General features: G+C 41.8%; 14 protein-coding genes across 21 annotated transcripts; 7 read left to right on the forward strand and 7 right to left on the reverse strand.

The window, feature by feature from the left end:
* The first annotated feature begins 5,171 nt into the window (after positions 1–5,171).
* Positions 5,172–69,829, forward strand: LOC108028661 (uncharacterized). Its single transcript, XM_017100589.2, has 7 exons — positions 5,172–5,753; positions 29,853–29,874; positions 43,220–43,694; positions 58,726–58,828; positions 62,687–62,709; positions 67,543–67,874; positions 68,567–69,829. The coding sequence occupies exons 3-7, from the start codon at positions 43,310–43,312 to the stop codon at positions 68,939–68,941; spliced, it is 1,218 nt and encodes a 405-aa protein (XP_016956078.1). The 5' UTR covers positions 5,172–5,753; positions 29,853–29,874; positions 43,220–43,309; the 3' UTR covers positions 68,942–69,829.
* A 1,665-nt stretch (positions 69,830–71,494) lies between these two features.
* On the reverse strand, positions 71,495–73,373 carry LOC108028026 (gastrula zinc finger protein XlCGF46.1). Its single transcript, XM_017099662.3, has 2 exons — positions 72,739–73,373; positions 71,495–72,556 (listed from the first exon to the last, which is right to left on the reverse strand). Exons 1-2 carry the CDS (start codon positions 73,282–73,284, stop codon positions 71,696–71,698), a joined length of 1,407 nt encoding a protein of 468 aa, XP_016955151.1. The 5' UTR covers positions 73,285–73,373; the 3' UTR covers positions 71,495–71,695.
* A 419-nt stretch (positions 73,374–73,792) lies between these two features.
* LOC108028544 (regulator of MON1-CCZ1 complex) lies at positions 73,793–76,302 on the forward strand. The gene is made up of 7 exons (XM_017100442.3): positions 73,793–73,977; positions 74,036–74,519; positions 74,587–74,979; positions 75,035–75,293; positions 75,354–75,753; positions 75,815–76,019; positions 76,077–76,302. The coding sequence occupies exons 1-7, from the start codon at positions 73,870–73,872 to the stop codon at positions 76,154–76,156; spliced, it is 1,929 nt and encodes a 642-aa protein (XP_016955931.1). The 5' UTR covers positions 73,793–73,869; the 3' UTR covers positions 76,157–76,302.
* A 20-nt stretch (positions 76,303–76,322) lies between these two features.
* Positions 76,323–80,405, reverse strand: LOC108028543 (vacuolar protein sorting-associated protein 8 homolog). The gene is made up of 4 exons (XM_017100441.3): positions 80,199–80,405; positions 78,823–80,130; positions 77,906–78,763; positions 76,323–77,843 (listed from the first exon to the last, which is right to left on the reverse strand). The coding sequence occupies exons 1-4, from the start codon at positions 80,298–80,300 to the stop codon at positions 76,422–76,424; spliced, it is 3,690 nt and encodes a 1,229-aa protein (XP_016955930.1). The 5' UTR covers positions 80,301–80,405; the 3' UTR covers positions 76,323–76,421.
* A 510-nt stretch (positions 80,406–80,915) lies between these two features.
* On the forward strand, positions 80,916–147,283 carry LOC108028470 (bifunctional heparan sulfate N-deacetylase/N-sulfotransferase). Of its 2 annotated transcripts, none has more exons than XM_050886665.1 (8): positions 80,916–81,174; positions 86,727–87,563; positions 98,874–98,907; positions 118,433–119,489; positions 129,058–129,267; positions 141,291–143,175; positions 144,517–144,869; positions 145,855–147,283. In XM_050886665.1, exons 4-8 carry the CDS (start codon positions 118,885–118,887, stop codon positions 145,955–145,957), a joined length of 3,156 nt encoding a protein of 1,051 aa, XP_050742622.1. In that variant the 5' UTR covers positions 80,916–81,174; positions 86,727–87,563; positions 98,874–98,907; positions 118,433–118,884; the 3' UTR covers positions 145,958–147,283. The 2 variants fall into 2 exon arrangements, with proteins under 2 accessions (XP_050742622.1, XP_050742623.1); XM_050886666.1 differs by having other exon boundaries at positions 81,032–81,048.
* A 907-nt stretch (positions 147,284–148,190) lies between these two features.
* LOC108028284 (calcium uniporter protein, mitochondrial) lies at positions 148,191–195,699 on the forward strand. 5 transcript variants are annotated; one of them, XM_050886006.1, is made up of 10 exons: positions 148,191–148,322; positions 149,128–149,365; positions 161,617–161,731; positions 161,852–162,187; positions 162,241–162,330; positions 194,171–194,402; positions 194,469–194,574; positions 194,635–194,736; positions 194,796–194,999; positions 195,060–195,699. In XM_050886006.1, the coding sequence occupies exons 2-10, from the start codon at positions 149,252–149,254 to the stop codon at positions 195,294–195,296; spliced, it is 1,536 nt and encodes a 511-aa protein (XP_050741963.1). In that variant the 5' UTR covers positions 148,191–148,322; positions 149,128–149,251; the 3' UTR covers positions 195,297–195,699. The 5 variants fall into 5 exon arrangements, with proteins under 5 accessions (XP_050741963.1, XP_050741962.1, XP_050741964.1 ...); XM_050886005.1 differs by lacking the exon at positions 148,191–148,322 and adding an exon at positions 148,406–148,420; XM_050886007.1 differs by lacking the exon at positions 148,191–148,322 and having other exon boundaries at positions 148,498–149,365.
* LOC108027960 (protein javelin) lies at positions 162,723–173,383 on the reverse strand. The gene is made up of 6 exons (XM_050886003.1): positions 173,253–173,383; positions 171,756–172,267; positions 170,848–171,175; positions 165,024–168,666; positions 164,339–164,585; positions 162,723–163,910 (listed from the first exon to the last, which is right to left on the reverse strand). Exons 1-6 carry the CDS (start codon positions 173,366–173,368, stop codon positions 162,982–162,984), a joined length of 5,775 nt encoding a protein of 1,924 aa, XP_050741960.1. The 5' UTR covers positions 173,369–173,383; the 3' UTR covers positions 162,723–162,981.
* Positions 195,700–197,548: 1,849 nt separating the features above from the next.
* Positions 197,549–207,162, reverse strand: LOC108028283 (serine protease nudel). The gene is made up of 15 exons (XM_017099988.3): positions 206,861–207,162; positions 206,182–206,325; positions 204,303–206,123; positions 203,170–204,242; positions 202,610–203,101; positions 202,214–202,547; positions 200,836–202,162; positions 200,606–200,775; positions 200,434–200,547; positions 199,386–200,370; positions 198,859–199,328; positions 198,511–198,802; positions 198,344–198,451; positions 198,143–198,286; positions 197,549–198,076 (listed from the first exon to the last, which is right to left on the reverse strand). The coding sequence occupies exons 1-15, from the start codon at positions 206,877–206,879 to the stop codon at positions 197,659–197,661; spliced, it is 7,911 nt and encodes a 2,636-aa protein (XP_016955477.1). The 5' UTR covers positions 206,880–207,162; the 3' UTR covers positions 197,549–197,658.
* A 334-nt stretch (positions 207,163–207,496) lies between these two features.
* LOC108028613 (uncharacterized) lies at positions 207,497–213,191 on the forward strand. Its single transcript, XM_017100533.3, has 4 exons — positions 207,497–207,752; positions 207,810–208,007; positions 210,729–211,524; positions 211,583–213,191. Exons 2-4 carry the CDS (start codon positions 207,955–207,957, stop codon positions 212,873–212,875), a joined length of 2,142 nt encoding a protein of 713 aa, XP_016956022.1. The 5' UTR covers positions 207,497–207,752; positions 207,810–207,954; the 3' UTR covers positions 212,876–213,191.
* Positions 208,163–210,140, reverse strand: LOC108028614 (innexin inx4). Its single transcript, XM_017100534.3, has 3 exons — positions 209,741–210,140; positions 209,377–209,675; positions 208,163–209,066 (listed from the first exon to the last, which is right to left on the reverse strand). Exons 1-3 carry the CDS (start codon positions 210,015–210,017, stop codon positions 208,539–208,541), a joined length of 1,104 nt encoding a protein of 367 aa, XP_016956023.1. The 5' UTR covers positions 210,018–210,140; the 3' UTR covers positions 208,163–208,538.
* Positions 213,192–213,876: 685 nt separating the features above from the next.
* On the forward strand, positions 213,877–225,316 carry LOC108028665 (uncharacterized). 2 transcript variants are annotated; one of them, XM_017100597.3, is made up of 4 exons: positions 213,877–214,083; positions 222,114–222,800; positions 223,267–223,915; positions 224,561–225,316. In XM_017100597.3, the coding sequence occupies exons 1-4, from the start codon at positions 214,045–214,047 to the stop codon at positions 224,785–224,787; spliced, it is 1,602 nt and encodes a 533-aa protein (XP_016956086.1). In that variant the 5' UTR covers positions 213,877–214,044; the 3' UTR covers positions 224,788–225,316. The 2 variants fall into 2 exon arrangements, with proteins under 2 accessions (XP_016956086.1, XP_050741961.1); XM_050886004.1 differs by lacking the exon at positions 213,877–214,083 and adding an exon at positions 219,533–219,770.
* Positions 225,317–230,636: 5,320 nt separating this feature from the next.
* Positions 230,637–243,075, forward strand: LOC108028739 (glutamate receptor 1). 2 transcript variants are annotated; one of them, XR_007763640.1, is made up of 14 exons: positions 230,637–231,244; positions 232,944–233,096; positions 233,430–233,557; positions 235,785–235,914; positions 238,415–238,668; positions 239,574–239,759; positions 239,835–240,074; positions 240,416–240,776; positions 240,876–241,138; positions 241,198–241,656; positions 241,715–241,959; positions 242,289–242,682; positions 242,748–242,961; positions 243,024–243,075. XR_007763640.1 is itself a non-coding variant. In XM_017100705.2 (13 exons), exons 1-13 carry the CDS (start codon positions 231,118–231,120, stop codon positions 242,781–242,783), a joined length of 2,976 nt encoding a protein of 991 aa, XP_016956194.1. In that variant the 5' UTR covers positions 230,637–231,117; the 3' UTR covers positions 242,784–243,075. The 2 variants fall into 2 exon arrangements, 1 of the variants encoding a protein (XP_016956194.1); XM_017100705.2 differs by having other exon boundaries at positions 242,748–243,075.
* A 32,537-nt stretch (positions 243,076–275,612) lies between these two features.
* On the reverse strand, positions 275,613–277,312 carry LOC108028157 (eukaryotic translation initiation factor 4E1). The gene is made up of 4 exons (XM_017099816.3): positions 276,821–277,312; positions 276,580–276,679; positions 276,414–276,501; positions 275,613–275,968 (listed from the first exon to the last, which is right to left on the reverse strand). Exons 1-4 carry the CDS (start codon positions 277,159–277,161, stop codon positions 275,808–275,810), a joined length of 690 nt encoding a protein of 229 aa, XP_016955305.1. The 5' UTR covers positions 277,162–277,312; the 3' UTR covers positions 275,613–275,807.
* A 1,226-nt stretch (positions 277,313–278,538) lies between these two features.
* On the reverse strand, positions 278,539–279,721 carry LOC108028000 (uncharacterized protein CG32395). The gene is made up of 2 exons (XM_017099628.1): positions 278,753–279,721; positions 278,539–278,694 (listed from the first exon to the last, which is right to left on the reverse strand). Exons 1-2 carry the CDS (start codon positions 279,719–279,721, stop codon positions 278,539–278,541), a joined length of 1,125 nt encoding a protein of 374 aa, XP_016955117.1.
* Positions 279,722–287,384: the final 7,663 nt, after the last annotated feature.

Raw genomic sequence — 287,384 nt, forward strand, 5'->3', positions numbered from 1 at the left:
ATTAACAAACTTATATAAAATTAAAAACAGTTTATTAAGCTTTGAAGTGACTTAACCCCTTTCTGTACCTTTCTGGTCCAATAAATCAAAGTGTTGCAATCAGTAATAATTTTTTCTGCTAAGTGTAATACAAATTTAAATATAATTCTACACACTAATTGATATTTTGAAGAGCTATAGCCAAATCCCCCCCTGTAAATATCTGGACTCTACCATGACAGTGCAAACCCTAAAACGTAAACACGCCCGGCCAAGTCTTAGACAAACGTCCTGGTCTGTTGATCAATCTGCGCGACGCCTACCCAAAAACGAAGAATCCTCTTCCTCCGGCCAGGTCTCCGCCAGGCTGAGCTCCAACTTTTGCCCGAGCTCCATCCAAGAGTCCAACTCCAGATCCGTTCCCATCTCCGCTCCGTGGCTGGTGTCTCGATTGGCGACAGGCGACAAACCTGTCTGGCTTACGAAGAGTTCTTTGGGAGTCGATGCCTGGCCACTTGCCTACATTGTAGGCCGACTTTGGCCGCGGCTTTGGCTTTGGCTGTGGCCATCAACTTGTCGCTGTTTGTGGCTGAGCGATGGCAAAGGACTGCACAGGAAAAATACTCCGAGATCTTAATTATATAAAATAATTAACTTATCATCTTAACTTTATGAGATGTATCCTTAATACAAATTTTTTTTTATAAATATTCAATCTGAAATTAAATACCCAATACAGTCAAAATTATTTTTTGACATGTAAATTGGATAATTAATTTACAAAAATACATACCACAGCATTTTAGGATTATTAAAAAAGCAAAAAGTTATGTTAGGGTAAGAGCCTTTGCTTGATTCACCATTATTAAGATTAACACACGAACAAAAATGTAAAAACAAATTTTTGCAGTGTAAAATGAGATGCTATGGGATCGGATAGGAAAGGATGGGATGGAATGGGATAGGATGGGCTCTGCCTGGCTGGTTGCCTTCAATCAGTCGAACGCAATTCGAGTTGACAACATGTCGCAAATGCGTGAGTCTTGTGGGGGGCGGGGGAGTTCGGGGGGAGCCATGTTACACGATGGTACACTCTTATGATTATATAGATTATATTGCCCGCCATCCCAGGCAGTCGCTTCGCTGCCCAGCCGCCTGAATCATCCATCCATCCAGCCATACTTCGGTCCAGTCAGCCGCATGTAATCCACATAGCTCCCCCTGACCCTCCGCAACTAGCTGGCGTGATTGAAAGATTGAGTGCCAGGCACAATTAAAGTGCTGCACGATGATGTATGTATAGCAATTGTCACAAGTCCTAATTTGGCTCTGCCTGGCTTAAGCCAAATGCAACGGAACAGGTGCGAGCAGGTGGCAAGAAATGGGACATTTGATTGAGGAGCATTTGAATAAATCGCAGGTAGGAGGGCCTTCAATAAAAAGCCAACGAGTTTCCTCTTCGATGGAAATTCCATAACGTCTTTATGAGTCCTATGATTGCAGGGAGAGAAACTTTAGGCTTGCAAGTATATAATAGGGAAAACTCCATCTTAACTTTTAATAGGGAGAATTACTCGAAACATTTTACCCATAGGTGAGTTGAAACGAGTTCTGGATTCCGGAAATCCTATCGCCAATAAATTGTTTGCAAAGTTCGATCTGCCGTCTGGGCCGTGTAACAGGAAAAGTTTTGCCAACTCATCCAGCGTGTTTATGGCCAGAAGAAACCTTCATTATTTATATGCTTATCTCGGTGATAAACTCGCCTCAACGGCATTTGCCTGCGGTGGCCGGGCACTTCCCCTCTTTTTTCCCACCTTTTTTCTTCTCCAGCGACTTAAACAAATCATTAAATACATCGCCCTGCCATCGAGACGGAGAAAGGGGTGGCTCAATCAAACGCCCATTCTACGGACCATTTGTGCACCTGTCGTCGCAGCCAAAGGCGCCTGGAAATTGCGGAAGTGCGCTTCTGCCTTGGCCAGAAACGTTGCTTGGTGGCTATTGGTAGCAGGCAGCGGAGGCAGATTATTGACACAACAATAAAACTGCACAACAATCAAAATAATACAAGATTTACGGCGAACCAACGGCCGGTGAAATGAGATGGAGATTCCGATGGGAATGGGTGGGGGGCTGGCACAAAAAGTGCAATGAAAGTGCACAATAAAATAAATAAGCGCATAAAAGGTGAGCGGCGAAAATTTGCAGTAATTTGAGATTACGTTGGCATTATGAGCCGGGCCCGAGGAGAGCGGGCCGAAGAATCGCCACGAGACCAGACCTGCGAGCCAGCGCGGCCAACTTTTACTGCGGCGACAGCAGAAACTCAAAAGAAACCCAGGTCCACAAAGCCGCAGCTGTTAATGAATGGCAATGGCTTTGTTGGTAATGAAGTGTTGGCCATAATGCCGCCACGACGATGACGACCAAGACAAGACCCAGTCTGCCAGCCAACTATGACGGCATTGGCGCAGGGAGCGATAAGCCCGATAAGGGGTCCTCGCTTAGTCAGTGGTTTAGGTTGCTCTTAGTGTGGCTTTAGTTTCGGCTTGCCTTTGTCTAGTTGCAGGGTCCAGGGTGGCAATTAACCTTGACAGAGTTAGGAACTAATGGCGAATTTGGCAATAGAACAGTACAGTGCTCTCTCTTTGGGTCAGAAAGAAAACGAAAGCAAAAATGATTCTGTTTTATTATTTTCAAGAACAAGACAGAAGGAGATAAACCAAATCGTGCTAAAGCCAGTCTGAAGAGTACTTTAAGATTTCACAGTCAAGTCACATTTATTTTAGGTATATTTAAATAAATATAACACTAGTTTAATCTTAATTTTTTCTCAGTTTAAATAACTAAGGTTTATCAAAGCTCCAAAAATAACAAAGATGGGATAGAAAAATTGTACTGAATATTTTCTACAACCTATTGGCTTGAAAAACACGTTTATGTTTTCGCATTACCCAACCACACAATGGTTAGTTATTAAAAAAAAACACATTGAATAACTACGAAAAAATCAAGAATTTGCCATTAAAAACGAAATCACTGCCATAAACCAAGAATTTCCGTTCACCACTGAGGTAATACAAAATACATAATGAATCTTATGTAATGCGCTTGCTCATACCAGTAGTGAGCATAAATTATAAACATTTAGCCTAATGGAAAACTTTGATATGGGCATAAAAATATGACATAAAATATTTAACAGCCCAGCATGGTCGTAAAGCTCAACTACGGAGACAGAGGAACGCCGAAAAATAGGTATAAAAACGAGAGGTAGAGGTATGCAAAACAGCGAAGAAAGGCTTGCACAAATCAGACTTTTCTTTTTTCGGCAGTAAAAGCCATTGAAAATTCAGTGTTCAAGCTCTGGGAAAAAGAGAGATGCCGAATGAGCCATTGCTGTCCGTTTGCTGTTAAATATTTGTCTTTGATTTAAGACGGAGTTTGGGACTTAAAGCGACACTTCGCCATCTGGAGACCCCATCTCCCGATCTGCATTTCCAGCTCCATCACCCTGCCCTGACCGTTTGCATTGTGTTGGCCTGTTGTTTTTACCAATAGCATGGAGATGTTGGAGGCTTGGCCATGCCAAAGTGACATGCGAGACACAAATCATGATTTGCTGGCCATATTGCTGGTGGCATCCAACTCGTTTACAGCTGCGCCTGCCGAGACGTCAACAATGAAATTGTCAAGTGTTGACAAATAAATTTGAGGATTTCGAGGAGATTTACTTATGCTAATGAAAGACACTTGTCACAGATACTTGTACTCGCATCCGTGCTCCCTCCCAGCTCGGCGGCATCGCCTTGAAGTGCGAGCCACGTTGGCTCGCATAAATATGTTTGCTCTTCGGGGTTTCGTCTTTGACCGGCAGTTGGCTGTTTGGAGTCTGGGGCTGGGAGTTTTGGCTTAGGAGCCGGAAAAAGTACCGTAGCAAATGCGCAAAGTGAAAGAATTTGAGGAGAAACACTAAATTAGCCAGAGGAGGAAGAGCTGATGAATTTCCTGGAATGGCAGGACTCCAGTTCGTCACATAAATATTTATGGATGCTAATGCTGTGAAGTGAATTGCACCCTGAACATTGCAGTTTTCGAGGGGACGGCGCTGGGCAAATATGCGCTTAAACTGCACACGACAAAAAAGAGTTTCATTCGAGGCGAAAAACAAAGCGAAAAGTTAGATAAATATATGAATAATAATAACATACTTTCTTCTTGCAAATACAATTATTTTAATTTTATTAACAAAATATTTGAGAACTAAGATCCATTCTCTAAAAAAGACATTATTTTCTCCCAATGTACAAAGCACTTGACCATTTCAGGTTGATTGGAGGTCATATCCGTACCTCAACCTAATTAGAGTCCACCTGCCCGACGGGATCCATAAATCCAGCAACTATTCCTTCGGATCCCAGCACTTCACACGCTCATCAAATTGACGCCTCTGCCATAAATCCAGCGCCAAGACATAGTAGGGAAGTGAAAAATCTCAATTGCCATCTACCTGTGAACTCTGGCCGATAAAAAACAATAAATTTCAAAAATACAGCCACTAAATTGCATATCTTGCACACATAGTGGCCACATATAAAGTGCCTATTTTGGGTACACTAAGAACAAAAGTGTAAGTTCCTGAGCACTAGACAGTCAAAAGTTTCAAGATTTTGAAACACATTGTTAAAAACAATACTAAAATATTATAAAATACAGGAAATCTTAAAGAGCTATAAAATGTCAATACATTAGTTTAAAAATAAACGAAAATATATCCGGAAACCTTTAAATTTGTTTTGTTTTTAAATTATAATAAAATGGTACTTGCTTCTCTAGGAGAACTTCAATGTCTATGCAACCTCCATAACCCATTCTGTAAAATACTCATTTAGCACGCTTCATTTCTTTGAGTGCATTGCAGCATAATTGAGTAATTAACTCCGAAAGTCACTCGAAACGAAACCAGTTCTCCACTCCACTCGTTCCGCTGGCACTCAACATGCGCAAGCCGGTTTGCGGAATGAGTGGAACGGAACGGGCCGGAAACTGGTGGCCCGTTGCCAAGCGGTCCGCCATTGCGATGTTGTTGTCGCCGTCGACGCCGGCAGCGCTGCCGCCGCTTATGCTGGAAAAAGATTCAGATACGTTCGCTTCGAGATACTTTTGGGTTCAGTTCAAGTTGAGCGCTTTCTGACGTTCGTACAACGCATTTCCGCGGCCGTCTGCACTTCGCATCTGCGGCGAGAATTTCGCGAAATCCAACTGCAAATTTTGGTTCTAACACTCGGTGTACAAATCGAAAGTCCCTTTGGGGAATTCGTATTTTATTGAAAAAACCCATTCGTCGATTCGCGCAAAAAAGTGCTATAAAGTGCCTGCTTTTACCAGATTAAATATACACATCTAACATATTTATTTTTAAAACCCATTCAAGTGCCAAAGAGAAAAGTTTTATGCAAAACAAAGTAAATTGCAGTAAATTAAATATTAAAATCCATCTGTCTGTATAAAGTCCACTGGATGAAAAATTCACAACAAGTGCAAAGCAACAAATTGAAAAATCACTGCAGCGCTGGAAAAGTTGCGGCAAAAGTTTCGCATTTGTTTTTCGGCCAGCGCTTCGTTTTCCCCGCCAGTTTTCCCCCTGTTCGCGGTGACGCCTGCGCAGCTGTTGGGAGAAATCTAATTGGATACTGCTCTGCCAAACGGACACCGGAAACGGAAGTTCGCTGCCATTCGCAATAGACTAACTAGCGCGGCCCTCTGCTAAGGTGAGTTCTTCAGGATAATTAGCCAGTGCAGCGCAGCGGGAAAACATCTTTTGTTAGATGAAAACAAACGGGGGCACGCCATTATACAAATATTTCACACGATAATGACACTGACACCGAAAAAGTAACTCAATCTGGCGTTTGTCATAAGCTTCAAAACATGCCAAAATAATGCCAGTCAGTCAGTCAGCTTTTGTTTTCCTTTGCTTTGCATCGCGTATCTTGTATCTTGTATCTTGTAGCTGGCTTTTTATAGCCTGCGTTTTATAGTATGATTAAATTTGACAGTTGACAGCATTTTGGCCTTATCTGACTGGGCCAAATCGCTCCACTTCCTCTCGCGCGTGTGTGTTTTTGTTAAATGTTAATTGTTGACAATTTCGTATAAATTGACAATTCAACTGGCGTTTTACATGGCTAGTAGCAAACATATCGGCATTCGGGCTCGGCGACGAGCGTGTGATGTGTGGCCTAATGTATTATTAACTAGGCCAACATCAGAATGACTACGCACACATTAGGCCCACTTTACAAGGGCGTGATTTAATGGGCCAGTTGTTTATTTGTCTTGGCGTTTTTTAGCCCAAACTTGGCTGTAATATCACGCTTAATGAGCGGAAAACTTAACAGGTGATTTACATTGACATTAGTTACTCTATTTGCGGTGGTAATGAAGGCAGCAACTTGACATTGAAAAATGAAAAAAACTGGGCTCATAAATTGGTGTAACGTAGAATTTTTACGAAACTAAACTAAGTAAAGTAGCCTAGGTTAATTAAACTCTCATTAATTTCCTAAATTTATAACAAAAAAATATACGATGATAGTTTTTTTAGTTATGAAACACTGTAACTATCAAATTCATCTCAATATCAGCAAGTGCTGACTTTTGTTATAAATCAACCTGACAGATAACAGTCAAAATCCCATCTAAACTATTCCCATAATTGTTTATCTGGCAGCCACAGATTATTCTGTTGCGAGAGCCCTTAGTTTAAACGTGCTAAAATGTCCAAAAGAAGCTTCAAAGTGACAAAACTTTTTCTTAGGCAAACTTGGCTTTTTGCACATAAACAAACATGAAAACCCAGAAAAAAGGGAAAAACTAATTTTCGTTTTTTGTCACTTTTGTGTGCCCAAGTCATGCAATGTTTCTGGCTGCAACAAGCATAAACATCATGACGAAAATAAGACAAAAAATATTGTGTAAGAGAAAAAGCAGCACAAGGTCAGAAAGAGCCGCACCTCGATAAGCAGCTGCCCTTAGCCAACAGCTCTTAACTTTTCACTCAGTGCCCTAAGCTCACGAACGTGGCGACTTCCGTCCGACAAATTTCTAGATTTCAAAACAAATTTGCAACACGTACTTCGCGGCCAATCGAAGTCAGTTTTTTTTGGGTGAACCCAACTCTGAGACTAAATTTAAATAGGCGAATGATGTCTTTGTCGGCCTGGGGCTTAATTTATGAGCCCAGGGCTATTATAATTCGCACTGTTCCGAGGCATTTTGCATAAACAAATGTGTCTTTCATGTTTCGTTCATTCTCCACTCCCTTCATTCTCTCTCTAATGTTTATTCAAATCCGCTGGCCAATTGTCTTAGCCGCTTGTCTGTGTCTGGTCTGGATGTCTAGACGCTAGACTTCTAGCAGGAAGGAAGCCCAAGATGGAGACTGCACTTGAACTTGAGACCCCTCGAAAGTATTTGTTCCCCGGGATTCTGTGTGGGTTCGGTGGTTGGTGGCAACCCTTTTTTGCATACCACATTTCGCCCCTCGCATGTGAGCGGCTACTAAAAAAAATAGAAGGGAGACGAAAAAACAAAAACATGCGACAGCCCATGAATGAAATAAGCCTGGACGACGAGGGTGATACATACAGGAAGGTGGAACGACTACGACTCCCCCATGGAGCCACAGAGTCACAGAGCTAACCAGATCCAGACAGCCATCATCCCGAGCCCAGACACCTTTGTTTGCCCAGATCTTGATGTCTGGGGCAAGAGTGAGCCGCTTAGTGGCTTCCAGTTCCCAGCAGTCCAGGTCCCCCGCCCCATGTCAACTATTGTCAAGGCTTTAATTAGAGATTTCTATTGCCATCCTGTGTATTATCGTTATCTCAGCCACCCATTATGCTGATGGATTCAGCTGAGCTTGCTCATTTATATTATAATTAATATCTGTGTGGCAGCCAGGGAATTGAACTTTGCCACTTAATTGAAACTTTTGCAATACCCACACAGGCAGCACGGCGTATACGTGATATAATTGCAGCTGCCAAAAAGTTATGCCAAGCAGTTAGTCTCTGAAACTGGCTCAGGGCACACTTGGCTGAAATATTAATTACACACACTTATTGGCAAATTAAATTAACCCAGCCTGATATCATGATGAGTTTTTGGCAAGAGTGGTAAAGTTGTTACACATAGCATCCAATTAGGGCTTCATACTCGAGTGCGTGCAGAATGGTTTTGAGAGTTCATTTCACTTGCCTCCAATGAATTATTTCATTCAAGAGGGGATAGATTGTATTAGCAGGCGAACTGAAGACTAATCTGTTCTAATAATTTCCAATTATGAAACTTAATTACAACTATAACAAATTAGTTAGCAAGTTTAGCGTAGAAATATTCATGTGGCATTTAATTTATTTAATGTTATTTGAGTATTCAGTTGACACAATCGGGCAATCTACGGGAATGTAAAATAAATTCCTCAATCGAATCAAAGAATATTCCTCTGAAAAATATAATCGTGTAAAAACATCTTAGTATAGCATAAGCTATTTCACCCAATTTCATATTTTAAGACGTCCTTTTAATGAGCTTGCAATCTGAGAATATTTATGCGATCTTTCCTATCAAATGCCATTTCAATCGACACTATAAAAACGTAGCATAATCAGAAAGAACACAAATTTAGCTAATTCCATCTTATCTATGATATTTAAATTCGTTTTTAGTATACATAGTTAAGATAATATTAAAGGAGGAGAATCGAATGGGGGACATCGACTGGCATCTTTTTCTATATCTCCCCCGATACACAATAAAGAATACGCCGACGCCAAACAACGACTTTGATATGGGCTGATGAGCTCTAATTTCGAAATTATACAAGATTGGCTGTGAGAAGAAGAACTGGAGCTGAGGACGGAGATCTGAAGAGGCTGTCAGCTCGGAGGCCCGAGTTTCGGCTTCAGTTTGGTATTCAGCTCCTCGCCGTAGTTCTGCTTGTTGTTGGCCACATAACAAGTTAATTTTGATGTAAATTTCTGTTTCGGTACCCTGAGCGAACGAACGAATGGCAAAAACCGAGACGACAACGAATCGAAAAAAAAAGAAAAAAAATCGAACCGGTTAACATAATCACTTAATTTTGTGATTGTGTATCTGTATCTCAGAATCGGCATCTGTGTGTGTCTCTGCCATCGTTTTCAGCTCGTAATCTCGTCTTTTGGAACCCTATACCCAAACCCATGCCAGGCGTTCGGTTTCGTGGTCTTTGTATAGAAGTGTCAATATTATTAAGTGATGATGTCCCCATCTGAGGCTCAAACTTTGATAAACGAGCCGATGCTGTAAATAAAACAGAGTAACAAAAAGCGAGATAAAAAACCGACAAAAGATAAATAAACAGAGGCCGACTAAGCTCTAACTCATCCGAGTTGATAAATTGTATCTATATTTATGTATGTTGCTACCAGCAAATAATTTACAATGTTTGAGCGGGCAAACTAAAAGCGGCAATCGCAAAAAATGTGTGGAACAAAGCAAAAAATTTGAAAAAACCAAACAAAATAGCAAAGCCGGCAAAAGCGAAGATACACAAGCAAACACAAAAAGTAGCTAAAAACAAGCGCAACATAGGGCCAGAAGAGAAAAAAATTGAAACAAATGCTGAATTATTAGCACACAAATCGCCGGCAGCTGAGTAAGAAGAAGCAGGGTCAGTGGGTGGGGCGGGGTTTTTGTTTATATTTTTATTTTTGCTGCTTATTCATGGCAGTAGTCACAACAAAAACAAGAGCAAATTGCCAAGAAAACAAAATATGGCAGAAAACGCAACACGTGAAAACCGCAACAAAAACCTGGCACTGCAAAAAATAAAAGTGGGGTGGGTTAAAAAAAAAGAAACCACGCAGAACAAACTAAAGAAAACCAGCCACAAAAACGCCACTCGAATATGACGAAAATAAAACTAAAACACATAAACTCGCCTGCATTTGGCTCCATATGAATGAGACAGATGTGGTGGGGTCTGTGCTAGAGTTCTGGTTCTGGCCGATTACCAGAGGATTGAGATGCTCGGTATCCTTGAGACTGCCGTTCCGCAGAGCGAACTGGTGGATCAACCCTCGCAGTTGCAATTACCCTGCGTCGTCTGCATCCTCAGTGTGTTTTTCTGCATTTTGCCAGTGTGCTCGTGTGTGGGTAACCATGCATTTATGACGATTTTAAGCTTGCAGGCATCATCAGCAATGCAGCGCAGGGATGCGAGAGGTAACGCAAGCTAAACAAGCGAGCGTTAAAACCAAACTAACTATAAATAAAACAAAAAGACAACAATAGCAAAAAATCCACAGAAAGCAAGATGAACCTAGCCGCAAACGGTGGAGGATAACACACACACCACAAAAAGTACACACAAAACATAAAGTTGCAGATAATAAGTAGTACGTAACAGTTGGGTTCCCAAAAGTTACGCAATCTACGAAATTTCAAGATACATAAACTATAACAACCTTGCAATACATCTAGTCGTGTATTTTATTTTAAAGCATTATAACAATTGCAAAAAATCTTCTTTATTTGTAAGAAATATTTTAAGAAATTAAGAAGTGTTCTTAAAATTCTTGTTTAAAATTTGGGAAAGTATCTCATGGATGAACATAAATATTTATTTTAAGGGAGGTGATAAATATCTAAAGAAAGTTTCAAAACACTATCTCTGCAAATTTTTTCCTCTGTAGGCAGCTGAGAAAGCGAATGCTGGGCGAGAGAAAACAAAGCAAAATAATAATACAAATAACTATAGATGCATAGATACGGGGATAGTTAGATGGACGAGCGGAGGATGTGCCATAGCGAACGGGCTCCTGCCTCCCCTCCAATTGCAAACATCCCCCGAGTCCCTGCTCCAGTCTCTCCACACTCATCATCATCATCGTCGTCGACGTCGTTGTCTTCCCAGCCGTTGTCGCTGGGCGATCGCGTAGCCATAATTGTTTAGTTAGCCCAAGCGGCCGAAAGCGTCCCGCCCCAACCGATATTTTTGCCTTGGCCCACCTGAGAGCTACGCTATCGGCGGTTAAGTCACTGTGGGCCAGGGAACTTTTAGATATAGGTAACTGGAAAAAGAGGAAGTGGAATTAATCAATTCATCAGTTCATTCCCCAAAAAAGCTTATTAAATGTGTAATATCATTATGAAACGTAAATTTATATACAGATTTGATATGAGTTGGTATGGCTTTTTAAAATAAATCCATTCTGTAAGTCCAAATGGAAGCCAGGTTCATAGGGCCATCTTAGTTCACGCACCTTAGTGGTTTACCACGCATCACTTTTCTAGTAAAATGTTCTATAACAGTTCTAAGCGAAATGTTTACTTAAATCAACAATATTCTGGGAAATCCTCAGACACTTTATGTTTTTTGGAGCCACTATCCCAGGCCACTGTGCCCAGTCGCTGCTGCTCCTTTGTGCAATCATGCGCAGGCAATAAGCGCTGGAGCCGCCGACGCTGTTTGGCTTTGGCATTGGCGATGCGATGTTGCAGCTCACTCCCTTTATGCAGGGGCCACGGATCGGGTCCAATCCGGCCGGGCAGAAGGCTCAGTTCGTGGCTTAAACCTGATTATGAGTGGCCGCGGCCCCAACTGTTTTGTTGGCTTACATGTTGTGTATTCTAACACGCTGCGGACGTCCTCATCATCATCGTCGTCTTGGCCGCCGTCGTCATCTTCTCTCGGATCTGCTGGGCAAACAAAATGCGTCTTTAATGCAAACATGCAGCAGCAGCTTCCTTTGAAGTTGCTGGATGGCTGGGTGGACTTGCAGGGCGGGGGACTGGGAATGAGGGCCAGAGGAAGCTGGCGAGGCCATTGCATGTGCGTACAAAACTTTAAACAGGAATTTTAACAACTTGCTTTGTACTTTGCTTGTACTGCCTTGCTGCCTTGCTGCCTCGCTGGCTTGCTGCTTTTCAGCGAGCCGGCGAGCGATGAACGTTCGAACAACCGCAAAACAACATTCAACTTGCAGCTACAACAACTGATTTATAAAGAAAATTTCTATGCGTCGCCTTTGGCAGCGCGGAGAGCCCAAAAAGGAAGTGCATGCCGTCGGCGGACGGATTATGGAGGGGTCAGGTGCGATGGGGGCTCGAGTGCTGGTAACTGCATGCCGGACAACGTGCCACAAGCAGCCGCTGCCTGCAAAGAGCAGAAAGCTAAGGCAGCGGCGATCGCAGCCAATTAGAAGATTTCATATTTATGCCACTATGCATTTCAATTAGTCGCGAAAAGCGGGAAAAAATTGTGCGAAAAGGTCAGAGTTGAAAGGCGGTTGCAGGCTCAGGCTGGCCTGACAGGTGCTAGAGTTTTTACTAGAGATTTTTACCTAAAAATGTTGAAGATGGTAGAAAAATTACAATTTTCTTAGACATTTTAATATTTTTATAAGTCCTAAACTCAAGTCATTTCAAGAGCAGATGCATTTTTAATGTACCTTAAGCTTCTATATACACATTTGTAAACATGTTTACTTTAATTAAATATTCTACAGTAAACTCAATCACATTAACAATATTTATACTAACTGCAATCACAAACAAATGTAAAAGCTAAAACAAACAACGGACGTAAATTCAAAATTTAATTACAGCTGCTGAAGATTGCATTTGCCATCCTAATCGAGGTCGTTATATCAAAGTTTTACATCAGCTTTTTCCAATAAACAATCAGTTGGCTCAATGTAAACATCTTTATGGCCTCATCATCAATCATCCCACAGATTTCATCTCTGTGCATTTCAATTAGCCATCGCTGGGGTTAAAGTTGAGGCTGAGCCACCGGCACATCAAAGCCAGCCATCATCAATACAAAATAGCCATAAAAAATAAACAAAAAATATGAAAAACAAAAAACAAAAAACAGGGGCAGCTGGTATCAAACATCTCCGCAGTTCCAACTGTAGCGCCAACAACTTGTTGCCTTATCGCGATAATTAACAAAAGTTTAATAGTCGCCCCCGGCGATCCTCAGCTGCTACCTCGTATTCATATTCGATGAGTCCGCGCCGGGTGGTCAGCGGTTTCTTCTGTTTTTGCCCGAACTACGATGGTTATGAAAAAGTTTATCTGGTGTAATTAAAAATTGCCACTTGCCGCACACATTTTAATTATGGATGCGAAAACGACAGACGCACGCAACGCTTGGCGAACGATGAAAAGCGAGAGTCTCGAGCGCGGCCCAAAAAGAAGGTCAGGGCCGGAATACATTTTTTTGGCGGCTATTGAAAACTGCAACGGCGGAACGCCATCGAATCGATAGATGTCGAATCCGCGGCACTTGTGACAGCTGTTCCACATCGGAGGAGCTTCTGTCAGCTCCCAAGCTGTCTGGCTCCGGCGCATCAGCGTCGACATCAAAGTCACGTCTGTTACACATTTCTCATAATCGCTGAACTCGAGTGGCTGGCAAAATGCGTTCGGCTGCCTTTTTGGCGAGCAGAGCGCAGGAAAACCGCATTGAGATGTTCAGCTTTCGACTCCGGCTACCGCTCTCAAGTGATGACACATCAAGGTGGCCACGGACATATATACCAAGAGCTCCAAGAGCAGCTGAAGTGCAGCCCGATGCAGCTTTCCTTTTACTTTGAGCCGAGCACGTCTTAGATGGAGTGCTCAACGGTGGCAGCTGGAGCCGAGCGGGACCGTCTTGAGATAGGCGTTTCAGTGGATTTCTATCTTGGAAACTAAAAAGTTCTTCACTTAGAGAATTTAACATACCAATTAAATAAACGATTCCTTTTTACTTATAAACACTATAAACTTTCAACGACAAATTATGCCTAATATATTCCAAATATAAAATCCAAAATAATATATTAAGGCCTTTGAATGCAAAGACAAAGGATAAAGATTGATTTCTGCATTAAAAGAATCTTCAAGTTGTATAAGACATTTTTAATCAAGAAAATATTAATATTAAATATACTAATTGATTAGTTCGTTTTTTCCTAAGGCTACAGATCAATTTTGTTGTTAATATTGCAACAAACTTTGTAATCACTTAGATATTTCTGTATAAATTGCAGGCTTACAAAAAAAATATTACATTTTAGTCATTATTATTGCTGACTCAAACCGTATGTCAATATAATATTAAAGACAATGGCTTATTATTAGAATTAAAAGCGATTGAATTAAATGGATATTTCTTGACAGCTTAGAATTATTACTTGAAACTATTTTCATGGCGCATTTCTGGTGTCCTTGACATGGAGTTTCGCAGAGCAGGGCTTTAAGATTGTTTGCCTTACATCGATGAAGTATCTCGTTACACCGCTGTGGACACTATCTCACGCCATCCCACACGAACCTATATTCATACATATACATTTAGTACGGCACATATGTTCGTGCCTGGGTGAAGTCTCTTGGACAGGCATTTAGCAACAATAAACAATAAACGTACACCAATAAATGACATCAGTTTTATTAAAAATAAATCCGAAAACGCCAGCCAGCTTTGACAGGCGACAGCGGCTAAAAGCCAATCACCGACGAGCCGGGGTTTTGTGGTCAGTGGAGTTGGAGGTAGAGGTAGAGGTCCAACGTAGAGCCAAGACACCTGTGCGCTCCAATCTTCGAGCGAAACGTGTTCGCACGCTGGCAGCTCGGCAACCTGGCAACTCGGAGCGCTGAGCGGCGTGATGCCAACAATAGGCAATACAACAGCCTGACCTTTCTGCAAAAAATAGAATAAAATAAAATAAAATAAGAAAAACTGTGCGGAGACCCCGAGATGGGAGGAGAACCCATGAACACACCCACCCAAGAGACTCCACATTCGTCATGCCCAAGGGAGTGCGAGGCCTGAATGAGCGATGTGGGTGAGAGGTGGGTTTCGGGCAGGAACTTTTGAATGGGGATGGGCTGAGGACGGGGCACAGGGACTGGGAGCCGGAGCTGGAGCTGGGGCTGCACATGGGGACAGAAGAGCTCATCAAATTCTCGCATGTTGCCCTGTCAAACTGCAGCAGTGACAACGCCATCTGCAGCTGCTGCTCCCGCTGCAATTCCTTTGAAAAATTCCACCAGTTGCAGTGGCACTGAGGGAAACAATTGAAAAGGAGGTTACCACCAGGCAAAAATAGTGGTTAATTCGGAAGAGTTCCCTAGTTAAGTGTTTTCAATTATTAGAATACATAATTTCTTTACAGAGCGAATAGTTCTTTTTCAGAGATTTTCAAGATCATAAAAAATAAGATAAGGTAGTTAAATTATAAAAAACCATGGTACCCAATTCATTTTTATATTCCAAAGCTAGAAAATAAATCCTCCACAAGTTGTTCAAAATCTTTTTTATTTTCCCGCTAAGACTTGGCAATTTTCTGCACAATAAAATCATAAAACGTACCCATCGCTTTCTATTCGCATATCTTATTTCCTTCGGTGTAGCTTTCCGGCTTTGTTTGTTTTTGCGCGCCTCCCCATAATGTTTTTATGATGACCCACGGCGCAACATTCTCCGCGCAGCCTCGGCCCCCGAAACCCCCGTTCCCCCGGCATTATCCACCCGACTCCTGCCTTAATCCGCTGCTGTCTTTATTTTTGCAACTGGCTGCAATTAGCTGCAGTTGCCTGCAACTATTCTTGCCACACACGGACGCACACGAAAGTCTGTGGCCCCAGCATGCCAGACTGGATGGCGTTAAGACGGCCAAGCGTAAAATTAATTTTACAAAAATATTGTATATATAAAAAGGAGATACTCCGCAGCAAAAGTGAACGGGGAAATGCAATGAAATTTGAGCATCGATTGTGGGTCAGACCCATTGACAGGCCAAATACACAGCTGGCTGTGCAACTCCCTCGATAAACTGGTAAGTGTACGTACACTATACGTATGCGAGATATTAAACTGGATGGGGAGACGCCACTGGCAGCTGCCGATTCTCCAGGTAGCCAAAGCCAACGCGAAGACACCGCAATCCATTTCAATTGCAGCGTCGCGTTTAAGATTACGCATCCGATTAGCCAGGCAGCTGTAAAATGCGGCCCATGGAGAGCAAAAAGTGAACAAAAAGGAGTTAAATGGGGAAGCACGCGCTCCCTGGCCAGCAAACTTGTTTATTAGATGGCCGGTTAGGTGCGATTTTTCCGGCACGTGCCCATCCATAACTCACGAACTTTTCGTGGTCTTCTCAAATGACAAAACGCGCCGTCTGCTCTTGACTAGGCAAAATCGAAAAATAAATTGTACATACCTCGTGTGTGTGGCTCAGCAATTCTTTTATGTGGCTATTAAAAATCAATGTTACAAAAATTTCATGGCCAAAAGAAATAATAACTTGGGGTCTGGCACATTTTTGGAAACCTAGAAGTCAGCAAGAAATTTTCTGCCTCTTGGGTAAAACTTTTCATTTATTAATCAGTGGCATAAAACGACAAGTTTGTCAATACGAGTGCAGTTGGGTGGTGCCAGTGGTGCAGGGTGGCTGGCGGTGGTGCAATCAACTCGGAGACACAGACATAGCGCAAACAAACTGCAAAATGCTAAAAGTGAAGCTAAAACTGCATAGCAACCAGAGCAAGGCTGGAAGTGCAGAGTAGACATGAAGATACTGCAGTTTTGAACTTGCTACTAATTAGTAATCTATTAATTTTAAACCTTAGATAAAATAAATATTTCATTTTTTACGATCTACTCAAGACATATATATCGAAAAAGAAAACAATTGCTTAATTGAGAATTATTTTTTAGATGCCATGTATGAAGTACATTTTTCACTTTCACTTTTGTGTCTGAATTACAGACTCTGTAAATTCTCCACCTTAAAATGTACCCTTCAGCACAAAGATACACCCCGTATCCTCCGCCTACAGGGTATCAGAGCCACTCAAACAACATCCCGTTGCAGCATGCAGTCAAAGTTGACTCTTTTACGCATTTTTAAGCGCTCCTCCTCCCAGCCTCCCACACCCGGCTTGCCCCCTCGCACACACGCCCCCCGCCTCCCATGACCGGGCATATAGTGTGGGAAAAGTAGGCGTGGCCAATGGGCACTAAACGGTATATTTCAACTTTAGCTTAAGCTTTTGCTTTTGTTGCCGGCCTGGGTTCGTTGATTTCATTTGGTTTTACTGTGTGTTTACTCGGTTTTGTGTTTTTTATACCCTTGCAGAGGGTATTTCAGTTTTTTTTGTGTTTTTTGTTTTACTTTGCCTTGCTGCAATTAATTGAGGGACGACGACTAAAAAGAAGAGATTTGAAGGGGGAGCGGCTGAAACATACGAGCAAACAAACAAACAGAGACGTCATGTGAACTGTCTGGGACAGTCTTTGTATCCCATATCCTGTGAGCTTGTCCATTAATGGGCTCCCCTAATCAACTGAACTTGGTGCGGGGTCCGAAAAGAGCGAGGGGCACATAATCAGACAGTCATGCCTGCTCATCGGGCAAAGGAACTTCATCATTGGGTTGCAGGCACCGGCTAAATTGATTCATTAGTCAAAGTGACTCTTATTTAGCAACGTCTGAGCTGCATTCTATGCGATTCGATTTGCGTGCGCCTTAGCATTCATTTATTTATCAAATTGCCTTTGATTTGTCAATTAAGTATGCTATTTATGCTTATTAAAGCTGGCGCCATAAAGGCAACAAAAAAAGTAGAATAAAAATCCAAATGCTAAACACGCCCAGCGCCGGTAAGTTATGCCACGGGGCTAGGCAACTAACCAACCGGTTGCTGGCCAATCTCGTGGGCCTTTTGGCCAATAGCCGTGCTGGCCAACTGGTTGATTGGTCTCCAACTGTTATCAATAAATGAGCCGCTTGCCGTTTTGATTGTGTCACATTTTGTGTTTATTACCCGCTCCATATTTATGGCAACAAAACCTATTTTTATTGCCGAATTAATGTTGTATTAGATCGCTGGCAAATCAACAGGCGGTCCCGGCCAAATGAAACCAGTTATCCCTTTAACGGTCGATCAGCAGTTACCACCAGGCTCCCACGCAATTTCCAAAGCCTTTTGGCCATTGGTTTTTTAGCTAATTCCCACAGCGATTTCGCTCTTTGGGTTGGTCAACACACAATACCAATACTGCACCCTACGCAATAAAAGGCGGCACACATTTATTTTGCCTTTTTTGGCAGAGTTGCGTGCAAATCGATGGACAGATTTTTTTCATGGAGTAGAAGTTAATTAGAGAGCTACAAAAGAGGATTTTATAGCGGGTGAAAGCTTTCCCGGGGGGTATGTGCATCAGATTGTATATTCTGCCTATTAGTGGTTTTAATTAAAAGAGGTTTTCGAGCTGTATTGATGTTGCTATTATAAAAATTTGTTGACTCTTTTAACGCTTTTTTGTTTTCAATATTTAAATGTTTTTGAAGCACTCATTCGGCATGCGCATTTAAGCGTTTTGAGAAGCGCAGAGAGAGGAGCCTAAAGATTAAGCACCGGGAATAAGTTCAGGAGCTACTTATATTGATCTTTAATCTTCAAAAAATATAAGCTAGAAGTCGAGTTTTGAAATCTTTAGATTTCCCCATCTAAGCGCAGGAAAGGCGCTTCAAGAGTTTTTAGTGGTAGTAATTACAGGGCTGACTTGTATTGATCTGTATTGATGTTCACTGCTGCTTGAGCACCCCCGGAGAGCTTACAAAAATTTCAAAAATTCGCATCAGTGCACCAGAGTAACAGCTACTTATTCCCCATACTTTTACTTTTCACCCCGGCCAAAAAGCAAAGAGTCAGGCAGAGATCAGCAACTGTACGATATCTATATGTAATCTATATATAGTGACAGCGGACAGCAGGGGAGCGGCCCAAGCCATCGGAGTGTCACCTTTTGCGGTTCTCAGTTCAGCTCCGATCCCCGATCTCCGATCTGCGGTCCCCGGATCCCCGTATCCCCGGATTCCGCCTTATAACCGCTCCGCGTCCGCTGTGAGGCGTAATTTTATACGATCAGCTTTCGATTTGGCTGAAGCCTGAGGTTAAAAATTAACATGACCAGAGCCGGCGATAAGTTGAGATTGGGATTGGGCTTTCGGCTTTCGGCTTTGGGCCAATACCACCGGCAGCAGCCCCAACTCAATGTAATTTTGTGGTTTTCGTACCAAAAAAAAACAGAAAACGTAAAAAATAAAGGTAAAAGAGGAGAGAATGCCAAACGTTGTCGGGCGGAGTGCAATTGATATGGCCAAGGGACGCGAACGATGAAGCGGATTCGGATTCGATTGTCAAAGCCATGTAAAATATATGTATGCAGGTAGGTGGGTACGACTGTGTGCGTTGGTGGGTATCTGTGTGTGTCAGTTGCCTTGCGGTTGTGCCACCTCCACCCCCTTTCTCCACCCTCTGATGAGCTGTCTTCCCCTTGGCTTTATGCGATATGAATTACACAAGTTTCCTGGCACTTTTGTGCGAACGTTTTATGGTCGTTTTCCTCTTTATTATTATGCAGCTATGTGAGTGTCCCTGTGTATACACAGGGATGTGGAAGTGTGCGTTATAATATAATAATTAAATGAATTGCCAAAGTGTGTCCGTAGCAGACGTGCGTCGTTCGTCAGGGGCGGAGAATGCAAATTAGGGATGGGAAATACTCTTTTTTGGGGCAGGAAATGGTTGCTTAAGAACTTAAAACTGTAGAGAAAGTAGAAAGAAATTTGTTTTAAAAAACATGAGTGTCCTAACATTTTTTAACATTATTTCGCTCACCAAAAATAGTATATATCATCATGTAGATATGGGTCTAAACATTTTATTGCAAGCCCCCTTATATTTTATTTTAATATACATTTAAAGCTTTTCGGTAATTTCTGAAAGTGTCCAAATAGCCCGCAGACATGTTCCAATACTTCTCACGCCCTCCTCTCTAGCCTTAGTACATGAGTGTGAATATTTCGCTGAACTTTTTAGAAAGCCAGCAGGACGCACCGACCAAGTTCCTCTCGTTCGCCTGTCGGAAAAGGGTTTTTATTTCAGCGGCCTTTATTTGTTTTTTCTTTTCTCGCCTTTTTCCCTCGGCTCTGTTCTTTTACACTCGAGGTGTCAATTTCAACGCCCTTCTTTTGTTTGGCAAGCAGGCGAATCTACATATACAATCATGTATATGCATATGGATATTATACGGCGAGTACATGGTTATATATATGGATATTACCCTCGTTTTTAATTTCTGCCAAATTATGCAGAATGTTCGCTTGCCCTCTCGGGGGTTAACAAATAAACTCTGCACTGGGAAAAATAATGGAGGGAAAGGAATCTACAAAGGTGCCCACACCCACTGAAATCGTGGGAGCGGTAGACGCCCACAATCATGTTTGGCCATAAATATTGGTGCATTCTGCGAATTAAAAAGGAGAGCCTTCGATGTGAGGATGTGGAGGGACAACACAGAGAAAAGGATAATTTATGAAAGGTTTTTAAAGAAGAAAAAATCTTGAGAGGAAAAAATATACCTTATTATGAAAAATCGCATAGAAAGGTGCCACATCTTGCTTTCGCACTTACTAAGAGATATAATAAGATTAGGGTAACCCTACATAATAATATATTCCTATTAACTATTTTTTTAAGATATTTAGTGTAAATTATAATGCTCATATATTTAAAATGCTCATATATAAAAATGGTTACATACATTAAGATTTTTAGCTTAAATTGATATTAATTTTCGTGTGTGTTTTCCTTACAGGCAGACTCTGTGGGGCGTTGCAGTATCAGCACCTCATCCTTAGCTTACACACATGTGTCGCCTCTACTCCTTTGCATGAATTATTTCCTTTTTGGCTTCGCAGTTTATTATTTTCTTTTTTTTCGCATTTTTTGGGTGTGCTCTGCAAGTGGGCTGGCACAACGGCCTGTGATGGGTGGACTGGGGGAGGCGGTAGGATGCTGTGGGGGCGTGGCCTGTTGCATTTGCATGTGCTCCACACAACTGACAACTCAATAAAATGTCGCTATTTTAATTTCGCCTTGATGTCGTCACGCGGATGTGACATAAGGCCGCACCACCGCTTCCACTTTTGCTGATTCAGTTCGCAGCTGCAGCGCGCAGATGATGATGATGTGTATATTGCCATGCAGCATTATAAGTTTTATGGCTTTGATACCAGGAAAATGCAACAGAGTAGAAAATGTGGGGATGCAGTTTATTAAATGAAAACCGCATAAATTGAGCGGGTATTAAACGGGAAACAAACTTAAGATGTTGAAGCTCGTAAAATCGTTGGCCAGAACTAAATATTTAATGGAAAGTCGAAGAAGTTGGCAAACTTCGATTGAAGCCTTGTGTGGGAAAATCTCACAGCTCGATTAGCAACCAAAATCGAATTATTAAGTTAGGGGGTTTATTACCTATAAATAAATGAGAACCAAAAACTCTTAGTCCACCTTAGTTGTTATGGCAGTTAACAATTTGATTATTATTTATAATAGGGTTTACTTAATGCACAAAAGTTATGGCTTATAAATGTTCCAAATATATAACTGCTATGTTATATATTAAATTGTGTATCTGCAACGGCATAATCCCCCATTAATATTTTTATCGGACACGAAATCTAGCACTAAGCCAGCCTGATTGTAATTAATATTAAATACATTTTCTGCCCTCCGATCAGGTGTATAATTCCCCAAACAGTTTGCTTCCTCGCTGATTTACCAGCTTGGGTTTGGAATTAATTTTAATTACACCACCTAGTCGGCGGGACAGAGGGGCAGCTATTGTGGCTGTCTCATCAATTTGCGTCCCCAGCGGAAATGGCAGCAACAACAACCTCAAGAAACCAAATTCCAGGAGGTGGAGATACTTCAACTTGAATCGAAGCAAGTGAAGCATTTCGGTTTTTTCGGTTTTTCGGCTCTTGGCACTCCGGCAATTGAGCGCGAATTTCTTGGCGGACCTGGTGGACTCTTTTGCATTTGCCATTTCCTTTTTGGCCTGCTTTGGTTGCACTTTTCCCCCACCCCTATCCCTGTGTTTCACTGTGTTTTACTCAATATTAATGAAGTCATTAAGACGACATCTTCCTCGAGATCGGCGCGTAATGCGAGCGAATTATTAACAACGTTCTCCGCACGAAAACAAGCTCAAAGCCGCAGCTCGCAACTCCAGCTCCAGCTCCAGCGGCTTTAACTTGCAGCCCCCTGACTTCTTCAGCTGAAGTGGCGTGTCCGCCGTCCCGCCAACGGCATCAATAAACAACAACAACAACATCGGCGGCAGCGGCAAAAATTAATACACAAGTACAAAAACAACAAGCGAGCCAAAAGGAACACAAGCGGCTTTCATAAATTTGCATGTCGCTGTCACAGGCAAGGGATCGCCGAAGGGAGCCAGGTTATGAGGGGGCGTGACAACAAGTCAATTCGGCTCTCTTGGAGCCCAAAATGTAGCACAGAAATCTGTTTTCGGCAGGCCGGAGAAGTGAAAAATCTTTGGCAGACAAGACAAGCCAGGGATGTTTTTGATATCGAACAAAGAAGTACACTTTTAAAACATCAGTTAAATTTTTAATTTATATTAAAATATATCAGTTCTAACAAAAAAAATTGCAGGTTTTTAAAGTTTATTTGCAAAATATATAATACATATATGATTTATCCTAACGAAAATACAAAGGAAAGAATATAGGATTATTTCCAAAATTTATTATATACTATATTAAACGTAGAAGTTTTGAATTTAATATTTGAAATATACTGTGGGCAAAAAGTAAGCTGAATTTATTTGTAAAATTAAAAAGTCTTTCTTTCGATTTTATCTCTATTAAAGTAGTTCCCTTTAGATATAATACACCTATGCCAACATTTTTACCACTCCTCGAAATATTTCGAATACTGCTTTCCCTTTCCTTCATCAAGTTGGCAACAAAACTATGAAAATAAAATTAAAAATTAAATGGCATGATTAAGGCTTGATTTTAAGGCATCTTCCTAATTTGAAAAGGCTTTCTACTCGCATGCAGGACCCAAGCCTTCCAGAAAATTTCCAACATCCTGCATACCCCTTATCAGAAAGGGTACTGCCCACATTAAATGTAAACACCAAAAAACGCCAAAGTGGAAGAGGAAAAATTAACATTGGGGCATAAAGAACTGCTGGAACGGCGCAAAAAATTGTTGAACGCATTAGAAGATTGATGCTGGCGGCTGTTTGCTCAGGGTTGAGACTGTGGACTTGGCCGAAAGTGATTGCAATTTTTGCTCTCTTATTTTGCCCTGTTTACTTTGTGCATGAGCAGATTTCCTTCCCTCTTTTTTATACATTTTATTTTGGGTGGCGAGCATAAAAGAAAAGGAAACGAAAATCCGGCAGGAAGGAATGCAAATGCAAACACAAGACGTATTCAAGTCGCTGCAGATGTTGATTTTCGAGCTTCCTTTTGGCCATATTTAGGTAGTCGCCGGGGAACTGGGTTAATAAGATCGCCGGACCGTGGGCCGCCGCCACTCTATTCGGCTACCCAGCTATCCGGCCAGCTTTTTTGAGTAGCCGCATTTAATAAATAGCTGCTTTTAGCCCGGCCAAAGCGACTCATTTATTATGCATCAAAGATAAACCTAACTGAGATTAATGTCTCACTTCGGCAGGAGCGACATGGGCGATAGATAGTTGGCAGCCACTGTTTGCCGGACTGTCAGTCACCTGCAGGTAATCATCTCACCTGGTCAAAGCCACGGGGGAGGGGGCTGGGGGTAATTGATAGCGAAAGGGTGAGAATCGGTGCGAGATTAGCCAGGCCAACCTGTGCCAATTATGTCCACACACGGGTTGTAATAAAATAAACTGCACGCTTTATTATTCAGAATCCAGATCAACCGGGATCTCGAGCTCAGGCAAATCCAATTATCCGTCGACGTTCTCGGTTATTGTTGTTACATGCTGTGGGTACTTTAATTTTAATTTGCCGGGCAGCTGCAAAAAAAGAAAGAGCTAAGCTGGCCAGCACGCAAAGTCAGAGCTGTTGAAGTTGTGCTAACCTTGGATCTCGAATGGGTTCGCCTTATTCACTCTGCTAATTTGAATTAATTTTGTTGTCAACACGTAGTCATATAAGGATGTGAACAGTTAGCAGGCAATCAAAAGTGTAATTGGGGGCCGAAGGAAGTCGGCCAGGCAGGTGATCTCGGTCTGGGCATGGGAAAGGAACTGCCCTGGGATGGGCTAAGAAAGGAGATTTTTGGGAGATTGTGCAACCATTGGAAAATTGAAAGGGGGACAGCTTATAAAAGAGAAGGGAAAAAGGGGGAAATGAAATGGGGAATAAAGGGCCGCTTTTAAGGCAAAACAATGCCAGAATATATTTTCTTTATAAAAAAATCCAAAGACTTACCCAAGCATTTCAAACGTGTCTTGAACAATGCAAACTAGTGAATATATATAGAAATATTTTGTTTATGATAGGTATTTTATTAAGTAATGTTATAAACAAGAAATAATGAAACTCGGAAATAATGCAAGTTAAAACAATTATTAAAATATATTCTTCATAATAACTTTGCTAATATTTATATCGATCAAAAGGCTAATATTAATAGTTATAAAACTCTTTCTTTATGAAAAGTATTTTAATACAAAGTCTGGGAAAATATAGGATATGTTTTTAAGGCACCTTTATCTAAATGCCATCAACGCAATCGAGGTCAAAGTAAATTACACAATCCATTATCGGCAGATGGCATAAACTTTCCTCACTTTTCAGCAACACTTTCGTAGTCCTCTCCTAACGGAAACGCATTAAGCTGTTCCCAATTCTCGGATCGTTTTCCTCGGAAGAAACCAAATCCATTAACGATCTATAATGCGGCCTCAGATTGGAGGAAAACACCTCCCCGGGGATCTATGTAGGTTGCCTAGGAACGCCCAAAAATCTCAGCAAGCTCGTTGCGAATCGGCACCGTCGTTAAATACAGACTGGCGGATTCCATAAATCAGGCATATTTCTCAACACCTCCGTCCGCAGTTTGAACACTTTCGAACCCGCTCATTAAAAACCATTAAGGAAAATATTTCGCTTGGGAAAAATTATGGCGTAAATGATACCCAACCCCGCCCCCAGCCACCACCGACTGCCACCCCCTTTGGGCCAGGCCAGCGACAATAAACGACCTCCAAGCCTCGAGCCCGGCTCGCAATTCGGCTTAAACGCGTTCCGCCGGCTTAACTCGGTTTCTGTGTCATTTTCTTGTCTGCAACTCGGGTCTAAGCGTCAAATAAATTTTAGTCTACACCTAAACAGCCGGCAAACAAAATAAAATAAAGCACTTGAAAAACTATAAGGAAAAACACTTTTTCGTTGCCTGTTCTTTGGCAACTTTTTTTTTTAGTTTTTTCTTCCAGCTCTTTGCAACGAACATTTGCAACAATTTGTTATTGGCCATTTAAGCCGTTTGTTGTTGGCCGTTTGTTGCTTTTGGCCGTTGGCGCACCAGAAATCTGTTGAGTGTTAATGACATTTTTATGTTTTAACGCTTGAAAAGCTGCGGCCGCGTCCATTTTGGTGGCCTGGCCCCCTGGAAAAAAGCCCAATTGAAATTCCCGCACCTGGCTTTGATCTATTTTTGCGTTTTTCTTGTATTTTCACCGACGCTGTTGTTGTGTGAGGTGAGGTCTGGTTAACATTGGCTGGTGGTTTGAGTTATTGACTTGGTCTCTGCTCATCCAAGTTTAATGGTGGTTTGTTGTTGGCCAGGCTATTTCTAGCCGGGATGACAGGTGACCTGGCTGACAAGAAGGTGGCCAGTTTTTTTTACAAAATTGTTAGCAAATTGATGGCGCACAGAGAGCAAAATAATAAAGCAGAGACAATTTCTACAAATTTATGTCAGTTTGTAGATACTCGTTATATAAGAGAAAAAAGGAACAAATAATAACTATAAAGATTTTAAAAATAGTTTTAGACAATTTCTAGCAATTTATGTCGGTTTATAGTCGATATATAATATCGACTATAATATATAATATATAATATATAATATATAATATATAATATATAATATATAATATATAATATATAATATATAATATATAATATATAATATATAATATATAATATATAATATATAATATATAATATATAATATATAATATATAATATATAATATATAATATATAATATATAATATATAATATATAATATATAATATATAATATATAATATATAATATATAATATATAATATATAATATATAATATATAATATATAATATATAATATATAATATATAATATATAATATATAATATATAATATATAATATATAATATATAATATATAATATATAATATATAATATATAATATATAATATATAATATATAATATATAATATATAATATATAATATATAATATATAATATATAATATATAATATATAATATATAATATATAATATATAATATATAATATATAATATATATATATAATACTAACTATAAAGATAATAAGAATAGTTTTCTTTTCTTAATTATCATTATTTATTTGATACGATCCATAAAGAAATAAGAAACTCCTTAGAATTAATTATATATTTTTAAAAGCCTGTGGTAACAATTTTTAAGTTCAAAAGGTCAATTATTTTTTCAGCCATTAAATAAATATTTTTAAAAGGTTCAAGTGCTGAAAGGTCACCGATTTACAGGTTTTCTACACATTTATGAGCACAAAGGCTTCTTCAATCAATCCGGCTTTCTTCTTTCGCCTCTCCTCTATCAAAGCCGAATTCAATTCCGTTCGGTTTTGGCCTCAACTTGTGTCAACATTAATTAAATTTTCTGCGCGCATTTGCGAAACTTTTTGAGCAGCTAATTGGATTTCGGTTGCTGCATCACCAGCAACAAAACCACCAGCGAAAATAAAGCAAATTCGCGTGCAGCCGCCGACTAATAACCGCCAAAGTGGCGCTGCAAAAAATAAAAATACGAAATACAGAAAAACCAGTCGCCTGCTGCAAGTTTCCTGCCTTGGCTCCTGCCTGCCTCCGACCTTCCTTTCCGCTCCTGGGGAAGTTTTTCAAGCGAAAAAATGTGTATAAAAAAGGAAATACTCCTATTAAATGTATTCCTTTGTTTCAGGCTTCACTGGTGCCTGAAATTTCGCCAAATGTTTTCTCTGCCGGCCATTCGGCGTTTAATGATTTACGTGGCCCAAACAATTCCACAGCAACACGGAGAAAAAAAGGGTCTTAATAGATCAAGTCCATAATTTTTTTTATTTTTTATACATTTTTTTGCTTATAAATTATACTTTTTGACAATAAAAAAATCACATTGAAGAGTTATTTCAATTTTAAAATCATTTATGGCAAGATTCGGAACTTTAAGCTTTATTTTCCTAAGAATGCGCGATCAATTGACAAATCAGATAGAGTTTGTCGTAGTTAAGTTATTAAAAAATCAACAAAGAAGTTCTGAATTTAGTAAATTGAGTTCCTCAAAAATGTCGCTCCATAATTTCTCCCAGTGCAGGCCAAGCAGGTGGTCCCAGGACGAGGACAAAACTGTTTGACTTTGGCCGCCGCGGACTGCGTGTGCGGGTGGGAAACAGAGTCTGGTGCGGCAATTAACAAGTGCAACGACTCCGCCGCTTCCTCGTCCCCATCCTGATCCTCATCCTGCTCCGCTTCCTTGGCAACTTCCTTCCCCGCCACTTCCGCGCAACCAAAAAGCCAGCGATACAATGGCCGAAAAAGAAACGCTCCAACTAATAACACTTAACTGAGGCTTGGGCCTAAGCCAAAAGCCAAGTCTTAATTATGCCAAACAACTTTTTGTTTTAGTTCGCAGCTAAAACGCTTCCTGAAAGACAAAAAGCTGCCAGCTACTGAACTTTGGTTGCACTCCGCTGGGCTGAGTTTTTCCGCCTTTATCCCGCCTCCCCCACCTCTAGAAGTTTTCCAGGAAAACTGCACTGTGCATGTCGCTACATATCAACAAAAGATGCAGCAGCCAACACCAGACTGCATCGGCCACCTCCTCCACACACTTGCCGTTTTGGCTCGGTTTCGGTTGCTTTTCTTTTTTTTTCGGTTTCTGCTTTTTTTGCAGACTTCAGTCAATGCACTCTCTATGACGTCGTCATCGTCTGACTGCACAAAATGAAAAAGTTTCGCAAAAAAAATAATGAAATCCAAGGCCCAAAAGGATAAACTTGAAACAAAAAAAACATGCGTTCAGAATGCAGATGTGTTGAAGCTTAAATAATATCCTTTAGGAAAATAAATGGAAGTGACTGCAATAAATTCATTACAGTTTTAATATTAAAATACGTTTACAAAAATATATCTTGGTTAAGAAGAAAATATAGTCAAAGATATTTTGGAAATATTTTAAGGAGCAGTAACAAATTATATTTATAATATTATCCAAATAAATTAAATAATGAAGTCAAAATTCTAAACGCTGAAATATTAAAAAAAGTTTTTTTTGAATATTAAAATGTATTTTTCAGTAAAATAAACATTATAAAAGGGAAAATCACCTGGTTCCATAAAACCCTCTGAAATTCATAGTTCCTAGGGTATCATGAACAGCATTTCAACAACCAACAAAAGAACACAAAAAGTAGAAAAAAAAACACTCGTTGCATTTTTCTTGTTTTGTTTTACTTTTTTGTTTTTTGCAAAAAAAGCGAAAAACAAGAATGATTATTAACGCCTGTTGGGTATGCCACAGGATGTTGCCGCGGTTCCGACTGCAGCTACGGCTACAGCTCCATCTCCAGGTCTGGGTTCTGGATGGTGGGCTCTGGCTGCTCGGGTTCCACTCAGACTCCTCGAAGCCAAAAGGCAGGCTACTGTGCAAACAGTGCGCCGTGCGGCTGTGTTGCTTTTTCGGTGCATTCGCTGGATGCAAAATGCAACCGGGCAAAAACAACAGCCACACGGCCCATCCAGCCATCTAGCCATCCAGCCAGCCAGGCAACATGTCACAGACCCGCGGGCCGGAGCTGCAGAAGGTGGAAAGTTTGGATGCCGATGGGGTGGAGCTGCGACAGCCCTCCGAGATCCCTTCACTCATTAGGCGCTCGCTGCACTTGTGTCTGCACCGTATCCTGGCCAAAGTCGGGATTTGGGGGCCCTGCATCCTGGCCTGCAACTCCATCGCCGTCTCAGGCAGTTGCAAATTACGCTCTCAGACTCAATTGTCTTGGGCCTTTGGAGACTGGCAGTAGGCAGTAGGCAGTAGGAACGGGGACCCGAAACGCCAACAATGCCTGCATTTAAACGCAATCTTCGCAATGGCTAGACAGACAGACTCAAGCTCAGACACACATTCCCTTGGGGCGATACGAAGAAGGGGAAAAAAATCATAGGGGCGTAGGGCAGCTGGAGGCGTGGCTAGGTGGCAAAAGCGTCGCGTCATCGTCGCGTCTGGCACTTGAGATTTTTGTATATGTTCATTAGAATGTTCCTAACACGACGATGAGGATAGGATGGTGCTTGAACGCCCTGAAGTAGGCAACACTTTTGGCATGCACTTTGATGCATGTGCAAATTCTGTTTCGGGGTACAGTTGTGCGTGAACAGTTTTTTTTTTAAATTGTTTACGCATTGCAAAATGTTAAAAAATATGTGATGTATTGAAAAACCTTTGGCATGGAATTTATAGCTAAATCTGAACATTTGTTAGTAACAATAATGCATTTTTTTATTTATTTAAAAAAAACTCCTTAATAAGGGATAATAAAAATGTTTGTATTGCTAAATAATATAAAACCTCTTCAAATATGAATGGGTTACTTAAATAACATTATCGAGCTGAATGAGCTGGCATTACTTAACTCCACACATAGATGCAATTCCATTTGCTGCAATAAATATTAAATTAATGAGTTGTATTTCTTCCTATTTCAGAACCTGTCCATGGATTTATGAGGTACGTAAAGCCCTCACCACCGCATTTAGCATTTAAATCTGTTCATGGGCACAAAAGCGGCTTACGATTTATGCCCGTGTGGCAAGCCCCGCCGAAAACAACCTGCATAAAAAATGTATGAAAGAGTAAAAAAAATACAAAGCAAATAAAATTATAAACGAATCTATTATGACAAGTGCGTGGGCCGTACAAAGTATTTTTTCCGTCCGCATTTTTATATTTCCCCGACAACAAAAGGCCCCAGAATACGGGGGCTGCTGGCTGTCCAAACGATGTTGAAGTGTGTTTAAAGCTGAGGGAGGCCCATCATCGTGTCAAACGGCAGCCGGCAGACAAGAAAACCTAACGATCAAATTAATAACGCCAACAAAAGAGACCCGATACCTGTGCCCCTGCCACGCCCAGTCGCGACCAACAAAAAATAGTTGTTGGAGAAACAACAATGCGCACAACAACGGCGACAGCTGTGATTGACAACTATGTTGAAATATCAAATTATAATTTCATAAATAGATGGGAAATAAAGGAGGCTAAGAGGCTTTAAAGTCGGGTAATTGCCTGATCTATTAGGGCCTGGGTGTGGATGTATCCGCAATGAGATCTCTTGGACCAGATTGAAGGTCAATGACAACACGTACAAATCATAATTGATTATTAAACTGACAACCGGGGACCCTAAAACAGCATTTAAAAGGGTGCGGGTCGGGTTAAAAAGCATGGAAATTCATTAGCCGAGATTGAGAAAATATGTTTTAATTTCATGCCTCGGATATCGGGCATTAAAGGCGAAAGAATTTTAATTGCCACTTGGCCGGTGGCAGCCTTGAAATCGCCCGACTCGTGGACTAGAAAATAAAAACACCAACTGCAATTGGCTTTGGCACTCACATGCTTCGTTATGGCCATATGAAAGTGCCACATAATTCTGTATCTCTCCCAAAGGCCCCGGGGCCAAAACAATTTTCACACCGCACAACCTGCAATGGTAATATATATATCCAGCCGTGTGTTGGCTCCTCACCATTTTGGGGGCAGCGAAAATGAAAAACCAATCAATGCCTCGCCGGCAATATCCATTGCGGTTAATGTTGTTTTCTGGTGTTGGTTGTTGGTTGTCGGTTGTCGGTTGTTTGTTGTTCGGTGTTTGCTGTTTGGTGTTTGCTGTTTGGGGCGTAGTTCTAGTTTAAGAGCTTCGCAGTCGTATGTGGGCTGCATTTTTTTCGGCCAGTCGATCCAATGAGATTTCCCTCCAAACTCGAAAAGAAAGTGGCCAATATTTTTGGCCAAAGCCCACACGGATTTCGGCTTCAGTTTTAATGCTTGTCGATTTTTACGACTTTCGATCTTGGGGTTAGAGAAAACATTCTGTTTAATTGATTCTTCCCAAAGGATTTCTGCGGGTGATCATCAAAACTTCAGCAATAATTTTCCTAGTCTTTCCTGGGTGTTAATACTCCATGGCATACTTCCTTGGGCTGATCGTAAAAGTTATGTGATCTATGATTTTACTCACCTGCAGGTGTCTAATAGAATGTCAGTCATACAAAAGAAACAGTGTGGAGAATACAGCTGTCTATCTCTTGATGAAAGTCAAAATTTTAATTCATTTTAATAATTGGTTCTTGTTATTTTTATGTGAAAATAAATAAAATCATAAAAAAGCAAAGCTTGAAGGTTCTTAAAAACCTGTTAGACAGAATAGAGCAGTATATGAAAACCGGAAACTTGTTATGATCTATGATCGCTTGAATAAACTTCGAGAGGCATGGATAATGACCCTCCTTAGTTAAAAAGGAATAACTTTTTTTTACTGAGCAGTAATTATAAATCTGAATGGAAGCAATGCATTCAATAACTGGAAAGGTTTTTAAGGGTTTGCTGCAAGCTTCGACTTTTACAGCCCTCTCCCCAGAGTTCTGGAAGGAAATTAATTTCAGATTAATTTTCCCTAGCAGCTCAGGAAGCGGGTTCATTTAAGAATTTTACTATATTTTTCCACCCATAAATCAGGAAGTGTATAAAATACGAGCCATGACAGACCCACTCCACTAAACGGCCGCTCCCACAGGCCCAGCACCACATATGAGGCGGCGACTACCTATAGTATCTAGGGTAGCCAACCTCTTGGGCTTATAATTATTGTGAGGCAACCCGGTTTGCAAGCTGTGCAGAATTTTTAGTTTACGAGCACATAAATGTAATTGGATGCGCAAAAAATATTACAGTATCCAGAGGAGAGTGTTTATAAATTCGCACACTCGCACAAACACTCTGGCCTGCAATTTGCAGCCGGCTGCAGTTGCAGTTCCAGGAGGCTATTGCGCATGGGCAAAAGCCGAAACGTGTCATCATCGATTATATGGCCGGGGAAATGGGATTGGGGCTGGGACTGGGACTGGGGGATCGGGGGATCCCGAGGAGCTGCTGGGCAAACAAGTGGCTGTTACTATCGCTTTGTGTTATCGCTGACGTTGGCAGTTCCCCTGGGCGCGTAACTCAAAGCGACAACACTTGACACTAATTAATACATACGCACCGACCTGGGAGCGGGTTTTGCAGGCACCCAGCCCCCAGTTAACGTTTTCCATTTTCTATTTTCTTTTTCCCGACTGCCAGCCACCCACTCAGTCGGCTTGTCGACGCGCTCGTCGCATTTCAATCAAGACCACGTCAGTCAGTCATTCAGTCAGTCGAGATTCTGGCTTGATAAAGTTGTTTGAAAGTGTTGCAGGTTGCACACAGAGACACGCATAGTTGACTGCCTAACTGGCACATTGACTGCAGCAGCAGCAGCAGCAACACTTGCAACAGCAACATTCAGGAGCAGGAAGCAGAGGCAGGGGCAGCCGGCTAGAAGAGTGTGCCCCATTGTACTGGGCGATGCCTATCAGCCTGTCGACGTCGCGGTCTCCTGGCTCACGCAGCCCCACGCCCAGAACCACCGCCCCCTGGGAGCCACCCATCTAGGCGCTACTTGATAATGTTTACCGTTGCACTTCCTACACCGATTAAGGTTAGCGCACTTTAAGCCAACTGTTGAGAGGCGACCGGGTGGCCAAAGTTCAATTAACACTTGCTTATTAGGGAGAAAGTTGAAGTTGCCCCTTCACCTTTCTTTATAAAAATATTTATAGGATATGTAATAAGCTAGGAATGATAGGTGCAAAGATGTTTAATAATTTATATGAATCATTTTCAGTTTTCCTGTTACATAATTAAAATTAAAATGTATCTTCTAGATGTTACAAATCTTTTTCCAAATATATCAAACAATTGATTTGATCCGAATTTATTTTTTGGCCTGCTTTATATTTCCAGAAGTCTTTCAAACAAACCTTATATTCCCCCTATTTGCTTTCCCGCCCTTAAAGTTTAAAGGGTATGGCTTCCCTTAAGAAAATGCAAACCAGCCCCATGAATAGTTTTCAAAAAAACTTATTAAGCAATTTGAATAACATTTCCATTCAGGCTCGCGCTGATTTGACTTTAATTTGAAATTTTACACACCAATAAGCCACTTTTAACTGTCAAATTTCCAAAGCAAAATATGCAAATTAAATGCGGTAATTCTGGCATTTCCTCTGTTATTATGGCCAACGTGCCGCTTTTTATTGACCAATTAAAAATGCTTGTGATTTCGGGCAGGCTGCTCGACTAAGGGGCTGAGGCGGGAAATGATTCATCTAAGTCGAGAGCTGTCTCTCAAGTCATCAAGGAAGCCGTATCAACCTTTTTGGGCCTCTGGCATTTATTTGTGTATGCTTTTTGACAATGCCACTGACAATGATCGATGAAGTTGCGCCTTGGACTTTAACTTTATGGCCGAAATCGAAAACGGGCCGAGAATGAAATCGAAATGAAAATAAATTTTCAATTGATAACAAAGGAAAATCGACACAAACTGGCATTAATTTTCGGCTCTTTAGAGCCAACTTTGACACCCGATGCTGAATAAATGCTTAATTAACACTCAATGGCGCGCCTTAAGCGGACTGAGGTGTGGGGCTGGATTGTCATGGGTTAAGGGGGTGTTTCCAGCTAAATTGCGGCGCAACGAATGCAACTCAAAAGTCTAAAACCGAAATTAAAGGTTTTTTTGGACAAAAAGTAAACAACGCCAAATTGACATTTCGCCTCTCGACTGGCAGCGAAAAATGTTTTTTTTTTGCTATTTCGTATGGTTTTTCTTCTGTTTTTTTGAGAAGGCAAGCCCAGCAGGTCGCCAGCGGAAAATTCGCGAATAGAAAATGACAGTTGCAGTTATTCGGTACGCCAATCGTTGAAATCAACAAAGGCCGCAGTCGAGTCACTAAAATGACTGACTTGACTGACTTTGTTTGGCCAATTGCCTGCCGATCGGGGGAACGAACAAACAAACGGGCGGAAAGTGAAAAGCGGCACCTGAGGGCAAAAGGAGTTGCATTGCATCATGCCCGCGGCCTCTCAGTGTGGTCGTGAGTATCTGTGTGGGTGCACGAGCGATCGATGATCGGATCGCGTTGAAATCTACTCGCATGTAACGTTTAAATTTGTTGGAAAGTCCGCCGATACCAACGGAGCTGTGGCTTTTCATGCCTGATTTTCATTTTTTCCACACAATAACAAATTAAAAGATACATTAAAGTCTTAGTTAGAAAAGCCATATAAAATTCTACCACAAAATCTTTTTTATACTCTTTTTTCGGTAATAAATTTATACGAATTTTTTTAACTATTTCAAATTTAATAATGAAGTTAAATATTTCTTTCTGTGTACCTTTTTTCGCTCTCTCGGAGAGCAAACAAGATTTGCACGATTTTCTTGTAATTTGCCGAATTTCCAAGTACGAAGAAACCTCGCCAAGTGCCGGGCCATATAAATCCTCAATGTTTGTTTAATTTCGTGTATTTTTTTCAGCCGTCCTCTGTTTGTTTTTCATTTAGTTTTAATTTGTCCCCAAAAAATAAACTTGCCAGAATGCAATGGCTAACAACAGCAACTACCACAACAACGACCACAACAAAAGCAGCGAAATTTGGCTAATTGTGTGGCGATCATTGCTCATTACGGCTCATTATTTGTTGCGGCTTGTAGTTTCGGCTACAGGTTCTTGTTCCCAATTTTTTCGAGGGAGGGAAACCCATTTTATTGTCAATGATCTTGTAGCGAGATTAGCATAGATACTGTTTCGCATTCGCGATCAGATGGCCGGGCACGATTTTGTCGGGGACAATTGGAATGTATGTAATGCGCTTGTTCCTAACGTGGAACTTAACAACTTTGCAACATTGTCAGCGGCAGTAAAAGTTTTCCCTCCGGTTCGAACAGGAAGCTCCACTGGAATGGAATGCCCAGAAAAACCCCACGAGATAACTATAAATTCCGTATTCAATCAGCTTATGAAGGATTTGCATATTTATTCAATGAAGATGCTTCTTAGGGTGTGTTTATGGCTTTGAAGACGGCGCAAAAAGGCCCATAAATATATTTACATTTACAGATTAAATTCCTTTTGTTTGTGAACCTAAAAACAAACACAAAAGATAAGGTGCTTTTATTATTTTCTTGTAAAGTTTACATTCCATCTATTTTTTTTTTTAAATTAAAAGCGGGTAAAATATTTATTAATGGTTTTTTATTTTATTTCAATACAAAGAACCAGAAAGATCAGATCAGAATACCTTCAAGTTTCTGACTAATTTTGATGTTAAGCCCCTCTCATTAAGTGATACATACATCATAAAACCCATTCCTAAATCATCTGCCATTCGATTCATGAGACAAGATGCCAAACTGGGCATGATTTCATTGGCAATCAACAGGGCTCATAAAGACCATCACTAAATGGGGGCATAAAAGCCTGGCCAATAAAAAGCCAAGTTATCTTCTTTGTTTCGCTGGCAATTTGGTAACTTTTTCTAAAAGATTATAAGTATAAATACGTAGAAACTTGACTTGGCCTGGGCAAAAGCGAAACTGTGTATGCGATTCGGATCCGGCACATTCATCCGTCCGTCATAAACATTTCAGCGTATTTCCAACGTAATTCCTTTCGCGTGATTGGAAGATGCTATAAAAAATTTTTAGCCGGTCTCCAACGAGCATTCGGTTTTGTGTTTTATGGGTCCGAGTGAGCGTTTCAAATGCCCGGCCATTGTTTCAAATGGCAGTGAGTAAATAAAATTGAGCAGCCCGGCTTGGCGTTTGGAAATTGTGTTGATTTTGCATATGAGCGGAGGGCATAAAGCGACCGTTTTTACGACTTTCGCTTTTAATGGCCAGTGGGCCCGGAAAGTTGGTCTGCTGTAGGTCGCGTCGCCAAAGTCTCAGGTTCAGGTCTTAAATTCACCGTCCCCATTACAGCATTATGAAATATTCGATTCCCCGGCCAGTGCAGATCGAGGCCGCCGGGACCTCAAATCTCAAGAAAATCTATGGGGCACGCGGCACGGACCAACTGAATTGAATCAGTGCACAATGAAAGCGAGAAGAAAGAAGTAGACTGGGATAAAGATAGTTATAACTAAAAGTTTGCCAAAATAAGTTGCTCAAATGCTTTACTATACAAAAATTATATCAGGTCTTTTACATTGAGTCCTGCAAATATAGCATCCAATAAATGCAAGGATAAGGTTCATTATTTCAAATAAAAATACTTATTTGGTCACAGAAATATGATATATTTTTGATAAACATCACTCCGTATAATACGTTTTTAAATGATTTTTCCCAAAAAGGTATGTCTAATATAATAATTTTAAAATATTTTACCTACTTATATTTATTTATATTTATATTTATTTCGATTAAAATAATTGAATTCACAAATCGGGATATAACCTTTCCGTACAAAACAAACAAATATTAAACATTATTTTTTTGTCGTATATCATATTTTTCCCAGTGTAGAGGAGGGGTCAGGGATTGAGAGATTGAGGCAATGCAAAGCGATACAAATCGAAGCGGGACGATCATCGACCGGCTCACTGCACTCGCCCGATCAAGTTGCACTTTCGGCTGCCGATGTTGCTGCCGTGGCCGATGATGTTGCCGTTGCAGTTGCAGCATGCTGCAGTTGCTGCAGCATTTCGAATTGCAGGCAGGTCCTCTCCTCATGCAGTCGTGTGGAGTGTGGAGTTTGGAGTGTGCTGCCAGCGGCACAAAATGCTCGACATAAAGGGCAAGAGTTCAGGAAATTGTGACTGTGGCAAAATATTTTCGCTATTCTTCACAGTTTTCCATTTTTCTTTTCGCTCTCGGTGCCCGGTGAAACTGTAGCCGATGCAGATGAGGCCGGCACTCGCCCAAGGAGAGTGAGATGTGAGATGAACATTTTTTAATACATTTTTTTCAAACTTTTTTCCTACATGCCGGCGCTTTGGGTACGCTTGAAAGTTGGCGGAAAATTGAAAGTAATTGTCACCTTTTGAGTATTTTCATTTCGTTTTCCTTTTGTCGGTCGGTAGTGGCGTGGAAAGTGTGCCTTTTGTGATGGATGAGAATGAGGTTCGTTTGGGGTGAAGGTGAGCTTGGAATGGATGAAAGTGTGGCAAATGTAAAAAACGCGGTTAATGGGTAGGAAAGATACTTTTAATATGCAAAAATCGACATTGAATTTTGTTTAAACCACTCTTTTTCAGTATTTAGTTAAGTTGTTTAAGGTAAATCATAGTGAAAGGAAGTCAAAACCGTATAAGGCAAGACCCACCTTCTCCATGTACAGCTAATTTGTATGATACATCTTCCATTTAATGACTTCATTGCCGACTCCTTCGACACTCGACTTCATCTGGCAGATGCATCTCTAATCAGCAATTGTTGTTAAGAATCTCCGTACATGACACAAGCAATTAATTTCCAGATGCCTTATGCAAGCCCAATGGAGTTTATGTGTGCATGTAGGAAACCAACTCAACTGTGATTCCAGTTTTTATTTATTTTTCCCGCCATGTATCTGTTTTTTCTGCACAACCAATCTGCCGCTCTAATAGAGACCTGAGCGTCGCAGGCACCCCCGCAAGGAAACACTCGACACACTCAGTCGCTCAGTCAGTCATTCAATCAGTGAGTCAGTCAGTCAAGCGGCGGGCGGGGAAATGGATTTGCCACGCGGAAAGTTGCAAGTTAACATGGCTGCACATTTTGCCAACGGGAGATGCATGCAACTTGCAGCATGAGCAGCGGCAACATCGTCGTGCATGCAACACTTACCAGCAGACAAAATTAAAGGCAAATCGCAACCAATCACAAAGATTACCCCCACACACACACACACACCCACGAACAACAAAATGGCCAAAGCCACGTAAAAGTGGCCCAAAGGCGCCGTTGCATTGGTATTTTAAACACTGCCAAGGCGCATAATCAAAACGCTTAAATTATAATAACTTTATTAAGTCTCGACTCGAGGAGCGATCCACCCGCGCCCTTTTTCGCCTAGCCAGCATGAAAAGCCGAAGAAAAAAAGCAGGTGTAGTGCAGAAAGAAAGCAAAAACAAAGGCCAAACAACAACAAACAAATGGCAAACAGGTAACAGGCTAAAAAAAATCCAATCCGGGGAAAAAACGATTGTCTGCTGGGCGCTTTTATTATTTCTCTCGAGTGGATTTTACTCTGTACACACTCGAAGCATTGTCGGCGGAGTTTGCTGCCTGCTGTTTATGATTGTTTTTTCATTTTCTCAAGTGATGAGTAGGATATCTGTCTGCTGTTGTGGCCAACAGTCGACAGAGCCGAGCAACAAGCTATTTGCGACTCACGACTTTTCATGCAATTTTGAATTTAAAATTCTTCACACACTCTTTTCATTATGTGGCTTCATTCCAGCTCCTCCAGATAGATCCCCCCACCACTCCCAGTCCCCTCCAGAAAATCCCCTTCTAGGGTAAAATCAACGGCCCGCCATCGAAGTCGCAGGCAACGCAAAATAAGATGCTACTCTTGTGGCCATCTTTGAAGTGGTCGTTGTAATCGGTGTAAGACTGTGGGCTGTGTGAGCCCGGTGTGTGCGAGAGTGTGGAACCACCGTAGGAAGACGCCTCACCATCACGCGCCATTCAAGTTTGGATTGTCGCTCCAGAAACAATCACAGTGGGTACATGGAGGTGGCTCACATAAACTACTGAAGAAATTCAATGGAATTTCAGAAACATTTACATGAAATTTTAAAGTTATTAAGACAAATACAAAAAAAAAACAATTGAACTACAATCCATACAACAACCAGATTTTCTAGAAAACATGCAATTTCCAGACACCACATTTATTAGTTTTGCACTGATAAAAAACAATAAATAAATTTCGATGAAATTCGGAACCATTTTGAACTCCGTAGTTGTGATAAAGCGGGATAAATCAAAAAATAAAATTACTATTTTTATGATCCCAATCTAAATGATCTAAAAGAGTTATCTCAATTGTAGTACCATCAAAAATATACTGACTATTAAAAATTAAAAAAATATATAGGTAATAAATTTGTTTATTATATTATTTATTACTATTATTATTAAGCTATTATTTTTAAACTAGAAAATTAAATAACAGCTAGAAATTCTTTTCGTTCCTTAATAGAGGGACAGCAATCGATTCCTTCTTCGATCTTATAATATTTCCCATTTCCAAAGAATTAACCCATACATTTAGCACAGATAGATAATTAAGTTCTCTGCATTACTTAGCCAAAGCTCCTCTCCCCAGTCTTTTACCTGCACTTCCCACGGCGAGACCACTGTGCATCTTGTGGAACTCGGTATTAATGCCTGTGCAACTGGCCAAGACAGCGCTTGCGATGACGATGACGATGACTGGTCGCTTGGCTCGCCTTGGCTGGGCTCAGCGACTTGCCCACGGCTGTGGATCTGGCTTTGGTCCCAAGTCCGCTCTGCGGCTCAGCTGCGGATGATGACTTCGAGCTGGTCTCGGATTCGAGGGAATGAACGGACCGCCGCCACTTGGTGGTCCAATTCAACGAATTGACTATAATCAGTCTAGTGCCAAGTACGTTTCAAGTGTCTACTCATGCACTTCTGTGTAGCGTGTGGTGGGCAACGCCAAGAGCCAAGAGTCCATATAGCCAAGAGCTGAGAGCTGAGAGCCAAGTGCCCGGAGGGCCAAGAGCCGAGAGCCCAGAGGTGCAGCCGCGGATGCCGGCCGGCAGAGTTGGCTTGGCTAACTTGGCTAGTGGCTCGGCGAGTTCCAAGTGGTTTGCTCTCGTATGCAAATGGCTGCTCCCGCTCCCGATCCCAATCCCAATCCCGCCACTCGACGCGGCTCTCACGAGTGCCGCGGCGCACAAAATTAATTTATTACAATGCAACAAATTACAACACTCATTAATATTTTAGCCAAGTTCTGTGCGTGCACCGAAAGAAAAGGGGGAAATGCGTCCTTGGTTGATTTAGAAGGGTTCAAAAATCATTTCTTGAATATGTTTTTAAATTGTTTTATTAACTCATATTATTTTAAATTAGTTAAAATTTTAGGAATTGACTATGACTTGAATTATCACTGTTAAAATAAAACTTAGATCTCAATTCGAATTCGATTATCTGATGATAATTCCATTTCAATTGATTTTTTATTTCAAAATAGAAGACCTAAACAATCCTCCGTTTAGATTTTAATATACAAAAAATTCCTACAAAATTATAAATAATACAGAAAAAAAGTGATTTAATTCTGGAAATATAAATATAAATATACTCGATAATCGTTTCATCATCATTTATCATTTAAAATCAATTTATGTAAATCTCGAACCGAATTTGTAGAATTTCTCTGGATACTACTAGTAATATTACATTTTCCAGTAGTTTCCACCATTCTTTTTTTAAAGTGCACATTGCGTAGTTGCTCAAGAGCTGTAACATGTGACTGGTCTGGAATTTTATTCGCCGACAGGTCCGAGGAAGCTTGTAACCTGCATGTTGACTGGTTCGGTAAAAATAATACCCAGTTAGGGAAGGCGGCGACGAAAAGGGCGTGGCGTCTGGGTCTGGGACTGCGACTCTCATACCTAATAAATCTGTAATTTGTAATTAATGTGAAAAACTGCCGCCCGAGACGGGGAACAAGCCTAAATTGTTATTATATGGCCCCGGTCCAAGATCCAGTCTGAGTTGAGTGTGGGTCAGAGTCATAACTCTTCCACAGGTTCGCCAGTGTGTGTTTCATAAATATAAATTAAGCCACTTGACTAACGCACAACGCGTGTTCGAGTCTGTGCCAACCGAAAAAAAGTGAAAACTTGGCCAACCGATTAACTGTGCCAAAAAAAGACTATAAAGACATACGTGAAAACCAGAAAAAAATTCTTTTTTGATTGCACTTACCGTCGCAGGTCGCTTAGATGGCCCCGAGATGAGGGCACATGGCTCCATTGTCTGCCGAAAGCAACTCATGCGGCGTGATTAATATGGAAGGTGGCCAAAATCAAGGAGAAGCGGCTGTTCAACAAGATAAAAATAAGTTTGAGAAATAGTTATTTATAAACAGAGAAACAACTCAATCAAGGAAAAGAATCTGGGAGTATGAAAAGGAAGATCGTTAATAAGATATTAAGAATGGTATACTATTTGCTAGAGAGACTAAAAAATGTTTCCCCTTCAGAGCGTTGATCGCAACCAATGTTAAAATTCCTCTTAAGTGAAAACCCTAGACTTAAAATACCAAAACTCCAGGGACTCCACGTAAACATTCTGAATTTCCAAAGAGTTCCGCGATCTTTATTTTTCCCTTCCGAGAGTTCTTCAAAACCGTTTGCTTTGATGTTTCTAATTTTGGAGCAAAACCATCTGGAACACAGTTCCACCATTAGGTAAAAAACAATCGAATTGCTTTAAGGTCGCCTGACAGCGAATCGGGCGTAAAAATGTCTGCATGATTGATAATATTCGAAAGTTGCAAACAGGGGACCGCAAGGGGAACTTAGAAAATGCGAGTATATGGCCATATTGGCGATATAACCCCCGATGGCCCCGCCGATTCGATGCGGATCGAGCAGCGGGGGCAGTTCAATTGCTACCCGGTCAGTCACCGAATAAACAATTTTTTGGATTTTTTTTGGCCAAAAGGTAACGCAGCAGTGAGTGATTCAATGGAGCAAAGCGTGAGCTAAAGACGTGATCCAGCAACAACAATTGTGGCAACAACCAAAAGCGTTTATACGCCTGATGAGCGAAACTGTGGGGCGGTCGAGGTGCTCGAATCGGTCGGCCTTTTGAAACGATATAAAAATTTTTGTTATTCACTTGTGATATTTTATTTTCCCAACGAATCAATCACAATGATTATGATAAATGATTTCGGCGTTTTTTATTTATTCACTATTTTCTTTCAAAGCTCCATTGTCTGCATGGTATTTATAACTCCCAGAGTTTTTCGGCTACGTTTTTTTTTGCATTATTAAGCCGGATAATGGGCGATCAGTGAGCTGAGCTTGTAATTGCTGGCTTATAAATCACGGTGAAAAGATATAATTTTGGCTCCGATGATCTGTTGGCCGTTGGCCGATTTTTTGATTAGCACATTTGTCTGGAGTTTCACTTTTAACGTACCTACACACCGCTGACCCATTGAACTACTCATAGCCGCGGATTTTTTTTACCGGCTCACCTTTAATGCTGATTTATTTCTGGCATTTTTTTTATCAGCAATTTTTAATCTTGTTAGGAAACTTCATTAGTGTCAACCGACAGTTTTCTCGGGCTGATTAATGTGTGTCAGACGGCGGCAGGGAAACTTTTCGGTAGCCTAGGTGGAAAAACCTGTCTGCCACCCATGGAAACTCTGCCGCAAAGGCCACGCCTCTTCTGTGTTGGTCAGCTGCATTAAGTCTTTATTGTGGAATTATTAATTGGGGTGGACGTTGGGGGTGTGCATAGTAATGAGGTGGGTTTGTATAAATAAAATAATAAGGATACCCAAAGGCACCACCAACGGGCATTCCACACTTTCGGGAAAACTACTTTCAAAATACAGCAAGGCGGTTGATAAATTAAACAATGCATTATTATACACTTAGGCATTTTAATTATATTCCTTATAAATACATTGGTATATAAGATAAATCAAACAAAAATTCTATTTAGAAAAACGAAAAAATGATAATATAAAATGCATTAACATGAAGAGTTTATAACTTTTATAATCGTCTAATAATTTCAAACAAATTAATTTAATTATTAAATGTAGAATGCCCAGACTTGCTCCCAATATTTTTCTGTATCTGCTAACCAGCCTAGCTGACCAGTTTTGGTCACCAAATTTGACAACATTTGCCAATATTTATGAATTATTTTGTACGGCTTCACTTTATTTATGTGTTGGGCAACAAGTTAACAAGTTTGACCACTCCATTGCAGAGTCGCCCAGCCGGACAAGACGCGATCCCGATCCAGATCCAGATCGATGAGGCCGGAGACCACCGACTGAGGTCCGCCCGAAGGTAGAAAATGGCGGACATTTACCAGGATGCCAGCAGCACGCTGCGCTCCGTGTTCCCCAACTCGCGGCTGGATTCGCTGGCCGGAGTGGATCGCCGGATGGAGAGTCAGCTGCCAGGACCTGCGGATGCGGATGCAGGCACAACGCCGACGAGCATCGGCTACAATCCGCTCAACGACGACGACTGGTGGGCCAATGCCATCGAGGTGGACACCTTCGACTCACCGCTGGCCTTCGATGCTAGCGAGAATGGGCTGTGGAACGGACACTTTGTGCCGCCGCCGCCCCGCCCGCCCTTCCTGGATGAAAGCGTCGCCGCCGACGGCCTGACCACCTGTGATCTGTGCACGTGGGCCTGGCAGCGGAATGCCTACTCCCTGGACGGTTCCATAGGTGAGTACATAGTGCTGTCCTCCTTATCATCCTCCCCTGAAAGGGCCCCTCTGCTCCTGTCGTTTTTCAATTAAAACTCCTTGCCAAGACAATAATCTGGCGGCCGTGCACCGATCGCTGATATCAATTTATCAAACTGATGTTGGGCGTGCGTGGCTCGATTGCTTTTCGGCAAGCGAGATGGAGAGACTCCTCCTTCGCCGCCTTTTGCACTTGAATAAAAATAAATGACCATATTCCCTGAAAAATATAGAATTCCAACAGGGTTATATCTTGCCAAGTACCAAAACAGTAGAATTGTTATTTAAAACAAAGATTGCTTTGAATTTAACAACAATTTAACAATCCTTTAAATTTGAAATTTTGAATTTTTTCTTTATTTTTTGTTATTTCTTTTACATTATTATTACTTTGTTTTTTGATAATTTTTTAGCAATGAACATCTTATCAAAGAAAACTCAAATTGATGGAGTATTAATTGTTATAGTTATCACTTATTAGAAAAAATTGTTCTCAGCAGCAATTAAGTAAGCCCAAGAAATTTAATTTCATTGTGATAGGATAATAAAATGTAATTTTTTATTCGTATATTTTTCTGCGTGCACTTGCGTTTGCAAATTTAATTTGCACACATAACTCTTTGTGGCAGCTCTTAGCTTAGGCGTTGTTCCGCCAAAGTTTCGAGCCCGCGATCCGGGGATCCACCAGCTCTATCGGCCCGGCACATCGCCAGTAATTTGTCTTTGCACTCGTAAAAGAAACCAGCCGGGAAAAGGGCGGAAAAGAGGGAAACGGCGGCGGCTTAGACGCGGAAAAGTTTATGAAAATATGAGGCAGTGGGCGTGGGCAGCAGATGGGATAGATAGGCTATAGCCAGCGAGCTCTTTAATTTATCTGAGAACAAATGAAGCAAGTCGAAGGGTGAGCAACAAGTCGATCGACCAGCGGATATTCGAGGAAATGCACGGCTAAATTAAAACTCCTCCAACTCCACACTAAAGCCCAGCTCTCATTTGCGTTAAATGCAAATTTCGCCCTGCGGTGGAAAACCTGTTAGAACTCACCCCATAACCCAAATAATACTCGTAATAGCACAAAGTGAATGCCAAATGACCGCTGTCCATACGGTTATGATAGAGAATGTCGCGTGAGAAATTCGAATTTTACTTAGAGCATTAACATTAAAAGTGCAAAAAATATATATTTCAGACTTTCGGTTGTAAATTTGTACACTACTGCATTCCTATACTTTTGTTGAAAGTAAGGATAAGTGATATATGAGCATCTGATTTCGCAATTTGTTTTCATATTATGAGTATGTGTTCTATTGCCATAAATCTCCTACTTTAAATTTAATCTGCAAAATTAAATTTTTTTCAAACGCTACCCCTGAAATATCTTTCGGATACTTTTAGGTAAAATCACCTCACGTGCGCATCTCTAGCACACAATCCGCACTGTGGGCTGGGATATGGCATGGCATTTAGCCGTTTGCCGTATTTGATTTCCAGGAATCGCTTTCAGGGCAAATTGAAGTCATTATACATAGTAAAACTCCGCTGAGCCGGGGTCCGGGGTCCGAGCTCCAAAACGCAGCCTGCGATGGGTGCCTTGCGTTATTAGGCTAATTATAGAGCCGGAATGGAGCTGGTGGCGAAACATTTCAGCTTTCCAGTATATATAAATGACTTTATTCATGCCGACCGGGCGACTGTTTGTCGCGCCGAATGTCTGGGATTTCCTGTGGCCCCAACGACGTGTCAACTAATTTGCAACACTCACCTGGACGCGGGGCAGCCTTTTCCATGGAAGTACCTGCGGCAGCCTTTGGCGAATATTTTATTTTTTACTTTTCAGATTTCTGTTTTTTGGTTTGGTTTCTCTTTTTTGGCGAAGGGATTAAGCCCGCTCTGAGGAGAGCTGCGGTGAAAAAATTTGACTAATGTCTTAATTTTGTGCTTAGGTGTTTGCTGCGGTTCGCTACGGCTTCAGAGGTCCAGCCACCTCGGCTGTGGCGGTGCGCTACACCATGAGTAGTGCCTGAAAAAGCGGAAAAGTCGTGCCTGGACTGCAGCGAATGCCATTCACTTCGCTTCATCTCGTCGAGCTCTCTAAATTGAGTTTTTGCATGTCGTGCCCATGTCTGGGGACTGTGCTTTGTTTCCGCGGCTGTTTCGGTTCTCTGCCGCAGAATTGACAGCTGAATAAAATGTTATTATATTTACACCATAATTTGCATGGCAATTAATCAAATGGCATGCGAAATTCGACAACGGCCGCGGAAAGGTAAAGGCAATCCCAGGCGACACATTTAGTCGGTGGGTACCGAGGCATTTCTGGGAATTATTCTAGCAGAGTTTCGGAACGAAAAACAAAAGGCACAAAGTTTCGACCCGCCTAAATGTCTTTATTAGGAGTTGGCTGCCTGCAAATGGAGCTCGTTAGGGTGAGCAAAAAATGAGGTATGAGATTTGTTTTTTGAAGAAGGCCAAACAACAGGCATTCGTTGTTCTCGGGATCTTTTTAGAGCAGGTATTTTAGGTATAAGAAATTCTTAGATATATTTATATGATTACTAAATATATAAGTATACATAGGTGAAGATAATTTATGGCATTTTATAGTTCCTAGTTGAACCATTTTCTATTCTTGACCTCCTAATTCCGAATCAATTTGTAAATTAAAGGAGTGTAAGTAGTACAATTCAGAACCGCTTAGTTTAACAGCCTGCTGATTCCCCCTTATCGCTCCAGTTATCGAACCATTTATATAATAGGACATCCCCATTTTTATGGCACTTCCTGCTAACTTAAGCCACTCGTTTGCCCACATGTTTTTGCTTTATGGCAGATTAAGTTAACCGCTTGATTATTTCAACAACATATTTGTATAATTTATGCCCCACTTTATGCCTCCCGTCGCACCCATAAAAATAACGAAGGAAAAAATCGCATAAAGGGTAACAATTCTATATTCTGCAAATATTTACAGCAATTTGTGGCACAATAATAAAAATGAAAGGTCCCAGGCCGAAGCCAGAGCCCAAGTCAAAGCAAGCCAAACCAATGAAACCCAAAAAAGGACTCGTGTTTGACTTTGTGCGGCTGTTGAATAAATGTTTTATAGCAATAACAACGATATCAACAACATCGGGCGAACAATGGTCCGTCCAACAAAAACAGCAGCTGTTCGAGTCGACGGCTCCTTCCGCCTATTTTGATATTTTTATTGTGGTGGGGAAGTAAATTCAAATAAATAAATTTAAGTTGCTGACTTTGGTCGCATAAAGCATTACATGGCAACGTAACGAAGCGAATTCTGAGCTTCTCGCCGGCCCATTCTGGTCCATTAGAACCTTTGTCCTGCCTGGGGGAACCACCATAAATAATGAAGGGCCATAGACGAAAACATTTATGGCCAGATTTATGCCAGCTCAACGCAATTCGAAAAGTTATTTCCCTACAATAACAGGATTAGTGAAACATTTGATGCGATAGAAGTGGGAGTGAGGGTAAGCAGCTGCTTGAATGTGATTAGGGTCCACAACTTCAATCAGCTATCAAAAAGATTAGAACATTTCAACAACATTTAAAAATAAACATATTATAAATGCTCACTGATACGTTGAATTTTCTTTGCTGAAGTAGTTTTCCTGCTAATCTATCAGCGAAGTTCCCATTTAAATGCTAATCCATCATCCTCGAATGGAAAATCCAACATTTTCCGCTCGTCTGTGCCCACTGACCATTTCGGCCACTGCTCGTTAACGCCAAGCTTTTGGCCAAAAACATGACTAATCTGAGGATTATGAAATTTATGCAAAACCGCAAGAGACGTGATTCCCTTTTTTCGGCATCTGCTGTGAGATATTCTCCTCTTAATACTGTAAGCGGATATGAATGAGTTTCCAGTACGGTTTTTTATTTGTTCTTGCCACTTTTTTTGATGTACTACCTCGCGGTGCCTTCTGTGTGCTCTGAGTCGTATAATTGTTGCAGCGAACGCACTGTGGCCTGAAGCCATAAAAAACAAACATAACATCGCACACAGAGCCCGAGGAGCTGAATGGAAGTGAGAAAACTTATTTGCTATTTTCATGGAATTTTCCATAATTTCTGCTTCGCTTGTTGTTGGAGTTTCCTCCCAGGGTTTTTGCTTTTTTGTGGTTTTCCGCCCCACTCCCCAACCCCCCGGAACAGACATGCAAAAATGTTTTAAAAAGATAAACAAGAAACGCTCGGAAAGAGATCGAAAAATTATTATTACTGCCAGTGCATCAGAAAGATTATGATGGTACTGGGCTGTGTGTTGTGTTGTGCGGTGTGTGTCTTTTTGTGTGTGGGATTTTTTCCATAATATTTTTAACTTTGTTTACATTTTGCATTTTTATTGTGGCATCGTCGTGGACTTGCTCCCTTGCTCGGTCTTCCTCCGCTTTTGTTCCTTTTTTAATCAATTAGGGCGAGACTTGGGTAGGGGGGAGAATCGGAGTCCCCGGGCAGAATAATGAGATCGCAGCCCCGAGAAACGTGCTGGACCACACACACTGCATTCAGACCTCAAAAATGCGGGCGCAGAACTAATAGAATTGCTGAAATGCTGATTAAAATAGTTTTCACTTTTTAATTACAATTTATGGGATTCATTTCGAGGCATTATTCTCGAGGCTCCGTCTGGGGCTTCTTGTTACAGTGAAAAAATTTATCTTTGATTTAACTTTTTCTTATTGAAAAGGATGAAAGAAGACAAAAAACTTTTTGAAATTAGGTAGGCTGCATTCGAAAACAATAGTATATACTCGTATATATATGTATAACTATATATTAAACCATGATGACAACAATTGATATCTCAAATAAGCCTGCCTTTTTTTCCTGTGCACTAATTATTGGTGAAACGATATCCGACTCCCTCTTTCAAGATCAAAGAGCCATCTCGCGAAACGTCAGACAAACATTGTCTCGTTCTCAGGCGACAACATCAAAGGAAACTGTAGCCTCAGTCTTCCAGCGCCAAAACATAAACACTTTCGCAGGGGGAAGAGCACACTCTATTTGTTGGCGATGAAAAATAAAAATTAAAAATCAATTTTTTCCACACTTTTTGCCCCCAAAAAACACACAGCTCATTAGCAGAGGGGGTGGGTGGAACGGGAAAAATAAAATAAAGCCAAAACTAAATGAGCAACTTTCGAAATTTCGCACCGAGGCGACAAATTCTGTCTGGTGTATTTTTAGGGACTGAAAATCTAATTTACTAATGAGCCGTGAGCATTCGAGAAATGCACATAAATTTCGCCTAATTGAAAATCCATGCGCGGATAATTATGTGCGTCAGTCAGCATTAAATTTTCACCCGCCTGGGTGGAAATTTCGGGGAAAACTTATTTTGTGGCTCTGGGGAAATCCAGTTGTTGAGCTGAGGAGGTCAGTGTGATTGACAAGATGGTGGGCCGGTGGGATGAGTGTCCAAAATGTTAGCCAGCGAATTTATTTACTGGCCGCTCAAGGATGCACTAACAACATATTTCGACCGGCGGCCAGATTCGGGAGAAATTCAATCAGCATTTCGCCAAGAGGCAATTTAATTAGCTTCCCACTTTAATGGCCATTCATCTGGCCATCAGCCCACCGACGGATGGCTAAACTCTCCACTTAGTGCCTCTGACTAGTGACCCCCAACTGCCATTCAAAGCGGTGCAAATTAAATTAAAATGTGGGTAAACTCGGGCCATTAAAGTCGAGACAAAAAGATCGGCCAGGCTGGCAATCAAATAGGTTATAAATTAAAGTAAAATACGGTCTGGTTTGGCGGGAGAAGCAGGTGGGAGTGTGGCCTGGTCTTTATTCATGAAATGGAAACAGAACCTCACCAGGTCAAAGATCATAAAATTTTTATGAACTGACAACGACAGCAACGACAACCGCCGCTCCTGTCCCCCCGACCCAGTGTTTACTCTAACACCTAATGTTTAACTAATTTCAAATATGTTTTTACGACAGCCTACCTGGTCAGCCCTCAGAAATAAGCCCGACTTGTCCCGTTTTTATGAGGGAACGTTGCTGTTCTACTGTTTAAAGTTTGATTAGGCGATGCGTGGCGCAGATAAGACCCATGTTACTGTTGACTCTTTTTGGGTCGGACCCCAGTCTTATACAGTGATCGTGCCATGATATCAGTGCACACTTGGAGAAAAAAGAGGGTAGCTTTAACAGAGATTGCAGATCAGCCGGTACAAATATCATATATAAAGTATATTATTTTATTGTTTATTAAACACAGATACATATTTCAAAGCCAAAAACATTTTCATAACTCAAAAAAGTTTACCCAATTTTTTTAAAATCATATTTCTTTTTATTTGGTTTTCTAAAATCTTAAGAAATTTTCTTTAAGTGCACGTCGCAATCCCTCAGTTACATTTTGCATTTGCATAGGCGAGCGATATGAATCAACGAAAACAGTAAAATGTCTCCCTTTTCGGTTTGTATCTTACATTTTTTACGATTTGCCCCTTGTTTGTTTAATTGTCTTTTACTGTAGCATTTAATGTTGACTTTCGTTTTATTATTTACGGAGTTGTGTCAACAGTTCGTAGATATGATGGACTGTAAAACTCTTGTACTTGTAAGACCGAAGTTCTTGAGATAGTTTTTATCGAAATACAATCTTTGGTTGCATAAATTGATCCTTCAATCTCCCATAAGAAACATAAAAAACCAGCAAAGTTCCCTTGTGGCTCTCACCACACCTCAATCCCTTTCGAAAACTATTAAAAGAATCTTTGAGCATATATATATATTTCAGATTAACCTAATGCGCGGTATAAATAATCACCTAAGAACTAGCATTTTCCATTTGCCCCGATACAGTGGGCGTGTTTTATGCATTTTCCGAATGGCAATCCAAAAATAAAGAATGTTCTTGTTGGCTCATAAATAAAACATAGCATTTTTTATAAGCTCTGGGGCGCATAAAAAATATTTCAAAAACAATAAAAACACACAGCTTTCTGCACCAATTAACATATCTCGCCGCGATATGAGGCATTTATGTGTCTTCGTTTCTTGGTGAATTTAAATTTGCCTCACGCTTCATTAAATCACAAATTTGAATTCGGCTTTGTTTATTTTGGTTCAATCATAACCGAATGTTTTCTTTCGTTTGGGCCAAAGTTTAGGGCCTAATTGACTTTGCCTATAAAGTTCGCGGGCTCACAAAAACGCCGCACACACCCAAATAACATCCAGGCAAGATTTATACTTGCCGCAAACTTTTCGTGGAATTGCAAAGAGGCAAATATACAAAACTAATTAAAATTCAACTTGGCAAAAAGTTTTCGCCTAAGCAATAAATATTGTAAAATATGTACTCTGACACGCCCACTCCCCACGCCCTTCGTTTTACATCCGTTTCCTGGGAATGGCCGCATTCCTCCTTGGGTTCTCCATGCGGTTCCATTTGTCATTCGAGTGCCAAAGTTTTTTGGTGGCAACTGGGAAAACGGCCATTGATAGGTTCCCATTTGAAAGTTGTTGCCAAATGTTGCCAGGGCTGAGCCTTGAGGAAAACTTGGTGAATTCACGCCGAGAATAAAGTAATACAATTAATCAGTCTTTCGGGTTAACTGAAACTAATGAGAAGTCTGCGGGGAGAACATTAGTTTGATAAATTTCGTTCATTTGAATGGAGAGCTGCAGAGTCCTAAGGCCAGGGATTCTATACCGCCTTTGAGCAGTTAAAAGGCCAGACCAAGAATCTCTATTTCGACAACCCGAAAGAAATCGAAACTCATTTCAAGAAGCGACAACAAAACACTTGAGCATTACACAGACATTTATCATGCAGCACTAAAAGTCAAACAGGAACTGGAATTTTATTTACCTGTCTAGCCATGGGTATTACCTGGTTCTGGCCACGGGGTGCCCTCGTAGAAAAGGACAAGACGGCCAATGAGAAGGTGAAATGTTTGCCCCAGAACGCGTGTGATAAACCTAATGAGCAAAGGGCACTTGGAAACCTCACGATAACGATCTGGAAAACGCTTGCCTCTTGGAGACCGTACCAAGCCCATCCCCAGTTAGGGAAAATCGTGTGCCGTGTGGCATATAAAACTGTTGTCACTTCATTGCCATGACATTTAAATATTTCAATTTGTGATACAGCGAATCGAATGCCTAAAAGGTTTCCTCTTTCTACAGAAATACACCACGAGATATAAAATTCAATTAAGACATTTCAACATTAAATGAGCCGCCAAAGGCGAAGGGCCAAAGAACGAAGTGGCCCTGTGAAATATCTGAGAAATATGCAGACGAGATTCTCGGACATAATTCTGCTTCTAAATAATTACATGAATGTTTAGTAGATAATTTGTTTGCATTGTTATGCAAATCGGTTCGCCACGTCAAGGAGCCAAGAGTTGCAGCCATAATTGAGACATTTGATTGTATGGAAATGCCATCCACATTCTGGATAGCTTCGCATATTAAATGAGAATTAAAAAGCCACGGCTTCGGCTTCTCCTTATTAATAATGATAACTCTTATGTAGATTTTATGTGTGCCTTTTTTCAGTTTTTTATGGGGTTTCAGTTTTCTGTCGGCTGGCTTGACAAATGGCGGATGGCCGAAAAAATTCCCTTTTGTCTCTGCTTAATTTGCCTGGCTTCTCTGCGATCCGATCGCTATCAAGTCGCGTAATGCCTAATTTATGTGGCAACTGTGGTCGGTTTTAATTTATGCCGTCCAGTAGTCCTACATCTTATATCACTCTTTTTGGCTGTTCCACAAGCGTGTTAATGCACTAATTGTTTTTGGCAATTAATCAATGTTTATGTGGGAGAAAAGGCCCTGTCCCTCGTGCCGCAAGCAAATAAATAATAATTTACTTTGACATTACATTAATCCAATGCAATGTCTAGGCCAGAAAACTCCACCCCACTTCGCCACATTTCCCGATGCGGATCCCAGTTGTTAAATTGAATTTCCTTGCTCCTTTGCATAATTGAATTTACTCTCGCCGGGCCTGGGTCCGTTTCTATCTTCTGTGACAGTCAACAGATTTTGGCTTTTACTTGCCAAGTCAAAGGCATTTAATGGCATTATGCCAATATATATCTGCACTGGGTGCCAAACGGCAGCGAGGGGAGTTCCATTTGCCTGGCAAAAATGTAACAAACAGCAGTGAAAAAATGGAAGTAATCAAGACAGGCAAAAAACTTGGCAGACATTTCGTTGGCAGCACTTTTTAAGTAAAAAGTTTGCATTCCCAAGGATTTCTTGATAGGGGATAAGTTTAAGGTAGCCTGAAGTGTCAGAATGGAGACTATTGATTCTCATAATCTTTCGGGAGCCATTTTACTTAAAAAGGAATATAAATATGCTTTTGAAGATTCTATTATCTATACAAAAAAGTTATATTCTGAAAAGCATTTAGTTTAAAACCTTTTTTCTATTTTAATTGGATTATTGATAATTTTTTTTCAAAGCAAATAACCGGTCGCCAATGTAAGGAGCACTCGCCATAATAAAACAAATAGACTTTATTGTTCCGTTGACAAATAAATTCGAAAAACACCCCCGCAATCAAATAACGCCATGTGCAGTTCACTAAATTACCAGCAATACCACTTGCCATTGCGGTAAAATTAAGTCATTAAATACACAAAAAAGCGGTAGTGAAAAACTCTGAATAAACAATGGCTAATGATGGCCACAGTAGCCAGTTTCTCTCACCTGCCACGAAAAAACTGAAAAAAACAACGACAGAAAGGTAATTTTCCAACAGGGTAGCAACTGGAGTATCGTGTGGTATTGACCACAAATTAACAGTTGTAACCAAAAACACCGCACCTCACCTCACCACCAGAGAGGGCAAAACGTTGGCCATAAAAATGTTACCAACTCGTCTGCAGTGCGTAATTACGGTGCACATTACCAGCACACGGGGATACACATTTGCACTTAATTGTGGCGCTTAATTAGACCAAAAAGGTGCAGACGACTCGCAGAGACGGAGCCAAAGCCCAGAGCCCAGAACCCAAAACCCAGACAATGGCCCAGAGCCACTGACGAGTGTGCCGAGTGGTGTTTGAAGAGTGTTTCACATGCAATTCAATTCAAATGTATTTACATGACATCCCACTCCCGGATTGACAACTCAATTTCGCTTTAATTGTTTGTGCTCGTAATTGTTGTTATTGCTGGTAGCGAAAAGGATTTCATTGCGCTAATGATACTTTTAAGCCCCCAGCTCCTTCACAGCACCGCAATTAAGCTGGGAGAGGAACAGGATACAGCATATGGTAGTTGAAGTCATCGACTTTGAGATACCTCTTACAGAAAGTATGGCCTGCTCACAGGAGCTACTTTGTCTCTACACCTCTTAAACTTACTTGATTTTAAAAACTGCATAACAACAGTCTGTATCCCAAATTTCAACTGTTTGGCACATATAACTCCAGAGTTTTTATCAACTATCGATAGAAAGTGATCACTTATTGGGTTAAGAACTGTTTTTCTATCTGTAAAATACTCCTCCTCAAGTATAACATACCCTTTCCAAAAACCTCGAAAACCTGAAAATTTGCTGAAGTTGTTTGCGAAATTCCTGTGAGCCGAACTTCTGTTGAAAATTTTCGGCATATGTCGCATCTTTGCCTTCATTCCCAATCCCAATCCACATTTCGTATCTGTATCTTGTATCTGGTGGCGCCGCCGCTGGGGGTCCTGTCAGTCCCCCGATTTCTCCCCCTTTCCACAATGCCTCTGCGCCTGCGCATTCGGTTTAATTTTTATTTCATTTTCGCTGACAATTTGCAGCCGCTGACCAGCAGAAAAAGAAAAAAATATATATATAAAAGTCAGGGAAAAAACATTTTTTCAGTGCGCTTTATTTAACGACTTTCGGTCCGGACGCATGTTGCACTTTGCTGTTGTGGCTGTTGTTCATTTGATTATCGCCACTGTCGCCATGTAATTTATTATATTGGCTTAACCGAGTGCGCAACCTGGCCCTCTTTTTTATGGCTTTAACCTTTGGGCAACCGCCGCGTCGCTGACATTATTTAATTTGTCATTTAATTTAGCTTCGCCTTTTTGGGCTTTCTTTCGGGAATCGAGTTTATGCGACCATATGTTTTTGTAAGAAAGTTCGGTAAGGAAATATCTGTATATGCACTGTGACAGATATATGTGCTTCTGCGAGGTGTGTTTGACTTTTGGCACACATCTGTCGTTTCCTTTTAAAATATGGCTTTAACTCAAAGGGTCATACCTCGCTGACAGTAACTTTGTTTTTATAAGTTATGGAGGGTTTCAAAAATATAAAGGGAAGTAATCATAAAAAATGTCGTACTAAATTTAATTTATTGATCAAATTCGCTTACCGTTTTAATCATCTCCTGACCGCTAATTAATTATTTCGAATTTAATTTGAATCGAGGTATCGCCCACCGTCGTCGCACCGAAATTCCAGTGCCAAAAAAGTCGCTAAATCATTTCTTAATTGCTCAATTTGAAAACAAATGCGACCATTTAATTTAATTGTGTGGACTGTTAATTGAGTCGTAGTTTGGCCAGCCGATGCCTTTTAATTCAGCACGAATGCAGCTCCCCTGCGGCCACGCCCCCTGCCGCCCGATACATTTGTTAGATAATGCCAGGGAAACTTGTTGTCCGGGTATCGGCTGTTCATTTTCGGCATTTCTGGCCTGGCAATTAAATCCAAAAAATATAAAATATATCGAAAGAAAAAAGGAAACTGCGACAGTTTTCGGGGCTCAAATGCTCAGCTGCATTGCCGTGGGCCGGCGATTTTAATGATTTACCGCAGTAGCTGGACTCCACCGGCTCTCCCACTTTGGCAGGTGGGCCCAGCTAAGCGGTGTCGAAATTTGCATATATGCTATATATACCGTGTGCATTATGCGATAATGTGCAATAAACGTCCGCCGAATCGAAATTATGTCGCTGCTTTCGGCATTTGAGATACAAGCCTGTTAACTCCGCCGATAAGTCGCAGGGGCAGACGGTGGAACCATAAATCTTGAGAGCATTTGGCCGAAACGCATCATCAATCATCGCGGCATGCAGATCGATTATTACAATTGCCGACAGACAGACAGAGAGACACAGAAGTGAGTTGGCGGTTGGCGGTTGGCGGTTGCATCTGCGGGCCCTCATTTGTATCTGATGGATGTATCTGCGGCAACCTCCTGCTGCTGCTGCTGTTGCCTGTCCATTTCCGCGGAAAAGCCCGGCACAGCTGCAGAGCAGCAACATTTGCTCGTGTCAAGTCCTAAAACTTCCAAGAAAAGCTAAAAACCACTGGCCATGTTCTGTGTATGACAAAAGCAACTAAAAAGATATAAATGAACTGAATAACTAAAGTCCATTGTGCGGCACAACATTATTTTAATGAGTTGCCAATTAGGTCCGAAAGGCCACTGAAATAGATCAGTCAGGGAGAGGAACGGATAATAAATACCTGTAAGCTGTGAGTGAAATACCTGAATCCGCCCGATTGCGTAGAGCGCTGAGCCGCGCACACCTGTTGGATGCCAGCGAGTGGCATAAATACGAGTTCGAGTTTATGGATAAAAGGGTTCCAGCCAACCCGTCCTCGGATGGAGGAGCTATTTACGAGTCTTTTGGGGAATTGCGTTCGGATCGCAGCCTGACAGCATCCGACAGGCCAGAGTCCTTGGTCCGAAAAGCCAGGGGGAAATGCCGAGAGTTGGAATGCAGATCTTGCATGCGATAGGCCACTGGAAAATTATGCATACATGGCAGGCTCACTCCGCAATAATTACCAAAACTTATGGGAAATTTGTAAAAACCTAAATTCATCCTTATACCCTGAAAAAAATATACATAACGGTCTACTTTTGATATTTTAACATCTAATTTCCTACTAATAACCATAAAAATGCAGCTAAGCATGGATCAATAAAAAGCGTCTTTAAACCATATTTTAATTAAAGGAAATCCGCCCCTGGGCAAGCATTATTCCAGCTCGAAAGTTGTTAATTTTAATGCAAATCACTTTAGTAATATATTTTCTCTGCGGATTAGCTCACGCATAGAAGTCATGCGGCGCAGCCCGAGCACAAGTCAGTAAAATGCTTTATTTCTTTTCTCTCAACTCGTTAGTTCAATTAACAAGTGGAGCTCGTTATTCTCATTTCATTTTCTCAGTCTTTGTTTTTTTTATATTTTTTGTTTAACACTTTCTGAGGCGCCGCTTATTAACGCGTTTCCTGCCAGCCCCGCCCACATCCTCAATTCAAGCGAAAATTGCTTTTCACTCGCTCCCATTCTGTTTGTTATTAATTACCCAGTTTCCAAAGACACTACGCATTTACCAGTTTTCGAGGTACCGAGTTCGGGTTGCCTGTTCCCTTAATTTTTTTGGCCAATTGAATTATAACGAAGCGAAGACAATGAAACGGTGGGAGGGGGAGGGGGTTCACCGAAAGGAGTGCAGAAAAAACATAATGGCGTTTGCTTTCATTATAGCACCGGGCATAGTATAAATATTTAAGCAACTGGCAATGAGATAACAAACGATGAGGGGGTCTCGAAGTTTATAAGCGCGAAAATGGGGTCAAAGGCCAGAGGGTGGGGCGGACTGGGAGGCGTGACCCAGGAGCACAAGGCAAATGTTGATAGTCCATTCATCAGTTAGTAGCGGCTAAATTACGTTCATTTCGCTGGCCACCCTACTGTTTTTGTTTGTTAATGCCCTAGGAGAGAGTTGAAGACGATGCAGGTGAAATTTGAGATACAATGGACCCAAGAAAGGAAAACTTATAGAGCTAAGGGAGAGGTAAAATATGTAACTTCTTCCTTTTTTATAAAAAATTTAAATCGAAAAAAATCATAATATGTATTAAATATATTAGGTTTTAAACTTCCCTCTTCCTCAATATTTTTCATATTATATAACCCTTATAGAGTATTAATATTTCGACCTTGTCCCTCTTTCGCAATCTGCTTATTTCATCTTCAGTTTCGCTTCGGCTTTTATCAAAAGGATATATAACACAGCGCGGAAAGGCTAAAGGCGGGCTGAAATATTTATATGCGTGTTGATTTCTGTTTGCTGAATTTAACCTTTTTCCCCTTTATATGGCCGACCGATGCCCACTTAGAGATAACCGACTAGGCGAAAAAGGGTCAAAAACGCAGCCGCATGTGCTGGGCAGTCGGAAAGAGATACCAGATACGAGACGAAATATATTTAGAGGACGGGCGCTGGAAGTGCCCCCAACTTTGCCGCCCCTTCACTACCATTTGCGCGCCTCATTTAACTGCGGTCATAAATATTCTAAATCACCAGCGGGGGAAGCGACGTTAACGGCGACGTCAGCCCCAAGTTGTTAAGATAATAAAGTTCGTAATTAATTTTGCATCGTTAAATGCCCCGTACATATGTAAGTGAGCATTTAGGAAAAGTTAAGCCGCTCTCCAGTTGAATTCAAGTCGCAGAATTTGGGGGAACAAACCTAATCGCCAGCCAGTAACCACAGGTCGAGGCCTAATTGACTTCACTCACGAATTGAAGGGTTTCGTCTAGGAAGTACCTGTTGAATAACAAAGGAAAATATTTCTTTTTTTTCAGAAAACGCCAAGATAAGATACCTTAGATTCAAACAAAAAATTAATCATTTTATACGGCACTTTTACCCATGACAACAAACATTTTGCAATTCTAAGTACATAAATTTGGAACTTTATTCCATCGTACTACAGTTCTAGAATGCGTGTCTACCCTTATTAATATACATCAATTCACGTTATAAAAGTATAAATATTTCATACTCCACAACCTATTCATATTCATAACTCTTTATGAATTCATCAACTTTATCGCAATCGCTCCATAAAAATTGCATAATCATACAGTATTTTATCCACTGTTGGCCAAGCCGATTATCTAGTCTTATTATGCTCATTACACACACATGCCTCTGATAAATCTACACTTATTTTTGTTAACTTTACTTTTTCGGCTTCCTCTTTTGCAGAAACCGCCGGCGAACTTGGATGGGCATTCACCCTAATCATAGTTTCAATCATATCGGCTCTCATAGGTGCTATTGTAATGGTCATAGTTCTAAGATGTAGAAGGTGAGTTAAATATAATACTAGTCATTCCCTACTTAAAATATATCTAGGATCTTCCAAAACGTTTGCCAGTCTTGTTACGTAAAACATTTCCAAATAGGGATAATGAAAATATTTTAATTTATAACTGATACTCCTTTTCTTTCGGCGCCTTAAGTTATTTATGGCACCGCTGGTCATACATGGCAATTTCCACTCAACTTTTTGGGCCTTTCCTGGACGTGTTCAATTGCAAACGATAAATAAACTTGACTCTTCCCCACGAGGCCTCATAAATTGACCGTTCAAAATTAATTGGCCAAAACGAGCGGCGAATAAATAAAAACGCAAGTAATGAATAAACAGTCACATTTTGGCATTTAGCTAGAAACATGCCGCAATTAGTCATGATAAAAAAATGCAAAAATACACGCATGTGAGTTGGGATGAAGAGAGAAGAGGACGTTCAACTCTTAACCCCTTGGCGACCCCAGTGATCCGTCATATTCCGGCGACGGCGACATTTACAACGGCAGACAAATTGAATTTCTTATACTTACGAATACACTTATGGCGGGAGACACTGGCCAACTCGCATATGTGCGCGAATATCTGAGCTCTGGGATCTGTGTAACTATAAAGATTTACAATGCATTGCCCACACGGGCGGCACGAAGCGGCAACACCAGCAATTCAATTAAACGCCCACCAAAAAATAAATATAAACTCTTAAGTGAGTCAACGACAGAAAAGACAAAATAAAGAAAAAAAACGGCAACAACGGTCTGAGAATAATCGATGCCGAAAACAAAGGAACATGAAATTGCTTTATTACTTAATTGCTCTTTAAGCGAAACACACAAGCTCTTGCCACAGGCGTTCCTATATGGCCAAAATCGTAGTTTCGAGTCTATCAAAAGGCCGTGGAGAGTGGGTCACACACTCCAATCGCCAGATATTTAAGCGGTTTCGAGTACATTTAAATGTGGGAGGGGGGATGCCTTCAAAGGGGGACCGCGGGGGCGGCACAGAACAACACACTCGAGTGCCAAATTAACAGAAATCTTTGTCCAATTCGAATCGGCGGTTGCGCAGGCGCCGCGCTTGCTACTCGATTGCCGCCGTGGGCTTCCAGCTTGAAGTGGAAACGCTGGCCACATGTCGCGTCCAATTAAATTGTCATGTCGTCTTATTTGGCGGCATGTTTGCATAAAATTAATTTTGCAAATTATCCGCCCAAGCCAAGGCAAACAAATGCGAAACGCAAACAGGAGTCGGAATGGAGTTGTATCGATCGACGGCTGATTACGGTTGGGGAAGGGAAACAAACTTGTTTTGGTTTTGATTGATACAAGCTGACGATGATTGGCTTTCAAAATTGTTGGTAAAATAAAAGTTTTATGATTTTTAATAATCATTTAGCCCTTTTTAACAATCTTAGAATTTGCATGAAACAAGGATAACTTTTGTAAGCACCTCTCTTAATACAGAGAACTCCAATTTTTTATTTTGATATTTATTTATTATATTAAATTACAATAAAACAAAAGTATACTTTTAAAATGTCTGCATTTCATTTTTAATATTAATTTTGCTGTCATTAATACCATTTTTTTAATTACAAATAATGTTTATAATAGTGACACAAAAATGTTGTTCCTGAAAAATATATATTCAGTTTTTTTTACAAATTTAATTGCTAATAGAAAAAATGGTTTAAACAATCCCTTTAACGTTAAATACTTTTTAATTAATATTTTTGCGGTATTATTTAATAGTAATGACTCCAAATTTCCCAATAATGCCTCGTGTTTTGCCGTATGCAAACTCACCTTTCCTGTGGCAGGTTGTCTCAATCAAGTGCCGCCGGACTCGTATTCTCACGCTTTTTGGACCGAATTTGATTTTGCATTAATCACCTGGGGACCCCTCCCCGCCGGGCCCCCTGTCACCCCGAATGTCACGGTGTTTGCCTGGCCGTCAGCCTTAGTCACTCATTTTGGGACTCGTTTTCGCAACCGCTGCTCAGCTCTGCGGTCTGTCCACAGTCCGCCGGTGTGTGGAGCTTGTCACGTCGTGGTCGGACGTGTTGGCTGCCAAATTAGCAGCAATTACATGTAATATCGGTTACACTTATTTGCATATTGATGCAATTCTCGATCCGGCCGTAATGGTGCTATAAATTTGCTTGGCACATGTCTCCACCAAGTCAGCAGACTTGCATTTGTTTCTGTTTCGTTCGGCTTGATTTTGTTTAACTTGGGCCACCTTAAGTGGCACCTGCCATTTGGATTCGGTGTACTTTTTTGACAATGTTTGCTCCACGTCTAGACGGGCTAATGTCTTTCCAATGGTCACCGGAGAGGCCTGTCGGAAAAATTTCAAAGTGCCATTGCAATTGAGTCTTGTTTTTGACACTTGGATAATTTAAAGGCTTGGAAAATTTGGAGTGGCTTTTAATTAACCGAGCTGCGATTGCATAATATTTATTTAAAAACCACTTTAACTGATTTGATAACTTTCTAAAAATGTTAGCCCCTGCACATATTTTTGTCATCATTAAGTACAACTAAATAATAAATTTTGAAATATTTTAAATTTGAACTACTTTCGCTTTTGTTTTACACTATTTTGTTTGAAATTACCCTCATTAACTGCAATTATGTATGTTGACCTCTTTGATAGCTTTGACCCTTTTAATTCAATCTTAGCTTGAAGTACTCCACCTTTCTATATCGATTTCGTTTTTTCTTAAAAACCCAAGGCCCGCTCCTCTAAAATGATTTTTAGTCGGTCTTTAGTGGCGAAAAAACAAAAGTCAAGTTTAAACCGCTTAATGCATTTAAGACACAAAAAGGCGTGTTCAATTAGCATGCAAAAAACTCGATCAGCTCCAAAAAAAAGGCATTAAAAATATCGAAACTACAAGCGCAGAAAATTGAACATAACGCGACGAGGGAAAATCGCAGGAAAATAAGCTGAAAAACCCGAGCTGGGTAAATTAGCGCATAAGCCAAGGCCCCCGAGACAGCGGCGACTGCTTGTTCAATTTAATTGAATTGAGGAGAACAAAAACTACAACTGAAACTAACACTAAAACAAAAATGAGAAGGAGAAAAACGAATTGGCAGTTGTGGCTCGAGTTGAGTTAACATTATAATCGATCAAGGCAAAGCGAGGGGAAAATTCAGCTCATGCCGCACTGCACTCAATCAAATCGGACAGACGGTTAATTGATACGCACAGATCGAACGTATATATAAATCGAGGGGTATATATGGCCATTTAGGCCCCAGGTTCGTGCCGTTCGACGTGACCCAGAAAAGCGGAGTCAGCAAGTGCAAATATGCTGTTCGGAGGGGGAAAATGAAACGGATTGGAAAATGTGCTCCAGAAAAGCAGCCGTAGAAAGCCATGGCATACACCTGCCAATTTGAGGTTTCGGGCTTAAATCTTTCAGGCCCAAGAAATTCGGTCTTTCAGCTGGCTTTAAATGTCAGCAGCATCCTCGCCGATTTGTTTTTTCGGTTCTAATCTAATCGCAACAAATGGCGAATGTGTTTCCCGGCTGCTGGATAATGCAATTCCGTTGTTGCCGGCGGATTTTTATCGCACCAACTTCAGATACTTTGTATTAGCTTAAAACTTTATCTGCATGCCAGTTCGCGTCACACGCAACTGCCTCTCTAAGCATTTGCGTGGCTCAAGTTTGTGTCTTGAGTCATTCGTTCCCCCAAGTTTGTGTCTTAAGTCATTCGTTTTGGCATTTGCCATTTTGTCGCTCGTCGAGTTTGACATTTACCTTATACTAATTCATGCCCGGCAGTCTATTAAAACTCTGTTTATTAATTGGTACACATTTTTCCATTCTTATCTTTGCAGAATTAAATCAGCGAATGCCAATGGTAAGTGAACAAATGTTTTCTTTACTCAAAGCTATTATTTAAATGAAGCGAATGATTTGTTGCGGGTGATTAAATGTGTATCAGCGGGTTATATGAATAAAGATTTGTTGATGGTTTACTAACTAGGTAAATTTAATGCGTAATTAATTCGATTGGGAGCGTAATAAGTAATAAAGAAATACTTAAACAAATTTTAGATAGATTCTTTGATTAATTGAGATTATATAAATAGATACCATTTAATTGATTTATTTAAATTGCTCTTCCCATAGGAAACATTCAACCGTCAATTTGTTTCCCTTCAACATCTCACTTCCTCTTAAAAGACCTGATCACTTCGGCATTTTTTGACCAGCCTGATTAATTAGCCAAGCCAGGTCAGGTTTTTGTTACCTCTGCTCATCGTCGAGGGTCTCGTCTTGCTTTTGCATTTTCATTTCCATTTTTAATTGCATAATTCTGCCGTTGCATGCAATTCAAAGAAATCTTTCATTCTGGGGACTACAGTTCCCTTTTTGTATTTTCCTTTTGCATGGCAGCATTTTAATTTGTTTTCTGCGACTGAGGCAGGAGGAAGGCAGAACTAACAAAATGAAGACAAATTTTTGACGACAATGCATGAACTTCACGTTCGTGCCACAAATCAGAGATGCTGCTGCTCCTCCTGCGGCACTTGAAACCGAAATCGGGTGCCACGAGGGATTACACTGCCCCGGGCTACGTGCTGGCTAAAAACTTTCGAGTAAAAGAAAATTTGTAGACAAATTAAGGCAAAGCCAAAACAATTGTCATGGCCGCAGACTTCGTCAAACACGTTCGAAAATCGTGCAGAATGGTTAGAGGAATGGAGGCACTTTTTGCTATTTTGATTTAGTTGCTCGACTCTCGATTCTTGCCGCGTCTCGTTGAGTTTGACTTTCGGCAGTAGGCGAATTATTGACAAACGATCCCTTTGTCCGCGTCGAAATCTTTCCCTTTTCTTCGGCCCACTCTCTCTTTTTCCGGAAAGCTTGGCGCCAATTTCACTGTCCGCCTTGTGGGCCCGACAATCGACATGCAGGACAAATTGTTGACGGCATTTAATGTCACAGCAGCCAATTAGCTGTCCCCATGAAAATGCTCGTTTCTTGTTGGTTTCCTTATACTTTTTTATTGTATTTTGCCAAAAAGTTTTTGTTGCCCACTTGTTGTGCGATGGTGTGGGCTTTTTTTTGGCATTTTTCGTTGGTGGTACGCACGGTTGCATGTTGGTCCAAGCGAAAAAAAGCAACAACCCGAGAAACAAACAATCGCCACAAATCGTTAAACTGTCAGCAGCTTTTAAAGCGCGTGATTATGTCCAACTCAACGTTGAGAGTTGAGAGACAAGCGCCAGTTGCCAAACAGTTTTTTGCGGATTTTATCCGAGTCTTTTTTGTACCGAAAGAGAAAATTTTCAATTGCCCAAAAATGCACATTTAAGTGGTGTTTATTTGTTGCAACATTTTTTTCGCAAAGGTTAATTTCAATTCAAATGTAGTGTGTTCAGTTTTTGAACTGGGTTTTTATTGCTGGCATTAAAAAGTGGTTAAACATTTAATTTATTTTTATATATAAAATGAACATAAAAGTGTTGCAGCATTCAAGATAAATCAAAAAGGTTTTAACAGGGCTTACGTTTTTATATTCTTTTTATAAAATGAAAAAATGTATACATTTTTAATTCCTTGTTAACTAACTAATGCTCAATAAATTAATTACACTCCTTTTTTTACAAAAACCTGCAATACTTATCCCTCCAAACACCACCATTTTTTCCTAATTTACATATTTAAGCAATCACTGCTTGCAATCACAACAAATGGCAATTGCACCATTCGATGGTGTCAATTTCATAGGAAATTCTTTGAAATTATCTTTGAACAGCAGCCAACGTGTCGTATGCGTAACATGATTTTAATTATGCATACAAAGAATTCACGATAATCAAGCGGCACACAAAAAATATATAAATAAATGAAAAATGCCATGTGACATTTGTGTGCAAGACGTCGTACTGCGATTGGCATTATCTGGCCGACTATTAAGACTTCATTACACATGTCATATTTGCCATTTGCCCAGCAACAAAAACCCAGCGAAACCGAGCGTGAAATAACACAAATTAAATTCCAAAGCAAAAGTGCTCGATAATTTTTCGTTTATTTATTTTTGATTTTGCGCGCTTTTCATCTGGACAAAAGTTGACTGCGAAATATTTTGTTAACAACAATTTGCCGTTTGCAGTTTGCCTGCTGCCGTTCTGGTGACTGCGATAAGCAGGCGAAGATAAGACAGCTGTTGTAATGCTGTAAGATACAGTGGGCATCCAAAAGATATTTTTTAGATTTTCAAAGCTTTGGAAATACAGTCTTTTCCTCTTCGAGTTTCACAGGGTTACAGAAGTATTAACATTTTCTTACAACGGAGCCCTAAAAATAATGCTTAGAATAAGTGCATATTTTTTTGCATATTTTTTAAAAATGTTTAGTCTTTTCTTTTTACATAAAAAAAACTATTTTTTTATCTTTCATCATCTTTGTATAGAAGGTACTTTCAAACAAGTACAACAGCTGGTAAAATGTATTATAAAAAGAAAGTGATCTCACAGATATATCTTTAAATCTTAGAATTTTGAGAGATGCTTACCACTGTGCTGCAGCATTGAGAAACCCGAAAAATAAAAATCGTAAGTGCATTGCAGTTGCAGTCTTAGCTCAGTTCAAATCGCCTCGGACCGATTCAGCTGAGTTAGCTGTGCAGTAGCCGCGGCAACATCGTTAACACGGCGCAAAAACAGCCATTAAAGCCAAGTTCCAGTTGGAGCTGGGTCTTTGGATCTTGGAGTGGGTCTCGGGCTCGGAGTCTGGGACTTGTGTTTGCCGCATTGGTGACATGCACAAAATGCATGTATATGAGCACCTACGTACGATAACTTCGGTTTGGGGTAATAATCGCCGCAGTCAAAGCCATTGCTGCCGGACATTCGCTTAGCCAGAGTACGTAAATCATAAGCATAAAACAGTCTTCGACTCCGACTTGGCGATGCAAGGTGCACAGAGGGAAAAACTTAGCATATGCAAATATCAGAAATTTGTCTTTGAGTAAATACAAATTCGATTTGATATCAAATTTAAGATTACTGTTAAAAAAGAGTATTAATATTTTTAGGATCTTAATGGAACACATGAAAACACATAAATTTAATATCAAATTAATAAATTTTTTCTAAAAAATGGCTTAATAAGAATGGCTTTATAAGAAATAAATGTTATTTTTGTCATCTGTTTATCAAGTATGTTTAATAAACATTGTTTATTTATTAAACTTAAGTTTGATCAATTTTTAATACATTTTATTATTATTTATTTTAGTAAGTAGTATGACAGATATAAAAGTTTTCGGCAACAATTTAGTTTCATATTAAAATACTAAAATATTGCTACTTTAAATTTGAATTTTATAATTAAATTTGTATTTCTTTAGTCAAGTATTTATGTTATGTGTAAAAGGTTTTGGTAACGATTTCAGTACTGATAAAGGCTATTTTTCTGCTAATTGTATATACACTTTTACAGTTTAATTGTTGCTAGTTGCAAAGTTGCCAAATATTCCTCTGAGTGCACGTGAAACTGCATTATGCATGTACATAACTTGGGAAACCATCGGTCGCTCTGTCGCTGCCGTTGCGTATGCACCACGCTAATTAGCTGAATCGCCCCAAGTGGCTCCATCTTTTCCAAGTTAATGAGAGTGAAAGGCGACTTAAAATAAATAAATAAAAAATATATACACATTTTTGCGAGCTGCGCTAGGCAAATTAACCGGGGATGAGTTGGAAATTCGAGACAGCGGCGGATGTTTGGATGTCGAGAACAGGTCTGCGTCGTTTATGGCCGGCAATTATACGTGTTTGCGTACTGCGATTCTCATTGAGCGTTCGGCGTTAGTTGTCTATAAATTATGAGCTTAATGACGGGGATAGGTTTTATGGAATCCCGGCTATTTGGGTTTGAGTGCCGTTCAGCGCTCCGTTGAGTCACACACAGAGAGCTCCCATTAACCTTCCCATGCCCACTTGGGCATTATGAGATCACATGTGCTGATAGCGGAAAGGAGAACCATTTGGCATTTTCGGCCACTCGGTGGCTGCCACCACTGCCGCGGTGCCACCGAAAGCCGCAACCACTCGGCGGTGCAGTGGTGCAGTTTGTTTGCCACCTCGCTGCCAGTTGACAGCCGTTTAATTTACGCTTTGTTTGTTTGTTTGTTTCTGTCTTTTGTTCGCGTCCTAAGGTGAATGTTTGATTTATCGCCCGATTATAAACCGAAATGTCATAGATTTTTCTGCTGCGTTCGATTCGGCTTGGTGGTGGTAAATCTCCCTCCCTCAAGAAAATCACAAAATCCATCCAATCTTCAGTGTCCATGCCACACTTTCTACAGGTTGTTTTACCAAACAAATCTTGCGGATTTTTATTTGGATTTCTTATATTTATTGATGAATAAATGACTCTATAAATATTAAGAAAAAGATGTAGTTCGTTTTGTTATTCTTAAAAATATCTTAATAGATAAGCCTTGTTTTTTTAATTAGGTCGAAAAAGTCCAAATTCGCTACCAGATTTCCTTTATTTTTAATGAAGCAAATGTCAGAGATAATCCGCACAAATGGCAATCGTAATTTTCGTTGAATAGGTAGTTTTTGCAATTATCTCCGACCGGCGGACAACGTGTCGTATGAGTAACATGATTTTAATTAAGCAAGCAAAAGATAGCGAACTCGTGGCTCACCTCTGTTCCTTCCCCTTGCAGGTGGTCGCCCGCAGCCTTGGTGGTGTCGCAATAACCGAAACGGTGGCCAAAACCGATCGCCCATCTCCATCAAGCACTCGGCGGACAGCATCCGGCGGCCCACGAGCAACTCCGGCGTCTGGACCTGGCTGGGCGGCAGTCGCCGCTCCTCCGCCGGCCCCGACCAGATCGGTCCGCCGTCGACGTCGCCGGCGGAGAACCACTACACCCACATGGACGACGCCTACAGTCCCGTGGGCGTGAGCGAGGCCCTCTACGCGGAGCTGGACCGCGAGTCCGTGCGATCCGCCAATCCCTCGTACCAGAATACGGCCTACAGTCAGTGTGGCGAGGTGAGTTGTCGATATTTATTTATTTAGGAGTCATTTAAAAATTGTATCACACAACCATTTAAATAAAAAAAAACATATTATTAAATTAATATATTAAATATATGAAAATTTACAATCCTTAACATATCATCATATTTAGGGTCAAAATGAATACCATAAAAAATAAAAAATAATTGTACTTTAGATTTAAGATTTAAATATATTAAAATGCTAAAATGTTGTAGTTTTAATCATAACAAAACTCATCTAAAATACTGTGAATATGTAGAACGGATGGTGACATTGTTTTAACTCAGAATATATTATATTTGAAACACCTATTTTCATATTTTAATTAATCAAAAATATAGACAATTTTATATTTTTAAAATAAATAATTAATAAAACAATATAATGGCAATTGTTAAATAGAGAAAAAAACATACATCTGTTTTTATTATTATTATTCTTAAAATATAAAAGAAATCATCATGACATACGCCATTTAATTCAGTGAGTTAGAATAAATCAAACTATGTGTTTTTTTTGAATACAGGTAATGGAAAAATAATGTTTTCTTTATTACAAAATTTAGATTATCTTAAATGATTTTAAAAATATAATTTTTGTCACACCAAAAGAGGCATTCTTACAGTACTTTAAGCCGAACTAAAAAAATCCGTTCTAATCCTGGAATCTTTTCCCCATTGCAGAAATATAATTACCAGGGCCACGAGCAGGACATTCCCATGGTGGTCTCCTCGGCGCCGAGCAGTGCCTACTACTCGGACCTGTCGGTGACCGCGATGCCCGGCGGAGCGAGTGGCAGTAATCAGGGCGCCTACGAGATTGTCGGCCTGAACGTGATGTCCCAGCCGCTGCCCAACTGGGATCACCATGGCGGTGGGGGAGGAGGCGGCGTGGGCGGCGGAGCTGCAGGAGCTGCGGCCGCCATCCTGGGAGCGGGCGGTGGCGGAGGCAATGGCCTGACGCCCGGCGAGGCGGCGGCGATGACGCAACGACGAGGTCCTCGACTGGCGGCCATCAACGAGACGAGCACCAGCACTGTGCCCTCGGACTACGTCTAAAAGTATACATAAAAGTTTAAATACAAATAATGTGAAATGTTCAGCGAGCTTAACATGTTAATGGGATATAATCGTACGTTATACACACCCCCTAGTTGTAAGGGTACATTTACATTATATTTAACACTGGAATACCACTTAGTGCTAGCGTGGACTCGTGTCTTTGGTTTATGTCTGATTTGTAATCCGAGTACGTTAACGATATAGGGATATATTTATACACACTTACAAGGCGAGAATGTATTATATGTCTAGTTTTTATATAGTCTCTAAGCAACGATTTAATCGTGGGTGATATTTAGCCTAAAAACATGCTATATTCTTATGTTCTGTGTACTTTAAACATTTTCTAAAAATGTAAAAACGACAACAAACGCATTTTTTATAGGCTAAGAAAGGTGTCGATGAAAATGGACAAGAAATCGCATTTCCCCCCAGGATCAGTACACGGAAATATAGAAACGATATATACACACGAATACTCGTACAACATATTTATACACTCAATATTTACAGCAGCCGAAAACGCATTTAGCTCACCAACATATTTATATGAATTAATATCTATAGCAATAACTGAGGAATCATATTTACAACGATTTTAACGCAGCAGATTTCACCATATTTACCGGGGGAAAAGATCGTGGCACTTCATATCATTTACCACACCATTATACATATGTACGCATAGCTATCTATATACTATACCATATACAATAGACAGACTCACGACCCCTAGCAGACGTACTTTAGTTCTTAGTGGCTCTCGTCGGGATGCGAATCCTTGGCCGATTAATTTAACAACACGCAAGAAAACACACACACAATTCCTGTACATTATTGTTTTAGTTGAAAATATAATTAAACAATTGCTATTTACATTCTGAATCCCAAACGGAAGTGCTTTTTATTGGCGGAAGATCATTTTGTATAGTAAGTACAATATCATAAGTATTAAATTCATTATTGTCTCTTATTGTCTGATTATTGTCTCCTAAATTTATTATTGTATTTTTAAATGACAAAGTATTTAAATGAACAATAACTTTAGTACAGCATATTTTAAAATCTAAAAAAACGAAATCGTATTTTAAATATATAGTTTAAAAAAGTATACATACAATTTTTAAGTTAATTTTTAAAGTAACAAACTACAAATACATTTTAAAGAATTTGTTTACAAAAATATAAAAAAAAGCAAAAATATTTTAACGAAATTGAACGGGTTAATTATGTCTTATAAAAGAAAGAGGCATAGACCTTCCATTTCGTAAGATAGATATTGTTAGATATTATTCCTGTTATAAATTTAGTTTAATAAGATATGAGAGTATTTAATTCCGTTAAGTTATTGCCATAAAGGTAATTAAAATGGCATTTTTATTAACACGTGTTACTGGCAATTCATAAGATAGATAATGTTAGATAGTATATAAATTTTAAATGTAGTTCATTATGATATGAGTATATTTAAATTCATTGATTCTTTGTCATAAATGTTATCTAAAGAATATTTTAATTGCGCAATTTATTATTGCTCTTCAAATTGGTGAACAAAATTATTTAAAAAGTAACAAACAACAAATAAATAAATAGCTATAAAGATTACATTTGTTTTTTAAATATGTTATTACAATTTATAGAAGATAGAGTTGTTAACTTTCAATATGTAAGATAGATACTTGTAGATGTTTTTTTCATTTATAATTGCATTTCATTAGGATATGAGAGTTTTAATTCCGTTTAGTTATTGTCATAAAGTGAAATGGAATTTTAATTCATTCCTGTCATTTGCATTGCATAAAATAGATAATATTGGATATCATTACATTTATTAATGCAATTCGTTATGATATGAGTGTATTTAATTTCGTTGACTTATTGTCTTTAGGTAATCGAAAGTATGCTTAAATTCTTACATTTAATATTGCGCTTTAAAAAGCAATAAAAATTGTGGAAAACATATTATACATAAAATTCCTTTAAAATGTTACAAACAAGAAACAAATTTTTAAAAGTGATAAACAACAAAAATATTCTAATTAGAATTGTTTGAAAAAATAACAATAGACAAATATTTTAACGAGGAAAGGAGAATACAGCTATATTTTGTAGAGTTAGATATAGTTTCATTTATAAATGCAGTTAATTAAGATATGTGAGTATTTAATTTCGTTGAGTTATTGTCATCAAGGTTGAAGTGGCATTTAAAACCTTCTCTTTCACTTCCATTTCATAAGATAGATTATTTAATATCATTATTTGTTATTATGATATGAGTGTATTAAATTTCGTTAGTTTATTGTCATAAAGATAATATTTGATATCATTGTTAATATGATATGAGTGTATTTGAGTTCGTTGATTTATTGTCATAAAGGTAATCGTAAGTACCTTAATTCTTAAATTAATTATTTGACCTTAAAAAGGGTTATTATAATAAAGAAGTACAAAATTGTGGAAAACATATGGTACATACCATTTTTCAAAAAGTAACAATCAAGAAACATATTTTAAATAAAAGTAACTAAAAAGGTAACAAACAACAAATAATTAAAATTGGTTTAAAAGTAACAAATAATTTAACAAATTTTAACGAAACCGAAAATACAGACTGTAATTTAAAAAGGGGAAAACCCCTTCTTTTCTTTTAGAATTAGATATTATTTATAAATGCAGATCATTAAGATATGAGTGTATTTGATTCCGTTGATTTATTGTCATCGTGGATTTGTTGGTAAGCGGACTAGCATCTTAAACCATGCTGGCCACCTGCAAAATAGTATATACTGTCTTCTGATTCCCATTCGATTCGTGGACTTTGCGATGGGTCCGCAGGGCAGATGGTTGTATAAACCTCTTGCCGCACTCATTACACTCGAAGTTCTTCTCGCCCGTGTGGGTCATCTCGTGGTACTTCCTGGTATCCGAGGTGGCGAACCTCTTCTCACAATAATTGCAGGCGTAATCCCGGGCCTTTTCGTGGATCGCACGCACGTGCTTTTTGAGACTAGTTGAACTGTTGCAGACTTTCGTGCAGTCCTTACAAGACCAGGTCCTTTCCAGAGTATGGAAGTTGATGTGGAGTCGCAGCTCGTTCTTCGTTGTCTTCTTGAGTCCGCAATAGGGGCAGCAGTAGTTCTTAATGCCCTGGTGGCGCATCATGTGGATCTTAAGCTTCTCCTTGCTATAAAATCGCATGTGGCAGTCGGGCAACTCGCAGGCATATGGCAGCTCCATTTGATCTTCATGTGAGAACCGATGCTGACTCAGGGCGGAGCCATTCTTGAACACCCGTCCGCAGAACTCGCACATGTGTGTTTTCGGGGGTTTGCCTATAGCATGGGCCTTGCTGAGGTGGTGATTGAGCGAAGTCTTGTGCCGGTATATCCTGTCGCATCCCTCCTCCATGCAGACGAACCGTGTGCTTTCCTCCGAGTGCCAGAGCTCGTGTTGCCTCAGGCTCTCGTAGCGGTTGAACGCCTCCCCGCATCCCGGCTCCGTGCAGTGGTACAGCATGTGCCCCTCGTGCTCCTTCTTGTGCAGGAACAGGCGTCTTTCCTCCTTGAACTCATCGGAGCAGATATCGCACTTGAATCTGAGCTGCGAGTATTCCTAAAAGCAAACGGAAATTCAAGTACATGGTACGAAAGGGGGTGCCACAGAAATCGCCGAGCTAAGTTTCTTATGTACATCAATATAAATTAGGGCTTAAGGGATTTCGGTGTCACCCCTATGTGCTCTAGTTTAATGATACGTTAAGACGTATATGTAAGAAATCTAATAATCCAACTCACTTCCATGGCTTTCTTTTGGGGTTCCACTTTTTTGGTGGTGGTTTTCAGCGTCAATGCTTGGGATGAGTTTTCGGGACTCAAAGTTCTATCGCAAATAATCAACTCTGGGGCTTCGAAAAGGGGTTGGATCACCTGAACTTCCGCCAGCGCCTGCTCGTCTACGTGCAGGTGCTCCAGCACTTCCTTCATGTCGTTCTCCAGCTGCTCCAGCTCCACCTCCTCATCCTCCTCGTCGTCGTCGTCGTCGTCTTCCACTTCGAGAACCGGGTTTCGCCGGTCGATTTCCCTCCGGCTAAAGAGATTCTTCTGGCGCCATTTCCTATCGGCGATAATGCACAGGGCCCGGAAGGAGTGGAACTTTTCCAGGAGCTCGTAGCACTCGGAGCAAATCTCGCTGGGGAGGATGTCCTGGTCGTCGGGATCCACCACCAAATTGGTGCACTCGGAGAACTTGACGGCCAGGAGCGGTTGGTGCAGCAGGTTGTAGGCCTCGTCGTCGCTGGCCACCCCGCAGGAGCACACGCGGCACTTGTCCAGGTGACCCATGGGGAAAGTCAAGTTGCACCACTGGCGGCCAACAGAGGAATAAAATAAACAAAAGTTGGCGAGCAAAATTTCTTATCTATTGCTCTGCTTCTTCTTATATGTATGTATTGCCTGTGCAGAAAACAGCTGACAGGGCTGGCGAAACTATCGTTAGTGATAAGGAACACCGTGACTTAAAGGGCGGAAGAATAAATTTAATGAAAATACGTGTAAATTCAATTGATAAATATGAATTAAATTGAACTGTTTTTTACTAGAGACTTTTGTACTTACATTTTTATTAGATTTAAAAATGTGATTATTCTGTTATATTCAATAAATCCGGAACCATATAAATTATTGTTTTCCAGGTAAATCTTTCAAATATAATAAAATAAAATGATTTTTTAAAATTTTTTTTTTCTATAAAATAGTTTTAAAAACCATGTAAATATTAACAAATTATTAAACCGTTATTTTTATCAGTGACTCACGCGGCGTGACTCATCAGTCGCCCATCCCTAGCACCCTTCTCAAGTCCCATCTCTAATGGGGGGTGTATAAAACTTGTGTTGATGCAGTTTGTTTATTATTTTTCGCAAAACAATGGATAGCTCGAATGGAATCCACTACATTGAGTTATCCCCGAATCCCATACGTTTCGACGCTGTGAGCCAGCTTACAAATGTGTTCTTCGATGACTCCAACAAGCAGGTACAGGGAAAATAACTTATCAAATTTAACTAAGAGTGGCTCAAACTATGTTTTCCAGATCTTTGCTGTTCGATCTGGCGGAGCCACAGGTGTGGTGGTGAAGGGACCCGGCGCCACCGAGGACTCCATCATCTCCTTCTGCATGAACGACCGCGGCGGAGCTATACGTTCCATCAAATTCTCACCCGACAATCAGATCCTGGCCGTCCAGCGTAAGGAAAATGCCGTGGAGTTCATATGCTTCCAGGGGGATCAGCCCCTGCTGCAGGAGATCATCACCCACCAGGTGAAGACCATGATCCATGGCTTCGTGTGGGTGCACAATCGAGAGGTGGCCCTGATCTCCAACACGGGTGTGGAGGTCTACACCGTGGTGCCGGAAAAGCGGCAGGTGCGCTCTGTGAAATCCCTAAGCATTGGGATCAAGTGGTTCGCCTGGTGCTGCGATGCCAATGTGGCTCTGCTATGCACCACCGAGGGAAACTCCCTGATCCCCGTCCTGGTCAAGCAGAAGGTCATCACCAAGCTGCCCAAAGTGGACTGTGAGTGGATCAAACACGTCTCTTTAATCTTCTCTTCTTAATACACTGCTTAAATCGTATCCCTTAGTGGGCAGTCCCAGTCGTGATGTCCAGGAGAGCAAGGTAACCCTGGGCCAAGTTTACGGCGTGCTGGCCGTGCTTATTCTCCAGTCAAACAGCAGCTCTGGGCAGATGGAAGTGGAGGTGCACCTGCTCAATGGACCTGGCTTGGCGCCGCGGAAGTGCCACGTCCTTCGCTTGAGCCTGGTGGGTCGCTTCGCCATCAACACGGTGGATAATCTGATTGTGGTGCACCACCAGGCTTCGGGCACTTCGCTGCTGTTCGACATTTCCCTTCCCGGCGAGGTGGTCAATGAAATAACCTACCATACGCCCATTACACCAGGACGCTCCATTAAACCTTTTGGCCTGAAGCTACCTTCATTATCGCCCGATGGACAAATCTTGCAGTGCGAGTTGTGTGGGTATTATAAGTTATCTCTCAAGTCCTCGATTTCATCCTTAATGCCTTGCAGATTCCACCCACTGGGTGCTGTTTCAGCCCAATATAGTAATCGATGCCAAGCTGGGCTGCATGTGGTTCTTAAATCTCTGCATAGAACCCTTGTGCCAACTTATCTCCGATCGCATTCGACTTACGGAGTTTCTGCTGCAGCGCAGCAGTGGCAAACAAATGCTCTTAAAGGTTGTAGGCCAGTTGGTTGATGATCAGTATAAGGGCACGCTCTTGCCAGTGCTGGAAACCATCTTCAGCAGGATTAACAAGATATATGCGTAAGATCAAGGTCTCTTTATAAAATACCTACTGATTAAATATATATATTTATTTTCCAGTTCCTGGGTTCAGTTGGAATTGCAGAATCAAACCGCTCAGCCCTCGAATGTGAAGACTTCTACTGTGAAACAAAGCACACCGCCCATTGTGCTCATAGAGCAACTAGATATGGTACAGATCTTCCAGCGCATCGCCCGTCGGCCGTACGCGGAGTCTATCCTAATGCTGTACTTGCAATCCCTCAACAAGTTCAACATTGCCGCCCAGGAAGAGCTGAGCAAGATGATCATCAGCGAGCTGATCAACAATCGCAGCTTTGACACCTTGCGCCGCTTGGTCAGCTACTCAATGCTGCTGGAATCCAAGTCGGTGGCTTGCTTTTTGCTAGCCCACTCGGATGTGGATACGGCCATTTCCCAGGTGGCCATCGATATGCTGGGCAGGATTCAGGCTCATGAGGTGGGTTCTTATCAACCATAAATATATCTTCTATTTAAATTATGCCTTGAACATTTTCCAGATCATTATTGAAGTTATGCTGGGTCAGGGAAAGGTAATTGATGCCCTGAGACTGGCTAAAAACTCCCTGGGCCTGGACAAAGTGCCAGCTCGCAAGTTTCTGGAGGCCGCTCACAAGACAAAAGATGATCTCATCTTTCACAGCGTTTTCAGATTCTTTCAAATGAGAAACATGAAACTGTACGAGACCTTGTCTTTTCCCAAGGGTAAGCAAAGCACTTCTAATTTAAAGTTATGCGATATTTTAGAGGAATATTTTTCAGCTGAACAATGCACCGAGTTTATACAGCATTATAACAATACTTTTCCCGCGGATAACCCGGCAAGAACTCCCATAAGTTAGGGAAACGGGAAAAGAAAAGTAGTTTGTGAATATTGTAGTTAAAAGTGTGCTTGAAAAGTATGAATATACTTTTGTATTATCTAAATTTCTGTGTAATTAGTATCCTTTACACAAAAATAAAATAACGTCTCAGACAAAAATGGAAACCTTGCCTTGAAAACACAGATTTATCATGCAATTTCTTTACTTACACATACAATATATAGAAGTTGTACAATAAATACATAGAGGAATAATTGGAATATACAAACAAATACGAGGCAAGCTAATTGAATCGCCTTGGCGGCGCCTTTAGCTGCAGCGCCCCCATTTCGAGGGACGAGGAAATGCTGATTAGATTTCTGCCTGGCCGCGGCAAAGTAAGACTTTGATCCGGAATAGTTGTAAAGCACCGTGGACACTCTTCGAACTGCGTCTCCGCCTCCTCCATGCACTCCTCGTGCAGGCCATGGCCACACCCGCCCAAGATTAGCACCTGGCTGTGGTCGTACAGCCGCTGGTGGCACACGGAGCACTTGGTGGTGGTCACCCAGAGGCCACGACGCGCGTGTCGATATCGCTCCGCAAACTGGAGGTGAAGACTCTGGCACAAAAGCCCGGCGGAATGTCGCAAACCCTCCGTTTGATGCCGCGAACTATCCAGCATGCCCATCAGCAGATCCTTAATATCACCAAAGCTACTCGTCACATTGCGGGTGTTCATAATCAGTTGCACCAAGTTGTGCAGATCGATGTGCTGCGAAGCCTCGTGCAGCAGAGATTTGGTGATGGACTGCAGCTCCTGGAGCGGCAGAATATATTGCAACAGAACAAACCAACAGCGCTCCAGTTCCTGAGCTGGCAACGTGGTTACAGAGCGACCCAGAAGAGCACAAATCTCCTGCGCCTCCTTGGCCGCTTCCTCGCCAGCGGCCGATCGCAGCAGATCCATCGACAACTCGAAGGCTTTCGCATAGCTCTCCTGCATTTCGTAGAGATAAATCACAGATCGGTTTAGGTGATGGCTTTCAGCTATGGCAATGGCCTTGTCCAAGCGATAGCCCGAATTGCATACAAGGAATTCCTGGACAGTGGCAGCCGATTCCATTTTACAATACAGTTCGAACAGTAGCTCCAATTGACTGGCTTCCAGTTCACTCTTGCGATCATTGAGGCACTTGAGGAACACATACAATAGGGCCTCCTCCCTGCTCAGCAAATCTAAAAGCTCGTTAATCTTGTCGGGAAAGTGCAGGGCCAAAATGCGAGTAGTTTCCTTGGCATTGATCTTCAGCAGCTCTCTCAGATGCCTCCTCAGCTGCCGGTAAATGCATCTCTCTGGCGTGGCCACATGGCGCTCCATATAGGCAAACATGGTCTCGTGCCTGGCTTCGTTTCGGATGTAGCAATCCAGGATGGTGTCGTACCGCTTGAGCTTCTCCAGCAGGTATTCCACCACGCAATAGCACCTGGCCCGCTCCGCCAAACCCAGCTGCTCCTCATCGCTGCTGATCTCTGCCAGGCAGTTGGAGGACAGCAGCTCATGCCAGGCGTTCTCCCGCTCGGAGTGTTGGCGACTGCTCTCGTTGGCAATCTCCTCCTGCGCCAAGTGGCTCAGCACTCGCTCCAAAAGCTGCCTGTCGCGCGGCAGGCACTGCATCGAAATCTGCTGGGCAATGAAGTTCAGCAGGCAGCCAATCTCCGCCCACTGGAAAAGGAATATAGGTTTGTTGTCACAAGATATTAAACAATGTGGAAAATATATCTCACCGTTGCATTCTCGGGCGACATTATCTCCAGCAGCAGATTGATAATCCTCTTGCGATGCGAGAGCCCCAGCTCGTGGCTAAACTCTCGCTCCTGGAACGCCAGCGATATCACGTTTAGCGTTTCCCGCGTGTCAAACTTGAGGAGAGCCCTTAGATACGGATAGGGCATCTCGTCTCCGGCATTCTCCTTGGATTGCTGCGAGGTCAGACAACGCAGGACATCGTGCTTGACTTGATGGACCAGCTCCACGGGAATTTCTCCGCTGGGATAGCCCCTGCCCGCCAGACAACTGGACACGTAGACCAGCAGGCAATTGCCCAAATCCGTTTCCTCGGGTGTCACCAAGGGCAGCAGCTCCGTCAGCGCCGCCGTGTAGTCATTCAAAGCTTGGGTGTTGAGGTAGATCTGCGCTCTATACAATCGATGCTTCTTCACAGCCTTCAGCACCTGATTCAGGTCCAGGCACATCCAATCCAGCTTCAGGATGATCTGCTCCAGTTTGGCGGGCGAGTGCTCTAGCCAGTAGTCCACCAAAGCCTGGGAGATCACGGGATTGACACTGTGAATCCTTTCCTTTTCTATGTGTTCGGAAATGTGTTGCAAGAAAAGCTCAGTGCTGTTGTTGTGCAACTTTTCCCACAGCTGCGTCCAGAGGAGGTCGAGTTCACCCACGGTTATCAAGCAGTTGACAATGGCACCGAGACAATAGTCGGGTGCCCGGGCGGAATTGGCGATGTACTCCTTAAAGAGCATGATGATGCGCTCCTTGGCTTGGGCACGTTTCCTCGGGCGATCCACAGAGGCAAGGTAGCCGTCCAAGGCTAGTTGGCAGGCCTCCTGCCAGCGGTGGTGCTTAACCTGTACGAGAAAGATTTAAGGTCTAAATATGCTTATGAAGTCCGTAATTATGATCTCACCAGATAGCTAATCCTCTCCGACCAGGTCCTTACTCCAATAATATGCAGCGATCTGGCTCCCAAAACATACAGCTGCGTTCCTCGCGAAACCACCGAGTTATAACACGCATTTGAGCCAGCTAAAGCGAAGGCAGGCGACACATTTCCGCCGGTGGCCAGTCCCTTGAACTGCGCCGATCCGTAAACCAATCCTGCGTTGGCCATATCCATGCACTCGAGTTCCTTACTTGATCTCACGTCCACCAGGTGAAGGATCTCCGCCGTGTCCAGCGAGGCAACACACTTTGGTCCCAACCAGTGGGCAGACAGCAGGCTTCCTTGCAGCTGGACGTGTCGAAGATACAAGAGAGTGATCCTCCCATTCGAGACGAAGAGTTGGTGAAAGAACAATTGATTGCCTCGGCCCACAACAATCACGGGATCCACAGAACGGGATGTATCTGCTGCTTGGATGAGCACCAAATGCCAGGCGAGAAGTGGCAGGCAATCCGGAGGTCCCTGCAGCACATGGTATTTGATGACCCTTAATCTTGGTCGTACGGTGACTATGAAATACTTGGACAGCGTGGCCAAGGCTACAATGCAGTACTGGTCGAGTTCATGGCGACTCTGTGCATCCATTATTAGCGGTTCCACGGCGCAGACTTCCCCGCGGGCGCCGGAAAACAGGCATCTAGACTGGCAGCCCCGGATACCCAGTTTCCTAGTGAAACTAAGCGACCACACAGAACCTCCCGCATCGGCACACAAGGCTAGAGAGGATCTGGAGGTCCATTTGACGTGTAGGACGCCGGTATTGGGGGTTATCACATCGAACAGCTCTCGCAGGACATCTCCTGTGTGAGTGTCCATCATGGCAACCAATCCTCTGGAGTAACCGACCAAAAGCCGGGTGGAATCTGCATTGAAGGCCATGCTGGCCACCGCACCCTGACCATGTTTGTCCTGGTGGGCCCACTTAAGCGTTTGGGTGACGTCGAAGTTCAGGATGTGTCCGTGGGAGGTGCCAACGGCTATGAAGGCGGCCACGGTACAGGAACTGGCTGCACCGGCATTCACGCGCTCCGCGGCGGAGGAGAGCTGGGCGGAGATGCCGTGTAGTAGGGTATATCTCATGATGGAACCTCCGCCGCCCCTGCCATCCGTCCTTATCGTGGAATCCTCGCCAATGGAGGGCGTGGGAGTGGCATGGGGCACCGGCATGCCCAGCTCGGAGGCCACATCCGAATCCGCCTCGAACTCACTGAGCACCGCCTCCAAAGTGGGCAGCACATCGGTGGGCGGAATGGCAAACTCGGCGTCATCCAGCTTTGAAGGGTTTTATCAAGAGAAATCGTTAATTGGGCCAATGTCTTTCGGGGGCAATCCCAACTCACATCCTCGAAATCCAGCTGCAGAGACTCGGCCAGCAAGCTGTCCGTGGAACCGCGCTCCGACTCCAGCAGCGATTGCAGCGACGGGGCCTTCAGCTCCGACATGCTCCCGGTTCTTTCCTGGTCCAGATCCCTCCCCCGGACTTAAATTTTAAGCGATTTTGTTTTTATCAATGAGTTTTTACGCCCATCAGAGGACTGTCCACTCGCTCGCAGCCGGAATCTTTGGTTCCTATCGGTTTTTCTTATCGATGTTTTTAGATAACATTGCATTTGAAATTACAATTTTTGAAATATTCGATTATTAAATATCTATGGCAATAAATGGTAATAACTACAAATGAATTACTTATGGCTGCAAAAAATGATTTAGAATAAACCAGACTATTTTAATCTTAAAAGTATATCTCTTTTAAAATGACTATTAGGATACGAAATTCATGGATTTGGTTGGAAAAACTCAGTAAATACTTTAATAAGAACGTAAGAAAATGTATTTTTGTCTAAATATTAGATTGTTTGCATAGACTGAGTGGCTCTGTAATATTAACATTCGAGCTAACAGTGCGCCAGAAAGGACACACTATCGATAGCATCGATGTCAGTAGCATGACCATTTGATTATTCTCGGTATATTTTCCGGTATAAAGAGTATTTCTCCCAGAGCCGGACGGCATTTCGCCTTGACAAGCCCGCGGTCACACCGCTACTTTGTTTTCATCGTGTTTTTCGTCGCGTTCGGTTCTCGGCAGCGGACGACTTTTTGTGGATTTGCGAGGCCAAAGAGCTTAATTAAAATGCAATAAACATCTTTCGCGTGCTGACTGTTGCATGCAACGGAGGTGTTTGAGCAGTGTGTGATACCGATTTTTACTTATTCTGTTTTTTTTCAAAACAAAAATATAACGTAATATATACGTTTAATACCTTTTATAAATATTTGTCTGTTGTTATTGGTTAAATAAACAATCAATTACGGGTAAAGTTACTCCAAGAAAAATGGCCTCCTCCGAGGCCAAGGGTAAAAACCCTTATTCGGAGCTGAGCAACGTTAAAAGGCCGAAATTATCGCCCTTAAATAAAAAGAAAAAACCTACGGATAACAATTTAGTAGAATCGGAAAGCGAAGAAGTTGTGATGAAAGAAGTCATTGACCCTGTAAGTCATCCGAGTCCAACCAGCCAAGTAAGTGGTAAAGCTATAACGGATCCTGCTAGCAAAGAAGAGAAGAGAGAAAGTGGAAATTTGGAAAACAACGGATACTCGTACAGCAGCGCTCACAAGGGACCCTTTGTGGTCTACATAGACAAAATTGGTGAAACCAATGGCGAAAACCGACCTAGAAGAGTTCCTATAAATCCTCTTGAACTAAATGCTGTCCTGCTAAAATTAAATATTAAAGATATAATTTCAGTAAATAAGATTGGTTATGGGCGCTGCAAGGCTGAGTGCAAGTCAGCAACGGCAGCTAATAGCATCCTGTCCTCAAATCTTAAAAGTAATGGTTACGAACCTAAAATTCTTAAGCATTTCATTTTTAAAATGGGTATTATTTTTAATATTCCGACAAAATTTTCCGACTCTGAACTTAAGGAGTACATTTCTTCTCCAGTACCTATTCAAGAAATAATTCGTGTGAAGACTAAGGACCGAGACAATAAAGATATTTTTATTAACACTCCTAGGGTTAAGATTCTTTTTAAAGGTACTCAAATTCCCAACGAGATTGTCTTCCTGTACACCAAAATTAATGTTAGTCCATATGTTCCTTTTAGTCAATGTTTTCGTTGTTTTAGATTTAATCACTTTGCTCAGCATTGTAAACAAACTGAACAAAAATGCAGTAAATGTTCTCTTTCGCATTCAAGAGAACAACAATGTAATCAACTCGTTTGTGCCAACTGCAAACAAAATCACCCAGCCACCTCTCTTGAGTGCCCTGCTCGTAAGAGAGCGTACGCTATCCAGAAATGTATGACTATTGAGAATTTATCACGAAATGAAACGAAGATTAGGTACCCCTCTCTCTTCCAAATTTTAGATGAAGTCGACACCAACGACTTAACCCACTTCCCCCAGCCAACATGGCAAAGAAAATCTGCCAATCCAGTGTTACAAAATAATACCAAAATAGCTACCCAACAAATATTTGCACAAAACCCTTTTAATAAGGTTGTTAAGAACTCTCTTAACAAGAAAAACGAAGATAAAAATTCACGCGACACTATGATCAGCTGGAAAGCTGCTCTTTATGAACATGAGTACACTCCAAACGAAAAGTTTTCTCTCATTCATTCTAATCCACCTAGTTCCTCACCCTCTAGTCAACCTTTTTTAGACAATCCAGCTCTTGAAGCTGCGGAGAATAGCTTAAATCAATTAGCTTCTGAAATATCCTCATTTCTAGTCAACGAAACAACCAATTTAGTACCTGAATCAAGAAACTTTTTAGAGAATTTAAGAAACAGAATAGCACTTACAAACTCAAAAATTGATTTGTTCAAAATTAATCAACTTGTTTAATTTTGAATAATAACTTTTTTATTTATTTATTTATCTATTTACTTATTTTTCTGATTTTTTTTTTTTTTTTTTTTTTTTTTTCTGTTAAATTAATTGTTTTTTATTTATTCGTTTTTCTTTTCTCTTTCATTTGTCTATCTGTTTTCATTTGAAAATAAAACATAAAGTTATATTATTTAAATGACAATAAAAATCCTACAGTATAATATTCAGAGCTTAACTGCTAATAATAACAAACAATTACTAGAATTATTCTTAGTAAACAATAACATAGACATAGCAATTTTATCAGAGATATGGATTTCCAATAATTCCATGTGTAGCTTGGCAAATTATAATTTTGTATGTAAGCCGCGTAACGATGGTTATGGAGGCGTTGGAATTTACTTAAAAAAACACATACGCTTTAAACAAATCAACTGTGATATTAGCTTAGAAGTCATTGGTATCCGTACAATTAACCTAAGAAATAATATTAATATTTTCAGTGTCTATGCTGCTCCCAGCACAGACATTAATTCTTTTCAACAAGGCTGCGATGATCTATTTACTATTGCTGCTCAATCGAGTGGTCTAACTGTCATAGGTGGTGACTTCAATGCCAAATCCAGCATTTGGGGTAATAATACTCAAGATGTCAGAGGCGGTATTTTAGAAAATTCCCTCTTACACTCCGGTTTCTTTTGCCTTAACAACGGCTCTCCAACTTACTCCCATAACCCATCCTATACTTCAACACTCGATCTCACTTTCATTAATAGTAGCAATCTTTGTTCTAACTGGTCCTCAATAAATTCTAAAATATCAAATAGCAATCATTTCCCAATCTTAATTGAAATAGACCAAATTTCTGCTTCGACTAATATTATTAAATTTAACCATAATAAAATAATCAAAGACTTTTCCAAAATTCAAATTACAACGTTAGATAGCATTTCCAACTTATCCCAAACAATACACTGTAATAATTCAATTAAAATAAATACAAACAATAGATATGTTCCAAAAAAGTATTGGGACGAGGTATGTGAAAAATTGTTTAGATTAAGAAACGCGTGCAGACAAAAATATTTTAAATCCAAACTACAATCTGATGCTATTGCCTATATTAACAGTAATAAAAAACTTAACAACTATTATTATAAAATGAGAAAAGAAAACCTCAATAAGCTAGCAGAAGACATTTCTAACCCCTCTTCTCTGAAAGATATGTGGAACAAAATCAAAAATCTTAAACTTTTTAAACAAATTAAACCGTCAAACAGTGCAATATCTGACTCAGAACATAGAGATTTTCTCAATCAAATAGCCACAGCTCCCAACACTGCGATGTGTCCTGACGTATCTTTTTCTCCTGATCTGCTTTATAGATATACCAACTCTAATTTCTCAGCGCGTGAACTTCTTGACTTCCTTAACTCTCGTAACCCAGACTCGGCTAAGGGTCTTGACAACATTTCATACAGAATGCTTCTATCTCTACCCTTAAGTCAAATAGAAAAACTGGTATCCCTGCTAAACATTACTTTAGACAATGGGTTTATTCCAGATCAGTGGCGGAAAATAAGGGTTATACCTGTTCCCAAAAAAAATCTAGACTCTTCAATTATTACCAACAACAGACCTATCTGCCTTCTAAGTGTGACTTTTAAGTGCTTAGAAGGTTTGATTAAATTGCGGATGGAAGAGTACATTAATAAAAATAAAATTCTGCCACCAAGATCCTATGCGTTCAGAAAAAACCATTCTACTGCCCAATGCATCAACGATGTAATAAATAACATAGCCAACCTAAAAGCTCGTGGTTTCCACGTTACCGCAGCGGTTTTAGACTTAAGTAAAGCCTTTGATGCCGTCAATAGCCCTATTCTGGGTAGCAAATTAGTTAGTTTGGGTTTCGACCACAATCATATTTATTTCATTATAAACTTCCTTAGTAAAAGAGTTCTCACTATGGGTACTGCAGAGATAACTGTAAACAAAGGAGTTAGTCAAGGTAGTTGTCTGAGTCCAATCCTCTTTAATTTATATACAGCTGAGCTTCACAGCTTAAGTAATGACCATGACAGTATTCTGTTCCAGTACGCTGACGACTTCTTTCTAGTCTGTTATGACAAAGTCTTTTCGATGGCTGAAGAGAAATTAGAACAAAAAGTAAATAGGTTTATGGAACTGTGCAATATTAATAATCTTACTTTTAATCCAGACAAATCAGCCACCATTCATTTTAATCTAAGAAAAAAACCTTTAAGTATCTTGTGCAATAATATTATTTTAAAAAATGTAAATAGTATAAATTATTTAGGTAGAGTCATAAGTTCAAACAACTCGTCTGTTCAGCATGTAAATAAAACGATCTCTAAATCGAATCAAACGAATATGTTTATTCAAATGCTCAGTGGTTGCCGCTTCGGAGTACATCCAAGCAAGTCACTACTCTTTTATAAAGCATTTATTAGAACTAGATATGAATACGCCTGCTCCTCTTTTTCAAACATATCAAAATCAGTACAAAACAATATAAATAAGCATGCTAATTTCCACCTTAGAAAGGCCTTAGGACTTATTAAATCGACTCCAATTAATATTATTTATAATCTTGCAGCTGAACTTCCTCCAGCTTATAGGATTAAATTCGCTACAGCGAAGGAGTTGGCCAAAACGTTCGCTCATGGACTACCATCTGCGTCGCTTCTGTCAAACTCCTTTGTAGCCAAAAATACTAGTTACAGTAGAATTTATGCTGAATTTAAAAATATCCTGGATAGTATTGCTCCTATTTGTCCTTACTCTCTGTCCACACGCAAGATTTCAGTTGACACAAATTTCTTTAAAGGTACTTGTACAAATAAAAAAATGGCAAACGAGACTATAATTCTCTCTTTATTTAAAGAAAAAATAAGAAGTTTAACCTCAAAAAATATGGAAATCATCTTCACGGATGGTTCTGTGTCGGAAAATTTTACAGGAGGTGCCTTTGTCCACTTAAATTCCAATTCGATAAAAAGTTTCTACACCGACAAAAAACTATCGTCGCTGACTGCTGAACTCACAGCCCTAGAAAAAGCCATTGACTTCGGTATTTCAAAAAAGTTCTCCAAAATAGCAATTTTAACTGACAGTCTTGGTGCCATCCAGACAATAAAGAACACGAACTCCAAAAACTGCATCTCTCAATGCATTCTGAAAAAAGTCATAAACAACCCAACCCTGCTATCCATAGAATTTCACCACATTCCAAGCCATTCCAATATTTGGGAAAACGATCTCGCAGATACAGCGGCTAAAAATGCTAAAATTAACGGCTCTTTCGCACCCGTCAGATGGACCCTTAAGGACGCAATCAATCATATGTTCGCGCAAATAAAACAAGACTGGGAGCGTGAATACAGTCTGTTCTCATTAGAGCGTAACAAGGGTTACTCTCTCCTCTCACCATATACCACTTCCAAGCCTTGGTTTAAAAACAAAGAACACCTATTCAACCGTATAGAAACGAAGACTCTAAACAGAATCTTAAGCGGACATGCTTTTGACAAATACACACTTTCCAAAATGAAAGTCTACGATAACGCCCTATGCGATTCGTGTAACGTTAATGAAGACATTTCGCATATTTTGTTAAATTGCTCAAAATATACACCAACAAGACAAAATTATCCAACACTACTTAAATATAACGATATCTATCGTTTACTTGGAAATGAACCAATTGAAAATTGGACATCGATTACCAGTTTCATTCGAGCTGCTAATATTAATATCTAATACAACACACTCCACACTGCTCATTTAACACACTATAACACCATCCACGCTTATACCAACTCACAAAATCTCAAAATTAAAATTTCTCACACATATTGATAACATTTTCATCGCTTATCGTTCATCGTCATCGCTCATCGTTCATTGTCATCATAACATCACCAGAAACTACTGCACGATATTTACATAGCTGTCCATTAAATTTTGTTTTTCTTGAAATTTAATTTCATACATTGGCAGTGGCGTTAACCCGTTCCAACGGGGCGGCCAAATAATTCTTCCCTCTTCACGGAAGGAAGTAACTTAATATTTAAAAAAAAAAAAAAAAAAAAAATGCAATAAAATGTGTTCCAAGCAATTCGGATGATTGCGGATGAGCAACAACACGGCGCCGCGCCGCAGATTAATAATCGCACTTGGTTATCTGCAAACTGAGCCAGCCAGAGTTCGCGAGTGGAAATTTCGATTCTCGTATTGTTTGTTGCCATGCCTGGAACGCTCGTGCAAAACGGGCACTGGCAGACTGTAACGCATGCTAAATTCGCATAGGCGCAGTGTTTGGGCCGAGAAATATAAATAATTTATTTGTTTATTCGAGCGTTCGGCGGCTTGCCAAATTAATCGCTCTCTCCTCTGGCGTTTCCACTCTCTTCTTTACGCGCCTTTCATTCACTCGCGCGCGTCTGTGTGTGTGGGTGGGTGTGCGTGTGAGTGCGACTGCGAGTGACGTAAACAAATGCACAGAAGCGAATGAGTGCAAGAATTTGAAAAATGCGATAGTCGATTCACGTGCCAAAAAAGTAGCAACAAAGGGAAAATCGACCGTGTGAGAGAGGGAGAGACGGAGAGGGAACAACTCAAGCAGCAACAAATTGACATAACACTCTTGGTCTCGCCTCTCTGTTTTGTGCACCGTATTCGTTGCATTTTCCTGGCTCAGCTGTGCAATTTCGCCCTGGTGTTGGTGAGCGCAACACGTTTGTGTGCGAGTGGGAGAGCTAGAGAGAGAAGCGTAAACTCCGCGGCCAGCGTCGCAGCCGCAGTCGGCGTCGGCAGCGTGCGTCATTGATGCGACAGGTAAGCGAGCGAAGAAGAAGAAGACGGGGCAGCCGAAATATAATTTCCCAAATTTCCATAGTTAATTACTTAGCCAGACAAATATGAGTATGAAACTTGTCGATTAGGCGCCCGGGCGGCACCTTTGCAGGTAATTTTCCCACACACACACACACACTCGTTCGTCCGCAAAGCTCTGCATGCAGCTTCGCTTACGTTTCTCGAGATAAGGAAAACGAGTTGAGCGGCACGTTAATGACACTCGCGGAGCATTCTTGCACACGCTGCGGCTCCTCTTTCCCTGCCCCTCCTCCGCTCATTCGCCGTCCCCCTGCCGCCCTGCCCTTGGCCCCCACTTGGCGATCGGAAATCGCTGGACATTGTTTGTCGCTCGCCCGTCGCCAGTCGTCAGTCGAGAAGTCGCCCGTCGCGCTAGTTTTTCCACATTTGTCATACACTCTATAAGGAAGGAGTTACCTGGACTTTCGGGCTGGAAGGTTCCGAGGTTATGGTAGGGATCTGACAGAAGGGTTAATGTATTCCTAAGTGTGCATCTCATATTCAAACAAATATTTTGAAAGGTCCCTAAAATGTTTAGAAAACTTATGTTTATTTATTTTATTGATCTGAAATGAATCCAAAACATTTATATTTCTAACTTTAACGGAGTTCTGTTAGGAAAAGAAATTTGTGATGTTAAAAGAGATCTAGCTTTTCCACATTTGTCATACACTCTATAAGGAAGGAGTTACCTGGATTTTCGGGCTGGAAGGTGCCGAAGTTATGGTAGGGATCTGACAGAAGGGTTAATGTATTCCTAAGTATGCATTTCATATGCAAACAAATATTTTTAAAGGTCCCGAAAATGGTTTGAATGTTTATATTTATTGAATCTGAAATGAATTCCAAACATTTATATTTCTAACTCTTTAACGGGTTCTGATATGATATCTATCTAGTTTTTCCACATTTGTCATACACTCTATAAGAAAGGAGTTACCTAGATTTCGGTTAGAAGGTGCCGAAGTTATGGTAGGGATCAGACAGAAGAGTTAATGTATTCCTAAGTATGCATTTCATATGCAAACATATATTTTGAAAGGTCCCGAACATGTTTTGAGAATTTAAAATCAATCCCCAACATTTATTTTCTCTAACTCTCTAACGGAGTTCTGATATGAAAAGAAATGTGTGATGTTAAAAGAGATCTAGTTTTTCCACATTTCTCATATAATTGAACTAAAAAGAAAGAGATTTGGAAAAATTGTTAATATATTCCTTAAATTGTTTTTAAGTACATAATAATTTCAAGTAGGCATTCAAATTATAATTTATAAATATACCATAATATTTTCAGTTTTTGCAGATCAGTCAATTTGGATTCAATCCCAAAATAGAAATCAATCCATGATTAGATAATATTTATATGGAAGGAATTAGTTGGACTTTAGAGATCCAACAGCATTGTTAATATTATAAATATTTGGAAAGTCAACCATACTATCAGAATTGTATTATCAGAATTATTAAATTTTCCAAAGATTTATGTTTGATTGTGTAATTAAAAAAGTTAACTTGATTTTTTTTCTATTTTTACATTGCCATGGCCTGAACATACTAACAAAATATGTATATTTAAAGTCAATTCAAGAACATATAGTAATGAGTTCACCAATCTAAAAAGGAAACAATTGTATGTATTTCCACAATCCCATCCCAACGGGTCAAGTTTTGGGTCACTTAACTCATAAATGAATCTTTTTATGCACATTTTTGGGCCAAAAAAACTTTCTTTGTATTATTAATTAAGAACAGAGGATCTGATCTTTCTGTTAATGAATTAATTTGTTCGTCTGAAGAACAAGTCCAAAGCACTTTTATTAAATTAAAAAGCAATTTGAATGTTGATGCGAATAATTTGAAAATCCCAGCTGTTGTTTAATTTTCTTTCTTTATTATTCCTAGACATTTTGGCATTTTCGGCTTTCTTGAACTTTGGCATTGAGAACTAAAAATGTTTTTTCATTATAATTGTTATTTAAGCGTTCTGAAGGTGGCATTGAAAGCATAGATTTATTGCCCAATTAGCATGTATTTTATACGAATGTGCTGATAAGCTTATTTGGCATATGCTTTTTCCTTATCAGTACGAGAACTGGAAACCATTAATTAATTTTCAAAGTATCTAATGCCTGAATTGAAATGGGTCCAGCGTTGTATGCTATTGAGTCAATTGATATTCTATAGAAATTCGGTTGAGCAACTTGACTGGGTTCTTGGACCGACCAAGACCCCAATAAGGGGTCTTGAGAGGGCATTCCACATTTGCTGGCTTCCCAGCGCCCCTAATCGGTTCTGTTTATTATTGTTGGCCGTGCGCTTTGGATTCTGGATTCCCTCGCTGGGCTGGCCTTTTATTTTCCTCTCGCCCTGCGTGTTTGTCGTTCATGGTCACAAAATTTATTGGTCAACATTTTATCTTGGCCCCGGCACCCACGTAGACTCCTTCGCCAACTCTGCAACTTGTTTGCGTCTGGTTCCACCTATTTTTCCTCTCTTCTTGGCCATTCTCTCGCCGGCCGCCCACATGGAAATTTAACGCTTCAACACGTTCGGATTTTTCCCAAAAAAGAAACCAAAAGACGGAAAATACTCGAGAGCGCGCGGCGCTCAAAACAAATATTTCCAAGATAAGTTATGGGCATAGAGCTCGGGTTCCGTTTCGCCAGCCATGAAAAGTTTAATGGGAAATATCTTAATTTTTATAAACTTGGCGGCGCACATAAATTATCGGTGCGGAATTCTTCTCGCGGCTTTCATGGTTTTTGGTCTTTTTTCCCCCCGATGGCTTTTTGTTTGTCTTGCGCATACTTTTCGTGACTTTCCGCCTTTGTTTATCTTGAGGCGATTGTTTATCTTGATGCCTCTCAGATATTTTCGGGTGCAGCCCCGCCCCGTCCTTTCCGATATAAGTAGCTCGTATATATAGCATATAGCTTACAGCCCCGTCCAGCAAATTGGCAATTGCAGCTGCTGCTGGTGCATAACTCAGCAGGCCCTTCAGGCATTAACCCTTTGTTGGCCACATGATAAACGATAGCTTGTTAATAAATCACAAGCCAAATGTGAGCGAGTTCGTGCGCTGCTGCTCCTGGGCGGTCAGGACATGCAGAAAAAGTAGTAACAAGGTTGTCTGCGTCCTCTTGTTCACTGGGAAAAATGTAGAGATGAAGATAGCAGACGAAATGGGGATTCATTATCTTTGTTATCCTTAAAACACTTTTGAGATGGTACTTTTATCCATATTAGAAATATCCTCTCTTATGGAAAATAAAAACAAATATCAGAAAAAAACTAAGTTAAAACGACAATTTTTTTAAATTAGCTTTATAATCGTTATTTATTTCAAATCCTTATTTTTCGATATTTAAGCACTGACACTATCTTGTTTCAGACTAGGCGATGTTTTTACGTCATAATATACTAGTTACCTAAAAATCCCAACGATGTACAGTGCCAAATGTGATTTATACCATTCTTAAACTTTTATTTTTACGGTGTGCTCCTGTGCTGCACCCCTGGTTGTATGCAACATGATTGGCTCTGCTCTCAGCACAGGATACTCGTATTTCATATGCCTTTGCTGGATTTATGAAGTGCCGGACTGAGTCCCCGGCCGAGTCCTTAGCCGAGTCCTTTGCCATTGCCCCTGCCTCGGCTGCCTTTGGCATTCTAATAATTTTTTATTGTTGTCGTTTAAGTGGCCCATTGTACAGCTGGCAACATATTGTGAGCTTGCTGCAACATCGTCCTGCCACTTGAAAACAGTCGGTGCCTTCCATCCTGTCCAGCCCGTCCCTCATACTTTCTGTTTGATTTTGGCTTCTGCCACAAAGTCAGTTGTCCAATTCTGCATTCTTGGCCTGCAACTCGAGTGCTTCGAGTGACTCTCTGATAGAATACGTTTATAATTAGACATTGGTGATTAGTTGGTTTTGGTCGAGGAACCGGAAGAACAGCTTTCGGGGCAACGTCTTCTCGAGCTGGTGATTATTATCAATAATTTTAGTTAATTAAACTTGCGTGAGGAATTGACTGGCATTTGTGAGGCTGAGATGAAGATTCCACATTCTTTGAAAACGAGTATTTCGATAGGAAACTTTGATCACTTTGGAGTGAGATGGGTATAGATACAAGTGCCTGCGATAAATACATTATTCTCTATATAATTTATGTTTATTAAAAAATGAATATTTTGTTTTATTTATAATTAAAGTACTCCGTACTTGAGTTATTAAAATGTATGACGCAGTGTGTGGGTATAACACCATCTTTTACGCGATTTTTCCGATAACGGAAACGGAAATTTCCTTTCTAAATGTTTATGTGCTATAAAATTTTTTTTAAACTTATACACATGTTCCGAATTTCGTCAGTTCATCCTCTTCAATATATTTTCCATTCATTTTCCTAGTAAATCCAATTTTCCTGTAAATTTGTTCCAACCGGATCTTCTTTTATTCGTTTCCTTTTGTTTCGAAGATCAAAACATACTTAGTTTTGTAATAGAGTAACCAATTGAAATGGTTTTAAGAACCGTAGTTAATGGTTCTGATCCAGTTTTCCATTTAATTCTATGCCTGGCAGAGTAGAACCACTCCCGAGTAAGCCGATCTAGGACTTAATCTGGCCCATTCTCCACGGCAATCTATTATGTCTAAATTTCAGCTCACGCCTTTCTGCTGCTTGCGCCCGTCTGACAAATCTCGTTTGATGCGGCTTAGGATGATGATGCATTGAGTGTCCCAGTTTCCTCCGGCTGCCATCCAGTCAGCCATTCGAGCGGCCCCCGTTCATAATTCTTTCATGCTCGCCCAGCATTCTGAGCCAGATTCGTATTCGTATTCGTATTCGGATTCAGATCCAGCCTCAGACCCAGATGGATGCTCGGTGCATTCGGCTTAGCCCATTATTCCGGGCCCGCTGACAATCAAGGAGCCCCGGAGAAAGCCAGGCCAAGTGGGTATGGAGAATGCTGGGGCTGAGATGAAGATGAAGGGGCTCCTTAATAAATGATTTGCTGCCTGGTCTGGGGAAGTCCTTGTATAGCCTTTGTTTTTTCCCCATGATTATGATTTGCCGCCGGGACAAAGGCAAAATGCCAAATAAGCCGCCTGAAAAGGTCGAGAGGGAGTCCGTTTGCTAACAGAATTTGCATCTGCGATGGTTTGCCGGGGGCCTGCGATATGCGTACTTATGTACGAAAGGATTATGTATACGCTTGGGTTCGAGTACATGGGTCCTATGTACGTATTTCTAAGCCCGCATCCGGATTGATTTCATGCGAACACATCGATGCCTGCTTTTTTCGGGCTATTTTTTTTTGTGGCCCCTGCTAATTAGCAGGTTCTGCTCTGCGAGATTTGTCCGGCTCGGATTGGTGGTGGTGGGTCCAACTGTGTTAATGACTATGCTAATAATTGCCTTTGTTTGTTGTTATTGCCGTGGATGCCACACCACTGCAGCTGCCACAGTTGGTTGCAGGAATACCAATAAAACCTGGCAAAGAGCTGTGCCGTTTCTATTTATGGCAGGCTTTTGGCCTTCGCTGTTTCACCATGGATTCCGCAGAATTTTCGGTGATTGGTAAACCTGAACGATTTTATATCATTTTAATTTTTGGGATTGTGCTAATGGCATTTTTTAATGACTGCCCTGTTTTCAAGTGTAATAATTACCAGTGGGAATTGTTTGAAGCAGCGAGGTTTGAGATTATGGGTTTCATTGTTGGGGTGTCGCTAATTAAATTTATTGTCGAATGGTTCGTTTAAAATTATAAGTGTTATAATTAGTAGGAAATTGGTATCTGTATGTTTAACAGCATGAACATTTTACCCAATTGTTATAGGAAATAAGATCTCTGTATTGTATTTTTGTTAAATTTGTGTTCTTGTTTCATATTATACATTTTGGTTGAAATTGTTTTTGTTAATCAACTATTTCGTTATTCATTAAGGCTAAAACTTTTATTTTATTATTTTGAAAATCGTTGTTTATTAATTAGGGAAGAGGTAATAATTGTGTATATATCTACAATGTATATTCTTTTATATATTTTACATTTTTGTAGTATCTTTTTTGTTTGATAATCAACTATTTGTTTATAACATAACCTTGAAACTTCCTTTTTATTTTTTAATTTGGTTATGGAGGAGGTAATAGTTCTTACCAGATTTAATTCGTTCATCACCTGATTAAAAGCCCATCAACCTCCTCTCCTTATTATACCACTTTTTCCCTGGATTCCCTAGTATTCTTTCTTTGAAATGGTTTGGTTTCATTATTGAGATTTTGCTAATAAAATTTATTGTCGAACAGTTAATTTAAAGTGTTACAACTATTAAGGAATTTTGAAATTATGTTAAACAGGTTAAATATTTTACTTCAATGGTTACAAAATTAAATAAATTTAATACCGTATCCTTAAAACTTCGTTGGCAACTTTTTAAAAACTCTTTGGTACTTGGTTATGAAGGAGGTAATAGCCCTCATCAGATTTCATCCGTTCCGCACCTGATTGAAACCCCATAAACTTCCTCTCCTTATGGTCCCCCTTCTCCCTGAATCCCCAGTATTCCCTTTATGAACTAATAGATTTCCTGTGCAACCGAAGCAGCCTCATTTGCTGCAGCTCAGTGTAAGCTGCTTTGCTGCTATCATTTCCTTTATTTCTTCCCAGTAACCCTATTTTGTGCAGTAAATGTTTCTGTCAGTGGGGTTTCCTAGTTGCTGGGGCAGCTGGTGTTGAAGTTTCGGTGGGAAACCGTCCTTACTTATTGTTCTCCATTAGGTAGAGCTTTGCACCAGCCACTCCCGGATTGCCTTGCTCCTCCTTCAGCGCCCTTTATCACTCTCTGTTTGTATTTTAAAATTTTAAACGTTGCAAATGTTTTGCAACATTTCGACGGCTTTGCCAGCTGTGGGCTACTAGAACTCTCCACTTTTTTATAAAGGTTGTGTGCCATTGCAGTTTGTTGCCACTGCTGTAGTTGTTGTCGTTATTTGGCCAACACACGCTCGGAATTCCACTTGCACACACTCGCGCAACTCGCACACTCGCATCGCAGCTGGCCACACAATGCGGCTGCTTTTGGCCATTTTTCGCACACATTTTTCAAACTCGAAGGCTTTTCTCGCGCGGCGCTTTTCCGTTTTTCCGCTCTTGTTTGGCGGTGCCCTTTTTTCCTTGCCGCCAAGTATGATGTGCATGTGCCTTTGTGTTGTTGTTAAACAACAATTTGTACACCGCGTTAAACCGGGAAAAGAGGAGTAGAATAAAAACCCGAGAAATTAGGAGATTCGTTTAGGGTTCTGGGCCTGAAATACACTGGCATACAGGTCCTACAATTTCAGTGAAATATTTAACCATTAACCATATTAAAATATTTTAAAATGCATCTTTTTGCGAAATAATAAGTTCCACCCTATCAGTTTTCTGTTTTATAACAAAAATGCGTACAATTCAAGTTCTAAAATATATGAAAATATTTAACAATTTTATAATAAAATATTTAAAAATAAATCTCTTTTCGAAATAAAGTAAATTAGTTCCATCCTATCAATTTTAAGTATTATAAGAAAAAATGCGTACAATACAAGTCCTAATATAAATGCAAATTTTTAACAATTTTATATAAAAATATTTTAAAGTATATCTGTTTTCGAAATGAAGTTAATTAGATCCATTTTATCAATTTTTTATTTATTATAACAAAAAATGCATATAATACAAGTCCTAAATATTTGAAAAATTAAGTTAATTAGTTTCACCCTATCAATTTTCTGTATTATAATAAAATATGAAAAATAAAATATTAAGTAAATAAATAAAATATTAAAAAATATATCTTTTTTCGTAATGAAGTTAATTAGTTCCATCTTATCAATTTTCAGTAATATAACAAAAAATGTCTAGAATACTCCTAAAAAGGTATTTTAAATTAAATTCATTATTTGTTATACATTTAAAAACCTTATAAATGATACTTTTTTGATAATCGCCCTGGTTTTTTACGGTGCACTGTAAATCCTTAGGCAAAAAACATACCACCCTTGCGTACAAAAAATATATAAATTTTAAGCAACGCAAGCTGTAAAGCCCGGCACTTTGTTTATAGGGCGTGGCATCCAAAGTTTATCCCGCTCATACCGCTCGTGAATGCTGCGGGCGCTGCTGCTCGCTACTTCCCCATTTATTACTTCTCTTATTTTTGCATATTTTTATGTTTATGCGTTGTTCTTGCACGGCACACACGCACGCATGGTTCTCTGCTGATTGCTTTGTTCCGGCGCTTAAGCGTTATATATAGGTGCATATGATGGCACGATGGTATGTATACCATCCCCAGAAATCCCCGTATCACTTTGTAATGCCTTTTACGAGGCATTATGCCAAGCAAAAACATTTGTATGCCCCGCATGCAATTTACCATACAAATATTTTTCGGAAAGTTCGCTTAAGCTCATGACATTTATGATTTACTTATCAAATTAGTGCAGTGTTTAGCATTCACGTGCTGTTGAGCTATCAAAGTAATTGAAAATTGCAAATAGCCCTTTCTCCGGCATGGAAAGAAATCAAATTACAGCATTACAAAATTACATTTTAATTGCATGTTGGCTGGGCTCCGCAATGTTGGGCGGTTCTTTTTTTGGGCGGTCTTTCGGTCCACCATTTTCGCGCATTTAGCTGTCGTCGACGTGTCCCGTCCAGTTAGAAACTTTTTGTTTTGTATACCTTTGACAGAATGGAAAATGAAACGTTTCCAAAAGCCACGACGCTGCCCGGATAAAGGATAAAGTGTGCGTGACATGTCCACGTCCGCCACCCAGAACCCTTTCTAAGTGCTCCATACCATCCCATACCATACCATCCCATACCATACCATCCCATACCATACCGTGCCATGCCGAACCCCATCTATATTCCCCGTTTTTGTGTCCGCAGCTCTGTTCATTTATGTGACGCCGTTTTTAGTTGCTAAAACTTTGCTCTAAGCTGCCGTTTTTGTGTGAATCGATGGGCTGGCGAGGAGTCGGGGGATGGGCGCATAAATAGGGACGTTGGATTAGGTTTCGCAGGGAGTTTTGGGTTGGGGGCGGTAAGGAAATCGAAATGGATGGCATAAAGTCAATTTGTAAAATGGTGCGCCGGTTTGGTTGGTCATCAATGGACTGGAAAGCCGTGCCGGATATGGACAGAAAGAGATATTAGTTTATCTGGCGGATTTTCGGGACAGATTTATCCCTCGCATTTTTCGGCAGCTAAAAACTGGATACACGTAGCTCGATTAAAGTGATTGGATATTTGGATTAGCGCGCAGATTGAACGGGGATTTTGGATGATAAATTGGTGTTGCCCGAAAACGTAATTTAAAAAGCGTTTTATTGAAAATTTTGCTTTTAAAAACTCTTAGAAAGCAAATTTTTATTGTATTTTTAATGGAAGGAAAGCAAATTCATAAAACTTCGAGGTACCAAACACAGCAATATAATGTTGTAAAGGTCAGCAGCATCAACTAATTATTAAAAATTCATTGAACAACTTTTAGAAACTAAATTCTGTGGTGTGCCCCAATAGATTCCTAACTAATGCAATCCACTTTAACCGCCTTTGTTGTCAAGGTATTCTTTATTCTATTGCAAATTTCCCCCCTCTCCGCTCCACTCGTTGTGTACTCATTACTGTTCGTTAATTGCATATTTGAAATGCCCAAAAGATCACAATCATTTAGCCGTACACGTGCTTCAATTACGAATTCCCCAAGGTGCACCCTCTACCTCCTCGTCCCCCCATTGCCCCCACAATCAACACAATCCCAATCACAGGCTACACCCACACATCCCTGCCTAGATCCCGTGTTGACCCGCTCCCATATATGGCTGCTGGTTCAATTGGTTCGTTCCTTTTTAAAACGCATTGACTCGTTTTAAGTGTAATAGAGTTGCCTGCCAGACACAGATACAGACACGGACACAGATACGCACGCACACTGCCGCAGTGTTGGCCCATGCAAATGGTAGAAGTAAAAACCTATGGCAATCATCGAAAAGCCAAAAGCAACTACGGGTCAACTTCTCTACATCGAACTTATTTATAATTACTTGATTTGTATCTTTAAATTAAAATGTATCTTTGAGTGAAACAAAAGATGAGATGGTAATAAGATCCTTTTATTGTTTATATTATATCGAAAATCATCAGTAAAGGAACAGAAAGGTCAAAAAAAGTCTTTGGATTAAAAAATTCTAAAAATTTTTAAGAATTTAGCTCAATTATAAATAATTTTAATACCTTTCCTTGCTGACAAAAATACTTTTAAATAGTTTTGTTAGGCCAACTTCGATTCGATTTAGCCAAGCTGGACTGCCCAACAATAGCGGCCCAAACAAAGCTTGCACCCGAAATTTACAACAATAAAAAGCGTTTTAACACACACAAAGCGCTTGAACCCTGGCAAAACTGCAATGCGACAAGAGCTGAGCGGCAGTTGAACAAGGAGCGAAAGGGAGGGATGTACCGGTGCTGAAGGGGAACGACAGAGAGGGACAGAGGGCGGCCAGTATGGACCATGGTCCGAAAGCGTTCGAACTTTGAATCCTTGACAAGTTCAAAAATTCGAACGCTTCATGGGTGCAGATGAAGGAGAAAGGAGAGCAGAGTGCGGATGGCGAAGAGGGGTCCCAGGGACACGGGCCGATAGATTGTAATCCTTGTGTGCTGCTTTCAATTGGCTCCAGCCCCAGCTCCAGCTCCTGCTCCTCCTGCTGCCCCACGAATCCCCCCAGAGCATCCATACTGTCAATTGGCTTTGTGTGTTCGAGAGAACCAACACGAGAGTGCGAAACTGATGGGGTTGCTGCAGGCAAAATCGGGGAAAGTTGAGCAGGACAGTAGTGATTCTATGGCTGCGTCTGTCTGTGTTAATTTCGTTTTGTTGTCATCGGGACAGGCTGCCCAAAAACAATTGAAACAATAACGAGACAACAAGGACATCCAAGTTTCCAGGAGTCACAGTGCAATTTAACCAAAGCGGTCACTTTAATTACACTAACGAGGGATGAACTTCGGTTGACCCCCCGGGGAAAGTGCAGCTCAAGGAAATACATTCGAAACAAGATGTTCCTAAATGTTTAAAAATTGTTTTATACCAATATATATATTTTGTTCCTAAAAGATTAAGTATTCATGGCTTGCAAGGACTTAAACATTTTACATAAAATTTCTATATATTTTCATTAATGCTAAAATATTTTCTCTTTTTTTTACAGAGTGAATCGGCTTGAATTTACCATTTCAAGTAAAGTAAGTTAAACTTTTAATGAAAAAAAAAACTTTTTTTATTTTTTAACATTACATTTTAACATGATTTATTTAAAACTGTAACCAACTTAAAGACCTATATAAAGCGTAATTACGAGCAATGTGCATTTAAATATTCACCAAAGAAACCGCGCTTCATATGAAAATCATTTAACTCCCCACGAAAGATACATAATTTCCACTGACAGACCCCAAAACTTGTTGCATGCTCAGTGTTGATCTGCTTACATATTTCTTCCACTGTACATCTTACTTTATCAAGCGAAAGCTTTCAATGTAATTTGCTTTTAACCCCCACAAGTCGACGGCCTTGTGAGCCGCAAAATGCGTTTTTTGTTGGCATTTAGCATTTGATTAATTGCCAGACAGCTCGGAATAATGATAATGTCTCGGCCTCTGTCCCTGTCCGTGCCCGTGTCCGTGCCCGTGTCCTTTTGCCAGGTCTGGCAACCCCGAGCGGATCCGGGAGACCCTTTAACTTTAACCTGCCCTCAAGGCGATTCGGGGGTTGAATTCCAAGAGATTTTGTGCACGCAGGAAGGGGCAAGTAGGCGTCGGCTATTTCGTTAACAATAAATAACGCTTGAGACAGCCCCGAGGGTTTTTGTTTTGCCATAGCCAGGGCGAAACCCCTCGAGTGCCACCGACGTCAAGGAGGCGGGGCAGGAGGATGGGTACATGGGGTCCTTTGATCTGGTGCCAGGCAAGGCGAGAGAGAACGTGCGAAAACGCTTTAGACCGGGGCTAGGGCTACGGAAAAGAGCCGGATTGATGTGGCGTCTAGTGGCGTCTACCTTGTTTGCTTTTCATAATGAATGCGGCTTGAGTCAAAAGGAAAAATAAGCCAGCCAACGGAACCAACGGAAGCAATGGGGGAGTGAAGCTCAGCTCGGTTCGGGAACTCGTCGGGCAACTGGCAAAAACAGGATACACACATCACGGCGTATCCTGTGCCGTCCTGCCGAGTTTATTGATCAAATATCGCATGTCACTATCCCAAAAGAAAGGAGGGGAAAACCACAGGGGAGCCAATACGATAGGATAGAGTTGGCTGTCGTATACGTTGGGAATCCATTATCCTCCTCTGCTGCTGCTGCTCAACCATAAATGCCAACTAAAAATGTCATTTAAATCGTCGTTATGTCCTGTTTACTCTTCTCTGTCATTTGGCCAACTGCCCCGCCGACCCTCCTGTATCAGCGTTTTGTTTTCTACGCTTCGGCCATCATCATCATCATCAACGTCAATGGGAAAAACTTCCTGTTTTTTACGGACCCGAATGCTAACCGCAGGCTTCAACTGAGGAACGAGAGCATTAAAAACGACAAAAATAAATTGGCGTAAATTATGTATGTAACGAAAATAAAATGTGGCCCAAATATTTCAGTGGCAAATCAAAAATTTGTAAAGACACCAGCGGGGGATGATTTGACCCCCGAGGGAGGGCGTCGGGGTTTTGAGATTATAATCCACGGAGGTCGCACAGTGGTGAGGTGGCGCCAGAAGTTGGGAAAATTTAATTAACGTAAACTTATAATTAATGCGGCGTTATTAAGGATAAGCTGGATGATGGAATTCGGCAGATGAACTCATTTATTTTCTTTACGTTGAGGTTACACTGAAATCAGGCTTTAAAAATGGTAGTTAATAAGCTTGTGGGCTGTAAAACCAACTGATTTTAGTTGGATGATGGTTCAGGAAAGGCATTATATGGTTTTTGAGGCTTAATCTTAGCTTTTCAGATAAAAAATATTAAATTGGCACTTTTTTTCGGCAATAAATGATTCTTATGTGTACTTTAAAGTATTTTAAGCTTATGATTTGCCTTCGGCAATTAATAAAAATTTAATGTGAAATCTTTGGCTATAAAAGACAAAATAACATTCATTTTGTTATTGTTCCTGTTTCCCCCCGTTAAATAAAAATCATTTTTCTCCGCATGAATTTAGATTAATTTTGGATCCCATCAATTTTCATTAGGAGCACCTCACCTTGATCATAAATCATTTAATGTTTTGTCTCATTTTGAACGCCCTTTAAACCACTGTGCATGCCAGCAGAGCCACCCCCAACTGGGGCATCTAAAAATGCATTAAAAAAGTTTTATTGTTGCTTTTTTGTCCGCCCAGGCGTGCGGCGGCCATATTTGTTTGGCTTCCGTTTCCGCCGCAGAAGTCGTCCTCGTCATCTTCCTTTTACCCCAGCCCCAGCGCCGTCGACGGAAGTTGGCACATTAAAAAGTCCTTTGGATCCGTTGCTCTCCGCCGCAGCGGCATATCCTGGGGGCGGTAGTTTCAGAAGCGAGGGGGAGTGCCAGTATATAAACAACAACATCATCATCCGGCGCGTCCTTTGTGGTCATCATCTGTTGCAAGGTGTTAAGAGCCAACGTGCCGCCCCACAATGACCCTCATTAACTTAATGGTCAGCCCTCAGTTTGCCTTCCTTGCCATTCTTGGTTTGTTTGCGAGCGAAATTCATTTAAAAAATTATTAATTTTCCGTTCGCGGAAAATGATTTTCCTAATGGCCCTTTTTGCCTCTTTTGCCTTTGTGGCCTGGTCTTTGGGCCCAATTAGAAAATCAATACGCTGCACTTTGACACAAGTTAATTCAATTTGTCGCTGGCAGCCAAATGAAATTAATGGTTTCGTTTGGTTCGGTTTGCTTTTTGGCAGCATCTGCCTAATGAGTTGAAATGTCCCATAAAAAGCTTGGTGAAAACTTTTTCTGTTAGCGTTTATGGGGGGCAATAACTGACAGATTGCGTTTGCCTGCCGCTTGATTTATTTTAACTGACATTTAAATGTTTTTTGATACGAGTTTAATTTTACGTTTGTTTGAATGCCACAAGCTGAACAATTAAATCAATTAAGGGAAATAATTATTTTGTTTATGGAATTTAATGTAGCAACGAAAATAATTATAATAGTAATAATAATTTATGTAAAATTGTTTAGAAAAATATTTGATTTTTTTTAAGTTTCCGTTTTAGTACACATAATTAATTAATTCCTTTAACCAAATCGAATCCCATGCATAATTGCCGAAGGGCACATCATTCAAGTGTGTAAATCTGCTGCTAAGACCACTCGATGTTTATCATCAGGGCCATTAACTCGCTGATCCTAATAAGCCTTGTTATGTGTCATTGTGCCCACTTCACTTTGATTGTTACGATGATTACCACTAGCATCACGCAGATCTCTGTGCGGGCCACACTGCGAATGTGTAATGTGGCTAATACCACAGCCACAGACACACAGCTCAAAGAGACCAAAGAAACTAGCCGACATTTGGTGTGCTTTTTATGGGGTCAGGACAGCAGGACAGCAGGACAACGGGACAGCAGCAAAAAATGGCACAACATCTCTAATATGAGAGTTTTATTTTATTACATTTTATTACACATAAGTTGGCAACAAAATGCGTTGGCACACAGACACTGAAATGCCAGGCAGTCCGCAAGGATCCACTGATAGACAGTTTCCATTGAAGCGGAGTTGGCAGTTTAGAGCACGTAGAACGTATCTCCGTTTCCGCAGATAAACGCGCTCGTATCTGTGTGAATAGGCTGTGGGATCTGTGTGTGGGTGTGTTTCCCTTTTAACAAAATGTTTTGATTTCCATGGGAGGACAGGACGCTGCTAGTCAGCTCCAACTAATCTGTTATCCCTGAGCAGAGTTTCCTTTTTTCTTAGGTCCTTGGTCCCTTCTTGTGTGTGTTGGTTGGTTTTTGCTTTCTCAATTCATTTTATTTATCGGAGCATGAAAGACGCCCTCACACAAACACACACGTTCCGGATTCAGATACAAATACAAATAGAAATCAGCAGATAATAAAAGATCACAGAAACCGGACAACCAAATCAAAATGGGAAATCGCCACCTCATACCATTTTCGGGAGCGAGAAATACGAGTATCTGAAAAGCAACATTAGAGTAACGCAAGGTGGGGTGAATACGTACCATATATATTTATCTGCTCCTAACGAAATTGGTATGCTCTGCACTGAAAGAAAAGTAGATACAGCTTGGTTATGATTGTTTTATAGGCCCCTAAGAAATGACTGGCAAAGAATTTTCAAGCTTTCCTAGCTTAATTTATATGTTTTTGATTTATTTTTCAAAACTAGAGCCTAGGTTCCGCACTTTTTCTCTCCCTGTAGATCTCAGGATACTGAAGATATTCTGGTCGAAATTCCTGTGTACAGCAAACAGACTTTTAATCAACAAAATACTCGGAATACCCAGAGCAGCTGCACACACATCGCATCCTTGGGTTTATCTTTGAAATCGAAGCCGGCTTTGCACTCTCATTTGGCCTAATTGATATTCATTTTATGCATGCCTCTCGGCCTGGCCGGTTTCTGTTTACGAAATATGGCTGCATTTCGGCCGGCTCGGCCAGCGCCTCCTTATATCCTCGTCAATTTCCCTCAGACTAATTGCGATTGTGTTGGAGATGGAGATGCGATCTCCTTGGGGTGTTTTACTTTTGTCGTAGCATACTTTTCAGCGCCAGACTAATTAGTCAGTGTGGACGAGGTTGTTGGGTCGGCAAATTGAGTTGGAAATTCAATTTGGCAAATCACAGAACGAAGGACCTCCCAAAAAGGAAGTAGGAAACTGTGCACCGAAGCAATAGGAATGGCATAAAAAAATCTGTCGGCTGCGGAACAAAGCTCAAATAAAACAAAGCAGCAGATAACAACAATCAAGTTGTTCGAGCCACACGGGGAAAAATAAGGTCTTAATGGTTATTACCAATAATAGGAAATCGAATAGCTTTGCAAAATATGCATTTTAAATGCGTCCATTAAAACCTACTTACAAACTGCTTTTAAAATAATACTAGCAATAGGAAATTCGATATTTCTACAAAAGAAGAACTCATATTTATAGATAAAGCTATCCATATTCGATATCACTTTATATATAAAGCTATCCATTCCAAACCAAGAACCAACGCACAGCGAAAACCACTTAAATGACAATATTAAAATGTCTTATCATTACGTTTTTATTTCCGTAAATTGAATTGCTATGGTAAGTTGGGGCTCCCAAGTAGCCCTTATACCTCCCAAATTAATAAGAAAATCATTTTAATTCGATTCCGGGCCAGTTATTTTATTTTCGACTTTAAGTTCTTTACAAATATTTAGTAGCAGCTCGAAAACGTTCAATAGCTTTTTAAAATACCCCAATTAAGGACAAATTGTCCTGATATTTCTTCTCTGTGCGGCTAGCTCCCAGCGAGTGTTGACGACAACAAAATGAAGTTGGCCGGGCTGCTGGGGGAAAAAAAAGTGGCAGGGAGTCAGGACTTTAAGGACACCAATGAGAGCCACGTTAGAAATGACAACAAGGATGCAGCTGCAATGCCTTCCCACGGCCATTGTTGCTTGCTATTATCCTGCCACTGGCAATAAAAACCACCGCCGTCGTCGTTGCCATTTCATTTTCTTGCCTTTTTTCTAGTTCCCAGTGCTGTGTGTGTGGCCCAGGATTTTTGCAACTTTCATGCCAGGAATTTCTCGGTCAGTGACATGGCCCAAACGACAGCAACGAAGCGCGGCTTTTGTTGCATGTTGCAAGTTGATTTCTTTCCTTTTTTCCCCTCTAACGTTTCGATGTTGTCGTCGCCGTTGTTGTTTTCAGCTGTGTTGTGGCCTGTGGCGTTCGTTGTGACAAAAAAATCTGTTTTTGGTTGACTGCCTAACATTGCTAAATGTGCATAGGCAACCTCAAAAAAATAGAAAAAAGCCTGAATAACCAAAGCTGACTTGCCCCTGTTGCTGGTGTGCGGACCTGCATTAAAAAACAAAAATTCTAGAAATATGTATGAGAGGTACAATGCCGAAGACGTAAGGAATGTTTTATACTTATAACGAGCAAGATGAAAGGAACAGGGGTAAAATAATTAAAGTATTCGGATATTCCATTTTGAAATGAAAGCATAAAATCATTGAAAATGTAGTGCAGTTTATAATAAACTTAATTACAGTATTCATTTAAATTAAGTAAGCAATATCTTTTACATCCGTGAAACAAAATAAAAGTCATAGCAAAGCAATGCCATTGGTTGGTTTATTGAGGTTACGTATTAATATTAAATAATTACACTAAATATTATATATTTTATTACATTTACAAAACAAAAAAAATGTATACAATTGACGATGTATAACCAACTTTCTTTGTGTGCCAAATTACATTTAAAAGCTTATTAATAATACAATAGAATAGTAAAAATTCTAATAATAAAAGGACACCAACAACAATGTTCCCGCATCCTTTACCATTAAAAATTCTCATTAAAAACAATGGCAGAAGAATTTCCATAAATATCTGTCAATAAAATAGTAGTAAACGGCAACCAACAGCATTTCCCCGCTCCCATATAAATATCAGCTTCCCATCGGCAAAGTCAAGTTTACTTTCTCATTCCCAAGAAAACTTTTCCACTCGAAGAACTTAATTTTGCCGTCGTTTCCCCGCAATTACATTGCTCCACTGTGCATCGACATTTATGCGAAAAGCTGACGTCCATCCCACAGCAGCAGCAGTAGGAGCACCTAAAAAGCTAAAAAGACCGGGGCGGGAAAAGCGAAGAAAAAACCTTGCATAGCATATTTACACATGGCCTTTGGCATTGTTTTCACAGGCGGCGCGATATCAACATGCAAGTTGTAGCTGTTGTTGCTGCTGCTGATGTTGGCCTGGCCGGCTTTTTGGCATCCTAAAATAGTTGGCGGCCGTCTGTTGTGGTTAGCATATTCAACTTGCTCTACTATTTTTATACCCATTTTGTGGGATACCCACTCCACGCTGCCATTTTGGCCATGTCGAACGCAAACAACCAAATTGCTGAAAAGTGGCTAACCCCATGGAAAAATCTTTTTGTTAGCCAAGTTTCCCTAAGTTTGACAACGACGGAGAATGTCAAACTGGCTTGACTTTGTTTCCATTTATAGAACATTTTATTGCCATTCAGGATTGCGATTGGCTTTGGGTTTTCCTCCTCCTATTTTCCGCGTCTACTTCACCGAAAAGTGTCAAACTGAAAAGTGACACTTGCAGCTGCAGAAGGGAGTTTTTGCGTGGAAAATCGAACAGAACTTTATCAAAATGCAATTGATTTCGAAGCGGTAGCAACTTTCATTGACCCAAATTGGCGCAAATAACTTTTCACTGGCTTGCTGAAATACAATTTCATAAATTTCATTAGAAAATCTGCTGCTCCCTTTAGAAGTTTGCTGAACCCGAAACTTTTCAGCACTTGACAAAAAAATAAATATCCATTTATTTTACCGATATCTTTCCCTTTGAAGCAAACTTTTGTTATTAAATAGAGATGAGTAAGCGGATGTTCCTATAATTCACCAAAGCATGATTTATGGTGCATGAAAATTTAAAATATCTCCCCGCTAGGGGTGGTAAAGCGATCGATAGCATATGTATAGTATGTAATTTTGGAAAAATCGATGATTTTGACCCGATATCGATACTATTGCTCTGCAAGAAAATGTTAATGTTGGTATTATTGTGGAATTAAGAATGATTTTTGTAATATCTTTATTGGAATACGGGAGTATTTTAAATGAGTTATTTCAATATCGTACTTCTTTCATTTAATTGCGCAAAATTGTATCGATAGCCAAAACCATCGATGTTTTCCCAAGCCTCCTACTCATTGCGTAGAATTTTTGTCTTTGTAAAAAAAGTACACTTTGTGATATTAATGCTAAGCATTTATATTTGACAAGAAAAAATAAATCTTTTATCAATATCCCTTGGTTGAAAAAACTTTCGATATGAGATGAAATTTTTGACTTGTTTACTTAACTTTGGCCGCCTGTTTAATTTGCTGACCGTCGTGTGTGTCTGTTTGGCATCGATAGCCTTTGGCCAGTTTACTGGCCGAAATCTCAGCCGAGTTCGGGGACTCAGTTCCGTTGGCAATTCGCAAACATTTTCCGGTCAATTTGCTGGAAGTTCTCCGGCTTCGATTAACTTTTGCCAGTGGGAGTTCAGTGAAAAGTTTCGATTCCCAGCCCCTCTCTGGCAAATAACACTCTCGTAGAGCTGAAATTTAAAGTTTGTTTGTCGGTTAGGTGTCTAAACTGTCTGGGCAGTAAGTTACTGGGTCTTATCTTCGCCCCAACTTTGTGTATTTATACATATATAGAATGTATATGCCAGCTCTCATAACCCATAACCCAGATTTACACCCACGCAAACTTGAACTTCTCGTTTCGTTGGCGCTTCTGCTTTATTAAGTCATAAAAATCTGTCAGCTGCAGCTATAATTTTTTCCAACCTGAGTGTTGTCAGCTCATTCGGCAGCTCGTAAAATACAAGAAGAGAATAAAAACATTCCTCTGGTATGTTTGTTTGAATTTTTTCACATAAAATCTGCACCATCGTGTCATTTATAATTTGTACATCTGCGGGAGTAAAATGCTTAAAATGTTTTTAAATTTAATCATTTCGCTAATTTGTTGAAATCTCGTTGACGCGCTTGTTATCGTTAAAAAAAAAAAACGCCGACCAAGTGAATTTGTGTCATTTCTGTTGAACATTGTAATATATTGCTTTTCTGGAAAAAATGTTGCTTTTGCGCCCTTTGGCCTCTCTTCCCTAGTTTGCTTATCATTTCGAAAACATTTCACAGTCTAAAGCTTAAATTCAATAACAAATGGGACGATATTTTATTTGTTGGCAACAAGAACTCTCGGCGATTTATTTATGACACGAAATTATTACCATCCAGGCAGGAACACCCCCATTCCCACAGCACAACAACTATCATAATTTTTGCCCTGTCAAAGTTTGCAACAATTTTTCACGATTTTGATGACAAAAAACGAGCAGAGACGACGGCGGAGGAGCAGAGAAAAATGCGTTTCAATATTGCATTCGCTTCCCCTTGCGAGAAAGACGAGAAATATAGGGGATAATACTGTGGGAGGTTGTTTTTAACTATATATACAATGCAGCTGTTGCCCGCAATTTTGTTTGTTGCTCTTGCAAAATTGGCATGCCTGCTTAATTATGGGGGCCGATTTCAGGCATTAGATGGTATTATTTATTATTATTATTCTGCGCGAAAACAGCGCGGCCAGAGCATACTATCATTGTAAATTAATTTTGGCTCTTATTTTTATGTTGCACCATAATCGTTGCAGTTTAATGAAGCCATCGCTACGGGTCGTGAAAAGAGACAAATGCACTAAATCAACCATAAATCTGTTTAATTTATTTTCACAGATAAAAATTGGGGGAAATTGCAACAAATTTCGTTTATAGTTTGCCTCAGTTGTTTGAATTAAGTGGTTTGAATCTAAATTGTTTAGATATCGTGGTAAATTGTGTTTAGATATCGGTGAAAATGATGGTTCTGATAATGATGGTATTGAAATAGTCTTGTTTTTTAGGTTAAACTGTACTCATCTCCAACTAACTTCCTTCCTATTTTCGTTTTGAGCCTTTCTACGCGCTTCTCAAATATTTGCCTGAGTACTTTTGCATGGCATATTCTTCACCCTACTTTCAACCAACTACCGCCGATGGCTAAAACAAGAATAAAGACTTGAAATTGTTTAGTGCCAGTGCGAAAGATTGCGGGACGGGGGAAAACTTTTCACCAAGACTCAAAAGCGGGAAAATGTTGCACTGGTGACGTTTGGCCCTCGGGTTCCCTGAGTCACCGCTGCGGTCCCCGTCAAATATGCAGAGTGGTCGTCTAGTGAACAACATCATAATGGCAGAAATCTCTGGGCACATTAACATAATCGGGCAACGGGCCCAGGAATGGTGATGGGATGGTTCTCTGATGCCGTTCTGATGCCTGGATGCCAGTGGCAGTGGCAGCTGAACAACATCATTTTCATTTGCAGCGAGCATTTTCCCAACGCCCCGCACCTTCCCCGCCTTTCACTCGAGGCAACGAGAACAAAAACAACAGCGCCGGACGACTGGGTTCGCGATTGTTTGGCGTTGGTGGAATAAACAACGCGACGTGTCCAGTGCAGGCGAAGTGAACAGGGGTGTAGGGCCATGAGGGGGTTAATGGAGGTTCTAACAAACGACAGTGTACGACGGTTTGAAACCCGCAAAGTTTTCGCTTACCATGCACTGCTCCCTTTGGCTCTGACCTCTTGACACTGTCCAAAAATATTGTTTTAGGAGGAATACCTAATGATTTGGGTGAAAAAAGCATATAAAGGAAATTAATTATGATCTGTCATGGAAATTAAACATTTTTCGGACCCGTCCAGCATTTTATACTTTTCTTAAATAGAAAGTAAAAGGAAGATTACACTTTAAAGATTTTCTAATGGGAAATCTACGGTTCAATATGAACAACAATTTTCAAATATTTTGGTTATATTCTTGATGATAATATTTATTTTCAAGGCCATAATAGTTGCACAAAAATAAAGTTTCGGTCTAAAAATAAACTCCAAATTATTAGAAATATTTTAAGGACTTTTAATCAGTTTTTTTCTCAGTGCCTTGCTCTATCTCCCTGTCGCCTGCTCTCGTTGTGCCCGCGCATAAATCAAAACAGTAAAGTTCAAGCGAAACAATGACGACGACGATGATTATGATTATGACGATGATGACTCCACGATGACGACAACATCGTTGACGTTTGGACAATGTTGACGTTGCTCCGGTGCCCCATTGTTTTGCGATCCACTGCTGGCCCAGTCCCCACTCCCCGGCTTCCTCAACCATTCCTCATTCCGCGTCTCCAGTCGCCGTCCCTGGCCCAGTCCCTGTCCACTCTATTGATGCGCTGCGACAAATTATGTCATTGAACTGCACTCGCCCCGGTTCTTCTGCTGGTCCGACGGTTCTCCTCGTCGTGTCAAGCTAGAAATGAAAAATTACACTGCCAAATGCCGAAATTCCCGACGATGATGATATACGTGCTGGGGCATGCCTATGAATAATATTTATTTGATGCAATTTTTCCAAGCCGTATATTTGCCTAGTTGAATTTTGATTCGCCAGCAGCGGCACAGCCCAGCGAAATTAGGACAAACAGTTGAGTTTGTATACCCCGAAGAGTTGTTTATATTGGAGAAAAGATAAATTGCGAGTCCATAAACATTGATTTTGAAGCAGATGCAGATGCAGATACTTGGCAAATTTATTAGGCCTCATGGCTCTGTTAAGAAATCAAAAACGTGTTTTAATACATTTAGCCCAATTGAGGCGGCCCAAATCAAGTATACGCCACATGGCGGCCAACCAATATGCATTTAAGTGAACTGTGATCCAATTCCACAGTTGACATTAATTCAACAATTATTAATGGCCATTAGGCAAACCGAAGCAACAACTCAGGCCCCCGATGAGAGACAATGTCTAATGGATAAAATATTTTTATGACGCTCCGCGCCATAGACGAGACGTACCCCGTAAACTGGGCCATTATTTATTGCTTTTACATGAGGCAGGGCCAAAAAGGCCGTGGCAATAACTCGCTGACGGAGCGAATGGATGGAAAAGTGGAAAAACGGGGTGGTTCCGAGTGATAAAGCTTTTTGATGGGCCACCGCCGCCCCACAAAGGAGCAGGGGAGTGATGGGTGGACGTCCAGGACTTTCTCATCACAGGACCTCCGTGGCATATCCCCATTGGCCGTCGTGTGATGGACACTTTGCGGATGACCCGGGCTTTTGTATATTAATGAACATTCCTCTCCGCCAGACGCCTCGATCCGTTTCGCCTCCAGACCTCCGAGGCCTCTCCGTCGATTATGCGGCAAACCACTTAACCGTGTCCTGGATACACCGCTCAATTCTGCGTCTCCGTCGTCCTTTCCACTCCGTTGATGTTCATTATGATAATAAGTGTGTGCCGGGCACAGGTCATCGAGGGGTTAACGTTGCGTGCTTAAATGTCGCCAATTGCGTGTATCGCAGTGCTCGACCGATGTGGGGTTTCTATAAATATGTAATGCATATCAATGCACTTGAAATTAAATCGAAATATTGGGTTGTATAGAAAAGATCGAAACTTTTGATAATTTACCTAAGGGTTTATTCCCAACTTGGAAACTGCATCTGGCTTAAGGTCTTACTTACACTTTTTTAAAGAAAGCGTGTAAAGCTCATTCCTGTGGTCGCCCTTACAATTATTAAATAAAATAAAAATAATTAGTAGATATAATACATTTATCCAAGCAGATCCTTTTCCTGCTCGACTTAAAAATGATTTTTCCGGAGTGCACATATGCATTTATTTTATACGTGGCCACAAAGCCTGCCTGTATGTGCACACCGCTGTGGGTTTGTGTGTGTTTGCTCCTCATAATTATGCAGCTGGCTTAATTATAAAACGTTACTCTGCAGTTAACCTGGGGAATTAATTTATACAACCAACAACAAGGCGGCAACAACAACGATGGGACCATGAGATGAGCCGGGGGATTCCCCGCACTTGCGGGGGACGTTCAATCACAACGCCAGTTTCAGTTTCAGTTCCACAGTTTATAGCACGAGGGCGGCGTGTACGGCTTTCCATTATTACATTGAGTCCGGGTTCATTAACTAATTTTAGCGCACACAAATAGCATAATAAATTGATGAGAAAACTGGACGACAGAGGGAGAGGGGGCTTGCGAAATTTGCATTTGTGTGTGTTACCATAATGGGCGAAATTGGGCTTATATTTGCCTGGCTTGGTTTAGGCCCAGGACAATGTCGGTTGCCCCCGGTTTCCAGGGGGTAAATATAATGCCAGCACTAAAGCTTTAAGAGCCAAAAACTATTAGTCCAGTGAATGGTGATGAGCCAGCGGTTTCCTTAACTTTAACGACTTGATTAAAGAGACCCTCATTTGCTTTTTGTCCCCTGAGATAATTGATACTGCAATTACCCCTAATGGTTAAACAAAGCCATTAACTGATTAGGAATTACTGCAGTCACTGCTTGTTATTTCTTTATCCGCAGGGGGTGTTTTCTATTTTCTGTCAGTGTAACGGGCACATGTCGATTAATTGAATTAACTTGGTGCTGTTGACTCAGCTCAAGGTCTTTCCCCAGCCACACGCCCTGGGTTCCCGTGGCATTGGCATCACTTCTAGCGCTTCATTTGCCTCCATCCGCTGCTTATCGCGTTCCAATTGATTGCACACTTCAGTGAATATGTAAATAATTATGGAAATTAATTATAAATAGGAATAGGCACTGTGGAAAAACAGGTTGAATGGTATAATGTAATAATTATAGATGGAAAATATCACATTTTGATTGGAACTTGAATAATATTTAATAAAACCAAATTAATGTATACAATTTAAAAAGAGTAAAGACATATAATCCAATATCCAAAATAATATTTTTATTTTTACAAATTATGACAAAATAGTTTTTAAAATATTGCAGGATATATATTATTCTATATTAAAAGACTATTCCATAGATTATTTTCAGTATTTTTTGAGTACACAATGGCACAATATTTGTAGACGATAGGAGAGTAAGAGAGTACTGAATTGAGCTTGACTTTGTTGACTCGAATCTCCAGCGGCGCACAAATTGGGCCAGCAATACGTTTTCTTTTAATGGACGCCCACGTGGCTGGACTCCGGTTTTCTGCCCGCAACTCGCCTTCCCGTCCCCGAATCATCGACTACGTTTCGTTTCTCTCTTGTGGAACCCTTGAGTCACAGGGTTATTGTCAATGTCTGCTAGTGATTTTGGCTCTTGGACTCTTTGGCGAGAGAATCCGAAACCAAACCGATCCAAACCCATGCCATCTCGACCGCAAAGCCAGAAATCCATTCTGTGGCCTGTGGAACACCTCTCCGCCGATGCAGCCCCCGAACCTCCCGAATGTTGCAAGTGCAACCAACAATTTGGCTAAGATTTCGGCGTGGGTTTGTCGGAGGTGAGGCGAGTGGGCCCACGCATTCTGCCTTTTGGTCTGAGCCACACTGAGTGACAGTAAAGCCTCAAATTGCAGACAAGCGAGCCTGTTTTCAGGGGCTTCGCACAAGGGCAGGGGGAAAATTGGTGGTGCAAGTCATAAGCGATGAAGCTGCGTTGGTGTTGGCTTTCCTTGTTGTTCGCTGTTTTCCCTCGGTTTTTCGTTTCGGTTCTTTGTGTAATTGACCGGGCGTGTAACTGGTTTTGACTTGTCATTGGTGGCGGTTACCTCTGCGAAAGTCTCTTGCGATATTCAGCCATATTCCGCGTATTGCTTTCATATCTGACCCACTTCAAAGGACATTAAAATATGGAAAATGTAAGAAATTAAAGACTTACATTTTTTAGGAAGAGAAAGTAAAAAACACTGATAGTTTATGTCAGTCTGTACATTTAGAAGAATCTATTATAAATGCTATTTTAAATGAATATGTCTTAAAGAACTGCTACAACTTTATAAATTGCTTAGCAAATGCTCAAGTAACCCAAGGCCATAAAGTAATTAAATTTAAAAGTCTGCACATGCATTTTAAAATTCACTTTATTTTGTTCAATTTTCAATATACCGCCTAGAAATGTTCTTTAAATGTAATAGATTTTCCTAGGCTTCTTCTTCAACTGAGCTGTCACAATTTTATGTGTTGAATACAGCCCTAAGTGTTGACTCACAACTTTAATATTATAGCATTGCATTTCGCAAATTGTAAAGAAAAATACAGACAGCTATTTTAAAGTTTCTTTAAATTAGGTCTTTAGAGGCCAAGAAAATTATATATATCTTGAGTTATTTCGACTAAATGATGTGGGAATAATTTATATGCAATACAGATATCGAGACTGCAGGCAGCGCCCGAAATAGAAAATCTCTTATTCCCCTGCGATTTTCCACTCACAACCCTCATTAGTGGGAGACTCGAGCGCAGGGCAGACAGTTTTTCAATTGTGCAAATTGCTCACCAGAGCCACAGCCTCAAGTGTTGAGCACTTGAAAAATCCTCGGATTGGAAAACGCCGCCCCCTCCCTCGACGCCTCTGCCTGCAAACTCCCCTCCGCTTAGCGAATCGAAATGAAAATCAAAGTGATGTAAAATACAGTCAAACACTTCGGACTGGCATTTTATTGGGGGCTGAGTATTTTTAGACAAAACTAGGTCAGTCAGTCTGACAGGCCACCTGCTTTTGGCCCACTCCTTTCCCCCTTTTGGGCGAAATCAGCACTGCAAACTTACAAATGAACATATTGCCAGTGTCTCCTTTTAGACCTCTGCTCTTCTTTCTTGGAATACGTAACTTCGATTTGTGGCTGCCTGAAAAAACCAAATAAATTGACACAAAACTTCCTCTTCTGTATATAAAGTGCATTTAAATGTTTTGCTAATTAGGCAGTACTGAAAATCTGTACAAATGTGTGGAAAAGAAGTGAATGTTTTATGATTTTCTATGGCCACTTGAGAGTTTTCCGTTGGCAAATGGAAATTCTGAGTCTGCAGATGAACAGGGAGAGAGGAGCTTGAGGCCAAAGGTGAAGGAAAAACAAATATAAAAACCATTAGGCAAATGTACATGGATAATTGACAGAAAAAGGAAAGCCAGCAAGCTGCACAATTAAGGGGCAAAGTGGCGGGGGAAAATGCTGGAAGGAACAGAAACACTTAGGAGACACTTCGGTGACACTTGACATTCGCCGAGCGAGAGAACTGTGGGAATAAAGGAAATAAAGTTATAAAGGAGCAAGTTAATCCGACAACTGTGGGAAAATACCAAGTGTAAGTCAAGGAAAATTGTATAAAAGTACAACAATAAAATATAGAAAATACTCTATAAATTTTAAAACTCTGAGCTGAACATGAGAAAGGCCTATATAAATTATAAGTTAAATTAGAAATTTATTTAAATGTTATATAGTTAACTAAAGATTTGATTGTAATAAAGGTAGAGAATAAAATAAAATGTATAAATGTAGAGAATGGAGAAAACTACTCAATCAACAACTGTGGGCAACTAAATGAAATGATTATTAAATGCTTTTTTGTATTCAACATACAATTATCCTTTCTATACATCTGCACTTTATTCCAGCCTTTTCATTTCATCTCACTCACAAGAACACTTCATAAGCATCAAATCCCTACCGTTCAGGCAATTAATATGTTAGCCCACACAAAAACCAGAAATCTAAGAACAAACCTCAAGTATACAGAATGTGTCAATTTAATTGTCTTGCCTAACTGATTTATAGCCACATTAATAATGAAGAGACTCGCACAGAACATTGAAAGAACATTAGACGATGGAAATTCCAAGACAAAGACACACAGTCCGAAAGGCGCTAAAGTGTGAAAACTCATTAAGATACAAATTTGTTTATAGGTATATACACAACGCACATTCCCAATTATTTATTTCTTTTTTCGGGAATGCGGGGGAGTTGTTAGCTCTACCCACGCATATGGAGTGGAAAAAGGGGAGAGATCTATATGGAAAAGGCAATCAGGCGTGGCGTCATGTAATGGAAACGCAAAAGTCACATTCATCAGTCAAAATAATAACCAGACAGAAACAGAAACCCGAGAATTCAGACTTGAGGTCTTGTCTTGTCAGTTCGGTTAAAGCCAAAGTCATTTGTCCAGACTTTTTTCTCCTGCCTCCCTGCCTGCCTGCCGCCCTGTTTGTTTGTTTGTACACGTATTGTATTGTAGCCTGCATTCAATTTACTAAAGACAATTGATTTTTTGTTGTTATTGCCGGGCACAAATTGAAAACGATTATCAATATGTTGGCCATTGACAGGCAGGTTCAGCCTGGGGATTGGTGCAGGCATGAATGCGCGAAAAACTAACAAGGGGAGGAAAACAGAAATAAAGAAAATACTACAAAAGTTGGGTAGGGGGGAGGAAAAACAAAGGCACAACAAACATTCGCTGACTGATAAATGGCCAGCACAAAAGGGCCAAAACCACGGGGATTGGTATTTTCGGGGTGGTATCTCGGGGGTGCCCTTCATTGTGCTGCCCACTGTGGATGCCACTGCTGCTTGCCACACGCCTCAGTGCAATTTAGGGAAAAATACGCTGGGGGAGACTCGCATCGGTGCTTCATCTCGAGGAATGTAAACAAAATGTATCGTAAAATGAATAGTTTTAAAAACCATTCTTCGAGCGGGGGAGTGAGTGCTGGAAGAAAAAGTGTGAAAACTTTAAATCGTTTTTACCCCTCCCATGAATGAATTCGAAGTAAACATAAAACACTTTCGAGAACTCACACTGCTAATGCGGATAAACTGTGGGAAACATGTGCGATTAGCCAGATATTGGGGAGCGACAGCACCTTAGAGATGGAAATAAGCGCTCCAAATTAGTTTGATTTATGTGCAGCATTGCACAACTGTACAGAGGAAGTAATCACCATGGAAATCTAATGCAATATTTAAAATGTTCAAATTCAGAATAACGAATTCTTTTCTTAAAAACATGTATTCCATAAGACATTTGGTACATTTTATCAAAAGATACGGATTTAAAATGCATACGCATTTGTTGAACTCTTTTTGAAAATTATATAAATATATTCATATCTTTTCTTGTTATTTTTGCCTTATCTGCAAGGTAGATTCTTGGGACTGGCTGACGAACAAATCACTGGCAAACAAATAACAATTGAATGGAAAACTTTAGAAAAACCCCAGAAAGAAAACCCAAACGAAAGACACAGATAGACTCGGGGGCAGGACAACTTTTGGTTTGTCTCGCTTGGTTTCCCGGGCAATTGAAGAGGAAATTAAACAAGTTTGCCTAACGAAGAACGCGCAGAAAGTTTTTTGCAAGAGCGCCTTAAAGTATGCGGCATCATCAGAAGAAGAAAAAGAGGGAAAACCCCGAGCAAAAGCTCTCCCGACAACCGGCCCCAACTTTTCTTTCAGCTCCTGCTCCTGCTTGAGTTTTCTTCCACTGCCACTGCAGCAATGAAAAGCGGAAGACGGGGGCGTGGCGGCATTGTCACTGCTGCTGCTCCTAAACTTTTTGAATCAATTTAAGTTTTGACATTTTAATGATAAATTTGTAACATGCAGAGGAAAACAAGGGCAAGGAATGCCAGCGATGGATGCTGGAACCCTCTCGCCTTTTGCTGTAATTCCTGTTGCGGGTCCTCTTCAAAGAATCCAGTTTATAAATTGCTCTAAGTGTTCCCGAAGAAAGGGGGCAAGCGGTTTGCTTATGAAGTGAAATGAAGTTCGAAGTTCAGCGTTTAAAGTGAAGAGCATACTCAAGTGAAAGGGTTTAACTTTCCCTGATTTCCCTTAGATTTCTCTTAAATTTCTCTGAAGGGTTTTGATTTATCATTTACTTGTAGAAAAATTCTGAAGCACATGAGTATCTTCTCTTTTCTTTCTTTAATATTTTCTGATATTTTTAGTAAGGCTTTTTCAATACCTTTCCAATACTTTAAGTCCTTAAAGCTTCGCCGCGTATTATTATCCTCCCTTTGAAACTCACATAAATACGTATTTATCTGCTGTGTTATCGGGGAACACATGTTCGAGTGTGTTTATCGAGGACATAACATCATGACAAACATTGTTGGCCATCTAAAACTCATTATTGACTCATTTCAACGGGCCATAAAGCGCCCCGAAGTATGTTGTCTTTATTTTTCGGTTGACAGCCGGCATCCATTTCCAATTAAACCGAACACTGTACACCAAGTAAGTTGCGGGGAGTACATATATATGTAGAGGGCCATTAAGACCTTTGTAAACTGCGGCAGGCATATGCACTTAATGGCTAGGCACACACTTACAAGGACACATTTAGGGTAGACCTCGGGATATATTCGTATCTACGCCCCGTATTGCGGCTTTGGCAATTTGTCGCTTTATTTGCGGCTTCCTTAGCATTTTGTTGACATTCCATTTGAGGAGACCGCACCACCGAATTGACAAGTTACGTTGGTAAACAGTTGGAAGCCCTCGTTGTTGTGTAACCTTAAGCCCAAATGAGTTCCCCCAAAATAAAGTGTTTGGCGCCAGGGCTTGGCTACCGAAATGCAACCGTCAATTAGTTCTGATAAGGATTGGCGATAAAATGTGACACATATAATTGAAAAGGGCTGACAAGCGAAGGTGCTACACGGTGGTGTGGGTATTTGTTTGAACTGAAAATATATTTAACCAATAACTACTCGAATTTCTGTTTGATAAAATGGCAAACAAATTAGTGTGAAATATAGTCTGCAGCATTTTCATTTCAATTTTAAATTGTATATACATTGCAAACAATTTCTAGTAATTGAAAACGAGAGCTTTGCAATGTTTAATATGAATTTATCTGCATCACAGTTTAATTATTTATTCTGTTTACCATAATCTTTGGAAAGTTAACAACCACTTGACCTGCTTAGATTATAAAGCTTATAAACAAACAGAGATATACGATTTTCTGATAACCACTCGCTGTACTACTGTTAATTCAAACATACCTCCACTGTTTTCCTGCTTACCAAACAAACTCTTTAATGACAAGCCTTTATTTATTGTGTTTTTCTATTTTCCCTGCCTTGCAGATAAGAAGACGACCCACTGGGACGGCAGTCAATGTCTGATTGGAAGTGGACCGTCTGGAACTGGGTCTCTTCCGTCTTTATATGACTGATAATGGCCGGCTGCCCTGTCCGAAACCTCAGTTGCCACCACAGTGCGCCACCACAATGGCCAAACAACATGAGTATTTGAAAATTTGGAAACATATCAAGTGGCGAAATGAAAAGTAAACAAGGCGAATTGAACTACTATAAAAACGAGATTTATGCGAAAGAACCTATAAAAAACACACGCCCGTATTTGTAGAGTAAACGGGACAACTGGAAAATAAACATTCATGCAACGGAATCGAAGTGCCATAGTGAAACGCGAGTGTTTGCAAGTTGTTTGCGCTGTTTAGTCAATATAGAACCGTACGACACATATCGCCAATTATATAGATATATAACCATAAATATATAGAGTACCACCGAGCATGAGGCAGAGCATCGACAATATGACAATATCTGGCGGCACTCAACATAATAACAATGCAAATCGCAAATATGAAAAACTCATTAAGCAGCCGCAGATGCAATTTGGAACGTCCGTGACCGGAACCCAAACGGATGTCAACTCCGGCGGAGGTGCGGATGCGTCTGCCGTCGTCCAGGACTTCAGCAATTTCAATAAGCATTTCGGCAATGGTCATGCCATCACAGATCGCACAATGCTGCTGCCTTTGGAGGACGATGTCACCACCGCCGGCGGCGGCATTGTCACGTACAAGGGAAAATCGAATGGTAACGGGAATGGAAATGGGAACGGGATCGGCAGTATCAGCCTGGATTTCAACGGCAGTCCTACCTCATCAACGTCAATTGGCATCGCCGGCAGTAGCAGTTGCAGTAGCACCACCCACCTGGCAGGTGGACTAGGTGGTGGCTCCGAGCCAGGCGGCTGGATGTGCCATTGTTGTAATTTAATTGCACGTCGCTGCTTTGGCATCAACGTTCGACGATGTGTCCTGGCGCTTTTGGCCATTACGATGGTTAGCATTTTCTACTACACGCATTATGTCGATACGGGCGTGTTTAATGGGTGAGTACCGGATGAAATGAGCCAAATCCGATTAAAATTGCGGATTGTTTGTGTTTTGGGAGATGACAGAAGCTTTGGGTTGGCTTTCGAGTGGTTTCCTAGGCGATTTTAATTTGAATATCAAAGGCTTGATTTGAGTAAATTCGAAATTTAGAACATGGGGAGTGCCAATCAAATCACATGGGATTTGAAACTTCCTAAAAATTTAATTTGTAGGTGCCTAAAAGTATGCAGTGAATGAAGGATGGTCGTCTTTTTGAATGAAATGGCTTTATATCTATGCTTTGATTATATTGCTGCATACAGATACATTTATATAAATGTCTCATGTTTTGACAGGAGACAAACTTTTTTTAAATAATTATTTTTAAATCGGTTTCAATTTTCAAGGCAAAAAGGAGCGGATCAGGTGTTATTGGTTCTGTTGAAAACTGCTTTGCCACCCTGTCCTTTAACCCTATTTTATTTTCGGACCATTTCGGCGAATTTTTATTGTGCTCAAGTGGCGTCGATGGGGAAAATGCACTTCATGTCTGCTCTGTTCTGCTCACTTTTTGTGGCCCATGAATGTGGGGAAGCGTTTTGTTGTGTGCCGTGTTTGATTGGATTTTTTGTTCATTTTCAAGTGGTTTACGAGGGGAAGTCAGCACGGCGGATTGTTTTCAATATGCTGCAAATTAAATTAAAACAGGTGTGTGGCGGCCAAAAAAAGGGAAAGAAGGGGGTTTGTGTAAATTGAAAAAATGTTTATGTGGGAAACCCTTTATATTTTTTTTAGTAAACGGAAAGTCGTGTTGTGCGTGCCGGAGATTTAAAAGCATTTGCAATCCGAATTTCGGTTAGCTCACGCGAAAACTAGCACTAAAATTTTAATGCCTTCTATGCGCGTCTCAAAGTTTTAAGTCCCATTCAATTATTTAGTACCCCAAAGTTTCACCTGGCCGCCCTAACAGCCTTTCGCAAATCATCAAGCGATTTTTCTATGGCTTTTTGCGCCAGCGACGAATAAAAGAAAGGAAAGTTTCATTTTCTACCCAATGCTATCGACAAGTTCCACTTTTGCTTGAGTTCAGTTCAACACCTTTTTGGTTGGCTTCATGCTCAAAGAAAACCCGGCAGCGGCACCTGGGGTTTCTTTTTCGGCTTCCCGTCTACTCCATGACATACTCGAGAATAAAACTCATTTGGTGCAAGCTTTTCGCATAGGGTGAACTCCGAAGTGGTCCTCGAAACGGTGGGGCCTGGGTGGTAAGGTGGAAAGTGGGATGGAGAAGCGGGAAAAATATTGCTCATAATTGTGCGCGTAACTAAAGAAGCTTTTCCCGGCTGTTCGCACTAGTTTCCAGTGTGTTCTTTTTGGTGATTATTTGGCGCGAGTCGAGAATTTCCTCCTTTTTGAAATGAGAATGGCGGGTGTATATTAAATTTTTCTCATGAAATTTTTAGCTGGCTGCAAGGCAGCAGTTATTTTGCTCACCTGGCCGTTAGCAGTTAGCTACTTTTGCGCGCAATTATGGTTTACAAACAGTTCTGCCGAAACCCCATTGCATTCCGTACCCCGCAGTAGTTGCACAAACAAGCAGCCAAGTTTTTGATTACTTTCATCAAGCGTTTGCTGGCAGTAAGATTGCTGCAGGAGCTGGTTGCGTGGGCACGGTTCTTGTTCTGGTTTTTCTGTGTTGTTTTTTTCGCCCCCTCCTTACTTTTCAACACGCCAGCTAAACCGAAAGCAACAGCAACACCAACAACGGCCACAGTGCTGTCGTTATCCTGGCTAGGTAAAATGTTATTTACATTTACCAAATGCCAGTTGATTATTAAATATTTACCCTGGTCGGGCACTTGAAACTTAATTTACGGGCCAAGACTGTGGCAAAGTTCATTAGTTGGCTAAGTGGGTTACCATCAATCAGGACAAAAAGGTCCTGGCTATATTGAATAGCCCGGGTCCGAGTAATTGCAGGCGACACGAGTGTTTTGTGTGTGTGCGTATGATAAATTTTAATGAATTCAGATGGCCTGACTACATAATTGTTGCATGCCTATGGCTTTAGTGGGGTTCGGTGCATGTGTTGTCGAGTAGTTACACTTAGAGAAAAGGTTAATTCCGACTGTTGATCAATATTTTTTATTGTGGACCATTGCAGTAATAAACATTTTTTAAAGCACTTATAATTTATTGTATGGTAAGAGCAATTGAAATCTTTTGACATTAATAAAACCACAATTTAAAGTCTATTGGATAAATTATTTAAGATTATTTTAATTACCTGAGTAGTGTGATATGCTACTTCTGCTGATAACTAAAGCAAGTATGTAGTTACCACTTATTACAAAGTTGACAATCTGGCAGCTCTACAAATGTCAAGAAAGTAAAAGAGTACAGTCAACACAACATAAATTAAGTATAGCAATAGTTCGACTATTATTAGTGTATTGTTTTGTGTTTTTTCGTTTGTAAAAATTATAAAATAATAGTTTTTGAAGTGCATTCCGTACTTCTTATGGTTACCCGTCTGTTACGTGCAAAATGCGGAAACAAGTGACGTGCCAAGTTTAAAGCCTGCCCCTCTCCTTAATCCAGTGAGTGTGTGGGCATGTGTGTGCCTGCGGGGGCAGGGGGCTGGAATAGGGGCGTGCGTTTTGTGGGCGTGTCCTGCATCCTGGCTTTCGCTCCTCCGCTACTGAGGTTGCCCCTGTGGCCATAGACGCCAGTCAGAGTCTGATGTGCGTGTTTGTTTATGCTGTCTGTCATTATTTGCACTCGCACACCCACACAAAGCCACTGCTGGGATCACCCACACAAATACCCCGGCACACACAGATACTGGCATATGCATAAATGCATTTGTTTTTGTTGGTGTTCCTGGCTGCCTTTGTAGGTGCAAAACGCATTTTGACAAAATGCAAACGTACGTGATTTGCATGAAACTGAGTGACTGACACAGAGGCGGCGATGTGGCAAAGAGGGGTGGCAGGAATGTGGGCGCCAGCTGCCAGAGGGATGGACAACAGGAAACACCATCCTGACACGCCGGCAATAATTGATTTGTAATGCAAAACCTGACAAAACTCACTGCAAAAACGCAGCAATTTACATGCATTTTTAAAAACATGTAATTTCTAATTCCGCATTTAAATGAAAGGCCAGCTGCAAATTGGGTTTTATCAAATAAAATTGGATTACAGAACTGTTAAGTACTAAAGTGCAAGAATTTTGGGGAAGTAGATTAATTTACATACAAGAAAATGTCTCGTTACAAATGAAAACTTTATTAGGAGCAGGTTATGTGTATCATTAATAGGTCAGAAAAAAATTAAAACTTTAAATATATTCCCAATGATTTGCATATTGGCTAAGTTCTATCTTAAAAATACAAAACCAAAAAACGCACAACTATTCAAAATATATGCCAAATAACCAAAAATCCTCTAATCTAATTCGTCTCGCTTTTAATTTAAATTTAAAATTTCCTGTGATTCACTTGGCTAATTTAGCTGACAAATGCATTTATTTAGCCGTTATCCTGCGAATGCGCTTTCGACTATCTGGTCGCCTGTCACGTGCAATCACAACGGCTGTCACCAAATAAACACGTTTATATATAAACACACTGTGCCCCATATATAGTGCATATATAGTCCTACTGCGTCTAGTTAGAAACATTATTTGCCTTGCGTGCTAAGTGCGATAAATGCAATTTGATGTTAGATGTGTTTTTTGTTTTTTCCGCACAGGACGCGCTGCGAAACTAAAACTGGCATGGCTTCCAGTATAAACGCCAAATGCCCCTCGATAATCAACACATAAATTACTGCTGTCGGTCGAGTAATTTGAGCGTAAACAGCGAGTGTTTTTGTTTGCGTTGTACATGACATATACGTGATGTGATTCACATTTGCGTGCATTAATTGACTAAATATTTTAATTGAAAATGCGATTATAAATGGCAAATGGCCACCGGCCGGAGACCCAGGACACACTCACTCACCCACAGATCGATTAAATGGACGTTGTTAAAATACGATTACATATGCGTATTTGCACAAATCCATGCGGCAAAAGAAGCGAAACGCGTTCGCAGTTAAGGATTCCGGCAGGACAACCAACTGGCCCAGTGTTGTGTCCGCTTGTCCGCGTGCCCAGTGCTGCGAAATGCAATAAATAATTACATTTATTTGCTTTAAATGCAATTACAAACAAACAAACAGAGCCACAAACAAAAGGACAGGCGCTGGCCTGGGCGACGCCTTTTGCATATCCCGCGCCGTCTGCCAATTTCCCGACTTTTCCCCGTTCACAGTTCATTTGGCCGAGTGTCCAGCGTCGAGCATCTCCCAGCGGGAAGTCCTGTTTCCATCCTGTGCTCCCTCTTCGCGCTGCCCTGACATTTTCCCACTCATTTCCCGGCTGCAATTCAATTGAACTTGCCTCGCTTGATTTATTTAATTAACTTTTTTCCCCCATTTCCCCGGCGACCCGACCGCAATCGCTGAGTCTTCGATGTGGAGGCTTTATTTCAAGTGTTTTCATCGGTTCCCATTCTGCCGATTTTCATCCTCAATACTCAATCCTCATTGTTCTTAAGTGGCCGCCTGCCGGAGAAATTCTTAATGCTTGAGTTCGAAAATATGCGAGTCGAACAAAGGGAAAATACTTGACGCACAATGGCTGTACAATATTATTCAATTTGTCATTATAGCTTTATCCAGAAGTAAACCGTTTGCCAAAAGGAAAATAAGTTGGGTAATAAGAGTGGGAAACAAATAAATATGTATTTGCAGCGGAAAAAGTACTAGCCTAAAACCAAAAATAATTGGCAAGTCAGAACATTTTGTAGGCTAAAATTAAGCCTTAGATTTAAATTTTAATAATGCATGCAGCAAATCGGTTTTTTCCGTGTTGGCAGACTTTTTTTTGCTTATAACTTTTGATCGCATGGTCCGATTTAAGCACGATTTTTCATGTAAGTAGGTATAAGTAATCTCCTAAGAATTCCATTTGTATTTTAAAAAAAAATTTTTATGCTAAGATAAACTTCCAGGTATAAAACATTATTAATAAAATGTATTTCACATTTGTTTCCTTTTGGTTTTTTTAAAATCACCTAAAGCTTACGCTTTAAGACTTTAAACCTTTCCGTTTAAGTCTAGAAAATAAAGTAGATCAAAAAGGAAACAGTTTATTGCAGCACATCCTGTGGGTCTTCTGGCCACAATGACAGTGCAATAATGTTGGGTCTGCTATTACAGTCCTAAACCAAAGTAAACGTTTTCCCTGCACTCCAGTTTAATTTACTTTGTTCTGACATTGACAGGCTTCGACCACAAATCGCCAGCGATATTTCTGGCCAAAAGCTGCGCTTAGTTTACTCAGCCAGCTCATTTCGCCGGCTCGCTTCTCTTTGCTTTTACCATTTTTGTTTAAGTGGCCGCTTTGTCTTCTTTCCCCCAGTTTAGTTTGCTTTTTGCATTTGCCCAGCACTCTCTCTTTTTGTTTGCCGTATTCATTTTCCTTTTCGGTTTTTTTTTTGGAAGGGGAGCGAACTAAATATTTTTTACGTTCCTTTCTGTCCTCAGATATCCTTTTTATATAGCTTATACACATATCCTTGTGCTAGATTCGCATTTTATTATGCATTTGCTGCGGCGGCTGGGGCTGGCCCGTTTTTTTTTTTGGGCGGTTTCCTTCGGTGAAAATCTACATTACGTATGCGCCCCGTCGGCCGCGCTTCTCCGTTGTGCGGCTGCTGCATTTGCTACTTTGCAAATTTATAACAAATTTTTACATACGATTTATTGTCTGAGCAGCGGTGCCTGCCCAGCAACTCGGAGTCATAATATTCTGGGTCATCCCATGGCGAGGCGGGAAAAGCTTTAAAGTCCCAGAGGTTACGTATACGTATGCTTGTGCTGAATTCCATATATATGCGCTCACGGATTCAATAAAACCGCCCCGCTTCATGTCTTTCAACTTGACTAATAAGCCTTGGCCACGCTCATGGCCGTAAGCCTTTTCCTCTGCTCCGCTTGGTCCCGGCTTTTCCTCACTTTTTCCACGTTTTCCCCCTGGTTTTCCCCCAGTTTTCCCAGCTTCGTTGACAGTGCAACATTTGCAAGAGAGCAGCGAGCTGCTTGCCAAGTTTGTTGCACGCCCGCATAAATAACACGTCGCAAATGCATAAACTGACTTTTTGTTGGCTAATTTATGCAGCACAAAAGACGAAACTACGGCCATGCGACCCCGCCCACCTCCTGCCGCCCTTTTCTCTGGCCCCGCCCACCCGCCTCTTGGCCAACGGAAACGGAAATTTTGTGCTGTGCACAAATAAATCAGCGAACTGAGGGGCCAGGCCAGAACAGAACAGGTTGCACGAAATGCAAACGAGAAGGCTGAGCAAGCAGCAAAAATTTCTTCATCATGCCGAAGGACTCGGGCATCAGGAATCGCAAAAGTTTCGCCCTCCACACTGATCAACTATGAAAACGTCCTGTAAAGGTTGCGAAAGTAGGAAATAGTTACTTTGTTGCTTTTATTAAAAAAAAAAATGGGAGACAAAAGTAGGTAAGAGCACTCAGTAGTGCAAGATATTATTGATATTTTATTATATTTTTTTTTTCCACAACCTTTTGTTACTTAACTTTCACTGTTTCACGAATTAATTAAGACCAAACGGCATAATTGCGTTCTTTAGGCAAATAATTCACAGCCTTATATTTGTTAATGGAGCTATGAATAAGAAGTATTTTTATTGAAAAAGTTTTTTTTAAGTTCCTGTCAGTTCATCCAGAATTTATGACCTATTAGCACAACAGAAAAAAGAAAGGAAAAGTTGAAATAGGAGGCATACAACGAATTATTATTAAGAAAAGAAAAATGTAGAACTGAAAAAAATGGAATAAATTAAGTTGCGTTAATTTAATGAATATGTAAAATTAACTTTTGTGTAATGGAAATGTTTCGTAATTTTTGTTAGCTAGTGAGCTATGATTAAATCTTATTACAAATAAGTAAAATACACTTAAAATGTTTTTTGAACTAATTAAAACAGGATTCCTTACCTCAACCAAAAACAGAATTAATTGCAATTGGATGCACCACTAAAGTGCATGTAATAGTTGAAATCGGAGGCATTACGAAACTTTTTCACCAGCACACGTAGAATGTGGAGTTAAATTACATTTTATTTTCCGTTTTTGGATGCCACGTTTCAGGTGTTCTCCCGAAAATATTTTGTTAGCTCACACAAATTTCGCATAAATTTGACATCCACTTGGAAACTAAAGCAAAACTGGTACATTTTATATTTATAGGGATTGTTTTGATTTACCTAGTGCGCTCGCATTATATTCTCTGGTACTTTTTACCATGTTTATAGGGCATTGGTGGGGTATCAAAAAAAAAGGGAGGAGAAAGGAAAAGAAAACTTTTCTTCCTGATATTTTCGGAGGACCCACCTGGTTTATGTAGACGTGTGTGTTTCGGTGGTGCCGTGTGTATGTGTTCGTTTGCTATCTAAATATTTTGTTTTGGCAGTGCAAAAGTTTTGCCAGCCTGCCAGGATCTGGACTCCGTGCCGCCCGCAAGGCCTCCGCCCCATTTTTGTAATGCAAAAAGTATTTACAATTTGCAAGGCAGCCAGTTGGGTCCTGGCTGCATGTCCTGCGAACGGTAAGGTGCCTTTGCAGATTGCGAGGCCTGGCCTAATAGGTTTTTGTTAATTTTGGGGATTTCACTTGAAAGGCGCTCAGCCAGGGATTTTACACATGTTTCCGCTTTCACCTAAGCGCTTTCTCTTTTTTCCATTATTATTTTCTTCCTGTTGCAATGGACTGGCTCGCAAAAGGTTAGACGGAAGTGCTACAAGGATATGTGGAAATTGCATAAGCTTTATAATAAAATGCCCGACTCACTCGAGAGGGATAAAACATTGCGAAGGGCGGACACCGAAGGCATGATAAAATCTAAATAGAAAAGTTGCCCAGGTCAAAGGTGATTCTCAGGTAGTTTTAGGGCACAAACTTTTCCACTCCTATGGGAAAAGTTCTGACCCACACAGAGACAGACTGACGGAGGCGGCCAAGAGGAGAGTTCAGACTACTCACAAACTTGCATTAGATAGCTCAGTTTTCAGCTCGTTGTTGGTTTCTTAATGAGCCGCATTCTTGCCATTTAAAGAGGACGAAGGAGCACAAGGACCCAGGAACACCAAGCAAATGAAGATATGTGAGATTGGCCTGGGGATGAGCTACTGAGGCGGCGCACTGTGGGAAAATAACGAAAAATTTTGTATATTTAATAATTTTAATTAACAGTAAATAAGAGTTCAGGCTAGCGTAATCTTGAATTGTTGCCCATATATTGGTAACATGGTTTAACAAAGATATATTTCAATATCCTAAGATACATTCAGGGATATTTTGAATTTTTGTATATTTACGACAGTTTGCTTAGGAATTTATAGCTTAATCAAAGGGGCTAATAATAATAAATAATAAATACTTATTTAGTGCACTGGGGAAAAAATCTAGAGTACATTTAAACAAATATATTATAACATTAAAAGATTAAGATTTACTCTAAATACTTTGGATAGTATAATAATATATGAATATCTTTGTATCCTAATTGGATTTTGTTGGATTTTCCTACTGAAAAATTGGAGAATCAAAAGGCATACTAAATTAAAATATTCCTCTTCCAATGTTGGTACTTAATTTTCCTCCGTGTCGGGTAGCAAATGTGGTATTGGAAGGCAGCTGGCGGTTGGCTTTTATCTTGCGGCAGCCAACAGGCACCGGCAAACGCAACTTTAAGCCAACGCTAACGACAACCGCCAACGATGTTTGCATATTACGCATACGCAGCGTTGTCGCGTATCTCAATTTGGCTGCCGTTGCCACGAATCCCCCTGCTACTTTATACTTTTGGCCTGCAACATGCGGTGTTGTGTCACAGCTTCTCCCTACCTTCCATCCTGGTTTGCCAGTCCCCCCGAAAAATCCCCTGCAGCATGCGCGCTCGGCAAAGCAAATACAATAAATGAACGCCGGCAGCGCCTCATCGTCTTCATCTGGAGCGGAAGAACAGCTCTCCACTGGCAAGTTTGCCGCCTCTTGCTTATCTACCCTCCAACAAAATGTTGCATTTCGGGGCTTTGTGCAGTTTGCCATTTTATTATTTCCAGCATATTTTTTTATGCATGAGTTTTCCCACTGACAGCTCGAAAAGTCAACGTCTGTTCCTGTTCCTTTATATCATTTAATTGCTTTGGTAAATGTTTAAATATTTGAGCTTTAGACGGGGTTTTTCGGAGCGCTCAAAGAGGTAACAAAATAAAGGGAAGTTGTTGGCTTAAAATTTAGCATAGTTAATGCTGGCTTGGGGAAGTCGTGGTACAACGCTTGGCACAGGGGATTATTAGGGAATAACAAATTTCTTTAATTAAACCAATAATATTTTTATTTTGAAAGGATGTTTTGTTGTGTCAGACTAGAAAAATTATTTTAACAAAAATTATAAGATCTTTAGTAAATAATAGTAATACTTTCTCTCTATATTTTCTAGTCTCATCCAGCGCGACACTCATCCCGCTCCCATCATCAACTGCCGCATGATGAACTCGGGCGGCAAGCACACCCGGGATGCCTCTCCAGCGCCCGACCATCGCTCCGAGGCTCGATTACGGATTGATCCCAAAGTGCTCGTTTTCGTGGAGACCACATACTCCGGCCTGGGCAGGGACATTGCCGAGCTGCTCGTCTACAATCGGATCAAGTAAGTTTCGCAGGGCCAAAAGAGAAATCATAGACAATTAGCTCTGGCAAATTTGCATAATTGCAAAGGCAGCGATGCGGCGATAATTATTACACTCAAAGTAACTGGGAAGCGGAAGTGGCGGCGTAACCAACACCACCAGGCTGCACACACACACACACAGGGACACAGGGACAGGCAAAATGAATGGCGAGTGCCAAGTGGGGTCCTCCGGACTCTGGACTCCGGAATGCTCTACTTCCATTCCCCCCTGTGTCCGTCCGCCTGTTCCTTTGCTGCATCCCCAGACCATTGTCAATGTTGACCCAATTTGGGTAGTTGGCCATAAAAAGGCAGGTTATGAAATTAATGCCAAGCTATGCAGCTCTCCCTTCCCTGTCCCTGCCCCCTGTAACTGTCTGTCTCTCCAGTGGGGAAGCTCCTCTGTGCTGCTGCGGGCAGCCAGCAAAGCATTCCAGTTTAATTGGCAACTTATGCTTTTGTGGTCGAGTGGCCTGCCAAACGCCACTGCCGCCGCCGCATCTCTGGCATCCTTGCCGGGGCATACCATCCATATCCATCCAGCACATCCATCTGGGCGGAAGTCTCGTTTTCTCTGGCCAATGTCTCACCTGCCCGCTGCCATCTCGGCATCTCTCCTCACCTTAACTTACCACTCGACCGGCTCACATGGCTCCTCTGGCCAAGTCAGCAGTTTTTGCCTCCGGCCGGCCCACAAAGTGCTGAACTTCAAGGAGGAGTCGAGTCCCTTAGGGATGACTGTAAGCCATAAACACACAGAGTCTGCCAGCAATGTTGCATAATTCGAGAGCCTTTTAGGATGTGAGATGTTTCCAATTAAATTAGGATTGGGTAAAATACAAGTATTGCGGTATCTCTAAATGCTGTGAAGCTTAAAATAAACTTTAAAAAAAGTCTATTTTGAGCACATTTTGTTACATGTGATCTAGTTACAAAGTGTGCTTAAAGCAAAAAAGAATAATTAAGATATGTTATGGAATTTTGGTAGTATATTGGCTCCTAAGAAATTCGTTTAAAATGCATATAAGCTAAATATATTATTTTATTGTAATGATTGAAAATTATATTTTATTGAAAAAGGTTATCAATAGGTGGTATTAAATACATTAATTTAGTTTTCCCCTTTTAATTCATTTCAACAATTTTAGACAGCTATAGCCCTTATGGACTGCTTTGTCGACCTTGATATAGGCTTTCAAACTAAGAAGACGGATGGAAATGTAAAGTTTAATAATATACTTAAAGTTTAAATGGTATTTAACATGCAGAAAAACCTTGTTCAGTAAATTCAATTTTATTTAACCTCCCAATTACTTTGAATCGTTTTAGGCAGCTCCACATCCCTCAGGGTATTTCAAATTCCCTATTTTTTCCGGCTTCTTTTTCGTTGCCTACCTTCTGGCGCACAAAGAGTTATTCCTTCCTTGGGTTATGCCTTTGTAATTCTCCTGTCGACCGCCTTACACTGGGCTGCCTGGGTGGGTGGGCCACTGTCCTCGGCGTGTGGGTGTGTGGGGCTGAGCCTGTCGAGCCCGCCCAATTGGTTAACCACAGTGACCGCAGGATGCAGCCTCCTGCGAGCAACCGCAATTATTATACCAGCTGCACTTTGGCACCGGGGCGTGGCAAACTTTTCAATACCATTTTTATACAACTTTTTTCTTCACACTCTTTTGAAATGCACGACATACTTGTTTGTGAATTGTGTAAATTGCGGTTATAGCCAGGCCAAGAAGAATGGTTTGTCGATGGATGGCTGGAGAAGCGGAAGGCCAAAGGCCAAAAGCTGCCTCCAAAAGTCAAAGGGCAAAAATTTCAATTTGCCGCAGCTTTTGTTGATGTTGTTTGGACTCCTTGCCCTGCTGCCATCCTTTGGCTTTTGTGTTGTATAATTAAATTTTGTCGTTATGGCAGAAGGAAAACTAGCTGCTCCTCCTAAGACTCTCACTCCTTCAGCAGCAGACAAGTGCTTCAACTTTAATGAGATTTCAAGTACAAATAGCAACAGCAACGGCATTCAGTCAGCCGGAGAATGGTGATTCGGTAGTCAGTCCCCTACATTTCACCCCAATCCCAGCCCCTAACCAGTTGAGTAATGCCAGCCATTGTCTCCCGCGCTGTAACCAAATATGCAGGCGAATGACTCTCATGACCTAATCAACTTGGCCATATGAGCCCTGGAGTATCTGGGCGGGTCCTTGATGCTGCCATTACTCCCGCTGCTTATCAATGACTTCATTAGTGTACTCTTCAGTGACTAGTCTGCTGCCTCCTTGGGGTTTCGGGTACTCCAAACTTTGCCCGGAGCCCAGGAGGGAGACACAGCGAGCAGGGCAACAAATTTCATTAACATTACCATCTCATTATTGCTGATGACTTTTGCGAGGGAGTTGAAGTGTGTGCATATCACAGAACCGAAGAGAGAGAAGAGATGCGTACACAGAAGCAAATCAAGATTGTTCTATAGATAGATATTGGGCTGCGAAAAAAATAACTCTAGCTATGGAATAAAGAACATTAGTTTTTGGGTTCCCATTCTGAAAGGCAGTGGAATCGCAGCAAAATTTAACATGATCATTGGCTTGAATATATCGAGAACCAATCTCAAAAGGTATGAAATCTAGAAGTCAATTTTTTAGGTTTATATTCTGAAAGCCATTGGAATCACAGAAAAATCTAACAAATGTGGACTATAAGAGAATTCAAATACGGTATTCAACATCTAAATCCGAAATCATTTACTCAAGTTATAGAATAAATAAGAGTGGTTTTAGGTTTCCAATACTGAAATCCATAGGAAGATGGAAAAATATAACATGAAAATGGGTTAAAATTTCAACTCTCTCATAAGGGGTAAAATTAAATGTATATTACTAGAGAATTTTACCACATTTTTAAAGAGGTATTACATGTTCAAATCGGTATAAAATTACTTAAATTATGGAATCTAAATGCGGGCTTTTGGGTTCCTATACTAAAAACCATTGAAATTACATAAAATTGAACATGAAAATGGGTTAAAATTTTGACCCTCTTGTAAAGAGTAAAATTGAATGTAAATCGTTAGATAATTCAACCACAAATTCAAAGAGGTATCTCAAGTCTAAATCGGGCATAAATTACTCAAGTTATGGATTTTGGAAGTGCAGATTTGGGTTCCCGTACTGAAAACCATTGGAACTACGTAAAAACTGGACATGAAAATGGGTTAAAATTTTGTAATTCTTGTAAAGAGTAAATTTGAATGTAAATCGTTAGATAAGTCAACCACTAATTCAAAGAGGTATCCCACGTCTTAATCGGGCATACATTACTTATGTTATGGGGTCTGGAAGTGCAGATTTGGGTTCCCATACTAAAAACCATGGAAACTACGTAAAAATTGAACATGAACATGGGCTAAAATTTTGAACCTCGCAAACAAGACAAATTTTAATGTTTAATATTAGAGAATACCAAAATAAATTCATAAAGGTATTCCACGTTTAAATCGTGGTACAATTATCCACGTTATGGAATCCATAAGTCCATGTTTTGGTCTTTTGTTTGAAAGCCATTGAAAGTAGTGAAAGTGGAGTAAAACCATAATCCTCGATTAAATAATAACCTTTGATGAAGAATATTAGAGAATTCAAATACATCCAAAGATATATCCCAATTTTTAATCTGTTTCCAATAACTCAGTAATTAAATCCAGAAGTGCCTTTTTGGGTTCCCATTTTGAAGGCCATTTTTCAATGGATAAAAGTTTGACTCTCATATAAATAAAAATATTTTTATTAGTATAATATGTAAAATCAGATTTTGAGGGGTCAAATTTGTGTTTATTTAGCTTTAGTTCAAAAAAAAAACAGTCCAGCTCTAGTGACTTATTTCTTCGCTGTGCATAAAGGGGCAAGCGAGCGGCAGAAGGAATGCCCTGTCATGTAACGCAGTTTAAGCAGGCTGCACTGCCTGGGGCTGTTCATCCCGACCACCCCAACCACTGCCACACCAACTGGCTACAGTTGTCGAAGGCCCGGGCAATCAAAGTTGTCGGTGGCGCCATGGCAGCCATTATTGAAATGCGTCCCAGGGAGTGTAAGTGCCTGCGTGTGCGTTTGCCTTTGCGACTGGGTGGGCGGGACGCAGGTGCATCCAACGGTGGCATATCTATGCCACGGCAATCCTAGAACTCGCTTCTCCCATTATCAATTATTTATGAGGCGAAGCGACGCTGCTCATTGCTCCCAAGTTGACACTCAATTAGTCATGAAAAATTCACCCGGTGACTTTCCAAGTGTCGCACTTGACGTATGCGTAATGCAGCACTGCTGCGAGGAGCCTGAAGCCTGAGTCCCGAGGAGTATCCCTAAATTTATTCAATATTTGCAGGATTCCCGGCTGCATTTTGAGCAGAATATCTGGGACTGGCCTTCGTGCTAATAGACCTTGGCTACAAGGTTTCTCGCTTTGTTATGGGCGCTCTTTTAGTCGCTCCAATTAGCCTGGCCTATTGATTGATTGCCAGCTTTTTGGGGGCCATTTTCTCTGCCTCCCCTCTGTACCTCTTTGTATTTTATTCCCACCCCTGACAAATGGCCCACGTTGTACATACAAATTTCTGGCCAGAAGCCGCGCGCGCCAGGAAGTATGCAAAGTTTTGCGAAAGTTTTTACGCCCGGATTGCCGCCATTTGTGAGCTGGCCAGCCTCCAAAAAAAGGAAATGGAGGTCCTGGCTGAATTTTCAGAGTGTTGGAGGCAAGTTTTCGGCCTCTAATGCACCGTGAAATTCTAATGAAATTTTCCAAGGTAATTACGCGACCCAAAAGACATCGCCTCAGTGGTTTTTAGCTATGCCATCGTTTATTAAATTGCCATTTATAATGTGCGCAAGGCGGGGCGTGTGCGTATTCGTGTAATAGCCACTTAGCCTTATTTTCAATTTTTGATTCAGATTCAGGGGGTTAAGGGGCGAGTCAGGCGGCTGACTAAAAGTCAAGTCAGCAGTCAGCACACGGAAGTCATCAGCAGCCTTGTTATCATTTGAACCCACCAACCCGCTAAGGCTCGCCCCTTCGCCAACCTGCCACGCCCCCTCTCCCCGCAGCAGGGGCGTGTGTGAATAATGTAGCATGCTTTTGTGGTGGCTCAGCCCAAAAACTGCGCTCATCCTTTTCGCTTATTCCGGGGCGCTGATTGCGCCACTGGGAGCCCGAACTTTTTAAAACGCGAAATGGCAAAAGGCGAATAACGAACCCCGGACCCAAAGACCCACTCCTCATCCTCCATCCGCAGCTGACGTCAATTCGCGCAGACACATGGCAAGCGCCATAAACAGCCACCACAATTGGAAGCTTGCCATGGATGGTGGCAAGGACTTGGCTAGAGGACTTGGCTCCCCTTTTCCTGGGTTTTCCGCGCGCTTCCTGTGCTCTCCTAGCTGCTCCTGCTGGCTTTTCCTCCTGGCTCCTGCCTCGCCGCACTTGGTTCGTCATAATCACACCCTTTTCGCCAATGTTTACTTTAATAATGTCGCGGAAAATTTTTATTTTCAATTTTTCACAAGTCAATGGAGTTTAACCAGCCACCAGGCAGGCAGGCAGGCAGACTATATGTTGTGCCACAGTGGGAATCAATGGGCTGCGAAATTATATAATTTGTCGGGGGACTGGCAATTTTATAAATATTCGGTATTAGATTTATTAGGGCTCAATATGAAATTGCTTGGAAATTGAAATAAAGTTGGTAAAATGAAATAGTAAAGAATTTTGATTCCCAAAATGATTTGCTATAAAGTTATAGAAATAAATGAATTAAATAATTAATAAAATAATTTAAATTCTGCTTATTTTCTTTCTATTTTAATTTAAAAATGTGCTGCAAAATTATAAATATATATTAAGTTTTTAAAAATGAAAGTAAAGTTAGTGAGTTTCCCAAAAATAAAATTATTTAAATGATTTGCCATAAATTTAAGCAAACTGAAAATAATAAATTAAATAAAATTCTCCTTACCATCTTTTCATTTTCAATTAAAAATCACGTATACTTCTTTAAATAACTCAAGCGTTTGCCCCAGCTATCAATCTCAAGTTCCTCTTCCCCTTTTAATAAATGTCTTGTCAAGTCAGGACTTGACATTCCATTTCATTTCTAATTAAAAATTCCACAAATCCATTTTGTATTTTTACAAACCCTCAAGACTGAGTTTGATGAATAACAAGTTGGTTGTATAGGCCGCCCAAGCGCAAAGAGGTCCCTTTAAAAATGTAGAATTCCATTTCATTTGCAATTAAAAATTCCACAAATCCGAATTCAATTTGTAAGAATCGTTCCATTAAGATTTCATAGAAATGCTTTCCACTGTTTAGGCCACGACAATGGCCATGCAATATAGTCCCCATACATATATGCAGCCATATGGGTATGGTCTTTATATTTTTTCCCCCAGTGTTTGTGCAGAAAATAGAGGGGGAAAATTGGAAAAAAAAAATATTTTTGCTCTAGCGCTTGGCACGTGACGCGGCAGTTCGAGTTGTTGTTGCTGGCTGCTGTGCACAGAGATTGTTCCCGCAACCTTTAACCCCCATGACACCCACGCTCATGTTTTGTGTGACAAGTTGGCTTTTTGCCGGGGCTCTTGTTGTTGTCGTCGCTTGTTGTATACTACTTTTCTTCTCATTCTACATTCTTTATGCTGTGTTTTTTTTTTCAACAAATTGGTTATTTTATTGAATTACTCAAGCAGCAGGAGGCAGCCCCCGACATTTCCCAGATACGCCGTCTGGCTTGCGTGATTATATTGGCCTAAACAGCAGAACGGGCGGGGGAGAAAGTCACAAGTCGCGACTCTAAGGACATTGCCTTTGCGTGTCTCCTGCTCTCTACTTTCTGCTTTCTCTCCTTTCCCTTCGTGCCTGTGTGTGTGACTTAAGTAGTTTCACCGCGTATAATAAATTTTCTAGTTTAAACTCATTTATTGCCCTCGTCGAAAGGATGAAAGAATGGATTCCAGGCCGGGTGGGCGGGCCTAACGATTGCGACTCCTCCCAGCCGATGCCATATAATGGCCATTTGTTGTATAATTTTCACATTGTTTAGTGTCCCGGGCCAGAAGTAACTTCCGCCACTCGCACTCGGCTGTACTTGGTGCCACCACCTCCTCGAGGGTTTTTATTTATGATATATAGATTGCTCAGCGCGAGTTGCTAAAGTAACGGCCAAAGTGCTTTCTCCCGGGGTAAATACCTCCTATTTCAAGTGACTGGCGAGGGGCGGGGTTAATTACGCTTGAAAATTATAGGCTACGGGGAAAATGTCTTAATACGCGGGGAATTAAATTGGAAATTCGAACGGAGTGTAGGAGCAACTTTAACCCTATAAGTAGGAGTCACGTAGGTGGAAATTTGGTGGACTATTTGATTAGGTAGTCATTTAGACCCAATTAAGAAGGAACGCAACACACAAGCAGTCATGCACAAGCTCTTGCCTACAATATTAAAATGGAAATAGACATCGAACTAGTGTATACCAAAAATATAATTATGGGATACCTGATAATTAAAATTAATAAGGAGTTATATAAAGAAATTCTAGGTAAGAGTCTCTTTTTTTATACAATTTTTTCGGACTTTATGCCTGCTGGTATTTTCGTATGTAAATACATTTAAAAGGTTAAGGATTTTCCCATTTCCCTATCCGACTGATAGAAATCAATCGCCCTCCCAGCCACCTGGCAGCTAATTGGCACACGTGTCTCCCACAGCACACCTAATCAGGCAATCAGGTAGTCCATGGCCTCCGCCGTGCTAATTGCATCATTACTCACGGCTAATAAGCTGAAACTTTGCCCCACGGCGCAACTTTTGCCATTGCCCACTTTTTGGGGGCCATCTGTCGGTCGAACCGTGCGGCTGATGGGTCCTTATGGCAGGGATCAAATCACCTGGCTGGCCACAAAAACCAGTCCGCAAACGGCTTTAAATGAGTCCTGGCCTGGGCAAATAAATGGTTGGCTACTGTTCGATTAAGGGATGTGTCCGTCTATGTTGATCTCCGACTTACATTTACTTTTTCTGTACATTGCAAGAAATGGTAGATAGTTAGTTTTCAATGAATATTATAAATACCTTTTTATATTTTATAACGATAGTACTTTGGTAACTTGTTTTACCCAATTAATCATAATCATAGATTAGAAAATAATGAATTGAAAAGGGAATAAAGCACTGTTTTTGTAAAGAAGGTACTTTAAAACTCAGTTAGTTGTCCAAACCTAAACAAAAACCACTTTAATTTTGAGTACGCACTCTTGTTTTCGCAAGGATTTCGTAGCCAGTGCCGGAATCTCTATTTGCGATCTGCCGCACAGCTTAATTTCCTGGCGCAAATATCAACAAGGCCAAGTGAGATGCGTCGCCAAGATGAAGCCGGCATCCCTAAAGCGCTCTAATGAAATTACAACACGGATATGGGGGGATCCAGGGCCACTGGCCCTAGTGGCATGGAGCGCCTCCGAGCGGAGTCGACAGAAGACCCTGTAAGCCAAAGTGGCAGTGGGAAGTCAACTAAAACTAAGCTCACTTAATGCGTTGCATAAGCGACAAGCGCGGGCAGGCCAGCAAACACAGCCAAACACCCACAGAAACACACTCAGCTTACCAGGCAGACAGACAGACAAAAAGACAGCCAGACAGACAGAGAGACAGGCAAACAAACACGGAACACCTACGAACCGGAAACGGAGGCAAGAAGAAGAGAGAGAAGGGCCAAGAGGAAAACAAGTTCGCGCGCGCACGCCGGCATTTGCACTTTTACGTTTATCCCGAGGATAATTTAACACCCCATACAAATGAGCGCCGACCCCCTAACAACCCTCTCACATACGGATTCCCGTTCAAGAAACAAGAGGAGAAAAACAACATTTATTTACTTGCAAGTAATACCCGGTAATGGGTTTTTAAAACAAATCCGCTACGGGCCTGTAAATGAACTCCTCTCGTTCTCCCCTTCCGGCCGGCAATTAAATTTCAAATATCAACACAGGCACTTGCAGTCGCACTCGCTCTCGCAGGGGAAAGTGTCATTATATAGTTAATTAAACAAACATTTTGCGCAGATAAAACGCTTTAATTAATGCTCTTACAGGACTCGAATCGCCCAGCAGAAGTTCGCATTAAATCTGCCCCGACATCCCGGCAAGCCCCCAAACACCTGAAAAGTATGCAATGAATTCTTTTCGTGCCTGTGCGTCTCGTTTCTGCCACTTGATGTGGGTCGTTTTGGGCTACTCGGTCGGTCGGTGGGTGTACTCTCATCTACGGCAGGGAAAAGTCCACTGGGTCTACAAAATACAATGTGTATGATTATAAATCAAGGGAATTCTGGGTAATCAAAAAAATATGAGCTGGAACTGTAACTGTCAAACAGAATGTAGTTTGTACCATATCTGCTTTTTACATGATTTTTAAGATCATTCTTATTATAAAGGACTTCCAATTTACTTTTAAAATTGTCAGATATACAAACATGGTAACTATTAATTACATTCTGATCCAACTATTCCCTAAATATTTGATTAGATTTTTAATTTAATAATATTCCTATTAAGTCTTAATATAAATTAAAAATAGCTTTCGATTGTAAATGTATAAATATAATTTTCCATTGAATTATAAATTTGAAATTTACAAAAGAAAGAGTATTTTACTCTTCCCTTTTGAAAATTTCATAGGGTCTCGGATTTTTATTATTTATTATTTTCCCATTTATCAATATTTTTTAAATAACAATTTATGTTGCAATTAAACAAAATATATTCTAACCATTCTAGTTTGTAAAATACAAGTATTATCTTACAACTCCCTAGGGCATTTCCTATTCGAAACCAATCCCCAAACTTAATTACACTCTTTATGCTTCCTTCTTTTATAAATATTTCGTTCGAGAGCTGTCGCTGGGCGTGCGATTTTTCAATATCCGGGCGGAACATAAATGACCACTTTGATGGGCTTGCTGCAGAATCCCGCCCTTCACTCCAAAAACGGCGACCCAGACCCCACGCCGTGTGACACATGGTCTCGTGTTGACGCGCCATAAAATATGCAATGCATGCAGTGTGTCAGCGTTTTAACCGTCCAACCACCCAACCACCCAGCCGCCCAACCACCCGGCCAGCCCCACCTGATTTTATTCTCCAACTCCCATAACTCAGCGGGCCGCGAGGGGACCAGGCCAAAAGTCATTTCGTTTTTTGTCAGGCCCATCGCACAAAACTATCAATAATACGCCTCGCCCCCGAGAAGGCACCCCTCCCGCGAAAAGTATATAGCTCCACATATATAAAGATGCATGCGGGGGCAGTTTCGGCTCAGTGGAGCACCACATTCAGACACATATAAACTGTTTTGCTTTATGACTTTTATATGCAGCCGAGCGGTTGCGGCGGCAGTTGCAAATATTTTTAATATGCTTCGGCGAATGTGTTGTGGGTTAAAAAAAATAAGGAAATAAAATCGCTTACAATGGCTGCCTGCCCCATTGGGTTTTTACGTTCCGCGCCGGGTTTTTACGTGTGCTGGCCCCCCTAAATGGTGGAAACACCGCTTGGCATATTGAATAAAGTGGACAACATTTTGCCGAGGGATCGCATCGGATCGCTGGGTTTTGGCCTCGGTCACGAGCCCGGTTTGTTTAGCTTTAAAATCCACTAAATGACCTGGCCTGGTCTGGCCAACAGGATGCGGTGGATGCAGGATCCAGGATGCTGGCCGGCAGAGTATGCAGGATATACGCAAAACCAAAACCGACATTTGGCTCGCATGCATATGCATTCTACTCCCCTGCTGCAAAGAGAAGTGCACAGAGACAGACATGAAATTCAATCAATTGGAAATTCCATATCAGTGAAAATATTTTAATATTTATGCAAAATATTTACGCACAGGCCAAGGGAAGGAAGGGTGGAAGTGGCAGTGGAAGGATGGATATGCGCCAGCGTTTAGCAGGTTTACCCGGCGAAAATAATAATATTGAAATTGATTTTATTCATAAGGACGTTGAATATTTATGCAACCGTGTTCAATGTAATTATGGCATTGGCTGTGTTTTTTGCGCTGCTGGTGAGCTGTTGGCTATGAAAATGGAAATGAATAACGCATGGCATAGGTAAATACGTTATTACGCCCGCAACGAAGCGTACGCCCAGATTTATGATATATCTTTTTTCTTGACAGAACAATCTGAGCTCATCTCCCCGGCCAAAACATCCACGAGCTTATCGGATGCAGCTCACGTTTGGGTTCTGGAATTGCCACTGCAATTGCGATTTCGAGTGCAGTGCAATGTCGCCCATTCTATGTGGCTTGTCATGGCCAACCGCTTTTGACATCCAGCTGTCAAATGCAGCTCGCGCTGCACCTCCCAATCCAAGAAGGATTTCCTTTGTCTCATTTGCCCACACCCTCAATGAATGTCACATTTGACAAGCGTCTTCTTTCTGGCTCCATCTGTGCTGCCGCTGGCTGCCTCTAACGCCATTCTTGTTTGCCATGTTGTTTCTGGTTTGGCAGTTATGGCACACAGAAATTCTGCTCTTTGTTATGTGATATTTGTGGAAATAATCTGGTGGGGGTAGAAGAATGCTTGAGTATATCGCTTCTTCAGGAAATAGCTTCCAGATTTTCAGTTTAAAACGTCGTATTATGCTTAGTTTAAGTCTTCAAGTAATCTTAAGTGTCGCAAAGTGCACCATGACCAATTTCTCAATGTCATATCAAGTTTAATCGTTAACTTAAATTAATTAATGGAAACAATATTTTGTCGTTTGTAAAACTAGCATCATATTAAGAAATCGAGTTTGCCTTTCCAAGCAATTAAACTTAGTGTAAAGATTCTCTGACCAAAGCTTAGAACCCTAACTTGACATTGAGAAATATTACCTTTACAGATTACTTTTTCTAACTCTAAGAATAAATTATTATGCAGTATTATTCATACAAATATTTCCTCTATCTTGCAGATACAAAATCGAAGTGGCGGGCAAGAGTCTGCCAGTTCTCACCAATCTGGACAAGGGTCGCTACGGCGTGATTGTGTTTGAGAATCTGGACAAGTACCTCAACATGGACAAATGGAATCGGGAGCTGTTGGACAAATATTGTCGGGAGTACTCCGTGGGAATTGTGGGCTTCGTGAGCCCCAGCGAGGAGACTCTGGTGGGCGCCCAACTCCGGGACTTTCCGCTGTTTGTCAACACCAATCTGCGGCTGAGAGATGCCAGCCTGAACCCCTCTTCATCGGTGCTTCGATTAACCCGAGCGGGGGAAACGGCCTGGGGAGCTCTGCCCGGCGATGATTGGGCTGTTTTCCAGCATAACCACAGTACCTACGAGCCAGTTGAGTGGGCTCAAAGAAACACTCAGGAGTATCCAGCGGATAGTGTGGGCCAGGTGCAACTACCTTTGACCACTGTGCTCCAAGATCGTGGACAGTTGGATGGCATACAAAGAGTTCTCTTCGGGAGCAGTCTGCGTTTTTGGCTTCATCGCTTGGTCTTCCTGGATGCCCTGAGCTATCTGAGTCATGGTCAGCTGAGTCTCAATCTAGAGCGTATGATTCTAGTGGACATAGATGATATATTCGTGGGTGAAAAGGGCACGAGGCTACGACCAGATGACGTTCGGGCACTGATAGCCACGCAGAAGAATATAGCCGCCATGGTGCCGGGCTTCCGGTTTAACCTGGGCTTCTCGGGAAAGTACTACCACCATGGCACGAGGGAGGAGAACCTCGGAGACGACTTCCTGCTGCAGAACGTCCAAGAGTTCAACTGGTTCTCGCACATGTGGAAGCACCAGCAGCCGCATTTGTACGATAACCTCACACTCCTGATGGCAGAAATGCACTTAAACTACGCCTTCGCCGTGGATCACAACATACCCACGGACTCGGGCTACTCCATATCACCACATCACTCGGGCGTCTATCCCGCCCATGAACTACTTTATTTAGCCTGGAAGAAGGTGTGGAACGTTAAGGTTACGTCCACGGAGGAGTATCCTCATCTGAGGCCCGCTCGCTTGAGGAGGGGATTCATCCATCGCAATATAATGGTGTTGCCCCGGCAAACCTGTGGTCTATTCACCCACACCATGTACATCGACCGCTATCCTGGGGGTAGGGATAAGCTGGATGAATCCATACAGGGCGGAGAACTCTTCCAGACCATAGTGTATAATCCCATCAACATCTTCATGACGCACATGTCCAACTATGGATCGGATCGTCTGGCCCTGTACACATTCCAATCGGTGATCAAGTTCCTGCAGTGCTGGACCAATCTCAAGTTGGCCTCGGCGCCGCCAGTTCAGCTGGCCGAGATGTACTTCCGGCTGCATCCGGAGGAGGTGGACCCGGTGTGGGGCAATCCCTGTGACGATGTGCGGCACAAGAAGATCTGGTCTAAGACCAAGAACTGCGACTCGCTGCCCAAGTTTCTGGTGATTGGTCCGCAGAAGACGGGCACCACTGCCCTGTACACATTCCTATCCATGCACGGCAGCATTGCGAGTAACATAGCCAGCCCCGAAACCTTCGAGGAGGTGCAGTTCTTCAATGGGAACAACTATTATCGGGGGCTGGACTGGTACATGGACTTCTTCCCCTCGGAATCGCTGCCGAACACGAGTTCGCCGATGCCCACGCAGCTGGGATCGCCGCGCTTTATGTTCGAGAAGAGTGCTACCTACTTCGATGGCGAGGCTGTGCCGAAGAGAACTCATGCCCTGCTGCCCCACGCCAAGATCGTGACGATTCTGATATCGCCGGCCAAGAGGGCCTACTCCTGGTACCAACATCAGCGTTCCCACGGCGATGTCATTGCCAACAACTATAGTTTCTACCAGGTAAGCTAAATTTCTGGTAAAATAACCAATGACCAGGATATGAGCTTGCTCATTTCCTGAAAATCAAATTAAGTTCAAAAGGCGTTCTTCCGTTCCCTCACAAAACTCCAAGTGAACTCTATTGAAAACTATATTAACTCGCCTCATTGCTTGCTAGAAAAACAAATACGGTGCCCCCCCTGATTGATATCCATTCGATATGATGTCGAGCGAATACAAATTCCCCAAATTGCAATTTCTTATCTCGCTCAGTGGGGGAAAATGAAAAGAAACATTTAAGCAAACAGGAAAATTCATTTGGGTTCACCTCAAAAGAAAATCGAGGAAAACCAAACCAAACAAAACAAAAACAAAATAAATGTACGAAAATCCTGTTTTAATTCGAGCAACTTGTGGGACTTGTGCTGCTCCTCCATTGTGGCAAGTAGTGCCTCACTTGCTCTCGTGCAGCTTCTTTCGTTGATTCTTTGGCACATTTCATTTGAATTCCATGCCGGAAAATTTCCATTTGCAGCCGAGCTTGTCCCACATCTAACACATGTACGAATGCCTCAGATTACTGTGCCAGCTTGCTCTGACATGTGTCCAGGTCCTGGCCAAGGCACTCAAAACTCGTTGGCCCCCGCTCGAATGGCCAGGGGGGCCATTTTACACTTTAAATAATAGGGGAGAAATTAAAGAAATCGCTGGGGAATCGGGACACAATTTATTTGTTTCTGAAAGTACTAAAATGTTAGTGAGGTATAAATTAAATGCTGGTTTCTTACATTTGTTTTCTGTTTTATAAAGATGTTTTTTAAGCATAAATTGGTCTGCGCTTGTAGAGTTTCTAATGAAGAATATTATACATAAGCAACTATATTAATTAATTAATTAGCAACAGTAAGGGTTTAATGTTAAAAAACAACTTACTGATTTGGTTCTAAATGTTAAGGAAATGTATTACAAACAATTAGATAATAATAAACATTTATTTTAAGGTTTTGTAATTACATATTATATCATTTATTTTTTTTCTCTTGAAGGATATTATTATTTAATAGGCACATAAATTAATTAAATTAAATTGCAAGAAATTAAAGAGAATTAACAAAAAAAAGCATTTATCCATTTGTAAAACGGCAATTAAGAGTAGTCTATTCAAGTATTTTTAATAATTAGAACTGGCTATATCATCCCTATCTAAAATATTTTATTAAAATCCTTAAAATATCTATAATTTATGAAAACATCCAAGTTTGTTTAGGTGCACATGAGGTGCAAATCGTGTGCTCATGCTTTGGAATAATACTGATTTCACATCATTCCACTTCCACTTGTCTTCCCCCACCACTCGAACAGGTCATAACGGCCAGCGACTCGGCTCCGAGGGCGCTGAAGGACCTGCGGAACCGGTGCCTAAATCCCGGCAAGTACGCCCAGCACCTGGAGCACTGGCTGGCCTACTATCCCGCCCAGCAGCTGCACATCATCGACGGCGAGCAGTTGCGCCTGAATCCCATCGATGTGATGAACGAGCTGCAGCGCTTCCTCAAAATCCAGCCGCTGCTCGATTATTCAAATCACCTGCGATACGACGTGAAGAAGGGCTTCTACTGCCAGGCCGTCAGCGAGAAGCGCAATAAATGCCTCGGAAAGTCCAAGGGCCGTCAGTATCCCACGATGGATGAGCGCAGTGCCAAGCTGTTGCAGCGGTGAGTAAAATCGAAATTTGCCCCAAAAAAGCGGGGTGGAGACCAGAGACCCAGCGAAGCCCCCAAAGGTGGCAAAATCATGAAAAGTTCGAGCCATCAGTCGTCGTGTGGGCGGTGGCGATGGCGATGGCGATGTCGGTGTGAGTGATTTGGGACAGACAGGAGGAAGGAGCAGCTGCTTTGAGTGAGGGATTAATGAACATATGTGGGCCCGGTTGTGGGGACAAAACTCCCAGCTTTTCTTCCAGTTTTCTTTTTTTTCCCGCCCCCCAGTTTCATATCGTGTGAAGGGTATGTGCCACTTTGCGGCCGCTAAAAGTGCACTTTGCTGTACAGCGATTTCGTCGGAATGCCAGCTGTTGTCAGTTGACAAGGAAAGCGATTTGCCGGGCGGGAGTTTTCTAGGCCAACAGCCAACAGCCACACGGAAATGGAGATGGACAGATGGACTACTTTGTGAGGCATTCAACTGGAGTAAATGGGAAATATATCAGGGGAGTTGGAGTCGGAGTCGGAGTTGGCCAAATAAAAGTGCCTGTAAGCTGGGGAAATTTGTTTCCTGCCGAGGGAGATTTCCTGATGATGGCGGGGGAAAAGAGAAACCTTGCCGCAAATATGTTATGCCAGGGGATGTGGGTAAAAAAGGTAGAGCTGCAGAGGATTTGTACAGAGGGTAGTTTATTGTGGGGAATAAAAATCGAAATTGAAATAATTTTCTTGGGGATTTCACCAGAGATTAGTAGACAAATCTGCTCCTCAGCTGTGAGCAATCCGAATCGCGAGATGGGAAGCGAGGTAAAATATTCAAAAACTTAGCCAACAAAGAGGTGCTGCCGAGCTAAGTCCCTGTCGATCTGCATATTTGTTCAGTCTTTGAGGCGGCAAGCGAGCGATTTGAAATTCTAATTGCGCGCCACCACTTATACTTGCGTACTTCCTGCATTTCTGATGGAGCATTTTTCCCTCTGTTTCTCTCCGCTTGCAGATACTATCTGAATCACAATACGGCGCTGGTGAAGTTGCTCAAAAAGCTGGGCTCGCGGCCAATACCGCAGTGGCTCAAAGACGACCTGTCCACGGGCACGTGATAGCAGCTGTTCGGCGGCGGAGGAGCGGGCGGCGGCAGCATAGGAGGCATTAAGTATCGCAAATTGCGGGCAAAACTCAGGAAACAGATGCATTGGCTGCATCTGGCGGCCGAAAGTGCGGAGAACGCTCAGCGACGACGACGTCACAACTGACAGGAAGGAAATGAGGCGAAAATGCAGAGGAAAGCCCATCAGACGTGTTCTAATTTTCACTTTCGGCGGGCTTTTGCGGAGGCGAACCATAGCAGAAGCTATTTGTCTTTAAGCATTCAAGATTGATGGGGAATTTAAATCTCACCATTAAATGTTAATTGAACTAATTTGTAAGCTCAAAGAAAATCAAACTTAATATTTATTTTTTGGAACTTTTAAATCTTTGAGTTACCATTGTTTGTTTGAACAACTCTTTACCTAAACTCAAAAATATTCAACATCACCTTATTTATCGCAGTGCAAATGCTCGCCGAAAGTGAAAAACTGAGCAGGCAGGCTTATAACAGCTTACAAAACAGCTGCTGTAGAAAAAATATAAATTAAGAAGGAAAAAATAACATAATTAGTCGCTTTTAACATGCGTAAATCTTTTTTGTTTGTTGCTATTGCAGCTAATTAATGTCACTGCAGTTGTCAGCTGAAGTTGTACAGTGTGTGAGTGCGTATCTGTGTGTGTTTATCAGCGTTCATTGTGTAAATAGGCGTGTGTGTGTGAGTGTGTGTGCTTGCGCATTATAAATTATCATAAATAATATCATGAGGCATCATGAATAAATGCATAAATGCGCTTTGTTAGTTGTTTAATGTTTATTAGTTGGTAATGGCGAGTTAAGCGCCTAATTAAGTTAACGCATAATCCAGCACTTTCGTTATTACCTCAGACACCGCGATTCAGCTCTCCGCATCCTGAAGACTCGATCAAATAACTTTTGACACCTCTAAGCCACATACTATACTACTCACACAGCAGCTGCAGCCACTCCTGTGTACTTTAAGCAATTTCCAGTCCATGCCAAAACTGTGAGTGCGTTCCAGCAGTTGGCGAGTGCTGCATCATTGAAGCAGACATGCACATCGGAATAGTACGTTAAGCGTAAGGCTGCCTCTATCCCCTAAGTGTACCATAGATGTTTTAGCCTAAGCCTAGTGAGTAGACCCGAAATGCGCTTGTCACAGGCCTCGATGTAAAACTGTAAAACCCTAGTTGTATTTTAACGCAGCACTAAGCAAAGCTCTATTGTATAGTTGGATATATGCGTACTGTATGAGAACTAGTTCAAGTTTAGATTGGTAATGCGACAATAATAAAAGCGAAAATTATTGCAAGTGTAAGAGGAATCGATGTTTTCTTGTTGGTTATAGGGTAGAAGAAAAGCATTGAATCAAATATAAATCATATTTAATTTATTTGTCTAAAATGTTGTAAGTTTTTAGTGATATCTCGTTGGATTGCCTTTCAAAAAACCTTTTTAAATTGTTCAAACATTTAACGGTTATAAAGCAGTGCGTTTAGCGAGTACACCCTCCATGTAGAGTAAGTACATATTCTACATTTGGCGTATGTCTTTGTATAGCGAGTGCACCAACCAAAGATATAAAGCAGTGCGTCCATCACTTAGCAAAGCTATGCTCCTAGAGGAGTTCGCCACCAACCAACATCTAATAAATTTTTCTGAAAATATCGATAGTGCATCTAATTTTTGTAATACAATGTTTTTTTGTTAAAATGAAATTCACTTAAATTCACCTTATCCTATGTAAAACGTACATTTTGAATACAAATAATAAGCGTTATAACTTAAAAATATTAAAAGTCGGGAAAAGCGTTTCTACTCGGATTTTTGAATATAAGATCATCAATCATACGCACTGTAAGCGTTACTTTTAACTGGCACACGCATCGTATGAGTAATTTTGAGGGAAAACGTAATTTAACAACAAAAATTGTTTTTAGAACAATTAGAATGTTTTTCAAATTTAGAAATATTTAAAGGCGCTTTGATAAAGTTTAATTACAATTGATTTAGCTAATAAATAAAACAGTAAATATGATCTTTTGCTTTCTATTTATGTACCTGCTCAATCATACATTTACTTACACATTTCAAACCCCGTCGTTTGGCGCTCTTTCGCTAGTGAAAACAGTGAAGCCCCAGAAACACAATCGATGGTTCTTAGGGAACTCCGATGGTATCGCCATACCATCGCTTTCTGTTCGTACCTCCAGTTAGTTCATTTCTGTAGTTCGTTCGTGTCGGTTGTGGGTGTCAGTGTTTTTTAGTTTTATTGACAACTTTAAATATTAAACTTTAAATAATCGCTTTTTGATATATATTTCCAAAAATATATATATTTATTTAAGAAAATAACGGTAAAAATATGTAGTTGTCGGTTGGGAATCAAAACCGAAAGGAGTAATATTTAAAATTAAACTAGATATTGCTTGATAAAAATAGCACGTGCTAACAGGTACTCGGCCATAAAGACGGCTGTAAAAAATATTAACAAAATCGCGTGTTCATATAGCCGGCTGAAAGTAAAAAGTTGTGGGCGAAGAGAGTGCGAAGAGAGCCGAAGAGAGAGTGCCAGCGAGGGGCCACCAAAACGCCGCCTTGTTAATTATTAAATTGCCAGAATATATATCTTGTCACACATAATTCCACTTCGAGTGATAATCGTTCGGGTTTTTGCCCTCTGCGCCGCGTGCGAAAAGCTGAAGAAGATTCGCTGGGTGAAAACCGGTAATTCTCTCGGCCCCTCCTCCTCTCCAGAGTTCGCCCATTCTCCCTTTTGGCGCCCGTTCTCGGTTGTTTTGCTCTTTTTGCGGCTTGTTGCACTTTCCCCACTCACTCACAACTCACACACTTTTGTCTGAGCAATCAAAAGTCAACAAATTCCCATCAAAATGTTTTGTGAAAAAGCCAATTCGATTGGGCTTCGTATTTTGTTTATCGCCGTGAAAGCTTCGCGTTCGGGCTTATCAAATCGGGAAGAATCTAACGGTGCCCTCGGAATCTCCGACGATGAAAGAGGCATCGCCGAAATACCCGTTTCGAATAAATAATACCCGGTTCGGTCGGGCGTTTCGAAATTTGATTTTGAACGAGGGGTCGTGCCAAGCCTGCTAGTGCAAATCATATTAAAAATTTATTTTATAATCCTAACTACAATTCTAGAATTACTCATTTTGAAACCCCCTTCGTGACCGGTGCGTTCGTGATTCACAAAGAATAAGTAAGAGTGTGTTCAGTGCGGTGCAGTGCCCAGCCGTAGAACCAGTTCCAGTTAACCCGCTGAAATATGTCCAGAAATAGGGCTGCCATGGTCAGCGCCTTCCGGCTCTTCCTGCGACCCTCGACCACCACCTATAGAAGTCTCGCCCTCCGTGTGGCCCCCGCCACGACCTTCGCCCTGGTGAGTACCCTCTACAAAGTGCCCTGGAATACCTACGAACACTATCTGGGGAAGTCGCGCTCCGGGGGAGCAGCCGTATCGGATCTATAAAAACACACGCACTTGTTTTACGAATGTGAATAGGCGCATGCTGACAGCGGTGGCCACACCTATAGAACCTGCAGTATAGTTAAATTATTTATTTATTATAGGAAGGTCAGTCCATCCCTCGTTTCTTCGTAAATCCTTAGCAAAAAGGTTCTATACTTTTTTTGTAATTTCCTATTAACACCAATTTCTTGTTAGGGTGTATTTAAAAGGGGTTTTGTTAATAGGAATTTAAGTCATTAAGTCCTTTAGATTATTTTATAGTTCTAGTTATTTGAAAATGACATTTCTTGATAATTCAAATTTTTACCCACACTGAGAGAGAGAATACTGACGTGCTTATCTAAGTTAAAATTGTTCTTAAAACTAGAACGACATTTTTGAAATTGAAAATGTTTTCATTGTGCTTGAATAAAGTTAAATTGAGGTATTCCCATTGTATTTCTCAACAACTAAACAATTAGGCTATTTAGCATTATATAGTTAACAAAAAGTTATAACAAAACTCAATTTAACTCTTTTCTCCTCACCATTTCTTACTCATATTGAGAACAATGTTTTTAAGAACAACTGTTCTCAAATCCTCATTTCTCTCTGCGTAAAAGTGAGTGTTCTATAGTTCTGACCACAACTGTCTCTGCCCAGCTGTGGAGCCGAACAGTCATACTTATATAGGAACACTCAACATGCGCCCCTTGTCCGTTTTCTTGTGTGTGGTGGGCACATTTTGTGTTCAAAATTCTTTAAATTTATGCAAAGAACCCGTCTGAAAAAAGCAACATGAGCTACATATCTACATATCTACACGACACACATAAGTTCATACACATGACTCTTGTTCTCTGGCTCTCCTTTTCCCCTTTCTCTTGCAAACTCCCTTTTGCCTTTTTGCCCAACTCCTCTTGGAGTTGTGCTCTCCCCAACTCTCTCGCGCTCTCACAACTTCCTCTTGTTGTTGTTTTTGCACCTGCGCGAAAAAAGGCCAGAGCAATAACAACAAAAACAGCTGTCAGAAATGTTTATCATCACATGACATGATAGGAGGGGCGGGGAGGGTGTTCGGTCGGAGGGAGGCGGTTGGTAGATGAGTGATTGTAATTTTTTAGAGAGCGAACTTTGGCACAATTAGCACTCGCTATGGCATCCCAGTGCTCAATAAACTGTACGTCATTGACTTAATTTCACTTGGGTGAGTCACCTCATTGATGCTGCGAGCGGTGTTCGTTTTCTAACATATAGAAACGCTGCTGCTTATCAGCTCGGATTTCAAACTTACCCTAGTGAATCAGCGAATCTGACTATGTAAGCGTTCAGTACAATCAAAAAGCACAGTAAAACTTTCCTAACTAATATTTGGCCAGCATTAAAAAACAAGAATGGAATTGTGATAATCTTGCAATTATAAAATCATTAAAAATGTTATAAAAAATAATTTTGAAACTTTTCGCTCACTGATGAAATACTCATTTCTAAAACAAGAAAGGTATTTAAATAATTGCTTTCATAATCAAATTTCAATGAAGGTATACCAATTTTGTTTAGATATTCAATCGTATTCATGTTCTATAGATACTCATTGCAAAATTAAATCTTATTTTTACAAGAAGTACACAAAATTGTATAATAAATTAAATTATAATAGTATAATATACAGAATAGTATAATATATAGTATATGTATATAGAAATATTGTTAAACGGTTTTTAAGGAATGTTCTTAAATTAAGAACAATGTATATGGATATCTTTTTTTGCCTAAAAATTAATAACTTTAATTTTTTTTTAATAAAATAAAAATTAACTTTTACCTAGATATATTTAATATTCAAAGGTTGTACCTCCTTATTTAAAAAATCTCCACTAGTCTCCGCTCAGTAGAGGCTCTACTGTAGGCGCCCCACTCACCGGCGTGCATTCTTCTATTTCTTTTTTGCCAAACTCGATTTGCATTCGAAATGATTAAATACGCCGTTATTTACGCAGCTCAAGTGTCGCCAAAGGCGGGCGGCTTTTGAGCTTTTTTATCTGCGAGATTGCGAAGAGAGCGAGTGTTGATGACATTGGCCCCAAAGGGGGAGATACATGCTATGTGTACCGGGATTATTTACTTTTTAGCAGGTTGTTTGCCGACTTTTCGTACGTTCGAGTGTCTGTCTCAATTTGCATTGTTGTTTTTGCGCTCTTCCAGCTGATTAGAGCAAACAGGGGAGACTACGAAGGCGACGGCATTGATTGTCAGGCTCAAATGTTTGGGAAACTTCTTGACCCGGATTTCCGTTTTTGGCATCTTAACATGTCACACTGCCTCCATATCACGCTTCAGTTTTTTCGCTTTAAATCTCTGGGCGTACGCGATAGAACAAATAAAGTTCAGAGGATTTGTAGAATTTTTGAGAGACCTCTCCCCGAATTTTTTGTTTTTGTGGAGCACAAAAACACAAAAACTTTTATTGGCGCCATTTGGTCTGCCCCACAACACACACTCACATAGAAACAGTCGCAGAACGTGTGTTGTTATATCTGCCCGTCCCCACCCCCCAGCATAGACATTTCCTTTTCAATGGGATTTTTGGCTTGCCCCTTGAATTTCGGCTTTTTGCATTGTGTTGCCATTTGTTTTGCCATACTCCTGTTTCCTGGGGCGTGGCACACACAAATATATGTATTGCAGAACAGTGACAGCTGGAATAATAGTTAACCCCACTATTGTTCTTGAAAAACTGGGAAAATATAATTCTAACCAATTATACAATTATTTTTCGCTTCAAAAGTTTTGCGCAAATTGTTTCACTAGAAACTTTTCAATTACGTGAATGGTTTTGTATGAAACATCACAATGTAAGAGCAGTGAGTGAGAGGTTTATCAGTGTTATTGAACAGGATATACTTAAGTTCTCATCTGTATATTATCATATTCTTTTCCCATATTGATCAATAAATAAAAAATTTTATCTATCTAAACACATATTTTTAATATATGCAGTACAAAAGTCATAAGTGTTGCTATAAATACTTCTATCCCAATGGAAAATTAAACATTTGTGGTTGTTCTTCGGTATGTTGTGTCCATTGCGGTCAGTACACTTAGCAGCCTTATTATTTTAACCACAATTGTATGTAACCGGAATTTTCCCGGCCGGTGAACAATTATTTTCCAACCGATGCAGCGTGGCCGATGGGCGATCACTTGATATTTGATTAAATACCCGAGTGCCATGATTCAGGCTTTGGAACCGGCTTTATTTGTGCATCTCTGAGTGCCCGTGTGCGAGCAAACACAGACACTGATGCATAAAGCCAGATAGTCTGGCAAACGAAAACAACGCGGTACTTATGCAAATGGAATTCATCATAGCCAAAGCAAACCTGCACAGGTTGCCCATAATGCAGCCAAGGGTCAGCAGCTTAAAGCCAGGACTTAAAGTCTTGTGGTGAGTGGTATATAGGACTTTTTACCAAATCTCCTCGTTAAATCAGGCTTAGTAAGTGATACTTTAATTTCACTTTTTTCTGTGTAAGATTTTCCCTCTTTTTACTCATACTTTTTATGGTTTTTAGCTATGCTAAACTTTTAAAAGAACCTAAAACAAATAAATATTAAAGTCGTTAATAGCAGCATTGAAAAGTAAAAACCTGAAATGAAGTTTGCATTTCAACTCGTCAACTCGAAGTCAAGTCAATAACCTTGACTTTAATTCACGTCACGTTTCCCAAATCGGCTTTTTATTCTGAATTTACATTTTATTATAGACTGAGTTAAAGCTCGATTCTTTCATTAAATGATGTTTATAAATTTAATATTTTTTTCCATTTTGTTATTATATATTATTTATTTTTTTAAAGCTTTAATCGTATAGCGCCCTTTTCTGAGCTTCTCAAAAGTACTAGCTTAGGTGAAGGTCTCTCAGGACCTACAATCTTTTTAAGACTCGCTTGACCTCATTCACAAGTTTTGTCTGCTAATTCCTAACAAAGTTAAGGTTCTACCAAGTTTTTTCACCGGCTGTCAGAAAACAGTAAAGCACTTAACTTATCAGCACTTATTTCTTGACTTTGGCTAATCTCCTTCTTAAATACTATCAGCCATTGTTTGATCAGCAAGTTTCTGCGGCTCTCACCTTGAAGTCTCCCAAAAACATTCGACCTAACCCGTACACAAACCGTCAAGCCGCAGAAAATCTGCATATTATAGGAGGGCTTTCGCCTAACGCCCACTCACCCCCAATATTATTTTTCTCCTCTGGGCTTTCCCATGCAAACTTGTGCACGTTTTCGCACATTTATCAGCGTTGCAAAATCTTTGCTTAGCTATCAGGGAAAACCTAAAGCAAATTTCCCCACCAGACGTTGCAAAAATATTTGCATACATTGTATATGTATGCACTTCGTAGTATTTGAGAGGATATTCGGAGAGGAGGACGAGCGAGGATTATACGCGTAATTAATGCTATCGTAAAACGGCGGAGGCGGGTCCTCCGCTGATGTCACAAACTAGCTAGACCTCATTAGGGCTGTCGCTGTAGCTTCATCAGCAGAACTTAAAGTTATGCCTCCAAAATTGCCGGCGTAACTTGGTCGTAATATTATTCAGCCGGACAAATAGCTAACAGAGTTGAATATCTTTTAGCCAAACAATAAAGTTACACTTTAAGAAAAACACTAGTAAATAATAATCCGAAAAAATATTTGTACCGAAACTGAAAGTTTCTTGGGAATTTAATAAGCCATTTCAGTTCAGTTCATTCATTTAATGGTAGATAAGAAAAATTATTTATATTATGGTTGTTTTAATTTTTCTCACACAAATAATTTCTTTGGATGTAGGACAACGTTAAAACCTTCTAAAATCTTTACTCATTAATCTAAGTGAATTTGAATTTGTAAGTAGTTTTTAATGAGACTTTTAAAGAAATTACTCTAGAGCTAAAATAGTTAAGGCTAATTGTAATTAAACCTTATTTAACTTATGCCAACTTTTGCCCAGGGAAATTTATTATTAATCCAAGTGCATTCATATTAATGTTTATCTTGGCCCTGCTCCCTGTTTGGTAGCCCATGGTAATACAACTTCTGCCAACTTTGCCTTTGCGTGCTTTGGCCATTGCTCCTGCACTTGACTTCTGTCGTCGACAAGGCCGCCAACTGCCGAACAACCCCACATGTGATCCCATATATACACATACGGAGCGCCCTATAAAATCGCCACCCTATTTGCCCTCGAATCCCCCGCAACTTGTCGGTTTCAATGTTCGCTTTGATGTTTATCTAATGACTCTGCACCGAGCCGGGCTGCGTGTGTACCTATGAGATACAAGTGGCCAAAAGCCCTCTCCTGCACTTGTAATCCAATCTCCGAAACTATTTACAGTGCTGGCTAAACTGCAAGCGCCGGGGGTGATTCCACCCAACATTTACCTTATCAATTTGTGGCGCTTTTATGATAATACTTATCAGCACTTGAGAGCGCCAACGAGGTTGCGTACTATATATAGAAATGCTCACTTTAAAATCCATAACTCACTGGCAGGGGCCACGCGACCCCGAATCAGCTTAAATAAATTATTTGTTCAATTTATATAATCAACCCAATTCAATTTAAAGCATTCAGGGGGAGATCCCCCGATTGCGATCGACCTACGCCATAAAATATTTCAATGTTGTCAGCATAATTCTGCGGAAAGCCACTGGGGAACATTTGTTTGTGCACTGATTTTAATTCAATGCATTGACTTCCAAATGCTCTGGACAAACGGAGCCAAGTGGGCTGCTAATTTATTTGGCAAATATTTGCGGCGCTGGCCACTTACAGAACTCTATCGCCGGCCCAAGATCTCTGCATAAATTCAAGACAATTTAAAGCCCAAACAAAGGCGGCCGGGCGGAGGGAACCGCATAAAAGGTTCGTTATTAATTCAGGCCACATCGCAGGCTCTGCGGGTGAGTTTTGGTCCCAGGTTTCCGAGTTCCTCGACAGGAGGCGAGTGTCAGCTGTTGTGGGTTAGTCTTCGCCGGGCTTTGAAGGCGCACATTCTCCTATTATATGCAAATTTTCGTTGCGCTCATACTGAACTACATAAATTTATTTTTGGTCTCCTACTCTCGGTAAGGGTTCCTATATTATCCACTTAAGCTTGTCATAAGAAGCGAGTAGGGACTCAAAAGACAAATGTAACGTACTCATATTTGGCTTTGTGAGTTGTATAAATCTGTAGCTTTTATGCACGGCTTACGGGTATTATATTTCCCATAAATAATACAAATTGCTGTGAGTATAAAGCCATTAAAATATTATTTTTATTACGAATTTATTAGTTTTGTTTTTATAGAAATATACATATTTTAAGTTTATATGGAATTTTTATGGTCTAAGAACATTAAGGACATTAAAATTGCACACATATGCTTTAATATTTATTACAGCTAAAAGCTTAAAATAAAATCATGAAAATAAATGCTTATTTTTATGATTTTAAATATTTATATATATAAAGTAACTCTATTGATAAGACCAGATGAAATTAAATATTTAAGGACAGTTTTGTATTTTTTATGCCAACTAACATATACTCGTAAATAGCTCATTGTCTGTCCATAAAAAAGGACAGTGAATACGCAGTGGATAGTCCTTGAAATTCCTGTTTTTGTCGTCGCCATTCTAGTTTATTTTAGCCACAAAAAAGGGGACTGCATAATTTTGTTTTCATGAGGTTTTCGCTAAATGGAGCACTCAACATGCGGTTGGGCTCTTGCTGGCGCTTTTTTGTCGCCTACTAATTAGAATGGGATGTGGCCTCGGGTCCTTTCTGATAGGCATTGGGGCGTGGCCCGTGGGCCTGCCCTTTTTCACCGAGCCTTATTTTATCGCCCTTTGTGAGTGTTAATTGTATTAAAATTAAAATTACCCGTGCAAGGTCGTGTCCTGGAAGTAGCTCATGCACATCACCAAGATGCTCTCAAAGAAAAACAAGCGCACACATCCTCTGGCTGAAAGTGTGAAGGATCCTTAAAGGGTACCATATTTTTTTTGAGCAGCCTTTGGCAGCTGGCTTTTCCTTCAACTCTCAAAGGAGAATGAGAAATTTGTATGCAGGAAAATATTATTCTTAGTCAGACGAAGAAGTTTCTTACGTGGATTTTTTTTTGGGCAACTCCATCTTCAGTGAAGTGAAGATTTAGGAGGATACCCCAGCCACTAATTGAAGCCGAGCAGCTCCTGTTTCTTGCGCATTGGCCTGCGGGTTAATGAGCCATTATTTTGAGTGAGTAACGCAATTACCGAGTTGGTTTTATGTTTGCTCTGGCCTCTTTTGATGCTGAATCCCGATTCCTGGATGCGGTCATGTGCTTAAACCCACAAGTTTATGGTTTCCTATTTCGTTGAGCTCGGCATTGAATGGCCCAAGCTTTTAGTGGCTCAATTTGTTGCAGCTTTTTCCACATTCTTTGCCACTTTGGGCCGTGTACATCGCTTTTCCATCCGTGTGCATTATTTACCGATGGCAGACCATCGCCTGGGGGCAATCCACAGACTCTATGAATATGGAATATGTGTAATTGAAATTCGTTTGGCCAGCTTGGGGCTGCATAAGGGTAACCCAACTGCCACCAAAAGAGGGTGCAAATGTGTGACTGTGTAATCCTTGTGGGATTTTTCCACTCACCCTTATTACCTTTGCCTATTACAATTAAAGCTTAATTAACTCGAATTTCGTACAACCCTTCGCATTATTAATTAACTGCCGGTGAGTGACATGTATTCCTTCCTCTAGTCCAAAATTTACCTAGTTTCCCTGTAATTGAGTCAATGAATGAATTGCAATTCATTTATTTTCTTCTGGCAAATTTCCATTAACAAAATTGGCTGAATAAACAAACAAACCCGACCTCCGGGCTCTCCTGTAATATTACGTATACGCAATTTAAATGAGTTTAACTAGAAATGCCCAGGAAGTCCCACAGCATGCATTTAAACACAAGTAAAACGCTTACAAATGAGCATATAAAACTCACTTTGGACAACTCTTAAGGGAGTGAGAGGGGTAAACTTCGGATGAAATGGCCTAAACAAGCAGGCATTCAAGAAATTTTTGGGTGAACGGGAAAACTTTTCTTTGTTAGCCACATTTATTTTTTGGTATGTTTTTCCAGCCACATTCAAGTCACATTATACTGTTGGACAGTCCGGGCATATGTCTGCTTTTTAATCAAATTTCCCGTGGCTATCTGTGAATTATGAGGGCTGCGACAAATTTCTGGCAGCGTTTTGCGCGCTTTCATGTCTATTTCCATTTCAGCGGTGTATCTATAGGATGTGCGTATATCTATCGGATTGTGTACTAATTTTAGTCCGTCTGGCCTGTCTCTTTAATTTTCGCTCTCTGTATCTGATGATTTTTGATAGTCCATGTGTGTATCTGCGTTTGTGTTTGGGCTACCCAACTTGTTTATCTATTTTGCTCTGTTTTTTCTCAGAAAAATATTTACTTGCAGAAAATCTTTTCTGGCAAATCTATTCACTCTGTGCCAATGGAAAAAAAAGACAAGAAAACCCACAAAAAATCCCCTGCCTGCTGTGAACATGTGTCTAATTTATTAGCTCTCTCTCCCTGCCTTTCCTTTTAATATATTTATAGGAATTTATCGACGTGGCTTGAGTTGTTGTCGAGATGTTACCGAGCTCCTTCCTTTGGCCTTATCCTGTCCTCGCCCGGATCCTTCGATGTCGTTCCACTAATCTCATTTCCTCTGCGATTCGCTCACTCATATTGTTTTTATGATTCATTGCCAGCAGCCTCAATTTCTAAATAACAAATTGCCTTGCAAGAGACTCCTCTCCTTTTACGAGCAATAAAAAATATCTCTGCGCGAAACTTCAATTGCATCTCAACCGGTCGGACAAATTGCCTTTGATGGGGATTCATTATTCCATTTGGCCCCCGACTTAACGAGCTCATTCAGAGACAATCACACGCGTAAGGAACAATATGCTCCGCGGCCTGTTATTCTTGGCTAGGAGCCCGGGAATGTAGCACTTGACACGCGACTTTGTTGGCCAAGAACAAAGGGCTGAAAGGCGAGTGCTTGTCTAGGGCTTCTCCTGTCTCACAACTTTTTAGCTTGCATGACTTCCTGAAACGGCAACTTTCCAGGCAGAATTCCTGGCGAGGGGTCCTTAAAATTTAATTTCAATCAATTTAGAAATTCACTGAGAAGTTGTGCAAAGTTTTTATATTCCTCAAATGGGGCCACCATGTCTTAGAATATGGAAAGCAATTTAAATCTTTGAAGAGAGTGGCTCAGAAAGCTCAGGGACATGAAATTGGTATGCTAATTTTGAGAGGCAATGAAGTTTTATTTTGTATCGTAGCTAGGGAAATATATATTTTCCTTGATATGATTTATTTTTCTGATCAATATAGGTGTCTTAAATTAAACTTAAATCGACTTAAACTTTTTCCTTTGGCTGCTTAGCCTGCTTTAATATATGAAAAACAATTTGGGAAATTCAAGAGAGGGCTCCAGAGTGCCGAGCGAAATGAAAATGCTATGCAAATTACACGAACCACTGTAATTTTATTTTTATCTCTAATGTTGGACAACTTTTTTGTTTGGCTTTTTTGGTGTTTTTCCAGACGAAAAAGATTTGAGGAACCCAGAGACAGCCACTCGGCTCGCCTTTGTTTATTGTTATGGCCCCGGCCCCGGCCCTCAGCTCATTTTGCCTCCCTTCCGAGAGCCTTTTCGTCCTGGCAAGTCCTGTGTGTCCTGTGGGCCCCGTGTCTTGTTTTTCCATCAGCTGCGACTGGAGCGCCGCACGTGGTCACATTGTCGGGCTCATTAAGAGACAATTGCGGCAACATGTCGCAGGCACAGGCCAAGGATGCTGATGTTTGCATACGGCTGGTCCGCGCTCTTTAAATCTGCCCCACAGCCCAAATAAACTTGAAATGATGCGACTCAAGTTGCGGTCACAAGTTTGGGATCATCTTTTTGCCGGGAAAAACAGCAGGTGTAATTTATGAAATTACATTTTCATTTTCATCTCAGGGCCAAGCTAATCTAAGCTGAGCTGCGATTTCAATTTATTTGGATGATCGTAAAAAGTTTTGACACCACGGTGGAGTTCCGGGGGACAAAAAAAGTGGCATACTATGCGGCTGTAAGTTGGATTTCTCTGTCTCTGGCTGTCGGAGCTTGTTAAATTTATGTGCCGCCTAATGTTTCATCTGCTTCGGTGGCGTCGCCAATGCCTGAGGGGCAACTTTTTAACATTTGATGCCGGCAGACAGCTCGTCGGGGGTCATAACTTCGCTGATGCCCTCCGGTTTCGCAGCAATGTGTCTCAGCACCCTGCGGATGTGACTCTGACCAACTGTCAGAAGAAATGTTCCGAGGCATTGTCATTTGGCCAGCCAAAGTCCATCAATAATGCGCGGCCACAAATCACCAAAGTTGCTAACAAACTTGATCTATGGACTGCGTGGGCGTGCCCCGGGAATTTATTTGCCATTTAAATTTCAATTACTCGCGGGAAACATTTGATTTCGCTACATTTTTCGAACGCGCTCAAGAGGGCCTGAATTATTGAAGCGCCTGATTGGAGCGGAGCGTGAAATCCAATCAGCAAAAGTTGAAATCGGCGCACAACACGTGCATGCCATATGAGAAATGCCGCAGCTCCCAACTCGGGTCTGAAATGGTTGCATATAGCGCTGTGCCCCATGCAAACACCCGCACACCCAGCTGCACCTAAAATTATGCAATGTTATTTTATATTTTCAGGCACAAGCTTCAACTGCGAGGGTGGTTTAGATACATTTTGGGCTGGGAGTTTGGCTTGCTAAAGCAAATGAAGCTGTCGGAATGGATTTTTAATGTCACAGTTTCAAAGTTTAATTTATGGGATTTGTTGCTGAATTTCTAGTTAACTTTCATAGGGCTTTTGGGTTCAGCTTGCCCTTGGGTCAGTTTAATATGACATGCTGTTTTATACTCTTAATAATGAATAAATAATGATTGTTTGCGCTTCTGAATTAAAAATCTTAGTTTTAAGATTAAAGTAAAATTGTATAAATTCCTTTTTTACTACAGCTTAGTTTCCAAGCATTTAATATTTAAATCCCATATTTTCTTTACTACCATCTTACGTGTTTTCCCTCTGAAAGTGTTAAGATGACAATGTTTCAACTTTGGAATCTTCCCAAACGACCTGACTTCTTTTTTTTTGTAAAATGACAAGGTAAACGGTTACGGTTTCGATTTCCTTTCCAATGTGTGTGCTCCCTCGAGTGATTGTGGGTTGTGCGTGTGTGTTATTACTCATACGCAACGTTGCCGGCAGAAGGAAAGCAATACAAAAAAGTTGTAAAAGAAGAGTGGCAGTCGAAGACCGGGTTGTGGCTTAAAGCCACATCCATGTGGCCCTAACAATAACTGTATTTACGCATCCCATTTTCCATTCCTCCATTTCCGGTTCCTTTTTTCCGCTTCCTTTTTTTGTTTTGAGTGCCAGTTTGTTGTCGCTGTCGTCGTTCGTTATGGGGAGCACGTGGTTTCACTAGGGAGCATTTTAACTTAATTAGGTGGGGCTGAAACATGCAAAGAATGCCAGTCTAAAATGTGAGCGGGGGCACTGAATATATAGAGGAATTTACTAAGTAAACTGGGGTGGCCTTTAAAGGTACATTTTTCATTGCATTGCTTATATCAAGCTTGAATTCCTATACAATTTTTATACAATTTATATATTATTATAACAATGTCCAAACCTGTTTCCTCGTAAAAAATGTTTACAAAATATTGAGTAAGAAAATGTTTTTTGATATTAATCTGTTTTAAATTTAAAGGCTAGAGAGACCATATATTTGTACACAACTTAATATTTCTTAAATTTATTACAATTAGTTTCACTTCTACTAAAATTTAAAACTTAAGAATAATGTATATGTATAGGTACACCCTAATCACCCTCACAAGCACACTGATGGTATCGTTAGCCCCTAGAATGGCGTAGGCTTATAATTTACCTTCATACGTATGCATTATCTTGCCACTGGGCACTTTCTGCCAGTTGCTAGATATATGGGCAATTTAAGCCACAATCAATAATGCGAAATGGAGTCATCAATGTTAATTTGCAAATATTTTCCGCTCTTTCTCCCGCAGCACTTACGGCCAGGTCACGAGCTCCAGCAGCACAGAAGCTTCGCATCCACGGCGGACGATGACGAAACGAGCGGTGGCAAACAGTCGGACAAGCATAAAAAACCGACGACGGGAGGTGAGTGGGAATTTTTTGCAGATATTTTGTAAATATTTTCCTTTAACGCGGATAACTGATTGGAATTGATAACATTGTGGGAGGGTGCACATGCGAGCTTATCAATCATTTCCGTCTTAGGTCACAGTTCAAGTCAACATGTGGACGAGCAAGAAGAGGTAAAAGAAAAATCGAAAGAGAAGGAATCCAAATCCAATAATCATGTTAAGTGCCGAGAAGGGGATCCGAAATCTGAAAAGTTTTTACCGCCTGTCGAAGTTGCTAATCCCTATAAAGAGCAAGCATTAAAAGACACATCTGAAAATTTGATATCAAGAATTAACAAGTTTAAAGGGTTACAACGGAAGAAAATAGTCAAAATTAGGAGGAATAAGGAAGTTAGCACGACACTAAATTTAAGAAAGGGACCACCAAAGTTTCCTAATCAACAAAAACCACACTTAAGCAGAGAATTAAGTAAGTTTGAAAGCCACAGAAGAAACATATTTTAAAAATATCACTTTTCAAAGATAATCTGTTTCCAATCCAAGAAAAAACCAGAAGAAGAAAAAAGAAATTGCTACTAAGTAGAAAGAAAACGAAAAAGAAAATCAGTAAGGGTGAGTTATTCAAAATATTGGCTTTAAATTGCTCTCAAAATATGAAGTGTTTAACAACAAGAAAATAATTTTATTTTTCGCCAACACATAATCTCACAATTTGCAAATTTATGAAAGGCATTAATTGTTTTAAATGTAATTTATTAGGCGATGTAAAACCTCTCCCCTTTCTAATCACGTTATTATCGCCATCAAGTGTTTGCCTTAAATCGCACATGTCTATAAATTATCGATTAATTAAAGATTAGTTTGACCAATTAGTGGCGCTTGTGGTCTCTCATTTATCTGCACTTTCAAAGGTGACAGATAGTGTTACTAACGAAATAGTGCGGGCGCCCATTGGCTTCTGTAATGAAATGCATAATAAATAATTAGTCGACAGCTGTCACGGCTCGTTAAATAAATTGCATATTTATTTAAGCATAAATCTACAATGTACAGGTGAATATTTGTTGTGTTGCGCATTAAATTTAAATAATATAATAATCATACTTTGGATAGTTTATGGTGTAATCTTTTGGCTTTACCTGTAAAGCTAATTAGGCTACCAATATGGTTAACTACGAGATGTTTTTGATTTAAGCTGTAACCCGAAACCCCAAGAAATGGTCGTTGCTGTTTGTAGTTTTCCCTTTGAGCATTAGTTATCGATTACATTTTGTCGTCCAGGCTGTCGTAGAGCTCGGCATCTGTGGGTATCTTCTCGGGACCCTCCTCCACTTGGGGTGGCGGCTCCTTGCTGGGATCGTAGACCTCAAACTCCTCGAACTCTATCTCGTCGTATTTGCGCCGCTCGTAGATGCTTTTATCATTGGCCACATAATGTCGAACCATGGACTTGTCCACCACCGAGTTGCTACTGCTGGCATTGCTCAATCGGCGCTCGGGAATGGGAGCCGCCGGTGCAGGTATCGAGGCCTGACTGTGGATATCCACGGGCACTATGATTTGCGGCGCGGCCTTGGCCAGCTTGACGGACTTTGTCACGGCATTTTTTTCGCCATTTTCCTCCGCTTCCCGTTGCTCGCGTGGCTTTCCAATTTTCTGCCGCGGAGCTTCGATGGGCTTGCCCTTGGGAGGATTTGTCGTTGTCTTGACCAGCGTGTAGGCCAAGTCCACGTTTTTATTACGGCAAACTTTGTTGGCAGCAGCAGAGGAAGCATCGCCAGCTTGCAGGTTCCTCCTGCTCTCAGTCACATCCAGACGTATGTTCATGGCCTGACTTTCGTATGTGGGCATCATCGTCTCCACAGCGCCATAACCATTCTCCGACTGACCATTAAAGTTTTCAGGCTTCTCCGGCTCCTGCGGCATGTCCCGCAGCACATTGATGTGATTATTTACTGTCACTTGGCGGCGCGATGGCTCCTCCTTCTCCTCGGGCTCCTTCGCCGACGTTATCTGACTCTGGCTGTTGATGGTCAGCTGGACATCATTGCCGGGCGACGTCTGATTCGCCTCGAAGTGATGAACCATTTTCCGAACAACCTCGCTATCGGCGCTGACCTCATCTTCTCCAGTTCCGGCCAACTCCAGGCGACTGCTGCAGCTGTTCGACTTGACCAGCTTAAATTTGATGCCTGCACAGTGAGAGAAACACAATAATCATTTTGGTTCTATAGATACAGTCAGTGTCGCGATTTTTATGCTCATCATGTAGTGGGATAAAGTTATAAAATATTTACGTGGTTCATAAAAGGTTTGTTTGTAGTTATGTCTGTGTTATGCTTAAATATAATGTTAAAACTTAGCTTTTTTATTTTAAATTTAAGTTCTTCAAAATATAATAAAAATAAAATGTAAATTTGAATCCATATAATTTATGTTTTTTAATTAAGTTGTTTGTCTAATAGATATAAAGCAATATATTTTAGAAATTAATTTAAAATTATTTTTATATCTCTTTAGTTCCTATAAGCTCATTATAGTTTTGCAAACTATTTCTCTGTATGTATAGCCAATTATGAGCTTGGGTTCGAACATGACAGGGACGATTGGGTTTACCCACCTTGATAGGAGTCCTGCTGCTGTTCTGCTGCCGCCTGCTTGGTTTGCAATCGATGTTCGCATCTCTCGCTCGGCAGGCACACATTGCAGGCCTCTATTTGACGGATTCGGGAGCGGGTTCCACTCCCCGTCATTGGCTGAGTGGCTTTCGTGGGCGGGGCCGTGCTGCTGGTGGCGGTCTTGTCCAGGACCCGACCCCCGTAGTAGGTGACAGTTGAGCCGCACTCCCTTATCTTGGCCAGCACGTCCTGCAGGAAGGAGGAAAAGATTAGACGACGGATTCCCATCAAAGGCTAATGGTCCATAAAGCCACACGCAAAAGGGCCGCACCCAAAGGCTATACAGATACTAAAAAAGCAGAAATTCAGCTTACGCAACCAAGTCAGCAGTTAGAGAACTTCATGTTGACAAAGGAAAGTCTCCATTAAAAATGAGTTAATTAACTTTGTGCACTTTTAATAAAATGTGTTTAGGTGCCTATCCTAAGAAATCCAGATTTATAATTTCGTTGAATCAAATTTAAATATAAAGAAAACCACTATAAGTTACTTAGTTAAAGATTACTTCATTAAAAAGAATGTAATTATCATGAATATAATGCGACTATCTTAAGTGTGACTTGATAAGATTAAAAACTTCAAGTACTCGTTTTTTCGGTGGCTTGTTCGTTTTTTCTGTGTACTCACATTGCTGACGTAATAATTCTCGCACATATCCTGCTCCACATCGTCCTCGTACTGGTCATCCTGCTCGTCGTCCTCCTCCTCCAGATGCTCGCCGTTCTCCTGCTGCTCTGAATTTCCCAAATTATTTTCATAAATTTGCCGATAAAGGGACTCATTCCCAGGCCCTGTTCCCATGCACCAGGTGCGTCGGCTGGCGAACTTAGCCCGGGCCTTGGCATTGGCAGCATTGCTATTGTGTCGTCGAACAACGTCCTGGACATGAACATCCTTGCAGGCCATCACCGGTGATTCCTGCTGCTGGTGATGATACTCCCCGCAGGGGGAACTTAAATCACCGCTGGAAATCCCACTCGAGAGACTGGCATTGTCCCAGTGCTTGGCCTTGTGCTCCTCTAGCATCTCCATGCCCTTCGGCTGTTCCTCTCCAGCTCCTCCGTAACTCGTGTCGATGGTCAGGTAGCGGTAGCCTCTGGCCCTCCGGCTCTTCGGACTCAATTGACAGGCGGAGCCACCGAACTTTTGCTGCGACTGCACCAGCAATCCCTGACCAGGAGTGGGCAGGACATTCTGCTCGAAGAAGCGACGCACATTGCGCACTGTATCGGGATCTGGTAGCTCGTCCTCGTAGAGCTCTCGATTCACCCTTACAGGCTGGTAGAAGAAGTGTCTCTTAGACGCGGCTCCTCCAGTTTGTCTCTGCCGGGTTTTCCGTGGCTGGGCACTCGAGGCATTTGCCACCCTGGGAGGCTTCGGAGGTGGGACTGTCGTAGACGTGTTGCCGCAATTGATCCCCACCTGCAGAGGTCGTTCGATCTTGGTCCTCACAGGCTCCACTATCACCACATTGTTATTGCTCAGCAGCTCTTGGAAACTGTATTCCTGCAGGTACTGGATCAAGCCATCGAACTGCGCCTCCTTTTTGTTCCTCGTGGAGAGGAAGTTGTTGCGTATCAGCTGCTGGGACTTGAGAACTTTGTACCTTATGTGATCGAACTGATCCTGATCCTCATCGGCATCCTCATCCTGTTCGGGGGCTGCCTTCACAATGGTGGCCCTCTGAGCCCCCTCGCCGAGCTCCACAATTTCAATCGAGGGATGCGGCATCATGCTGCAGAAATCACTGCCATTCGGGGATTTATCCGTGCTACAATGTGTTGTGGTTTCTCCACCCAACTGGAAATGAATGCCTGGCTGGGTTTCCTTTGCCGGCTGCTGCTGCTGCTGCTCCTCTGTTTTTAGTGTTTCTGGTTCATTGCCCGCCAGTTTGTTCCAATAGCAGCGGACTGCATCCACTTTCTGCAGATATTCATTAGCCACCTCACCTCCCGCCGAGCTAATTGTGCTGGCTATGCTCCTGGCACTGCTCCTCCTTCGCAGGGTGCCTCCTGCTCCGCCTGCCACTCCTCCACGGCCATCCACAACATGCAGTATCTGGGGTCGTGACATTTTGCCCCGGGAGAAGCTCGAATCGCTGCTGGATGAGGGCAGAACCTTGACAGGTCGGGCCTTGTAAATTGGAGCACCAGTGCTGAGGATGCGATGTTCCAGCGGTTTGCCACTCGAAGAGCTCACCGAGCGACGAAGTGGGCGCTGAATAGGATTACAAGATGAGTTTGTGTTTGAGTTGGAGCAGGCAGTTGAATTTGTTTTCGGGTTGGGTTTAATCCGCTGTGCGGTTTCCTTGCCCTCCTGAATGGCCTCCTTTTGGATGATATTGTTCTGGGCGTCGGTGACGATGATGTGAAAGGAAGGCTTAATTTGCTCCTGTCGCTCGCGGATTTCCTGAGCACGTCGCTCGATTAGCCTGCTGAAATTGGCTACCTCAATGACAGGGGCCTCTTTGGGTTGTTCCGGTTGTGCGATGGATAGGTTGGATAGGTTGTCCTCCTCTTCCACTTCCGCTTGCGAATCCTCTGGCTGAGATTCCTCGGTCAAAGGCGGCGGCGGTGGTGGCAGTGGTTTCTCCTCCCCCTCTGGCTCCTCCTTTGCAACTTCCTCTTTCTCCTTGATTAACTCTTGGGTCTTTGACGTTTCCTTTACTTCAATCTGCCGCTCCTGTGCGGAAAATTCCTTGTTTATCTTTGGCTTTTCCTTTTCCCGTTCCTTTTCCTGCAGAGCGACTGATGCCTCCCTCTCGCGTTCCCGCTCCCTTTCCTGGTACTCCCTTTGCCTGGCCTTCTGATGGGCCCGTCCGAATCGTCTAATGGAATCGTAGGTCTCCGCCCGGGTCACCTGCTGCTCCTTCTTGGCCTCCTTGCGTTGCTGCTGCCTCTGCTGGTTGTACGATGATCGCAGCTCCTTGTCTATGTTTTCGCAGACCTTTAGACTCACTCCTATGTTCACATCCGGCAGGCTGTGGTATTGATTCTCTGTGAGATTGGATTTGTTGGCAGTGACCACAAAGGAGTCGGTGGCCTGGCGTTTCAGTTCCGACGGCGGCTGCTTGACTCCTTGTTCCTCCTGTTTAAGCTTACGTTTTTCCACGGCTGCCAAGATCTTGGGTTTAGGGGTGTGTTCTACTTTCAGAACCTGGGTGAATATCTGTGCCTCAACCTTTGCTGTTGTGGTGAGCTGAGGAGGAGCAGGTTGATCTTCCTGATGCGACCCCTTTTTGTGAAGCTTAGCTTGGGGTTCGTAGACCGTATCCTCTATGGAAATGTGTAGAAGGCTGCGGGTTTCTAACTCCCCACTTTCCCCGCAGCTGGTGAAAGTTCTCTGCTCGAAGGACTCGCAACTTTCGCCGATTAAAGTGCAATCTGAGCTGTCTTCCGAGGAGAGATACACCGAATCGTAGGCTATTAGCTTGTCCAACTGGTTGGTGTGGTTTTGCCTTAAGGTGCTGTCACTGTCGCTGGTCTGTACCTCCGTGGGCGTGGTCAGACTTTCCACAACCTCCTCTCCAGTTTCACGTCCTTCCTCTTCCTCACCCTCCTCACTACTTTCGCCAAAACGTGTCCTTGTGGTGGTCGTAAGACTGATCAGCTCGTAGCTTTCCTCCACGTGATTGCCCTGCTGGTAAATCTCCTCGATGTGGGTCAGATCGTATTCCTGTTCCGAGAGCGAAGGACTATCTGTTTGATCGTCCGAATTGCTGGTGGTGGTCTCTGGGAAGACACTGCTTTGACTGTGCTCTGGACAGGATTCCCCACCCGTGTCCAGATGACGCTGCAGGCAATTGGCGTGGTGAAGGTGATTCCTCTGCTGCTGCTGCCTCCTGGACTGATAGATCCTGGGACGCTCCTTGAGCAATGTGACTGCCACCTGCTCGAGGGCCTCGAATTCCAGGGAAGACGGTTGCTGCTGGTCCAGGTGATTCTGGTGCAGCGAGTTCTTGAAGTAATCCGAGTTCAAGCTCTCCAAGTCGCTCTTGTCGTTGTGCCAAGGATGCAGTTGCTCACTCAAATTCAAAGCCAAGGCGTCCAAGCGTTTCAGATTATCATAGTAGACATCAAAGTCACGCGATTCTCGGCTGAGTCGCTGATGTTGCTGTTGCTGCTGTTGATGTTGCTGCTGTAGGTTTTGCTGCTGCTGCTGATGCGAATCGCAAGTGCCCGAGTTGCTTCTCTGGCTCTGTGTGTCATCCGCCGGGTGATCCGCTGGCTGCTCACCCACCAAGGTCGCCTGATTCGGTTTGCCGTTCAATCTGTGGGTGGGAGAATCGAAACGGGAGGATGGGCTCGTTAATGATGCTATTGTTTCGCCTTTGGCCTATCATAACTAAATTACATCTAATGGAGCTGATGGCTGCTGTGTGCGTAGCCTCGTTGAAAGACCCTCGATTGCAACACTCTCAGTCATGTGATGTCTCAATCAATCAATCCCCGCACAAATCAGATAAATAAACAGAAACCAAACCGAGAATGTCAGGCAGTCAAAAGTGGGTTCTTGTTTGTCATTCAAATGGGCATCAGACTGCAGCTAAAAAAGAGAACTGCGACAGGTGATTGATAGAGTTGTAGAGGCAAACAAGAAATTAAATGTGTCAGATCGGCGACGAAGGTATTGGGTATGGGCCTTAGCCAAATGTTGCGGCAATAAATGGAAAAGCGTTTAAATGGCTTGTCAAATTATTTTCGACTGCGGTTACTGCATACAGAAAATAAACCATTTAGTTTCTATGTAAACAAAGCAGGGAAATTTGCAATTTGAAACCACTGAAATGGGTTTATTGAAATAAAAAGGAAATATTTGCTTTTTATTTATAAGATATGCAATGAAATTTAATTGCTTTTGTGACTTGGCTGACAAATATTGATATTATTTTTATTATTTTGGTTTTTATCAAAATAAGTTTTTATGCTTACAGAATCAACATAAAATCGATTAATAATTTATTCCGTATGATTAAAAAACATTACAAACATTACAAACAGTCAAATAACGATTAAGATTTACTGAAATGTCCACATTTATTATTATTATTGATTTCATACTGCAAAAGCGCACTTTTAAGCCCCTCGGTCTGAAAACCCTCTGATAGAGAGCTCTGAGTAGAAGCCTCCATTATCCCGCGCCAATGTTGAGCTGTGTGGGCCTGGTCCTTGGGACCGGATCCGTTTCAGTTGCACGTTGCACTCGCGAGGGAGGTTGATAGTTTACCCAGCCACTCGACGCGGCGATTTGCGGCAAATTAAATAAAAAAGAAAATGCGGGGAAATGGAAGAACGATTTTGACGGGGCAGGAAGGATGCGATTCCCGGAGCCATGGCAACTGTCATTGGCAGGATGCGCAGCATAACGTGTGTGTTAATGGCTGAACGAGTAGCGCGTAGCTAAAAGCTTTTGCAGCTCACTGTCACATTCCCCCAGACTTTAGACTTCAGACTCCAGACTGCGGACCCTTGCGACTGCACACATGCAGCTGGGCAAACAATTGACAAACAACAAACTTTTGCAATTTTAATTAAACAAACGTACGAGAAAAACAAACCGAAGGGTTAAACTACGAGCAAATGAAACACCCAACTCCGCACTAAACTTAAGCGCTCATAAAACTGAAATGTTCTTATGTAACGTGCTCAACCACTCGATTTCGATCGTTCGGACTTTGCAGTTGTCACCAATCAGGCTTAGGTTAAATCGGCAACCGCAGGTTATGTGCGCGGCAGCGGTTAATGCAACAATGACCGCGGGATATTGACCCTGACCGGCCGTCGGAAAAAGTCTGAAAAACAGGGCCACACACACCGAAAACCACCACCAGCACAAACGGAAAATGAAACAGCGACAACAAACCGACCGCAACAATTTGGCCGGCGGCTTTTGAATTGTTTAAACTGAAAATTGTGCCGAGACCTGTTGATTTTGCGGCGAGCGTCGCTCAACGACTGACGACTGGGCCGACTAAGCTGGGTTCAAATGGCCCGGTGTTTACGCGGCGTATGCGTGATGGCTGGGCCTCAAGCACTCGGCAGCAAAGCAAAGATTTGCTCAGCCTTTCGCAGTTCTGCTTAACTATTAATAACTATTAATAACTCTTTAAATTGTAATTTCACTTTTAACTATTAATAAACCATTGGTTTACCAGGAAACTCGGATGATTGTTTATGTCTATAAGTAACTCTCAAAGAAGAGTAAAAAGTTAGGGTTTTTGGTAGTCTAATTATGAAAACTTATTACAAAACCTTGTAAAATTACAATATTTACTAAAAGTTTAAGCACACATCATCCACTCCCCAGTCTCACTTTTAATATAACTATCAATGGGTTGAATATATATATTTTACGATTTCAAAGTGTTAATTTCATGTTGGAACTTTGGCCACCAAAATAATCTTCTACTTCGGTCAAACACTTTGTAGTGCAGTGCTCGTGACTCACTTACCGGGGCGACTCACGGAAAAATCCGCGATTTACGAGCCGGGCACGCGGTATTAGTTGCGATCGGCGCCGACTGCTGTTTGCCGATCCAATTTGCAGGTCGCTAAACGTCTCCTCACGTATTACGGCCAAGCTACGCGATCTCCTCAAGCTGCACGACTCGCTGCCCAAAATGTCGAGCAGGGCGTTTGCCGCCGCAGTGGTCGAGATGGTGGTTGCACCACCATTTGTTTTGGAGGAGGCTGTGGTGGTGCCGGTTGTGGTGGCTTCCTTTGAAGAAACACCCGCTGGGGGTACTGCCGAAGGGTCGAAGTTGTCGTTTGTTGGTAGTACTAAGGGGAAAGATTATAAAAGGACAGATATTACAAAATGTGTCACATAAATTATACTTGCTATAATATTTTATGGAATAGAGAATAGCAACAATGCGTGTTTAATATTTTCAAAATTATTTAGTCTTATTTAAACAATTTTATTGGGTTCATGACACCAATATAGAGCAAATAGTACTAGTCTATCCAGTCTTTTCGGATTAACACTTATCTGATAATTTCTAACGCTTTAATCTTGATATTAAGAACTGTAATTCTTGATTTGCTATGAAGATGAATGGGTTATTAGGTCAAACAAACATACCCAACAAATTTGTATACTACATTTATTACTCCTTAATTCTTAATCATTATAATCCTAAGATCAATATTGTTTATGAATTAACCATCTATTGGTAGAAGTAAAAAAAAAATTGTATTTTAAGATGACAATGTCATATGAAAGACACATGGTAATTAGCTAGACAATTGAGGTACGCATGCGATATGATATGATATCTTTATGATCCCTGTTCGGAGTCCAATAATTCCGATCCGACATGGCCGAGTGGATCCCATCCACCCGAAGGCCGCCACTCACCCGCGTAGCTATCGACTTGGTCTAGCGGAGCTTCCGCGTCGAATCGCCAGTAGAACTCGGCGATGTCCAAGGCGTTCTCCTCCCGCTCGAGTTGCGTGTAGTCCAGCGATCGGGCGTTCCTCAGCTGCCCGTTGCCGCTTCCGCTTCCGGCCACGCCCACCTGGCACTGCGTCCAGTGGGGCTGGGCGTGTGGGTGGTGCGGGTGCGAGTGGTGCAGATGGTGGTGGTTCTGCTGCTGCTGGTGGTGCTGGCTCTGGTTCGCCCCGCTGTGGTGGTGGTGCAGCTGCTGCGAGTGCCGACCTAAGCCAGATCCAGCTGCATCGTGACAGCTGGTGGCCAAGTCGAGATGGGAGACGGACTTGTGCGTGTGCCTCCAGCCAGCGGCCCTCAGCTGCGGGCACCTCGGATCATGGGTGGCTTGCAGGTGGTGGCTGTGGTGGTGTCCGCCGGTGGTGTCCTCTAGACGCACCCGGTCCACGTAGTTGTGCTGGTAGCTGTAGCTATCCTTGCCCCTGCAAAAATAAATGCGTAAAATGACGAATGGTAAGGTCAAGGTCGCTAATATGCAGAGTAGGTTATAAATTCAAGAGATCATAAATTATTTTAAATGGTCGTACATGATTTGTAATAATTCATTATTCATATTGTTTGCCCAAGCTTAATTCCTGCCCATAAATAACTAGTTTAATAGGCTTCCTAAGACCCGTTTTGTCGTCCTCGTGGTTTACGGTTAATGCATATATGTATATCTGTAACTTCTGGTTAAAGGTTTCTTTCTGATATCACTTTAATTTTTCATTGTATCAAATTAATTCTTTCGGAAAAATGTGATTTATTAGACTGGAAACGCTAAACTGAAGACTGTTCTAGCTAAATGTATTATTTGAATTTTTCGTCTAAATAAACATAATAACAGTCTCAGTAGACTATTCGTTCGCCAAATTAACAAAACATTGGGAAAACAATTTGTCTTTCCTAGCAACTTAACTTTATAGAACTCTCAATGGCCGAAAACAAACTAGAACATTAACGTGACATTGAGAAATCGGTTCTTAATCAGCTGAAAACAAAGTTTTTCTCCCCGAAAATACCCAATATTTTTACTCTGTTTGAAGCAATTGTCTTTATTTCAGTCGGAGGAAAGCGATAGCTTGAACACATGAGAAATCGCCTCGATTTTATGAGCCATTGCTACCTGTCCGCCAGTTAAATTAAGCCCCAATGGTGATTCTGGACCCGTAAACATTAGTTTTCTGCCATCGACTGACATTGCAATCATTCATTGGGGCGAAACACAAACGCAGACGACTCGCGGACTGCGCTATAAAAGTCAAACAGTTTTACGAGGCAGCGCGAACAGAAAGTTTGCTCTTCGAAGCGTTTAAGCCAAAGGACTATTTGCTTACTGCCTTTCACCACCGCCATTCGACGTGTGGGTGGCTGGGGCCGCATCCTTGACTGATTGGGGGAAAATTGCTTAGCCAGCAGCTTTTTTACCTGGGCTGCCAAATGAAGCGGGTGAAAAGCCGGAAAAGCCAGGAACGCCATTTGCCATTTGTAAATGGAAAACGTCTGTCACGGATTGGCAGATTGATTGCGAAAATCGCTGCCATACTTTTGTCGGTTCGCGGAATTCTGCGTACTTCTTGAGTTATTGCGGCTGCATCTTGCAGATACTTCACTGGCCAAAGATCGGGGAATCGAAATACTTTGTGTTTATGGGTTGTACGGACATTTTTACGTTTCCCTTTTTTTATTGGTTGAGGAATGGGAAGTTATGTTTACTATACAAATTCCAACAGATCTAAATATTTTCTAAAATCTAGAAACTTTGACTAAAAATGCTAGAGAATATAAAACCAATGTTCTTTAAAATAAACTATAAAATCAAATGTGCCTCTTTTGAAAAACTTTTAGGCAACTATTAAAATGCTTATTTATACCCCTTTAGGAAAGTTTGCCAACGAATAATAATTTTTGAGTTTCAAAACTTTATAAAATGGCCAACTCAATAATAATTTTGCTAGTTCGGAAAGGGGAATAAAAAGTGTTATAATGGCATACCCCTGAAATTACTAGCTACCCTTTTGGGGCCCCAGCCTGGGATAACTTTTCTCTAATCTCCGCCTAATTTGCATCCAGCAAATGCCTTCCAGTGGCAAAAGTTCAGGGATTGCGGGGAAGCGGGCTTTCCCGTGACCCCGCTGCAATAGTTTCCGTGTTAATTGCAGCTGCCACGACGACTGCTCATTGCTCCTCTTGTGTGTCCCGAGTCCTTAGGCAAGGTGCAGAAGGAGGGATGTGCCAGCTCAACACTTTTTACCAGATGGTTGCAATTTAGATGCGAGTCATTACAATTGCAAATGTTGCCAACTAATGCTGCACTGAATGAGTCAGGCTCTGGGCTGGGGATGGGGACTCGGGCCGCGCCGTCCTGGCGGCTCTCCTGCCGGTTGTCCTTCTTCCCAGCAACATTTCCAGGCGGCGCCCGAGTTTATGGACCGGCAGCTGACATAAAATAAAAAATAAGGAGCCAGAAAGTGCTGAGCACTCGCTCTCCTGCCAAAATGCTAAGCATTGGGCCTGGCCTGGCCTCATTTGGCCTGCTCTATTGCCAGTTCCATTACGCCTTTTGGCCAGCCCACATCTGGGGGCCAAAACACACACACGCACACACATCCTGATGGCAAAGGTTAAATTGAATGCTCTTTTTTCAGTATGGTTGCAGCCATTTTGTAGCCCATTTTGTTTGGTAGTTCACTCAAAAGTTAATTAGGCGTATGTCAACACTGTGTGGTACGCCTGCAAATTGTTTAGTTGCGTGTTCCTTGGCGAAATTGTTTCGGCGATAGTATCTCACTTGGTTTCGTTTCTGTTTCTATTTTTGTTTTCATTTTAGACGCGTCGAGAGTCGTTTTTCCAGCTGTTTTGCCCCGGGATCTTGAGATTTTAATTACCCCCGGGCAATATGTTCGTTCGGCGCTGAATATAAAGCAACTTGCTAATTGCTTTTGATGCCGTTTTATGACTGGCAGCGGGGCTTAAAGACATTCTGCCAAACTGCCACTCTGTTTCTCCGTTTTCGCACAAATAAAAATTACAAATTCAGCTTGGTTTTCCAGTCACGTGCCTGCTTTTTGTTTCGTTTCAAACTTGATTTGATTGTGACACGCGCCGAATTAAATTTCTCACTTTTCAGCCCAAGGGCGGAAAAAACTGAATGCGATTTGCGTGCGATTAGCAGCCAATTTTAACGCGCTATTTGATGAATTAAAAAACAAACACCTAGCCACTAATGGCTTTAAATAAAAAATAAGAAAAAAGCTAATTAAAACTATACAAATTATTTAGCGCAGCTCGAAAAAACCAATAACACTGCAGCTGGCCGTGTCGAAACAAAGAAGTTAAGGCCTTTGGATATATTTAAGAGAAGCTAATTAAATTAAACCGCAACAAAAAAGAAACTGCAGTGAAATGAACACGTTCGTGCCGAAATTATGTATATATGGCAAAACTCGCATGACAGCGCCAAATTAATTAACACAGATATCTAGTGGGTGAAAAAAGCTAACCACCAAATAGCGATTTACATGGGGAGCCGCCAAACACACAGCCACCGGAGCATAAACTCGCAGAAAATAAATACATAAAATCATTTGCAATCGGCATTCCCACACGGCCAGACAATAGGTTTTCAATTGTGCAAAATAGAATTAATACAAAATAAAGAACTGGAATAATCAGAGCGTATTGTTCAAGAGCCGATCTGAATCATCTCATCCATTGCGATTGTGCCGAAAAGTGCTGCAGAAAACCTGTCGAAATCGCAGCAAGAAGATGCGGCCGCCGGCGACATTTGAAATGACATTTTCCGAAAATTTTCGCTTGCCGCAACATCGCTGCTAAAACTGCTGTAGGTCCGGAGAGTTGGAAATAAATGCTAAATCAATTTTCTGCTGCCGTAACTGCGGTTGCCCGCAAATTGCATTTCGGCCTTTGCACGCCAACTCCTCTTCGATTTGTGCACTGCGGCTGGGGACATAAATTAAGCGAAAACTTGGCTTTCTGCTTTTCCAACGAGTGGACAAATAAGTTTGCTCATTTGTCGCAGGACACTCAATCATATAAAGTGGAGCGCCATAGCAACTGCGCTGGGGGTACATTCGACCGGAATTAATGGTATCCAAACAACGTGATAGATTCAGGTATTCGGGGCGGATTTCCATCTTCCAGTTTATTTACTCCAATTAAGAACGTTAAATTTGTTTGTCACTTCATTAAAACAATGTCAGAATCCAGGGTAATTAAATATATTGCTGTGGAGGTATCTGCTAGATAGTATTTACGAGTATATATGAAAGCTGATTTTAATAAGCAATTAGCTTTTTAATTAAGTAGACATTGTGATAAGTGGTACTTAATAATTTTCTAAAGACCACGTACGGCTAAGAAGCCTATTTTGATTTTAGCTTTATTTAGCGAATTCCTAACATACTGACAATTTAATACCCCAGATTGCCATCAGGTTTATTTAAGCTAATACCAAATTTTCCCAGATCCCCTTGGGAAAATGACAACTTTACTCTAAAGCTCCTCCAATATTGTCACATACGGGTATCACTTCCCAACTTGTCCTCAGATTTACCACAATTAATGGTCAATTTTCCCACTCCGCACTCGAGAGCTTCTTACCCGAATGACAAATGAATTCCCTAAATCATTAATGCCCTTAGATTAATGGGGCTTGCATTGATTCCTGGGGCTGTGCACCAATGCCAATGATGAGTTTGTCTTCCATTTGTCCCAAATATGGACTCGCACAAAACACTGTGCTGATGTTACCCGTGGGTTTTGTGGGTCACATCTTCACTGTGAAAATAAACATTCATCTTGTTCGCCTTTTTGCCGCATCCCATTTCAAGCCAGTTGAGTGCTTTCTATTGATGGCGCCCGCTTTGCACAGTTTGTTGATTTTTGTGGTTAATGCAAAATGAGTTTATTGTCCATGAAATGGCCGAAAAGCAATAAATACTTAAAACGAGAAAAACGCGCGCGTTGTTTTCCTACTTTTTTGTTGGGTGCCTGGTTGCTTTTCCCCGGTTTTCGCGGTTGTTGCCGCTTTTACATCTCGCCGAAGACTGAAGAGCTGAAAAATACTGAGCGCATGCGCGGCTGCTTTTCGTGGCAAGTGGCGACTGCGCAGCCAGCTGCTCTGCCGACGTCTAAAAATAATGCCCATTTGTTTGTTATTATTTTGTTAACCTTTTTCAGTGGCACGCCGCCCCGCCTACCGCCCAGTTTTTTATATCCCTCTGTTATTGTTCGCCTACAGCAACAATGGAGTCATTTCGAGTCTCGAGTTTCAAACTTTTAGCCGCTTACGTTTGCGTTTTTACGACCCCCCGAGGTGGGCCTCGCAGAGTTAATGAAATTTTCTTGTTTAATCGCAATGGCAAAGTGAAAAGTAATTTGGCGCCCAATTAAACCGAAAACCAGTAGCAAACTGTGCTCTCATTATCGAGTCGAGCTGCTGGCCTCTCAAGTAGCAATTTGCCGCACCATCAGAAGGGAATTTGTAATCCGCAAGAGGGATCTGCAGCACAAGGTGAAAGGTCGTGGAAGCCCTTTCTGTCCCGAACCCTTTCTTTCTGCAACTCCCCCTGGAGATGATGATGCCTTTTGAATGACAAATGAGTTGAGTCCGCCACTGTTGTGTTGTTTAAATCGGTGGGATAAGCTGTTAAGGTCGCAATACAGTGGGAGGTTTGTTTGGAAAGTCTTCTGGCGAAATTTGTGTATTTTTTACGGCAATAAATTAGAAGAGATTTGGAGTTCAATTTCATAAACTATTGCTTTAGTTTTATAAATCGAAATTATGAATTAATGAATAAAAAAAAATAATTATATTACTTATGTAAAAACATATTTGTTTAAATATCAAAAGTATAAAAGTAGTTTAAGCCAAGCATTAATACGAAATAATTTAGTTATTTATCTTTCTTATTTTTTCGAACCATAATGAATTTAAATTATTATTATATTTATTCTTAAGTGTTAAAAAAATAAGAAAACTTTATTAGTTTACTAAAACCAAATTGTATTTATATTTTTACTTTTTTCTTAACATTCTGATAGTAACATTACTTTAAATTATTAATGTTATGTTATTAAACTATTAAAAGACTTGTTAATTAATGGCTTCCAAAATCTAATATTTCTTAATTTACTTTCGTCTTGCCCCCTGAACTTGAACTTCAAGCTTAATTTTGCCGAATTATTCCACACAAAAATTTCCCAAACCATACGTATTATTGTTGAACAAAAGTTAGTTTTCCTACATTTTCTCCAAAGTTTTTCCTCCCCACCAAGCCGAAACCCGACCCACTGTGAGTGTGGAACCATGTGGCAATGCTTGTGAATAATGCAAAACAAAAAGTTCCCAATGGCAAGGGGTCGCCTGATGGGCTTTGGGCCCGGCTCTAGCACTGGCTCTGGCTTTCGAGCCCCAGCAATGAACTCGAGTGAACTATGGAGCCACAAGTACGGCACCCTCTCCCCTCCTAACTCACTCGCTGCCTGAACTTTTGACGTTGGCAGGTATTTCGTATTTCGTCATCGGGGAGAGCGGCGTCACCTAGTTTAAACTCGGAATTCGGGGGGCTCGAATCTGCGAACCGCTCGCCGCACAACTACAAAGCCGGCGGAAATGCGTTGCTCACTTGTAATCAAGTAACTCGAGCGGATGCCAGAGCGTTGCTCATCATAAAGCAGCCAAAGCGAAATATTGCACCACTCGGTGCACTCTGCTAATATAGTTATGTCATTAGCTTTGTGTTTCCTATGTTTTTTAATTTCTAGATTATTATTTTATTTTTGCTTATCATCATATCTTATTAGCAATTCAGATGAAAAGTGTATAATAACTTTTAAGAACCCATTTTTTGACTTTTCGAAGGCCATACTCAAAGAAGGCGTGCTGAAAGAAGGCATACTACAAAAAGGCATACTAGAAGATATACTCAAAGAAGGTATACTATAAGAAGGCATACTAGAAGATATACTCAAAGAAGGTATACTGTAAGAAGGCAACTAGAAGGAGTATAAAAACATTTAGAATCGTAAAAAATATATTACAAAAAAATAATATAGGTAATACAAGGTTATAAATTTAAAAATAAAAATAAATTTTCAAAGTTTGTTAAAAAATTTCTAAAAACTAATTAATCTGCTGATGTTTTCTCAGTGCATTGAGTGTCGCTTTTACCATTGATTCAGTGAAAGAGTGAGGAAGTGAGGCACTGAGGCAGTGAAGCGCAGAGCAGCCGTCAAATTGATGCAAATGCCGCGGACTCGAAACGCGGCACAAGAAACTGCTCCCAAATGGTCCGAATCACTCTCCCACTCTCTGGTTTTGGCCAGCTCAAAATGACTTTTTAATGTTGTGACATGTGGCCGCTATGAACTCATGTGTCGCGAGCAGAGTTTTCCCCTTTTCATTTCATTTTCCAACGTGGTCGAATTGGTCGCCATGCACGCATGGCTCTGGCTTTTGATTGGGGTTTACGGCGGGAATGAGCTTCCTGTTTTGTCGCCTTTTGTTTTGACTCCCATCCCCCAGAAACATCCACTTATCCAGCTTTTTGCCCAGCCAGCGTAACCAATGAAATAATTTCTGCTCTTTTCGAGCCTTTTCATTGCTGAGTGCAGGAGCCCCACAAAAGAATTTTTATTTATAAATACGATATACGACTTTTTCGGGGTATACGCGAATGTGTAATGAAATAAGTCAAGTGTGAAGGGAGATGGTTTTTCGAAAATATTTCAAATGGCCTTCGAGCGTAACTGGTAAATAAAAGTTCTAAGAGTTGAATGCCTGCATGGATGGGGTAATACGAGTTTTAATTGGGATTGTGTGATATAATACTTATATTAAGTGAATTGAAGGGTTTTACTGTTCAGTTTTTATTTCCTATGTTCTTTCGTTACCTACCGCAATGTACCCTTGCAAGCTTTTAACTTGGCATTTAATATATTACTCAACCAACTCTTTATAAGTAGAGTTTATTTGATTTCACTTAATAGATACATTATAAAATAAAAATAAAGTAAAGTATAGGTTTTTATTTTACCGTAGCTCCCGGGTTTCTGATGGAATTAGTTTGAGTAAAAATAAATTACAGTCCAGGATATCTTATGCTTTTAACCACCACTACTTTCTTAACCTACTGCTATGTACTCTATTTCTTATTCTTGCCCTAAAAAGGAACGTTTCTGCCAATTTATCCAGCATCAGAGGCAGCATCACGTCCTGCATAAATTGATACGAATTACACTTGTGCACCCCAGATGATCCTTTGAACTAGAAAGCTTCATACTTGAGCTATGTCCGACCCGTCGCCCCTCCATCCGCCCTTTGGCACTATCAAATTAAATCCTCCTGCGGAATGTTTTATATGAAGACGTGTTTCGAGATGGACGCCAGGGCGAACTGCGTGCCTCGCAAGCGAAGAAACAGCAGCGGCAACAATGCATTTGGGCCAATTTGCAGTTGTCAGTGGTACGGCACAGAAGAAGCCAGTAATGCACTTGCAACGTGATAGACAGATACCCCCTTCTATAGCGAAGCCCCCAGTCCATTTATCACTGCATATTTTCAATGGCAACTCTGATTTGTTTTCCCTGTCTGCCCATCGATTTTCACTTTTTACACTACGAGAGGGTACAAATTGGAAATTGTATATATTTATTTTTTTATTTTTGAACCTATAATTTTAGATTAAAAACATATCATTTTACATTAAAATGTATCACGTTTTAAGATTTATAAAATGGAAAGTGTATTAAGATCCACTACACTAAAAACACTTCACTACTTCTTTAAGCTCCTTTTTAATAAAAGCAATATGAAGTACAGCAAAGGAAAACAGAGCTGAGCAAATATTCAAAGTGAATATAGAAGAAGCAACGAATTGGAAATGGGAATTTTAAAATTAGCACAAATGTTGTCGGCACCATTTTCGACTTTCCTGTGCCGAAGTCTTGAATGTTTAGCGAATCATGGACTCTTGTCATAAGAGGCCAGGTCCTCTTGAACTCTTGAAGTCGCTCCCTTCCCCCGCGATGTAATTGCAACCCGTTTCTTTGCGATTTTCATCCGGAATTTTCCACTAAAACGAGACTTCCTTTGGACTTCTTCGCTTGTATCTTTTTCCGCGTCTTTAAAGTTGCCAAAGTTGCGAAAAAGTGCAATAAAGCGTCCAGAGCAAACACTGAAAAGAGCTGCGAAAGTGCAGCCAAACAATAAATAAAACATATGCCTTCCGCCCCTACTTTTCTCTTCTCCATTTTTCTTATACAGCCTCGCAGTGCATAAAAGCCAACATAGTACCATGTTTTTGTCCTGTTCTCTCATCCTGTTTTAGCCATTTTCCCCCTTCTTTTGAGAAAATTGCAAACTTGTTTACGGTGTTTTGACACATAAACAAGCATGCATACATTCATGCAGGGCGGATGGAAAAGTTTTTATTCCGAATTATTCCCACACTGCTTTTGGAACCACTATGACATCTTGTTAGGCAGTTCCGAGCACCAGATGGCTGTTCCAAAGTCAAGGCAAATATTGGCCGCCAACTGCACTTGGAAATATAACAACTTTTTATGGTAAGGGGATTAAAATTAGAAAAAGAAAAAGGAACTTAATTAAAATCTTTGTTTATTAATATTTATTTTTAAATAATATTTAGTTTGCGAACAAAATACATACAAGATGAAAATTTCTAAATGAAAAGAGAACTCCCTGACCTAGCCCTAACATTAGTTCTGGTTTTGGCCCCAACTTTTTTTCCTGTGCAGCATTATACAAAGCCGACCCATCTTTTGTTAGGCACTATATGAAAATATGGTAAATATTTATTTTCCAAGTCAGGAAAATGCAAACAAATCAAGTTTATAGAAAGAAGCGTGCCTATATGCGTAAAATTATATGCAAATGTTAAAGGTGCACATGTGTGCTTACTGATTCGACTGCCAGGCAGGCGATGTATGTATATTTCCACGGATGGATGGATAAAGTGCAGTCAGGAGCGGATCCTTACAAGTTAACCGGTAACTTTGGGAATAAAAAACAGCTAAATAAAATAAATTATACAAAAAGTACAATTTTTCATAGCATACTTTTAGAGACATTTTAAAATGCTTTTGAAATATTTCATACAATGACTCTAATTTTATATGTTTTTGGTACCCTTATTATTAATTATCCCTTGAATTAATTTTTATCTCCATATCTAACAACCTTTGAGCGACACTTCGTTTCAAATCCCGATAAAAGTCCGCTGATTCCGCCACTGCTGGCATTCCTCAAAGGTCCTCGGGTACTCCAGTAAATTACATTAGCTTGGGCCCGGTGGAATGTTGCTGTTCTGTTCGCTTGTCAATTTGTGCATGGCATTAATCAATTGCAAGTGCAAGGCGCAATCTGGAGGAGATAATCGGACAGCTGACGGAGGCTGTGCTGATGCATTTCCCAGACAGCAGACACGAGTCTGGGAAAATGTTATACGCTCTGTCAGACATTGACAATCTCGATGTCGGAGGGATGTGGGGCGAAAAAGGACACAAAATAGCTGGGTGGGGAAAGCGATATTCGCTCGTTACGCCTTTTGCCTGTGCACACGTACACGTAGGCTGGCAATTTTGTGTAGCCTGCTGCAGGGCGACTCGCTTTTCCTGCTCCTCCCGCTTTTCCCTGCTCGTTTGCGGAAATTGTCTCAAGCCCTGCTTTATTTCCCAGAGTTTTCCTCCGCCTTTCCGCTGCTGCCATCATTTGCACACATTCAGCGGCAATTTGTGGCCTCTCACTCATTCTTTCTTTAGGCCCATTCCGCTTCATTTAAGCGGCTCTGGCTCGTTGCCGCTTTCCACTCTTCATTCTCATTGTGCAATTTAGTGTGAAATATTTATTATACAGTCAGACAGTCGTCGTCATAAACCGCAGGCGCTGCGGGATGCAATTATTTAGTACTTTACATTGACGGCAGACGTACCAACTTTTTCCACATTCTAATTGGTAAATTGTTTGGGGCTATGCCTATCCTTCTGCCATCTCCTTCCCACCTCTGACACTTTTTCCCTCCACTATATCTAAGCCTTCAAATTAAATTTTGCGAAACTTTTAGCTACCAATCGTCCTGGCTGTTGTTGTTCCTATTGTTCTATTTTTCCGATCTGGTTTCTGCATGCCGAAATGTGCTTGAAACTTTTTTAATGAACATCGAACGTCCATAAAAAAGTTTATGTCCCGGCAGTACGCAATGGGTTTGGGGAACACTCACACTCTGGTAGTCAATCCAATTTGTTCGCTATTGCTAAGAAATTTATTGAGCCCTAACAACGTTTCTAACGATCCTTTCTCCTGTCTTTGCTCTTCTATTTACAGGTGAGTTGACAGCCTAAAATAAGACTTAGCTGGCCGAAAAAAGAAAAGTACACGAGAAGTATGCCTCACACGTATTGCTGACACCAACACAAACACACATAACACACAAGCACACTTGCATACGTATACCAGTTCGAATCCGTCACTCATAGACACTGAAAGAAAAATCTATGAAAAGTATAGTAGTTCCTCTGAATTGAAGGTATACATTTATCTAGGAAATATCTGCGTTATAAATTCAATATTTTTATTAAATTTTTTAAACACATACGAGTATATAACTGAATACTATTTTTTTGTAACTTTCAATAACAATTTTAGTAGCATTAAAAGCTTAACCCTGTCTTATTATAAAAATCACTAATATATTGTATAAAAAAATGTTTAAAGGACCAGGGAATTAAATTTTGTGATGAAAATCTTTTTAACAATATTTTAGGTACTACTACACCTACTTATCTTTTTTTCTCTTCAGTGCCCAAACACAAAGACATTCTTTTTTATAGCGATTTCCATAAAAATGTGGAGCTCGAATGAGACGTGACTAAATGTTGAGAATGCTTAGGAGGCTGACAAAGGTTAATCTTAGCCCATGCCCCTTTGACACACTTCGTACTCATCTGTTCCGTATGCATAAATCGATTTGTTTGTGCTGGCCCAGTGGCCAAAAAATTGTCATCAAATCGCTGTTGTATCTTTAACATCTTTATGTACACAGTTCCGCCCATTTTTCCATTTCCCCACACGGACACACACCCTCTCCATCCATCTTCCGTTCGCGAGTTGCCAAAAGCCCGTCGATACATTATCGCCCCTCGGAACACGCATTCTATATGCAAATGAAGCGACTGCCTGTCGGGCTGTCTGCAACTCCGGGTGCGTTTGCCAGGGGGGCAAAAAACACCGCCGGAAAATATACGGAGAACAAAACAAGACTTTCTGGGAGCTGGAACAATTCAATTGTTGGCCATGCGAACGGCGCTGGGGATATCGGAAAGTGGCGAAAAGTTTTCCGGTAGCTGCCAAAAATCGACAAAAATTTTGTGGCACGAGGTGATCCTTAATTCCAAGGAGACTTTAAATTGGGTTTCGCGAAACTATTGTTTTTCAGGAACCACTGCGTATATAATGTTTAGATTTTAATTTAAAAAACGCACAACTTTAAGTTACCTAGCTAGTGCATTGGGGTTTTATAACTAAATTAAGATTACGTTTTCAACTACAAATTTGTAAGGTTGTCTAACCTACTTTTATATTTACCAGCATTTGAGAAAAAGGAACTTCGTAGTTTTAATTAGTTATATCATTTTAATTAACTCGAAATATTCTGAATGGCTTTCATTGTTTTTAACCGCATTTTCGTTTCTCAAAGTTTTAATTTCCTATGAGATCCCATTTTAGACATCAACAATAGAAATTCCGGCTGCGGCGAACTACACAGTTGAGAATACTTTGCAGAGAATGCTTATATTTATAGACTGCAAAACAGCCACCCACATGTTTGGCGAGGAAAATAGAAATCCGTTTTAATTGCTTCCTGGCAACCCTCGTCAGGTTTCGGGCTTATGCACTCGCCGCTTCGATGGCGGCAGATTGGAATTTTGAGCAGCGCCAACAGCTGTCAGCAGGGGCAGCTGCCACGCCCCCAAAAGGATCCGAAAGGACCCAAAATGAATGCATACTGGCCGCCACGCCCCGTCCATCTATTCCCGTAGTTATCCTGCCCATGTAGGGCGCCATTGGCGATTTTAATTGCCGTTCTTTCTGCCATGTCCTCGATTGCGGCCTCAATTTGGCTTTACTGGCATTTAATTAATTGGTAAAGTGTTCCATTTCTCACGGACATCCAGTGCTTGTTTTTCCGCGCCGCCAATTAAGTTTGTAAATCAAATCGATTTAAAAGTCATCGCCAAGAAAAAGGTCACTAATTATGTTTGCAAAAATCTCCTCGAATTAATTTTCTTCTTCCACCTTTTTTGTCAGCCAGAAAGTTTTCCCATGATTGTCCTGACCTTTTCCCGCTTTTTGCGCTAACCCCCATAAAACTTTTGATGAATCTTTTGCCTCTCGACTTGAGCAAAAACACGTGGAAATTTATTCAACTTCATTTTTCAATGCTCCCTCGCTCTTATTTAAAACGGAATATTTATTTTTTTCTACGTTTTACCAGCGTTTTGCTTGAAAAGATGGCAGCTCCACACTTTAAGCGTCACATTTGAAGTTAGAAATTTATCTCCCTTGTGGTCTGAGCTTTTCTTAGCAAATATTCACTTCATTAAACAGTGAACTTTATGATGAAATTGCCAAGTCAGGCCAAACTTAAATGGCTGACTTTTAAACCCTTCTGTCTTAGGCGACCATTTGTCACACCCACAAAATGTGTTTCCCCCGTCAACCGCAGGACATAAATATCGATGTCCAGCAGAGGCTGATTAGAAATTCAGATGATGGGGGGAAGGGATATGGGTCGGTGGTCACTCTCACGCCAGCAACTTTTATGGCTTACCAGGAAACCCTTCCCTGCACATACGTCTGCGAGGATATTTTATTAGCTCGCCCTCCCCCGGGGTACTTGACCCAGAATCCTCGTTACACTCGGAAAACAAATTAGGGTCCGCTTTCTCCATTTGTCTTAGGGACAAAGTGACAAGTGTCAAATCAAGAAACAACTTTTATTCAATTCGAAGTCAGCATTAACATAAATCGCAAAGGTTAACAAACGAACCTAAATCAAGGTTTAAATTTTAATATTTTTAGCATCGATCATGGAATTCTCTGAGGGTTTGAAGTCACTTATAAAGGATCAAGTAACAAAAAAAATGGGTAAACGGTCTAAAGGTTTTGAAAAAAGGTTTTCAAAGCATACTTTTAGACAGCTTTTTAATGTATTGAAATCAATTTCTCTAAAAATATTCCAGGAATGGAGTATACCATATGTTTAAAGAATATTTAAGTGATGAAAGGTGAATAACAAAGTAAGTTTGGCAGATTTTCACCCTTTTTTTATCGCTATGGTGTGTCGATACCTTTCTGCCTTCTGAGTTCTGAGTGTACTTATGGTTATACAGCTTGGTGGCACTTACCGCTTGTCCCGCTGGCGTGACGACGACGACGTTTGTGACGTTCGAAAATATCCGTTGCCCATCGTGCCGCCATAGCAGAGGCTGTGACTCTGTCCGGATCCTATTTTGACGTGCAAAATGTGCCGGACTCGGAGGTTGACGTTCTAATATTTAGTAGTTTCGTGGGTGGGGGTGGTCAGACTCCCTGCAAGTGGAAGATAATAAAACTGCGGCTTGACATTTAATTTGCGTAAAGTTTGTGCAATTAATTAAACATGCTCCAGGCGTCTAAAAACACACACGAGGAGCAGCATATGGCGGAGGCGTTATCTGTTTAATGAGCGGCCAAGTGGGCGGACGAGCATGAGCATCCTCCAGGCTCCACACGTCACTTGCCCCACTCAAAGTGTCGTCACTCGACGGCCTCAATGTCCTCGTTGTCGCCGAGTGAAGTGCTTAAAGAGTTCACCGAAGCGTTCTTCTTGGGGTTCAGTTTTGCTCTTGTCTTGTTTTCCCAGCGACAACGGGAATTACATGCCGTACACACCGAACACACCGAGGCAATCAGTGTAGTAGGGAAACACAATTTCCGCTCTGTGCGTCCAGAGTCCAAGGTGAGGAGCAAAGTTCTCCTCGGAGGCTGGGGCTTTGGGCGGTGTGTTTGTTTTGGGTTTAAAGGAAAACGCATCAAAGCGAATATTTCACACAGTACATTGTTTTAAAAAGCAGTAAATTATGAAGTGCAGGGAAAATCGACTTTGGGCGACAAGCAAAGCACAGTTCAACTTTAATTGACTCAAATGTTATGGACAGATTTTATTACTCATAATTTATAATAATATTTGTGAGTCCAAAAATAGATAGTATTTAATAATTATTAAATAATGTATATTAACCAATCGTTCTTTCTCTTTGGTAACCTAAAGATTGAATATTAAACTTAGTTTTATGTGCCTAAAAGTGTGCAACAAAGCTAGCATTTTCTTATTTACATTAAATTCATTTTAAAATACAGGGGCTTATTCATAACATACTTTTTGTCACCTTTTCCGTTTGAAAGTGGTTTTAAAGCCCCAGTGATGTGTGTAACACCCCTACAATATTTTCTATCACATATTTAAGTCATCTATATACTAAAGACAATATAACAACACACGGGCTTTCTAACAAAACAGCTCTGCAACACTGTTGCCTCTCATATAATAGGTAGAATATTAAAGTTATACCCTGAACATGACAAATGCATTACCCACCATGGAGAACATGCCGCATTCTGTGACCTTCTGGGCCTACGCTGCACTTATAGATTTATATTTTAATTTTTAATGGAGCCTCTAAAAACAGATTGCCAGTGCCTTGGACTATGTACGGCGGAGTGCTCAGGGTCATAAATATTTCCTATATGCCTGCCCTGCCCTTCAGTTCTGCGAATGTCTCTCCAAAAAAAGCGGATGGCAAAAAGCATTGCCCACTTCTCTGCGCCAGACACTCGACCAAGTTGCATTGAAGTTGCCTGCACTCGCATCTGCATCCCTGCACTTTGTTGCCCGCTGTTTGTCTTGGCCCGCAGTTTGGGCTTATTGTGCAAACTCCGCAGTTGCCTTTGGCTTATGGCGCAGAATGGGATCAAGGTGAATAAAATAGGAGCGAGGCAAGTAAAATATTAAAAAGGCCTAAGCACAATGCAAAAACACAATGCCTAAGCCGAGCGGTTGAGGCTGCGGTTTCTGCGGTACTCTCTCTTTTTTTATTTTTCACCTCCACACAAAACACCACCCACAGAGCCACCCAGGCTTGTTGAGTTTTCCGCAAAACTCTCAGCGCTTTCCGCGGCCTTTTTCCATTAATTAAATGAATACCTGGTGGGCCTAAAAAAGCTGCAGCGTATATCTATCTACCAAACTTAATTGTCGTCAAGCTCAGCGGGATATAAGCTGAGAATTGTGGACAGTCGGTGAAAATAAGTGAAAATAAGCATAAATCGATTCTGTCTTTGGACAAATTATGCGGTTCAGAAAATCAGGGATTTTACGGCCGGCATTGGAAATAAACAAACAAGCCACCAAAATAAAGGGCCACATAAAACGGGATATTTCAAAAGATTTTCTGCTGTCCTGCGATTTTATAAATATTTTATGAGCTTAAAGGCGCATCGATGCTTTATGACTGCCCGAATGTTGGCGAGGGTGGCGGGTGTATCTGTATCTCTTTGCCCTCGGCTTACGCATATTTTCCCTCTTTCAAAGTTTTCCCATTTTATTTCATGTTTTGTTTTTGCCCTTCGGAAAATTCGTTCTTGCTTAATTTAAATAATGCGCAGCAGTATGGAGAGCTTTTATCCGCTTAGTTGGCGCGGAATTAAGTTTAACTGTGGCCACATTAATCAGCCGAAGGGAAAGTCAGGAGTTGCGAGGATCTAATTTCCTCCTTCCTAGTTGCTAGTAGCACTAAATAAAATGCGACTAGAAGCGGTTTATGTGCCTTATGAAAAGTGGCGCATGTGAAACGAATAAATTAATTGATGCGCTAGAGAGCTTTTAAAGCTAAAATAAAACTAATACTTTTTTAAACATTTAATATTGCCGATTCATAGTCCAAACTAATAAATGTTAATTAAAGGAATATAAATAAAATATTGAATCCCAGGGAAGAAAATCTATGCATCGCTTTTTAAAGAGTTTAATAAAGGAAGCATAAAAAAACATTGACAAGAAAAAATTGTAATAAAATATTTCTAAAAATAATTCATTATTTTCTCCTAAAAACAAACATTTTAAGCATTTTTTTATGAAACGCAGGATAGGAATAAGAATAATCACAATGAAAAAATATCTTCGCAAAATATATCGTTAAAAGTCTGATTATAATGTCAAAAACCCACTGAGTTATTCCTCATATCTCCAACCATCTTATCTCGCCCATCCCTTTGTAGGCAATCAAACTGAAGCTTCGCCCGCCTTTTATTGTGTTAATTTTGAGAATGACAATAGCATTAAATTTAATGTGCCTGCATTTCGCTTGATGGTCTACAGCCACGCCTACTCCCACACCCACTCCACCGCCTCTCATTTTTCTGAGTGCGTGTCATATCCTGGTCCGATAAAGAAAATGTTGTGACAAGCCAGAGGCTCCTGTTGTTTTTTATTTTTGCCCCGCTTTTCCTTCCATCATGCGTCCCTCCATCAACATTTTTCGCCATTCACAACGTCTGCTTTTCCTTCTGTATTTTTATTTTGTTAAACACATTTTCGACTCGCCTTTTTATGTGCATTTTTGCGGCGTTAACTGCACGTTCCAACATTTTTACTGCGCTTTTTGTGTGCAAAAGAGCTCCTTCGGCTACCTTTTTGTGTTGCTTGCCTTTTGATTCATTATCAAAAAAAAATGGAAAGGCAGGACCTGTCATTTTTGCACCTACATAAGCCAAGCACTCCTGCCAAACAGCCCCCCCTTTTGTGGAAAATTCTGTTTAATTTCTCTTTTCGTATCTCCTTTTTTATTTCATCACCTACTTTTTGCGCCTCTGCCCATGCCTCCACAATCATTATCATACCAGATATCACGCGACTCACTTTGACCGAGCTGAGGACGCGGCTAAGAGCCCTCGGACTGAGTGCAACGGGCCGAAAACAAGCCCTAGTCGAACGGCTGGCAGCCTCTAACTCCACCTCCGCCGACTGCAGGGCGGCGATGCCAACAACAGGTTCCAATTTGTCGTCGGAGGTGCTCAGTGGGGAGATCGTAAATAACTCCAAAACGACCTCTGCCCCCGAAAACACTGTTCTACAAAATGGTAGGTAAACCCAGCGCAATTCACCTCCCCAAGCACTAGTTTACATTCGTTTGGCTGTTTGGCTGTTTGGCTGGTTAAATGATATCATGCAATGCTGGGGCAGATGGCAATGCTAAGCATAAAGAGGATAATCACATTTATGATATTAAATAGAGCAATGATCATGAAAGCTAATTTAAGCTTATGAAAACTATGATTTTTTAAGAATCGATTTAAAACGTTTAAGAAATATTTTACATACATTTACATTTTAGTTAGTTTTGTTACTAATAGTATCTTCTTTGGTAAAAATTAATCTTAATGTTAAGTAAAATACAATTAAATCATTATAAATTTTTTATTTTAGACAGTTATAAATAAATATCTTGTGTGTATTAAGTTAAATAAAGCATAAAAACATAAGTAAATTATGAATTCATATGACTTATTTGCCAGAGTTAGTAATAATTATTTATGTTTAAATTCTTGTAATCTAGTGCAATAAGAAAAAAAAAGGGGGAGAAAATAGAGCCCCGAGAAGGAAAAGCCTTGTAGACTTCACTTTATCATTTCCATCCAGCTCTAACAACTTCCAACTTACCCGCTAATCGCTCGGTCCTGCGCTTCCTGTGTCCTTTTAATTTGGCGTGATTTTTCCTTTTTTATCGTTCAATTCAAGCGTACGTTTTGGTGAATATTTTAAGCATGCACTTATTTAATGTTACTGTTAGCCGGTCTGGGGTGCGGCTTTTTTAATTTGATTTAAATGCAGGGGCACACACAAACATGCAGGCTGGGCTTGGGCCGGGGGAGAAACCTGGCACGCGAATCTTGTTGAAAATGTACAAAAAAATTAAATCACAAAAAATATGCAAACACGAGGCGGTTGCTGGAATTTTTAATAATGCACAAAGGACAATTTTTGCCGGCATGGCAGGCTGGTGGGTGGTGGTCGGGGGAGGCAAGGACGAAGGCACAGGACGGGGCCATGTAATCATGCAATGCTTATGCACAGACACACGCACCTACACTCCCCTCAGATATTCAGTTTGCAGATATTCCTCGCACACATGGAAATCACGGCAGCCTGAGAGTCCAAGTCTCCAACACATTTGTCACAGGACTTTTCTCGTGATTGCGATGTGAACTAGAAAAATATAATTTAAGGCAAGGCAGTCACCCTATCGAGGAACCGAATCTTAAGTGCTGGGTGTAATTCTGAGAAATTCTACCAATCCCCGGGCTCCATCCTGGTTCTTTCTTTGCTGGCGTTTCTCTCAGCAAATGGAAAAGTCAAGTTGAAAATTTGAATAACAGTTTATTGCAGCTGAAGCGGATTTAACAGAGAGAAAACACAATATTTTTTAATAGAATCGAATAATAATTCTACTAAAAATCGGATTTTCATATTTTACTTCAGCAAAAAAAAAAAAAACATTTTTTTTATAAGTAAAAGCACATAACAAATATTAAATTTATTGTTTATTGGTTAAAAAATGGGCTGTTAATTGGTTATTAAGTGCCATTAACATTCCATTCCATTAATATTCCAAAGTTTAATTTTATGATAATTTCATTTTTTCACTTCAATCGAAAAATTTAATAAAATAAACGTATTAATTATAGCACTCGATCATTGTATGATGATTATTTGTCTCATGTTATACATGTCATCTAAGTGTCTTCTTGACATCCCTTATAGGACTGCGGGCTGATTGCCGCTTGCATTTCCGGCGACGGAAGCGGTCGCCACGTTCTGGCCTAAACTCTGCCCTCATTTGGTTTGCCAGCCACGTGTTCCCACTCATGCTCTGCTGTATTCCATGCTACACTGCGCCACCGCACTGGCAGGGTTTTTGTGCGAGTTGCCTGACACTTGTTAGCCTTGTTTTGGCAGGGATGCGGAAACTGGCTATTAAGTTTTGATGAAGCAAAGTTGCGGCCTATCAAAGCGGAGCCGTGGGCGAGCATTTGACATGGCATTATCAATGTTAGCACGTTTGCGTCTGCGGTGGTTCGTGTTTCGCTCAGGACTTGTGGGTATATACTATATATGGCACATAGAATGTACTTCCATACAGTTCTTTTTGCGTGGGCCAACAAAATCAGTGACAGCCGCACACAAAGTTTATTTCATTTTGCTGTGGCCTGTCATAGTTTGTAAATTAAACTTTTCCCGATGATATCTGTCCTCTCCATATTTCACACGAAGAATGTTTGTCTTCCAGCGAGTGCTGTCCACACGATAACAGACCAATAAATCCCATTTTCACCACCACACTTGATATATTTTCACAATTTCTCACTTAATTGAGATTATTATGTTATAGTTTCCATTGATTGCTTTTCGGTTGCCACGTACACACAAATTGTCCGGCACTCAAACGTCGAGGGAAGACGCACACGTCTGCTAGCGCGAAAATCTGAAAGTTAACTGAAAATTAAAACAAAAATCTGAAACTATCAATAAAAGCCGAAGAAGAAGCCTACGGAGGAGGCGAAGAAGAAGCCGCAGAGAAAAAGAAAACATAAAATGTTTAAAATCCCAAAAAATCAAAGTCCATGAAAATAATAATCGCAGAAGCCAGCGAGCAATCGGCGACGGCTGCTTCTTCGGTTTCTTCGGCTTCGACGGTTGGCCAAGCTGCAACAGCAACAGTAACACCACTAGTTACCCACATTTGGCGCCGACTACAATTGCTAATGGGTTGAACAGACCCAGCTAACACTTACAACCGAGCCCAGTGGGTAAAGGCGATTAAAACCGATGCACCGAGAGAAAATAAGATAAGGAAATCCAAAAAAAACTATAATATCTTGAGCACTAAGTTCCATTGGTATAAATATTTATATCTTAAGTTTATTTATTTTCTTTTTAAATTCAAACTTATCTGTTAAAATATCTTAGGAATTCAATTTTACATTGATTTAAAAAGCTACAAAAAAGTGAATTAAAAGATCTTATTTTTACAGGAAAATCAGCTTTACTCCCCGTAGTTTCAAATACTTTGCCTATGTCTTGTGTATTTAAAATTGTTTAAATAAACTTATCTGTATCTGTTAATGTATCTTTGGAGTATCAGCTTTAAATTGAAGGTAATCTTTACCTAACCCATATTCCCCATCATTTTCCCGAGTGTATAAAATGAGAAGAAAATCTTCATTAGAAGTTGGTGGTGCTGTGTTGGTGGTTGCATTGGCGTGTGGTTGCACTCGGTGGCTGCTTGCATGAGTGGCAGCGATACAGATAAATATATGTTTGTGCTACTTCATGGCTGCATAAATCCCACATGCGACAAAGTGAAAACTTTTCGTTGGCCGCACAGCTCGAAGATGCCTATCATCTCCGCCGAGCGATGCAATGCGATGCAGCAGCTGGAATGCGATTAGATGCCGCTAATTGAAATGTTTGTCAAAATCCACTGTGTCATCTATAGTGTATTCAGGCCTAAACTGCCTTCCCTGCCCGACTTTGTTGCGCCTTTTGCCGCAAAGGGGCGTTGGAGGAGTCACGCCTCAGCAAGCAATTCGAACGCCTAACTGCATTCGAATCGAGCCAGGCTGGCGAACAACCTTGAGTGGCTTTTGGTTAATTGCAACCTAGCAAAACTGCCTCACAGATTGGCACACATCCGACCGGAGAAACTGTTTGGGGAAGTGAAGACAGCACGCAGAACTCCAGCTGCAAATGGGCAACCAACTTCTTGAGGATAAACCCTTTGAGACAATCAAACATTACCTATATATACTGAAAACAAATATTAAATTTCACAAAATATGCATTTGGTCCCATTGCATGTCAATGCATTTGCAAAAAATACAAAAAGGCAATTTCTTTTACGTTCCGCTTGTTTTTTAGCAATTTATTTTCTGCACAAAAATACAGAAAACAAAGGACTACCTCTGTATTTTATCAAATATATCATTTGCTTTTAGAGATATTTTTATATAGGTGTGATTGGGAAAACATATTTCCATTTATTTTAACATGTCATATAAATATACGGCAAAATATTTTGTTGATTAGACAAAGAACAAAAAGAGCTTAAAAGTGCACAGCAAAAAATATATACAACTTGATGAAATAAAATGTATATGATAAAAAAAATTAACTTATGTCAACTGGTTTATTATCTATTCCCAGACGACATCTATGTGGAATACGTGAATGGTATGCCACATATGACTGTTCGACTTCCCAGTCGCAATGAACTCTGCCAGTTCGCCCTGAAACCCATCTCCCACAACGTTGGCGACCTGCTGGCCATGCTCAAGGCTGAGGATCGAGGCATCGATCGAGCTGCGGTGATCAACAGGCACGGAGTGCGAATCGCGTCATCCTGCACCATCGACAGCTTGCTGGATGACTCCTTCAGGTGGGTGAACCATCCATATCTCAGGCTATGATTAATCTTATAAACGAAATAAACGAAAAATTACAGCATACAAATCAACAATCGCACATTGGAGGTCAATCCACCGAAGCGTGAGAGGATCACGGTAGAATCAGTGGACAAAGTGGGTGACGTGCGCAAGGTCATTGCTCAGGTGAGGTATTACTAAAAAATTGGTAATGCATTTATTATAATTGTTTAAATATTAATGCAGCTCTACGAGGCATTCAACGTGGGCGAATACCAGCTGGAGAAGAGCAATCAACTAGCCAAGGAACTGGAGACCTTACGCTACGAACTCGAGCCACTGGAAGAGGTATGAAAACCGGCTCCTAATAATCTTTCTATATTATAATTATTATATTCCCACAACAGAAAAAACTAGAACTGAGCAAAAAGGCAGCTCGTCGAACCAACTTTATGACTTGGATGGGCTTGGGCCTGATGTCCGTGCAATTTGGCATCCTGGCGCGCCTGACTTGGTGGGAATACTCTTGGGATATTATGGAGCCCGTCACCTATTTTGTTACCTACGGAACGACAATGGCAATGTATGCCTACTACTGTGTTACCAAGAGGGTAGGCTATAATATTATACTTATAGGTTAATACATTATAAAATATTCCAAACCGCTTTAGGAATATATGATGGAAGACGTGAAGAACCGCGAGTACTCGCTCACCCTCTATAGAAACGCCAAGAAGGTCCAGTTCGATGTGGAGCACTACAACAAACTGAAGCGGAAGTCGGCGGAACTGGAGTACAATCTCAGGAGGATCAACGATCCGCTCAACATGCAATTGCCATCGCATCTGGTACGCACCCAGGAAAATACGCCACCAACTCTAGTCGAGGAAAAGACGGAGCGGAAATAAACAGGGGAAAATGGAAACTCAAACTAATTTAAACTCCTCAAACTAGAAACGAATAAATGTCCGCCTTTTAGCCTAAAGAAGTTCGGGTGATCGAAATGTTGTAGTCAACGTTTGAAATGACTCTGTGGACGCATCACATGTTGTGTAAATTCAACCTTAGCTTTTCTCTTTATGTTAATTAAAATGTTTTAGTTGTTTATTTTACGTTTAGTTAGCCTAAGCCAAAGTTTGACGATTCGTAAAAACGCACAAGGTTTTTCTGACGCCTGCAGTTTGAAAGCTGATAACATTATTTTATGTTTAATTTTTAGTTATTTATTGCAAGAGAGAGATTTGTTTTACGCCTAAGGCAAAAAATGTGTGCAAGTTTTAGCAAAATATATGAATTATTTATTGACTATTATTCCCGTATGAGTTGTGTGATTTATTTTCCCAAAAATGGTGACTCAGATTTAGCATTTAACAGTGAAGGCATACTTTTAGGCCAAAAAGTAAACGGACTGCTGTTGATTCTGGTTCGAAAAAGCGGATTGAATGCTTAAGGCGGAAGTGACATTAGAAAAATTGTTAAAGTTTATTTAAACTACTGTTCATCACGAAAATAAACCAACAGATATCTACTAACCATCACATATTGACAGAGAGTTATTAGCAGAACCCGGATGTTCATCTTCCGAATGCCTGCGGTCCAATTTTTCAGTTAATCTGAACTCATCCAGTGAAATCTACTAACTCTTCATAAGCTTTAATATACCACATACTTTGAGAACAACTAGAACGAATCAATTTGTAAATAAAAACGCACCAACTATTCCATTAAGATTTTAGCAACCGAAAGTGAGCCATTTCATGGAGACATCGTAGTTAGTAAAGTTAACGAAATCCTAAGCGTAATTTAGTAGGTATGTTAGATATGTAAATAAATAAACTGCTGTGTTTCATGACAACGTAAACGATATATAAGAATCACATACAATTTCTTTGCCCTGCGCGAGTCGAGACGAACAGAAATTAAGCCTAAAATTAGTTTAGAGTAAGCCTGTTGGGCTCCTAAAATTTACCCTTATTACGCTTTCTTCCGAACTCTACAAACCTATATACTCTTAAACTTAGAATTGTCAATGGTTGTGTTGAAAACTGTTTGCCTGTGCTATAAAACCAATCCTAGAAACCAATCAGTGGACTCCACTCTCTACCAACAATCTACACACATGCATCGCTTTTCAATGCGCTCACTCAACACGAATAGAAGGTATGCTGTAGTCATGAACCCCGACTATTAGATACCCAGTACTCACGGCATTGTTATAAACTATGTTGCATACCCAAAGCCGTTTGTCTGGATTGCATCAATTCAAAAATAAAAGCTGCATTTGGAATTTGTGTTCTAGTTAAGAATACCGTAAAAATACGGAATGCTTTCCTGACCTTTGAATAATTATTTTAAACCTAATGAGTACTGGGTGTGACAACGCACATATGGTTCATATAAATCGCACACTAACTTACTAATCGACATTCGGAATGATTAACTCTAGCCTAAGCATTTACCTATGCATATTTATAATACTTTAATGACATTTGTGATTCAATTTCAAATTATAAAATGGAAATTATTTATTGTACAAAGCGATCTTGACATTAATCAAACGAAACCGAATAACTTTGAAAGTATTTTGCCTAACCCAAGTCCCAACTAACGTTTGCGTTTATCTAATAAATTATACATAAATGACCTCCTAGAAGTATTCACGAAAACGTAATCCTAATCAGCGCCAAAGACTTATGAATACATTTAACTAGTTACTCTTATACATTCCCCTAAACAGACGTTAAAGCCCCTACTATTTATACGGATCTATTATTATATTACCGGCGATGCGCTAGAGATTAACTTATTTCGAAAATGTTGCTTAACTACTTTCATGAGGTAATGAGCAAGTACTCATAATTCTCAAGTACCTTCTTTCAACAAAAAACTAATCTTAATATACCATTACCTATGTCTTTTTAACGAATTTAAAGAAAACCCAACTCTAATTAAGTGCATTAATTAATTATATTGTTTGAATTTTGACATAAAAACCAATGAATTTTTTACATTTATAAAACCGAAAAACTCGTTTGTTAAACTAAAATTGCAAAACTACCCAAAATCCCAAGCTTAAAAACAAAATATAATGAAATAATAACTATGCAACATATGCGAGCGCAACTGATAAAAAATAATATGAAATTAAAATAAAACCAAGTTATTGATAAAACGAGTACAGCTCTCGCATTTATTTGCTACTAAAACGCACAAACGGATAGCGACGAGAGTACGAAGGGGTGGACGACTTACGTAGTATATCGTCTAGTTTTAGGCACATCTGATCTCCAATCTGTAGCACAAGCTGGAATCGGTGGCATTCCACTTGACCAACTCGGCAATTGGTCTGCTGGACTTGAGGAAAAGCGTGAGCCGCTCGTTCAGTTGCAGAGGCGAGAATTTGCTGATGATTAACGCCTTGGTTGAGTCCCGGTACTTCCCCGTCAGCGACTCATTGCTAAAACTGCGACCCTGCCGATCCGCCAACTCAAAAGTATGCACAGCTTTGTTCTCCTCATCGTCTATCAACCGATAGCTAGGCTGTCTATAGGGGTTATATCCCAGCTTTTTGCATATCTCGCGCACTTCATCGACCTGCAGGGGTTTGCTTTTAGGAAAGCATTTCGTGTGCCAGATGCCATAGGTTTGTTCTATCACCTGACCGTACTGAGGAGCTGTCTCTGGTTGCCTAAAAAGTAAAGTTTAATAAATACATCTTCAAAACTCTTCAAGGGACTTCGTTGGAAACACTTACGTGTGCTGACTGCTGGCCCAGAAGTCCTTCTTTTGCTGATGAAGAGGGTGTTCTATACCAAAGCAGTATCGCTCATCTTCGCCATTGGGACAATCCTTCTCTTTGTCGCACACGAAATCACGAGGAATGCACTCCCCAGGCGAACTGAATTGAATAATAATATATATAAATGGGAATTATAAGTATTCAAAATTCACTTACGAACTGCATTGAAAATGATCGGCAGTGCAATTGCACAGGACTGAGCTCTCGTCACTTTTATCCCAACAGTTTCGCTTGCCATCGCATATCTTTGAGGGATCAGTGGCTCTGAAATGAAATGAAATTTATTGTGATGAACACCTATAATATCCCCAGTTTAAACATACTGCAGATAAGTGAAGCAACTGCAGATTGTGGGCTCATCCGTCATGTCCTCGCAGTCAGGCACGTGGTCACAGAACTTGCTCTTCGGCACACATTTGAAGCTGGTGCGACACTTCATCTCGCCGGGGGCACACCGCTGCTTCAGCTGTCGACATTTGGCCTCGTCTTCATCACTGCCATCATGACAGTCGAATCGGTCGTTGCAAATCGCAGTTTGTGGCAGACAAGTGCCCAGGGGGCAGCGATGGGTGTTGCATTCCGGGGCTGGCTGGAGCATTTTGCAGCTGGGCTTGTCTATTAGGGGAATTTAAATTAGATTTCGCACAGCTTTCGGAATTCAAACGGCTCACCTATAATGTCCTGCAGCGGTTTATAGGCCAGTTCCAACGTTCTGATGCCAAATGGCTGCTTAAAACTTTGGCAATCGGAATTGTTGTAGCTAAACATGGCCGTGGGGTACCAGCCGCTGTGCGAGTCGCGACAGACCAGCACCCCCTGATCGCTGGGGTTGTGATGTGAATCGCTGGCGTTCTTCAGACCAAACTGGTTGCAGCTGGTGAATTTGGTTATGGCCGGCAGCTCTGTGGGGGCCACGCCATTAATGAGTTCCACCTCCTCCGAAATGGAGGCCATATCCTCGGCACTCACGTTCAGCAGGCGCATGAGGTTCGCCGGTGGCTGCTTTTCCTGCAGCTTGTAGCAGGAATCGCAGTTGGTTACATTGTCCATCCGGGTGATGGCCACCGTTTTGACGCGTCCTGTGGCATCGTCATGAAGCACGCTGATGCAGTCCCTCGCAGCGCCGTGGTTTTGATGAGAACTGCAAGAACAGCAATTTTAATTATCTTGAATTTTACAAACCGTTATCATAACTTACCTGTCTGGCAGGAATGTGGGCAGCACATGGTGGGTGAATCGCACAGGATGCTCCAGATGCAGCAGCAATACATTGGATTTTGGAACCGCCTCAAAGCAGTTCACCCGGCGGATCTGCTCGTGATTGCTCTTGTGAACAGATCGTTTTGTTTTGCCACCGCCCACTAGAACGCTGACGAAGTGTGTCTCCAAGTCAATGCCAAATAGACAGCTTTCGTGGACCAACACCCAATGCTTGTCAATTAGCACCCCAATGCACCAGAGATCACCATTCGAATAGACATCTGCCAGCCAGGGCCAGTGCAGCTCCTCAATGGCTTCGTGGAGCTGCTCATTCACCAGTATGGTTTTATTCTTCTTACTCTTAATGAGATTATCTAGGCGGTCTAGGATCTCATCCTTTTTATTTACCACAACCGCAGGAATTTGCGGCTTAAAGTGCACATTCGGCGTGTTGTGGGTCTCGATAGTGGGCTGCAGTAGGGGAACCTGCTCCATTGGCGTTTCCTTAACAGCCTGACCAGCACTAAAGGTTTTTAGAGGTGTGGTTTTATTGGAAAGGAGATTGCACTCCACGTAGATGCCCACACACTTGCGGGGCAAAAGGCGATCTTTCTCTGGCCTCGAGGCGGTTGGTACACCAAGCTCGGGGATTATAACCTCGTTATCTGTCAGCTGGATATTGTCACCGACCATGGAACGAAGTTGAGCCACCATGCGGTGGCTGCCTGCCTTTAACTCTGGCGTTATGGGATGCATTTCCTGCTGGCTTACGAACTCCGAGCTATTGAAGTAGTGGGCCCCCTTGAAGCCGACGAGGGCACACACCGCATTCGCAGTATTAACCTGGTGCTCGTGGTAACCCGTCTCATGGGCACATACAACGCGCCACACTCCATGAGCATTTCTGGAGAAGATTCCGGCACTGCTGAATTTGGGCTGCTGATGAACGTCGAAGTGCACATCATGGCCATTGGTCAAGGCAACTGAAAAAAGTCGTAAATTATATATAAGATTCTTTTAAATTATAAGCGGCTATATAAACATACAGCAGTCCTTTTCATCTTCCTTGAACTTGCAATCTACTGTATTGTCGCAGCGTTTGCTTAAGGGCAGACAAGTCTTGGAAAGGGGGCATCGGAACTCGTTTGCTTGGCAGTCCACTGGAAACGGTTCACATATATTAAATACAAAATCAACACTTTTTGACCCAGATATTACGGCAGTTTTGTTCATCTGTGAGGTCTTCGCAATCCGCTTTGCCATCGCAAACGAGACTCCCCAAAGAACCCTTCAAATAGTCCCTGCATGTGCAGTCCAGCTCATCAGTTCCATCTTCACAGTCCACTTTGCGATCACAGCGCATCATAATATCAACAATTTGAGACATTCTGTGTGTGAAAGTTTAAATGTCATTAAACAAGATTTAAAACAAAACCAAGTTAACTCACTTTTTGCAAACGAACTTATTGGGAATTTGTATTTTATCTCTTTGCGAATGGGAGCTGCTGCTCTTCGTTGTGGTTGTCTTAGCTGATTTTGTAGTGGTTGTTGGTGCCAATGTGGTTGCGGGGGTTTCTAAGGCCTTTTCAGTAGATAGAATGGTAGTTGGTATTGTGGTTTGAGGTGTGGTGGCGCTGACACTATTTAATGTGGTGAGCTCTGTGGTTGTAGTGTGTTCTGTGGTTGTAGTGTCCTTTGTGGTTGTAGAGTCTATTGTGGTTGTAGTTTCCTTTGTGGTTGTAATGTCCTTTGTGGTTGCAGGGTCCCACGTAGTTGAGGTGTCCCTCGTGGTTGTAGTGTCTTTTATTCCCTCCGTAGTTACTGTGCTGGGGGCTATCGTTGTGATCAAAGATTCAGTAGTCGTCGCCATCTCCTTCGTGACTCCATTAGTAGTACTCTCTATAAACTGAGTATCCAAGTCGGTGAACTTCATAAAGTCCTCAATGGATGTGGGTATTGTTGTCGTTGGAGCATCAGTAGTTGGCAATGTTGATTGCGTTTTAGATTCAACATTTGACGGTGTTGTTTCGATTGTTGTAGATGGCAAAGTTGTTTGTGCATCTGTGGATACTATTATAGTCGTAGGATTTTTGGTTGAAACAAGCCCTATAGAACTTTGAGCCGTCGTCTCCTCTGTTGTTGGCAAGTCACCTGATGTAGTCGAGGTAATCTCTTCAGTAAAGGACACATCCATTTGCCATTGGGTGGTTTCCCCATCTTCATCCGCCTTCAAATCATCATCTTCAATAGGAATCACCTCCCGCATCTTACTCTCCTCAGGATGGTAGTCACTCTCCGTTGTACTGCTCACATTCTGTCGTACGCTTCCCAACATATCTGGAATAAAGTTGTAGGCACATCCGACTTCATCTTCACCGCCCAGACAATCAACATTACGATCGCAGCGCTGGCGCTTAGCTATACACCTTTTACCGCCCCAGACGCAAATGAATCCGGGACAGATTTGGAGTGGCTGACGGGTGGGCAACAGGTGCGGGGTGACGGCCAGTTCCAGCCAGTCCAGGTACAGAGTCACCCGCGTGTAGACGCCAAACTCCTTAGGACGTGCACAACCGTTGCCGTGACTCACAACCCCGGCCAGGTAGAACTCCTCCGACTGAGATATGCTGCGGCAGAACAGCGGGCCACCCGAATCCCCTTGGCAGGCATCGCGACCTCCGTTCGGATCGCCGGCGCAAATGTCCTCCGAAGCCTGATCCTCTGGGTCAGTGCATCGTTTCCTTATGGGCACTATAACCTCTCGCATAGGATCGCCTGCAAAAAACATCTTAACATGTTTGTTTACCAAATGGATCCATTACTTACTGCTCGGACCCTTCTCTCGAATGGCGCCCCATCCAACCACCGTGCACAAAGTGTTTTCCTCAGGCCCCCATATCCAATCGTCCCCTAACGTTGTCCTTCCCTGGTCGGGCAAACAAATGGGCTTCACCCAGCGATTAAATTGCAACGGGTTAACCAGGCGGAGCAAGGAGAGATCGTTCCGCATGCTCCTCCTTTCGTAGGCCTGGTGTACCACCACATGAGATACGGGCTGAATTTGGGTGGCGGGTGAGTAACTAGTGCGCCGCAGGACACCAGCACGCACCTCGTAGTAGTACTTCCAAAAGTTTATGACGCAATGGGCAGCACTTATGATCTGAAATATCGAAAATTTTCCATTTAATGTTGCTTATTTAAATAAACAAATTTCTAACTCACCCAACGTTCAGAATAAATGGTCCCACCACAGTGAAATTTCCCATCCCGATAGATAGCCACCACAAATGGCCAGCGGAGGGCACTCGTGTAACTTCCACCCACAATTCGTCCATCCCCAACGATTTCCTTCGACTGCGCCGCAGCTCTCTTCACTTTCTTAGAGTGCTCTGTTTTCGAGTTTTTGGTGGGCACGCCGCACTGCATCGGTGGGCACTTGACATAGGCCACATGATCCACCAGGGAATCGTGGCCATTGCGACCATGACAGGCCTGAGCGAAATGGACTCCGGCGTGCAGAGAGGGCTCAATAAAGGGACCTGGCAGAGTAAGGAGCCGAAAGCTGACATTCAAGGAAGCTGGCAAGTCCGTCTTACTCTTCCCGTCCAACTCGCAGGCTGAAGCAGCCCACTTCTCACCATTGTTGCACACAGGGTGCCAATCCCCGCGGTAGTTGTGGTATAAATAACCCTCAGAGGCAGAGGCAGCATGGGACTGGAAAGGATTAGAAAGCATATTATAAAAGACACCCTTCAAAATCGGCTGCGGCGCGCATCACCAACCATATGATCCGACACATCTGTGACCAACATGCTACATTGCTCCTCATCGCGTCCATTCAGGCAGTTCATGAAGCCATCACAGCGCTCCAGCCGATTATAGCACATGGAAATCGTAGAGCGATTGTGTCTGGCGAACTCCTCCGGATACTCGTAGCAGGAGTACGACAGCGGTTCACAGCCAAAGCAGCCCATCTCGTCCTCTCCCATGGGACAGTCCGCATAGCCATCGCAGAGGCGTTCTTCATCCACGCGATCCGCACATGTGCAGGCGGACTCATCACTGCCATCCGAACAGTCCACCACATTGTCGCACCATCTCGAGGTGGCGATGCACTCTTTTTGACCAAAGCAGGCCACCTGATCCGGTTCTGGGCATCTGAATCGCTCCTGGATCGCTTGCTGTGGCAATCCCGCGTAGCTGGCGTAGATGATTTGCCCCTGATGTTGGCCGGAACTTGACTGATTGGCGTGCCGCATCTTGAAATTGGCATTGGAGAAGGTCGTCTGACCACCCTGCTGCTGCTGACCGGAAGTCTGAGAATGTCCCGATCCCGGTCCCGCTTGATTCTGCATGTAGCTGCAGTAGACGGGCTGCTGCTGCCCACTTGACGTTTTCTGTGGCGAGGCATTCTTCGAGAAGATATTCGCACCTTGGCCACCGGATCCGGATCCGCCACTACCGCCGAAAAAGTTACCGCTCGGTCCGAACTGCTGCGGTACAAAGAAAATGCCACCGCCAGGATTCGAGGAGCCTCCGAAGTGAGCTCCCTGCATGCCCATAAATGTCGGCGTGTTGGACCACATGGGCATGCGGAAGTTGGCGGGCGTCATGTAGAAGCAGACGGGGATGCTGGGCATTCCGAAGTTCGGATTAAACATAAACTGGGCCGAGGCCTTCATAGTTTCACCGGAGACGGGAAATCCCCCGGGAGCTCGGCTTGTGAACTGAACACTGGGCGAAGCAGTGAAGGTTTCGCCCTTCTCCTTGGTCTCAGCCTCTGCCATGGGTGCCACTTTGTTCCGCATCTTCAGGGCCACTTGCTCGCACAGGCTAAGAATCTGGGCATCGGCAGCTGGAAAGTAAATGGTTACGTACAGATTATTTTACCACATAAAAATTAAGTTACACGCACCATTCCAGTTGTGTCCATTGAGCGGATTGACCTTTGGTCCCATTTTGTCCAGGACCTTGGCATCCAAAGCCGTTCCAAAGGTATCTATCAGCTCGTTTTGATTGGCCTTAGCCTGGTCCTCAAACTTTTTTAGCCACAGCTCACGTGCATAGACATCTGTAGAGTCCTCCGCGGAGGATTCGTTGGCATTTATCACCCTGAGTATGGGCTTTTCCTCTTCGTTTCGCTCGAAGCTCTCCAGCATGTTCTCGATACTGCTGGGATCGTCCAGTGGGTGCAGGGATCGTGGGGATGCAGTGTCGCTTACAGCCTCCCTGGTGGTCAACTTGGGTTGACTTGTGGAACTACTGCTAACCTCAGCGCTGGGTTCTCCGCCATCGATGATCCAGTCGAACTTTACTGGCTTAGGCTTGGTGGGATGGCTAGTGGAGTTGTGAAGCCTCTCGTTGGCTTCTGTTGTGCTGATTGGCAGTGTTGTTGCGATTAAGGTTGTGATGGTGGAGTTTACCTGCGTCTCCACAACTTCCTCCCCGTCAATTATCCAATCAAACTGCATCTTTCGCTGGCCTGCGGTGGTTCCCGAGGCTTCAGTGGTGGTGTGTGGCAAGGTGGTATTCACATTTCCCTGAGGCTCCACGACTTCCCTACCATCAATGATCCATTCGAACTCTATTTTAGGCTGCTCTGTGGTGGCAATGGTGGCTTCAGTGGTGCTAGTGCTAACAGTAGCAGTGGTGGTCGTCGTTTTGTTGGACTTAACTTCCGGCTCGCCATCATCTTCTCCATCGATAATCCAATCGAAAGAAAGTTTTCGCTGGACGGTCGAGTTGCTGGTGCCGATTGGCCCATCGGTTGTTATATCCAATAACGTATCATCTTCAGAGGATTCCGCTTCTGTAACAGGATCTGATTTTATGGAAGTTGCTGATGTGGTGGTTATATTTCGAATGGTTCGCTGACTTGGTCCCTCGGTTGTGTGCACAATCTCCTGGGGCTTTTCAAAGTGATCCAGAATCCAGCTTATCCTCTCCGTTGTGCTCTCCACGCCCAACCTTTCTGTGCTGGTTTCCACTACAACTTGTGTCCTCGATTCCTCAACCAATTGAGTGGTGTTCACCGGCTCCCTGGTTGTTTCTTTTTTAGGGGCATCGTGTGTATAAACGGGGTTCTCATCATGATCGTGTCCATCGATTATCCAGCTGAACCTAGAAGGTTTAATCTTGGTCCTCGGGGGCTTTTCAGTGGCATTTCCCACTGCCGTGGTCGCGGCTGCCGTTGTCTCCTGAATAAGATCTCCGGGAGCAAAGGTACCACTCCGCTCATAAGACTCCAGGCTCATTGACTCTAATTTCGGCTGCTGCTCCCGCATAATGGCCTTCATCTTCTCCATTTTCTCGGTCACCTCCCTGGCCACTTTGTACATGCGCAGGAAGGCGGACATGCAATCCTCCGGAGTCTGCTTTTTGCAACGCACAAACTCGTGCTCCAGCTGGGTTAGAGCCTCTCGAGCCCTTTTGCTCCTCAGCTTGGAGTACAGATGATGCAGTTTGGCCTCCATATGGACAGGATCTAACAAGTCCAAGCCAGGCAGCCCACGGCGCGAACGGTGTTTCTTGTTCAATCGGAACTTGACCAGCATGCGCTTCAAGTGCTTTTTTCTTTTATTTTTGCTGTCTTCCAATTCATTATTCATATGTTCGTCGAGCAATTTGAAGTGCAAAGTTTGCGGACTCATGATAAGAGCAGACTGGTCCTCTTCGAAGGGCTGGTTGAAAAGTACTTCGTGCCTGGCATTCAATGCGGCAATCTGCTGAACGCGGTCTGGAAATAGCGATACCAATAAATAAATCCTATTAATGATTTCTCTTTTTAAACTTACCCATTCTCTCCACCACAAGGCCATGATATATTAGGGAAAAGAGCAGGACGATGATAACCAGAACCGAGATGGCCACGATTCGTTTGCTGAAAGCAATGCTCCACCAACGTCGAGGGTGCCGCAGCAACCTGGTGGCCTCCAGCTCTAAAGAGTTTCAATTATATTAAAAAAACCTTTATCCACAGCGTAGTGAATAGTTATTCACTCACTATTCACTTCTTAGCACACATTACATCATTTTAAAATTGTTTACTTATGAAGTTTTTGTCTGTACTCCAATTCTTATAAAAATGTAGTTTACATACTTTTATTTTCCACATACATAAGTAAACCTTTTTTATTTATTTCAGGTCAGCACTTTCTGGCCTCTTCAGCAGTTTCGCAATAATAACTAAAAATGCTGATCAAAGTTCGGCATTAATTGGAACTTTCAACCATTTTATGGAATTTACTTTCTTGCTTAAAAAGTTATGAGACGTGGGTGAAAATGGTAACGCACTAGTAAAAAAAAGTTTAAACTTTCTTTGCCAACGAATACGGAAACGTAAAAAACTTATCTAAATAAATATTAGTTTTTGTTGCGTTCCAGTTGAACGCTATCCAAGTGGTTTGTACATTTTTCAACCATTTGAAGTTCATGTTTTATACAGTTTTTGTTATATTTTAGCTTCACACCTACCATCCATGTTGTAATTCATTTTTATCAATATTTTCCTTCTCTCTGGATTATTCTTTAGGCTCTAAACATTTTAAAAGACGAGCTTCCACATCCAAAATCGCTGAAGATTATTTTTCCACTTCTTGTGGTGTATTTATATGTTTGGCACTTTGTTAAATTGGCCGGCCAACAAGGAGCCTCGGGTTACAGCGATTCACTCAAACAAAAATCCACAAAAAGCAATGGCAAGGGCCGAATTTGATATCCACAGTAATCCAGAACGACAATAACCACGACGACGACGACGACGACTTCCGCGCGATCCGCCCGGCAAACGGCAACTGAAGCCGGCGGTGGTTGGCTGCCGCTTATAAGGGCTTCCGGAAAGTGGATCACCGGGCAAACGACCCACTTCCACCGGCCACTGCTGCACTTTTCTGCTACGTTTCGGACTTTAGGGTTTTTTGGTTAATGAAAGCCGGCCCGGCAACTGCGGCGGTCAGCTGAAATGACCGACGAAAAGTGCAAGTTGAAGGCGAATTCGCAGAGCAACGAACCATCCAACCACCCACCCATCCAAGAAAAACACAACTATGTAAACCACCCATCCAAGGTGTTAATGCTCGCAATTTCACCTAGCTAAGCAGGCCCGGTGTCAACTCTTAATCGTCTCTCAGATGTTTCCAAATCACTTTTTATACAAATTTCGTACAGCGCACTCAAAATAAAAACATCTTGTTCGATATTTTATGGTTCCACAAAGAATTGGGCTTTTGACCACAAAACGTCAATTACCGGAACAATATTAAAAAAAAAAGAAAACACCCGCTGTCGTAAAAGAGAAAAAATACACATGCATATTCCCTAGAAAAAATCAAAAATCTTTTATCAAAATTTTACCATAAGACATAGTGTAAGTACCAGCCATAAATGAAGGGGAATCTTAACCACTTTTCGCATAAACCCTCAGAGCTCAGTCAACAAAAATTGATGCGCAAGCAAAGAAAGTTTGCGCCCTGTCCTGCCAACCAAATCAGTCAGGTTAGCCACATCCCTGCCTACGGTATGTGCAAAGAGGTCCCTCATCCAGTGTACTTCGTCACCAGATAGCCATAATGATGTGGACCAGAACGAGGCTTGCCCTGCGCAGCATTGCTAGATCCCAAAGGTAGGTCTTAACTTATAATTTGGTGTGCAGAAGTGGTGTTTCATTCAAAACTTATGAACAGTAGAGTAAAATGAGTAAATGAATACAAAGCTTTTCTTAATGCTGCTAAATGATTCAAACAATGGAAAAAAAAATCAATAACATAAACATAAAAATGTTATTTACCAATCAGTTGGTCTTTAATCGTTGCATGAGAGTAACATAAATTCTTAAAACATACTAATTTTCATTAAGGAAGTACTCAGTTGATAACGGAAATTAAGCCATTGAATGTGGTCAAAAACTTTTTTGGTAATAAAAAATATGAGTATGTGGTGAGCAACTGAAAATGCTATAATTCGCTTAGCAATCGGTTTAGATTAGTTAACAATATGTTCGATAATGTGTGCATATCGATGGAAAATGTAAATAGGAATGAAAATGTTTTATAGTTGTCACATGTCATCTTAGTCTTCTACTGTAGATGTTATTCAGAAATAGAGAAAATGCAGTTGACTAACTTGAGATTAGTGAAGTGTCAATGTTGATCTTTTAGATTTCGTCCGCTCCTGGCGGGATTTTCTTCGATAGGGACTGCTCCTCGTACAGCTCCTCCAGCAACTTGCGGAACATCTCCGGGCTGATGTTGTTGCCCACGCGCATTAGCACGAACCAGTCGCCAAAGCTGCAGTTGCGCAGGGCCACCTGCAGGTGCAACTTGGGCATGAAACGAGCCCTGGCACGCAGCAACTGCAGTCGCATACCGGGATATAAGGCGGTGGTCAGGCGGTACAGGAACTTCAGGGAGACCAGTACAGCCACCAGAATGAACCACATCCACAGGAAGGCAAATATCTTCTCGTTCAGTATATTTAGGGGTAGCAAGCACAGGTGGTCGTATATGGTGGGCGATCCGCTGGGGCCGCCCTTGTACACTTCGCACTTGGCACACTTGGGGAAGACCTGCATCGTGATACTGTTCCAATGATTAAGGTCCCCATCGGAAAGGGCTACCAAGGCATGCCAGTAACGGGCCCAGAAACCGCCGAAAAATAGGTCCAAGAGAACGAAGTTTAGAATCTGTAAGGAAAGGGAAACACCTTTAACCAGAATATTAATACTAAATAATGCATATTAAACAAAATTATATGGAAAAATATGAATTTGGAGCTGAAACAACATTTCATCTAGATACAGTGGGGTCCTCTCAGATCAGTGGAGTTTTTCATGTGGCAAGCACTTATGATTAGTAAGGATTAGTTGAAGAACCCTATGGACTGTATCCTATATTAGTATTGTAGTTAAATTATAAAGTTTTATATAAATTAAAAACGAAAAGAGCTGCGAGGCATTGGAATCTGTATTATCCCAGAATAATGGGGTTACTCACACTGATGCTTAAGTTGAGGATCTCGCAAAAGACGTAGCTGGCGAAGTAGCGGAAGTGGGTTTCCTTGTAGTCGCTGGAGAAGTACTTGACCAGCACGCGGAGGTGGGTCCTGCTCTTGTCCTTGCAAACGGCCATCTTGTGGAAGTCATCGCACAGGTGCTTCAGCCGACCGCCCTCCCAAATCTTCCAGAGGAAGGCGGGCAAATAGAACACGAAGGACTCGAGGAGCAGGACTAGCACCACCCACTGGTAGTAGATGATGTAGCGGCGCTTATCCATGGGAACAGTGCCCATGGTATCTGAAAAGGGGAATCCCTGCTTGAGATGTGGAATCTTCGGGGGATTAACTGATGTAGAATCTTACCAGGTCGGCACTGCGCTGCCCCGTTTTTCAGAGGCTCCATGGTCTCATTGCCGTGCACATAGGCCCCGTAAATCCAGCAGAAGGCGTGCACGAAGTCCATGTCCTTGTTGCCCAAACACTGGATGGGATCCCCGAAATACTGCTTCGAGGAGAGCAGAAAAGTGCAGGCCAAGAGCAAGGCCACCGTGACCTTCGAGTGCAGCGTGAAAATGGCATCGTAGATGTGCACCGACTTGAACTGCAGATATTTGGAGAGTGGCTTAACCGCTGCGTACATTTTACCGTGTTAAAAATTATCACTTTAGGGCTTAAACATTTATTTTCGCGAGATTCTAAGCTTATGTCTTCCTGTGAGCTCTAAATAATTCCAAAAGCACGCGGCATTCTAACGGTCTGTGTGTACTATTGTCATCCCTTTCCCTCGGACGAAAGAGCGGGATAACTATATGTTCGATGTGGGTTTCACATCTGTCAGCCTTATGTCGCTACTAAAATGGTCTTACTAATTTGGTGTGTTATAGTGAAAATGTATTGGAATCAATATTTATAATCGTTATCTAAAACTTTAAATTAGTTAAAAGAAACCGTCTATGCATCAAGAACCAAATTCAGCATCAGCAGCTAGTCCTTCCATAAGAAGTACATAAGTTGAAACATATTTTTTTAATCACATTGTTTACTGTTTCACGGTGTTTACTGTATTAAAAAGCATTTTTCTTTAAAATAATATATATTTTAAAATAAATTAAAAAGTCCTATAGTTGCTTTTTCTTAGTATATCACATACGTTTTCCCCTGTGTGAACGCCAGTGTGAACCAGCTATTACCGTTTGTTTTGGGGGGAAAGGAAGTGGATTTTATGGTTTTTAATCGCTTTCACCACCTGGTCACACTGACGCATGTGCACATGTTAAATCTTCATGTTGACAAATCGAAACCTGCCGAAGATTAAAATAATTAAGTAAAGTCCTTTGTATCCCGCCTGCAGCTTGAACGGTAAGCGCACCAGGATGAAGGAGCAGCTGTCGGCGAAGCAGCACGAGCGCAACGAGAAGAAGAAGAAGAAGCTGGCGGCGCTGGCGAACCTGATGGAGCTCAACGACCGCGATCGCCTGCACGAGGCGGAGCTGGCCAAGAAGCGGGATGCGGAGGAGGCCGAGGTGGAGGAGAAGTCCCCTGCGAAGGCGGAGGACGAGGACGACGGCTTCATCAAGGTGGGCAGCAAGCGGAAGTCCCGCAACCGCCACACAGCCCGCAGCAATGACGAGCAGGAGGCGGAAGCTGAAGGAGCGCCAGACAATGGGGCCAACTCCGACGAGCCAGTGGCCAAGAAAACCCGCAACCACGAGGCAGGAGGCGATAGCCTGCCCCAGGAGATCTGCACCCTGTCCGAAGAGCAGTACAAACAGCTGTCGGCGGAGCTAAGGCGCCGCAAGAGGCAGCTCGAGGATGTTCCCGGCCTGAGGCTGCGGGAGATGGGCCAGCGCGCCTCCCTGGAGACGCCACAACATGCACGCACGCCCATCTTCCTCGCCGACATCCAGCACCTGCTGATGTCCGCCCTCATTGGCCAGAAGAGCCCCTGCCGACCGGATCGGTGGTGCAGCGTGGAGAAGTGGCTCAGCCTGTCGCACAGCGTGGTGGTCATACTGGAGGGGCTGTCGCTCTACCACTACCTAACCAACGAGAGCCTCTTCAAGGCCACCAACAAGATATTCAATACCAAGCTGGAGATGCTGCTGCCATCGCGTGATGACGCTCAGATCATCGACGAGATAGCCAAGGTAAGGCACAGATCGCCTTTTACTATAGACCAAATAAACTGATCTCTGGCTTTCACAGATACCCCTTACCAATGTGCAGGCTCGCCAGCTCATAGACGAACACGGTTCCCTTGAGTCCGCTGTGGAGCTGAACAAAGATCCCACCCTGTTCGTAAAGACCATCTTCCCGATTGAAAGCAAAGAACCCGTGCCGGAGGATCTGCATGAGGATGACAAATTCCCACGCACCAAACTCTTGCTTTCCGCCCTTCAAATGGTCGACGAGGGCTATCCGATCCCGATGCAGGGCGAGCTGCACAATCGCTTCAGGAGCTTCAAGTTCACCAAGCAATCGTATGCGCCGGTGACCAATCGCAGCCCCATGTTTGGCGTGGATTGTGAGATGTGTCAAACGGTGGCGGGCATGAATGAGCTAACGCGAATTTCCATTGTCAACGAAAGCTACCAGACCGTGTACGAAACGCTGGTGATGCCTAAAAACCGGATCACCGACTACCTGACCCAGTACTCGGGCATCACTGAGGAAATTATGAGAAAGGTGACCAAGACACTGAAGGAAGTGCAGAGAGAAGTGTCCGAATTACTGCCCCCTGATGCCATCCTGGTGGGGCAGTCCCTCAACTCTGATCTGAACGCCATGCGAATGATGCACCCGTACGTAATAGACACCAGTGTCTGTTTCAACATAAGCGGCGTGCGTCGACGAAAGAGCAAACTGAAGCACCTGGCCATGACCTTCCTGAAGGAAATTATCCAGGAGAACGACTTTGGCCACGACTCCATTGAGGATTCGCGAGCCACGCTGAAGCTCGTCAAGATGAAGCTGGCCAACAGCATAGAGTTCGGCGATGAGATCCTCACGCAGCAGAAGCGATTGCAGCAGCTGGCGAACGCCTGCAGCGGCGACACCATTAGCAATAACCTATTTGCCCATGCGGCCAAGCGGGACAAGAGGACGGCCATCGTCACGGTCGGCGACTTGCAGCCCCGTCTCAAGAATGTCATCCAAAAGGCAGAAGAGGCAGCTCCCAAGGATAACAGCAGGGCGGTGCACGTCCACGAGGTTTCCTCGTCCAAGGAAGCCGTTCGCAAGGTCACGGAAGTTGCATTGGAAAACGCCCTGACCATTGCCAATCTTCGCGTGCCAGAGCAGGACTTTGTGTTGGAAAGCGCGGAGAAAAATGTCGCCAAACTAGATAAGACCATCGAGCGCCTCTGGAATTCGGTTGCGCACAACGGACTCTTCCTTGTGCTCATGGGCGGAGCCACAGATTGCTCCAAGGGCTTGGCCAAGATAGCTATTAAGCGCCTCAACGGATCGGAACAGACTAGTGCGCCCATCGGCAGTTAGGAAGTGTATGAGAATGTGTCTCCTGTTGTTAACTTCCTCTAACCGAGAATCTGTCTCCTGTTGTTGACCTCCTAGCCGAGAGTGTCCCCTGTTATCAACGTTTTCTAGCCGATTCCATTTGACAGTGGGTCATACTCCCGAATAACCCTTCCGGTTTCTAGTGTACCCGATGGCCAGTCGGAGTCCCAAAGCGGAGTTAAATTTGCCGTATCATCCCCAAGACATGACCAACAATTGTTTCACCTCACAACTCAAGAATATTGTAAAATTAAAAAAAGTCCTTCAAATAAAATGTACATTTATTTTTTCACAAAAACTGTGTTTTATAGAACTTACTGCCTTTTAAAAATTGAATATTTTGTTTTAAGTTATTGCAATATTTTCATATAGGATATTTCATAATTTCAAAAGGTTTTAGTTTCTAAATTGAGATATATTGCTTCTGAACATAATAATTACATAGTTGAGAATGTTTTTAAGCAAGGATTTCTTTTAATTTTAATAGTTTATATTAAAATTGACTTCTTGCACACTTTTTAAATGACCGAAAGGGTCAAATGCAAACGAAAATCGGCTCGTGCCCCGAGACAATTACGAATAACTATCCGATCCGCCCAAAACATTTTCCGGGCGCGCCATTCCGAACGGGCTGGAGGGATTTGACCTAGTTTGCACTGCCCGATATTTGTTGCTGGTGCTCGCGGGCCAGGCGGAGTGTGTTGATAACAGCCATAAATTTCCTACCTCCCTCAACGTAGTGCTCCGTTGTCTAGGGCCCGAGTCCGAAGTGGGCCTCCCTAGAAGCCCACGCACTCTCGCTCTCCCTGGCTTCTCCGCTGCCCTCACTCTCTCTCCGGAAAGGGAAAGTCCCGAATCCGTATCTGTCTTATCACACGCTCGAAAATGTTGCGTCTGCACTGCTCATACGACCTGTGGGTCGTTCTCCGGGTCGCCGTGCGCATGTCCGGCCGAGGAAAAGCTGCTGAGAATTTTCCCCAGGTCCGGGGGAAAGTTGCCAGACGGCTGGTGTTTAGCCATCAACTGCCAGGTATTTCAAAAACCACATTATATTTGGGATAAATATACGTGTTTCCCAGCGGAAACCAGGTGAAAGTGTTACGTTTGGAGCTCAGGCAGGACCTGAACCGTATGGGACCCGCAGATTGGAGATGGCCGAGTACGGTGGCAACGCCAGCCCGGGAAATTTGGTATGTTTTCCTGCTGTCTCGTTTGTTTTTCACATTTTGGCTTGGCGCTCTTCGTACGAATCTTGTTGTATATACGCTTTTCGGCTCTCGAGCGGAGACGTTGTCGTTGTTGGCTGCCTTCCCCAAGTCCGTTTGGCACGAGGCGCGCAAAACTCTCGGATCGGAAAGGTATACGCGACCCAGGGCTATATAGCCGAAATCCGAAATATCTGTGTATCCCCAGGGTGCGAGCGACCTCAGATTGGCATAAACAAAGTCGAGTAAACACTACACTTTGCAGCGGGCGGAAGTGCATAGAATTCACAACTGGCGATTGGCAGATAAATCTGAAAATTCGAGACTCAAAAGTTGGCTGTTCCAAAATTCATAAACTAGGGTAAGTTGCTGTGTGTGTGCCATCAATCATGGGCGAAGAAATGCTGTGTACAAACAGAGGCGAGCAATTGGCCAACATAAATTGTGTATCCATAAAATACACAGACACTGGCGAATGGAAGCCTGTTCAAAGGAAAGTTTTTCCGACTGTGCCCCTGCGAGTGTGTGTGCGGGTGTAATTATGTGTGTGAGTGGGAAAGTCGTTCACTGTGTCAGTGTTTCATTGTACCATCAGCTGGGCATCCATCGCGCATACGCCGCATTGTCAATTGTTACGAGCCAGCACGTCCGTCCCCAGCTTCGCCCTTGGCACCAACTGGTTGCCCCAGCGACCCCAATCCCCCCCAGAATCGAATCCCAGAATCGCGCTCTTGATATTGCCTATTGGCCTATGCCAAGCCCAGGCCCCATGGATTCTCGCAAAGGTCTCTACTTTCTTTTGTCACCCAAAGAGATTGCAAATTTGTTTCAACTGCCTGCCGTTCTGCCCTTCGCTGCTGCTCCACTTTCTTTCAGCCCATGACCACCTCCTCTGCCCTTTTGTTTTCCCCGCCGAACATGGAACATGTTGCGTAGGGTTTTCCCTAGGCCACCCCGCCCCCAGCGCTTTTCCTGCGTGTTGAGGGTGAGTTTTTCGCTTTTTTTCGACTTTTCCGTTTTCGTGTTTTGTTTGCATTTTGGGAGGCATCGCTTTTGTTAGCTTCAGGTCCCGCTGAATTGGAAAACCCAAAAATGTGATTTTCTCTAAGAGCTGAGGGAAATTGAATTTGTCGCCTTTTGTTGGGCTTCGTGGAAGTTTAAATTAGTTTATTTTTATTTTAAAAGTTATGTTAATATGTTTTTTAACACATATTATATAGGCTGGGTTTCCTAAATGTACTATTTTCCTTGAAATTATTTTTCTTGTTGGGAACTCTCCTTTTTAAAGTGTCTAACTTTAACCTAACTATTACATTAATCGAATGCAAAACAAATATTTGTTTTTCATAGTCATATTAAAGATAACGATTCTTAGCCCAGCTGCCTAAATATTTATTTAATTTATATGCGGCTTAAACAATTTGAAATAATATTTTTATTTTATTAGATAATATCACCAATTACAAAATTTTAAAAAATTAAAAAAGGTTACAATCAAGCATTTTAAAACCGTTTACCACCCTTTAAGTCTCAAATTTAATGAATGAATTTCCTGTGTGATTATTGTTGTTATGATTTTCCCCACGCCCCATTCAATCACTTTTTATACTTTGAATATATTGGTTTATTTGGCACGCTGCCCAGAGACCAGAGAGCAATTTCGTCCGATTTTCAGACCGTCACTTTCGCCTGGCCGAGCCATGTTCCATCGCTGGATCTTCGCAGGGGATGGATGAGTAATGCAGTTTTCCCGAGCCAAGACAAAATAGCACATTCCACTCCGTTGTGCTTGTCTGACGGTCTTCGGTGCGCCAGCAATCAAATCAAATGATGTCATTTCCCAGTTGTGAAATGCTGTCCTGTCTGTGGGTGTCTATGGCGTCCATACACAGGGTGTAAGGTCCCCCTCCACAGAACAAAGGCCCTGCGAGTGAGTCAGTCGGAGTCACGGATTGGAGGTGCCACAGGGCCGCGGGCCCATGGCAAATTGAATTACCCATCCGAACTACTGCAGTTAATGGGCTTCCAGTGGGAGTTCAAGATCCAAATCGCATTTGTTACAGTCTAAAATTGCTAATGTCTTTCAGGGAAACTTACACTTGATTGGTAATTTGATTTCGATAAGGAAATATTTTTATATTATATTAACTATCAGAGAAATGGAAAAATGGTTCCCTCACCTAACCTTATGCTATGTTTATTATCGTTGTTAATATTAGGGAGTTCAACAACCTCTGTAAGGTGATAAGTGATAACATGAGGAAACCTTGTTTGCGTCTTCATAGATGTAAAGTTGGTCACTTATATCATATATGTTTATGATTTTATTAACGTTAAGTTTTGATTTTTGTTTTCAGTTCCCAAATTTACAGCTCTTACTTCTCATTTGAGTATAAAACATTTTGAGTAAATCAAGAATGATGTTCATTCTTAAATTTCCATACATTCTAAACCTATTTATTCAAATTCTGGTTCTGCTGTTCCGGGGGTTTCGTAATCCCGCCTCACTTACACTTTCGCTCTCTGTTTACGGGCTAATTTTAATAAACCACCTCATTAGGAGCGTATAAATAGAGGAGCCATCGCACGGGCTGTGAACTTTTCCTGGTCCGCCGCAGAATGTGGCAAGTGTTTTATTTTTGAACTGTGCGGCAATTGCAGGTGGAATTTAGAGTTCTCAGCAGATCAGGAAGCGAGTTGTGCTGCGATGGGATGGGTTGGGCTGTCGGGGTTCCTATTGCTTTCCCATGGCATTCCTGGCCTGTTTATTTGCAGTTTCGTTTGTTCGACTGTTTGTTTTGAACAACGCATATTCCGCGCTGCTTGCCGGCAGCCAACAATGTGAGTAATTATGTTAAATTCAACTAATTAAACATTTTAGAATCCCGCCTGTTTGGGGTAAATATCGACTCTGCTCCACTTTGTTGATGCTGCTAATTAAATTTTCCCTTATGAATGCAAATATTTGATTCCGGGCGGCGATCGCAAACGGGTTCTGGCGGTCCGACCGCTATGTTGATCTTGGGGAAATGCGTGTACAGTGGGCCCTGTTGTCGCCCAACCGCCCAGCCACCCAGCCACCAGTGTCAAGGTCGCTGGGGACGAACTGCGAGTGCTAACTGTTAACAGTTTTTGCTGTTGTTCTGGCCGGTTTCATATGTTGTTTCGCATCTGGAGCTTCCGCTTTACATGGGACTCATTAGCAGTCTTCGCTGCTCCAGCAGCCCCTCACAATCACAATATACATATGTAAACATTAAAGTGGCCTATGCCTCGGCGAGGGCAGGCAGAGAAGTTCGGGGGAATCTTAAAAAACAATTTAGCCCACTTTCTTCGGCTAGTCATATTTTATGCAAACATTTGTTAAGTCCCATTATTTATAGGCTAAGGTTAAGAATATATTGCGTTATTAGGAAAACGAAATACATAATTAATTAAATATATTATAATAAATAAAGAAATATGAATATAAAGAATATATTTTATTACAAAAATTCTATAATAATAATAATTCAATCGTAAGATTCAAAGTTTCAAAGATTCATCGTTTGTAAAATAACATTAGGATGTCTTTTTAGTCGTTTAATAATATTATTTTTGTGTGATAGATTAAAAAAAATATATATAAAGAAAATCTTTTGCTCAAAAATATTTTATTAGGATTATGTACCGATGACAAGTTTCAATAGACTTTATCATATCTGAACTAAACTAAATATCGTTTTTAAATAAACATTAGTAAGTTATTTTTAGTTGTTTAATAATGAAATTATATATCTAAAATAAAACTTTTGTTAAAAAATACTTTATTTCGATTATGTTTCGATGGAAAGTTTAAATAGACGTTAACTAGATATCGTTTTTAAAATATTCTTTGTTAACAAAGAGGTATTTAATAAAAACACATTTCGTGTGTGGCTATTTCAGAGGTTCGTTCCAAAGTCGTAAAGTCAAGTGGTAATCACATGTAGGAATGCCCATAAAGTTCTTAAGTTGTAGATACAGAATCGATAAAGATAGCAATAAAAACCAACGACCGTTTTTATCTAATCGAGGTGCCTCTGGGCAGTTGACTGCCCCAACTTCTGTGGCCACCCTCGCTGGCTGCATAAATACTTGTGCACACAACAAACTCGAGCAGCTTGGCAGCTTTGTCCTGGCCTTGGCCGCCGATAATAACCATTCTGCTCCTCTGCTGGGCCTTGGCGAACCGCTCTTTGTTACTATTCTTACACCCACTGTTGTGTGTGGGCGTGTACTTTTTATTCCCCCTGTGCTATTTGCATTGCTTATCAATAAGGCGAATTTCGTGCGTACACACAGCGCCTGCGACAATTACAGTTGTCAAATATGACACTCCCACGCCTTCCACCCACTCCAAACTCGAATCCGATCCTCCACCCACCCACAATCGGCGTGCTAATTGGTTCATCCAACAGTGAAATCTTCCCCAGCTGCTGGTGCTCCCTTTAACTCTGCTGTTTGCCTCTTCGGGCACACAAATCGACTTATTTACCCCGCGGTTTGTCCACCGAATTGAGTTGATAATTCGAGACATGAGAGATTCTGGGGCCTGCGAGGCGGATAGCTCGAGCCCATTTCCGCCGGGCCTGCATTTTGCTCGACTTCCTCGTCTTTTTGCAACTTCAAAGTCTGCTGAAATGCGGGCAGTCTTAGGTTTTATGGCTGCATTAATAGCATCTAAGTGGATTTGCTTGTAAAATTATTATTTGATTTTCGGAATCATTGTTTGGAATGAACGTATTATACACAGAAGAAATAAAAAAGTGTATAACAAAAAATTCATAAAATAATTAAAATCAAAAACGAAGTATTTTGAGGACTGATTTATGTTTTTCATAATTTTACTAAGAGGTATGTTGTATTCATTGAAATTTGTATAACAAGATCATTGGCCTAGTCGATCTATCCGATTGAACCTTGAGACCTTAAAAGGTATAAAAGACACATAAAATGTACGGATAGTATTTCCTGCTAAAGGTAGACATAAATTGGTAAGCAGAGTAAAGGGTATCTAATAGTCAAGATATTCGACTATAAATATATTCAAATAATTATCGCGCGGAAAGTTATTGTATAGTCACTTATGTCTTTTTTTAAGCAGTTGTATTATTATTATTATAATTCTTATTATCTCTAAATGCAATAATGAAAACATTAAAGTTTTGTGTGACTTGCTTCAAGGATTTTGTTCCCCCGCTATACAAATCATTTCCCTTTGTTCCTGATATTTTTCCCTTGTGGGTTAGGGATTTATCTTTAACTGGAGCATTTTCCACGGCTGCGACGATCGTGACGCATTTTGGCGAACAGCCCCAAGACTCGCTGCCCGCGCCGCCGCCTCGGTCGACGTCGCCGTTCGCAAATGGGATTGAATAGCAGTCGATGTTTCAGACTCGTGGTGTTCGGTTCGAAATCAAGCGAAAATACGGAGCCCACAGCCCAGAACCTAGAAATCGAACCAATTAGTGCGTGATTTGATTTACAATATAAGAAGTTATTACAAAATTCGATCGCCGAGGTATAAATCAAAAGGTTCCTGCGGAGACGTTTTACCAACATATCTCCGGACAGGGCCGAGCCAAAGTAAATCGCTTTTGATTGATTGATGGAACGGGCCATTTGCCGATAAGCAGGAACAACGATAAAGTGTAAGAAGTGCATGATATAAATGATAGTTTGCGAAGGTGAAACCAAGTGACATGGGCGCTGTAAAGTTCAGGAACCACCTTGGACAAGGTCTGGGTCTCGATTCGGGGTTTTACAATGGAAACACCCCACCTACGCCCTCAATAATGCTATATAGAGCGGGCTGATAAACAAAAGAAAAGCAGCTTATGACTCCCAAGTGCTAATTCGCTGCCTGTGCTGTGCATAAAACCCATCTCCCATTGCGGTTGCTGTGCAGATGATAAAGCCGCATGTGGAGCGGTGAACAGCCATAAATTTATTTGCATACGATAATTTATTTATTGCACTATCAGGCAATCACAAGTCGTCGCACACACGTTCCCCTGGCGGTTCACTGGGTAAATATTTAAATACTAGGCGTTACAGTGCCCCTCGAAGGCAGGGGACTAGCTATTCGTTCCGCATCCATCTCAGCCATGGGCAGCGGTCGTCAACACTTCGAGAGCGATTCTGTCTTCCCTACAACTGTTCAAACATCGCCATATAATTATTTTATTTATTAATATTTCCCCACACACTCTTTTTTCATGTATGAGGCCTGCGAATTTGCTCGCAATCTCACTTTGCCACAATTAATTTTGTTTGCATTGTACTTAAGGCAATAACAAGAACAGGAACTATAAATCAAACTTTCCAAGTGAACAAAGGCTTTCGTTCAGAACATTTCTCCTTGAAATTCGCATAGATATGAGTGTTTACCTTTTAGAATAAAAACCTTTCTTTGTGGAGTTCTTCAATGAAACACACATTAGCAAACAATTTACCAAGAAAATATTGTTCTGCGCGTCTTATCAAACTTAACCAGCACTTATTTTAGCAATGCTATAATAATGAGTAATAAATATCCTACCCGTGCATTGTCCTTTAAATAATAGATCTTTTATACAGATTTAGTTATATAAAATTACTTCTGGAAATTTTTAAAGTTTTGGTATAATTATGTTATCTGCTTTATTGGCCATAATATTGGCATATCGAAGTAGCAATCTTATCATTCACAAACCCCTCATGGCTTCCTTTTTTAAGGTTCTGGTTAGCGAATCCATGTGACATTATATAAGTAAAAGCATTGGAAAGTTATAACAACTTAATTACATAAACCATCTAAACATTCTGCATAATAATTATTCAAAACTTAATGGCCAGAAATTGATTTAAAATTAATTTAAATACCTGTGACAACACTTGAAAACTGAATAATTTTCTTCCTGCAGTCACATTTCCTAAACTACTTTACTGGCATTCAAATTTGAATAAATTGGCTCTTAGGACTTAACTAAATTATAATAAACGAAATTAAATTTGCGTTGGAATCAATAAGGTACATATTTGTCAATTTGATTAAGTGCTGCTTGTGTGGCTTGTGCGCCATGTGAAGCTCAATAAGCCAACTTAATCACTGAGTTTTCACGTTGCGTTCGGTAGTCTCAATTGTGCCTATCTCTGTAGTATTTGATATTTTTAGGGGAATTATACCATCACGCGCGAAATTTGGCTGTCGAATGGGTAGCAGTGCACCCGTTTTCGATATGGGACATGATTTATAGCTATAGTATGATGGATTGCAGCCGAGTTGGTGGCAATCAAACGATTAGAACTTATGCTAACAGAAACAGGCCCCAAAAAATAGGAAAAATGGGTTTGGGGCTCGGCTGGCGGCTCATTAGTCGGCCTTTACCTTCAGATAGAACGCCTAATTTATTGACGAGTGCAAAAATCAGCGATTAAAGGCTGTTTAGACCACCAAACGATTTATGCCCTGAAGTGTGCCAATTGACTGATAAGCAGGCCAGTGAATCAATCAGTCAGCTGGGAAGTACTTACAACGCCCATTAAAACACCTATATTTTCCCAGCGTGGCGAAATCGGCGACTGGCCGGCATGACTAACTGCCCATTCGCAAGGGTCGTAAATAATATCCACCGTTTTGTTTAGATAAAAAAGGTATTTTCCCCGTAAAAGAATTGATAGAATACGACCGACCCTATTCCTCAAGCTCTTTAAATTTGAGACCCATTGAGCTTCGGTACTTGAAATTAGACAGTTGTGCAGTACTTAGACGTCCTCATGTAAAAGATGAACTATCTTTTATTTTAAAATAAATAAAAAATATATATAAAAGGTGGGGAAGGTATGTGCTACCAATTTATATGAGATCCTTGGATGGTGGTTTATATAAGCAAATTTATATTTTGGTAGCCTATTACTTTGGGCAACTTTCTCGTGGTATAGTTTCGGGGGAATCACCTACCCAATATAGTAATCCTTAAAATCAAACTCACACCAGCTCTTTATAATTTCAGTTCTCCAACAAAATCACTGCCTTCCACGACAGGGACAGCCTAGAGCCTCGTCCTGGGAACAAGTACCGCCAGCGGCGCATCGACGGCCATTTGGAGGAGCAGCTGGTCAAGGAGAAACGTGTCACCAAGTTCCCGCTAGTGGGTGCCCTTGTCCACAAGGCTCTGCGGCGTCGGGAGGGGGAGAAGGAGAGGGAAATCCCGGATCGCAGGAACAACAAAGCAGGCAACAACAACGAGGATTGGGAGCCCGACAGGATGGTGCTACCGTTCGGACTTGGGCCCGATGGCCACCACGTGGACGCCATTCAGAGTGCTCCGGCGCCCAGTGCGCCGCCCGCCCACATGATGCCACCCGCCTACTCCCGGGGCCAGACCAACATCTACACAGGCGTGCCGATCATCGTGAATCCCTACATAGACTTCATCGTCGTCAACGGGGATGATCGGTACATGATCAGGTGCGAGAGGAAGTCGGTGCTGGAGCGGAGCGTGGAGCTGGCCAAGCTCATCCACGCCGGCCCGAACAGCGGGCGGAAGAGCGACAACCACTTCCAGATACTCAACGTGGACAAGAACGACTTCGAGCTCATCGTCCGCTACATGGAGAAGCACTTCATCCCCTATCGCGACCACAAGCACCTGCTCAAGATACTCGAGCTATCCGATCGCTTCAACGTTCCAGATCTGGTGAGTTGAAGTTACATGACGCACTTGAAGATTAAACAAATTATGTGGGGAAAGTTGAAATATTGATAACAGTGACAACATCCTTATGCATACATATTTTAATTTATGTGGGGAACTGTGAAATTTTAAATATTTTCTTACACAGTAATAATACGTTTTTTTTAACAGTGGTGATAACAGAGGGTTAATCGTTGTAAATGTGTCTTGTATCGAGGTCAAAACTTTAATCGAAATTTTATTTAATACTAATTTTATTAGGATACCTAATTGTATTTAATTGTATTTAACCAATCAAAGTATAATCTTATTTGATCTTAATCTCTCAGCGTTGTTAAAAGATATCTTATCAATCTTGAGTATACAATGGGTAGTAAAAACACCACTATTGGATTTGCAAGATTTATAAAATCAAATCAGTAAATTTTGTGTAGTAATATCAATAATAAATCCCTTTTTCCTCTTTTAGATTATCTACTGCATTCGCGAACTCGATCTCCGAATCTCGTGTGCCACCGCCCTGGACATCTTCAAGGCGCTGTGGTTCTACCAGGGCATCGCACTGACCAACCAGCACCAGACGGTGATCACCACCCAGGAGACGGGTCAGCAGCTGGCCAAGAAGAAGGCGACCAAGGCGAAGGCGGCGGCCAAGCAGCTGGCGGCTGCCAAGGCCGCCCAGGCCACCGAGAACGGAGCGGAGGGCGACGGAGCCCAGGTGAACCTCATTCCCAACCCGAATCCCTTTACCACCGAAGATTACGGCGTTGCCCTGCTGCACAACACGCTCCAGCTGATCGACATGCACGCGGAGTTCCAGCTTTCGATGCCGGAGATCAGTGACCTGCGCTTCGAGGAGCTGGAGACGCTGGCCAAGAGGGACACGCTGCAGCTGAGGTCGGAGGTTACCCTGTTCGAGTGTCTGGCCTCGTGGAGTCTGGCGGAGTGCGCCCGCAAGCAGATCGATGCCACTCCGGAGAACCGCAGAACTGTCCTGGGACCCCTGTGCCTCACGCCCCGCTACTTGCGGATGACCGCCAGCGAATTCCGACGATGCTGCGATCGCCTGGAGCTACTGCCACCCGCTGAGATAGCCCTCATCAGCGACGCCCTCGAGGGTGAGTGAACCCACTGGGTAAAAGTAGTAAAGTCAGTGAACTGATCAGCAAGATGTAGTTCGTTACGTAAGCAATGAAAAAGAGGAAAATATTAGGCTTATAAATATGAGGAAGTTATAAAATATCATTTAAATATAATCTCTTACGGCTGTGATTATTACTAAAACAGTTGTAATATTATTATTATTAAAAAAAAGATAATACATAGGTTTATAATAACCAGTAAATAATAAATTAATAAATAAATAATAACTTTCAAGTTGTGACTACAACTATGTTTTTCCAATCTTGTTAAATTTAAATTATTCATTGTTTATTTGTAAACTTCGTTTTACTTAAGTCAGTCCTTATTTGTACTGCTGAATCATTTAAACTTAAAATATCTTGAATAATGTTTGTTTGCTTATAAAATTGAGTTGTTTTAGTCACGTTCACCGGACTGTAAGCTTTTTATTTTTATTTTTAAAACCACTTTTGTTCCCTTTATGATTTCATTGCCCAAATCGACTTGATAAGCTCAAGTAAAGAAATAAAAAAATGCAATCTTACAAGTAGTAAAGAAAAGTAGGCTATTTTAAGCATTTTTCTATTAAAGTGATGAGTTAAAAATCTAATTACTAATAAATGTATCTTATTATACTGCAGGCAAAAAGCTAAAGAACCTCACCGATCAGCAGGCGGAGCTCATGGAGAAGTTCCGCCAGCCCCGCGCCGAGTACGCCCGGATGCCCGTGCACCTGAGCGACCGGAGCAGTCCGAAGAACTACCCGAAGAAGATGCGGCTGGCCCACGAGGGTCGGCCCACGGAGGAGGGCTGCTGGGAGAAGGTGGGCATGAACTGTCTGCGCATCTTCGTCTGCATATTCGACTGATCCGAGCAGTCGGACGGCGAGGAGGAGGACGAGGACGAGGAGGAGGCCGACGACGAGGACGAGGAGGACGACGACGAGGATGGGGGAGATGGGTTCGCGGGCGGTGGAAACGGAGGTGGCAGGAACCTTCGCAGAGACGACGGCGGATGAGAGGACGATCCCACATAGACTTGTTGCATTAAACGAATATTAGCGCTTATGAATTACTTATACATAGAGTTAACGATTACGTTAGTCTTATGGGGGACAAGTGAGGGCCACTACTGTGGCAGTGATTTTATAGCAGCCGTTTCTAACAATACTATATAGTGTTATTTATATACACGCAGATATATGCGGTGTGTGCGTGGGTTGTGGTTGAACCAACCGTCAACTGCGAATCGATTGGGTTTTGTATTTACTCGCTAGTCAAATGGAATCAATGGAAATACCAAACTTTTATACAACTTTATGCAACGTTTTGTAGCTGGACTCAAAATACCAACATAACAAACATAAAACTATGGAATAAAACCGAAGAAAGTAAAAACTAATTACAGAACCTAGGAACTTATGGCATACTGCTAGGCATATATCACACTCAAAGTACATCAAGTTAATCGACACACACAAAAATTATAGTGCAAATCGTATTTGGGCCCGGCCATACATAGCTAAAGTCATTATTATTAGTTGTTTACTATACTTTTAACTGTTGTGCAATTGTCAACAAATGGAATTTATATATACACTCACCAGCATTCACACGAGTACACACATAAATACTATATATAGAGCGAAAGTGCGTTGAAATCAGAACTATGTTGCCGTTACCCGGTTCTTGGCTTTAACTCCTATAACGAAGTGCTATAGCTAAATCGCATAAATAACAATAACAATCAGATTAGCATTAATCATAGCGAATTACTTAAGTAGGCACACAGCAGAGCGCAGAGGAAATCACACACAAATTGTTAACAGATTTATGCATTTTATTAGTCAATGTTTAGAGCAAAGAACAAAGACGCCTCGAATTGTTTTCGCCTAAGTTGCCACACGCTTTCTAGGCTGAAGAGGAGCGATTCCAGTGCGAGATATCAATGAAGCAAAGCATCAACCACAAAACAAGAAATACATTCAACCAGAAGTAGTTAAACAAATAATAAAGATGTACACAATTTTCTAAAATAGAATTCAGTGTTTTTAATGGGTGGTTATAGCTGTGAAGAAATGAGTTACAATTTTTCAAAAATTAAAGTGTATGGGTAATTCAGCATAGTGACGAATGTCTTGAAAAAGCTCACCAAAGGTTCGGGTCCAAATGAAGCGGTACGCTAGCCAAGTTCTGAACCACGAAAAGCTTGCCTAGTTTTGGAAAATATTTGAAGAGGGGGTTCCCCTTCAAAGGGATTTTAAGTTGTTACTAAGAAATACAAATCTACTACAGGACTTAGCACAAATGGAACACATCCAGCCCTTGCCACTCAGGATCCAGTGTTATTAATTCAACTTTCCCTAAATACATACTCATCCCAACCCTTGGCCATCTTTCACTTTTGCTCATTGTAACCCTCATCAACTTCATCAGCATTCCTGACCCTCCGCCCCCCCCCACTACTCCCCTTCGCCGGCTTAGCTGACCAAGTCTAGACTCTGGACAGGACTTCAGTGGCGGAAAATCCCAGCCAAGCCGCACACACATACTGCCACATGCTGGCACTTTCCCCGAGTATAACATTATCATTGCATGCATTTTGGGGGGCTTACCGCAAATGCACTCACCCGAGTCCAATTCCCAGCTCCAGTCCTAAGTATTCCTACTTCTCCGGCTCCTCATCGCGTCCATCTCGTCCCCATGTGCATACAAATGCCATATAATAACAGAACAACAAAGAGCGCTGTGGAAAACTTGCATTTTTCACTTCCACCCCCTGGAAAATTTATGATTTTATTTCACGCTTGCTTTTCATTAACATTCCTCTTTGGCCAGACTCTTTTTCAGCCATTTTTATGGCTTCTGTGTTTGGTGGCCGAAAATTATAAGTTCTTTTTGTTTTTTTGCTGCTCCAGCTTGCTGTTGGGTAATTCCCAGGGCTTGCTGCTGGCCTGTCTGACGCTTGTTAACCTTTAGCCAGTTGCATTTTCCTTTGGCGTTTTTTCTTGCCACTAATTTTGCACACACATACACACAGTGGCCCTGGGGGCGGGTAAATGGGGGGCGTGTCCCTCAGCTGGGGGAAATCTCCGCAAAAGTTATGCAGCAGGAACACGAGGCATGTAGCAGTGCCACAAATTTTCTATATTTTTTTCCTACATACATATATTTTTTTAGAAAAATGCTGCACTGCCCGCAGCCAGGCGGCGGCCTTTTGGCAGCGACTGTGCTGACCGCACATATAATTATTTCATATATGAAACATGAGTGGGGCAGCCCAACCTCTCAAGGCATTTCTCGCATATTTTTTCACAGAAATCAGCAAAAGTGAATTAGTGTAGGGGGGCCGGGAAAGCGGGCGACCTGCATTGCAGTTGGCCGCCTAATGAAAATTGTTGTGAAATAAATCATTTTAAATAATTTTCACTCTCCATGACTGCCAGTGTCCGTGTGGGCCACGAATGCGTGCGTGTGTGTGCTGGCTTTGGGTTGCCAAAGTTTAAATTGAAATGAAAGCCAAGTAGCTGCAATGGACTTTGCACTTTGCCTGTTACTTCAGCCGTGCCTAACTTTTTTGCAGCTTGCTAAATTGCGCTAACTGACCAAAGCGGAAGTTTCAATTACACCTACACCCCCTCACACACACTCACTCGTTTTGGTCTTTCAGCATTGACCTACACGGCGTATGCGTGTGCTGATATGACGCATACGCCCCATGGGCCACCGAACTCCCCCCAACAGCCAAGGCCACAAATCTGTGTTAGACCCACAAAACTGCTGCAGTTGTGGGTCGGGGGCTCGGTGCGGGCTCGGTCCACCAAATTATAGCCCAAAGTTGGAACATTACTTGCAGCAACTGACATTTTTTGTATACCTTGTAGTTAATACCCTTAATTATTCAGCCCGAGTTGCGGCCATTGCGGTTTCTGAGGGCTCTGCTGAAGTTTTTATCGAGTTTGCTACATTATTCATGGATCAAATAGATAGAGAGCTGTGTTAATGATTTAAATTTAATTACTATTCGCATTTTACCCAATCAATTGGCGGCAAAGGAAAGCAACTTAATACTATTTCACTGGCTTGCTTTTCAATAATTAGGTATCACAGAGGACAGCCTGGTATACTAAGCGGATTTAAACGTTTATGAATTATTTAGAAGTAATTGCAGCGCCTTAATCAATTTCTTTATTGAGTAATATGCTCTTTTATTTGTTTTTTCCAGAGATTGTAAAAGCATTTGTTTCTCTGCGAATTTAAAGTATTTGCTTAGATTGATTTCTCAAAAAGGTTTTTAAGGGTTGCCGTGCAGTACTAAATATTTTAATACGCCCCACCATTTGCATCTCTGCCCCGAGAGCCCCTCCGCCAGTGCCCCAGTCTGACTTTCTACCACTTTCCTGGCGCCCTAAGGGTATTGTAAAGTCCGCCAAAGTGCTGTAAGGTCTAGTCGGCAGGACCTACAACCAAGAGAACCTAAAACGGATATTACTTTATCAAGCGGCATAAAAAATGAGCCAGCGTAGAGGCGAAGGGGCAGCCGAAAAAAATAAAGAACGGAAGCAATCAGCGAAATTTATTGTAGAGTCTCCTTCTTGGCGTAACTGATGAAGTGAGAAACTGAAAGACAGTCGAGGCCAACTCGCGGCAGCCAATACAAGTGGGGTGGCGGGAGGTGGGTGGCTCGGGGGCGGTGGGCGTTGCGGACGCGACAGCTGCTGTTAAGTGGGGAGTGCCATCCCCCTGCCCAAGGCCAACCATTTTTGCCTTGGATTCACAGTCGCGGCGTGCTGCTTTTTATTGCTTTCTTTCTGCGCTCTTAGCGCAGGCAAACGCCTAAATATAAAACCAGTTGGGAGTCTACTTATATACCGCTTACAACTCCCCCCCCCCCACACATACACACACACATAAGCGGAGAGCACCCACACAGCCACAGCGATTTGAATGCAAATGTTGCAACCGGAAATGAAACCGACAATGCCACTTATTTATCTTTGTACTTGCGGCTTTGATTTCGTTGCGGCTTTAAGCGTTCCCGCTTTCCCGATTTAATTAAGCGATTTAACGCTGTTGACTTAGGCATACGCATAAATTGTGATTCATAATTAAATAGCCGGGGCGTAACAAAAAAAGGCCAATTAAAATTTATAGACGTTTGCATTAAATAATTGCACGCCAGCAAGTTTGTTTTCGAGCTTATTAAATACATAAAAAAGAAACGGAAATCACTCCAAAGACGTTTTTATCCAACGTGCCTTCCATTATCCCGAGAGTCGTGAAAATCGCAAGTCATAAATGTTAAAATGGTGCCATCCCAAGTGGAGGAAATGGCACTGGAAGCTGAACAGCTAAATAGCGTAATGCAGTGGAGGGAAAAAGGAAAATAAACTGGAGGTGGCAGAAAAAATATTCATTGATTTTCTTAATTAAAAAATTTCACCATTAACTTTTATGTTTATCGACTTGGCCCCTAATCGCAGTTTCCGTCTCACTGAAAGGTTAAGTCAGGAGTTGTCGGCCATGTCCTGTTCGCCGCTTCCGCGCTGGATTTTCCCAGCACTTCCTGTGCGCATTATAAACTAATTACAGATTATGATGAAATCGTACGCCACGAGAGGTCGACAATATGGAGCAGCAGCTAGGATTAGAGATGGCATAGGGTGGTATTGATAGGGAAGAACATAATATTTGTTCTAAGGTTTAAACAAACAAATTAGAAAGGAACTGTTAATTTTTAAAAACGGGGTTTAAGTTCCTGTTTGATAATAATTTATCATCTATTGCTACTTTGATTTTAATTTAAAATAATATTATATTTAAAATATGAATGAGTATGAATGTGAATATATAACTTCTCCTGGACTTTAATTTAAAATAATATCATAGCAAACATATCTACAAATGTTCAGAATATTAATTAAACAATTGAAGTATATTAGTTAATAATAGGAATTCCTTTTGTAAGACCTGAAATACAAAACATCGATAATGAGATAAGAACAGCCGAGTTCCTCCGCCTTCACACCGCATAATATCCACAGTTAGGAATGCCGACGGATGAGTTCCTTCATCCTCGGCGCACTTAAGTTTGTTTGGAAAATTAAAGCCTGTTAATGAGATTTCAGTACGCCAGGCCGGGAGAGCGCTCCTCGGGGCCGCGTTGTTGGTAATGGCGCGTAATTGACAACGTAATGAGATTTGTTAAAAGGATTGTTCGTCCAAATCATTCGTAATTACCAACAAAATAAAAACGCGACGAGGCGAAGGAAAAACCCGAAAATCGCTGCTGCACCCCCCCCAGGACCCCCTCCCAGCCATTCACGCCCATTTTTCCGCCGCCTCCCAAGCTGTTGTTATCAATTATGCAGCCCAAAAACGCAGGCATAACGTAAACAAACATTTAACCAGCAACCTGCAACTTGTGTGGTGGCCAAATGCAGTAGGTCAGTTACAGCATCCGGTTCTCATTTTCCACCCCTCGGCGCTCTCTCGGCTTTTCTCCCTCCCCGCTTTGCAGACGCCCGAGAGGAGGAAAGCCCTCTCCGTTTTTAGTACAAAGAGCGCAGCATCCCTTGGGCGACTCTCTCGGCTTTTCCGCTCCCAGTAACCCGGGCCACAAAGCGACATTGTGGCCGTGTCGCCGGGTTTTCCGGAGCCTCGTATTACTGGCCAGCTTAGGAGTTTTTAGTGCTGATTACAACGCGTGTCCGTTTGGTTGAGGCGAGCGGATGAGCAGTGTCGAGCGGTGATTTTCCGATTGCTTGGCAAACGGCAGAGGAATATCTGAAATCGAACCCGAAGTTAAAGTCTAGCGAAGCTGCATATGCGAACCCAAACTTATTAAAGTGAGCAAAGCCCGTGCAAACGTAAATCAAAATCGAAGTTCAGTTCTCAAGGGATCACGCTAATCAAAAACAAACAATAGTGGAATTAAACAAAGCTGGCAAAAAAAAAAAACAAGAGAGCCATTTAATAACCACCGTGAAAGTTCGCCAAACAATTAAGAGTGTAACAAACAAAATCAAGCTACTCAATAAAAGTATCCAATAATAACCACATTATAACCATAGAAAACAAAGTGAAACATTTTGCGTGATGGCAAAACCAATTTAACCAGCAAATACACTTCGTTGTGCTGCGAAACTCAGAGTGGAAAACTTGGCGAAATAGTTGCAACTACGAACTACAAGCGCAAAATGCATTCGAGGCTAAAATTCTTGGCATATTTACATTTAATATGCGCCAGCAGCATTTTCTGGCCGGAATTCAGTGCCGCCCAGCAGCAACAACAGGCGGCGTCGTTAACCGAGAAAATACCATTAGGTGAGTCTCCAAAGGATCCCCAGGATCCCTGGGATACCCCGCACCCGCTGCTCCTGCCGAAAAACAGGAGCAGGAGAAATTGTCACTTACACTGCACTTGTGGCCGGGACTCGTTGTTGTTGTGGCCATATACACTCCTTGGCTGTGCGACTCCCGGAATGTATTCCTCAGTTTCCTCCCATGGCCCGTTCGGGAAATTGGGTATGCCTGATGCCCAAAGATTATCCCTGACCTGCCGTCCTGCACAAAGTATGCAGCATGATTTTTAGTAGAATTTTATGTTCAATATACTTCACACGTCGGAAACGAGATTTTCCCCTCAGCGTTGTGACAATGAGAGATGAAATTTGGTTTATATGGCTTGATTTTGTTTTGGCTTTCTATTACCAGCTAGTATAAAGCTAATCTGTTATATGTTGTTTTACATTTCTTGTTCTTAGAAAATGTGATTTTTAAACTCTTAATTGCTTAGCCTTCTTTACAATATGAAAAAATTAAAACTGCTTAAGACACTTAAAATGTTTTATTACTTCTCTTATATAGCGCATTGATTTTTGTTTTGTTTTTATTTTTGATTAATGCTTTTAAAGTTTTAAATGTTCTTGTTACTTTCAAGTTTTGCGCAACTCATTTTTCTACAAGTTTAAAAGTTGAGCAATAGTTGAGTTGTTAATCAAAGTTATTATTTAATTTGCCTTTAAGTATTGGTAAATATAACAAAGTATTTTTTATGCATTAAATTTTACTTTATTATATTATGTGCCAAGTTCTTTATATTGGGTATTTTAATAAATATAATAATATATTTTTTTACTTAAAAGGTTGTCTAACCAAGTAATCCATCTTTAAAATATAGTCTATACATGCTTAAATATAAACTAAATAAATTTATACTTCACTAGATACTTCAAAGTGTTATTGGTTATTTGCCATATTAATATTTGACTTTAATATTAGCCCACTCAAAGACCCACATAACTTAAATATTCTTTGCATTTAAAATTTCCCCACTCCGCCAATTCACGAGCATGGGATGTGGAAGTCCCCCGAAGAACTTGCCTAGTTGGGCCACATTTTATTTTACGCTTCCCGTTTTTTTTCGCCACCTTATTTTTATTACACGATGGCGTTCAGTCATTGCACCTGCAGTCATTTTGGCCCCTGCACCGGAACGCCCAGCCATACACACCGTATATATGCAGGTGTCTGTGGGTATATACATATATCTGGTTGGTGGCTGCTAATGTGACAGTCATGCTGACTGGCTTGCACTCAAATCCGGGCTTCGCCATGGCGACTGGAATTGGGATGGGGAAGGCAGTCGTAGTTGTAGGAATGGGGATCCTCCGAGTAGGTGCTACCTGTTCAGGTGCCATGCAAAAGCGCAGCGCAAAATTGCTGCATCAACACTTCGTTTGCGCTTTTTGTTGTTGCCTGTCGGGGCGGCCCGTCTCGCTAGTTGCCACTGTGTGTGTGCCGGTATCTGTGTGAGCCAGTGGGCGGGTGCCAGGGTGGGCGTGACATTATGCTATCATTTGTGTACATATTTGCTCTGTGCGCTATTTCGTTTAATATTAACAGGACCGTGTCAAAAGCTGCCTAAATATTTAACGAAGCAAAAATATTCGCCCCCAAGCATGGGCGCCTGCCACCCCCCATTTATTTACCCTTTTCTCTGCACTTTTTCTATGCTCCGCAGGTGCGATTTTCGAACAGGGAACGGATGATGTGCAATCAGCCTTTAAATATGCAATGCTCAATCACAATCTGAATGTGAGCTCTCGACGATTCGAGCTGCAGGCGTACGTCGATGTCATCAATACAGCGGATGCATTCAAATTATCCCGCCTGAGTATGTGTTTTTTATCGCAGCAACCCACCTCCCGCTCCACGCCCCCACGCCCTATCACCACTCAATCATTCAGAAAAAAGAAACCATTACACAATACATGGTGCCCCATTAATTATGTGCATTTTTTATTGAAAATTGGTTTTACTTTACGTCGCCACTCCGCACCCAAAGCTGCAATTTAATTGTGCGACCTAGACACTGCCTCCGATCCCCTACTCGAACCCGTTTCCATTTCCATTTTCCCACCATCCGCCCCCCGATTTTCCACCCACCCTGCCACCGAAACGAAGAGAAAAGAAAAACACAAAACGAATTTATTACTGTAACCTCCAGTTTGCAATCAATTCTCGCGCGGAGTCTACTCAATGCTGGGCGCCGTATCGCCGGACTCCTTTGACACATTGCACTCCTACTCGAATACCTTCCAAATGCCGTTCGTGACGCCCTGGTTCCCCGAGAAGGTAAGTCTCCATGCCATGGGTGCACCTATAGAGGGGGTACTGAAAAAAGGGGGAGAACTGTCATATGTAATTGATTTCAGTGTCGCTGTGCGCAGCTATTTACATTTTGCGGTTGTGATGTGAGCGATAGTTCGCTGGCATGGTTAGCTCACTGCGTTAATGAAGTTGGCCAAGAGGCTGATGATGGGACAAAGGGAAAGTTTTCAAAGTGCCAACACATATTAGAGCGAGTGCGAGGCAGTCAAATATTTAATTGTCTGCTTTAGTGCGTAATAAAGTCGGACATTAAACAAAGGCAAATGGCTGCGAATAAAATGCTTAATTGAGGAAGGAGAGACGGCCTTAAAGTGTTTCTTTTATTCACTTTAAATGGTGTTAAACCTATATGGACCTCAGGTGTTGGAAAGAGGAGAGGAAATAATTTACTTGGATGTAAAATTGAAGTGTGAATATTATGGAGAAAGTAAATTAAAACGCAGTTAAATAATAAGTGTTTTTATTAATACCCAGTTTTCATTGGATTTCCAACATAATGAATTTGTATTATTAATATACCTTTAGTAAGGAGATTTTAAATCACCAGGATGTCAATACTTTAATTTTACTTATATTTTTTATCAGCAGAAATGCACTTATCTTTTTCCCAGTGTACAGCCATGAATGTGTAATTCTGGTGTAAATGTCTGCCTCTTTATTGGCCTCAACAGGAAGTACATATTAAGAACCCAGTCACGACATCCTAAGTGTAAAATGATAAGGGCAAAATCACGTAGGAATTATAAAAATATTTTATATGTTTTAACCCTTATTCCAGCGCTGAGTTTTTATTGCAGCCCCCAGCCAAGAGTCCCCAAACAGTTTAGATTTTCAATTACCAATCACATTAGCTCGGGTTCGTAACCCCACAGGCCAAGGCCCAAAAAAAGTCCCCCAGTTAATTCCGAGAACATTTTGTCGATTCTGTGGAAATGAAGTCATTGCACAAAGTGGAGCGCTGGGTGTGGTAGCGGGTTCACAGTTCAAACAGCGCCCAATTGTGTGCTCGCCGTGCCCTCAGACAGTGCACTAAATCAAAGCCAAAGCACAAATCATAATAATTGTAATTTGAAGAAAATTTACTACCAACAGCAACAAAGCGGACAGCCAGTGCGACAACAGTGGTTCTTGTTGCTGCCGTTGTTGTTACTGGTAACTCGGTTCTGGTTAGTGACTGTTGCCGTTTTTGTTGGTGTCACTTGCGAAACAGAAAGCCAAACGCTCCGCCAGCCGGAAGACAATGCCAAACGAGCGGCGAACGAGGAGCAACTGCTGCTCCTGCTACACTGAGAGCGAAAAAATTTATGACACGCTCTTGGCCTCTTTTATTTCAATCACTATAAATCAAGATATGGAGGCGGGGGTGCAGAGGCATCCGACTCCGGACTCCGACTCCGGGCGGCAAAACACCAGCTCACATACCGAGATTCGCACACACTGACTGCGCATTTGCGTGCTCCTCGGGGCAGTCCTAAGCACAGGGAGAAACAATTAAGAGTGGCAAAAACGTAGCAAATTGGTTGTATTAAATATTCTGAAATCTAAATTTTGAAAGAATTGTAATTGTACTGCATACTTTCCCACATATTTATAAGTGATTTGATATTTTTATAGAAGGATCTAGTTATTTAAGAATTTTACGTTGCTAAAATGTAATATTTATAAATATTAGACAAAATACCAGTAGCATATCTTAGGAATTGCGTGTTAGTATTAGAATGCTTAAAATAACCGATAAACTCAAATTAATACATTCTTACTGCATAGTTTTTGACACCTTTAGAAGTTGTTTTATATAAGAATCATACATAATAATTGGCTTTATAACTATTAAAAAAGTGAATTATAGAATACATTATTTTAAATTAGCTTCTTTTAGGCATTTTGGCTAAGTAAATCTATTTTTTTTATCAAAAAAAGGCGAGAAAGGAATTACTTACCGCGTTTTTCTCTGTGCCTGGGTATGTCGAGCTAAACGGAAACTGGTATCTGTGTGTATCTCTTGGATGTATCTGCTTGTTGGCGTCGCCTTACCGCCTACAAATCCCTGCCCTCCAAGGGACTCACATACATGTCGCTGGCGGGGCGCAAGGCGGAAACGCGTTTCATTTTATTATTGCTTCATGTAGCGTGCACATTACATTGTTACAGCCAGTTCACGAGGCCCTGGTTTTGTTTTGCATACTTGTAGGTGCTCACGCCGTCGTCGGGGCTGCTGGATTTCGCTATCAGCATGCGTCCGGATTATCATCAGGCGATTATCGATACCATCCAGTACTACGGCTGGCAGAGCATTATTTATCTCTACGACTCGCACGATGGTGAGTTACTACAAATACTCGTACATACCATACAATCCCAGCCCCTCCCATCCTCGTATCCAGATCCTGGTTCAGAGCCAGCCACACATTATCTCCCCGGCTTGTTTGTTTGCCCATTTGGCTGCTTTGTGTTTCGATTTCATTTCATTTGACTTTCATTTGCCATAAACAAATAAGGCGTCAATCGGGTGGGAGTGGATTTAAGTAGCGGTTATGGCAATGTTGCTGCTCGGGATTAAGTGTGTCGGTGCGAGCTGGGGTGAAATGCTCCGTCGCCTTTGACTTTTGGTGGGCATAAAATGAAGTCGGAAAATTATAAAATTAATTTAGCTGAATTTATTGTAATTCACTTATTCCATCCTTAAATTGTGGCTGCTTAAATCTTTAAATTATCCCTAACGCATAACGGTTGTTTATTTTACAACATTTATTTAATTAAAAAAAACTGTTTACTATATTACATAGTATTCATTTATATAAATCATTTAACATTTATAATTAAATATCGCCTGTTGGAAACGTTATAAATATATTTATTACAAAAATCGTTTTTATATTTAAACCATAGAAAATATCAAGCAAACATCTAATAGCTATAATGTTTTTTTGTATTTAAAAAAACGACTGCGTTAATTTCATCCACTTTCTTCTCTACGTTCCGCCTGTGTTCCACTTTATTTTTAATCCTGCGACCTCGGGCTCGTGTCTTTTCATTCCTGCTAATATGTAATTAAATAAGCGGCACAAAGAGCCCCGTGCGCCGGCTGAAAGGAGCGGAAGGGGACGCGCTCGGCAGACAGGGCGCTGGAGTGCCTCAAGAGCGCTCTTTCGAGTGGCTCCTCAACGGGCTTAAGCAGCCAGCAGAAGGACACACGCACACACACGGCGGTGCTCGACGCACACATATGCTCGAGTTTACCCGCTCCTTGTGTGTGTGAGGGGTCTTAGGCTGCTTTTTGTTGTATTGAAATTTATTTCAAAGCAATTTCCTGCCGTCTACGTGGCACAATACGACGAAGGCAACAATTACGGCCAAAGATGAAGACATCAGATGGAGCAAGCGGCCCAGCCGCACAGGCTCTGAAAAAATCCCATATTACGTATACGCCGCAGTGATTTCCCCCATCTCTCTAGCTGTCTCGCTCTCGTCCTGTCTCCTTTATAATGAGTTCACACGCCGTTGTAAGCCCCTGTGTGTGTGTGCGTGTGTGAGTGTCATGTGTGTGTGTCATGTGTTAATGACTCTGTGTGAAATAAAATTTATGACTTTATGCAACTGCTGCCTGCGCCACCGCCTTAACATTATTATTATTTTGCCTTTTTGGGCCATTTTTTAATATTTGCCTCGGCGCCGAAAAGTAGGCCGACATTGTTGCCGCTGGCATTCGTTGCAGGAAAAGGAAATGCCGCAGCAGCAGCAGCAGCTCTGTAGAGGAGGCACTCCACTCCCTGCCACTCCACAGCCATTTTTTGGCCGACTTCGACTCTGGCGTTTACATTGTTAACGAAAGGCAGCGGCAGTAGCAGTGGCACTGGCTCTACCCTTCCCACAGCGGGACTTTATATTTTAATGCCGCTGTCAGCAGTTCGTTGTTATTGCTTTGTTCAACGCCCCAACAACGCCTTTTGTGCCTTGTTATCACTCTGGTTTGGGGGTAACAGCGGCTGGAACTGCTGCACACGGCGACAAATTGGTAGCATATTTTTTGGCGCATTCATGAATACCCGTGCCAACGGGGAAGAGACTACTCTGCCACAACAGCCCATCGATCCCTCGACTATATAGGAAACATTCAATAAAACAGCACCCCCGCACACACAAGCACTGTTTCGCGATTTTTTCGGTCCGCTATTTATTGAAATGTTACCAGCACACCACAAAAAAGTACTTCAATTGTGTGTGCACTTCCGTTTCCGCTTTTCCACGCGAGTGTTTACGGCTCCTGCTTTTCCTCCATCCTTGGTTTGTTTTCCCATCGCCTTTTTTTGGCGAATCAATGCAGGCAGCAAATCAATGACAACAACAACATTGAGGGCCATATTGGACGTGCAACAAATGGCGTGTGAAAATATATACATTTTTTCTTGGTTTTGTGTTTCGCCCTTGCGGCTTGTGAGATTGAAAGATGGCATGATGCTTCGGCTTCGGCTGCGGTCCAAAAAAAAAAGGGAATCGAGAATATGATTAAATGACACATGCTTCCCGAGAGAGATAAATCTATTCGAATGAATTCGTTCAGCTTGGAAATTGTTTATAGATTGCAGGCATTATCATAAAACGCCTTGGTTCCGCGGCCGCAGTGCGCTGCATTATCAGATTGTTTTTGTTGTGTTCCCCGGATCCAGGGCGAGATCCGGGACCAGATCCAGATCAGCACTCAGATACCCTAATACCCACTCCACCACCCCGCCAATCCAGCAATCCGCCAAGAGCCGACACACCCACACCATAGCCACTCTTTGTTCAACTGACCGACAATCGCTTTCGGTTGCCCCACAGGCTTACTACGGCTGCAGCAAATCTATCAAGAACTGAAGCCCGGAAATGAAACGTTCCGTGTGCAAATGGTGAAACGCATCGCCAACGTAACGATGGCCATTGAATTTTTGCACACGCTGGAGGATTTGGGGCGCTTCAGCAAAAAGCGCATCGTGCTCGACTGCCCGGCGGAAATGGCCAAAGAGATCATCGTGCAGCATGTGCGGGACATCAAGTTGGGCCGGCGCACCTATCATTACCTGCTCAGCGGCCTGGTAAGTGGTGCCCCAGGGCCGTGGCCCGAGAACCCCCTCTCCGCCCCCGGGAGACGTTAATAAGCAATTATTCCCAGCTTCCGTTTCGGGGATTCCTTACCTGGGTAAATTCCCGGTGTTACGTTATTACAGGAGGGTTTCGTATTCATTGTAGGTTTATTCCAAACAAAGCAAAAAAACTGAAGTGTATTATTTTTGGAATACTCAATATTAGTAATCGGTATATCAAGACTATGCAACGAAACAAAACATATATTTTTGTAAATATTTTGAATTCAGTTGTGTATTACATTGACAAAACAATAATATTTAAATCCGATTCATTAGTTTGTTATATAAAATAAGCTATATTTTCAATGTAAAATATATTAAAAAAATAGAACATTGAAATTTTAATGAATAATTTTTTAGATGTATACATTTCTTGTAAAAAGAAAATTAAAATTTATATGCCAGGGCAATTTGATATTGATTTCGGAAATCTAAACTGTAGTATTAAAATCCTTAACTACTTAAGCCAAAACTTCAGTGACTACTATTAAGATACAAAAACGAAAACCTTTTTATTTAAATTTTTAATTTTTTGCGGTTTAAATGAACCAATATTAAAAAATTCGTTTTGGAATATTTTGTAGTTTATTAAAAAACTGTGAAAGACTTTATTTCATAATTATTTATTAAGTTTATATTTTCTTAGATATGTTATACATATATTGAAAAGAATATCCTATAGTATTGTAAAGAAAAATGTGATTTTTTTAAATCCAAAAAAAAACTTTATATGGGGAAAATAATATTTAATCTCAGGCCTCGGGTAATATTCAAGGACCATTTATACTGGGAGCATGGACTACCAGGTACCTCGAGCTCGGCTAAGCTGCTTTCTTGTTTTCCTTCCGCCGTAGGTCATGGACAACCACTGGCCCAGCGATGTGGTCGAGTTTGGGGCCATCAACATCACCGGCTTTCGCATTGTCGACTCTAATCGGCGGGCGGTGCGTGATTTCCACGACAGCCGGAAACGTTTGGAGCCGGCTGGCCAAAGCCAGGGCCAGCACGCAGCGGGGGCCAACAGCTTGCCGGCCATTTCGGTAAATTGCCAGCCGTCATTGATTTCGCCTGCAACTCTAGTTTTTCCCCCCTTTCCTCTGCCGGCTTTTTTCCAGGCCCAGGCCGCCCTGATGTACGATGCGGTTTTCGTGCTCGTCGAGGCCTTCAATCGCATTCTGCGCAAGAAGCCGGATCAGTTCCGTTCCAATCATCTGCAGCGCCGCAGCCACGGAGGCGGCTCATCCTCCTCGGCCACCGGGGCCAATGATTCCAGTGCCCTCCTCGACTGCAACACCAGCAAGGGCTGGGTCACGCCCTGGGAACAGGGCGAGAAAATCTCCAGGGTGCTAAGGAAGGTGAGTGAGGGGAGTTGGAAGTAAAACTAAATTAAAATAATCATATTATATTATAGGTTACTATAATTATGCAACAAAAAAGTAATTTCTTTAAATGCATTATTGAGCTTAAATCCCCAAACGTTTTTTTGTTTATCAAGATTTTATTATTAGTTCATATTTTTTGAACTTCAATTTATTGCATTGAAACATTATATATTTTATAGACTGTAAAGCGGCTAATATTTGTTTCCACTTTTGGGAACCCCTTAAATATATCTCATTTTTGTTTACCTAAATAATGAAGCATTCTCAAGTCGCTTTTTCCTTCTGTGCATAACCCTTTGTTTTTCGCTCGCCAGGTGGAAATTGATGGTTTGTCGGGGGAGATCCGTTTCGACGAGGACGGACGGCGCATCAACTACACGCTGCACGTGGTGGAGATGTCCGTGAACAGCACGTTGCAGCAGGTGGCCGAGTGGCGTGATGACGCCGGACTCCTTCCGCTCCACAGCCACAGCTATGGGACGACGTCGCGTTCCGGGTCGTTCAGCTCCGGCGACTACGACCGGAACCACACGTACATCGTGACCAGCCTGCTGGAGGAGCCCTATCTGTCGCAGAAGCCGTACGCCTACGGCGAGCAACTGGTGGGCAACGATCGCTACGAGGGATACTGCAAGGACCTGGCCGACATGCTGGCCGCCCAGTTGGGAATCAAATGTGAGTTGAATTGGTTATCTTAGATTTTACCGAAGAAGTAAATTAGAATTTTGTTCAATAAGTTACGATTTTAACCTTTAATAACTAATCTTTAACCAGATGAAATACGCTTGGTCCAGGACAAGAACTATGGAGCCGAGAACCAGTATGCCCCTGGAGGCTGGGATGGCATGGTGGGTGAGCTGGTCCGCAAGGAGGCGGATATAGCCATTGCGGCCATGACCATTACAGCTGAGAGAGAGCGGGTTATTGACTTCAGCAAGCCCTTCATGACCCTTGGCATATCCATTATGATCAAGAAGCCCGTGAAACAGACACCAGGAGTCTTCAGCTTCCTCAATCCCCTGTCACAGGAGATTTGGGTAAGTCTTGGGTTCCGAAAGCTCTAACAAACCACAATCCTTACGACTATAACTTCCAGATAAGTGTGATTCTCAGCTATGTGGGAGTTAGTTTTGTTCTGTACTTTGTGACCCGATTTCCGCCGTACGAGTGGCGCATTGTAAGACGACCCCAGGGGGACTCCAATGCCCAGCAGCCACCGGGCATCATTGGAGGTGCCACGCTGAGTGAACCGCAGTGCCATCAGCCGCCAGTCCCTCCCAATGAGTTCACCATGCTAAACTCCTTTTGGTACTCCCTGGCTGCCTTCATGCAGCAGGGATGCGATCTTACGCCCCCCTCGATAGCCGGCAGAATTGCAGCCGCCGTTTGGTGGTTCTTCACCATCATTCTGATATCCTCGTACACTGCCAACTTGGCCGCTTTTCTCACAGTGGAACGCATGGTGGCCCCCATCAAAACGCCCGAGGACTTGGCCATGCAAACGGATGTGAGCTACGGAACTCTTCTGCACGGCTCCACTTGGGAATTCTTCAGGGTAAGGGCGAAAGTTAGTTTTTGTTTTGCCTCCTTCTCTGAAAAGACTTAATTTGCAGCGTTCACAAATCGGTCTGCACAACAAAATGTGGGAGTACATGAATGCCAATCAACAGCACTTGGTTCCTACCTACGACGAGGGCATTCGGCGGGTGAGGGCCTCCAAGGGGAAGTACGCCCTGCTGGTGGAGTCCCCCAAAAACGAGTACGTGAATGCCAGGCCACCTTGCGATACAATGAAAGTGGGCCGTAATATCGATACGAAAGGTTTTGGCGTGGCCACGCCCATAGGATCGCCATTGAGGTAGGTTTTTGGTTCCCCACTTTAACCGTTCTATTTGAATTCAATTTTTAAAACATTGATTTTACCCTTGCATAATCATATGAAATTATATAACTAAATAATAAGCCTATCATAAGACACTACAAGTATTTTTCAAACCGTCATTTAATATGTCTAAAAGTAGGCAGCATTATATCTAAGGCTCAGAAGTACAATTAAATCAGCCGGAAAGGCGACCATTCCTTTTTCGTTGCATACTTTTAGACAACTTTAAAAGTGATTTAAAGCACCTACTGATTTTTATATCGGCACTTCATTTAATTCTTACTGCTTAACTCTTAATAATATAGAAAACGTCTAAATGAGGCCGTGCTCACGCTGAAGGAGAACGGGGAGCTGCTGCGCATCCGGAACAAGTGGTGGTTCGACAAGACCGAGTGCAACCTGGAGCAGGAGACCTCCACGCCCAACGAGCTCTCGCTGAGCAACGTGGCCGGCATCTATTACATCTTGATCGGGGGCCTCCTGCTGGCGGTGATCGTGGCCATCGTGGAATTCTTCTGCCGCAACAAGACCGCCCGGCTGAAGGCGCCGGGCTCCAATGGCTCCGCCGGCGGAGTGCCCGGCATGCTGGGCTCCTCAACATATCAGCGGGACTCGCTCTCCGACGCGATTATGCACTCGCAGGCCAAGTTGGCGATGCAGGCGAGCAGCGAGTACGACGAGCGGTTGGTGGGCGTTGAGGTGAGCTATTATATCACAGTAATCCGTCGATAAATCTCCACAAAGTTCCTCACTCTAACCCCCAGTTGGCCTCCAATGTGCGGTATCAGTACAGCATGTAAGAACCCGAATCTCGCTCGCTGTACGGGTATCTTGTAAATAATTAAGGCACTATCCGATAGCGATGAAAAAGGCATAACTAAACGACGCTGGCAATCAACTCTCGGGTCAAAGGGTAGGCGGCGTTCAAAACTGTACAGAATAACCATTACTATTGTATTTTTGATAAATGTATACAAAGTGAGTGCATAAATTAACTATAGCTACGACTACACTAAAACTAAAAACTAAACTGTACATAGGTTAAGTGAAAATTATCCCGAAATAAAAATAAAGCGTATGTTTTAAGCGAAACGAGGGTGGATTTTCCTGTGTTGCACGTGGCGTATGAGCGATGTGCGTGTGCCTGTGCGTCTGCCTCTGTGTGCAAAAGGTAAGCCGCTTAGTTGACTTAAAGTTTTAACAAAACTAGCAAGGGCAAGGGTATGAGCAGGGGTAAGTACGTGGGTTTTTGGGCCTTACCGGGGAGCAGAAGGGTGCTGAGGCCTAAGAGGCTTTCGGCTCCAACTTTGTGCGTCTGCGGTGATGGTAACCGATTTACCCGCTGAATTATGTAGCAGCATTCCCAACTTGAGGCAAACACATGGCATCGGGATAATCTGCGGCCACACTCCACAGGCCGCGCATAGTTTTTCTCGCTCGATTGGTTCCATTTTTAATTCGAGGCTCAAATTAATGTAAGCTAATGCAAATATAATTATTTTAATTGTTATTTCCCGGCGTACTTGTTTGTGTTTGCTTGCGCGTTTGCGGTTTTGCTGATTTAATTAGATATCGGCAATCAAATGAAATGGAATTTGATTTCGTATAAATGTCTTGCAATTATTTTAATTTGGCTAAATTTGCGGACAAATCGGCTTTGCCGGAATTAGCGTTATTTGATTTGATTTCATTTCACAGTGCTTTGTGAATTTTTTTGCGCTTTCGATTGCGGCCAAGCGATTTTGTGTCGCCACCTTTCCATTGTTTGGCCGAATGTGTTTTTGCGGCCTAATTTGCACATTGTTTGTTGGCATTTTTGGTCGGTTTGCCGGCAACTGCTCACGGGGCTTTGTTAATTCGTACACACACAACACACCGTGGAGTGGACAAATAAAATCTAACTGAAGAGCCCGAGGGGCATGGCTGGCCCTTCGATTGCTCGCAGCCTTATGCAAATGTTCTTGTTGCCCTTCATCATCTGGCAGCGCCAACTTTCGAGTAAAATCAAGAGCGTGAGGAAAACTTGCTGCAGCGGCTTTGGGTTTACTTTAAGTATCTTCGAGCGCTTTGCATAAATTTCCCGGCCAAGTTCGACGGAGTCACGCGCCAGTTTTGCAGCTGCAAGCCGGGATGATTTGCCGAAAAGCCAAAAGGATTTGGGACACAGTAGGCTCTGTATCCGCAGTCGTTCTTTTACATCGCTTTTTTTTGCATGGCGCATTTAATGCCACAATCGATTTTTCAATAAATTCCGGGGCAAATGTTAAAAGCCACAACCCCCCACAGGCAAAGGGGTTTAAGTGAACGGGGAGCGGTTGGGGAAGGGGAAAAATACCCGAACTTCTGCCGTAAATTTTCATATTTATTTATTTTGTCAATCCTTGTGCGCTGAAAGTTGCTCCTGAGGAATGGCCCCGGCTTGCGATAAAAGCATCTGCATAGGATGTATGTAGATACATGTATCTCCGCATGGGTCTTTGCATTCTGGCTGCGATAAGCGTGGCTGCTTTTGGTAATGGCCAGAAATCACAACGGATTCTCGGCGGTGCCAACTGTCAGCGGGGGATCCGTTGTCAAAGGATGGAGGACTCCTCAGATTCTTTGTCATATGCGCCACGCACCCGCAATCAAAAATATAATGCCCGAACTCCTTATGCTCGTGAATTTCTATATCTGCGACTGTGCGTCTCGCATGGAAACTCATAATATTTGCAAATGATGGACGTGAAAGTTTTTGATAAGTTTTCCGGGGGTTATGCGCAGAAAGTTGCAATAAACTTGTCGTAATGCCAGCTCTGCTGGCACAAACAAATTCATAATTCTGTTATTGCAAAATCGGTGAACTTTGTGCAGAAAATGCTGACCCAGCATTTTGCGCCCTTTGAATTTCAATTTCGGCACAGAACCTGTGCAAAGTCCTTTATTAATTAACCATTTAATGGCTCTATTATGGTAATTTATAATGGCCTTTGTGCTGGCTCGGAAAATTGGTAAAAATATCAATAAATTATAGATATTCCATAAAAGTATGGATACATTTATTGCATAATTAAATGGCCACCGCCAATTGGCAACATCATTTTTGTGTCTACATCTGCTGTCAATTGTGCGCCGTTTTTAAAATCTATTACGCGGCAATAGTTAATTTGAATTGATTTTGCCGCAGGGTAATGAATTATTTAATTTACTAATCCAGCCATCACTTTTGACAGTTTCAATTAGTGCGCTTTTTATGCGCGGCACTTAGCCCAAAAAAATGTGTTGTCTGAAAAACGGAAAACCATTTTAATTTTGAAATACACCAAAAGTAGTGGTTCGAGAGTGCCTTTTTCTACTATTTGAGAAGTGCTGCAGCCACATGAAAGTAATCCAGCTAAAGGATCATTCCCAACCGCAAACATTTGCCCAAAAATATGTAGGCAGCACTTTGATTTGCCGTTTTTAATATTTTTGTGAGCACCCTTCTGCCCCGCCTGGGTTTTCCATGTGCCCCTTTCGGGAAAATCCCCCCTTTCCCTACCGGAAAAACCACATGTGCTGGCTGGCACATGCTCATAAGTGAAATTTACGCATCGCTGCATACAATTCGCCAAAAAATGTTGCCAAGGACGGTAACTAATGTGAAATTCCGACCACTGCACTGGGAGGAAGTTCATAAATTACAAGCCACAGGATTGGGGTTTCTGCTACCTTGAGATGATTGAGAGATATTGGCAAATCAAAGTAAATGAAAAATTTCACAGTTCCGAAAGTGTGTCAACCGAAGGGCCTGTATGTAAATGTACATGCATTGGCCATGCCCGAATGTGGAACGATAAGGATTTCAATTTTGCAACGATTTTCACATAGTCAAATTTGCACAATGCATATTTGCTGGCTGCCTTGTTTTATTGCAGAATTTCTTGTTATTTCTTCATTTGTTTTTATCAAGCCAATAAATTACAACTAAGCTGGCGGGAGGAACTTCTCGTGTGTAAGCTGGAAAATTTTGCATATATAAGCTGCTTTTGTTGGCCTAAATACAAGCAACTTTATTTCGGCATGTGTGTCGGCTGTCGGTTCTCGGCTGGTGTGTTCATAAATCTCTCTGCCTGGAAAATCAACAAATCAAAAGTCAAAAGGCAGCAGCAATGGCAGCCAAAGGCAATGAAGCGCAGTGGATTGCCAGAAAAATAATAATGGCTAAATGTTCTAAGTATTTTGAATGGGCTAGTGGGGGCACTGAGGAAAAATGTGTCTATTATGATTTACAGGATCTATTATTAGTTTTTCCAGTCAGCGTGGACAATTTGTTTAAAGTTATAAGACACGATTAATATAAATAATATCTTTATTCGACCTTTTTAGAATTCATAAGCTTATATAGAATCTTTAAATTGAAAAACATTTTAGATGAATAATGTGTTTACTAACAAATAAATTAAAAATACCTGTACACTGCTAAAAAGTGGTAAATATCATGTTTAAAGAAAAATGTTTAAATTTTGGTAAAAAATATTAGTTTTGATGTTGGTCTAATTTTCTTATATATTAATATTAATAAAATAATGCAAATGAAAAATCCATGCAACAAACAAAAACAATCTTGCAAAATTTTAATATTTATTTAAATTTAAATTGATTTTGCAGTGTACACACCTTTACAAATAGATATATATATAATACAAGCATGTTTGCACAAATAGTATTAGTTCAAATATAAATATATTTTTGTATACAATGACATTATAATTACTGCTTCAGGGTGTGACTTTAACAAGTGTAAGCCAAGCTCTTCCGATTTCTTTCCGTGTGCCCCTTTGAACTGGACTCCGGATAAACTTTTCTTTTCGTCATCGGTCGATGCAACTGCCAGACCTAATGGGTGGTGGTTTTTGTTCTTGGGCGAGGTGCGCGCCGGGGCTTCTAAATAGCAAATTAAATGTAAACAACTAATGTTTCATTAGCAGCATAAAATGTGTGTTTAATTATTACCGGGGAACCTTGTCCTGCCCCCGTGCCGCACCGCCTTTTTAAACTTACCTAAAAAGTTACTTGCCACACACAAATACACATGCAATTAACTTTTGCTGTGTGGGCGGTGAATTTTGCAGGGGCAACTTTTGTTGTGCATTTCATCTGAACTTTTTCGTAAATAAAAAACGGGCAAAAAAGAAGCGAAATACTTTTACATATTTTTAACTATTTTCCCCCAGTTCCCCTCTGTATTGAGCCAGAACTTTATCTGCGCAAATGTGCAACGCTTTGTTTGCCAGCTAACCGCATTGAAAAGTAGCTGCTAATAGTGGATGTGGATGTGGGTGGGGATTGCCGCACCCTCGGGGATGGGGTCCTTGAATGCACCGCACTATCCCACCATCCCACACCATCCCCCACTTGTTGGAAACTTTGCAAATAGCCAAAGGCAACTTTTGCGCAAAATTAGCCCTATATATGATGCACGGGAAGACAAACCGAAGCCAAAGCCATGGCAAACAAAAGACTTCGGAGAGCTGCATTTAATTTGCAGGAGTCACCCAGAGATCGAGATCCCCCCCTCTATTTGTTTATTGTTCCCAAAGTCCGGCCAAAGTAAGCGAGACGATTGAATTGCAGTTCTAACTGTGCACTGCCATCCAAGCCGCAACGCATTTCCATTGCTTTCGAGGCACCCCGTGCCACTGCAAGTGCAACTCGCAGGCCATTTAAACGCGTTACGTACGCGTGCGTTTTTTAAAATGAATGACGCCATAAATATGCATGAACTTTTAACACTATGCAGAAACAGCTGCAGCTGCAGTCGCCGACAAAATGCCTTTTTAAATAACAGCGAGTACACTTGGAGGGCCGAAAAGCGGAGAAAAACGGCAACTCTTTGCCCAATTGGGCCCCCAGGCGATTGCTGGCCAAAATATTTATGCGTGGAGAACGCGAATGGGAATGGGTGCGAGTTCGGGGTGTGGGGGCCAACTGCCCATTTCATTACAACATTGTGCATACGCCGCGTTGCACATAATTGAAATGGCAAACAGTGAAAGGCAACGATTTTAACCAAATATGCAGAGACGTCGTTTTGTTTGGCATCGTTCTGCCAATGCCGATGTCGCTGTTTCGGCTTTGGTTTCTCTTGTTTTGTTTCGTTTCGGCAACTGCATCGGCATTGGCATCGGCATCCAATTGAATTTTCATAAAACGACGCACATCGCGGCAAGTTGAAATCAGCAAAACAACTACAAAATCAGAACAAGAGCTCAAAAAACAGGAGCCGCGCAAACAAAGCGCTCAACATTTAAACAAAACGTTGCAATATGAAGCAAATTAAAATGCATATTGTTTGTGTGCGCGGGTGGGGAAAGCGGCGTGCATTAAAAGCAGGCACAAAGGATCTTCATATATTTGCCGGCTATCTTTTTGCACTCCTGCAGAGCTTATTAGCTGTCGGAAAACATTTGGCTTGAATGAAAACGGGAGGAACTCTGTAGTAAGTAAAATATTTCGGGCTCTCACTGCTACAAAGTGTGTTGCATACCCAAAGGCGTTTGCGTGGATTGCAAAGGAAATTAAATCATTTTAGTGAGAATTAAGTATGGCCACACTGATTTCAGTATGATTCATACTGGATTTAATTATGCTTTATGGTTGATTAAAAAACTGTTTATAATTTCCCCAAAATGAATATAAGTTTTTTATAGAATTCATAGATTATTATTAAAATTTTTTTTTCGAAATTTAAATTTGTAATGTAAAATTAGTAATAATATAGTAACTATTTAAGAAAAACCCCTACTCCGTTTTTTACCAACTGGTACGTTTTCTCTGTAAAAAGTATCATTTTATGGTCATAGAAATTAATATCTCCCAAACTCTACTCTAGAAAGGCTTCTTCCTCTGCCGTCGAACATCCTTGAACCCTTCTAGCTCCAAATACAAAAAGATACTTTTAATCCGCCTTGACTTTCAAATATTCCCTCATCGCATTGAATGGAATGTAAGCCGTCACAAAATGAAATCCCAAATTTGAAGAGAATTTGGCCAGGCTTAAGCACTATCTCTGAATACCAGCCTCAATCTCAGTCCCGAAGCCGCAACTTTCTCTTTCTCCCTTGTCCCTTTTCAATTTTTTCGCCTTTTTCACAAATAATTGCGCATACGCCACGCTGGCTTTTGTGTATCTGTGCCTCAATGCATTTGCTTTTCTCCAGCGCCACGAAAGTACGATTGCAGCAATTTTACATTGAAATTATACAAGGCATCTCCGCCACAATAAAGGAGAGATTTACTTCTGCTCGTCCCCCGCTCAGAGCCAACGCCCCTCGCTTTTGTTGTGCAAACAGACAAAACCTCAATAAAAATGTTGCTACAATATTTGCAGCTTACGCGGGGAAATCTTTCACAATGCAAGGTACAAGAATATAAGGCTATATACGTACATGGACTGTGTATATTTTGTGCAGGTACGTACGACGAACGCATATTTCTTTGGCACTTCTTTTGCGCTCGTGGCAGCCAAAAGACCTGCTGGCATCGCTTTCACATTAACAGCCAAAGCGAAGCGTATGCAACTGCCAGATCGCAGGAAAAGGGACCGAAAACTCGGCTTGCAGGACGCAGGACGAGGGACGCCAACGTCCTTGTGCATTTTGTGCTGTGCTCAGCCAGCGAGAGCGAGAAATTTCCCAGCAGGCAAATATATTTTTCAATAGCGTCGCCGGCGACGTGATTAATGCAAATAAAATAAAATAAAAACGCTGCGGAATGGCGGGAAGTGATGGTGCATTCGCTGTCCTGCATAAATTTAAAGTGCTCGCAATGTTACACTTGAGACATCCGCGGGCTCGATAAGGCCGAAAGGTCTCTCTTTTTCGCCATTACAGGCCGCCACGTAGCTCATAAAGTTAATCAGCCAGCACTTTGAGCTGTTTTTCATGCCCCAACCGCAGTCGAAAAACAAAATAGAGAACTTCGCAAAAAATATAAAATAACAGCACAGGCGATTCGCACTACAAAGGCGCCCACCCCCCTCACACACATCCGGGCATTCCGGCCATGGTTGCGGGATAGGTTGGAAATCTATGCGCGGCATGCACAAATTTATCGCTGGCATGTTTTATGCAACCTTCACCCAAATGCCAAAGTCCTGGTCGCGGTCACAGTGGCCAATATGCTCGTCCAGGCTGCATCATTCCGCTCACGAATCCGCCCCCGATTTGCCCGTTTTCCCCCATTTTCCCGTTTGTCCGTTCGCCCGTTTTCCCGCTTTGCCATTCAGCCCATCACCCGGCCCCTTGTGTGTTCGCTTTTTGATGTTTTGAGGTTTTGGCGCTAAAAAATGCCTTGCCCCACGGCGTTCGACAAAAAACTATTGGCATTTTTTGCGAGCCGCATGCCCTGGCATCTCAGGCATGGGCATGCCAGCGATAGAGCCCCGGAGTCGAAAGTGAGGGCCCCGGACCCTCACATATGCAGAATGCCACCACGACTTCTGGCAGCTAGTTGGGCTCTCGATGGTCCAGCAGTGCTGTCAGCTGCAGATCACCGAGCTAAGCCACCGGGGAGACCCTAAAGATGTGGAAATAATTCACTCTTTAATTAACTAAATTGTTAATGCTAGTAGGCTAGGGAAAACAATTAAATTCTCAGTTTTAAGCACTTAAAGAGTGTATTATAACTTCAGACCGAAGGTTCTAGTTTCCCGGTTTTAAATATATCTTATTTATGTATCTGATAGCGAATCTGTTGATTGGGTCATCAAGGAGAAATTCAGGCTACTGTAAAATTTTAAATACTTGCGCCGCAGCAAACAAAACTACTGACTTTTTCTGATTAAAAAAAATTAATTTACGGAATTTTTCATTTTTGATTGAATGAAGCTCTCTTTAACAATAAATGCCAAAAAGTTCAACATTTCCACGCCTTAGTGCTTAATGAATGACCCATTTATTAGGAGCTCAAAGAGGTGTGCTTAACACTCAATTTTACTGAGTGCAGTTTTTTATCAAAAATTTAGCAAATTAAAATTGATAGAAAAAATACCCTTTTGGCTTCCAGTTCTGGCCAGAAAGCAGGCAAGTGGTCAACACTTGTGCCCAGTTGAGTGCGATGCGAGGCTATTGATTGGCAGACAAAGTGTAGCGCGAAATTGAAATATTGAGCGAGCTGCGAGTAGTTCAACCACAGCCAGCCGCAGGGCTTAGCTAATTTAGGGTCTCTAATTAAATATGAAATCAGAGCTCCCGCTAATGGTTATCGGAACCAGGACGGGCCTAATGCAATCGCCAGGTGGCTTTTGGGCTACTTTAAAGGGCCGCCGGGTACAGGCGCCATCTTTCATTGACATAAAAAAGGAACTCTGCCAATTAATTAAATATTATTTAATTTCTGCTATTTGTAAAAATTCCATTTATACTAAAAAACTTGATATAGCTTCTGATGAAATGATACTTTTGTTTTAAAGTTATTATGAAAAATGTTGTTTTATAATCCTTGGGTAATTCCCAATTCAATCTCAATATCCGAGGTGCATTTTTGAGTATGATATTCCCTAAATAATAATAAAATATATAATAATATATATAATATAATATATGTATTTTTACAGGACTTTACTCTTGCAAGTTTAAATGTCAGCCTATTAAACACAGTCTTTTCGCTGTCTCCGCCGACTAATGTCTGCCTTATGGGCGAGTCAATCTCGAGTCAAGTTCATCTCGTCGACTGCCTTTTCGCTCGCTCAGCTGCCACACACGCTTGACTGGCCTCCTCTGGTTCCCAAAAACAATTGACACTTGCCGACAATCTGCAACCAGCATCAAAGTCTCGCCATCGGCCCCCTTTTGCCACTTCCATGCCACTCCCCCCGCCCACTGAATCTACATTGTCATGCGGCCCTGCTGCATTTTTCCCAGTCAGCGAGGAGGGAGCAAAGGCCAAGGGGCCAAGGAGCCATGGAGGCAGGATCCAAGGATCCAACGAGGAGAACGAAACTGAGGAGCGTAAGAAATGGCACTCGAAAGCTGCGGAAAAGTCGTGATTGCAGTCGAAAACGCTTAGCAAGACGACAAAGGGGCGTGGCAGGGGCGGGTAAGTGGGGACACGCTCAAAGCGAGCCATAAGAAAATAAAGCGAACGGCAAACATGGGGAAATTGAAGTGAAGTCAAGTCTCGGATAGCTGCAGCCACTGAGAACTTGAGACCAAGGTGAGGAAAGGCATTGTTAGACGCCTGGCCCGTTCAAACACTCATGTGTGGTGCACTGAGAAAAAAGTTTACTGGAAAAGTGTGTATGAATAAGAGGAAAATCTTAAGATATTACCCCAAATCGTACTAAGAAAATATAATGGAATTGGCTGACATATTCATAATTTGATTTATCCTAAGAATACATAATGTGGTTAAGGGGTTATTTATAACTATACTTTGAATTCTCTCAGGTTAGAAGAATATTCTATTTAGAGTAGAAACAAACTATTTTTGTTTAATAATATTTTAAAATTATAGACATGAAATAAATTCACTTTTATCTTCAAAACGGCTGTAAGTGCCCACAGGTCCCAGCAGTATATCATTTAATTTCGTTAGTAAATATTATAAAACCTGGTGGCATCCAGTTTATATTTGGATTTATAATATTTATTAAAAATATTTTTAAGGAAAAGTAGTATTATAGGAATGGATTATTATGCCAAACGTTAAGATAAAGTTATAAGAATTATTCTTCGAAAAAGGCATTAAATCAAAGTAAATAATATCGTTTTCCCCCGTGCATTCGGAGAGTAGTCAAGGATCTGATCCCTGTCCCTTTTAATCCACCCAGGATCCAAATGAAAACTGAACGACCCAGAGACTTGAAAACTGCTCGGCCAGGACTCGCTTCATTTGAAGGGACGGCTCCTTTGTCAATGTTTATTGTGTAAATTACAAGAGAGAGCGCAGCATAGACAACAAATAACTGTAATGGCTTTGTTTTGGTCATGGCTCATGGCTCGTGGCTTATAGCTCAGGTGGCCCGAAAGGAGGCGAAGGACATTGCCCCATTGTTCTTAGTCGCCCATCCGCCAAGGCTACATAAGAAAATATATAAAAACAAAAACAGTTAGATAAAAAATCATCATAATGGCGTGGGCAAAAAATGCGCCAAGGCTGCGGCGGCAACAAAAGCATTTCGTTGCGGGCCACACGGGTCCTTAAAGTGTCCTGGACTGGGCTGGATCTTCCACCAGCTTCCTGCCGCGAACTCTGGCCACATTTGCGGTTGCCAAGGCGCATCATAAAAATGTTAATGAAGTTCGCAAGGCATCAGGAACGCGCTCCACCTCCTGGCCCATCAATTCTGCTTTGAAGTCTGGCTCCGGAAAAGCAAAAAAAAAATAAATTAAAGGAAATATCTTTATCAAATAAAATAGAAATTAAGTGTGACCCAGAAATGGAACACAAAATGGCTGCTTATTTGTAATCACATAAGCTCACGTTCTGACCTACCCAACAATATTTTTTAACCTGATACGAATTTTAAATAAATAAAAATAAAAATAGTTCACGGCCTCGACTTCCGGATCCCCTTACTCAGAAACCGGTCAAAGAGTGTGAGGGAGATGGAGATGTACATGCAGCAAATCGTCTATTTCGGAGACTTTTCTGTTTGCTTATAAGTTTTCAATAAATAATTCAAATTGAATAATTTTGGCACGCAGATAGGTATGGTAAATGAAATAAAATGGTAAATCAAAAATTCAGTAACGAGTATAAACATCAAACTACTTATGTTACAGAATGATGGTTAAATGCATACACCTAAAATTTGGTTGAATTTCGAAATTATTTCAAAGTTCCAGCCTATCCTGGTGATATATCCGATCACATATGGACATGGGAAGGCTGTGTTTGCTGTGATTGCGCGGCGTGCGTGGGGCGATGTCGTGTTCATAGATGATGACAGCCTGTGCCTTTGTTGCCCCTGCCGTGTCGGTGCACCGAAAATATGATAAATGACATTTTCCACTTGTTTTCCATGATGATAATTTATACTCCGTTCGCTTCGCAGGCACGAATTAGTCCCAGTACCGCCCTGCAAAAGGGCCGGCGGCAACAATTTTCATTTATTTTTTCACTCCTCCTTTTGGCCAACAATTTTTACTTGCACATTTGCTTGCCAAAAAGGAATTGGGGAGAGGGGACAAAAGCAGCGGCAGAACAGAAGATATATATAATAAAAGGAAAGGAAAATTCGCAACGTTGATGGATGATGAATAATGATTGAAGCCATGTTGCCAGCCCTTGAAACGCACCACCCCTCCTCCCTTTTTGTCATATATGGCTGTTGGCGTTTTTACGTTTGCTTATGTCAATTTTGCTCCAGGGAAATTACATACATTTCATTTCGTTTGTATCGCTCAAAAATTAGTAGGTGGCTTGCAAGGCAGCTGCCAAAATATGAAAAAAACAGCATAAAATTTGTGGAAAAATTTTACTCAACAACAACAAGAGGCGAAACCATAATTTGGCCTTAGCTGCAAATGCCCCACAGGCCAAGGGCAAGTTATCTGCGTGCTCCAGCCAGAAACCGAAACTCCACACTCCAGCTCCCTTTCTTGGAGTCCCGAAAAGATTGTCATACCATTTTCTTTGGCGAACCCACAATGCGGTGGAGCTCTCAGCTGTTGCCGCTCTCATATTTGTTTATCAGTTTGGGCAGAGCTCGCTTCATTAAGGCAAAATAAATACAAATTGCAAATTGGTTTCGCTTTTCAAATGAACTGCCGTCCGGAGCATATTAAAATTTAATGAATTTCGGAATGGAATTGGTGCTGGTCAGGCCGTTTTATTGTAGCTCTCACCCACCTGTTACAAAAGGTGGGGGTATCGCTCATCACGTTTTGAGGTCATATTCAAATTTTACAAAGGTATTAGGGGAGTTTTAAAATAGATTGAAAATATTTGCATGGTATTTATTAAGGAAATCAAATAAAATCTAGGAGAAGTACTGTCTTACTAATATTTATAATATTCAATGTGCATAGTCAAATAAATAGAATACAAATATTGACAAAAATTTCGAATTTTCAAATATGATACTTTTATTTTATTGATTTTAAACCTATCTAGATTTTTATGCGACTCTCAAAGGTAAATTTAAAGATATGTCGACACTGTATTTGCCCACGATTTTCTATCCTATGGCACATGCAAATGGCTTCCTGCATCCCTGATTTGAGGTCATGTTAAAATAAAGCCGACGTAACGTATTCACTCTTTTTTAAAATGCAATAAAATATTTTAGCCAAAGCTGGGCGAACAAACAAATCGAAGCTATTGACGGCTTTTCCACTCTGACACCTTTGTTTGCCAGTTTAAGAGCTGCCCATGTGAGCGGTGCATGTGTGACTGTGTGAGTGCCAGGGTGTGTGTGTGCTTGGGTGTGCCTGTGTGTGCATTTCCGGCTTGGCGCTTGCCACGGAGACGTCGCTACCAACGTCAGAGGCGTCCATTTTGCTGTTGCCTCGGTTGTTTTGTGCAGCTTAAAATGCAAAAATAAATACCACACACACGGCAGCTTTCACCGCTCACTCTCCCTAGTGCCTTCTCTCTCTCGCTTGACTTTCTCCTGCTTTTGAGCTCAAGTTTATATTACGCTTGGCCTGTTAACCGCAGCTGCAGTGTGTGCGGATTGACGGGGGGATGTGTGTGTACTGGCGCCCAGCTAAGCACTGCTGATTGAATTCTTTTGTGCTGTGATTTTGCAACACTTTGGCGGCTCTTGGCCCACTTTGCCAGACCTCTCACCTCTCGACCCCGGCACCCCGTTACCCCCAGGCACCCCTCAATCCCCCTCGGCCGGCAGAATCCATCCAGCCGCGCACCCTTTGGCCGCCAACATTTAAAGTAGCAAATTTCCACACACTCGCTCCAAAGGTGCGAAGTGTGCATATAAAATTTGCACCTGTATTGCTGCATTTTTCGTTTTGTACATTTGTTGCTGTTTTTCACTTTCACTCTGCCCAAAAAAAGCTGAAGAAAAGAAAGAAAAAAGGGGAAATGTACACAAGAGCAAGTGGAGGAAAAACGAAATGCAAAACAGCAGCAGCAGCTGCTAAATTGTCGTGCGGCGCATAAAACTCTCTTTTTCTTTCGGGACCCAAGTGTTTGGCCAAGACATAAAACATTTTTGCAGTGAGTGAAATTAAATGCCAGCATGACACTGAAATGCAGCCCCATGCAGTGTGCCAAGACGAGGCCATTAAAATGCGCCAACTTGGCGTTCTGGTTGCGGAAGTGTGGCCCATATATAGGCGAGAGGCGGGAGATATATGGCCATGTTCCGGCGCCCACTAACGCCACAATGGCAGCTCCATACCTATCAGTTTTGGCGACTGCAGACGAAAAATGCTCGGAATAGAGATATTTCCACATGCCGGAACACGTTCGTGGGCTTAAACTGCACTAAACGAAAGTAAAGAGCCCCATTTTGATTATAATTGTGCATCTAACTTTGTAAAGTATTTTCTAAATCGTAATTCATTCAAAAATAGTTCAATTTACTTTAAGTATTTCACCGCATATATTAGATTTTTATGGGATATCTCGTATCAATATAATTTCACAAGTAAATCGTCGAATACATTTTAAACTTAAAGGTGGGAAATAGATGTGTATATATCTTATAGTTAGAAACCGAATTAACGTGTTCTGCTAATCTTATACTTTTAATGATGTTTAATACCAACGTTCACAAGAGTATGCTTTATCTTATTTTACGCAAGACCATTTCTATTTTCTTGAGGCTAACATTTAATCCCAGTGCATTTATCTTTGCCAATATGCCAAGTGTAATTAAAAATGCAGGCCAAGCTGGAAGCCCTCCTCGCTCCTCCACAGAATCCCCCGCGTTGCATACTTCGGGGCGTCGTTTAACTTTGCACTTAACCAGAAGGAGCAGTTTGAACGCCAGCAAGCGGGCAAGAAAGCGAGCAAACGTAAATATCATTTGCATTCTTAAGTGGAGCAGCAGGGGCGGCGAGCGCCTTTAAGCAGTTTGCTGGCAGGAGCCCGGGGAAGTCCCTGGCCAAACGGCGGGGTTAAGCCACGGCTATAAACTGACCCCGGGGCAGCCTGCAGAAAACGCGGCCACCGCCGGCGGCAGCAAATCAACGCCAGTGCCACTGCGGGCGCCTTTTAGGGCCATAAAATCAGCTAAAAGCAGCCACAAAACACCAAAGTGCCAGTGGATCAGCGGGCCAGCCGTGAGCCGCGGGCACGGAATTTATTTCAATAAAATGTGCATTAGTAGAGGGCATGCAACAAATAACTTGAGGCTTTTAGAGTGCACAAAAGTGTGCACCGAAGTTGCTGGGGAATGCAAACCGAAGCAGACCAAAACAAAACAACCCACAGGAGCAGCCTGAGTCACACATATTAATACGGGCTCGAAAGTCTCGGCGTCGTCTTAGCAGATTTGCTAATACCCCAAAGTATGAAGCATTTTACCCATGAGTAACTCTATTTGAAATCCATTACTGCCAACAAGTCTGCCAACAATAAAAACTGCAAAAGTTTCAAATTTATGTCAAAAAAAAAGAAATAAATGTGGAGAGAGAAGAAGCCCGCTGGAGAAAAGGCAGTAAAGCCATGAAAGGAACTCTACACTGGAAAAAGCCAAAAAGTAGAGCACGGCTGAGGAGGGTGGAAAATGGGGCAAGCGGGGAATCGTTCAGAGAGCAAAAACCCAAACTTGAACAATGGAAAATGTGTCGCAACATCCAAAGTGGAGGAGTACACTCTGCCATTGAGGTTTTACTGCTCTTGTTGCCTTAATAAAGCCACAAATCAATCCGGGAGTGCTGAATTTTCGCAGAGCTATAATCTATTCGACCACACTTTGAGTTAAATAAGTTATATGGTCGCACTTTGAAGGCAATGCAGCGTTGGTCACACTGAAACCCAAGAAGAGTCATTACTTTGTAGCATATTTTCACAGCGGTTCAATTAAAAAGGTGGAAAGTTCACCAGAAAACAGGACAACAGCGGAAGTGGCTGCTGCAAGTTTTTCAAAGTGCCATTTGGTGCACAAAGAACTGTGATAAGAGTGAAGCACTCAAGCACTTCGGATGGCCCCTATATGCGGAGCAAAAAACCCAAACAAAGGCATAGACAAAATGTTTTTTTCTATATCTTGCAGCACGGAGTGTGTGGAACACATAACTCAGCATAAGAAATCCTGCAAATTGTTCTTGATCTAAGCAATATGCATATTCCTTCCAAAAAAATATTTGATATGTGCATTTCATAAAGCAATATGTAAAGTTTGAGTTTGTCCAGCAAACAGGATACCTTTATGTTTTAACAATATGGTTATTAATTTTATATTTTCTTGGTAAGGTAAATCCACTCTGCCCGCTAACTGAACATAAATCCGACCAGTAATTTCCATGTTATTTAACGAGCAGATTTATTCACTCTTGATTTACTAACTTGCCTAGGCCACACAAAGCTCAAAGTAGTTGGCAAAGAAAACTTTCGACATTGATGAAGACCTCCCTCAATCTGTTGATTGGCTTGGAGTAGGGACCGTTCAATCGTCCAATCATCGATGCCGAAGCCACAGAAGGGTACCCCAGACGTCACTCATCTTTTTCGGGGGCCCACAGACTGCACTTTCACTTGCCTCGGCCCGGCTTAATGGCGATTCCATGTTGGCCATAACCCTGAGTTTGACTTGATGTGACGGCCAGCGTCACTGGCTCTTCAGAACGGAAGTCTCCGGCAGGTGGAGTGGCCTGCTTTGATTTGCATTTGCGAACACATTTCCTGGCCCCAACAATGCCGAGTTGTAAATACTCGGAATGGGCCTGCGTTGTTGTTGTCTGGACATAAATCTTGCTCAGTTTACAGCACGCTCTCCTAAATGGCCTTTCGTTGACATTTTATTTAGCGAGTATAAACATATACATGCTTTATTCTTGGTATTTTTGTTTTCGGTTTGTCGGACTGGCTGACAGCAAAGCGATTTGAGCGGACAGCGATTTTAGCATTTGGCCGTGCTGAAAAGCTTATAAAAATTACGAACGGCAATGAGTGGAAAAACTTGGCAGGTTGGAAATTAGATTTTGAATATTTTATGCCAGCACTTGGTGGCCGGAGATGTGTATAAAATTTATACAGAAATTCTTTTTAAATGCTGGCACTTTTCAAATTCCAATCTGGCTGTCATGTCAGCTTGACAATTTGCCCAGTCAGATGCACGAAATGGGAATGTTTGAATGCATAATCCGACTCAACATGGGTGAAAACAACTGATACGTATTTTGCCTGCTAGCTCGGCTAGGATTTCTCAAAGGTGGCGATGCTTCCGATGGGCCTCGCTCGGCTGAGTGATAAATAAAATAATATAAAATTCAGCTACCTGGGCTACTTTGCTGAGGCTTGCAGGTTTCGGTTTCCATGTTCCAGGTTAAAGGCAATTTTCCTGACACACCCTGAGCTGTAATCAAATTTAATGGCCTACCTCAAAAGCCAATTCAATTTACACTGAATCAAAGCGAGCTGCCTGCCAGCTTCTTCTGGTTCTGCTGCCTCGGGCCTCGGCTTACAGTGCGTATGAGCAACGAATGGCAATGTGATTAGCAGGCACTTTGATGACTTCATAGACAATTTGGCCATTGTTTTTTCGCCCCTCGGACCTTTTGAGCCACTAAATTCTTTGTTAATGTGCCATTTAACGGCGCGGACCAGAGTCAAAGTCAAGTCGGGTAATTTCCTTTAATGGCTTTTCATTTCATCGATAGTGACACTTTCGATGGCCATCGTGATGCCGTAAAAAAGACAACTGCACACGGGCAGGGGGCGTGGTCAATTACTCCCTCACTTGGCCCCGAAAGGAGTGCTAAACAGGAAATGATTTTCTGGCCACTCCAACCCTCTGGTAATGAAATCATGAATTAGATTTTGAGCTTGAAAATTGTTATTGTTTTCGGCCAACTGACTGGCTAAATGACTTTCGCACAGCATTGTGTGCTGGCTGCCAGGGATGTTGCCCTGCTATCTCTGTGTGTGCAGGGGAGTGTGATTTTGGGTCTGGGTTCTGGATTCTGGGTCCCGGAATGGCTTGCTTTGAATGCCGGCTGCCTCGTAGCATATTCCCCAAATGTCTATAAATCCTTTTTAAATGTTTTTAAGCTTTTGTTGGACATTTTCAGTACTAGCTGCAGTCTGCAGTAGCAGCAGTAAGCTGGGAAAGCGGGGGGAAGGCTGGGAAATGGGGGGCCACCAGCCCTCACACACACACAAAACCAAAAGGGAACAATATTAACGTGTCAACGAGAATTTATGTTTACCGCAACTGGACAACTTTCAAAAGCAGCTTCAGCATCCTGCTCCTTTGCTACTCGAATGTGTGAGTGTGTCCTGTTGGGGTGTGAGTGTGTTTGTGCGGAAGTGGCAGCAAATGCTTTACTGTCTCGCCAGTTGGTATTTCTTTCCGCTTTTCTTTTTTTCCTGGCGTGCCCCATTGTTGCCGCACAGCTTTGGCACACATACCAGAGACCGAATCGAGAGTCTCGCATGCAAATGATCCATAAATATCAACACTTTTGCTGCCCGGCAATTGAGAACGCTCAGGCTAAAAGTGGCCAGCAATTTATAGCCCCCTCTCTTTCTGGCCAGCAGCCCCGTCTCTCTCTCTCTCTCTCCCCCTATATGTGCTTATGGTAATTGTGCTGAAAACTTGAAGCGTTTTGCGGTCTGCGCAGGTCCCTTGGCCAAGGACTTGAAATGTTGGCGGGCCGTACATAAATAAATTACATTTGTTGCTCATTAAGCATTGAGTGGCCGGCAGGACGGGGGCGGAGGATACGCTCGGTTGGCCTGAACTTCTCGTCCTTAATGGGGATGTCTCGCATGGGCTCGGATGTGTGTGAGTGTGCCATCCATCCTCGATAGGATACTCGACATTTGGGCCTGCTTTAAAGCGTTAATTCGCTTTCGAGGGTGTGTATAATGAAGGGCTCAATAATTGAGTGACTACCGAATTGATTATTTAAGCCTCAATTACCGGAATCGCAGCATGTCCTCCGCTTGACAGCGGCCACACATCATAATTAATAATTATTGGAATTTTCCAAAGGGGCACAATATGCAGTGGGCCAAGTGGCCGGCACATTCCAAACCAAAGCCTTTGCCCCCCCGGGCGATGCGACAAAAGCTGGAACCCGAAAAATCTCAAGTCCAAAATAAACACAAACAATGGAGTATTATTTTGGTGGGGGTGGTGGAATGGCAGGCATAAAGTGGGCCAAAAAGTGGAGGGGATGTTGACCAAGGGAGTTCAAGCAGCGTATAAAATTCATAAAATATCCGCACTTGGAAAACTCGGCTGCTGGTCGCCCGGGCTAAAACTAAAAACCAAGGCCCGGGCTAACAGTCCAAGATTTTTCTATATTTCCTTTATTTATGTTTTGAGTGCAAACAATTTTCTTGGCTCTGAATCTATATATTTTTTTCCTACTTGGTCTCCGTACTTCCTGCGAATGTGCTTTTGCTTTTGTCAGCTGCACATGTGGTGCGCCCCCTGCCGGTCCGGTGGGCGTGGCCTATTCATTATGGCTTTGATATTTCATAGTCAAGTATTTTACCAGAGTTTTGTACACAGAAGGAGACCAAAATGATCTCTAACAGTGATTGATTGGCCATCATTTAAGATACTTAGGCGGCTTAGTCGGTTGAACTCTTGTCTCTAGCACATAAGGGTTCTGGTTTTAAAGGCTCTACATTCGATGGGAATTAAAGAAATACAGTTTTCAGTGTTTTGCTTTTGCATATATTTGTTTTGTTACCATTAAAGTGCTTTGGAAACCATTTTTAAAATTTTACAGATAAATTGTTAGATAAAAACTGAAATTCAGTCACATTGAATTTAAAAATTAATTAAAACAAAAATTTCCGCACATGATATGAACAATTAAATTCGACGATATCTTTTCTATGCCAAAATCATTTTACCTCAAAACGGAAACGTTTGTTGTAGCTCTCGGTGGTTACGGTGTTGAAACTTGACCAATTTGATGGAAATACAAACATCGGAAAGCTGATATCCAATGGACGGGGGATCCCCGGGCGACAATCAAAATAGGAACAACTATCGATGTGCACAGGGGAAATAATTTGGATCAATTTTACATTATTGGTCACTCAATTCACACTCCACGGGCGGTGTCCATAATGTTCGGTTTAATCAGACTGAACAAAGACATCGCGTTGGGGATGAGGCGATCGCTATCGAACCGCTGTCATTGTTTCAAATGCAAATCATCGGACCAGGCCACTAAACAGCACACAGGAGGCCCTCCACAGAGCACCGGCATTGTCGCCATCAATCCCCCAAACTGTCCCTGTTCTCCACCCCCAACAGGATCTGGACCCATTGTTGTTATTATTGCTATTTGATTTATGCCCATTGCGTGTGCATTTAAGTGCAAATTGTAGCCATGTTACGGATGCCTTTCCTATTTCCCGCCCCCATCACCGTTCCCCAGCATCGTATTTGTATATTGCATTTTGTAAACATTTAATATTCCAATTATGTCGCACAATTGAATTGCGGCTATGGGCATTCTGTCCTGCGCTTGATTTCGGTTCTGATTTTCTTGTGGGACCAGGCCCACACTGTTGACGTATTCATGACTGATGCTGTAGTTAAAGCCGGTTTAGAATGCATATATCACTGCTTTAAAAATGTTATACAAAGCGTATCGAAATCATTACTGAAATGATTATAGCTGTGTGGTTATTATTAGTTTGTCATATGCAAAATTTTATCGCTTTAACCATACTCTTATTTTGATACCATTTTTAGTTTATAAAATTTTAAAGCGCTTGTGTCAAAGAAAATTAGGTTGATTTAATTTACTTTTTGTTTTAATATTCCTTACTTTAAGATTTATAAGCTATCGAGTAGAAACATTAACCTACCCATGTATACTTAACAGCCAAACCTAAATTGTCCTTAACAGAATGTTAGGCCTTAGCAGAGCTGTTGCCCTGTCCTATAAAAAGTCATCCCCTATTCAGTTAACATCGCTGCTCCTTACCCCAGCGAGGCCTTTGCATTCCACAAACTCAAAACAGACAGACCGCTAACAGAGAAGCAACCCCTAGAGCAGCGCACACGCTTCTGTTAAATGCCCGCTGCCAAGTTTCCCCTGTTAAATGGGAACAGTACTAACAGAAACCCACCCCTAACCATCGGTTAAATAACAGCAATGTAATGTTAGCATATATTATTCATATTAAAGACCCGTACTTGAGCGGAGTAAAACCGGGACTAACGCCCCGTAATATCTAAATTTAGCCTGGCCAGGAGCTTCGAGAAAATGGTTGGCCAATGTGTCGGATGCAATTGAGACGGTTTGATTGGAATGTGTATTTGAATCCGGCTCTTCGAGCAGAGTCTCAGAAAGGTCGCTGCCTTGACAACGGGCAATATGTGTATATTGTATAAGCCTTCAGGTGGAGCAAAACAATTTATGCGATAAGCATGTGTCTGTTTTCATATCAGTTATGCCCGTCCCGAAGACAGTTCATGTTCTAATTAGGGCCGAACAATTCAATTGTCCTGCCATCGAGGCCAGGACGGGGAAGGGACAGGACAGGGACAGGGTTAATGGTTAATGGAGGGGGTGCGGACGTGCAGGGTGCAACCTATCAGCAGACAAACAATGGAAATTCATTTAAACAGCAAATACAGGGCAATGAAATTAGTTTGCATAACATCGTTACTCGTTTATTAAATTTGCCCCATCCAACCTTCGGTGGAATTATTGCAACCGAGCTGTATATAGTGCGGAATACCTACAGCTCATAATGCCCCGACCGATAAGCAGCTGTTGACCAGCCACATCGTCGGGGCACTTGAGAACACTTGACTCTGCCCATCGAGCTCCGATCCAATGCCTCCGACTGCCCTAATTACTCCTGGCAACCGAGCTGAGTACTTAACTGGAATTGTATAAATATGTGCGAGGGCATAGCAGCGCATTCCGTATATATACGGGCAGCCAGGCGGAAGGCGGAATTTTTTATGGGGGAGCCCGCTGAAAAGGTTGAAATTGTCAATGGGTGCGGGCGGAGCAGTATTAAATAAGTATTCAAGTATTCAAGTCTTTGCCAGGCAGAAGTGCCTCGGAGACCGCAGCTTAGTTGGCCTTTAAGGCGGAAACAGAAGCTCTTCAAGCGATTTTCAGCCAGGCAAGAGGACGGGACGGGCATAAAACATCAAAGCTCGTTGAGTGGATGCGTTTGGAGAACCATTAAAGTCTAGCCATTTGATGCTGTTTATGCAGCCTAAACTTTGCGAGCGGCTGAAACAAAAGGCAAACAGAGGGGCCGAGCTTGACCTTCGACCTCGGCCAGGAGCCTTCATGCGGGTCAATCCGGCCCTGACCCCTGACCCTGCTCCCCAGCCTCCTGTCAGCTGGCCTGCCACTTAAGTGGGCTTTTAGTGGCCACACCCATTTGGCGCCTCCCAGCCCCCTGCTGGGCGATTGTTGTTGCTCCAACTTTAGAAATGTTTTCCCTTTCCAGCTTTTTGCGATTTCTTTTGGGTTTTTGATTTTATTTTCTTTTTTTTTGCAGCAGGGAGAACCATTTTCTATATTAATTTTTACACACGAGCTAGCATTCTGGGCATTTTTGATAAGCAAAATAATTATCCATACATATAGATTTATTATTTATTTTTGCTCGCAGGGGCCAGGGCGGAAATTAAAGACTGCCACGGCGAAGACAGTTTGGCTGAAAATGCTGCAGCCGCAGGCGAAAATAAATTGAAATTTTCATGGCCACTGTGGGGCGGCAGGGCACAAAAAGAAAAAGGAGGCCTAAAAAACCCTGGCTCCACGAAACGAATGTCGAATGCAGTTCTTCTCGCCTCGGCTCATGTGTTTATGATTAATTTCCTGGAATAAAACAAATATGTGGCCCGTGGCTCGTACGTGACAATGATTGGATTAGACCATGGCAGATCGCCTCGGGCGCTCCGGATTCCGGCGGATTTGAATGAAAAGTTTGCAGAGCTTTTAAGAGTGCCCCACCTCTATGGTATTTACCCACTTATTATCCAGCCCGACCGAAAGTTAATTTTAAATTCCGAGCTCAATTTCGCCCGAGTAATTGCTCATTTGAAAAGGGCAACTCAGCAGCGTCAACTGAGCTCCGTTTCGACAAAAGCTTTGTGCTGGCACAAAAATATATATATATAGTATAAAAAGAAACTCTTTATTTACTGTCAGCCACTTGGGCCAATTAATTGCTGTTATGGGCGAAAGACTTGCCCCTTTGTGCGCTGTCACTACCAGCAGATTGCGGACTTTTCCGGAGATAGTGTGCGGGATGTTTCAGCCAGCGGAGGTAGTTCCTCCGCACCAAGTACCTGTGTGAGCTCATTAACCGAGGGGCGGGGAGGTGGGCGATGTCCGGGGTCCAGTGGAGACGTCCTTGCTCCCTTGGAACCGCCTCCCTCAATCGGAAACTCAAACGGCTGCTCAAGCTGTTGCTCTTGCTCCGCTCCTGCTGCTCCTCCTGCCACGAGCATCCTTAGACGAGGACGAGTTAAGTAGACTACTAAATGACGGCGGGCTCCGTCGGCTGATGATGAGCTTGGCTCGCTCCGAGTCTCGCCTCGTCCTCCACCTCGTTGTCCTTCTATATTCCTGATGAGGGTTGCCGTTCGCCGGCTTGTCGAGCTGTCGACTGGCGATGGAGACGGAGATTGAGGAGCTGGGGCCGGAAAGGGGGAAGGCCTCGCACTTAAGTGTGTTTTCAAAATTAAAGCCTGTTAATGAGATTCGCTTTGCTGACTCACGTTAAGTGGCTTAGAGTGTATCGTAAGTAAGCACTTTTGGCATAAAGATCAAGCGACAGTGGCTGCCCGGATTCGGATTGCCGGCACTTATTAAAAATAATACCCAAGGATTTCGATGGTTCCACTCACAGGTAACAATGCCGAGTGGCCTAATGAAAAGGGCCATCGATGTTGGACTTATTCCACGCTTTAGCACACCGACTTATGGTTGAAAGTAGGTCAGCCTGCCAAGTGGCTTACGGGAAACTTGCTATTGCCCTGGTAGTAATATTATGCAACAATTAAAGGTCAAAGGCTGGAGCTAACACACATATTCATTTTGATTGATCGATTTATGGCTCCGGCATCTAGCCAATTATTCAGGCTCCAATGCAACGTAATTCATTTTACCAAAGTCGATTTGTTTGCGGTTAAATAAAAAATCCATAAAAAGAGTCACAAATAAAAAATGGTATTTGAAATTTGAAATTTGTGAATTCCGATTGCGTTTGGCACAAACAAACAGTCGCACACGCACACAGGTGGGGACCTAGTCAAAGGGAAATAAAAACATTTACAAGCGCTTTCGAATGGGGGAAGCCCACAAAATAAATGATGTTCGCTCACGTGTTTTGAATGTGACAGATTTGAGCCTTTTGTCACGATTGTTGATGATGGGTTAACAAACGGCCGGGGCAACAACAGAAACAGCAGTCGGCAGCGCTCTGTATAAATATCAGCGGAAAGTGTATGCCAAACGATAAGGAATTTGTCAACATCGCCTTGGCTGAGGAGTTAAGTCCTTCCTGATGGGTTTTCGGTCTCACCTGATAAATGGAATCGTATGGGGTGTTGGCCGGGAAGGAGTTCTTCCGGAGCATATTGCAATCTGTAAGTTCAGATAAAGAGGTGAAGGGAGTTCCGAAGCTGTGATACATATATTCTTCACTTTATAGGAAAATGTAAAAGTTCATGTTTCTCAGTTTTAAGCTGTCTTGTATTTTGAAATAATAATTTGATTACTATTTTACCAGAAAAAGTTGATTTCATTTTGAGGTAAAACAGAATTGTAGAATTTATTTTAAACTATAGATATACGAAATCTTTTTTCCTTTGTGCTTACATATACATTCCCAATTAATTAAATATTTAAATAAATATATAATTCAGCAAAGCTAAATATCTTTATAACCTGTCACTCTAAATGATAATATAAGTTCCTAGTGATGTTGACAAGCACATGAGTACATTGAGTATCCCCTCTAGTAACTTTCTACCAAAAAAAACAGTTTCATATGAAATATGAATAGACGCCAAATGAACTTTCCGCAGATCGATTTCCCTCATAATTCCCACTCACGGTTTCTATTACTCGGGGTCACTTTGGGACAATTTATCAGGGTGGTAATGCGACCTGCGGAAACCCCTTTCGGAGCCAGCCACGTTCCTGTCACCTTGCCATCATTATCGCCGCCATCATCATCATCGCCATCAGCAGGCACCCGCTGATCACATGCCAAGACATTTTATAAGTGCCCCGGTGCTCGACATTCGTGTCACGCAGCAAAGTTGTTACTCAAAAATGTTCGTCGGAGCCATAAACGTGCGACAAGTCGAGGGCAGCAAATGGGGGGACTTCCGAGGTGTTTCCCTATAGTTTTGTGCTGCAAATTGGCAGTTGTGTAAGTCAAATTGTAGTCTGTCTATGTCACTTCCCCCGGCCACTGCTCTCTTAAATTTGTGGCTTCCATTAGCCGAAAGAAATCTCGGTAGGAAAGAAGCAAGAGAAAATAAACTGATGATGTAGGGAAAAGGAAACTCGCTTAAAAAAAGCAAATTTGACCATCTGGCTGCCAGTTTATTTCGGGGGCAACTTTGACGATGGGCGCAGATTATAACTTTGAATGTTATGTAATTAACAGATAGCAGGAAACTTTGCCATCACGCATGGCCTACTGCTTTGTTTCTCTCGGAGATTGTATCTCTGTGCCACTGGGCCATACGTGAACCAAAGTGATTCACTTAACGCTACACGCCATTAATCTGCCAATGTTTCGCCGGTTCTGGTGGTGCTCGAGCACTAAGGAGAATTAGTAACTCTAAAAAAACAATTTTTTGTCAATAATAATCTTTAATAAGCTCTAACACAATATCCTTCTAAGTTCCAATAGTCTGAATATCAATTCCTGCTTAAATTATAATGATTTAAAATAATTATAAATCCAACAAGGTTATATACATAATTTTCAATCTTAAAGTAAAGACTTGAATTCATTTAATGATTTTTCCATATATTTATGTATATTATTTTACTTAAAAATAATTTTGTTTTATTTAAATTTAAATTTATTTTCATTATTGGAACGATTTTTTTTTTAGGTATATCTTATACCTATGATATTTAGAAAGTATTTCTGATTAAATTTCAAGTATGATTTGTTTTAATAATTAAATATATAATATTTTTAATTCTAACTTTGTGAAATACAAAAATTTTTCCCTGTGAAATGGAAGCGGTACTCTATCTTACAGATCCATTGTTATCCCCAGTGTACCTGCAACTACTCTCCCCATCCCCAAGAGCAATCTGGCCATAGGCTTTTAGGCTATTTTTACACTTGCGGTCCTTGGGGCGTCTTTAATCAGCGTCACCCCTCTGCGGTTCGGGGCTCGTGTTCATGGGCTCGTGAGTGGACCCCGTCTCGGCGGAGGCCTGCATGTGAGCCCTGTTCTTGCCAACATCAAATAAAGCCGAAAGCAGGTTACGGGCTTTTTGGGGGTGGTGGCCGCTGGAATTCCGCTGTGGACAGGTGACAAATTGAAAGCCCACCACTGCCGCCGCCGTCGACTGGAATGCTCAACTAATTCAATGTAAACTTTAAGTTTAAATTCCTAATGTTGATTTTACTGGCGCTATTACATATATATTTTTTGGTTGGCCGGCGCGCCGGTGGGACGGGGGAAGTTGGAATTTGCTTTGTTATGCAAATAATTGTCAACACCTTTTGTGAGTTTGCAAATTTCATTTCGCTGTGCAATTTCCAGCGGTATCCGCGTATCTAACGGGCGTGGCATTGTGCCAGTGTGAGTGTGTGGGCAGCGTAAATGTTGCCAATTATTTGCACACACCCACACGCACACACTAATGCACCCGGCCGACAAACGCGGCGTTTGCACAATGTTCCGAGCGGAACGGAGAGGTATTACAGAAGGGCCAGGCCGTATCGCAAAATTGCCGGCACCAAACAAACCGCAAACGTGGACGGAAGGGCGTGGCACGAACAAAATGCGAACAAAAAGCGTTTCATGCCCCATTGAAGGGGGAAAAAGCGCCTCCCCGCGGGAAAAACCCAGGGGATACTTCGGGGGAAAACCAGGGAAGGCTGATGGGCAAAATTGGGTGGTTTACCGGCCATATTTGCGGCTAATTGGCTTTAAGTAGTGCTGATTACAGAGCGCCAGCGTCGATATTCGAGTGGCCAAGTGTGAGCATTTTCAATTACAAAATACAAATTAGCGGGCGCTGCAAAGTAGGCAATACATTTCTGTTAACTTATTAAAACGCAATGAGGCGGTGCGTTGCGCTGCGTCGGCAGGGTCCTCGGGTTTCCGCCACCCCTCCCACTGGGCGGGGCCGTAAATTAATGTCATTAATTTGAGCTTAACACTGGTTTATGCATCGCCTGCCGCTGCCGCTGCCACTGCCGTAACTACAACTTACACGCATGGCCAGCGGCGATGAAGGCGGCAAATGAAACGGGAGCCACGTCCAGAAGCGGAGCGAAAATGAGAACGAGAACGAGTCTGGCCAGAATGCTGTGCATTTAATTGTTGCATTTTAATTAAAATTTATACACAAAAGCTTTTAGCTTAAGTAAGCGCCCATTGTCGGCGACGAGCGACGGGGAGCGCAGACACATAAATGTATTTACAAGGCACCCGCCATACGTTCTATGTATCTGCATATATGTATCTGCGAATATTGCGCTTAAAAATGCAATAAGCAAGAGGCATGCATAGGTGGCAAATTATGACAGCTTCGCGCGGTAATTAACTCAATATAAAGCAGCAGGATCTGCCCGAAGGGGTGAGTACTCCGGCTATCTGAGCACCGTTTCCATTTTTCCGGTTTCCTCCTGCTGCAAGCACTTTATTGCCATCTCACCACCTCCCGAAAAACCTTTTTTCATAACGCTCTTCACCTTGTTTCTTTCCACTTTGTGGTCACTGCTGAAGTGCAACAAATTCAATTTGCTTTGGCAATCGCAAATGGAATGGGAAAAATACCAAGGAAACGAAAGATAATATGGTGGAGTTTATGTGGCGCTTTTGTAATTAGAGATGGAATCGCTTTGTTATGGTGGTGATAGAAAAGCTATTGATCAAAACTGTAACTTGCTTAAGCTTCAGAAAGCGTATTAATAGCTCTTAATGACAAATATTGTACACAAAATAGAGAAAAAATATGAGAAATACCATTTACCACCCACTAACTTTGAAGAACTCAGCACAAGTGCTGAAACCAAAAACCTTGAACCCATTTCCCCTGCCACCACACTCGTGTTCACCAACGCGTTGGTATTTTAAGTCCCCAAAGAACCAACCCCAAACCAAAGTGTCGCTTATGAATTTCATATAATCTCTGGCGCGCTTAAAATGTCTAGACGCAACTTCACCAGAAGCGAAAATAATCAACAAAAACAAGCAACTCAAACTCAAATTACACGAAATTTGGCAAACAAAAGTTGAGCGGAGAAATCCGCGATTCTGCGAAAGTGCTATTTGCATACTTATTAAAAAGAATATGAGTGGCGCCGGATTATGCGCTTAAATTATGCCAAGTGACACTAAATAAAAGGCACAAAATCCCACTCAAGTTCCTCAATGTGTGCTCGGCATGCCAAATAAGGTGTTCGACCAGAAACATGACCACAAACGGCCCAACAAAGGGACTTCCCAAGAAAACAAATAAACCTTTTCCGAGTAGGTTCTGGATCCAGGTCCAGACGTTGATTTGATTACACCACCTTTCAACCCTTGAGTGCACATCAAAAGCCTGCGGCCGGCGTTCCAGCTGCGGATCTGCTTCGGGCCATTTCAACACCTCAAATTAGTGCACTTTGTAGTTTCGCCTGCGCCTTCGGTTGTTGTGCGAATTATAAAATTTGTCTGGGCCTCTCCATAAATCCTTAACCATCTCACGCACGTCCCGCAGACACTGGACGGCCTTGGTTGGGCCCATTTGGTCAATGATTTGCTCCGTTGACTAACCAAATTAAGTATACGACCCACGTGCCCGGACTGCCAAGCGCACGGAGGTGTTCGGCAGCCTCAAAATGTTTATAATGAGCTAATAAACACAAATTGATTGTGTGTGAAATTAAAAGCGAAAGTTTTCACCCAACTGTCGTGGTGGACACAAGTCTCAATCCGTTTCGGTTTATTGGCTAATATAATTAGAAGGATAAAAGTATTGTGCAACATTATTTTAATTAATTTAGGCTCAAGTTTATCCTAATTGTGACGTTATACAATTTCTCAGTAAAGGATTGGCACAGATTGCAAAAGCAATTCTTAGGTAACTTTGAGGTGAGGAGTTATGTTTTTATAGCAAGTTTTTTGACACATGCTGAGTTAAATTGGAAGAAATACATATCGCAAAAAATATAAAAGTTGTTTGTACAAATTAAGAAGGCTTAAGACTTAGACTCTTCTAAAATATTGTTAACGGTTATAAAAAAAATTAAATCAGAATACATAAAACTAGATGTACTACCACCTTTACTATAAACTGGTGGCATTCAGGTGTATAATCTCCACCAGAATTTCCTTTCCCCCTTTTAATCCATTTAAGTTGATTGTGGGCTCTTCTTAAAGGTTGGCCACCAGTTTGTCCCACAATCGCCTCGGGAGGCCGCTCAAATCGCTGACCAAATTTGACCAACACTTTTGGCCATAGGCCCGAGAGCCATAAACTATGCATTAGCTGCCGGGCACATGTTTAAAATACCAAAATACCTAGCTCACGCACCCGGCCATTATGTGCATTGCCAGCGCGTCGTCCTTGGTGTCCTTCGTCCTCCTGACCACCTCCTGCCCCCCAATTGCTCCGCCCAGTGTCCCGTGGCCATCTTTTGTCTTTCGCCCTCGGTCTTTATCTGACTGCGGCACAATGACGCGGCGTATGAGTAATGTGCGTGGTGGGTGGCTGGGTGGTTGGGTGCCTGGTTAGCTGGGTGGACGGTAGACTGCATCTACATAGGACTTATTTCGTATACGCGCCGCGTAGCATTTTGATGTGGCTGAAACACCAGGCCATCTTGCCAACCCCCATCCCCCCACTTGCCACGTATAATAAAGTGTTTGCGACTTTTTCATTGCTCACGTACGCTTTTCATGACTGACTTCTTATGCTTTAGGTTAAGGTTTTGCCATCCCATGGATTCGGATTCGGGTCCTCAAATGTGTGTGTGTGCTAAGCGAGTGCTTTATTTCATTAAGTTGGCCCGGCTCCGACTCCAGCTCCGGCTCCGTCTCCGTCCGAAAATCTTTGTGGCCAACTTTTGTGCTTAATATCCCGTTGTGAGTTCCGTGCGGTTTTTGCGGGATTCCTTTATAGTTTCTATCAGCCGAACGTCTTCGTTCTGTGAAAATGGCTAACAAAGTACTGGGATGGCTGGCCAAGATTTCTTTTGTCTTTCCCTGCGCGCCGCTGGCTCGCCCTCGTGTCGGCATTTATTTACATATTTATGAAGCGAAATATTAAGAATTATATGGGGGCGAACTGGCCTTTATCTCGCACTGAATTTTGCCATTACCAGGCGGTGGACTACAGTGTGGAGTGGTGAAGTGGAGGGCATTCCTCCTGCATATTTGGCAGCCAGGAATTTTCTGGCCCAAAAAGAACGAACGAACGAACCCAAGGGCACGGCAGCTACTACACATTTCGAATAGCAATAATATTTGTAGACAAATATCTCGGTTGGGTGTCGTCTCCTGCCGTTTCCTTCGGGTGCCTCTTTGAAGGTGAACTCAAAAGTACAATCCCAAGGTCTTGCGGCCGAGGGAATTCGTTTTCATTTTTGTTGGCGTCATAAATTCTTATTAATTTATAATAAAAATTTGTACGAAACGGCAGCCGACCGTTTTCGCCAGGCTTTGGAATTTGGCAAATTAATATTTCATTTCGAATGCTCCGCATTGATGCGGTCTACGAGTGGAAATATTGTTATCCCTTCTGGCGAAAATTGCACAAAAATTGTTGCATGCCTTGCCGTTATGTGGCTAATGAAATTCCCTTCATGCGCAAATTAATGAAATAAATGCTGAGATCCGCAGCCAGATACACAGATCCGCCCTACCCCCATTTAGTATGCGTGCCAAAAGATATTAAGTTCGCTATAAATTCTAATTACCAGAGAGTTACGAGTTGGAAAATTACATTTTATTATATGATAAAAGTTAAGCTTCAACTGGACGACGATAATGTATACCCAAATAGATTTACATGCGTATTCCCCGAACAAGCCAGCCGCAAACTCCACTTAATCATGTGTCGCTGCCCCAACATCTGCCTTCTCCTCGGCTCCCAAATCCATCTCTATATCTCCACATCCCCACATCGCCACTTCCAAATCCAACTCCACTCCCACTTCTTGCCCGAAACTCCTCCATAGTATTCAAGTGTCAGAAGTGCAATTTATTTTTATGTTGTGTAGTGTTGTTTTGCCAAAAGAGAAAAAGACCAAGCCGAACCCGAACCCGAACGCAAACCCAAACCAGGCAGAAGCTGAAACCAGCGAGTGCGCGAGTCCCAACAATTCACAAAATAAACAAAAGCTGAGCAGAAACGGAGAGTTCTGGGTGGGTGGGCGGTGTGTGGGGCTTTATTTTCCGGGTTCCACTGCCATAGTGCTTGTCCAGCTGGTGTGGCCATAAAAACCAAAGCTGGAGCTCAATGTGGTCTGCGCTGGCTATATGAAAAGAGTTGATATATGCACCGCCAGCGCGGAGGTAGAACGGAGGGGTGGCTCTGGTCCATAATAGAGCTAATACAAATCATTCGATTTCAGATTTTAATCTGCCAATTTTGGATGAGAGCCACACAAACCAAAACTATCAATGTGCATTTAGATAATTCAACCGGAAGCCTTATATAACAAAAACCATTGTGAGTATGGATAGATCTTTACTACTGTTTCCAACTTCCTCTGCACTGATTTTATAATATTTTGATCCCCAGTATCTTGGTCTTTATAGAACCACAAACATTGCATTCTTCTAGGTTTACTGAGATCTCAGTTCATGAATAGTGTTAAGAACCCTTTTTTTCAATTCTGAAGATACGTAAAGCCCTTCAAATTTTCGTACTTTTTTAGTCACCCAACTTATCCAGACGTGTCAAAAAGCATCTAATGACAGCGTAATTTATTTATGTGCTAATTAAGTCGCATGCTACCAAAGTTTTTACCAACATTTCAGGGAGGGCCAAGCCCAAAGCGAGATATTTCACATGCGACTCCGATTGCAAGTGGTGCAACAACATGCTCGATGTCACGTTTCGAGCAACTAATTTGTAAATATTCGTCTGAAGGCAAAAAGTTTGCGGTGCTGTGTGTGGCTCTGCCCCGGCAGCCAACCACCTCTATTCTATCCCTGCAATATGTCAAAGGTGCAAGAACGCGCGGTGGGTGGGTGCTACGGGGCAGGTGAAAAAGGTGGGCCAAAGTACAGGTGAAGGCAGCTGCATGCCATGTGGGACGTGTGCGGTTTTGATGCGGTTTCGGTTTAACAGCTCCCCATGTTAGCCGCCGCCACCTGGGTCCATAAAATGCAGTCAACGAGCTATGCGGATAGAGATGAGTTTTGTCAGCTTAAAGTGGCTCATAATGAAGTTGCTACTGCACGTGCCGCAGCCAGCGGAATTTGAATGTTGATTGAAAGGCCTGTGACCCGGGCGCCAAATTTATTTCAGGTAAATATTTACGTTTAACATTAGGGATACAAATGCTTAGAGTGAAATAATAACCAAGATCAAAGGTGAAATATTTTTCTACTCCCAGAAAGTTTTATAATAAATCAAGCAAAAGTTAAAAAATAAAAACTTCAAATAAAGGTCTAAAAATTAATATAATAAGCTTTAAAAAATATTTTAAAACGCTTCCTTTAAATTAGTCTTTTATTAATTTGAACAAGCTTTTTTCACGTTATTTATTTTTTATTATTACGTTGACACCATGCTCATTATTGATAATTATTTCTTTAAGCCATTATTGACCTATTAAAAATCAGCTTTTAATATATTTTCCTTTAAGAAACATTCATTACATACCAATTACCCGTGTTCAAGTTTGAAAGGAGCCCCTCCCTTCGTGCATCCCGAAGCACTTAGCATGAATTTTAATGCTGCGCGAGGCACCGGGTTTCGGCCTTTCATCAAAATTCAATTGTCTCCGCTTTCGGGGCCCTCGACGCCAGTTCCAGATACCAGCGATCCCAGAGATCCAGCTCAGGCTCCGGCTGCCACGGCTCCCGCTAGAACGGACAATCCGCCACGGCCATTGTTGACCCTTTTCGGTCCTTTGTTTTTCGCTCGGCCAGCCAAGCGAGCCAAGTGGACGTTTATCTTTTGCAGTCACTGTGCACTTCTAGTTGGCCCGGCCAAAAGTACAAACTGCAAGTGTATATAAACCATTTTATTTGCGCTCTGGTGCGGCATATGTTTGCATAACATTTCGCGGAGCGTAAAGAGCCCAGCTAGCGGCATGAAAAGAGCTCCTTGGGACCTTAAAGCGTGGGAATTCAGGGGGTGGCCCAACGCGAATATGTAGTATAGTCTATATATATACAGATTTCTTTGCCATTTTTAACATTGTCAAATTCATAAAACCCGTTGTGTGTTACGATACATTTTTTTTACATTTTTTTGGATACACGCGCTGAAAACAGCAGCCGACGAAAGCGGCCATGGAAATATGGGTTGTGGGTGTGGCTGTGGGTGCATCCACAACCGGGCGGCTTACACGCAATAAACCGCTTTGACCACCGATCCCTGCTTGGACATCGAGTCCTTGTGCAGCTGGTACTGCAGTTGGTGGGGCGGCAGGACGAGCAGGTCGCGTAGCTTGAGTCCAATCTCCATGACTGCCAGCTCGTTGTGCCCGTTGGCGGTCCAAATTGCTGGCGGAATAGGGAAACGGAGTTAGGAGTTGTCATGGTGGTGCTCAGTGGCTGGTAAAGCTCAGAACACTGCTGAAAATCGGGTGGGGTGTCTTAAAAAGTTATATCTTTTAAGATAGTTTTAACATAAGAATCGAAGAAAACAGATTCTGTGATAAATTTAAATCTGGAAATTTCTTAAAAAAATATAAAGAAGGACCTATAATTTGGAGTATTAACCAGGAAAATTGTATCTCAATGATATAAAAAATCTAGAGACATTGAAAAATATATATAAACTTAAGAAAAGATCCTTTACAAAGCAAAATAAATTTGTTTGTTCCCTTTTAAAAAATTAAGGAAAGGTACATTTTAGCATTAGAGTTGTTACCTAAAGTTACAATTTGTTATAGATTATATAGAGATACAACTTAGTAACATAAATTTTTTTTTAAGTGATACTCACAAATTTTGTTGCTCTTCCCGCGCAAGTTGATAACAGCGCCGCAGACTTCCTCAGTGTGCTCAAAGGCCTCGCCAATCAGTATGAGTAGCTGTCAGTGGGCAGAAAAGAGGTTGTGTATCTGCAGAAGATGTGACAGTCAACGGACACAAAGCCCATGGCTACTTACCACATCTAGCCAGAGCTTGTCGAGCTCCAGCTTGGAGCCACGCCCCATATTGATGACCCAGCGGCCGCCGTACTTGTTTGCATCATCCTCCCACATCGGTCTGAAAGAGGAACGGAATTGGCTTTACAAGGTCGAATATGATTCCTGTGAAAACTTCAGCATTTCTGGAGATATTTGTATCTCCGATTCATTTATACAAGTATTCCTTTTGCAATGTATATCAAATTAAAACTGCACTCACTGTATGCCCTTCTTGAACAATGAGTAATCGCTGCCCACTCGAATCTCGGATGGTGGCTTGATGTGATTGTACAGACTCCAAAAGTCCTCGACCATGTCGAAGCTAGTGATCTCGTTCTGCATGTCCTCCCAGGACTTGGTGCGGTCGTTCTCCAGATACCAGAGCGTCCAGGTGTTCTCCAGGGGATGCTTCAGGCGCATATCGACGATCTCCTTGAAGGGCTTGCGCAGGTCCATCTCAGAAAGCGTTTTCAGATCCGGACTGGAGCTCGAGCGGGAGTCGGTCAGCGTCTCGGTGCCGCAGTCCATCATCTTGAATTCGGTCTGCTGGGCCGTCAGCATTTTCGAGGTTGTATTCGGCGAATTGTCTAGTATACTGAGTCGAATTTATAACCACCGGACGCTATTGAATTTCAGAAAACGATTCACACATAGACACAACACGAGCATGTGTACAAGTGCCTGGCTACGGAACCAGACTGTCTCCCTTTCCAGACAGCAAAGGCACAGGGCTGTTCGGAGATATTTACTTGTCTTTGCCTTGAATTACCCAGCCTTGGCCCAGCCTTGGCCTGGCCCCAATTCATAACTTTCATTGCACGTAAATAATTAGACACTCGTTGTGGGGCCATCTCTTCAAGCACCCAACGCCCTTCGGTCCCAGTTCCTTGTCCTTCTAATTCAACTCTAAACTTTTTATGCTCTCGTAAGGCTCTATTCAAGCTGCTGCACAGCGAGAAAATATCAATACTAAGTGCGATTCGATTGAGAAAATAAAGGAAAAATCCAAGATGAAAAGGGACTATTTGGCATGTTTCGAAGATTGGAAAAAACGTTGGAATAAGTGTATTTCATGGGGTATATAGTGCATTTTTATTAAAAAGGGTAAGAATAGTTATAATTTTACAAACAAACGCATCTTCTCTTCTCCCACACTATTATTACATTTACTCTTCGTTTCTATAGTTCAGAAATGGATAAATAGTTTTGAGAGTTCCGAAACAGAACATAGTTTAATTTTTAAAATTCATAATTTATTTGGAAACAATAGATATTCATATAGCTATCATTATTAAACGACTTATAAGAATAGTATTATATTTTTAGTTACACTCCAGTTGGACAAGTCTAACCTATCACTCAATTTTTTTCCCTCTGCACTGCCTTGGTCCGGATGCGTTGTTGGCCTTCTTGTTGGCCTTGGTGATAAAAATCGAGCGCCTTATGCTTTCGTTCATATAAAGCGTTAATTTTATGACACAGAATGGAAGGACACTTGAGCGACTCCAAGTCCAGAGAGAAATTTACGCACTCACACTTTTCGCCTCTGCTGCCTCCGTTCTTTTTTTCCTATGATTTTACGACAATTGAAGGGGAGACCAGGGGCGAGAAGGTGGAATTTTCCGGGCTTTGATGGTGTTGATAATGATGATGTTGTTGCTATTGCCAGTGCCGTCGTCTTTTATGTTGCCTGCCATAAAAGTGAAAATATTATGAAGCTTGTTCGAGCTGGAGGAGGAACAATGAAACGGCTACGTAATTGCCGGCAAAGTATCTCGGAAGGCATCTATGAGGCAGTTTTTGACTTCTGCAATTGACATTGCCGCACAACAGTTGCGATAACATGACAACCCAGAATGCTAATAATAGACAAAGAGACAATATCGAAATTGAGACAAGGACTTCGACTTTAATTTGACAGTTAAATGACAGGATCTATTAAGGACAGTGGAGGTGCAAGTATTCCTGCCGCTTAACAAACGCACAGAAAGCACTAAAGGACAGCAGTTTCAAGAGGAATCTGGTGTCCAGCGTAATGCCATACATGGTGACCCTGATGCGTTCCTTGATTTCCTGGTGGAGTAGAACATCAATCTGTGCTTGAAGAAAGTCATTTAAAGCCAAATCTATTAGATAGTTAATACCTACTCACTGTTCTATCAATTTCACTATTATAGTTGATCAAGTGAAAACTGCTAAAGCTCCTTGTTATCCTAGATTCATGTGACAGGAACTGAAAAATGGTACACTGGAAAACTATGTTTAGTGCAGAAATAGTCAGGTAGAAAAAACCATTTCGATGAATAGCCATAAAACAGAAAAAGGGCATTAATCCATAGATGATAGTAGTAAGCCAGTGGAACCGATAGTGCTGGATGATGTTAAGGGTCAGATGGAAAACGCTTGAGCGTAGACGAATCAACCTCTCAATGATTCCTTGCAATTGTTTCACCAAGACCAAGAATTGTCCACTCTCAAGGACCTGGGATTGACATAGTTTATCCATATCTTTGGAGATTCGCCGAGTGCAGCGCTGAAGTTGATTGTAGCAGGCGATGAGAACCACAAAAAGGCAAATATTGATGGTGATCTGCAGAAGGAAGCTCAGCAGAACTCCCAGAAGAATCAGTAACAAAAAACCATTGGCCAGCGTGTCAAAAGCTTCTCCGGAGTGGCTACTAATGCCCACCACCACGTGCAGGGATCGCAAAAGATTTTGTGAAGTCAAAAGAAGGAGCAGGAGGTGTTTCAATCGAAAGATATTCGGATGCCTGGCCATCACTTTCACCTGCCTCAGGACTCCAATCGTTTGATTCAATAGCTCTGCGATCTCCTGACTATCCATAAATCCTTGCACTCGGACTACCAGAATCACAACACTGCCCGCCAAGTATGGCCACGCACTTTGGAGATTATGAAGCATTTTACTTATGTTAATGACGACGATTAATCCCACTAAAGACAGAATTAAGCTGGAGTACAGCCGCAGGAATCCGGATTGTCGAAAGCACTGCTGCCTCGAGCTGTAGACGAAGGTGGTGACCCCACAGATCTGGGTCACCAGCACGATGAGAAACAGGAAGCGCCGAGTGAAGCGGTTGAGCAGATTCAGTTTCCTCATCGCTGCTGGCCAAACAATTGATCCGAGACTCCATTCGCCGCCCTTCAAAAGCCAAGAACTGGGGGCGCCTCATTTGAATTATGACCGCACTTTAGCGCTGGTGTACGCGCATTAATAAGCGGTCGAAGTTTTGATGGCTTAATCGATATGACGACGTCGGCAACTTGTGCTCCTTTGACCACAGCGCATTCTGCGGTTACCGCCGAGGCGCTCAAAAGTATGCCGGCAGCTTGGTCGCGCCGATGAAGGATTATGTAACAAGGACTTTAATTAGGAATGGACTTGGGGTAAAGTGTAAATTCCAAAAGCTGCGGTCAAATTAATATCAGTGGCATCGGCGGTAATTAACATAAATACTTTATATTAATTAAAAAGGTATTTGTAATATTTTTACTTGTAAACTAATTTTAAACTACGAATAAATGTGGTACTTTGACATAATTTAATGTCACAATCGTAGGGATATTCGTCTGATGTTAGGGCTACATTATTCCGGCATAAGCTCGTCGGGTGGGTTGGGTTGTTGATGTTCTCTTGTCTTCTCCAACACAACCGGAATAAATTTTAAAAGTACATGTAAGCTCCATTGAAAATCTCGAATTTAAAAGCGCAAAACCGCATGAAAGTCTTGAAGAAAGCCAACATTTTTTACCTGGCCGGAAAGCACTCTTGCAATACATTATCGTAATTTTACTTCAGTGCACCAACCTCCACTTCCATTAACCTCAATAAGTTCTGAGTTATGCTGTGTGTTCTTTAAACAGATTCGAAACGGTCTCCCCAGCCGACTGGCATATCTTTCTTCTCCTTTGTTTGCCGGTCAATACGGAGGAAAAACAATCTCAATCTCGTTTTACGCTGCCGTGCGGCGAGCACATTTAATTACGCAACATTTACGTTAAAATTTTATTGTCCGCATTACTGGACCGGCACCCGGATCCGGGTACGGCTCCGGGTCCGGACTTGGACTCAATCCTTCGATCCCTCATTCACTGCCGTGCACTCAACTGTGGTTTCCGTTACACATTTCGCGCCATTGTCCAAAAGTGGGCGCGGTCCGGCCCGCCCACTGCCGACATGCATGAGCTATCTCTCCTGGCAGCCGACTCATTTTGATTCGCATCTGAAACGAGAACGCATCATTTGCCCTGCCAGCGAGTTGGCCACGTTATTGGCATATTTTTTAATGCTGCCGACAGGACGGGGGCAAACTGATATAGACAGGAGCTCAAGGATGGAATGACTCTATCAGCGCTGGCGAAAAAAAACAGAAAAATAACATTGTGGTCCAGAGTCGGAAAAACAATAAGCCGATGGCCCAGAAACCTGAATCAGAAGTCAGGTGTACATCGAAAAAAATCATATCAACTGGAAGTCAATCTTGAAGTTCACCATATTCATGCGGAAATCAACCGAAAAAATGTACGTGTCACAGAAATTATTAAAGATTCTGGATACTTCCTAAAAAACCTAATACAATTTTGAAGACTTGTTATTAAACATTCTAGTTACTAAGTATGTTTGTGCAGATATAGTTCTAAGATACTTATCATTATTTAGAGATTTAATTTTCTCAGCACAACATATTAATTAATATTATTAACATGTGTGCAGGTAAATCCAAAACAATAATTATCTTTACTATTTAAATAAGTGCTTAATGAGTTTTACCTAATGAGTCCTTCTAATGTTATATAATCTGTTCTTGAACTTCCCATTGATGTATTTCCCTTGAACACATCAAATATATTTGTTTAAACTTAATCTACCTCTGGAATATTAAAGTATCTGGCGTGGGTGGCATCGGGTGGACTGTGTTGAATCGTCAATTGTCAGTTTGTTGCATTATCAGCGCTTTACGGCTCATTTGCGTTTTGAACATGTGTAAACAAGGCGAGGCAGATGGTCGAGCACCTCCCATCACCCCGGGCCCCGAGCGGTTGCCTTGCACCGGATCCGCCAGTTCATATCGCCAGCGGCTACAACAGACAACTCATCATCGGCAGCTACAGCAAGTGCGATGGCAACGTTTTTAACAGCGGTGATTTATGAAATTTGCAAACATGCCAGCCAACAATTTCAGCTGCAGTCGCACGGTCGCATTTATTTTGCGCATATTTAATGAGCACAAATATTTTCGCAATATGTAAATTATGAAACATGCACTGCGTTCCGCTCCGTCCGGAACTTAAAAATATGCCAATGGCGCCTTATTAAGCGCTCATTACTCACGCCGCCATCCCGAAAATTTATGTACATTTAAAGGCTTGCCACTCCACCTGTCCAGCTGTCCATCTGTCCACTCGGTGGACGGCCCGATGGCAGGTCTCCGTGCCCCAGTGCCTCAGTATCTTGTCTGTGGTGCCACATGTCTGCGGTCGGGATGACAGTCCATGAATCGGTCGCCGGATGGCCGCAGTTTTGCGGCAGGAGCTCGGCAAAGATGAGCCATAAATTAGTCGAAAGGAGGCCGGAATTTGTCCGCCTGAGTGCAGATGCAATCTGCCCGATGCCCCATGATTAACTCTTAAATCTGCTCATGTTTGAAGTGTACTTTAACCAATGAATGGGCCGAGAGATTTGCAGCATCAATCAGGTAATCGATTCCAAATTCAATTTACTGGCGGACAACAATTTTGGCCCGGCGCCACAGCTGCCTTACACTAGGCAAAAAGGAAATCACCATAATGGTGCACTAGCAAATATAATGGGGGTTATTCGTATTCATTTTATTCAGTATTTTTTGTACGAGATTTACTCAAATAAATAATTAATTATGATTATATGAACCTCATGGAACAACGCTTCTGAACAACACTGTGATATGTATTATTTATGACTTCATTTAAGAAGAGTTCCAAAATATTTTCCTTTAAAAAAAAATGTATAAATAAATATTATTTATTTATTTTTTTATTTTTTAGTCTGATATTAATTATCTAAAAAACTTAAGATAAAAAAGAAAATATCAAAAATTGACATAATCTTAGGCATTTCAATTTTTTTTAGGATGAACATTGAACATTTATAAAAATTAAGTGATGGTAAACGAAATCAAAGTAAAAAAGGAATAGATTTAATACATTTACTATAATGTTTGCAACTCACGAACAACACTCTATAAACTGTACATCAGGTGAGTATTTTTAATTTTCCAAACATTTTTTTGTTACTTATTTTAAGTCTGTGTAGATCCCATCCTGCGGCTCCCCAGAGGCCCAGCTATCCCTATATCCCTACACAAATACCCACTCAGATGCCGCGCCATTGAATTCACATTCACGTTTTGTTTATTTATTTATTGCAGCCATTGCATTGTTATGCACACCAAGGCAGGCAAAATAAATACCAGCACACAGAACAATAAATTTAAAATCTAATTACGCGCACCATTTAATATCGGAGCGGAAACGGAAGTGGAAGTGGGAGTGGAAGCGGAGGAGCCGGAGCTCGAACGTGAGCTGGCCGGGCTGCGCTGCGATGGCGCCAAGTCTCCCTGGCGGATTCGGCCAAAAAGGAAGCCCAGATCGAACAGTTGGCCAAACAAATCCACACACAACACATAATAAATAGATAAGCCGCGGCGGCACCAAATCTCAAAGGCATGCGAAAAAGTCGAAAAAAACGCAATTAAAATTTTTGATAAGCAAACAGCAGACGCAACTCGAATTAGTTATCTCTCTAGATGTGTTTAAAACCAGCAAAAAAAGCCAAGGAAAAATAATAAAATTGCTTGTGGTTGAGCTTTTGACTTGCGGCCGTTGGTCAGTGTGGGGTTAAGGGCCGGGGGTCCTCGGGTCTCGGAATACAAATGAGTTTTCTTTGTTGGCCTCTTGTGCATGTAATTTACACTGAACAGCAGGGTTGCGGGCGGTGGTGCGGCGGCGCTCGAATAGGGGCATCAACCACATCCGCAACCAAATGGTCAACATTGCTCAACTTGTGAAAAATACATTATGGCTTAAAGTATTTAATTGCACACAATTTTTGGGGTTATTCGAGCCGTTGCTTCGTCCTTGTGCCAAACCGGCAAAGTCAAACGGGGGAATATGTATGGGCTTGGTTTTGTGCGGGTATAAATGAGATTTACCCCCTACTTGGCCAAGGGATGAATGGCTGATTTTGTTAACGAAAAAAAAACAGAGGCCCACCCAAACAAAACGCAATTAAAACTAATAATTAATACGACAACAAGCACACGTTTTTCCCTTATTTCTCTGGCAGCCAGGAGGATGCCCCCCGTGGACATTTGTCAAGTGGGTTGACCTTCCCGGGGAGTTGGCCTAATAAAATTATGCTTAATTTATATGCAGGCTGCGTCATTTGACTGATGCCTACTAATGACTTCCTAACAATTTTTAATATCTATGCAAATGAACATAAATTGCTGGTCCTTGGCCTCCTCTTTTGGCCAAATTATGTGGAGCCGGTTAACTTTGGTTAACCGTTTAGCTGCCGCTACTGACCCCGCGCACAAGTAACCAGAAATCCAAAAACCCCCAAAAAAAGCAGCACAGAAATGGAGCACAAGTAACAGAGCAGCAAACAACAGCCAGGGGCCCGGGCAACTGCTCTCTGGCGTTTAATTAAATGACATTATGGCCGCCTCGTCGCGATGTAGGCAGTGAAAAATGCTACAGCGTCCAGGCCCCAGTTTCCCAGGACCACCACCTCCCCACTCGACGGATTTTCCCCCCAGCTGGCTGGGAAAAATGTGTGCACTGGGAGCTGTATTTCAATTTTTGTGGGGATTGCGTCTAGTTGCTGTCTATTATGGCGAGGTCATTATTACGCTTATAGAAAAAGTTATCCCCGAGATCATCTGGGGAGCGCTTGTTGTGAGTGTGCGAAAAGTGTGTGAATATTTGGCACCTCAGAGGTGTAATGAGACGTGGCCTCTTTAAATCCCCTGCCTTTTACATGGGGTTATATCCATGTTCCCTAGCCAGCCTTAGCTTAAATTCAGCTCTTTTCTCTGACTCTCAATCTGGCATAATTGCTGCATTTCTCATGCAGATGGCACACATTTCATATTCTCTAGACTCCGTTTTTCTCCAACTGAATTTGCATTGCAAATAATCATTTTTAAGTTGCTAATGATGGCAAAACAGGCCCAGCAACCGGAGAGCAGGGCCGGCAGAAGGAGAAATTAAATCATTAGTTATGCGTTGCACAGAATTAATGCGCTTGTAAAACGGATCCAAAGAACTTTTAATTGTAACTTTATTCTAGCTCCCAGCATCGGCATAAGAATGCTCTATGCAGATGGGGCTGGGGCAGTCCATGTTTGATATCAGAAATGCATTTGCCGATTGACTTTTGCCCAACTTGCAGGGCTGGTTAGCATTAGCAAAGTTTTTGCATTTGAGAGTTGCACGACGGCGGTCGGCGGGATGGGGAATAACTTCGAAATGAAATCAAGACGAGCCAGTCAAAACTTAAATTGCAGCAAAAGGAAAGTTAAGTTGAAATGGTATGGGGGCAATTCAGGATAGGGAACACGGACACGGGATACGGGATACGGGATACTGGGAATCGACGGCAATGGCAACGGGAATGGGCACTTGGCAACTGCTGGCTTTGTAAATCTCTTGGCAATTTGTTGCAGCTGGCCGGCTAAATTGATGCCAAATTGAATGTGTCAATTTCCATTCGATGTCATGCATTTAAATGTTTTATTTTTATTTGCCCAAACGGGCAGCTGTTGTCACTGAAACTGCACAAAAAGGCGCAGAAAAACACGGGCCGTTGTTGGTGTAAAGCAAATAAAAATTGTAATTAATCCCATGTGTTACGGCATTGAACTTCTCCTCGAAAAGATCATTAGTGGGTTTCTTTTTTATTTGTAGAAATTAATTCATATGAGTATTCCATCTTACAAAATCCTTTATAATTAATATTGTATTTTATTTGAGTTACTGAAATAGTTAATCAACTGGAAATCATTTTCAAAAACCATCCTCTGTTAATGTTTACTTTCATCTTTTACCGTACATACGCATATATTAGCATTAATATTTATTAAAATTAAGTTATAATCATTAGCAAATTTATCCTTAATTTATAGAAATTAATCCGGAACGTGTGATTATTAAACTTTTCATGATCCCAATTACTGATTTCCATAATTACTATTTATTTGTGAATTTTTAATTTATAATTTTCACGAACTCCAATGGAAATTATTTTCGGGAAAACCCTTCGTTAATGTCCAATTTCATCTGTTGCCGCCCTATTACAGTGCCCATTTATGTGTATTTGTACTTATATTTATATTTATTTAAATTAAAACGCTCTCAATTTAACTTTTGCTGCTTTATTTGAATAGTAATTAATAATTCAAATGCTGTGGAGCATATTTAATATGCGCACTGCAATTCGCTGTAATGCCAAGTGAATGCCTGAAACTATAATATTTATTTAATGAATGCCATAAACATCTCGTAATAATTGCACATTTTTCGCTAACAAGTGCCCTGCACTGCATTTCCTACGCGGCGTATGCGCAACGCTGGGGAAGTCCTTCCTGTTGGCCAAAGGATCAGCGCAGTTCCAGCGCCGTTCAGCTGAATAGCTGTATATTTTTATAATGCTCACACACATGCGCCATTTTGCGGCTTAAATTCGGAAAACAAACAGAAATTTTTGGCTCAGCATAAGCGGCTTACAATGTTAACTCCCACAAGCACACAAACACTCGCCCGCCCGACCACCGCCTGTCGTTTGTTGGCAACTTATTTGCAGTTGGTTACCTGCAGCTTAACACAAATGTTTGAATAGCATAGCAAACTTTTCCCCTATCTGCGCCGCAGCCAGAGTGAAATTTTCCCAGCGATTATATCCAAGGAATATTGGCTATGGAAGCCATTTGGTATATCGTCGTCGTCGTCGTCGTCGTCGTCGGTGGTCGTCGGTCAAAAGAAATAACTCTGGCCAACTAATTACAAACACTGGGCCCAGGAAATTGCTTCGAAATTACAATTAAGTTGGCCAGCCCCGAAAACAGCAGCCGCAGCAGCAGCAGCAAAAGGTAGAGCAGCTCAATAACCATTGTGGGTCAAAACTTTGGCCACTCCATTCCCTGGGCCTTTCCTTTCGGCCCGCCCAGCTCCTACCTTTTTCAGGCCTGTGTTAATTATGCATGCAAAGCTGCTTGTAGATACCTCTATCTATATCTTTGTACCCCCAGTTTAAAGTCTCGGCGGTTCCATTGCGGCCTTGTGGCCACAAATCAAACTTGGCCACGCCCTCGCCATAGGAATAGCGGATGCCCCACAGCCTGAGCCTTCGCCGCGTTAAATAAATTTTCGATTATCGCGCACATTAAAGCAATAAAAATGTAATAAATTTTCAATCTGCACCTTGGCCCTCGAGTGGCGGGGCGAAGATTTCTATCGAGTTTCGTAAATCGATGATAAAATTAAATGAACTTTGCCGCTGTCTGCGATTGACAATGGCAAGTTGAAATTCGCGCCGCGGGCACTGTTTAGTTTTGCGATGGCGATATGGCCAAGGCAATACAGCTGCAACAACACGCATACGCACCGTGAACACGGGGCAAAATGCCTTCAATTGTCTTTTGGCGGCTCGTTTTCATTTCCCGAAGGCGGCTGCCTTTGTTTAGTCCTGTTTTCAAAAGGAAGTATAGGTGTGTACGGAGAGG

This window comes from Drosophila biarmipes, chromosome 3L, assembly GCF_025231255.1.
Source record: "Drosophila biarmipes strain raj3 chromosome 3L, RU_DBia_V1.1, whole genome shotgun sequence".
Lineage (NCBI taxonomy): Eukaryota > Metazoa > Arthropoda > Insecta > Diptera > Drosophilidae > Drosophila > Drosophila biarmipes.

What these genes read in the sequence shown, in the direction of transcription:
- LOC108028661 (XM_017100589.2), top strand. Translation starts at nt 43,310, where the DNA reads ATGGCGGACATTTACCAGGATGCCAGCAGCACGCTGCGCTCCGTGTTC. An exon ending in CTCCCTGGACGGTTCCATAG is followed by an intron (nt 43,695 to 58,725) that starts GTGAGTACATAG and finishes CCTCTTTTGCAG; the next exon opens with AAACCGCCGGCGAACTTGGA. An exon ending in CCTACAGTCAGTGTGGCGAG is followed by an intron (nt 67,875 to 68,566) that starts GTGAGTTGTCGA and finishes TCCCCATTGCAG; the next exon opens with AAATATAATTACCAGGGCCA.
- LOC108028026 (XM_017099662.3), bottom strand. Translation starts at nt 73,284, where the DNA reads ATGGGTCACCTGGACAAGTGCCGCGTGTGCTCCTGCGGGGTGGCCAGC. An exon ending in CCCAAAAGAAAGCCATGGAA is followed by an intron (nt 72,557 to 72,738) that starts GTGAGTTGGATT and finishes GTTTGCTTTTAG; the next exon opens with GAATACTCGCAGCTCAGATT.
- LOC108028544 (XM_017100442.3), top strand. Translation starts at nt 73,870, where the DNA reads ATGGATAGCTCGAATGGAATCCACTACATTGAGTTATCCCCGAATCCC. An exon ending in AGGATTAACAAGATATATGC is followed by an intron (nt 75,294 to 75,353) that starts GTAAGATCAAGG and finishes TTTATTTTCCAG; the next exon opens with TTCCTGGGTTCAGTTGGAAT. An exon ending in GACCTTGTCTTTTCCCAAGG is followed by an intron (nt 76,020 to 76,076) that starts GTAAGCAAAGCA and finishes AATATTTTTCAG; the next exon opens with CTGAACAATGCACCGAGTTT.
- LOC108028543 (XM_017100441.3), bottom strand. Translation starts at nt 80,300, where the DNA reads ATGTCGGAGCTGAAGGCCCCGTCGCTGCAATCGCTGCTGGAGTCGGAG. An exon ending in TGCAGCTGGATTTCGAGGAT is followed by an intron (nt 80,131 to 80,198) that starts GTGAGTTGGGAT and finishes AACCCTTCAAAG; the next exon opens with CTGGATGACGCCGAGTTTGC. An exon ending in TGTCGCCCGAGAATGCAACG is followed by an intron (nt 77,844 to 77,905) that starts GTGAGATATATT and finishes TTCCTTTTCCAG; the next exon opens with TGGGCGGAGATTGGCTGCCT.
- LOC108028470 (XM_050886665.1), top strand. Translation starts at nt 118,885, where the DNA reads ATGAGGCAGAGCATCGACAATATGACAATATCTGGCGGCACTCAACAT. An exon ending in GATACGGGCGTGTTTAATGG is followed by an intron (nt 119,490 to 129,057) that starts GTGAGTACCGGA and finishes TATATTTTCTAG; the next exon opens with TCTCATCCAGCGCGACACTC. An exon ending in AGTGCCAAGCTGTTGCAGCG is followed by an intron (nt 144,870 to 145,854) that starts GTGAGTAAAATC and finishes CTCCGCTTGCAG; the next exon opens with ATACTATCTGAATCACAATA.
- LOC108028284 (XM_050886006.1), top strand. Translation starts at nt 149,252, where the DNA reads ATGTCCAGAAATAGGGCTGCCATGGTCAGCGCCTTCCGGCTCTTCCTG. An exon ending in TAAAAAACCGACGACGGGAG is followed by an intron (nt 161,732 to 161,851) that starts GTGAGTGGGAAT and finishes TTTCCGTCTTAG; the next exon opens with GTCACAGTTCAAGTCAACAT. An exon ending in ACACTTAAGCAGAGAATTAA is followed by an intron (nt 162,188 to 162,240) that starts GTAAGTTTGAAA and finishes CACTTTTCAAAG; the next exon opens with ATAATCTGTTTCCAATCCAA.
- LOC108027960 (XM_050886003.1), bottom strand. Translation starts at nt 173,368, where the DNA reads ATGGCAGCGATTTTCGCAATCAATCTGCCAATCCGTGACAGACGTTTT. An exon ending in CGCTTCATTTGGCAGCCCAG is followed by an intron (nt 172,268 to 173,252) that starts GTAAAAAAGCTG and finishes TTATTTTTGCAG; the next exon opens with GGGCAAGGATAGCTACAGCT. An exon ending in AGAATTATTACGTCAGCAAT is followed by an intron (nt 164,586 to 165,023) that starts GTGAGTACACAG and finishes TCCTTCCTGCAG; the next exon opens with GACGTGCTGGCCAAGATAAG.
- LOC108028283 (XM_017099988.3), bottom strand. An exon ending in AATAAGTTCGTTTGCAAAAA is followed by an intron (nt 200,776 to 200,835) that starts GTGAGTTAACTT and finishes TTTCACACACAG; the next exon opens with AATGTCTCAAATTGTTGATA. An exon ending in CACAGATGAACAAAACTGCC is followed by an intron (nt 200,548 to 200,605) that starts GTAATATCTGGG and finishes AACCGTTTCCAG; the next exon opens with TGGACTGCCAAGCAAACGAG.
- LOC108028613 (XM_017100533.3), top strand. Translation starts at nt 207,955, where the DNA reads ATGATGTGGACCAGAACGAGGCTTGCCCTGCGCAGCATTGCTAGATCC. An exon ending in AGCATTGCTAGATCCCAAAG is followed by an intron (nt 208,008 to 210,728) that starts GTAGGTCTTAAC and finishes TCCCGCCTGCAG; the next exon opens with CTTGAACGGTAAGCGCACCA. An exon ending in TCATCGACGAGATAGCCAAG is followed by an intron (nt 211,525 to 211,582) that starts GTAAGGCACAGA and finishes TGGCTTTCACAG; the next exon opens with ATACCCCTTACCAATGTGCA.
- LOC108028614 (XM_017100534.3), bottom strand. Translation starts at nt 210,017, where the DNA reads ATGTACGCAGCGGTTAAGCCACTCTCCAAATATCTGCAGTTCAAGTCG. An exon ending in GGCAGCGCAGTGCCGACCTG is followed by an intron (nt 209,676 to 209,740) that starts GTAAGATTCTAC and finishes TCCCCTTTTCAG; the next exon opens with ATACCATGGGCACTGTTCCC. An exon ending in TCCTCAACTTAAGCATCAGT is followed by an intron (nt 209,067 to 209,376) that starts GTGAGTAACCCC and finishes CTTTCCTTACAG; the next exon opens with ATTCTAAACTTCGTTCTCTT.
- LOC108028665 (XM_017100597.3), top strand. Translation starts at nt 214,045, where the DNA reads ATGGCCGAGTACGGTGGCAACGCCAGCCCGGGAAATTTG. An exon ending in ACGCCAGCCCGGGAAATTTG is followed by an intron (nt 214,084 to 222,113) that starts GTATGTTTTCCT and finishes TTATAATTTCAG; the next exon opens with TTCTCCAACAAAATCACTGC. An exon ending in GCTTCAACGTTCCAGATCTG is followed by an intron (nt 222,801 to 223,266) that starts GTGAGTTGAAGT and finishes TTCCTCTTTTAG; the next exon opens with ATTATCTACTGCATTCGCGA.
- LOC108028739 (XM_017100705.2), top strand. Translation starts at nt 231,118, where the DNA reads ATGCATTCGAGGCTAAAATTCTTGGCATATTTACATTTAATATGCGCC. An exon ending in ATTACCTGCTCAGCGGCCTG is followed by an intron (nt 238,669 to 239,573) that starts GTAAGTGGTGCC and finishes CTTCCGCCGTAG; the next exon opens with GTCATGGACAACCACTGGCC. An exon ending in CCACTTGGGAATTCTTCAGG is followed by an intron (nt 241,657 to 241,714) that starts GTAAGGGCGAAA and finishes CTTAATTTGCAG; the next exon opens with CGTTCACAAATCGGTCTGCA.
- LOC108028157 (XM_017099816.3), bottom strand. Translation starts at nt 277,161, where the DNA reads ATGCTGACGGCCCAGCAGACCGAATTCAAGATGATGGACTGCGGCACC. An exon ending in TTGTTCAAGAAGGGCATACA is followed by an intron (nt 276,680 to 276,820) that starts GTGAGTGCAGTT and finishes TTCCTCTTTCAG; the next exon opens with ACCGATGTGGGAGGATGATG. An exon ending in ACAAGCTCTGGCTAGATGTG is followed by an intron (nt 276,502 to 276,579) that starts GTAAGTAGCCAT and finishes GCCCACTGACAG; the next exon opens with CTACTCATACTGATTGGCGA.
- LOC108028000 (XM_017099628.1), bottom strand. Translation starts at nt 279,721, where the DNA reads ATGAGGAAACTGAATCTGCTCAACCGCTTCACTCGGCGCTTCCTGTTT. An exon ending in ATAGTGAAATTGATAGAACA is followed by an intron (nt 278,695 to 278,752) that starts GTGAGTAGGTAT and finishes CTTCAAGCACAG; the next exon opens with ATTGATGTTCTACTCCACCA.